This window comes from Chelonia mydas, chromosome 2, assembly GCF_015237465.2.
Source record: "Chelonia mydas isolate rCheMyd1 chromosome 2, rCheMyd1.pri.v2, whole genome shotgun sequence".
Classification (NCBI taxonomy): domain Eukaryota; kingdom Metazoa; phylum Chordata; order Testudines; family Cheloniidae; genus Chelonia; species Chelonia mydas.
In genome coordinates, this window is record NC_057850.1 from 197,242,038 (window position 1) to 197,530,395 (window position 288,358).

Here is a 288,358-nt window from a genome sequence, read left to right on the forward strand (position 1 = left end):
ACCCTCTGCCCCACCCTGATCACACTCCTGCCCTCCGAACCCCTCGGTCCCAGCACCCTCCTACACCCCAAACTCCTCGTCCCCAGCCCCACCTCAGAGCCCGCACCCCCCAGCCGGAGCTTTCACCCCCCCCCGCACCTCACTCCCCTGCCCCAGCCTGGAGCCCCCTCCCACACCCTGAACTGGTCATTTCTGGCCCCACCCCGGAGACCGCACCCCCAACCAGAGCCCTCACCCCCTCTCACACCTCAACCCCAATTTTGTGAGCGTTCATGCCCAGCTATACAATTTCCATTCCCAGATGTGGCCCTCAAACCAAAGAGTTTGCCCACCCCTGGTCTATGACCTGTGTCATGCAGGCGGCCAGATTAGGTTATCATAACTGGTCCCTTCTGGCCTTAAAAACCGTACATGCTGCTCTCTGTCAGGTGTCCAGGGGAAGCAGAAGAGATGCAAGTTGCTAGTAACTTTCAGTAGACTGGATAAAACTTAAATGTTATTCCTGCACAGTGACAATTCCCATGCCAAAGAAAAGGTTTGACTGGAGTTTCCTTTGTTTTTTTCCTTAGCTTCAGAATAAATAGGAGCTACACGGATTGAAAATTGGGCTGTATGCCCCAAGTTTCACATCTGAAAAGGTAGGAGCAGCTACAACATAACACACAGCCCCCACCGTGGTGGTGGTGGTTGGTTCAGAGCCAGGCCTATTGTGGGTCCCCAAGACAGAGCTTTCTGGGACCAGTGGCGAAGTGTTCTTAGCAATAATAAAAACAACGAGGAGTCCTTGTGGCACCTTAGAGACTAACAAGTTTATTTGGGAATAAGTTTACTGAGTTCTAGCCCACGAAAACTTATGCACAAATAAATGTGTTAGTCTCTAAGGTGGCACAAGGACTCCTCGTTGTTTTTGCTGATACAGACTAACACGGCTGCTACTCTGAAACCTGTCACCATGCAAGGTAGTAATAATAGTAATCGATGCAATGTTTTGACATTGATGCAGTGTTTCAGAATGAAAAATCAAACATTCAGATGAGGAAACTTTGAGTTAACGTTTCTGCCACAATTAACCCATTGTAGCCTAGTATTGTGTATTTTATGGTGCAAATTAAATACTTAAGAAGGAAATGATTATAGAAAACACTATGAGCCAGATTGACCCTGGCACCGTCCCAAGGGGAACGGGCATATGGAACCTTATTCCCAACTTCAGCACACCATCACTACACCTTCAGCCCGGCACATCACACCTTCCCTTAGCCCAGGCTGACTGTCATGCAGTCAAGTGGGCTCTGAAAGCAGGAGGGTAGTAGCTATACTTAATCCTCTTGGTGGCCAGGGGTTGCTGAGATACCTGCTGAACAAGTAGCCAGTTCCAACTCTGAAAGGGAAGAAGGCAGTGGCTGGCAAGTGCGACAGGCAGGGGATGTGGTGGGCTAAGATGGGGATAGGTGGGAGAAGTAGGGAGGGAACAGATGCTTTTGAGAGGACATGAACTGTTGGGGAATCAGGACCTGTTGTGGGGGTCAGGAGCTAATGAGGAGAGCAGTTTCTGATGTTAAGCAGATAGGCAGTGTGCAGGGGTTGGACAGCGTGGAAGTGACTCCAAACTCTCCTTCCCCTTCAATCCCCACCCAACCTAGCTCATGGGAGGAGAATATAACTTCCCCTAATGGCATAGTCCCATCCCAGCTGCTGGGACACTGACTGACTGCATCCCATTGCTCTTTGTAGGAGTCCTCGAGATATTTTCCAATCAGGAAGTTAAAGTCGATTGTAGGAATTGGGAAATACAATGTCCAGATTAAAGGTGAGCTGCAGAAAATAAAGTGTGTGTCCTTTAATCACAGACTGAAAGTTAGTTAGGTTTTTAAAAAAGATTTTTATTTTAATGTTTTTTGAACAATCACACCCTGAGTTCCTGCTTTTTAATGGAGTACTTTAGGAAGAACTTTGGAGCATCTGGAGGGAGACATCACAGGTTGATTGAAACCTGTGCTGCTCTGCCAGCCTTTTAACTGCGGGGGAGGGGAGCGAGTGGTCTGTTACCAAATAAGCCCTCCAGCATAAAGGAGGAAGTAAGAATCTGATGTTGCAAATATAAACTACAAAGCAGAAAAATTTTAAAGAAAAAACACCCCTTTGTCAGCACAGGGAACAAATACAGCTTTTTATTTTGCAATGTGTCTTTTAGAGCTTAGACACAAGTAAACAAAAGAATGATGTTTTACAATAGAAACCCCCTTCAAATGTTAAATGTCTTGGATAACTGATCTTTAAAGTTCACTTTCTTGTGGCTTGAAGCTGATTCCCTGCCTACAGTAGGCTGGATATGGAATGAGCATGTACTGCGAAATAAGTTCTAGAAACTATGGTACGTGTTAAATAGCAAGTGTCAAGACGATATATATTATTACATACACAAATAAAAATAGTTTCCTTGTCTGTATTACTAAAAATACTCTACATTATCAACATGGGAAAAGTTTGAAGCATCAAACATTTTTTTCAGCATTTCTGCTGTTTACTCTGTTTCACCTCGAGTGGGCCGTGAAATGAAACTGTTTAATTTATGGCCAGTTTAACTTGCTGTTTGTTGTCACTGCCGCTTTCTGAGGCTCACCCTCAAGCCCAATGCTGTTATCTTTGGACTTTCAGCATTGCAGGGAACTAGGTTTTTGTTCATGGTGGTGGTTATTACAATTTCTTGAAACCACGCCTGTTTGTCCCACGTTTCAGTTTACACAGCCTAGACGTTGTGCCTAAAACCAGTTGACTGTTAAGCTTTTGAGAACTATATCAAAACAGATTGTACAGAACGTGGTCATCTCTCTTTTTGTGGGACACTAGTCTAGTGTTATAGTGCCTCTCTTGAAACTTCCAGTTGAGGTTGAATTAAACCCAGTTTACCACAGCCCCTCCCACTACCTCTTAGTTCCTGATAAGATTTATATCAGTAGAAACCACTGGAAATGTCTCAGCTTTCAGCTAGTGTTTACAGCCTCGCTGTGCAACATCATTTACATCAGAAAGACCTGTCAACGCAGCCAATGGCCTCTAATCATTCCCCCACTTCTCTGTTTCTTCTGCCTCAGCATTCAAGGGACAGTGCACACTGTGCACATGCAGGAGGGAACAAAATCCCACAGCAAGACATTAAAATGTCACAACACCAGCTAAAATGAGGATTAAAGAGAGAGACAGAGGTAGAGTTGATTGGCAAATGATATGCAGTTAATAGCCCTTTGCATGCGTTGGCTTTGCACAATGTTTCTATGTAGTTTTAAATGTCTTCTAAGTGTATAAATTCCATGCAAATGTAACCTTTATTATGAGAGCATCAGTAATAGGAAAATCTAATTAAAGGGTAAAAGGCTCGCTAGAAATGGAAGCTTCTTTTCATATGGAATCAGTAATGAATGAAATGACTTCCGTCAAGGATATTATTGGAGATGACTACTGACAAGTACAAAGAAAAGCCTGCCTATCACAACATGATTTAATTAATGTCTTTCCCCCTTGCACACACCCATCCCCTCCAGTCCCTATCCTCAGTGGCTCGCAAACTTTTTTTTAACTGGTGACCCTTTTGACATAGCAAGTGTCTGAGTGCGACCCCCCCCCCCGCCCCCATAAATTAAAAGCACTTCTTTATATATTTAACACCATTATAAATGCTGCAGGCAAAGCAGGGTTTGGGGTGGAGGTTGACAGCTCACGACCCAACCATGTAATAACCTCGTGACCCCCCCCCCAACGGGGTCCCAACCCCCAGTTTGAGAACCCTTGCCCTATGTGGTCCTGGGTGAATTATTATTCCATGTGCCTGCATCAGAATAGATGAAAACAGCATCTGGACTGTCGAAAGCCTCTCCATTTTGCTTAACCCAAATCATTAACATTGGAACACTTGCCACATTGCCACAGTCTATTACACCCAAGACCACGGCTGATGAATTACATCTCTGTCAGTTGGCCTGTCTAGCAAATTACCAGCATGTGAAGAGGAACCCAATATCATTATCAGCATTACTGACCGCGATGGACAAAGTAATAGCAGGCTATGTTTCACTTGTTCGGTGCTTCCCCACTGAAACCAGACCACAGTGTCCTTCAAGCCATAATGAGAAACACTATTGAGAAGATTGTCAATCCAAATAACAGAAGAAATGAGGCGTGACAGTTCAGAAAATTGGGGATAAGTACAGCAACAGAACCAATTACTGGCAAAGGGTTTCTTTTTCTCCATTTTCAGTCTAAAATGACTAGAATGACCCAGTCAAGGCTGTTATCTAATTTTCACATGTATCATGATTTTTCCTTTGTCTGCGTCTATATGCCTGCTGGGGCTGGGAGTTCTTTGAACACCTACAGTTTCATTTAGAGCCGCTTTCTTTCCTTAAATATATATGAGTCCAAGCCATAAAAAGGAATGTGTGGACATGACATATTGCACTGTAAATGGATAGTAAGAATAGCCCTAATCCCTGTCTGTCTTCTATATTATATGCCTATAGATGGGTTGTGATCATTCTTTAGGCTTTTCCACTTACTTGCTCACTTCATTTTTCTTCCATAACAACAGTTAAAAGTGTGTGCTATTAAATCTTCTGCCAAACTATTTAAGGATATGATCCATTACAGGCCATTTGACTTACACTGCACTCTACTATGAGAGCACCAGGGAGAATTCATTCTCTAGAAAACAATGTACAAAATAAAGACGTGAAAGTTAAATAAGAGAGCAAGGATTTCAGGGATATGAGAATCTTGTAAGTGGGAAAAGTCCTTCGGAATTTACCTACCCCGTAGAGCTGGGGAAATAATGAATTTTTCAGTTCTGTGGCAATTTTGAAAAGTTGAAAAAAAATATTTTGGATTGGAGCGAAAATGAACATTTTTTTGAAAATTTTGATGAATTAAAAACTAAAAAGGAAAAAATTTGTTTCAAGTCAACCAAAGGTTTTGATTTCAAGCGTTTTTAGACATTTTGAAATGTTTAAAAATAAAATGAAAAAAATGTCAAAATTAAATGTTTCTGATTTTTGAAAAAAAAAATTAGGGTTTATTTTTAAACAAACAGTTTAGTGAAATGAACATGAAGTTGTGAAACAGTCTGGTGTAATTAAATCTGCATTTTTTTTTGCGCTGAAAAAATAGTTTCTGTTGAAAAATTTCACCAAGCTCTACTATCTAGTGCTTCCATCAAATCCTGGATGTAAAAGACCTCCCCCACCCGCCTGCCCAAGGACTTCCCTACTCTGAAAGGTTTCAGAGTAACAGCCGTGTTAGTCTGTATTCGCAAAAAGAAAAAGAGGACTTGTGGCACCTTAGAGACTAACCAATTTATTTGAGCATGAGCTTTCGTGAGCTACAGCTCACTTCATCGCTTAGGGATGAAGTGAGCTGTAGCTCACGAAAGCTCATGCTCAAATAAATTGGTTAGTCTCTAAGGTGCCACAAGTCCTCCTACTCTGAAAGTGTGTCTGACCACATTAGCACTTTGCTAATTAGAGTAAACTTTTTTACAGACGTGTTGAGAGCATTCTACACAGGATATGATAACTGATGGGTGATCCCTGGAGTTTGCTTCAGTCTTGTTCACAACCAGTTTCTCCCATTGCTTGCCCAGTTCTCAGGAAAAGGAAAAGAGTAGCCACAACCTTAACTGTCTACAAATTCAGCACATTGTATCAGTTCCTGCTGGTCTGGAGACGACTTGAAAGAAACCTCTCCAATGGGTTCCATCTCATCCTGGATTTGAAGCAGTTAAACAAGAAAGTTGTGTCAGAACAGGGCATTGAGAGTAGGAGGCTAAATAAGAGAAATAGGGGGAACTTGTACTCTTGGCATGAAATCCTGGCCCTCTTGGGGACAGGATTTCAGCTGTAGAACTCAATCCTGAACTCCATTTTGGACCCTTTGTGGAATGGGGGTGGCAAGAAAGAACTTAAAATTGACAGTTTTCCCCCAGGTATATCTTCCATTTGTTAGGGAATTTCTAGGATGGTGTAAAGTTGAACTAGTTTGCTCCTATACCAGCCCAGCATCTGGAGGGGAGGGCATGGCCAGAGCATACTGTACTCCAGGGAAACGTGAGGCTGCTTTAAACTATGCTGGAATGACTGAAATGGCCCGTGGAAGGCTCCAGGACCAGGCAGCCACCCATGTCCTCCTCACCTGCACTCAGTGCTTTCTGAGTGCAACTGAAGTTGAAGTTCCAGTTTAGATTGGTACCTTTCCTGGGCAGGGACTGTTCCATCCTTTGTCTTGTGTACAGAGCAGAGCACAGGGTCAATATTTAAATGACAAATAATTCTTATGTGAACTTTTTCCAATGTGCAACAGCATTTTCTTTCAAATGGCACGCTGCTCTCTGTCAGTATCTTAACTTTGACTATTTCTTACCAAAGGCAAAAAAAGGCAATTTGATGAAGAACCATATTCATTTTTGGGGAACATTTATCACAATTCAAACGTGTACAGAATGTATAAGGAAAATCAATGAAAACAAAGGATATAAAGTTAAAACCAGCCATGGTTGGTTTTGTTTTGAATGGAATACCTAGAAAACAACCAGCAAACGTCTTCATTTATAACCTGAAAATAAACAGTGTTAAAAATGGAGTGGCAAATAAAATAAGTTGTATTAAGGATACAAGGACTCCTTATTAAGGGAACATAATTGAAGAAACCTCATTGACAACTTTGGTCTTGAACTTACAATGCCTGAATTACCACAAGCATCATTTCAAGTGTAAACACTTAGTTCTTCTAAAGTGCCAGATGCATATGCCTTCTGGATATCCAAGTCCATCTCATTGTTGATGTGTCTTATAAGCTCATTTTAAGACATATTAGATACAGCTCTGGGCCATGCATGAATGGTTTCCATTCAAAGCAACAGAAAGCAATACTAGAATGTAAAATGTTGCTGTTTTGGGTGGTGGGTTTTTTTTAGGTTGAATGAATACATTTTATTTTTAGTTGTGCTTTTCTTCATTACCTAAGCACATGATTTAAGCATGCACGTGATAAAGGCATCACAATGGAATCATTTTTGGAAATACTAGTTTTCTTTGTGTTGGGTAACTGTACATTTAGTAAGGATGGAGTCATGATTAGTTGCAGTCCCATGTACTTTTGGTTTCAAAGTTTAATCCCTAATTTAAAATTACTCATAGGTCAGATGTAAGTCATGCAGTATACTGCCTTTTTTTCCCCTTTCTTTTTTAGTTTGCTTGCCTTTTGAACAAAGAAACAAATAATATCTTAGGCAAATCTTAATCCCTGAGCTGCTTCAAGGAGATGTGCCTTAAAGAAACGTGTAAATGGAATGAGTACCTGAGATGGCAGAATTCTGATTATGTGTAGTTTAAGAAACAGTCTCATTTATGGTGTGTTATAATGGGCCATACTGTAGGTGGTGCAAAGTGATGCTGGCCAGGATTCCTATTGGAGCTTTGTTGACTTGTGGTCGTATTTAAGGGCGATACACATTATAGTGATGTTTCCTAAAGCTACTGGCTTTCTGCTTGAATCAAAAGTTGTCAGTAAACACGCACTGCAAGTAGGTTATTGAAGTTTCTGCTAAATATTTGTTTACAGTGAAATTGCCCTTGTACATTTGTAGCCCAGTTCATTCCTCATTCCCATTTAGTTTGTGAAAAATACATCAGGGATGCATTTGGCCCATGCAGACTAATTTGGTATTAACTACTACTAAGAACTGGAATCAGAGATCTCACAGCTGACAGCCTTGGGAAAGATCACTTAAAGAGCAATGGGGACTATGGGCCATATTCTTACATCTTTATATGGCAGTCAATGGAAGTTTTGCCTAAGTAGGAGCACAATATTTTGGGCTTGCAGTATATGATCCGCTCACTGGGAGTTGAGTGAGCAGCAATCAGCGTCTAATCTGTACAGAATGTCATTTAGAAAAGCAACTTCAAAGGGTACTGCATGGAGTGCGTTCAACTTTTTTAATGACTAAAGGTTATCGTGTAATCAGATCCAGGCAGGCAAATTGCTGCCTGTAGGGAGAGCTCCATTAAAGTCAACAAGATTCTGTGTAGATGCAGAGGTCCACTCACACAGCTTTCATTGCAGAATCAGGGCCTTGGTTTGGTATAAGTGAAACCTCAGTGTGGTGTAAAGTGCCACTCAAGGATTCAATAAAATCCCCCCTGCTGAATAGAAACTGCATTTTAATCTTATTTTTCTTCGAATATAGTGCACTGTGTGATGATACACTGCACTTTATTGTTAAATCAGAAGCCCAAATAGATGGCTCTAGGTTTGTCTAACAATTTTATGAGTACATTAGCTACTGTACCTTTATCTAAAATAAATAACAGAAACAGGTTTCTGACAAACCTCGTAACTGAGACATCACCTACTATGTATAGAAGAAAATATTTTTAAACTGAAAAATAAAGTTAAAGTTTAGTTAAAAGCTTTACTTGCATGGGAGTGATATCACAAAACTTGCTTTTAATGTGAACACTTCACTTCACAGAATGAAAAATTATTTACAACACTTTACTCGCAGTTTGGTCACTTCTACATTAGCTATACACATTTGCTGAAGTTCATAGGTATGTATCTTCTTCAGACCTAGGCTATATCAGACTGATTGCACATTTTCCTTTCACACAATGGCTGTCCTATAGTGCACTGAAGAGTCAGTGAGCACTGTCTAGTTACATTCTCCTTTTTATTTATGGCTCAACAAGAAAAAAAATATTCCCCTTCAAACCCAAATACCCTCAAGTGTCTAAAATAAAATCCACATTTTTTTAGGGAATGTGTAATTCATTTTATTGACCTGATTTTCATAAGTTAGGTGCACAATTGCATACCTATGTATTACAAACAATTACTGAATTTTGCACAAAAATCAAGGAATTGCACACCTAATTATTTTGAAAATCAAGCACAGTCACAGTCTAACCTAGGAATCCACCTCCCCTTTTCAGCACACTTTACTGAATTATGATATATTTTACACATATACATTTTGGCCAGCAAGATAATTTCCATGTTAAACAATCTCATTGCCGTCACACGCAGAATTGCAACGTACATTCACAGTTTTAATAGATTGTAATTAGCTTTTCCAGTTGTGCTTTAAAAACTCCAAATATAGTTTTCAATATTAAGTGCAAAGCAAATGTCCTGTGCAGCTACAATTGGTTGCAGAGTTATAAACTCCAGAATTATGAGCAGAAAGTTCCCTCATTCTCCAGTTTCATCACTTGACTTTTCAGGTATGGCCTCCAGGCTTCGACGGGGCTTTGAGACTTCTGCATTTTCAGTGCCTGGTTTATTGAGTCCACATGAAAGAGCGGCATAATGGATTTGTTTCAGGTTCTCCAATGTCTCATTTTTAGCATATTTTAGAAGATCAGCTTGTCCCTGTAAGAACAAATACAATTAGAACACACAATCAATAATAGGATTCTTTTCAGATTTATTGTACAGTTGCCCTGCTCATGAAGATCAAAACCAGATTACTGTGCGTTAGTAAGAAGCCATGCTGCTTGCTTTCTCTGGAGCCAACTGGATGTATAAACAAAAGAACAGAAACCCTCGCTACCCAACAGCTTTCAGTAACGGAATCTGCTACAGTTTTAACACAGGCTGTTTATTAATGCAGACAGATGTGAAGATTCATTTGTACACCTCACAGGGCAATTACATGCTTTTGTTTTTTGTTTACCAGCAACTCTCTTCACTCAACATTACCCGGTGATAAACCTAAATAAGGGCTAGTGTCAGAGAAAGCTCTTGTGAGAGGGGCAGAGAGGACTGAAAACTCAGCGGGGTTACATCTATGATGCTTCCAAGGAATTGTATTTGTCCTGCTGTACTAGGAGGAGCTTAAGGAGATGCTCAGAGAAAGGGCAGGCCTAGAACTCTGACAGCAGAACCTGTCCTACAGAAATTGCTATGCCTCCCTTCCCTTGGTGGAGTTATGCGATCATTATCTAGGCTCTCCCTACTTGCAGCTGTGCTCAGGAAGAGCCAAAGAGGTGAACCACCACGAGTCAATGCTGCTACAAACAGCAACTCCTCCATATACTATTTACATGCAGGAATCCATGGGCTGACCATGCTACAAGAGAACAGCCTCTTCCCTGAGTCACCACTGCACATAGAAGACTTCACAGTACCCATGTAGAGAGACTACATTTGCACTCTCTGGAGGGCCGCCCTTTGCTCGCAGAAGTAAAACAGGATAAGCCAGGTCTGAATAAGCATATGAGATCGGTATAGAACTTGCTAAAGAATGTTACGGTACTGACACCTACAACTGATGAAAAATATTTTCATATGGAATCAGAATGTACCAAATTATTTCTGTTTGAGCCACACAAATGGAAAACATTGCTGTATACAAAAAATAAATATCCTCCTTGAAATTGCAATTGGCAATGCATGTTCCACCTATGGGGAGACAAGCAACAGAAAGTTCAGCTACTGGTTTCAATAACATTTTGATTCTTTCATCTGTTAAAGGAAACCAGGACTTTTTTTTTTTTTTTTCCCAAACATGACAACCAAGAAAGTTAATTTAAAACATTCCGGTAGAATAAGTGAGTCATAGCGAGAATGCATCTGTCTCTAGCACAAGTTGTTATGTGGATTAGTTAGAATGCACTTTTAGAACTTTAGAGAACTTTAACCAGGCTGTTTATTATAGGTTGTGCTGGTAGCTCGGCCTACAATTAAGCTTGCCTGACACTCCCCATTTTGAGACTTTGTTGCTTACAACTATGTGAACCTTTAACTGTTTGGGCTGAAATTTTCCATACTGCGTGTCAGCCTCAAGCTGATTTTTCTTCTGAAAAATTTCAGCCAAACAGTTCAGCCATTTCCAAGAACAAGATTACAGAAAAATGTGGGTTTTTTTGTCCATGTTAAAAAATTCTTGAGACCTTTTCTTTGAATGGCTCTAATGTTCAATATTTTAAAGCAAGGACTTGTAATTTGGCAGGGGGGTGGCCTTTGTATCAGGGATGTGCCTTTTGGTGTGAAAATATGCTCAAGTTTGGCCAAGTTATGAGCCTTTGAAAACTGAAGTTTGCCCATGCTCAGTAGAGATTTCAGCAGCTAAATTTCCAGAGTCTGTCCTCAGGGAGCATGCGCCTGCATATGGTTGTGCATGTTCTATCCAGCCCAGGGCTACAAGCGTGAAGCATGACTTTCTCTGTAATGGCTGCTCCCAGTTACTTTGGGCAGGGGTGGGGTGGGCCCTAGAACTACGAGCAGGGAGATGGTCTCTCCTGTGCTATTAATGACCATGCTTCTGCCCATGCCTCGTGGAGGAGGAAGCTGTCTGATTCAAATGTAGAGGGGACAAGAGCTGGACCAGGGGGAGAAAAGGAGTGGATTGGGACATGGAGGCTGGCAGTGGGGGAAAGAGAATCTGCAACTGGGAGCTGGTGTGGTTGGGCAAGGAAACTGGCTGGGACTCTTTGGGAGAGGATACTGGGAGATGATGAAAGAAATGCAGTGGGGCTGGGAGATAGTTGGCGTATGGGGCGAACATTGAAATCAGAAAAGGGGCTGGGGAGCAGAGGGACAACTGGGACTGACTGGACATAAAAACCAGGACTAAGACCTACTGGGGAGAGCTGAGAAAGCTGGGGTGCTGGGAGAGAGCAGGGGCTGGCTGGGAAAGAAGACTGGGGGCTGGGGTGGACAGGGTGACTGAGATTGGATGACAAGCCTGCAGAAGAAGACTAGGACTAGGAGCCAGTGAGTGGGGTAGATGGGATGAGGACTCAAGAGAAGAGAAGTGGGAGTGGCTGGGCAAGAAGCCTGGGACTGGAAGTGGTGGGGGAGAAGAGGAGAGACTGGGGTCTCAGACAGGGAGCCTGGCCGGGGAGACTAGCAGTGGTTAGGCAAGGAGACTGGGCCAATAAGTTAAGAAGAACAGTACTGGGGCAAGGAACCAGGGGTGGGGAAGAGACAGGACTGGTACAAGTTGAAGGGAATGGTGCAGAATGGGTCAAATTATTGGGGGGGGGGCAATGGAATAGGCAGAAGAGTCTCTGCCCACTAGAGCACACTCCCATCCAGAGCCTGAAATGGAACCCAAGATTGCTGAGTCTCACTATTCCTTTGCTGTCAGCAAATATCTATGAAACCCACTGGGAAAAGCGTGCCTCTCTCCCTGCACCCCACTGCTAGTCCACACAAAGAATGACACCCTGCTATTGCTATCTGTTACTCTATTAACTCAAGTGGGAAAGGTCAATGCAGTGGATCTAAATGCTGATGAACCATGTGGTTGTCAATATGATGCCACAGGATGGAATTTTCCCCCCCCAGTTTGCTTGTTTAAAAACCTAGGAAATTACACACAAACTCTGTTAAAAGTCCACTACTGAGATTGCAAAGTAAAGCACTTAAATGTTACGAAATGCCAGAATTAGGATTAATTCTGCACCCTTAATTTCCCCACTGGTGCACAGGCAGTGTGACACAGTCTTTAATTACATGATCACTTACTGTTTTTCCACAGGACCAATTTTCAAAGCTTCATAATTCTTTCAAATGAATTCACCCCAGAACAATACAAGGCAACGTTCCTTGGTAAGGGCTATTACAATGACATATTTCCTTTCTTTGAGCCCTGCCATTTTGGTTTTGGGGATATTCAAGAAAAGGAAGCAAGACTTTTAAAAAAATTCATAGATTAATTGATTCCAAAGCCAGAGAAGACCATTGTGACCATATAATCTGACTTCTTGTAATAACACAGGGCTCCACTGAACTCCTTCCGTCCCCCCAAAAATGTTTGATAGTTGGCAAGTCCAAATAAGCCAAATAATAGCCTTTTCTGACAAATAAATCTAGCCTCTTCAGCTTCTTTTCCTTTAGCACTGCTCTCTTCTGTCTTGCCTTCTTGTTGGCCACCATGATAACCAGGGTGGTTGTAAAATATTCCATATCTCCAGATGGAACTTGATATTTTCTGTCCACCTTCCTGATGTGGCGGCAATTGTAGCTGGGGTCTGCTATAGTGATTGGGCTGAATCCATTATTGCTTCATTTATAGGCCAGGATGCCATCCCAGAGCAGTAGATTGCAAAATATTCACTAGTTTGTGGGTGGGCTCCTGCACCTCCTCCAATGGTAGCTGGAGTGCCGTTGTTGTTTTTTCCCAGAGGTCTTGGAACTCCTTAAAGTCATCTAATTGTGGGGCCCTTTGGGGAAACACTGCTTCACCCAGAGATGATAAAGCAACTGGTCTTGAGGAATCTATTGAGGAAGGGCTTGTTTCCTCTTGCTCCTCCTTATGACTATGAGAGACTTGAGTTGGTGGAGGTTCGGGTGCTGCTTGAGTTACTAAAAAAATGAATGAAGGAGCCTTAAGCACTTATGGTTGCTCTGAGTAGTCTTGCTTCCCGTGAGATGACCAAGGTGCCCAACAGGGCCACAAGGGCATAGAAATAGAGGCCTTGAGGTCCTGGTGTGAGGAACCAGGTTCCTGGGAGTGTTGAGGGCCCCTGGAACTCCTAAGGTAAAGGGTGGTGGTGATGCTCTCACTGAATACACATGGCTGTTCATGCTTGTGATCATCACCTGAGGTAACTGAGGATGCTGAGGAGAATGAATACTCTAGATCCATCACAGATGCTGTGGATCTGGGTGTTGCTGGCAATCGCACTGAGGTACTTGATGCCATATTCAAGAGTCTCAGCACAGTCAGGGTGAGTTAGGTTGAAAGGAGTGAAAGTTCTTATGGGATTGGAAGGTCTCGATAAATCTGGCTGGTGCTGGTACATGCATCCCAGGGTGGCTGGTTCTATCAGTGCTGGAGTTCAACCCTTGACCATGCCTAGCCTCATGACAGTGCTGACTTTGCTACCAGTGTTTGGGTAAAGTGTATTTTTCCCCACTGGTATTTCATTCATATAGGCCAGGGGCTCTCAAACTTTTTTTGCTGGGCCCCCCTTTGAAAATATTTGTGACAACACCCCCCCCTCACACACACACACAAAAAGTGATAGCAAATTACTGTACATAATCATAGGAGCATACTTGTGGTACTACCACCCTTACTTCTGAGCTACTGCTGGTGTTGGTGCTACCTTCAGACCTAGGTGGCCGGAGAGCGGTACTGCTCTACCCACCCCTACCTCTCACAATCCCCTTACAATAGCCTTGCAACCTCCTTTTGGATTAAGATCCCCAGTTTGAGAAACACTGATATAGACAGAACTATTCCTAAAACTTTCCAAACAATCTGTAATCAGGAAGTGGCAAAGCTTCAAAAAACGTCTCCCAGAAGGTAAAAGTTTAAAAAATTCTTAATGACTGGAAGATAGGGGAGTAGTGTGACAGAATGGAAAGAGTCATGCAATCTCAGCTACAACACTTACTGAAGTAACAGCAAAACGCAGTAATAAGGACCTTAATAAAATTAAACTAAAAAGCTCCTTTGCATGGATTCAAAGATTTGTCTTCTCAATTTAGAACTCAACAGTTGGCCTAATACAGTAATTCATTTGTTACAGGTTAAATGTCTCAACGACTAGACAAAAGCCCAATCCTATAAGCCCTCTAAGTGAGGAACTACTAGGAAATGCAGGACTGATCCTCCACTCCTTATACATTGTTACAGAAGACCCAATTTCTTGACACACTATTTGATCCTGATTCACAAAGTGAAGTACTATTATATACAATTGATTGCCAACTGGAATATATGTATGCTCTGAAAATCTATGCTGCAAAACCAAGATGGATGCAAAACCCATGCATTCCAAAATGAATGCAAACCTAACCGATGGCTCAAACAAGAATGAGATGCACACACCATAATCCAGAATGAGTTAAAGGAAAACAACATTCAAGGAAACAAAGGAATCAGCTACGCCAACAGTAACCTGATCTTTAAAGGCAACTCAATCCTGGAGCCTGAAGCAATTCCAAAACTAAACCCAGATGCTGTTTGTTGGCTGTATGGCGATGTCAGTTCTACCAGCCTTTCACCTCTGAAGAGTTGCTTTCAAATCTGGGTTAGGTCAAAAGTAAAATGAGCTTAATTCTCTGAATCTACTCTCCACTGGAAAACTGTCCACATAACCAAGATTTACTACCACCAAATCTGACATGGTTGGGAACCAGTCTGGGGATGGGAACAGTAAGGGGTTTGCATGTCACAATTAAGGCGAATTGCGAGGAAGCTGCCGTCCTGGACTGTAACCACTGCTGTCCACTAAAGAAAGGAACAACAGAATAAAGCACAGTATTCTATTTCATATACAGAATACTCCTGCTAATCCAAAACCCTGTTATCTGAACCTCCACATTATCAAAAAGGAGTACTAGTGGCACCTTAGAGACTAACACATTTATTTGAGCATAAGCTTTCGTGAGCTCAAATAAATGTGTTAGTCTCTAAGGTGCCACTAGTACTCCTTTTCTTTTTTGCGAATACAGACTAACACGACCGCTACTCTGAATCCACATTATCAGAATCCCTTAGCATGAGATAGATGAGATATCTGCCTCTACAGCGTGTATCTCATGCTGGGGAACAAGGAAGGGATTTGGATAATGCAGAGGTTTGGTTAAAAAGAGCAACCTGCCCACCCCAGCTAGGACAGTGAGGAGGAGGAGCCCCTGGCCATGGGGAGGCCACCCTGATGCTGAATGGCTCCTGTGGCAGTGCAGGGAGTCCTTTTGCAGGCCACACTGTCAAAGGGAGTAAGTGCGTGGGGCTGTGACAGAGGAGCTGCAGAGGGCTGCCTGCACTTCTGCAGGGCTGTGGACGCTCAATCCCTGCAGACGCTGGCTGGGGGTCTCTGCTCTGCCTTCTCAGGACCGCAACCTCACCCTCGCACCATGTACCTGCAGGCATTGGCTGTCACCTGCTCTGCGGCAGCACATGGAGCCCTTTGCAGCTCTGCTGTCACAGGAGTGAGTGAGAAGGGACAGCAGAGATCCCCAACCAGGACTGTGAGGAGGACAATAACGAACCCCCGGCTGTTCGTGAAGCCACCCCCAATTATCCGAATAAAATGCATGTTACGGGCATAACTGGGAGTATATTGTACAGTAGTCATTCATTAGTAGCAACATATCGGTGCCCTTTTGCTATGTTGCTCCTATGTGGCTGTAGCTGTTACGGGGCATGTCGACAATTCACAGTAGGGACAGTTTTCCTGTGGGAAATGTTGCTCATAAGTCGTGGTTGCTCTTACAAGGTGTTGCTGCAAACGAGCATCTACTGTATTAACATTTGTTCATATGTCACAAAATGAATTTAGTACAGTATTGCTTTCTGGCCCATCATGTAGTAATTGCTTTAAAGGACATCAAACTTCAACAATGATATTCATTTATAAACTGTTAAAAAAAGAGGACATGAGTTAATATGCAATATCAATTACATTTCCTTAACGAATTTAAATTCTCATTTGCCTGTATTCTACCCTAGAAGAGCAACTTCATCAGCATGGAAAAGCTCGTGCTTTGCTTTTGATATTTTCAGGTATGAGCTGTAATGTCAGATCTGAATAGAAACTGAAAGGTAATTAAAAAAGGAAAGGGTTTTGCGTTTATCATCTCCCTACATCTGTGAAATGAGATGTTGGCTTTGATCCAATGTGACAACAACAAGTAGAATGTCTCAACAGTTTTACATTTGCTTTACTCTGTATCTTCTCCTGAAGCTTGACTTTTTTTGTCACAGATTCTACAGTACCATGTGACTGTCACTATTATTACTGTATATTTTACTTTTAAAATGACTTGTTGGCCAGAAACTAAAAAGGAAGTAGGAATGTAAATAAATGGAAGGGCAGACACCACAATGTGGAACAGCACTGAGCCACCCGATTGGCTGGCTCAATAGGGGTGCTCCGATGTATGTAGTCTGTCTAAAGGGCAGCAGTATTTGAATAAGAAAAGGGTCGGCACTGGCATCTCGATAAAATGCAGTTCATCTTGACTTGTGTGTGTGTGTATATGTGTTGGTTACACTGTGCATCTTTTCTCTAGTGCAGGTATTTGTGCTGCTTCTTGTACATGGTTGTGCAGGTTCTTACACGTCCTCCTTTCCAACAGAACAGTAAATTTTAGGCCACTTAGGGGCCATCTCCAAATAATCACCATTGTTGATTGTAGGTTGGGATGATTATGAGGTGTAGGGCATGGAATTGATGGGAAACTCCACAGTTGTTGGCCATCTGAGAGAAAAAGCATCAAACCGTCAGTCACCTGTGCTGATGTGACTTAGTCTGAGGACAGCCCCTTGCTCTGAATGAGAAATGGTTGGTGTAGGTGCCACAAGGTAGGTCTTGGAACTGGTGCTACCACGTATTCTGTCTTTGAGCATCTGGGGGAGACCAGCTATGTGTCCTTTCCAGGTCAAAGAGTTCAGAAGGAGTGGCCATCATGAGCAATTCTTGTGTTTAGGTAAGTTTTGTTGCATCATATTTTAAAACGTTGCAGTCTTGTAGCCATTTTGAATAAACAAGGAGTTCATGCTGGCATTTGGGTGGGGCCTCAACAATTGACAAAGGGTAATTTTGTAAGTATATTTATAAATAGCATTTAGGTACAGTACCTGCCTTATTGTTTCATTGATTACAAATGCTTTGCACTGTATGGTCTCACATTCATTAAGTGAAATTTGTACCCATTGTGCTCAAATTAGCAATAATGAAGAGAAGCACTCTTCACCACACACACATACTCCGGGACTGTCTGCATCACAAAAAAACGGCAAGTTTGAACACAGTTTGTCAATACCTGGGAGCTAACCCACGTTCAGTACCAGTTAAACTACTCCTAGTGCTGCTGCTCATTGTCAAGATTTTATTTTGTAGTGTAGACAAGCTCCATGTGAAGAACATCTGAGATATATTTGACAAACAGAAACTCTAAATTTATGGGTGAAATCATTCTGTGGTTTAGAAAATTGTTGACATTCTGTGACAATAATGGGTTGTGAACCCAAGTGCTGGTGACTGAAACCAGTTTCCATCCTACTTGTACTTTAACAGTAGCTTAACATCAGAAGAACTTTCGTGTTTAATATTTAAAAAGGATGTTTAATATTGACATTGCAAAGTTCTTCTGGTTATTAAATTTTCATGTTTAATCCCTTTAAGGCTTTCCTGGACTTTGACTGGGGACTATTTATGAAACCATCTGGGACAACCTTTAAATACATCCAGCCTTTCCATTTTGTGCCTCAGTAAAGCCAAAGAACAGTTGCCAAGGCCATGCGAGCAGTCTGCAGGAGCTGAGGGCTGTGGAAGCAATGTTCTGAGCTGGACAAGAATGGGTCCACTTCTATCAGTAACTCCTTGGTATACCAAGGATGAATTTGGCCATATAATTACAGATTAGGAAGCCTTGGGTATAGTGGTTATAATATGTATTCAATTCAAAGGCTGACTGTTTAATAGAGAAATTATCAATTTATTTTATTATTTTATCCAATTTTCCACTATGTCAGCTGGAGTTCAATTGCACCAATTAAAGAGAATCAATATCTATAACTTGAGGGTGAAATACAGCTTAATTTGTTTAAAAATTACATCAGCTGTGTCCTACGGTCCTGACCTTTCCCTATGAAGGAGCTAAGATTGACGCTTGGTTTTCAGCATAAGGATATTTTTGTAGAGTTGTTCAGATTAACTTGACTTTGCTTTATTATAAGAGGTTATGCTTTTTGCTTAAAAGAAGCAGGCTGATTTCAAATAGCCATGGGGAAATACAGAGCAAATAAAATGAGCCTGTATTGTTTATTTTTCCTTCCTGATGCATAAAGATAGCCTCAAAAGGTATGTCTATACTGCAGGGGCTGGAGGGACAGTCCACAGCAACGGTTCTTAATATATAAAAAGTGCTTTCCCCATAGGGTAATGATCATACCTGTCATAAATATAAAGGGAAGGGTAAACACCTTTAAAATCCCTCCTGGCCAGAGGAAAAACCCTTTCACCTGTAAAGGGTTAAGAAGCTAGGATAACCTCGCTGGCACCTGACCAAAATGACCAATGAGAAGACAAGATACTTTCAAAAGCTGGGGGGAGGGAGAAACAAAGGGTCTCGGTTTCTGTCTGTGTGATGCTTTTGCCGGGGACAGAACAGGAATGGAGTCTTAGAATTTAGTAAGTAATCTAGCTAGATATGCGTTAGATTATGATTTGTTTAAATGGCTGAGAAAATAAGCTGTGCTGAAAGGAATGGATATTCCTGTCTTTGTGTGTTTTTGTAACTTAAGGTTTTGCCTAGATGGATTCTCTATGTTTTGACTCCAATTACCCTGTAAGGTATTTACCATCCTGATTTTACAGAGGTGATTCTTTTTACTTCTATTAAAATTCTTCTTTTCAGAAACTGAATGCTTTTTCATTGTTCTTAAGATCCAAGGGTTTGGGTCTGTGGTCACCTATGCAAATTGGTGAGGATTTTTACCAAACCTTCCCCAGGAAGTGGGGTGCAAGGGTTAGGAGGATTTTGGGGGGAAAGACGTTTCCAAACAACTCTTTCCCAGTAACCGGTTAAACTTTTGGTGGTAGCAGCGAAAGTCCAAGGGCAAAGGGTAAAATAGTTTGTACCTTGGGGAAGTTTTAACCTAAGCTGGTAAAAGTAAGCTTAGGAGGTTTTCATGCAGGTTCCCACATCTGTACCCTGGAGTTCAGAGTGGGGAAGGAACCTTGACACACCCATTATGGGGTATGAATACTGCAATTAGTGGGTGTACTGAAAGGAACTCCCTGCACCCTCTCCAGTTTCAATTGTTCCTATTGGACCCTAAATTTATGATTTAGTACTTTGACCATTACACTCAACACCTTGAACTACATGTAGTTCCTTCCTAATATAAAGTCACAATATACATCTTCATGACCACAGCTCACACCTTTTCTTTAGCTCACAATACATGCACTACAGTCATTACTGAACCTCCATTTAGTGTGGAATTAGAGCACTTCCAAGAGTGAATTAAAATCATATTACCTAATTGACCCTGCCCTTAGAGGTGAAGAAAACAATATCAAACTTCAGTGGCATTAAACTAGTTAAAATATCTACATTATAAATATAATATACAAATAGAAAGGTCAATCTTTTTTTTTCCAAAAAAGTGACACTTCACAGAAAGATTGTAAGTGTAAAGTAATAATGGCAAAGAACTTTAATATCCTCTGATAAAAGCTGGTTTATACACATGATAATTATTATTGTATATGAAGTTTCTGAAGTTAGTAAGAATATCTATTGGTTTTAAAGTTCATAAGAATGTCACTTGTTTTTCAAACTTCTCATTAGGATGAATAATTAGAAAATGCCCTTTTTAGTATACGGTAGTGGTGGAAGGGGCAGATTTTGCAATGTTCCTGTGGAGTACACAATAAATATAAATGAAACTAGAAACCCACCCAGCACTGAAGAAGAAAGAAACCCACACAAACGTTTGCTTGCCAGCAATATGCAAAACAAGAATAGTAGATTTAAAATTAATTATGAGGTCAGTGCCTATCTTAGAGTAACTTTAGAATTAATTGCTAGTGTCCAAACAAAGTAGCTGGACTTTTATTATTTGCAGGTCACTTTTAGGAACATGAACTTGTCTTTTCCTTTACCACCATATGAAAACCAAGGACATACATACAGTGTCTTGCTGCACCTCCACAGTCAGTGAGCACCCGGGTCTCTTCTCCTTTAAAGATGTACAGTGGATTTTTCACAAAGATACCCACATGCATTATTTTTAAATTATTTTGAGGAGCTCCACAATATTGTACCCTTCACAACACAAGCTCATTACGCTCACATAACAAAAATATATTTAGAGGAAGAAATAATTACCCATAGTCTATCCTGTTTTCCAGTTTTGGCAAAAGAATTGACATTTGTACCTGACATGTCTAGAGAGTTAGAAAAGAAAATGCTAATATCTGAACTGTGATGGTTCTTAAAAGTTTTTCTTTGGAGCGGGGTGGGAGCAGGTTGAAGCTAGTAGACAGTGAATGCACTCAGAAGTTTAAAATCTCTAACTTCCTTTTTTTTTTTACTTTTTAATTTAAACACCAAAACTTTTCAAATAATAAAATTTCACATTTCACAAGACTGCCTCGAGATTTAGAATACTAATTATTTCACTGTTCTTCAATTAAGTATTATAGATAGATCTATATCAAATTCCAAGCAGCTCTGTTCTCACCACAAAACTTTAATTCATGGATCAATGGGAAAAGGAGCTGAATGAATATGTACATGCTGGAGGCCTGGGAATCAGTTGTGCTAGAAGCCAAAAATGCTTCCCTGTGTCATTAACAGAAGTGCAATATAAACTACCTATCAGGATATATTTTACACCAGCATGAATAATCCTTATATATCCCAGTACACCAGATTTATACTGAATAAACTGTGCACAAAATGGGCTAGTATTCTAAAAGAATGAGTTTTTCAAGGAAATGCATGCACATAAATCCAAATCCTGCATCCGATGTGACACCCAAGTGGTTAAATGCTGTCCCCAGTAAGTCAATGGAAACTTTGCCATTGACTTTAATTGGGTCAGGATTACACCCAGCACACTTAATGCAAAGGAAACTGGCTGGGCTGAATCCCTGTGTGAGGTTGAATCAACAGATCATAATTGCTGGAACCTTGGAAAAATGACCCCGGTTTCTGGCTGCTCAGACAATCAGTCTGGTTGTGCCTGAACGTGCTGTATCTCAGCCCCACAACTTTTTTAGGCAGAACAAACACACTTTATATCGTTTTTGTTCAGCTATTCAAAATTTGGCATGTGCTGACCAAATCCTAGCTGTAAATGTGCCTAACAATCTAGGTCTAATTTTTCAGAAGTGTCTAGAGATTCTGGGTGTTCATTTTGAAACAATTTAAATTTAACTATGTTCTGAGCACCTCTCTGAAAATTAAACCCTACCTCTAAAGTGTTTCCACCTGGGCACCCAAAAATGGAATCACTAGTCACTTTTGACAGTCTTGGCCCTGGTTCGCACTGTTGTGAGGTGTACAACTTGCAACTAAAATAACCAAGACCTAGAATAACTGTTGTCTACACTGCTATTAGCTTAGAGACCCCTCATCCTTTTGATGGAGACAGGTGAAAAGGACTAATCTATGTATGGAAAACACTGAGGTCACTAAATTAATCTGTTCCTAAACAGATGAAATATTTAAATTTGAAAAATCCTAGAACTTTCTTTAATATTATGAAAACACTATAAACAGTTGTAGTCAGCCACATGTTGGCCATATCTGAGTCCCCAGCATACTGAGCCCTACTTATCTGTACCTTTTTACTCTAGGATTTTTCTATTTTGATATTTCTCTTCTGATCACACTGTAATATTGAATGATGTGCTGGACTCCTCTGCTATAAGGTAAAGTATTTTCATTTATTTCTGTAACCAACGGTTTTTCTGTGATTTGAGAGCTATTTTTTCCTCTTTTATTTTTTGTTCTCTTCTCTGTAGAAGCCTCCTGTTTATGTGTAGAGACACCAACAGGTCTTTTGGGTAAGAGAAGTCTGGAATGAGGGCAATATCTTGACTTTCCATGAGAATTAACTCAATGACATATTAATATATTTTCTATCTCTAACTACTAGGAACTGATAGCACTTTGCTATTGTTTGAAAAGATGTACTCACTAAAAACGAGGAGTAAATCAGAGCTCCCATATAGATACAGACTATAATCCAAGGTAACACTTAAGCTTTCTTCTGTTATGGCCTATTATTGGATTGGATTTAACATATACGTTTATTTCTTTTTTTCTGAATAAAAATGTGCTGCTGAATAAAAGAAAATGCTGCGTAAATTTAATTTTACTTTGCATGTGTGCTCTCATCTAAGCCTCTCTATTCAGAGAACAACAACAACCTGGGTTGAAACGGCCTCTACTATTTAAGACGTTATGTACTTCAGTCAATTGCCCTATTGATCATAGTTTTTCCAAGCCATATAAAGTTGGCTTTAATTTTTAAGCCTCTCTCATAGAACACCCACTCAAGTGGCATGGTAATGTATCATGACAGTACCACATTTAGGGGCATCAGATTTTTTTTACGCCTTACTCTGAAGTATCGGAGACTGGTTCAAGTCTATGACTGAGACCTGGATTACCAGAGTGCAAGATGAGAAAGACCTATCTGTCTTTCATCTTCCCCATCTGCAAAATGGGGAGGATAATAATAATTAAAGGGCTGCTGTGATTGTCTAATATTTGTAAAGCACTTTTCAATAATGTTTTACATCTTCAGTGTGGTATATCTCCATCATCATTTGCCACACACAGAGACAAGATATTGACGGGATGGCTCATTGGTCTGTTTTGCTATAGCATTTTCTATGGCACAAGTGGTACCCTTCTGCAGATGGGAGTTCAGTGTGGGAGGAACATTAAAGAGTTTTGTCCCCTCAGAAGGAAGAGCCTGCCACCTCCCAACCTTGTTGGTCCCAAGGGCATGGCATGCGAGGGTGACAGGCCTTCAGTACCGTGAGTGGTCAGGTTTACCATACTGCTCCTCTGCCTCCCACCCCAAACCCTAACATCATGGCTCCTATGGACATTGGGATGCCACTGACCAGACACTGCAATTATAGAAAACTCCCTACACTCTGAATCGGATGCAGACATGAAGTCTAAGTTATTGTTGTTTCAGGCACTATTAAATTAGGTAGGAATAACTAAGCTGATCTCTGATGCTCAGGAAAGAAAAGTGCAGCAAATAACTCCTTCCCCTCATGCCCCCCAGAATGTTGGACCATGATCCCCCAATACACCCAGAGTCCTAAGACATAGAGGAATGATGCTTCAGTTCCTCCTTCACCCAGATCTAGCAGAAGCTGCAGGACAATCTGGCCTCTTTAGCTTTAAACAGAACTTGGAACCTTACCGACAGAATTTATTACCTGTGAATGCTCTAATGAATCTAACCTATTTTTGTTTCTCCCTAGAGTTGGGCTCAAAGAGGACTTTTGCCATCTTAAATACTCTGAAAAGCACAGCCCAGCATCTGTCAGCTGAAATGGATAGCAAGTGTGGGAGAACAACCTGTGGGTGATGGTTTTGTATGTAATGTTTTTCTATAATGGGTATAACAACATGAGTGTGGATAGAAGAACTAAGCTGAGAAGGGGGTAGAAGGAAAATTTATTTTCAACAATTAAGAGGGTTTAAAAACTATGCATTAGAGGGAGAAAGAAATGAAACAATTTTTGTAATTAAAATAGATTTTACAGTTTAATGTAGGGATGAGGTACTCAGCTGGACAGGGGACTGGGAATCTATTAAATTTAAATAGAAAACTATTTAAATTGAGGCTGGAAGGACTGAATTGGAGAAATTAAGGGAGACAGCTGTGATAACTATCAAACTATTTTACTCTACTGTGCAGAAGGACTGTAGATGACAAATATGAAAACCATTCTGCATTTTAACTATTTGAGGTGTCCATTTGAAAACTGTTTATACTACATCACTTCATGTTCAGTCAAAATTTAAGCAATATGTGCATAAGAAAAAGCAGAGGGAATTTCTAAACCAAACATACTCAGTTACTCAAATCAGAAGTATTAATACATTTATGTATACATCATTAAGCACTATTCATTATAGATTACGAAAGATCAACACTTGTATTTACTTCCTTTCTTGATCTGCATTTATCTCAATACTGCTTCTCCTTTTCAAATCATTGAATAGATTTTGAACAACTGCATAGCCTCTTCAGAGCCCTATTTATTCCACAGAAATCAATAATCATTGTCCTATACGGATATTCAGGACCACAGGGGACCCTGTTAACATTAAAAGGTTTTACAAAGAACATATCAAAAACTAAACCAAACAAAAAACCCCAAAGAAATTACAATGGTAAAATTCAGTGTATTTGTCTAAATTCATGTTGACAGCCTGTTACTCTTTCAGGATACTTGAGCTAATTTATGATAGTAAAAAATGAAATCACATCACACAGTGACCACTAATTAGCTACACAAGACAATACAGTTATAAGACCAAGTGTGAATGGAATAAATAACATAATTGCCAGCACCAGAGACATTACCTTTAAAATTGTAATATTCCAGGTAAAACTCTCTACTGCTTTTTGTAGTTTCCTTTCTTTTAAACCTTCCTTTGCTCCTATATTGTGCAGGTTTTCATGGAACTCCATTGCTGTGGAGGGTGAAAAAGATGAATTTAATATCTTTGTATTTACTCTGAATTTTCATGATGGTAGAGTTAGATTTTCTAGAAACATTTCATATAAATAGCTTCCTTGAACTGCTGTCAAAAGCTTTGATAACTCTGAACTGGAATAAGGCAAAGATGAGAGACTGAAAAGAAAGTCATAATGAAAAAACAAATTGAAGGACGAGTGAAAAATCTGCACATTTTTATTCTATACTGGCAAATGTTCATGTTTTCAGTCATACAAACGTAACCAACATGTAAATGTACATTTATTCTCTAAGAAAAAGGTAGCATGTTGTAATTTATTATTGGGTTATATAAAAACATTACCACCTTTACTATACAAAAAGCCACAGTACTTGCAATCAAATTCATTGTACTATATACAAAGGTCTTTTTGTGAGTTGCTGTAATATGGAAACAGTAACATCATGAAATGTTGTCCTCTGAAAAATGTATTTTGCATCTTGGTCTTTTTTGCATTAAATCTAGATAATGGATAATTTGACAAAACCATAGCATTGTTTATACCAATGGACAGATGGAACTTTGCTTTAAGAAACGTAACTTACGTCTTACATCGCTGTTGTTTCAAGTCATATATGGTAAATTTAGAATAAAAACACCGATAGCTTCTTCATACAAGGACAGAATTGACTCCCTCATGTGCCCAGGCAGTGCAGCTCGTATGGTTCTGCTGCACAAAGGAAGGCAGGATGCTGGGTGGCACTCCATCTATGGCTATGTCTACACCATGAGCTAGTGGTTTGATTCCTCTGCTTGTGTACACATACTTGTTAGGATATAGATAAGGAATAAGCTCTCTAACAATACTTGCACTAGTTTGATGTCAAGTAATTGTCTCATTGCCACACTGTAGCCTCAGGTTGGGGATTCAGGTCCATACCTCTAAATTCCCTGACTCAGAAGATGTGGTCCATAATGTACAATACTGTAGTAATGTCTTGCAATAACATACAGATATGAACAAGACACACATTTTTCCTTAATCCCATACCCCCTCGTGTCTCTACATGTCAGATTTATGGTTTTTGTGATTAGATTTCTTTTTCTGTCCTGGGAAAACTAAGCATTCTACCTGTTCATAACAGTCACATGTCAAACCCAGGTACATTAAAAAAGTTGAATCCCAAAGCCAACATCTTTTTTTTAATTTTTTTTAAAAGCTTCACAAATTGATTAAAAATATAATAAATGCAAAGATGACCACTTTGTCATTTGAAACTGACTGCAAGGAAAACTGAAATAGTGAATTCCTTACCTGAATTAAACTAATGTATCATTTTTATTTAAAAACATTAACTTCCTCATAACTCCGACTCAGTCTCTAGAGTGCAGCCTCAATTAAACCATTCATTACACATTTGCCCAGCACAGATTATCAACCAGGTGAAAAATTAAAATTCATTCATCCATAGTATTTATTTCCTGTCCAAATAACCAGTTTAACAATATGACTAGGGATAGACTTGTAGACCCACAGCTACAATGTCCAACTCCTACTACAGCCATGAAAATACAACTTTTCTTATGTGTAGTTGGAGACCTCTGAATATATTGTTTTCCCAGATCCACAGTTTTTGATACACAGTGCTGCATTCAGCATCTTAGCAGGAACGCAGGCCAATTCTACAGGAGATAGGTATACAGGCCCTGCCCCTTCATTTCATAACCATCTTCCCACCGGTAATAAATTCAAAGACAAGCAGGGAGGAAGGAATGCAAGTGCAGATGCAATACATTCAGGATGATGGGGTTCAGAGCATACACAAGTTTACTCAAGGTTAGATTGATGTTTGGGGATCAGGAAGGTAGCTTTAGGGCCAATTCTGCACTATGACTGAGGTGCGCTTGGATGTTTTGACCAGTGGCTGCTGCAGGGAACTGGTTGCAGGTCTCTAATCCTCAGCTGCCCACCCCACAATGGACTCTGTGGCAGTGGAGAGTCATGCATAGTGAGGCTCTGATTCGTCCCTCTCTCCCCACCATGTATGCATGCTCACACCCAGAAAATCTTCGACAAGTACCCTCATTCCCTTACTCTTGGGATGGGAGTGGGCTGACCTAGGAGATGGCAGAGCCAGTGGAAAATTTCCCCAGGGAATTCTCCACTAATTATTTTCAGCTATTTTAATTGGCATTTTGTGTCATGTCAGCTTTGCAAAGTGGCTTCAGCAGGACAGAGACTATGGCCTTGAATTTTTACTATAAATTTGACTATGAACAAAGTTTGCTTTCCACTAGCTCAGGAAAAGACATGCTAGCTGCCAAGTAAACCTGGATTAAGACCAGGTGATGTCTCTCACCTTCATGAGCACCACCCTCACCCCAAAACATTTTAAGAGGCAAAACAAAAATACCCAATCTTAAACCACTAATCTTAATTGAAATAGGATAACAAGTTTTAAAATAATCTAATAAAATTAAATAATTTAATTTTCAATTAATTACTGGCAACTCTTTCTTTTAACATATGTAGTCTTTGAGAAGCTCTAACACACTAGGAAAGGAGTATGGTGTAACTAATCTCACACTGTGACAATCAGTCCTCTGTATTGCTTTCATCCTATTACAGGATCAACAAGAACTAACATTAACATTATTTTTATATCTTCAAACCATGGCTTTATCTGTTACAGCTTCATTTTGGTTCAGGTCTGAATCAGTCCTTGAAACTTTTGCAAAAATGTTTTGCTCTTGGGAAAAATGTATATTTCAAAATTTTAGGAACTTTGCAACAAACAGATATTTCTGACTGAACGTACATAATAGATACTAGTTTGTCCACAGGATTAATTTGTGGCAGAATATTTTAAGGTCATTTACATAAAATCTACTGTAACTCACACTGGATTATCAGCAGTACTACTCTGTTATATTAGTATTGAAAGTACTGGGCACTCACATTGCTATTGCCTGGAACACACTTTACAATTTGTATGGCCTCAAGCTGTTTGAAGGGAAAAAGATGAGTCCATGAATTGCCTCCATTTCCAGTTCTGTTGTTGTATAGTGAGGGGTGTGAAAGATGGTGTGGTGTTGCCTCTCTCTCCAGTCCCACAGCTGGAGAGAGAACTAAACTCAGTATAGGCATGGTTTTGCAAGGTACTAAGCATTATGGCCCAGATTCAGCAAACCATAGTCCCGTTGAGGTCAGTGTGCCTCTTCAAATGTTTAAAGTTGAGTGTGTGGTCAAGTACTTTTCTGGATCAAGACCAGACTATAAAATTAAATACAGAATATATTAATTGGAGACACAGAAAACATTGTTTTTGCAGGATATAATTTCTTATTTTTTTACAAGTGCACGTTCAAATTTAGCTCTCATTAAGATGTATGAAATGAATCTAGTACTCAAGCAGGTTTAATTACTTTATTATTCTAAGATCATTAATATTTTGGACTGTCTGATTGATAACAGACACTAGACTACACTAAACCTGAATTATTAGATTTTTCAGAGCTGTACTCCTGTATATACCATCTGTCTAATCCACAAAGCACAAGTTACCCATCTTTTCTAGCTTTGCTGACAGCTGTCAAAAATGGACAACAAGCTAATGTTTCTAGAGATTATGAGGATTACATATGATACCCAAGAATGCTAAGGCAACTTTCAGCTGTTAATGATTCACTATGTTTGTGCAAGGAAAACCCTCAGCAAAATATATAAACACACTGTTACTCTCAGAGAGTAAGAATAACTGGTTTTCTTCTTTGCTAGGACCAAACTTTTAGCTATGAGAAAATGCCACACTTAATTCAAGCTATACTACTTCTAAGAAGGAGGGTTTTTTTCTTGTTTTAGGCTATAACTCATTCCACGCTACAACTCTAATTCAGCACGATCAATGTAATTAGGGTCAAACTGAAACATTTAGACACTGGCCTGAATAGGAATAGGGAATAATGTGGAGCAAAACTGTCACACATGGAGCGATGATGTTTCAGGGTAGTACAATCTCACCCTGAGCAGCCAAGTGCATTTGGAATGATGCAATCTGCTTCGTTCAGTGCAGCTGGCTCATTGTGCATGCTGGTAGGCCACTGCATCACTGTCTCCCTTGAGTCAATGGGCACCTCTGGAGGCACACATAAATAAGCAGTAAAACCATGACAGGCCCTTGCGTGGGCCATTCAAGGTTGGGTGAGAGGCTCCTGGCATTCCCCCCAATATCTTCAGCTGGGTTTGTGATGATTTATCTCTGAATGACTTTTTATAAACCTATTGTCATAGTATCTGGGCTTAAGGGGTAAATTAAACACCACAATCCATTAATTAAAATGACTCATAATATTGTATGACACTTCCCAGAATGAAAGATAGCTATCATTATTAATAATTAAAAACAGCAATATAGCACTTCTGCAGAGCCAATCAGATGCTGGACCGAGTGATGTCTTAATTAAATACTTGACTGAAATGATGCATCTGAAGGTGCAAACTCTGGCTCCTGCAGACCACCAGAGGGAACTAGCACTCCAGGGATCCTAGTCATTACGATAGCACATAAAACGACATACAGGCCATAAAATAGCTAGATCCCAAACCATAGCAAACCTCATAAATTAAAACCAGAGGAGGTGAGAAGCCAGTGCAGTTCCTGGAGCAGAGATGTAATATGCTCACATGGACCCACTACATTATTAGTGAACTTACTGCATTCTGTGATAACTGAAAGCTCTTTAGTGGTTCCTTATTATATTAACTATTTTAACTGCACCAAGAATAAACAGACTAATTTGAGCATGTTCAAACTTTTCTCAAAAGAGAATTATTTATCAAAAGAAATTATTACGAAAATGAGAGCCTGCTAAACAGAATAGGTAGGGCCCTACCAAATTCAGGGTCCATTTTGGTCAATTTCGCAGTCATAGGATTTTAAAAATTGTAAATTTCATTATTTCAGCTATTTAAATCTGAAAGGTCAGGTTTTGTAATTGTAGGGGTCCTGACCCAAAGAGGAGTTGTAGGCGGGTAGCAAGGTTATTGTAGGGGGGGCTGCTACCCTTACTTCTGCGCAGCTGTTGGTGGCGCTGCCTTCAGAGCTGGGCAGCTGGAGAGCAGTGGCTGCTGGCCAGGAGCTCAGCTCTGAAGCCAGAGCTGCTGTCAGCAGTTGTGCGGAAGTATGAATGGCATGGTATAGAATTGTCACCCTTATTTGTCTCCAGAGCTGGGCCTTCAGTCAGCAGCCACCACTCTCCAGCTGCCCAGCTCTGAAGGCAGCAGCGCAGAAGTAAGGGTGACATGGAATGGTATTGCCACCCTTACTTCTGCGCTGCTGCTGGTGGGGCGTAGCCTGCAAAGCTGGGCGGTCACCAGCTTCTGCTCTCCGGCCACCCAGCCCTGAAGGCAGTGCAGAAGTAAGGGTGGCAATACTGCGATCCCCCTAAAATAACCTTGCCTTCCCCCCCCGCAACTCTCTTTTGGGTCAGGACCCCCAATTTGAGAAATGCTGGTCTCCCCTGTGAAATCTGTATAGTCTAGGGTAAAAGCATACAGAAGACCAGATTTCATGGTGGGAGACCAGATTTCACGGTCCGTGACGCATTTTTCATAGCCGTGAATTTGATAAGGCCCTAAGAATAGGTAATCTGAGGGTTTAAAAATATAACTTCTGATTCTCTTCTGGATTTTTGCTTGAAGAACCATGGCTATGGGTCTTCCGTGGCAGAAAGTCAGTCTGTGGGAGCTGCAGTAGTTTAAGTATCAGATAACCCCCTATTCCATCAAGGAATTAAGGGCTGGCCAACACAGCCCAAAAATGGTGACAGGTTTCAGAGTGGTAGCTGTGTTAGTCTGTATCAGCACAAAGAACAAGGAGTACTTGTGGCACCTTAGAGACTAACAAATGTATTTGGGCATAAGCTTTTGTGGGCTAAAACCCACTTCATCGGATGCATTCAGTAGAAAATACAGTAGGAAAATATATATACACAGAGAACATGAAAAAATGGGTGTTGCCATACCAACTGTAACAAGACCAATCAATTAAGGTGGGTGATCATCAGCAAGAGAAAAAAAACTTTTGTAGTGATAATCAGGATGGCCCATTTCAAACATTTGACAAGAAGGTATGAGTAACAGTAGGGGAAAAAAATTAGCATGGGGAAATAGTTTTTACTTTGTTTAATGACCCATCCACTCCCAGTCTTTATTCAAGCCTAATTTAATGGTGCCCAGTTTGCAAATTAATTCCAATTCCAAAACTGTATCTTTAAATGATAAAACATACAAGGCAAATTGAATGATATAACTGGCTGGTAGGAATTTTGAGCCATCAGTTGTCAGAATAATTCATGGTTTAGAATTTAGGTTCACTTTCTGAAGCCTAAGCTGTAATAATTACAGTAACGGCTAACAATTCTTATCAGCTAGAAACAACTTATCAGGCAGGCAGATATAGAAGCCTGTAGAGTTATTAATTTGCAAATGAGACACCACACATTATTTATCATTTTGCTGTTGCTTAATGTACCTAGAGCAGCAGACAAAATAAATTTCTTGTGCTGTCCAGTATATTAGGTATGTCAGCTGTGAAGTGCCAGTGTTCCATCCTCAGAATAACCAGTTCCATTTTGGGATATTTGTACCAGGTATAATAATTTACACCAGTGATGAGCATCAACCGAGGGTGCGTGTGCTGCCCCAATGGGTATCACTAAGGGAAAAATTTCCAGTGAATATGTGCCAGGCACGTGCACACAAAGAGCAGGCTTCACATGTGCAATCACTCAGAGAAGAAGTTTGGCTAGTATTTGATTTTAGACATGACAAATTTAACATTGCAAACATTTAGACTGAGATTTTTCAAAGCTGCCTAAGAGATTTGGATACCCAATTTCCACTGAAAATAATGGGAACTGAGCATCAAAATTCTTTCAGTGGCTTTGCAAGTTTCAGCCTTAAAGTTTAATGCAGCAGTACAGCATTGTTTGCAGTGAATTAAAATAATAATAATTGTATGAAATAAAACTTACAGTTCTCAATCTTACTTACATGGAAAGCAAAATTCAAAGTTGGCAGTGAATAAAATAAAAAAATTATGTTTGGAATGATGGCTTTCTTTTCCACTTCAGAATCAATAGTATTGATTAATATAGTGATAGAGTTTTCTGCTCCAGTTGGTGATTCATGACCTTTTCTCTCTCCTCAAATCTCTAGAATGAACACAGCAAAACTCTTCCTCTAAACAGATTATTTTGTATGGTCAAAAGAACTTGAAACTGGATTTTCTTTAAGCAACCAACTCCAGCAAAATGCCAAGCACCAGTAATAGGGAAGGCTAAGTGAAATTTTTATTCATGTGACAAATAACTTGGAGGGATTCTACTGGAAAAAGCATCACTTATTTATAGAAGAGGCTTTTCAGATTACATCATTCCCATCACTGTAAACTCACTTCTCATAGTTTAAAAGCTTTTTCCATGGGTATGTGAACTAAACAGGAAGCTATCAAATCACCTATAGTTTTATAAATTAAAAAATTAGTTTGATCATCATTAATTTTAAAAATTGTCTAAATCACATAACTAATAGGATGAAATTTTAAAAGCAAATGAATGTTAACTGGCCCACAAACTGCTTCAGATAAAACTGCATTCTAATGAAATGTACAACATAAAGATTAAAGTCATAAAGGTACAAAAAATTAATTGCCTCAGGGCTTCCTGTTTCTCACAACAGACAGATGGATGCCTAGAGATCAAACACCACAAGACTTTATTAAAATGTCATACTTTATTAATAACAAATATTATTCCTTAATGATACAGAGAAGGCAGAAGTGCTCAATAAATCTCTCTTCTTTGCATTTGGAAAGAAGCTGGATAATGTAGTCACATCTTACAGTGGCAGTGAAATATTCCTATTCCAACAGTAGCTAAGGAGGATGTTAAACAGCAACTAAACATTAAACAGGAACTAAAATTAAATATTTTTAATCTGCAGAATCAGATAACCTGCACCCAAGAATTTTTAAAAGAATTGCAAAGGAGCTCTCTAAATCCTTGATGTTGCTATTTAACAAATCTTCAGACTCTAAGGAGGTTCCAGAGGATTGGAAGAAAGCTAAAGATGTGCCAGTATTTTTAAAAGTTAAATGGGACACCCTGGGTAACTGCAGCCTGGATAGGTGACATTGATCCAGGCCAAAATAATGGAAAAACTGATACAGGAAGAAATCAATAATGAAGTAACAGACATTGGCATAATTAATGCCAATCAATATAGTTTTATGGAAAATAGGTCTTGTCAAACAAACTTGATACATTTTTTTAATGAGATTACCAGTTTGGTTGATAAAGGTAACTGTGTTGCCATAACATCCTTAGATTTCTGTATCACACTGGATTTAGCACCACAAAACATTCACATTAAAAAATAAGCACTCTATATAAAATCAATGTAGCAGAAATTAAATAGAATAAAAACTGATAGATCTCAAAAAAATAATATTAAATGGGGAATCATCATCCATTAGGGGTTTTTCTAATGTGGTACCACAGGTATTTGTTTTTAGCCCAGTGCTATTCAATATCTTTATCAATCATCGAGAAGAAAATATAAAATCATTGTTGGTAAAGTATGCAGGTGACACAAAAGTTGGTGAAGTGGTAAATAACGATATGGACACATGTGTTATACAGATCTTAAGTGATCCTAAGCTGGGATCATTTCAACAACATGTATTTTAATACAGCCAAATATATGATCATACATCTAGAAACTAAGAACACAAGTCATACATAATTGTGGGCTGTGTCCTGGAAAACTGACTCCAAAAAGGACTTAGAGGTCAGGCGGATAACCATTTGAACATGAGCTTCCAGTGTGATGTTAAGGCTAATGGAATGCTTGGATGTATAAGGAAAGGAATATTGAGTAGGTGCAAGGAAGTGGAATTAATTTGGCATACAGCATTAATGACATCATCATTGGAATACTATGCCCAGCTCTAATGTCCATACTTCAAAAAGGGTTTTGAGAAATTGGCAAGGGTTCAGAAAGAGCTACAAGAATGATCCAAGCTCAGGAAAACCTCCCTTATGGTGAGAAGCTTACGAAGCTCAATCTGTTAAATTTATCCAAGAACAGGTTAGGTGGCGATGTGATCACCGTCTGGAAGTACCTACAAGGAAGGAACGTTTCTGATAATAGAGGTTCTTTAATTTAGCAGACAAGGCCATAAAAAGTTCCAACAGCTGGAAGTTGAGCTAGACAAATTACCACTAGAAATAACAGGAGTACTTGTGGTACCTTAGAGACTAACAAATTTATTTGAGCACAAGCTTTCGTGGGCTAAAACCCTTCATCTGATGAAGTGGGTTTTAGCCCACGAAAGCTTATGCTCAAATAAATTTGTGAGGTGTAGCCCACGAAAGCTTATGCTCAAATAAATTTGTTAATCTCTAAGGTGCCACAAGTACTCCTGTTCTTTTTGCGGATACAGACTAATACGGCTGCTACTCTGAAATCTGTCACTAGAAATAAGCAACACATTTTTCAAAATGAAGATAATTAACCACTGGAACAATTTACCTGCATCACTTTAAGTCTTTAAATCAAGATTAAATATCTTTCTAAAATATTTGCCATAGCTCAAACTGAAGTTATGGGCTTGATGCAGGAATTATTGGAGAGGTTCTATGGCCTATGTTAAGTAGGAGATTAAACTAAATAATCAATAATGGGTCTATTTTGGTATTAAAATCTATGGGTGAGCTCCAGCCTCTGTATGCCAGAGCTGGAGCTGTGTAAATAAGCTCTAAAAGCCTGAGTTCTGGCTGGGAGAAAATTCTGCTGTTTCAGCCTGTCTTTGGAGGACCCCTTTCCTACCCCTGAAATAGGGATATCGCAGGTTGGGAGAAGCATGTAGGGGCAGAGCCACAGCACATGGTACTGTGGAGACTGTGGGTGCTACTGCAGTCCATATGGAAGATCCAGGAGGCTGCTGTAAATTGGACAAACCTCGGGCGGCCTGTCTAAATCACGCTTGGTCCCTATTCAGCCACAACATGGATTGGGAGGGTGCAAAAGTGGCTTAAAGTCACCTTAGCCCATCTTACCCCGTGCTACAATTCTTACAGGTGCAGCACAGAATCTCACCCTATGAAACTACAAACTGTAAGGATCAATCCTGCACTATCAGGGAGATGAATAAAATGAATTAACTAGTTTTTAAACCTTTTTTCACCTCTGCAAGTTGAAACTTAACAACCGAATAACAGAAAATAAATGTAAACCCTTTTGTGGCAAGGTATAAGACCATCCATGATTCACATTACTTCATACTCCACCTGAAAGGTAGTGTGTGGTACATAAAAATCTTGTTTACCCTATCTCACTGTGAGCAATCCCCTAGTAAATCAGGTGTTAGCACGCAACACCAATCTGTGCTACAATAATCAAAGAGGCGCATTTTGATACTAGTGTGCCGGGAAAGATCCATGGACTGGGCAAGAGGGTAGCAGAAAACTGAAGAAACTACATGCCCCTTTCTGGCTCTTATAACTGCACCTCCTTATTTAAATTACAGACTTGAGAGCTATGCCTTGTGGGACTGCTGTGGAAACTAGATTTACACTATTCCTCTCTAACAAGCCTGATGGACAATCATCAATTTCACCTTTAAGCATCTTTAAGGTGTTTTTTCATTCTGTCTTCACTATAGATACGCGCGCGCACACATCCACAAATCAATTTGAATCTTCTAAACTTGGGAAGCTGGAGTAAACAAACACCGCAAAATCAAAAGTATTCTCTCAATTAGTCAAAACCTGTATCATTTAATTTAATTCTAAAATCTCAATAAAAAGAGTTATCTAGTTACCCTTTCTCTTCCACAAAGATTATCTCAAAGTTTTTATGTATAAGCAATCTATATAAATGCTGCATATTATATCGTTGGAAATGAATATACAAAAACTGATTAGGGGTGAGATCCTCAGTGGCTGTAAGTCAGTATAGCTCTGCCAAAGTAAATGGACCTGTGCTGATTTAAAGTAGCTGAAGATCTGTGTCAAGAATTTTAAACTTTCAAAGAATAATAAAAGATAATGGATATGGAATGGGAACCAAAGCAATATTGCCTTACAGTATAACCTCAGGGTTACAAGCTTCTTGGGGATGGAGCTTGTTTGTAACTCTGAAATGTTCGTAACACTGAACCAAAACAATATGGTGGTTCTTTCAAAAGTTTCCAACTGAACATTGACTTAATACAGTTTTGAAACTTTACTATGCAGAAGAAAAATGCTGCTATTCCTTTTTTTTTTTAAAGTAGTTTACATTTAACACAGTGCTGTACTGTAGTTGTCTTTTTTTTTTTTTTTTTTTTTGGTGTCTCTGCTGCTGCCTTATTGTGTACTTCCGCTTTCAAATGAGGTGTGTGGTTGACTGGTCAGTTTGTAACTCTGATGTTTGTAACTCTGAGGTTCTACTGTACTATATGTCTTCATTATTTAGCACAGATAAAATTCCTAAAAAAAGAAAAGGAGTACTTGTGGCACCTTAGAGACTAACAAATTTATTTGAGCATAAGCTTTCGTGAGCTACATAAAATTCCTGTAATGATGCAGATATTTTATTCAGAAAAACATAACTATGCTTTCAGCTGAAAGCAATGTGTTGACTTTTAGAAAACCAACAGAGCCATCTGGATTTTGTTGAAACTTAAAAATAATAAGGAAAACATCAGCTTACCAAAAAGTTTATACCTTTCAATATTTGCTTTCATAAAGTATAAGACAGGTACAAAAACACCACTATGGGATAAATCAGAACAAGAGCAAAACTCTAGCTTATTCAATGCATTGTTAACCAAATTAAGTGAAATTATTGTACTTACTTCAGAATTAGTTTTGAATTTTAAGAGATACACAAGAATCTTATTATTGACTTAAACCAGGAATTGGTTTAATTAAGAGAACAAGTACAGTTAAAGGATTTTCCTACTGAGCTTGTTAATGACAATATAAATTTACTGTATGTTCGCAGCTTGTGAGGATGAGGATTTATTCTTATTTTAGCAACTCTCTTCTTGTTCTTCAAGCCATAGAACAAAAGAGCATAGCATGATAATAGTGCAATTTCCTTTTACTTATAAAGACACTAATTATAAAAGTGTATAAGCTTTTACTCAGAGTTAATATGCTATTCCATGAAGCAATTCATTCTCAACAAAAATCCAAAAAGCTGACAGCTCCAGAATCCAGAAAATGGGAAAAAACCCTGATGCAATAAGCATCTGCTGAAACAAGGAAATTAATACAGTTGTAGACGAAATCTTTGGACATCCCCACTATGTAAAGATTTGGATCAGCTCATCTATTTTAAGACGTACGTCAATGGGACTCTGCAGGGGTGAAGCTGTCCAAGATAGCAGATCCTATTTCCTAATCAGGAATTAAGCCTATTGTGTTGTACTGTAGGATACTTATTTAAATAACACCGAAGTCTCACTTCAATATTTATAGAATCATAGAAATGTAGGGCTGGAAGAGACTTTGGGAGGTCATCAAGTCCAGCCCCTTGCGCTGTAAACCAAGACCATCTTTGACAGGTATTTGTCCAACTTGTTCTTAAAAAGTCCAAAAATGGGGATTCCACAGTCTCCCTTGGATGCCTATTCCAGACCTTCACTAGCAGTATAGTTAGGAAGTTTTTCTTAATATCTCATCTAAATCTCCCTTGCTGCCGATTAAGCCCATTACTTCTTGTCCTACCATCAGTGGACACTGAGAACAACCGATCACCATTCTCTTTATAACAGCCTTTAACGTATTTGCAATTGTTATCAGGTCCTCCTCAGACTTCCTTTCTCAAGACTAAATGTGCAGTTTTTTTAATCTTTCCTCATAGGTCTGGTTTGCTAAATATTTTATCATTTTTGTTGCTCTTCTCTGGACGCTCTCCAATTTGTCCACATCTTTCTGGCTATGTCTATGCTGCACACCACCGGCGGCAGTGTATGTGGGTATGTGTAGCTACACGTCACAGTGAAAAGCAGGCTGTGTCCACACTGCCGTGCGTAGCAATGTCGGTGAAAGGCTTGGCAGTGGGGAGGCAGCGAGGAAAGAACTGACAGCCAGGAGCTGCCAGAGACTGTCCCCATTGCTTCCCTGCCACAGTCTTTCACTGTGGTGGGGAAAAGCTCTGGCAGCTCCCAGCTGTCAAGCCTTTCCTCACTGGCAAGCTGGGAGCTGCTGGAGCCTTGCCCCACTGCTGGAGCCTTTCACTGTAGTGAGGAAAGATCTCAGCAATGGGGAAGCAGTGGGACACTACGCTGCTAAAAAGGCACTGCTTGGGTGAGCAGAGAGCTGTGTACGGTACATACCCCCAGGGCTCAGGCACGTCCTTGCTCTACTCGCCTCTAAGCATTGCCTTACAGTCTCCCCTTTTATTTATACCTATGCTACGGAAGCATGTAATGTACTCTATACATCGACGAAAGCAGTGTACAGTCTAGTCATACCCAAAGTGTCGCACCCAGAACTGGGGATAGTACTCCAGCTGAGGCCTTACCAATGCCAAGTACAGCAGGACAATTACCTCCTGTGTTTTATTTATGACTCCTGTTAATACACCCCAGAATATTAGTCTTTTTTACAACTGCAGTGCACTGTTGACTCATATTCAATTTGTGATCCACTATGACCCCCAGATCTCTTTCAACACTACGCCAGTTATTCCCCATTTTGTAGCTGTACATTTGATTTTTCCTATATGAAGTACTTTGCACTTGTTTTTATTGAATTTCATCTCGTTGCTTTTAGATTTCTCTAATTTGTCAAGGTTGTTTTGAATTCTAATCCTGTCTTCCTAAATGCTTGCAACCTCTCCCTGTTTGGTGTCATCCACAAATTGTATAAGCACACTCTCCACTCCACTATCCAAGTCATTACTGAAAATACTGAATAGTTCTGTACCGAGGATTGCTTCTTTTCAGGATCCACTGTATATGTCCTCAGTTTGACAGTAAACCATTGATAAGCACTCTTTGAGTAGGGTCTTTCAACCAGTTGTGCACCCACCTCATAGTAATTTCATCAAGACTACATTTTACTAGTTTGCTTATGAGAATGCATGTGGGACTGTGTCAAGAGTGTTACTAAAAACAAGATATATCATGACTCCTGCTTCCCCCATCCACTAGACCAGGGGTTCTCAAACTTCACTGCACTGCGACCCCCTCCTGAAAACACAAATTACTACAGGACCCCAGGAGGGAGACCAAAGGCTAAGCCTGCCCAAGCCCCGCCACCCCGGGTGCAGGGAGGCCAAAGCCAAAGTCCGAGTCCCTCCACCCCAGGCAGGAGGGGGCCAAAGCTGACACCCAATAGCTTCAGCCCCAGTCAAGGGGCCTGTAACCTGAGCCCTGGTGTCCAGGGCGGAAGCCCTTGGGCTTTGGATTCAGTCCTGGGCCCCAACAAATCTAAGGCAGCACCGGTGACCCCATTAAAATGGGGCTGCGACCCACTTTGGGGTCCTGACCCACAGTTTGAGAACTGCTGCACTAGACCGTTAAGCCTGTCAAAGAAGGAAATTAAGGAGGTTTGGTATGTTCTTGACAAATCCATGCTAGCTATTCCTTACAATCTTATTATCCTCTAGGTGTTTACAAATGAATGGTCTAATAATTGTTCCAGTATCTTTCCAGGTATCAATGTTGGGCTGACTGATCTACAATTTCTTGGGTCCTTTTTGTTCCCCTTTTAAAAGTGGGTACGTTTGACCTTCTCCAATCCTCTGGGACCTCAACCATCCTCTATCAGTTCTCAAAGATAACTGCTAACGTTTCCACGATTGCTTCACCTAGTTCCTTAACACCCTAAAATGAATTTCATTAGGTCCTGATGACTTGAAGACAGCTAACTCATAAAAATAATCTTTAACCTATTCTTTCCTTATTTTGGCTTGTGTTCCTTCCCCCTTGTTATTAATATTAATTGTGTTGAGTATCTGGTCACCCTTAACCAATTTAATGCCTCAGATTACTGGGATTCCTCAGCAACAAGGGAGTCTTGGAGCTAATTAAATTTTATGAATAGTTGCCTGTTTTATTGAGGATGGCTAGATACAGATTGATCTGTAGGGCAATTACTCTAACAATGCGGTCAGTAGTGAACTATTTAGTTACATGAACCTTGTTTCAAGCTGCTAAAAGACAGCTAAAATGCATTAAATACTTTCCTAAGAAACTGCTATAGTTATCACAGACATACTATTGGACCACCAAGGGAATGGGAAGTCATGGGTACATGAGATGATAAATGGGAGGGGAGGTTGTATACAAGGAATTCTCTGTGTTAAGATGTGGTCCATGCTTTGCAATGGTTTGGGAACGCCCACTGTAGGGAAATGAATGGGTTTCTCACATAGAGAAATACAAGAATATGCTTTTGCAATAATTTATTATAGTTTTAAAAAATAAAATACATGATTATTCCCCAATTGAAGCCTTCCATCCCGAATTACTTTTCTGCTCATTAAAAAGGCTTTTCCATAGGACAGCACTTTTTCTATAGGAGTGTCACTTTTTTCCCCTGCTAAACTGCCAGGTATAGCTAATAGAAAATCCTGTATCTTCTGAAATGATGTCTCTGTTAAGTGATTACTAAAAGGAAGAAAGAAAAGGATCCATCTGTTCTGAAGGCATAATGAATCCTCTTTGCACACTATTTCTTTGTACCTATTAAATAAAAATATTTAGATTATTTAGTCAGTTAGGTGGCAAAATTTAGTGTATTTACTACCAGCTCAACTTTTTAATAAAGAGTTATTTCACCTTTTTCCATTTAAAGAAAAAGTTGCCCACAGATGCACATGTTAATTATTGCTTGTAATAAAATACTGCCGCATTTTGGTTTCCCAGTTTTCCCCATACAGAGGAGAAATGAATTGGAGAGGTGCAAGGTTCCTCTCAAAGTTTCCAGTGCTTGTTCAAAACATCTTGCCCCACACAGAACCAGCAGGAGGTTCTGTTCCTGCAGCCTAATACCCATGGAAACTGAGGGATCCACTGGAGGCCACATCCCATGTAGAGGCTCTGAAGGGGGGTGCATGGCACGAGGAGGCTCTATTGCAAAATTATTGCCTTAAATCATGTACTTAAAGTAACTCTAGAAAAATAGACAGCCTATGTGAAATCATCAGTCTACTGCTCTTAAGTCTGTTCCTCTGACTTTGATATTTTAGGGTAAATAGTGCACATTAATTTTATCAAAAAGTGTTTTTTAAAAATAATAATTAAAAGTGACAGGGCAAACAGCATATTATCTCATGGGGTCATAGGACTACTCCTTCAGACAACATACACCATGTGTTCCAACGTGATAAAGCAGAAAATATTTCTTCTGTACAAAGCATACAAGATCAATGACCACCATTTTTTGAATACTGGGACCCTTGGCGAGTCAAAGATCCTTGTAGTACATTTTGTATTTTTACATCACATAAGTAGTTTGAGTCCTGGTGACTAGTATGCAGGACTTAATTCCCAAGAGTTTACTTCCCGTATCACTGGCTTCTTCAGAGGATGGAGAGAAATAATCACTCCTTTTCAGAACAAAGTGTGGAAACAGAAAAACTGCAGTAAGCCAGTCATCTGCAGAAAAGTTAATACATTACTTAATAAATGTGTATATTGATTGTTTATACAGTATTAGGACAGATTATAGTTAATCTACAGTCAGGGTGAGTAGTAAATTTGTAAGATATGAAAAATGCCTGTTTCACGAAAATTTGAAATTCCAAGATTTTAACTATGTGCACATCTGACACCATAAGAATTTTAGTATTAACTTACTTTATTTAAAAAAAGAGTAAATCACGAGGTTTTCTATAAAATTCTTGGCTCAACTATTATTAAAGTCTGAAAACAGGTCTGGGCATAATTAACATGAATTTAAAAACATACATGGACTGTGCATGGCATCTATTTTTATTTACCAAGAGAGTCCTATACGTTCACAGAAAACAGCAATTCCATTGGGAAAAAACACTACATTCTTATATAAATGCCAAAGATTGACTACTGTAGTTCTATGCTTTTTGAAATGCTCAGCATTAACAATCTTACACTACAGCAGCACAATTACACTTGCACGTAACAGCCTGTCAGTATTCTCTTACTAAACTCAGTGAATGAAGTAACAATGTATTATGACCAAGGCACTGAACCAATGGGTTTGTTATCTCCTCCTGCACTCATTGTGCACTTATTTCCACAGGGAAGTATTAGGGATGCTTTGATTAAAAAGATAAAAGGAAACTTCCCCAATTCTTCTCTTTTTACAATTAAAAATCCCCCAAACAACCAAACACCAGATTCCTCCTGTAATTTGGAGTCAGGACTATATTTTGTGTGTACAATATAGGATTGTCTCATGGAATACCTGCTCTCAGTTATACAGACTAATCCCCATTTGTATTTGTATAACTTACCTCTAACAACCACAGCAAATAATTACACAGAAGAGTAATATTAAGACAGCATGTATTTTTTAGCAACTTTTAATGGAGTTTAGTAACTGGAAACACACCGGAGAGCTGCACCTAGTGATCCACCACCTTTCTGTGAACCACCCCTGGTCCACAGACCATAATTTGAGAACCTGTGCAGGAGCTTCAGCATAAAGTATATAACACTTTTAGTGCCTGTCATCATTGTTTTGGATCATGCAAGGTCATTGTTTTCCCCAAATAAGCGATACTAATGTGGTTAACACTGTTTAAGATTTCCATTTTACTGTTCTTAAAAGTTCTGAAGGAATAAGTAAACCAAAACTGAAAAAAATGTGAATTGTAAAAGATGCTAGCAGAATGGATAATGAAAAATACAGCTTACCCATAGATGCTACAATAGAAGAAACTGCTAAGCTTGTATAATGAATTGATTATACTGAACCTAAAAATAATCTTCCTCTTGCTGAATTCAGAGACTAATATTGTTACATTTGACTTTGGAGGATTAAAACTCTATGGCAAGAAACACTATTATCTTTTGTAAGGAAAAAAATGCTTATGTCCTTTTGGTCATACTTAGAGGGGTTTTATAGTGCTCGATCTTGCCTACAGATGCAGTCAATGGGAAGAATTCAATAATTTGCACTTCCTTGACTAATTTTTCTTATGCTAACTGTAAATATAAAACACAAAAGATAAAGACACTTGACGCTAAGTACTTGGATAAGCTGGAAAGGCTGCATAGGAATATGACACTACTTATGGAATGGGAAGACTGTCTTTACAGGTATATGTAACAGGTGCTTATACTTTGGGTAATATGAACTCCATTGATTACACTGTCATTCTAAAGCAAATAAACTATTCTGATACCTATGACAGTTTCTGAAAAAAATCAGTGGGACAGATTTTGTGTTTTACCTCATGGGTGGCTTCAAACCACCTTTATACTGCCCAGATCCTGGGTCAGGTGGCAGCTGGTGTAGTCCTAACATAAATTAGATCAAGCTCTTTGACCCCCTTCTTTGCAGGCCACAATTTCATAGTTTTCATCAGTACAGAGATTCCCCCTCCCAGCCCTGGCCCTACTCTCTATGCCAGGGATTGCAAGGGAATCAGCATAGGGAATTCTCCCCCACCTAGTTACAGCACCTTCATGGACCCTATATGGTGCCAGAGTAGCATATGAGGGCAGGGGCCAGGATTATTTTAAGTAGGATTAATTAAGCATAAAATGCATAGTAACAGTATCAGTGGAAACGAACATTATTGGAAGTATGTCTTTTGCTTGTACATAACGCCAAGGTGAAGTTAAGATACGTGCAAAGCTGGAGAAATTCCATTTTTTTTTTGTTAGTACAGATTGGAGTAAATTATTTCTTCTATTGATGAATTCTGGTGTTGATTGATCATTCTTGAAATAGAGACGATACAGCTTGTGTTCTACAGCCAGAGATCTGCTTATCCACTGAGCTTTGGCACCAGCTGATCCAGGAAGGCCTGAACAGTTCTCCTTTTCTTTACTTCATGTTTAGTAAGCAATCCACCAAATCACAAGTGACTGGTAACTGCTGATAGTAGGAGGACACAATAGCAGCCCCCATCCCCGCTACCACAGCAACAGTCAACTTCCTTGTGACTGTCAAGGCACCCTGCAGCAACATCCTCTTGGCCCCCCACCCACAGTGCCCTGGCTGGCCTTAGAAAAAATGGGGCCTTAGGCAAACTTGTATTTTGGCATCCTGTCCTCCCCGCATCCCTTCCCATTGGCCCTGGGCCCCGCTGCCTCCCCAGGCTCTCCACCCATCCCCTCAGGCCCCTGCTTCCTCTCCCATCCCACCACAGATCCCTGCCATTACGTGCTGCCTCTCTGCTGCCCCCCATCCCTTCAGGCCCCTGCTGCCTCCCCTGGCCCCCATATCCCCTGTTGCCTCCCCCACCCATCCCCCCAGACCCCTACTGCCTCCCCCACACCCCCATCCATTGCCCCAGGCCCACACTGACTCCTTGGGCTCCCCACCCCACCTGTAGCACCCCCAGTACCCACTGCCTCCCCCCATTGCCCCGACTCCCCAAGCTCCCTTCTGCACACCCCAGGCAGGCTAGTCCAGACATGTACTCGACCAGGTAACTGCGGCGGCCGGCAAAGAAGGGATGGGACTCAACAGCTTCCCCGCGCCCCCTCTGGCAGACAGCTGTGCTGCCAGCCTGGTCTCGCTTCCCTGCTCTGGGTGCCTTTCCCAGGCATGTCCCTTCAGCTGCGCTCAGCCCAACTCCAACCCTGGCAGAAATCTCGGAGGGCATGTAACCCTGCGTCACCTATGCATCAACCTTCTCAACAAAGCTTATTTTCAAGGCATCATCACCACTGGCAAAGCTGCCTACATCCCTAACCTTCTTCTCCTTCTTCTCAATTTCCCAGCAATTTACTTTGGAACAAATCATGGTTGATCCTGTAAACACATGGAATATGATGGGGGGAGAAGACGAAACAAGGAGCGTTCCCCAGGCCTGGCTTTTGCACAGTGGCCAACTATGCTATGTCTCAGAGTAAAGCCACTATTCCATGTTAGTCCTGTCAGCGACACTAGCTTCCTCACCAGGTGTGAGGTGAAGGTGGGGCAATGGTCCTGACCCTGCCCTGTCTCCTGCACTCATCAGCAGAGGTAGTTAGGTGCAGAAAAGAGTGCACACTGTACCTCTCCAAAGCGTAGTGCTGATGCAGGGCATTATTCTCTTTAATGTTCACCTTTCCCATTAATGTGTCTGTTTTTCCTCCCTTTTTAACTAACATTTAAGGGACAGACTTTGAAAAGATTTTCTTCAGGATCTCCCTCATTTTATTTTCTCTAGATAGATTTACACAACATACTACTGGCAGTGGTGCAGAGTGTACGAATAGCTACAATCCGTAGCAAAAAGCAGGCTGAGTCCACACTGCTGTGCGTAGTTACAGGTGAAATGCTCTGGCAGAAGTGAGGCAGTGGGGAAAGGCATCAGCAGCTTCCCACTCTAACTTGCTATGCTTTAACTCACCACATAGACCAGGCCTAAGTTCTCTCCAGCTGTTCTTCATATCAAACAATCGCAGGGCTTATTTACACTGGACACGATCATATCAACTTTTCAGACCAGCCATTTGCTACATTTACATGAATTGTCACACTAATACAGTATAGTACATGATTCAAACATCAAGGGTTTTCTTCTTTATTCAGCACTTCTATCTCTTCTGTCAATACAGATTCATCACATTAGTGCAACAGCACAACATAATTTCCATAGATATGCCCTACACATGTATACCCAGGTGTATGTACCCCAGACTTCCCAGATGACATGACTGTTAAAAACATTAACATTTCTGTACAGTAAGTATTATTATTCTCAGTTTGCAGATGTGGAAGCTGTCCAAGGTCACTGAGGAAATAATTGTCAGATCTGGGATTGGAATTAAAGGCTTCTTACCATGTGGTCCTAAGCGGAACATAGAACCTCCTCCTATTACCAATACAAATGTAATGCTTTCAAACTGTCAAGGACCACCTATGGCATAATTCCAACAACAGCAAAATACAGAGCACACTGGAACAATTTGTCTATTTGGAAGTAAAATAAAAGATGGAAACAATGCAATGAGAATATATAACCTGCAGTTTATGTGATTATATATATGTAAAATTTAAAACTCCATTAAACTTTCATTTTCTAGTGGAATCTATTCACTTTAATTCTTTACTCAGTCAACATATTCTAGGTGTTTCTTTTCAGAAGGATGCAGGATGCTAACTGATCAAATGACCAGGAGCCAAGAGAGCCTGGGTTCTTATCCCAGCTAAACTAATTTATGGCATTTTGTGGCAATTCACTTGATGTTCCTGGGCTTCATCTAACCCAAATGAACCATATGATATCTGAGTAACACTGCAAATTGAAAATGATGAGACATGAATCCCTGATACAGGTGTTATTGTAAAAAATATGCCTCCCTAATCTCTCATATATCCTCAACACACAAAAGTCTAATGATGCATATTTTATATTTTCCACAGTCTAATGAACAATTAAGAAAACACAATGTTTTAACCACTTTGGCATTAAAGTACGTTCTAGAAAGTAGCATCTGTTTAGACCCACAGTGTGCACATTGTGCCCTGCCCCTACATCAGCATGTTGAGCAACACCTCTGGCATAGACTTAAAAAGCATGGCCTTGAATGTGTGTAGGAATAGCGCAGTATCTCTCATTCATAAATATATCAACGTGTATCTTCTAAACTTTATCTTTGCTTTATTAAAATAGAATATGTCAGCAGGCTACTGTCCAATCATAAAATTTAAAAGGATTAAAAAGAATGATTTCCAAAATTCAGTTGGAATGCCATAGACCCCACTGTCCATTATGAAATCAATATTAAGAAGGTCCATTTTTACTGCTTTCATGCCTGCATGAATTCAAATAATTTTGTTTTGTGCATTAGTAGAATAAATGAACCCAATCCAAGTTTTGTAAAAAAATGAAAATATAGGAGAAATGCCTTACTTATTTTAATTTTTCAAAAAGAGAGCCTGCACTTACCAGCCTTCTGACACTGTACTATCTTCTCATATACACTATTTGCATTTTCAATCAGAGTCTTGATGGTCTGAATCATCTGCAGAGAAAATATCAGATTAAACTGTTCAAACATATATTTATAAAATTGTCTTAAAATATTAATAATTATTGGTACAGTTGTATCTTTGAAAGATATGTGCTTAAACTCTGGAATATTTAGTTTTGAAGCCACAAATATTATTTCAATATCTATTATTAGTTTTTGCATAACTTTGTTTTCCTTGTTGGTACAAGGCAGAGGGATGCTCCAAATTTAACATGAAGGAAGGAAGAATGTGGTCCTGGTGGTTTGGGATTTGTGAAGAGGTTAACAAAACACATTGTGGTTTACCATTAGCCCACTGTTTGTCAAAGGAAAGGGGAAATATATTCCTATTTACCAGCTAATTCACATTTCTATAGTTTGGTCAAGACAACCTGGATGCTGTTTCCTCCTCCTCACCCAGACATTCAGGATGACAACCAATCACCATCCAATATTTTCTGTTCTCTGTGTACTCTCCCTCTGCTTTTCCAGATTTGTTCCTTATAATTGCCTTTTTGTGGTTTGATCTGTAGAGAGAAAACATCCTATAGAGGAAGAACAAGAGACTCAAGGCCAAACTAGAAGAGGGAGTTGGAAGGTGAAGGAGCAGAAAGAAAGGAAACCACTGACTTCTTCACTAGCTCGTTCCAGACAGAGTTTCTTATGGAAGCCCTGCTCTACGCAATCAGGGCCAGATTTGTAAAGGTATGTAAGCGCCTAACTCCCACAGAAATCAATGGGAGTTAGGCACCTAAATACTTTAACAAATTTGGTGCTCTGTAATCAGGGGTGCATCCATAGTCGCCTGCACTTCGAGTCAATAGTGCCTGGTGAAAGGTATAAGGAATGCTAGGCAGCAGCTTTGCTGCAAAGCTTGTTCACTGCTGTCTCTGCCAGACAGAAATTGTTTTAGTGATTCAGGTTCTACGTTTTACCTGCTGCTAATGCATATTTACATGGAATTTTCTTTTTCCTGAGAAAACACGTTCCCTGTGCTCAACAGGCATCTGCATAAGCTCTACAGCAAAAAAAAACCCTTAAGGTAATCCACCCGGGAAAGAGTTACTTCAACAGGCACAGCTGAGGAGGGGTTCCTTCACCCACTTTTATTTTTACGTGTTTTCAGTTTGAGAGAAGCTGAGGCCTCCTTTTGCATGTTGCTTTGAGCAAGGGATGAATCAAACTGGAGAAAAAGAGGAGAAAGCCTTAGATTCTGGGTCACAACAGGTGATCTTCTTGCCTTTCACAGTGAGTGAGGAGGAAGAACCTGATGTCCGCATTGACATAGACCATACCACAGAAATTTAACTGTAACTTTTACTTCCAGCGAAACAGAAAGCTGGGCTAGACAAACTAAAGATTATTATTTGAAAGTAATTCTGGCCCTTCTTCTAGGACTACAAGGTTATAAGGTACATATGTTAAAATACAAAGAAATATGCAGCAGCTCAGATCTCATGTTTAAGGCAGAACTAAACAGAACATGAACCACAACTGTAGAGTTCTGTTCTAGAGTCTGGAACCCATTATTTCAGATTGGGTTATTCATTTTATACAACTAATTCTCCCATTCCTAGTTACCTCTACTTAATTTTGAAAAATAAAATTGTCTTGATTTCTGATTAGATTCCAGAAGTCCTTTAAAAAGAAAAAAATAAAATGCATATCACAACACTAAATAAGGAGGAAAAAATTTATATCTACCTTAACTAAGCTGCATTTGAAATATTAGTGCTGATAATTCCCCTGTTGGACTATTTATTGTACATAAACTTACATTTGGCACCCATGGAGGTAAAAGTTGCTGGATAAATAAAATTAAACTGATTACTAGATAATTAAGTACTGTATACTGAAGATGCTAACATTTTAAAGAGAGTCATACTTTAACCAAGAGAAAGCTGTAACATCCCAAATATTGTATGTCATCCCAAACAGCCTTTCTGAGAATCACTGCAAGCTGTTTATTCCCAATTTGTCCTGAGAAAGCTGTAAGAGTATTTTGTTTCATGGTGTTCATCACTAGTGATATGTTTTCAGCAACAGTTAGAAATTACAATTTATCTGCTCTACAGATGTCCTTGAAAGACAAGGAATTTGCCAGTTGTTTCAACATGCATGTCATGAAGTGTGTGTTTGTTTGCTTCTGTAATGGGCTTGAACACTAGGAACCAAGACATAGCTGATTTAAATCACAAATAGCCTTGCAATACCAGAACATGTTATTTTACTAACTAGCTGAAACAAGACCGCACCGCTCCCTGTGAGGAGAATCCTGTCGATTTGAAAAATGAAAATTACCTTGGAAATGATTCCCTGAGAATGTGTGGACACTGTTTTAATCAGAATGCCAATATACAACAACAAGTGACAATCTAACTTACAGCTGTACAGTCCAATTAAAAGCACATATGGGGTTTTTCCTAAAGAGCAGTTTGTGAACAGAATAGGGCAAGTGTTCTGTTAGGAGCAGTTTGAGTTAATAAGATGATTACTCATAAAAACCTACCAGTTGCCTTAGATAATGATTTAAATAACTTACATAAATATTTACTGAATTCCAGGTATTCTGTGTAGTATATAAGAGGAAGTAAAAGGGAATACTACAGATACGAAAGTAACCATATATACTTATGTAAGGCAAAATTGGTAAGTTTTTAAGTTGAAGTTTTTAAGACAAGAGATGTCATGTAACTAAAAATCCATTCATCTCTTTGAAAATCTACCTCAATGTAAGACAAACATCATCTTAGTTTTGTACCAACAACAAATCCTACATTCTAAACCTCTCAGCCATCAGTGTTTAGTATCAAATGGTTTTTAACTCGTCATTATGGTCATAAGTTCAGTTCCTCATCATTTCCCATCTTCATCAATGTACGCCACCCCAATGCCCACATGACTCCCGCTCCAGACATTACAAAACTCACCCACTAATGACTATCTTCCTTGCTTAATTTTTTATCCATGTCACCCTGTCTTTGAATCCCGACACTATCTCCCACTGCATCAAGGTCAAGTTTGTTGTCACTGTCTTCTATATAACTCCATAACGCTACCCTTATTTTGTTCCCCTTTCCTCCCTCTATACAACGTTTGTCTGCTTCTCCCACAACTGTCTCTATACTGTCTTCATACCAGATCCGATGCAGAGAACCCCTTCCTGAGCTCATCAGCAACACCACTACCTTGCAATGTTCAAATCCCTCTGAAGAGACATGTCTGCCCTGATGCTTATAGGAAACTTGTTGACTGGCAACAGCAAGCTTAAGGAGAAAAACAGCATCATTTTAACGTAGCATTGTATTACCAAGACATGGCCAATCACTATCTCATCACTCTACTTTGATATGGCACCTTTTGTCTATTTTTAGACTGAGTGTCTTTGGAACAAGGATTGAGCCCAATTTTGCTCCCATTTATTTTAGTAGGCGTTATGGCCCCCAATACTGTTCTCACTGATAACAATGGAAAATGCCAAAGCTCACTATGGGTAATAACTAGTAAAAAGATTCCCTCTTACCAAATTAAAAAGAAAAATCAACCTACAATTGTATGTATTGTTGCCTATAATACTGGTACAGCAAAGATAGCTAAAATGCGGACTTGTCTTGCATGGATGGTTTTCAAACTTTTAAGCTTTCTCTCCTGTTATCAACAATTCTTTCACTCTAGAATCCCTTCTGTGACAGAGCTCAAACATGCAACAGACTGTAATTATGTCACAACAGAGAAACTGTGTTGCCCATTCAAAATGTTTTGTTCTGGAACAGCTTTGAGAAATATTGGTGTTATAATATATTAGCTTACTGCCATATGTTTATATTTAAGCAACATTACTCTCATAATACCTACATCATATTAATTCTGGCCCAAACTCAGCTATGTCTTACACTCAGAAAATCTGTCTGTGTTCTGCTTCCCTTCAAGAACACAAATTTATATATGCAGATCAGACTCACTAATATTCAGAAACAGCTTAATAATCTCTTTCAAGAAAAGTGGGGAACAAGTCTCAGAAGCTTGATAAAACTGCTCCTGAGACTTTGAGGCAATGCAATGATGTCAAGGAGTCAGAGAAAGGAGGCAAGTCAAAGATAAATAGAAATTCTTAAATCAATATGCTCTTTTTATTTATATACCGTAACAGCAAAGTAGATGAGGTAAATTAGTTTAATTTCACAGCTGGAAGGGAATTTAACAAAATAGTTGCATAAGTACTCATGTATCATGGAGAGGTAAAAGTTGCAATCAGATTCTACTACAAAGCCCTATTTAAAGTACTTGGTAACTTTGACTTGAAAAATTAGATTGGCCTGAAAACTGCCAGATCTTTCAGTAAATGTATTCACAAAGCGTGAAGAAAACTTGTGAAACTGCTTTTGTAGGTCATTAAAATTATTCTGATATGAAACTGACTTTAGTTTAAAATATCTCCTTCGAGGGCAATAATGGCTTGTTTCTAGTCTTCAGCCTTCTTTGAAAACACATGCACTGGCTATATTTAAAGAAAACCTAATGTAATTAAGCAAAGTTGTTAATTTTTGCTATGGATAGGTTAAGGGTCAATTCTGCTCCCATTTATTTCAGTGGGAGTTATGGGACCAATCCTGCTCTCACTGACATCAACAGAAGTTTTTAACTGAGCTCAGTGGGGGCAGGTTCAGGCACAAAATTGTGTGCAAATATGTTGCTCCCTTTTATTTGCCTACATTTTAGAAAGAACATAGGGTCAGTTCATTAGGTTAGTTCAGACAACAGCTAATTTAATGAGCTGAGGACCAACAATACCGTCTCTTGCTTGAGCAGACAGAAGTGGAAAAAGTGGGTCGATGTAGAAATGACACATGAGCTCCAGTCTGGCCAACCGTTTCATATTGGAAGGTTGAGTCTGCTATGAGACTCAGACATTCCAAAACAACAATTTTTTTGTAGCTTCTGTTCTGAGTCAAACCTTGGTCATAACATTCTCTAACAATTGTTTGACTGACTGATTCTGGTTAACATGCTACAGAAGTAACTAAGGTAAAACATGTCTAGGAGAAAACTTGGATATACCAAAACTAACAATTATTTCCAAACGTTGCTAGGGTACAAGACGGGAAGCAAGCACTGAGGCACAGAGGCAGTCTTCCTTCCCGCCCCAAACAGAGAGCTGAACATTCCAATCATTTTCCACTCCTGCCATCTTCTTCCATCAAAGTATATTGCAACAGAAACCTCACATAGACAAAAATTAGAACATTTTTCAGAATGAATAAGCACTGCATCACAGGATCATTATGAAAGGGATATTACTGCAAAGTTCTTGCACACATCAAGCTTCACTCAGTGTTCCCAGAAGATGCTGGATCTGAATGTGATAGGTCCAGTCTGAGAAGCAATTATGGGATGGTTGTGTGGCAGTGCTGACATTCTCAACATGGATTTCAGCTGCTATGAAACAATGGCCACATAGATATGTTAACAGAATAAAAATATAGGGGCCAGTCCTTCAACCTTCAATAGGAGTAGGATCAAGCCCCTAACAATGATTTTGGGAATAGTACATAACACTTGCAAAATAAGATATCTTAAGAAAGGTTCATGTCATCTTTTTTTTTTTTTAACTACTACTCCCCTGCTCTCCTCAGAGTATACACACTCATCCCTTCAGTAAAGTGCAGTACATGTATATGGTTGCTGAACTGTTCATCTTCCAGACTGATCTGATGTACCAAATTCTTTTGTATCCAAGCCAAAATGATGACTTCATGAAAATATAAGGTCAGGACTGCACAATATTATTTATCTCAAGTAAGTTTTAATGAAGAATGTCACAGGCCTCCCTAGGCAAGGTGGATAAAAATCAATGATTTTACAGGGAGAAATGCTGATTTTTTATTTAAATGGATTGTTTTATTTTGTTCTTTAAATTACAAGAAGTTTTTCTTTTTAAAAATAGACCAGTTTAAAATGAAATCCAAATTTAATACAAACTATGTTAAGGGATGGCCCTAAACTTATTATAATCTCTTAAGCAGTTAAATAAAACGAATATGTTGAAGACTGCTTTTCTATATAAAGAAAGTTAAAGGCTGCTTTTCTACATGAAGAAAGAATAAGGAGAAAAACATGTAACTTTTGAGATCAAGCACAATAGGTCATGTACTGTATTAAGGGCTTATCATGTGGGGGAACCAGGGGCTGTGCTACTAGGTGCAAAAGTCATCACAGGTGTTGAGATTTCGCCTCTGACTCCAGGAGACATTATCATTTATCATTAGGATCATCCACTGAGCCCACCTGGGTGATCTCATACTCCTATTTTATAGGTTCTCCCGACCTGAACTCTCATTGGTTCAGTTCTCAAATTATGAATATTTATAACTCCATCCACAACGAAAAACTCTCTAGCTCATAGAAAAACACTGATAGGCCCAGTAACTATCAGCCCTTGCTTCTGGGTGGTTCTGGGCACTTCATGAATGGCCTTGCTCAGTCTCCTTGCATGTTTACACAGACTGAGATACAAACAAACAGAAATCCATTAGCTTCTCCAATACCTCCCTCTCCCTCTCTAAACAAATAAAAGACTGCAGTGCAAAGGCACATGAGTTACAAAAGCAAAAGTCTTGGATTGTTGTTAGTTCTTTTGTTTTTCTGGGGGTAGGGTGGGGATGGGGCAAAGGAGTTATGTAACAAGGGAAAAGGACCTGTGTGTGCAACCAGCAAGGAGCAACACTGATGTCCAAGCAGCACACTCTGGGAAGAAGGGGGAATATTCTTCAGAGTGCAGCCTCTAGTATTGTCAACGACTGGGAACTGGAGGAAATAACTGCCTTAGGTGCAGGTCACAAATACCACCCTATCTGGGAATATTTTCAAGAAAGTCCTGTACTTCTAGGTAAAAAAGAAACGTGCACCAAATGTGAAGAATGGAACAAATGTGAATAATAAAGAGATACAAGGCCTGGCTATCAGAATGAAACAACATTATGAAAAATGTTCATCAGAAAGCAATGACTTTGAAGATGATGACATGGACATTTCTGAATTATCTGGGTCAACTAGTTAGTAAATGTATTATGAACCAATCTTAAGGACTGCTTACCATGTATTGCTATGCTAGTAAATGATAACTTCGATTATTGTCATAAATTTGTGTTTCGGGTGGATTACTCTTACTTATGAATTTCAAAATATTTCTGTTCAAAATATAATTGGTATGTTAGTTTGTTGTGGGAGGCTTTATGAATTAATTTTTTTCTGTTACTACTGGACTTCTGAAATGATTTTTTAATTGCTCAATATAATCAAAATATCTTAAGTGAAGATTTCCTGTTTAAAGAAATTTAATTGGCATTTATGAATTTTAACATTAAAAAAAAATCAAACTGTTTACCATGTTGTTAGAGATAAGGATTAAAAAGATTTCGATAATTCTAATAATAATAATCTTCCCTATAAAACTGGGTGTGAAATAAATTACCAGTATATCATTTTGTAACTCTCCTCACTCAGGGGATGGTCAGGAAGTGTGACTTAGTGGTTAGGGCTATGGCCCATGACTGGCAGGGAGGTATTGGTAGGGGAGCCTGGGCGCTCCCACTCCACCAGGCTCCAACCCACGGCCCTTTGGGGCTACCAGTGATCTGGAAACCAAGGCTGTCCTCCCTGGCCCACTTCCTATTTTTCTCCCGGCCCTGGGCCAGCTCAGTCCAAGGCTTTACCCTGCTGGCATAGTCCATACCAAGAAAGTAAAAAGGGATTACCAATGTCCAAGGTCCATATGAGGGGGAGAGGGGAATGCTCCTCTCTCTAATTGTTTCTGGGGTGGGTCCTCCCTTTCTTTCAGGGAGGGCCCTTTGGGGCAGTTATCCTAGAGATTTCGGCCTTCCCTCTGCTCTGTGCTGCTGGAGCCACAGGTTTCAAGTCTGCTCTCTTCCAGATCTGCTACCTAATGAGCTATTTCTGTGTCTTTTAATTCCTCTACCAGAAGGAACATTTGTTGCAGATGTGGTGGGGCGCTGCTGGTTGGGCCCAAAATAATTCTTTAACCCCTTGTTGCCCCGTATGTACACCCTATCACACACACTCCCCCTCAAAATGGAGCCGGGGACCTGGGGCCATCAGATTGTTCTGCCCATTCTGGTGGGCTTTGCTGGTCTGATGCTGAATTTGGAATGCACAGGGATGGAGGGACAGATACCAACACATAAGTCAGAGGTTTGTGTTCTTCATGGTATTTAACCAGCCTAAAGGTGTATAGTCAGTGACAAGCTTGAATGGGTTTCCCAGGAGATAATATTGGAGTGACTCCATGGCTCATTTTACTGCCAGGTCCTCTTTCTCTATGACAGAGTTGGCCCATTCTCGTGGAAACAGTCCATGGCTCAAATAGAGCTTGGTGTGTTCCTCCCCCTTTATTTCTTGAGATAAGACGGTGCTCAGTCCCACATTGACTTTCTGGTCTGCAAAATGAATTATTTGGAGAAGTCCGGACTGAATAGGACCACTTCTTTACGTAGGAGTTCTTTCAATTCTTGAAAGGCCTTTTCACAGGCCTCGGTCCAGTGTATCTTTTGGAACTGTTGTTCATGACCAGATCTGTGAGAGGTGTGCTATTACTGAAAACCTCAAAACAAACTGGCAGTAGTAGTAGTAGTAGTAGTCCCAAAAAATTCCAAATCTGTTTCTTTGTGGCTGTTTGGGAGGCTGCTTTGATGGCCTGGACTTTATCTATAAAAGTCCAGACCTGGCCTTTCCTAAAAGGGTATCGGAGGTAGGTGGCTTCTTTCCCTATCTTACACTTTTTGGGGTTCGCTGTTAGTTGAGCCTGCCGTAGAGACCGAAGCATGGTAGCAATTTGTGCCAGATATTCTTCCCAGGTTCAGCTGTAGATGATGACATCATCTAAATAGGCTGCTGCATACAAGTTATGTGGCTGCAGAACCTGGTATGTGAGGTGTTGGAATGTCACGAAGGGCATAGTTCAGAATTGATAGAGGCCAAAGCGAGTGGCAAAGGTGTTTTTTTCTCGTGAGTACGGAGTGAGTGGGATTTGTCAATACCCCTTCGTTAAGTCTAATGTGGTGATATACTAAGCCTCGCCCAACCTACTAGTTTATCCACGTGGGACGTGGGGTAAGTGTCATATCTGCAGATAGCATTGAAGTCGATGCAAAACCAGACAGTGCCATCCAGCTTTGGGACTAAAATGATGGGGCTTCGCCACTTGCTTCGGGATTCTTCAATGACCCCAATCTCCAAAATGGTCTGGATTTCTTCACACATGTTCCTGGGAAGTGGCTGGGGATTCTCCCGGAGGAGTAGTCCTGGTTCTGTCTGGATGTGGTGGTACGTGCGATAGGTCCTTCTGGGTTGGGAGAAGAACACTGTCGGGAACGCTTTCATGAGGCTTGTAACGCGGTGCACTCATTTCTCATGAGCACCCCCTTGGCCTAGGGCATGCACCTGCACACTCACTCTCAGATGTCGCTGCTCTGGCATAAAGCAGGTGCCCCAGGGCTCCCTCCCTGGAGACAATGTCTTCACCCTCTTGAGACTTCCTGGCTACAGATCTCCAGTTGTGCCACTATAGTTCAGTTCCCCCTTTGGGGTGCTTCAATGTCCAGGCCACTTCCCCCAGGCGGCTAATAGAGGGTGGGGGGAACCCGAGCCCACCCACTACTCCGGGTTCCACCACAGAGACCCTGTAGATCGCAGCTGTCTGCTGTGTCCCTTTAACTATGTCACACATCTTCTCTAATTCCCTGGGCCACTTCCCTGTGGCCCCGCTCCATCTTCACCCTTACCTTGGGGCCTTGTCCTAATGGAGTACCAGCAACCAGCTCGGGGCTCCTTCTCACTTTCCTCAGCTTCTGGCAGCACTGCCCTGTCCAGGGTTCTGTAGCTCTGCCAGCCAGCACATACCATCCACACTCCTACACCTCCAGCAAGGAACTGAACTCCCCCTGGCCCTGCAGCTCTTCTTAATCTAGTCTGCTAGGCCCTGATTGGCTGTGTCCCACAGCCAAGCTAGGCAGCTTGGAGGACCCTCTCCACTGTGCTTTTTTTGTGTGGGGTGTGGCAGTGCCATGAGGTCTCCAGCAGGGGGCAAACTGCTGCACCAGAATGAGTTCGGTCACCTCACCTCTACTCCGGTCCCAGTTTCTGGCTTTAGCCACCTCCAACACAGGTCTCAGTTTCTGGGCGATGACATGGAGTCAGGCTCCCAGAGGGTACCTCTTCCCCTGGAACCTCTGGCAGAAGGTCTCCTCCATGATGTCAAAGTAGTCCAAGATGGCTGCTCTCACCTGGGTGTAGTCCTGGGCAGACTCAGCATCCAAGCCCCGATATGTGGCCTGCACTGGCACCATTAGATATGGTGCCAGTAGGTATGGCCCATTGTTACTGTTCCTGTTGTTGGGCGCCTAAATCTTGAACCAGCTACTGCTGCTGAGTAGCCATTTGCTGCAGAAGCTGTTGCTGCTGCTGCTTCTCCATCACCCATTTCAGCAAACATTCTAAATCCATCATGGCCAACCTACCAATCCACGTTGTTTTAAATAGGGCTCCACCCTTGGGGTGGAAAGGTGCCTGCATTCTCCATCAATTTCTAACCATCCTTAGTTGGGGGTTTGTCAGGAAACATGGCCTAGTCATCAGGGTTATAACCCATGAACAGCAGAGGTGTGTTGGTATGGAAGCCCAGGCCCTCCCACTCCACCAGGCTCCAATGCAGGGCCCTTTGGGACTACCAGTGATCTGGCAACCAAGGCTGCCCTCCCTGGGTCACTTCTTATCTTCCTCCTGGCCCTGGGAGGAATGACTTTTTTACCATTTTGTTTCAGGGTCCATCATGAGAGGTCCATTATCTGCAATGTCTACAACTTCAGAGTTATCTGCTGATACTGCCAGTAGTGCTGGAACTTAACGTATGTCAGACAGTAAATTACCTGTATCAACCCTCCTTCCCGCCCCAAAAAAACGACTTTCTTCATCATCCAGTAAAACCAAGGATGAGTTCAAAATCAGAACCAGCAAATTCCAGCAACACTCCAGAGATTAAAAGATTCCTCAGTTTATTTAGGCAACAAATTCTCCCTTTCGTCTTGTTCAGAACAAACATCACGTTGACATGGTTCAATTGTTACGACCAGGCTACATTGCACCTGGCAGAGCAGACTTTTCTGGAAGTTTGCTGAACACAGTGTCTGAGAAGAAAGCTGAACAGTATACAAAAAACACTGACAGGAAATTTGTTAATCTGAGTCTTGACAGATGGAGTGATGTGCACAATCCAATAACACGTGCTGGTGTGACAACAGAAGCTGGGCTTGTTTATTTTACAGAAACTATTAACACATCAGGAAGTGCCCACACAGCAGCATACTTGTAGCAGCAGTAAAAGCTCTAACTGAACAAAATTGAAGCGTCAAGTGCACAGCTCTGACACAGAAATGCTGCAAATGTAGTAAAGATCAGAAGAAATCTAGAAGTTGTTAATTAAAGGAACCTGAAACTTATAACATGTGGGTGCAGTTCTGATTTCATGCATCTTTTAGCCAAAGACTTAAGTACAACTCAGGAATAAAGGAAAAATATTGTTGAAATTTCCAGAAACTTCAGCTTCACTGAATCAAGCAGGAGGATCCACACCAATTCTCCAAGATGTATGACAGAATTTCTTGGTTGACTCTTTTGAGCTATTTATTAAGAACTAGCCTATTCTGAGGACAATTTATTAAGAAAATTGTGACTGTGACAGAATGCTGGGAATCAAGAGCTGAGCCAGCACTCTGATCACTTAAACACCAATTAAGTCCCCCAATGTGGCCCTGACTGTGCTTAATTAGTGGATTAGAATGGGCTGGGGAGGACTAACACCTTAGTCCATTAATGCAGAGGGCGGAAGGCAGCATAGGAAGGAAGTTCTGGGGGAGAAAGGCAGGTTAGTAGAGCCAGAACCAAGAAGAATCTGGGTGGAGAGATCTCATCCCTTTCCTCTTCATTCCTTTCGTCAGAGGAACTGACTTTGTAAGTGGTGTGGTATATGGATCAATAAAGACTGGTGGAAAGACCAATGCAAATAAACTACATGTTGGTGATTAACAACTGAAGCTCTGCTAATAGGCTGTGTAGACTGAGGAGAAGACAGGAGTGGGACCCCACCCTGCACAGTGACAAAAATCGATGGAATTATCACAGCCAAACTAGTCAACATTGGACTAAAGAGAAATGTAGAAGATAAGCTGAATATACTGAAACTTATTTCCATAGCCCTGGACAAACTGCAGAAAGATTGTGCTGTATTGATTGATGCTGTTGATATTTGGAAAGAACTTCAGGAGACACTACTGCCACTGATAGAGTGCACAATGCAAGAGCAACAGTGGGAGAATTTCAGAAAATCCTTAGTCTAGTAAGGCAATGGAGGTGAGCAGCCAAGAACCACAGGTTTGCAACCAGTGGTATAAGGGCTTCGAGCTCCCCATCACACAGCTGGGAGATGGAACACCCACCTCTGCCAAGTTCAAGTATTGTGCTCTTCTGCCACTTTCCTTAAATAGCAAGGCTTTATAACATCTGCAAGTTAGACACTCCAGTTTTCAGCTGACCAATATATTGGAAATACAATTGGAAAAGAGACTTAGCTAGTGAACCAGTAAACAGCTTTCACAAGGAGTAAAGTTTTCCAAAGACTACTCCTGGATTAGCTATCAGAGAGGAAAAATATCAGTCAAGAGCAAGTCTCCAGTAAAGCATAATTACAGTAGCTTTCTTCCCCCTCCCCCCACTTTTTACTTTTCTTCTTCTATCCCTTTAATTTCATATGAAATTTTTCAATATTCTTTGGCACTGGTTATGCTGACAAAACAATATTTATTCTAATTCTAGACAGATATTTCAGATAATTAGCTGAGAGCCTGCACACCTGACCCAATTGTCTTTGGGTCATTCTTTTGGCATTAATGGGTAATATATATAAATAATTATCAACATATAAATAACTGAGTAATATATATCAATAATTTTATCAAACTCAGCTACATGCATGTAAACAAAAATGTATTTTTACTATGGCTACTGTGGTTGGTGCAATAAACACCTCCAATTAAAAGAAGCTTTTAATGTCAAGCTTTGTGGCAGCACATTGATAAAAGAAACTGCAAACAAGACAGCAATCAATAATAACCTCATAATAGATCAGCCGGGATTTGGCCCAGACAGTCAAAGTCGATTTATAATGAAGTGTAATTGATCTTTCTACTGCTGCAAGTGCTGTCCCAAACTGCCAGTGTAAGAAACAAAGCTTCTGCATGTTCCTTATGTTTACAACAAGTACTTGTCACCAATACTTCTTCTTGGAAAAGACAAAGATCAGACTAAATTTGTCTGATGCCAGTGATTCATTCGGAAAGCTTGTTTTCATTATCTCACTAAAAAGAGTAAAGAGTAGAAATCATACTTACAAGCCAGGAAAAATTCCTATTCTCCCCAGAAAGCAAGTTTACATTAAACATTCTGTGCCCCATAGTGCCTCTGAGGTACCACCCTGCAGTGGGAGTGGTGCAGAGGGTATCTTCAGAGGAGAATTACTTACTGAACTCAGTAGCATACTATGGAACACATCTGCTGCTGCACCACACTGGTGTTTGCAGCATACTCCTTCTGTGTGAGGGAAACAAGGCCATGACCCCTCCTTCTCGATGTCTCTTCTTACCCCTGTTGGGGGGGATGTCTAATTCCAAAGGAGAGTTATGAAAGGAGCATCCCTTCTTTCTGAGGAGTAGGGGGGGACTTCAATTATGCCTCCTTGCTGTGAAGGAGCCTAAAGGAATTGGCCTCTTTGCACTGATTCATCCTTAAACCCGATGGAGAAATAGGACACGATATGGTCCTATATGTGCAGTGTCCCAAAAATGAAAGAGGAAAAAAGTAAAAACAATCAGTAGTACCAGATAATAATAATCCACAAATTCTCCACTAACAAGTTTGCGCATCTCTCAGTTCATTATGAACAGAACATTTAGGAAAGACTAAGGATGGAAAACAGAGCCAAGCAGATGCTGATTCCACATCTCAAACCAGACATTCTCTACATACAAAGACATTAAACTCCTTTTAAAACTCAATACCCATTTCTCCTTACTTCACAAATTCCTTCACTGACACCAAACACTTGGCTTCTCAGGGAAAGCATGATAAATGAACACCAGCCTATTCTATGATATCATATTGTGAGTTGAAGTTGATGGAAGAAAACTGCGGAGTAAAAGGTAGCGATTAAAGAAGCAGGACATAAACTGGGGGATGGGAAGGAAAATATCCCAGGTCTACACACAGAAGCAGAGAGAATGGCCTTTCTTAGAAAAAATTAATAGGCCCATCACAGTGTCACCTTTCAGGCTGATGATGACAGACAGCAGTGCAAGTAGGCCAGTAAGCCGTACCTATTTATGGCTATTTATAGCCATTACGGCATACCGGAGGAGAGGGGTGAGGCTGGGAGTTCTACTCCTTTCCCTACTGGGAGGGGCGGCAGGGAAAGGAGCAGAACATCAGTGGCTGTACCGCCTGCCCCTAGCCTCACTCCCCTCCCCCCCGCACCAGCCCCGTCTCTGGTGCAACAGGAGGACAGAGCCCCCACCCAGGTAACATGGGATGGATATGGGGAGGGAACAGGGAGAGCATGGGGGCCCTGGGCTGGGTGGTGAGCAGTCACATGGAGGGTCACGTGGGGAGGTCACATGTTCCCCTGAGCTGGTGCCCTTCCCCCTTCCTACCCCACTACCGATAAGACATGGATTTTACTTGCACCACTGATGACAGAGCAGGTTCAAGTTAACCATTTGATTCAACCATCAGCTGTAAATGGGACTAATGGAAGGAAGAGAGGAGAACCCTGTGATGTACATTCAAGGGCATAAAAAAGGGGAGAAACTCTGACTTCACAGAAGTCACCGCAGAGTTCCCATTCAGGACAGAGCAACTTGCACTCTGCATCATTTGACACTGAACATTAAACAACACGCAAGCCTTTGAACCTGTCCCTGGTAGACAAAGTCCTCCCATGAACCAGGTGCCCCTTGTGACTGCAGGTTTGGCAGAAAAACCCGAACCTGCCTTGGATGACAATTTGACTGAAATGCTACAAATCTAGTGGAGAATGACACCTGATGAAAATTTAAATCTTCCTCAAGGAGCTGTCCAAGCTGTTCACTGTAGTTTCCATAAATATTCTGATCTTATTTCTCTTGTTATAACAGATTAATTACCGTAATATCAGTAACTATTTAACTACTTTTTAAAACCAGAATGTGTAGGTATTAAATAAAAATGGTATAAAATGACGCCAGGACTATTTATAATACTAAATTACAGTCAGTGATCTGAGTTTTCCCTTAAATCTTCACCACTGAAGTGTATCCAGTTATTATCTGAATAAAGATAGTTCTAAGTCCACATAGAATTGATAGTGAAAATGAACATACCATACACAAAGCCAGAGGAGGGGAAACCCTACAATTCCTATTTTTAATTTAAATACTGCACACTATACATGGAAAATTCTGTACCTTAAAACATGTTATTTTACCTGATCAGCTTGATATTGTAAATGAAATCTAAAGGAAAAATGGAAGATATAAAATGGCAAAACCCTTGAATTTTCATACAGTTGCATAAAATTTAGTCAAACAGGTCCTACTAAAATCAGTGAGAACTGTGTGGCGAAAAACGGTGTGCAATGCTGTTAAAATTTAAGGAAATGTGTGATTTCTATCAAAGTTTATTTCAGATTTAGATTTTTTATTTTTATTTTTATTATCTACCTCTCAAATATGACCCACTGAAAAATATATTGTGCCTGTATCGAAACTTTTAAAGGAGAAAGATTGTTCATATAATATTTTCCAACAGAAGGGAAAATTATCCTTAAAGCTAAAAGGCAAAAATGCCTGTCTATAATTTTTCTTTCGCGCATAGGTGTAGTGCAATTGATACTATCAAAGTCAGCGGACAGAGCTAAAAATAGTCCATGGACACCTGATCCACATCCACTGCTAAGAAAGACCATCTACCAAAGCCAGTCACAGGCACTGGCTTCCTCCGGGCCCTGGGGGTGCTCAACCACTCCTCTGCCCCAGGCCCCGCCCCCACCTGACCCCTTCCCCTAAACCCCTATCCCCGCCTCTTCCCGCCCTTGCTCTGCCCCAGGCCCTGTCCCCACCCCATCCCTTCTCCCAAGCAGCCACCCCTGCTCCACCCCCGTCCCGTCTCTTTGCGGCCAGTTCCGCACCCTCCCCTGAGCATGCCCCATCCCTGCTCCTCCCCCTTGCCTCCCCAGCACCTCCTGCATGCTGCAGAACAGCTGATCTTGTTAACAATGATTGTCTTAACAATGGTGTTGCCACAGAGTTGCCAGGGTAAAGTAAACTGGTTTTCTCAGTAGCACTCCAGAGGATCTGGGACTTTAACCATCTGGCTGAAGTTGATCAGTTGGTCACATGACAGAGGGGACACAAAACATATTTAAGACCAGGATCTATCCAGGCTCTTCCTCTTTCTCACTGACCAAACACTGACAGACAACAGAAGGGCTCTAGCTGCCTGACACACAGAGTGAACCTAAAGACTCACAAGAAAAGGTGAGCACACACTTCGGAGAGAGCATGTAGATTTTTGGAGTTTTACCTAAAGAGCTTCCATAATGCTTCTATGCTTTGAGAGTAAAAGTTACTGTGGTTTTAGAAACTCCTGTGCAAACCTCATGCTCTTTACATTACCTGCCCTGTGGCTCGGAAGAGTTAAACTATAAACCAGAGCACCCATAACAAAGTAGGACTCTGGAAGAGAGCATGCATAAGCAAAAAACAAACAGTTACCTACCTTTCATATTTGTTGTTCTTTGAGATGTATTGCTTATGTCTATTCCATTCTTGGTGTGCACGCATCCACGTGTGCGGCCGTTGGGAGATTTTTGCCTTCGCAGTATCTCTAGGGCCGGCTGTGGCACCCTCAAGAGTGCCGCGCTCATGTTGCGGTACATCAGGTGCTGCCGGCCCTAAGCCTTCTCTGTTCTTTTTTGCCGACAGCTCCGACAGAGGGGCAGGAGGGCAGGTAATGGAATGGACATGAGCAACACATCTCCAAGAACAACAGTTACGAAAGGAAGGTAACCGTTTTTCCTTCTTCAAGTGCTTACTCATGTCGATTCCATTCTAGGTGACTCACAAGCAGAATCAATGGAGGTGGGCTTAGAGTTCACAGTCTTGCAGCACCGCTCTGCCAAAGCCAGCGTCGTCTCAAGCCTGTTGGGTCAGCATGTAGTGTGATGCGAACATGTGGATGGACAACTAGGTTGCAGCTCGACAGATCTCTTGGATCAGTACCTGCACCAGGAAGGCTGCTGATGACGCCTACCCCCTAGTCGAATGAGCCGTCATGATGGCCAGCGGGGTCACCTTTGCCAGCTCATAGCGAAAGCAGATGCAGGCCGTGATCCAAGACGAGATTCTCTGGGCTGACATTGGGCAACCTCTTATCCTGTCAGCGACAGCAACGAAGAAATGGGTTGACTTACGGAACAGCTTTGTTCTATCAATGTAGAAGACCAGCACCCATCTGACGTCCAGGGTATGCAGCCAGTGCTCCTCATCCGTCGCATGAGGTTTTGGACAAAGGAGTGGTAAGTAAATGTCTTGACCAGTATGGAACTGGGAGATGACCTTGGGCAGAAAGGCTGCGTGCAGACACAGCTGGACCATGTCTTTATAGAAGACCATATAGGGCGGCTTCATGGGGGTCACTCACAGGCATAGGCCTGCTGCAGTCCGAGCAGGGCTTAAACCCGGGAGACCGGGGCATCAGTCCTAATGGGACCCTACCTACTAACTAAAACCCGGGAGACCGGGGCATCAGTCCTAATGGGACCCTACCTACTCACTAACACTTAATAATTACTTAACAACTACTTAACACTATCAAATGCAAACTATGTACAACAGTCCTAAGAGGCGAAGTTCAGAATGGTAGAAACCACTAGCTTGCGCTCAGTAAGAAAGGCACTTCGACTGACCACCATGGGTGGTAAGAAGGAACTGAGAGGGCGTAGAGCTGGTGGCACCTGATAGACAACAGCATGAGCGTGGCACTCCAGAGAGCCCCACAGCCGGCCCTATGGGTACTACTAAGGCAAAAATCTCCAACAGCCGCGCACATGGGCGCACACACACACCTAGAATGGAACTGACATGAGCAAGCACTCAAAGAAGAACTGGGGAGATCAGGGCACTCCATTCAGGACCCAGGGCAGTTGGACTGCAAAGTCCACATCTACAGGAAGGTGCCAGACAGGGAACGTCTACACTGCACACTAAAACTGGGCTCTGACTATGCCCCCCTTCTGTCCACGCACAAATCAGTCAGCAAGCATTGAGGTGCCAGGTTCTAGGACCCTGCTGGGGGGATGGGTCAAAGACCAAGTCCTGCTGTGACTCGGGTCCAAGCCTCAGCATTTTGTAGTGTGGACGCAGCTCAAGCTGCAGATACAACTCAGAAGGTCTGCATAGCTCCGTGTGGATGGTTCGCCTGACTATGAGACCAGGGTCCAGCATCTGTAAACCCAGCTTTACAATGCAGTGTGGACACTCAAGTGTGGGCTTGGAAACAATGAATCCACAGACACAGGTTTACAATGCAATGTACACATACTCACTGAGGCACAGAATTAGAAAACAGTGACGGGACACTGCCCTGCCCCAGCAGGCTTTGAAGCAGATGGAATCCAAAACTGGGTCCAATTACAAACAAATTGGTGACCACCCATAAGGGGTATTTAGACTTGTCCTTAACAATTTTAATCAGAAACTGAAGATTTGATACTAGATAATAACCTGATTTTCAGTGTCACGGGTTGCTCTCTAGAATGGAAGTCACATAAAAGCTTCCTTATGGAACACCTGCACTATACCCTTTGTAAGGGAGACACTGATAATCACCAACAATGGACCCAGTTCTTCCCCCTCTAGCTTTCATCAGCCAGGAAAGGCATGGGCCCAAAGAATAATTTGAGGGACAAAGAGTTCCCAATAGCTCTAATAACTCTAATGAACCTTCGTGGCCTAAACTCAAGCAGAGAAGTCTTAACCTTTGTACCCTCAAGATGCCACTCTGTCTGTACAGAAGCAGACAGCTCAGTTTGAATCTGCTCTATTTTAACCACAATGTAATCAGAATCAGAGACTCAAATCAGCCAGCAAGAAAATCAAATCAGTGTATGTCTATACTTCAAGACAGAGGTGAAAATTCCAACTTGAAGAGACATAGCAATGCTAGCCCTGACTGAGCTAGAGTGCTAAAAATGGAGTGTAGCTATGGCCCTGCAAGCACCAGGAGAGACTAGCTGCCATTATTCATTAGGGTGGATGGTCATAACAACATAAGAATGGCCATACAACTCTGGGGGTGAATGCCATCTGGTCTTGGTGAATTATTACTGTTTAATTTATCAAAACCTCCTCTACTGACACCTCAGTCTGGGTCCTCAGATTTGTCACCTAAAAAGAATGGCTCAGGTGTGTGAATCTCCATCAGATCCTTTGCAGTGAAGACTAATGTAAGAATTAATTTAGCTTCTCTGCAATGGTCTTGTTTTCCTTGAATGTAACTAGACTAATGGTCCATCTGGCCCGGTATGCTATCTTCTGACAGTGACCAATGCCAGAGGGAATGAACAGAACATGGCAACTGAGTAATTCTCTGTCTTCCGACCCAGTGTGACACAGGGCCAGAAAGGGTTAGGCAACTTGCAGGCTAACTGATCTAAATTCAACCTTTAAAGACATATTAGAGAAGTATATAATTTGTAATTAGGGCTATTCCTTATAAATAGCTAACATAGCCATGTGAGATAGACTAGAGCTTTGAAATGAAAACTTGTATTGTTAAAGAATTAGAGGTAATGTTATTTGCATGTGTTTACTTATATCTTGGTAGATGTTAACCATGTAAACAGATAGTTCCTGTCTGTTACTATATCTATTAATTCAAAGATCAAACGGGAATGTTAACATTTAGATGAAACTTGGATGTGAACTCACTGTCTATATTTCACTTTGAAGTTCCTAGTAAACTGTCTTTGGACTGCTTAATGAATAAGGCTGCGTATCTATCACAAGGTCATGGATTCAGTGACTTTCCTTGACCTCCATGACTTCTGCAGTGGCCCGTGTGGCTAGCTCCAGGGCTGCCCAAGCAGATCAGGCAGCCCCTGGGCCAGCAGCAGCAGCTGGTGCTGGGGCAGTTTGGGTGATTACGTCACATGATGAAATCTCCAGGAATTCGTCCAACCAAAGTTGGCAATCCTATCTTTGACTTGGCTGTCTGGGAGCACGCCCATAGGCTGGGTTGTTTTAAGGGAACTGTGTTTTGGCTTCTGTGTAACCAGTAAGGTATTGTAAAAGCTGTTTTGTTGCTGGCTTGGTGAATTTAAGTATTAGAATACCCACCAGTTTTGGGGATCATCTATCCCATTCTTTGTCATTTGTCCTAACTGAGCATCTCACTGTGGCCCCCTGGAGCCCCAGTCACAACCAGTTTCTGGCAGTCAGAGGTTTAGGGACACCCAAGCATGGGGTTGCATCTCTGATCATCTTGGCTAATAGCCACTGATGGACCTATCCTCCATGAACTTATCTAATTCTTTTTTTGAACCCACTTATACTTTTCATCTTCGCAACATCCCATTCACAAATTCCACAGGTTGAATGTTCGTTGTGTGAAGAAATACTTCCTTATGATAACTGGTTCTGTGGATGAAGGGAAAGCAGTGGACGTGTTGTTCCTTGACTTTAGCAAAGCTTTTGACACAGTCTCCCACAGGATTCTTGCCAGCAAGTTGAAGTATAGGCTGGATGAATGGACTATAAGGTGGACAGAAAGCTAGCTAGACTGTCGGGCTCAACGGGTAGTGATCAATGGCTCCATGTCTAGCTGGCAGCCGGTATCAAGCGGAGTGCCCCAAGGGTCGGTCCTGGGGCCGGTTTTGTTCAATACCTTCATAAATGATCTGGAGGATGGTGTGGATTGCACCCTCAGCAAGTTTGCAGAGGACACTAAACTGGGAGGAGAGGTAGATACGCTGGAGGGTAGGGATAGGATACAGAGGGACCTAGACAAATTGGAGGATTGGGCCAAAAGAAATCTGATGAGGTTCAACAAGGACAAGTGCAGAGTCCTGCACTTAGGACGGAAGAATCCAATGCACCGCTACAAACTAGGGACCGAATGGTTCGGCAGCAGTTCTGCAGAAAAGGACCTAGGGGTTACAGTGGACGAGAAGCTGGATATGAGTCAACAGCGTGCCCTTGTTGCCAAGAAGGCCAATGGCATTTTGGGATGTATAAGAACGGGCATTGCCAGCAGATCGAGGGATGTGATCGTTCCCCTCTATTCAACACTGGTGAGGCCTCATCTGGAGTACTGTGTCCAGTTTTGGGCTCCACACTACAAGAAGGATGTGGAAAAATTGGAAAGAGTCCAGCGGAGGGCAACAAAAATGATTAGGGGACTGGAACACATGACTTATGAGGAGAGGCTGAGGGAACTGGGGATGTTTAGTCTACGGAAGAGAAGAATGAGGGGTGATCTGATAGCTGCTTTCAACTACCTGAAAGGGGGTTCCAAAGAGGATGGCTCTAGACTGTTCTCAGTGGTAGCAGATGACAGAACAAGGAGTAATGGTCTCAAGTTGCAGTGGGGCAGATTTAGGTTGGATATTAGGAAAAACTTTTTCACTAGGAGGGTGGTGAAACACTGGAATGCGTTACCTAAGGGGGTGGTGGAATCTCCTTCCTTAGAAGTTTTTAAGGTCAGGCTTGACAAAGCCCTGGCTGGGATGATTTAATTGGGGATCGATCCTGCTTTGAGCAGGGGGTTGGACTAGATGACCTCCTGAGGTCCCTTCCAACCTTGATATTCTATGATTCTATGATCCTTTTAAACCTGCTGCCTATTAATTTCTGGTTCTTGTGTTATGTGAAGGGGTAAATAACACTTCTTTATTTACTTTTTCCACACCATTCATGATTTTATCGACCTCTAAATCATATTCTCCATTAGTTGTCTCTTCTCTAAGCTGAACAGTCCCAGACTTTTGAATCTCTCCTCATATGGAAGCTATTCCATACTCCTAACATTTTTGTTGCCCTTCTTTGTACTTTTTCCATTTCTAATAATGCTTTTTTCAGATGAGGTGACCAGAACTGCCAGTATTCAAGGTGTGGACGTACCATGGATTTATATAGTGGCATTATTATATTTACTGTCTTATTATCTGTCCCTTTACTAACGGTTCCTTACATTCTGTTAGCTTTTTTGACTGCCATTGAACATTGAGTGGATGTTTTCAGAGAAATATCCATGATGACTTCAAGATCTCTTTCTTGAGTAACAGATAATTTAGACCTCATCATTTTGTAGGTATCGCAGGGATTGTTTTCTCCAATGTGCATTACTTCGCATTTATCAATACTGAACTTCATCTGCCATTTTGTTGCCTGGTCAGCTAGTTTTGTGAGATCTGTTTGTAACTCTTTACAATTAGCTTTGGACTTCACTATCTTGAGTAATTTTGTATCATCTGCAAACTTTGCCACCTCACTCTTTACCCCTTTCTCAAGATCATTTGTGAATATATTTAACAGCATTGCTCCCAGTACAGATCGCTATGGGACACTGCTATTTACCATCCTCTACATTCTGAAAACTGACCATTTAGTCCTACCCTTTGTTTCCTGTCTTTTAACCAGTTACTGATCCATGAGAGGACTTTCCCTCTTATCCCTTGACATGCCAAAAGCTTTCTGAAATTCCAAGTACACTATATCCACTGGATCAACTTTGTCCACATTTACTGACACCATCAAAGAATTCTAATAGATTGGTGAAGCATGATTTCCCTTTAGAAAAGCCATGTTGCCTCTTCCCCAACAATCGTGTTCATCGATGTGTCTGATAATTCTGTTCTTTACTATAGTTTCAATCAATTTGCCTGGTACTGAAGTTAGGCTTACTGATGTGTAATTTCCAGGATTGCCTCTGCAGCGTTTTTTAAAAATTGGCATCACGTTATCCCCCAGTCATCTAGTAGAAAAGCTGATTTAAGTGACAGGTTACATAACACAGCTTGTAGTTCTGAAATTTCATATTTGATTTCCTTCAGAACTCTGGGGATGAATGCCATCTGGTCTTGGTGACTTATTACTGTTTAATTTATCAAAACCTCCTCTATTGATACCTCAGTCTGGGTCCTCAGATTTGGCACCTAAAAAGAATGGCTCAGGTGTGTGAATCTCCCTCACACCCTTTGCAGTGAAGACCAAAGAAAGAATTAATTTAGCTTCTCTGCAATGGTCTTGTTTTCCTTGAATTTAACTAGCTCCCTCATTTCTGCCTACCTCCCCTTTTTGAAGTTAAATGCTACTGTGGTGGGCTTCTTTGTTGTTCCCCCCTGAAAAGGTTACTAAACGTAATTATATTATAGTCATTACTACTGACTCAAGGTCAAACACTTGATCCAGTACGTGACCAGCTACATGAACTGAGCTTTGATAACCCCATAGTCACCCTGGTAGCCATAAAGCCCTGAACTGATGCTAAGGATTCACCATCCACATGGATGCTGAAGTCACTGAGCACCATCAGTTATAGTGTCTTCAACACCTTTTCTCTAATGTCAACTGACAAAGATTTGGGTTTGGAGAAAGATAATTAATAAACCAAGACTAGCCCAGCTTGACCCTATCCTAGGACTCTCATACAAAATGAATAAACTATGGTTACATCTATACATGAAGCTGGGTGTGTGATTCCCAGCTCGAGTAAACATACTTATGTGAGGTTTTATTGAGGTCACATCCTAAAAATAATAGTGTGGCTGCAGTAGCACAGGCAGTGGCAAGCAGCAGCATGGGCTAGCCATCCCAACTACAAAGTTGCCCAGACTCTCTGGATACATATCCAGGGCAGCTAGCCTATACTGCCGCTCGCAGCAGCACGTGGGCATCAGCCCATGCTACTATGGCTACATTTCTATTTTCTGTGAGCTATCTGGGTGACAGCTAGCATGCATATGTCTACTTGATCTGGAACTCACACCCCCAGCTCCAACTGATCCAGTTTTAGGCTAGGAGACCACCTACATGGTACAGACACACCACCCCTTCTCCAATCCCCTTAGGCTCATACTGTACCAAAAACTTGACTGATACCAACTGTGTCAAAACAGGTCAAGCATATTATGTAACCAGGTTTCAGTAATACTTGTTAGATTAGGGTCTTCATCCAGACAGACAGGTTCTCTGTAATAGGTTGTTTCCTTTGTATGATGCCCCAGCATGCACTTTGCTGATATCATCGCTCTCATCACATTGCTGCAGGCTGGGGACAAAATCAGTATTCTTTTCCTTGCCATTGCACAGTTTTAAATTTTTTTCACTATTCCTATTGTTTATCGTGTAGGGTATATGACATTAAGGAAAAAATGCAGTGGTGTAGAAGAACCACTTGCCGTATCTCCAGGCTTCAGTCTGCAACACTGTTCAGTGATGGGTGTGATGACACCAGCCGAGTGCATGATGAAGTATCACACAGAGGAAGCTGCACTTCATGAACTTGAGGGGGAAAAGAAACCCACATTGTTAAATGGTGAAAAAATACTATGAAATGTCCCGTTTACCAGTCCCTAACCAAAATATCCTGATGCTTTTATAAAGTGTACAGATTACATTCAGGAGTCTTTCGCAGAGTCATCAACCTAGGAAAATAAGCATCTCAGTATTCTCGGAAACAGACTTAGGTTATTCTCATTACTTTTTTAATTAATATTCTGAAAACATGCCCTGACTCACTATAGTGTAGACAAATATGGAACATCCTCCTTTTTAAAATTCCTGGGTAAAATTCTGGTCCCAATGAAGTCAATGGCAAAATCTCCACTGTCTTCTATGGAACCAGTATTTTAGCTCCTGTGTTTATCATTTCTATTTCCTTACTAAATGTCCACTTTACCCACAATACACATTAAGCATCCAATTCAACTACCACTAAAGATAACAGATGTCTTTCCACTGACTTCAAATGCCTAGTAAAACATACCCAAAATTTCAATGACACTGTAGTGAATGCTGACTGACTAGAATAACCTTTTTTATGCATTGTATCTTTTTGTTAAGAATATGTAAAATAACAAGTGTCCTGGGATGTTCTAATTAAGTCATGCTTACTTGACTCAGTGTTTCTTTAATAACTATACTGTTCCTGTATTGTACTAAAGACTTTTCACCAGTTTTATCCCTGTAGTATTCTACTCGTTAGTAATTACTTTATTGCAGACTAACTCTTTCATTGAAGAAGACTTGCATCCTATCATAGTTTATTGAGCAAATATATAGAGCCCTCTAGTCACTCACTGTGCAAACAAATTCTACTGAATAACTGTTGGTCACTTTGCTAGGGTAAATGTTTACTGTAGTTTTTACAGCCGGGAAAGTATTTCTGTCAAAGAACTGTTAAATATTAAATTACTGTATCTGTCTGAGATAGACTGACCCTGAAACAGTGGGTGCTTTGAAATTTCCATATTAACCACATGCCACATCCAGAATGAAAAAACAATGTAAACCAAAGATAGCCTATGCACTTACCATGGTAACCAAGGTTTGTTTGAAAAACATTCACAAGGTAATATTTGCTATCATCCTGATTTCACACTGATAGTAAATGACAAATTGGAGCAACTCTGTTAATACATAATTCTGAACAGACTGTGAGGCACATGCTAGCACAAAGTAAAAAAACTAAGAAATTATTATTATGGAGAGTGATAGTCTCTCTCTAAATTAAGACTGAATTTGTCTTCCCATTATACAGCTAATTTTCACAACTACCTCCTAACTAACAGTAGCAAGCCAAAAAACAAAAAAAGAATGTCCTTGGAATTTGTGAACAGAAAGTGTCCTTGCCTGAGCATCTTAATTTCAACTTGCCCCAAAATGTAAGAAAATGTATTTAGTGTCAAAGTCAGTTTCAGACTCTCCTCTGAGGTGTTCACCCTATTAAATAATTATAAAGCACAGGCTGGATCCCCTTCATGTCTCTCCTCCATCTAGTGAAAAGGCTAATGTTTATATAGTCCCCTTTATTTCCCATTACACCCTGCCAGAAACTAGGATACTAATATGGCTGCCAACAAAAATGGTTACCCACCTTTTTATAACTGTTGTTCTTCAAGATGGGTTGTTCGTGTCGATTCTATTCTAGGTGTGCACGCGCTCACGTGCGCAGTCATTGGAGATGTTTGACTTAGCGGTATCCCTAGGGCCAGCTGTGTTGCCCCCTTGAGTGTCACGCTCGTGCCCTAGTATATCAGGCGCTGCCGGCCCTATGCCCTCTCAGTTCCCTCTTGCTGACAACTCCAACAGAGGGGCAGGAAGGCAGGTAATGGAATGGGCATGAGCAACACATCTCGAAGAACAAGAGTTACGAAAAGGTGGATAACTGTTTTTTCTTCTTCAAGTGCTTGCTCATGTTGATACCATTTAGGTGACTCCCAAGCAGAATCCTCGGAGGTGGGCTTAGAGTTCAAGGCATTGCAGATTGTAGCACTGCTCTGCTGAAGCCAGCATCTTCTTGAACTAGCTGGGACATGACCTTGATCAGAAATGCCAGGTGCGGGTGCAGCTGACCTTTGTCCTCAAAGACCGTATAGGACAGTTCTAAAGTGAGCCCCGATCTCCGACACCTTATGGGTCAACGTTATAGCGACCAAGAAAGAAACCCTCCAGGAGAGAAGCAGGAGGGACCAGGAAGCCCAGGGTTCGAAGAGATGACCCGTGAGCCTGGACAGCACAAGATTCAGGTCCCAAGGGGGGACCAGTTCCTGGATGTGTGGGTAGAAGTGCTCCAGCCCTTTCAAGAATCACGCTGTCATGGGATGGGCAAAGAGAAACCTGTCCTGGACCAGGGGATATAGCACAGAGATAGCCACTAGGTGGACTTTGATGGAAGAGAGGGACAACTGCTGAAGCTCAGGATGCAGCATTTAATCCAGGATGTCCTGAAGCGAGGTCTGTGAGGCCCGAAGGTGCTGCTCTCAGGCCCAATATTGTAATCTTTTCCATTTTGCCAGGTAAGTTGTCCTGGTTGAGGGATTTCCTACTGCCGAGTAAAACTTGCTGAACATGGGCTGAACATGCCCTTTTGTCCATGCTCAGCCATGCAACAGCCAAGCTGTCAGGTGCAGCGCCGCCAGGTTCAGATGCAGCAGGTTGTCGGGGTACTGCAACAGCAGATCTGGTTGAAGAAACAGCTGAAGAGGGGCGGCTGTCGACAGGTACAACAGCATGCTGAACCAGTACTGATGGAGTCAAGGGGATGACTCTCGCTCTGTCCTGCTTGACTTTCACCAGGACCCTGTGGATCAATGGCACCGGCAGAAAGGCACACATGAGCGCCCCTGACCAAAGGATGAGGTCTGAAAGGGAACCTTTGTCCAGACCCTGGATGGAGCAAAACTGGTGGCACTTCCTGTTCTGCCTGGACATGAACGGGTCCACCTGGAGAGTTCCCCACCTTTGGAAGATTACATTGACCACCTCCAGATGGAGAGACCATTCCTGGCGAGACGAGAAGGTCTTGTTGAGGCGATCTGCTAGGACATTCTTGAAGCTGGGTAAATGGGCGGTGATTAGACGAATGGCATGCTGCACACAGAATTCCCAAAGGCTGAGCGCCTCCTGACAAAGGGCTGAGGATCTGGCCCCCTCCTGCCTGTTGATGTAATACATCGTGGCGGTATTGTCCGTCAGGACCTGCACCGCCTTGCCTTTCAGGTGAGGCAAAAACACCTGGCAGGCCAGGCATTGATAAGGAGGGCTAGATTGTCCCGTAGCCAACAGCCGAGTGCTGAGCTCACCCAGCTGGGCTCCCCAGCCCGGATTTGAGGCGTTGGAGACCAGGGTAAGCAATGGGGACGGGATCGCAAAGGGAACCCCCTGCAGCACCAACTAGCCACCAATTCAGGGACAAAATGACATGGCTCATCACCATAACCACTTGGTCGAGGGAGTGCCTATTGGGGATATAGACAGAGTCCAGGCACACCTGCAGAGGCCGCAGATGGAGTTGAGCATGGCTGACACGTATGTGCATGTGGCCATGTGCCCCATCAGATGTAGGCAGGTGTGGGCTGTAGTGAGCAGGTGGTTCCTTAAATGGCAGATTAGATCCACCATGACCCAAAAACATTCTTCTGGAAGGAAGGCCCTGGCCCGCGTGGAGTCAAGAATGTCCCAGATGAACTCTATGCATTGGACTGGTGTTAATGTGGACTTTTCTGTGTTCATCAACAGGCCCAGGTCACAGCAAGTGGAGTGCACCAAGTCGAGGCTCCTCTGCACCTGATCCAGAGACCTGACCTTGATGAGCTAGTTGTTGAGGTACAGAAACAGGTGGACCCCCCCCAGATGTCTGAGGTGCACTTTGTGAACATCCTCAGAGCCAAAGAGAGTGCCGTGAACTGGAAATGACGTCCTCCCACCATAAAATGGAGTAAGCACCTGTCATAAATATAAAGGGAAGGGTAAACCCCTTTAAAATCCCTCCTGGCCAGAGGAAAACTCCTCTCACCTGTAAAGGGTTAAGAAGCTAAAGGTAACCTCGCTGGCACCTGACCAAAATGACCAATGAGGAGACAAGATACTTTCAAAAGCTGGGAGGAGGGAGAGAAACAAAGGGTCTCTGTCTGTCTATATGCTGTTTTTGCTGGGAATAGACCAGGAATGGAGTCTTAGAACTTTTAGTAAGTAATCTAGCTAGTTATGTGTTAGATTATGATTTCTTTAAATGGCTGAGAAAAGAATTGTGCTGAATAGAATAACTATTTCTGTCTGTGTATCTTTTTTGTAACTTAAGGTTTTGCCTAGAGGAATTCTCTATGTTTTGAATCTAATTACCCTGTAAGGTATCTACCATCCTGATTTTACAGAGGGGATTTCTTTACTTCTATTTACTCCTATTTCTATTAAAAGTCTTCTTGTAAGAAAACTGAATGCTTTTTCATTGTTCTCAGATCCAAAGGTTTGGGTCTGTGGTCACCTATGCAAATTGGTGAGGCTTTTTATCCAACATTTCCCAGGAAAGGGGGGTGCAAGTGTTGGGAGGATTGTTCATTGTTCTTAAGATCCAAGGGTCTGGGTCTGTAGTCACCTAGGCAAATTCGTGAGGCTTTTACCAAACCTTGTTCAGGAAGTGGGGTGCAAGGTTTTGGGAAGTATTTGGGGGAAAAGACGTTTCCAAACAGCTCTTCCCCAGTAACCAGTATTTGTTTGGTGGTGGTAGCGGCCGATCCAAGGACAAAGGGTGGAATATTTTGTACCTTGGGGAAGTTTTGACCTAAGCTGGTAAAGATAAGCTTAGGAGGTTTTCATGCAGGTCCCCACATCTGTACCCTAGCGTTCAGAGTGGGGGAGGAACCTTGACAGCACCTGTGGCTGGGAATATAGAAATATGGAAGTAAGCGTCTTTCAAGTCGAGAGCGATGTATCCGTGTTCTGGATCCAGGGAGCGGATGATGGCGGTCAGGGAGACCATGCGAAACTTCAACTTCTTGAGAGACTTGTTGAGGCGATGCAGGTCGATGATGGGTCTGAGGCCCCCTTTTGCTTTCGGGATTAGGAAATAGCAGGAGTAGAACCCCTTTCCTTTCATGGCCCTCCATGGCCCCCCAGATGCAGCAGGTTCTTGACCTCCTAAACGAGGAGTTGCTTGTGAGAAGGGTCCCTGAAGAGGGACGAGGAAGTGGGGAGGGGGAGGAGGGGCTAAAAATTGCAGGGTATAGACACGAGCTATTATGACCAGGACCCCATGGCCTGATGTAACCCGCAACCAGGCCGAGTGATAGGGGAAAAGGTGGTTGAGGAAATGTAGCAGTGGATCCGGGGAATTAGCTGGGGTGTCACTCTCAAACATGCCATCAAAACAAATGCTTCTGCCCTGCAGAATGGTTGGTCTGGGCAGGCTGCACAGTGGGAGACAGAAGGGCAGTGACAACTAAATGCAGTGTCCCTGTCCCTTCTTCTAGCAAGCCCAGAACAAGGCTGCCATGACCTTCGTGGTGGGGGTGGCCAGAAACGCTTATGCGCCGATTGTGGCATGTGAATGCCCAGTGAACAGAGGTTGGCTTTGGTGTCCTTCATCCCATGCAGCCTCGCATCCATATGATCGCAGAACAGACTGTTCCAATCGAAAGGGAGGTCTTGAATGGAGTTCTGCATCTCCGGGGAGAGTCCAGTGGTTTCTAGCCAGGAGCTCATCGCCATCGTGGACACCACCATCCTGGCTGCCAAGTCTGCCATATCCACGCCACCTGAAGGGCACACCAGGTTGCCATGGTACCCTCCTGCACCAGAGTGACAAATTCTGGGACCCAGTCTTGTGGGAGGGACTCCTCAAACTTATGGAGAGTGTCCCATAAATTGAAGTTATAATGGCCCAAGAGGTTCGCCACCCGAAACTGTAGACTTACAGTGGAATAAATTTTTCTTCCAAACAAGTCCAGTCGCCTGGCCTCCTTATTTCTTGAGGTGGAACTAGAGTGCCCCTGTCTCTCCTTTTCATTGGCTGTTGAGACCACCAACAAGCTGGGGGGAAGCTGGGTATAATGATACTCAAAATTTTGGCCGGGACAAAGTACTTTTTCTCAGCATGGTTTGAGGTGGGAGGGATGGAGGAGGGCATCTGCCAAGTGGCCCTGGAAATTTTGAAGACCTCTTCATGCTGGTAGTGCAACATGGGTAGGGGTCGAGGCTGACAGGACGTTGAACAGGGTGTCCTCCTGTTCAGCCATCAACTCCACTTCCAGGCCCAAGTTTTCGGACAATGACTGAAATAAGGCCTGGTGGTCTTTAACATCATCAGGCAGGCCGGCTCTGGAGGGTCCTACGATCGCCTTGTAGGCGGACTGCAATGGTGGAGGGGGAGCCTGGTCCTCCTCCTCCGCTGGGGAGGATGGCTTGGGGGTAGGTACAGCCTCCTGAGACTCAGCCATCGGGTGTGCTTCTGGTACCGGGCCTGCTGCCGATGGATGCTGTTCCGTGGCAGCGGCCAACGAGTGGACCCCAAAGGGGGCATCACCATGACCAGAACCCCCCAGGCATTCCAACATGGCCTCTGCGCTGGCCACTTGCCTGGCTGCCATTGCCCCGGTACCGCCAATGTTGGCTTGGACATCCAATCTTGTCACTGGGGATGAGGCGATGGGCTGAAGCAGCCCTGAGATCCAGAGGAGTCCCCTTCTGGAGACCATGGAGGGGCCATAGAGGCCACTGACACCGGGGACTGGTGCCCCGCCTGAGGGGACTGGCACCGACGGTGCGGTGACTGGGGACAGTGCCGAGGAGCTTGGAGGCGGGAAGGAGATGGGATTGGTGATAGGACAACTTCCAGGATGGTGACTGGCACCGGTAATAGGGGGATTGATGCCTCTCTCTCGGCAAGCCGCGTTGAGATGACGGCGACCATGACTGTGGGGACAGTGACTGACGGTAAGTCTGTGCCAATCTCGACAATGGCACTGGTGTCAAGCAGTGCAAAGGTGAAGAGCACGGCATCGTCTCAAGGGATCGGCGGTGCTCCACCACTCCTGGGGAGCTATATCGGCTGGCTTGCCCTCTTGGGGAGCCTTAGCCAAAGGCCTGCGGCACTAGATTCACTGGCAGCACAGGCGGCTTCTGCTCCTTCATTGCCTGAGCTCTCAAAGGCATCGGTGCCAGTGGGGAAGTTGGTCCAGTCCCAGCTTGCAGGAATTGGAGGAGGACCTTTTACTGTGCTAACGGTCCCAACTAGAGAGGGCCGACTGCGGGGCTCTGGGGTGGACGGGTGATCTGGGGCAGGTTCTTTGCTTACTGTCAACTGGCCCTTCTCTGATGGCGGTGGGGAGCCGTGCTTCTTTGCCTTCTTCTTTGGTACCAGCGACATAAAGTAGTGCCGGGTGGGCCCCGGTGGTGTACTTCACACCGATGCTGAGCAGACTCCATAAGGAAAGCTCTGAGCCTGATGTCCCACTCCTCCTGCGTGCGAGGCTGAAAGTTGAGACAGCTGCCATGGGGTCGCTAACAGGCATAGGCCAGTTACAGGATTCGCAGGGCTTAAAATCCGAAGACTGGGACATGCCCCGCCGGGGTCAGAGTCCCCACTGGGACCTAACTACTAACAAACTACTACAATAAACAGGTACTTAACACAAATAATAACTATATACAAAGCCTTAAGGCACACAGTTTGAGATAAGAAAAACCGCTAGCCCTTGATGAGCAAGGAAAGGCACTCTGACTGACCACCACGGGCGGTGAAAATGAACTGAGAGGGTGTAGGGCCGGCAGCACCTGATCTACGAGTGCATGAGCGCAGCACTCAAGGGGGCGACACAGCTGGCCCTACGGAGATTGCTAAGGCAAAAACCTCTGATGACTGTGCTCATGGGCTTGCGCACACCGACAATGGAATCAACATGAGCAAGCACTCGAAGAAGGAGGAATCTGCTTATGAACCTTAAAAGGGCCTGTGTATCCCATGACATCCATTAGAACCAAATGTAACCATGTGAAATTTTACCATTAGTTCTCAGCCCACAATAAAAAATTTTCTGGAATGTTTCTGTCAAATTAGATAAGGGATTTCCAAGATAAAGAGGTTCCAAAAAATGAAGTGTCTCATTTTTTATCGTATCTTCAAAATCGCTTTGCTCTAGAAATTCCACTTTTTTCCCTGCTGATCCTGGCATATGTTGTTGCCTTTATCTTTTTTTGGGGAAGGAGATTATTTGTGTGTACAACTTTGCAGATATGATGTCCTTTTATATGTACATAATGAATTCTTTATTTCTGCTGGTTTTCTATAAAGCATGCATCAAGTCAAAGCACGCTTTATATTCCAACAATGCACAGACTAAAAGAGGAAAGGAAAAGCCACATGAAAGACAAAGCCTCAAGGTAAGAGAGAGAGAGAGAGAGAGAGAGAGAGAAAGAAAGAAAGAAAGAAAGAAAGGTGTGGAGGTATGAAACTCTCTGGGAAGGAATGGTCTATCTTGGTGCAACTTGCAAAGTTTTCTGGGAGTTTTGTCACTGAGAAATCCTTTTTTTTTGGAACAGTTGAAATGCCCAGGCAAATAATTTCACCATCCTGGAGTTAAGGTTGAATAGACTTAACAATGACCCTTTTCTGAAAATTCTTTAAGAGAATTACCATTTAAAAAAATCCTAATTCTAAAAATCCAGATATTCCAAATTTATGGATAGTATAGAAATGCCCAGAAAGGAGCAACTGTGCTCCCAATGTCATCAACCTCAGAACAACCAGACATTTAGACACATTTTCCATCGACAACAACAGAGGTTCATTTTATCTGTGATTTATCTGTAATCCCAACAATTAAGAACACTTTGTACTATAATATCCTAATCTTACAGTAATTACACAGTATGGTATCGTTTAAACCAAACTGCACCTGTGTTTACATCACTGAGCCATTCACCGATCCCATAGTTCTACCTGAACTCCTAGTTAACTAATTTTTCTTTCTACAAACAGTGATACCGTGTGAGCTCCTGTAAGTATGAAGGGTCTGGTATGGTTACTATTCCAAAGCTATTTGTGCCAGGAAATTAGCTCTAAAATGTAACTCCATATACATATTTTCAGATCCTAGGTTAATGGTTCGATTTTCTAATTTTTTTAAAAAGGGAAACAGTTGTGCTGTCTTGTTTGAAAACACAACACTAATAGAAAAATCCTGGAAGAGAATATCTACATATCATCATATTCCAATTTTAGAGGAGTTCATTTAAAAAAATCATAAGCTCTAACCCTATGTGACAGATTGTCTCTTCCCCATGTCATATTTCTGCAACTGAAATCAGGTGGAGGTTTTAAACTGTTGGATTTTCCTCCTTATATATACATAATGTAAACTACATAATTCATCACTCTGCTACAGAATTCATATCCTTTAGTCTTTTTTTACACAGTTCTTTCTTTCCCCATGCAGTATACTTTTGATATTTTTATGTATTTCTGAATATTTCTAGTTTCTAAAGACACCATTTACAGATTTGCTAAAGTTTATAACAGCTAAAGTGAAAATTAGAGCTGATTATAGAATGTACAACTGCCAAAATAAATGAGACATACAGGACAGATGCAACATATATATATATATGAACAAAAATGCAACATATATATATTACAGATGCAACATATATATATATATGAAAAAAAACATGAGGATTTCAACAGTATCACGCTGCTCATAAAATCACAGTTCCTAAAAACATTAACGTTTTCTACTCTTTGAATCAACGGTGAAAAGAACTACAGCTCTATAAATTCAAAAATGTAATGTAACAAATCACTATACACCCGTGAAAAAGCTATCAATATGCAAAAAGTTACAAGTTAATGAGTAAACAGGTACATTTCATATTTACATACACTAATACAAAGTCTTGTGAATTTGCATGAGGTGAGAGGTATTAATTTTTACATTCACCGCACATAAAAACAGTGTCAGATGCTGAATGTTCATGGGAATAAATTTTCAAGCACAAGTAATGAAGTATGAAATAGGAAGTCATAGATTAGAATGACCTTTCAAAACAGGCATGGTACAGTATATTATAAAAAGAAAGTCTTTCAAGCAGCATACATAAACCACGAAGGACTACTCACTATGTCATATGCAGTTACAATCTTTTTCAAGACCTCTGGAACAGTCCCTTGTATCTCCATAGTGGGATACTGATCACTGAGATTCAGTAGTACCAATGGTGTACTCTCAGGTCCAACCAAGCGGGTAGACACTGCCAGAATACACTGCATAAGATTTGCTACAGGAGAAAGGCCACATAATTCTTTGAATGAAACAACTGCATTCTGTTAAAAAGAAAATAAAGAAGTTACTTTACAGTTAAACATGCTTTTTAATCTCTCATTCATTCAGTTTATTAGACTTCTATTTCATGGTATAATAGTTATAACCCAGCGATGGTGTAGAATTATCAATGGTTTCGTCCTGGAAAAATTGCAGTTTTCCAAAGTACCATAGATATTTGCAATATTTTATTTATCAGAGATATTAAAAATTCATATAGACTTAAAATCCTGTTACAGAAAATAAATGTTACTTAGAATAAAGAGGTTGTAATATGCTACTATTAACTTCAATTTTTCATTAAATATAAAAACAATGAACTACTAATCCATGTTGATTGAACAAGCTTTTGAAAAGTTTCAGAAAGTATTTAAAATGTTTTTAAATCCAACTGCTTAAATGTTATGTGCTGAATGTCTCAAATAAACTTAGTAAGGTGGAGGGGGCAAGTCAGTCCATTTGTAACTTTAAACATACCTATTGTATGTCAGCATTCTCCAGACATGCTAAGGATCTGCTGGCTCCCACTTGGTGTGATGCCAGAACGCTGCACTCCACTAGTGATCTCACACTATCACTTAGATGACCTTCTAAGAGTACTTGTTAAACCCAATATTGTACATTTTCCAAGAGTTTATAGTATTTTTATTTTGTATTTTGTAGGCTAGAATATAAAATATATATGTTTAAACTTAAGAAACATTGAAATATTGTAAACATCAGCCATTTATCTTAATCCTATAAAATGATTCCAGCCTCCAGTCAACTCCCATGATGGAGTGCTCTCCACCATAGTGAATTTAGGGTTGTTGCACCAAGTGGGAGGTGGCGATCTGTGGCAAGTCTGGAGTTTGTGGACCTGTAAGAGAAAAATAAGTAAGTTTAAGTATCAAATGTTCCAAGTGCTCCTCTTATCTTGGTCATTTGGGATATTCTGCACATATTTTAAAGCACATGACATATAGCATATATAGCATATAGGTCTTGAGTGACATTTTTACTTTCTGAAAGACCCTTTATACTGCCAGAAGGGTGTAAAGTTTTAGTGTAAATGGGAATCAGGGCTTAAATATGTAGGCCACTTTTAACAAACAATCCACATCAAGTTGACCTCAACCTATTTTTAAAAGAACGTATTATGTATAAATTTGTATACATAAGTTATTTCCAGTGCAGTGACTGGTACATGACACAACTATTAACATCAATTTTTAATTGTGAGAGTAATTAACCATTGGAACAATTTAACCTAGGGGTTGTGATCGATTATCCAATACTGACAATTTTTAACTCAAGACTGGATATTTTTCTAAGAAAATATGTTCTAGGAATTATTTTGCGGAAGTTCTATGGCCTGTGTTACACAGGAGGTCAAACTAGATGATCACAATGGTTCCTTCTGGCCTTGGAATCTATTAATTTTGCCTTTCAAATAATTTGTTTTCACTGTTTAGTAAACCAAAGCTATTTGTAATAATTAGATTGGAATTTAATAAAACAATAGGACATCTGAAAAGATAGACCTTCTACTGATCTTCATTCATAGATCTCAAACTTTACAAATGTGGATAAACATTACAAACAGCAATTTTACAGAAAAGAAAACTAAGACCCAGAGAAGTTAAGTGGCTTGTCCAAGGGTACATAGCAAGTCAGTGGCAGGACGGTGAGCAGAATTCAGGTCTTCTGACTCCCAGTTTGATGTCTTACCCACTAGGCCACGCTGACTTTCATGATTTTCTGCACTGCCAAGCAAAGTGGATGTTCTATACCCTATCCAGTATAATCACTGACATCATACACTCAGCTGTGATAGTGATACAAGCTTTTGTATTACTAACACGATGCATATTGCTGACTACAGAAAAAAGGCCTAGTATGGATAAAGGGATTCTAATGATTACTCAAACAAAATCTTGGTGTAGTTCACTATACTCCTATGTGTACTTTATTCCATGAAATACTTTTCTATTTCATATTTAAAATCCCTAGATACCTGAAGTTGTCTGTCTTTCTAGTTGCTATATCATGGCAATTATCGTAGTAAATGAATATGTAATTAAGAAATTAAACCATTTCAAATTCCCTGACTTATACATTTTGCAATTGTCTGTATTTTAATGGGATTTTTTCATTTATTTTTTAGGACAGTTTATACAGGGTATAGCACAGATTATATTTATATTACAATTTAAATTTTTATAGACACATTATGCAAATCTGTCAGTTAAAATAATCAAAATTAGCATTCACCTAAACTATATCCCTCTTGGGGACATTTCCAGGTATGCTACTGATAAATTGGGAAGATGTAAGTACATCTTTCAAAGTAACAGAATGAAATGCATACAAGGAAATTCCTTCCCATGCACTGACCCTAAAAAACCCTACTAAATTACGTTTTTCAAAAACACACCAATCTGAAAAATAAAATAGCATACTAGTTACGAGCACACCTTCTTATTGTACATTCAAGTCTTAGGATCCAGGTTTCTCCTTAAGGCACTTTAAAAAAATCTCCTAGCCTATACACAAAATGGAATTAGAGCCTCTCGTTAATTACAGATTAAATTCATATCTAGTCTGCAATCTGAATCTCATTTACCAGTCATAACCATTCCTCCACATTTTGCTAATGATCTTTGCTTATGGAATGGAATGGGGAAGTTGCAGGAGACTGGACACAATTCATAAGAACAAGTGTGCAACACATCATGCAAATCTGTCAGTTCAAATAATCAAAATTATTCTATCATCCACCTAAACTATATTTGTCTTGGGGACATTTCCAGCTATGCTAGTAATAAGTTGGGAAGATGTAAGTGCATCTTTCAAAGTAACAGAATGAAATGCATAAAAGAAAACTCCTTCCCAAGCACTCCTAAAAACCCTAATAAAATTACATTTTTCAAAAACACATCAATTCTGAAAAATAAAATAGCATGCTAGTTACGAGCACACCTTCTTTTTGTATATTCAAGTCTTAGATCCAGGCTGTCCTTGATTAAGACACCTTAAAAGAAATCTCCTGGACAGTACACAATGGAATAACAGACCTTCCTTAATTACAGATTAGATTCACATCTAGTCTGCAACCTGAATCTCATTTACCAGTCATAATCATGCCTCCAAATTTTGTTTGTGATCTTTGCATATAATAATGTCTTTGGCATAAATCATACTGAATGGAATGGGGAAGCTGCTGGATAAAATTCAGAAGAACAAGTGTAATCTTTAAAGTTTGCAATACTGTTAAAATCTTTCATTATTACAACTTTCAATATAACTTTATTCATAAACAAAAGTTATCGCACTGATATACAGTACAAACACACACCCTTTTAAAATCTGGAATTGAGCCTCAAGCACGCTTCTCTGAATGAGTTTTTCCTTAAAGTCATATAAAATAAGAAGATTTAATAGGTAACTTTTTTGATACGGTTATACTTAATTTTATTTTTTAGTGCTAGGACTTTTACTGTAGTTTTTATATAGTTAAAAGCTTCATCAAACAGAATATTAATCTTTACATTTTTCTCTACTTCTGTCCTAGATCAGTTCTTGTACCAGGAATCTTTATCAACACCCAAACGATGCAATCCAACAGTGGGATCCATAACCCAGCATCTTAGCCTACACTACTTCCTATCATTCTGTGATACTGTATTTATTTGATATTGCAGTCTTTGAAACACGCCCTTTAGGGGAGAAGGAGTAACTCCATCCCCATTTAATGTGTTTGTAAAATACTAGTGCTCTTTTGGATCCTGGGAAGGGAAAGATCTCTTTGAAAGATCTGCTAGTGATGTGAGGAAATTTTTCATCTCATAAAGAAATGAGGAAGCCATTATGCTATGTTCCATTTACAGGGTCCTTGAGAATTCTTTCAGATATGAGGGGTCTTTGAATATACAGTAAACTGTTCACAAGTTTTGTTATTGTTAGTAATGTTTTCTCCCGGCACTTCTTTTTTACTTAAGTTCTTAAAGCTGAAAAGTAGCCTCTGCCTTTTTCTCCAGTATATCTAGTATATTCCTTCTCAAGAAATAGGGCCAATTAATAGGCTTGAATTATAGCACAAACCATGTGTTTGTACCAGGAGTTATCTTAATAGACAATATCATCCAGCTGCTGTTCAAATAGAGTCTGTTTTTAAATTCGTTCAACATAAAAATGTGATAAATCAATACTATTATAAAATGCAGTTAACATTTACATATCTATGTAACACACACTGCAGACACACCATAATGCAAAAGTACAACTGTGGCAAAAACATTGGTAATTTCATCGTAAAAACTGTACCTGCATATTTTCTCTCAAATCCGTAGCATCCCGTATAGGCTGGAGAGCATTCTTGAATACTTCATCTATGGTCTTAATCCATAATGTTCTCATAGAGGCATATTCCCTGGATTTCTTTCCTTTCCTCACTGAGAGGCCCCGTTTATGAGGTTTCCCACCACCCCTTCGATTAGTAATGGCAACATGTACAAACAAGAAAGCATGTGCTAAAATTTCTCCAGTTAAAGACTGCAGTGGAACATGCCTATAGCCTGTCTGTAAACACTCAAAGGGAATAGTGTACTGCCCAATAAATTCATCCCCAATGTAATCATCATCTAGTACTACAAAACGCATGACGGCTAGTTCAGGAAGATTAATTTGAAATTCAAAACTTTCATCAAAAATTGGATTGTCTCCATTCTGATGCACAGTTTTTGTCCTTTTTTCTGCACAGTCTGCTGGGATTCCATGAATTTCTACATATACATAAGGATCTACAACATCACCTTTGGCACCTGACCCTTTGGGTTTAGGAAAGTTTTGCCCACTAATAATTTTAACATGAAGAAGTTGAGGTGAAACTCCAGGCACAGTATCTTTTGTATTTGCACTGAAGAAGGATACTTCCTCTCGCATGATGGCAGGACGAAGGACATAGCCACAATTCCCATTTTGTCGAAACCAACCAATGTTAAGGTCCATCATTAGGCCAGGTGTCTGAAAGTTCATGGCTACTATCTGACAGCCACACTTCCAAAAATCCTGGGGATTCATATTACTAGAGTCAATCCTCATAGGACTAGGAAAAACCCTGGCAAGAAAACGTTTGTTGTAATTTACAAAGTCTCCTGGATATTCATTGGCATATTTGCTAGCAAGCACTTCATTAAATGAACAAACTTCCCAGTATTTCTGTAGCTGAAATGAGACTTGAAACTCTTTGAACTGAACTGATTTACATATGCTTACCAATTCGGAAAGCTCTTTGCAAAGCTGAAATCGTTTCACTATCACAGTGTTCTGTTGTTCTGCTCCCTCTTTCCCTACTCTTTGTGACATTTCTGCTCCTTCATCTTCATCTGTAACATCTCCCTCTTGCCCAGAGCAATTAGAGGAAAGCTTCTTTGCTTTAATTAGTATTTTCCCTTTAAGTGAGTCAGGTGAGGGAAGATAAGACTCTTCTATGTTTGGAGACTGTGTGTGTAGCTTGTCCCCCAAAATTTTCATGTGTTGAACCATTACTTTCTGCTGCTTAATAGAACAATGATTTTCTAAACACAGAATAAGAGGGTATTCTGAAGCAAAAAATGCGTACTTGTTAATAATGTCAATTACACTGCGGAAGACTATCTGTGATGTCATTGTATGTCCTGTATAAATTACAGGCTCATTATCTGGACCATCCCATACATCCAATTCAACACTTCGGCAACCCATTTTAAGAGCACGAATATATCCTGTGATATCAGATGGACCTCGGAACTGGTCCTCTATCAAGTATGTATTGTGAGATGAGTTTATGAAATAATGGGATAAAGGTTGTTTCATATCCTGACAAACTTTTTTATGCTCTGGATCAAATATATGACAGTCAGGTGAAGTAAGATAATTAGTAAAACCATCTATAGAGAGCCAGCCCTTTTCCTGGCCCTCTTTTGATGGTTCATATTTGTGAATAATTTCAAGGCTTATTTCTTCTGTGACATGTGCCATTCCCTGTTCTGCTTCTAAAAACATCATAAGGTCCTTGGTATCTAGGAATTCTTTATTGCTGGAAAACTGAACCAATAAGAAGTAGATCTCAGGTCGGGTACAAAGCTCATGGAAAACTTCAATAAATTCTTCCTTTGTGATTTCAGTACCAGTTTTGTCCTTGGATCTATGTAACTCTTTGAACTTCAGCTCAATTTTACTTGTTTTTAAACCCGGATTTAATTTTTTTATAAACTGCACAGCTTTATACAGGGCTATATGTCCAAAATTATCTGCATCAGTTTCACTGAACATTTGTGAAACCCATGAAGTCCGCATATTATCTTGGCTACTTTCTATCATATCTAGTGTATGTTTTCCATAAGAAATTAGGTATCTTAGCCCAGTAACCCAAATGTTTGCAACATCTGCTGAGTTAGCAACGAGATCTAGAGACTCATAATTATCTCCATAAATAATGGAAAATGCACAGTCTTCTGATATCTGGTCATAAATTCCATTGCTGCGGAATATATCTGTATTTTTTCCTGTTCTCACTTCTTTGATTGATTTAATATCAATCTTTGCTTTTTCTGAATCCTTCTTTGAAGGTTCCCAACGCAGGGACTGCATATCTGCATCTAAAAGAAAGTACCGGTGATATACTCTAGAGTTGGACCGAAACTTTTTGAGCTCAGAGCCTTCAACCATTGCATTAATACAGTCACTTGCACTACTGATCTTCTTCTCAGTCGGCATGCTGCTAAATGACACAGTCTTCTTCCGTTCTCTCTTTTGTTTTGTACCATCCTGTGGATAAAAAAAAAGTCAATATGAGCTTGTTTATATGACATGCAAAATCTTTATGTTCAAAGTTCAAAAATTAATTGAGGAAAATCTAAAGAAGGTATGTTGGGCAACAAATCTTTTGTTCTGACACCACAAATGCAAAATCTGACACATTAACAACCTTCTAATAATTGTGTTTGCATACCTATGTATCTGGCATTTTTAAAAAATGTTTTTTTCTGTATCACAAAGCTTAGGGTTTGTATGCCTACAAAATTTTTGGTTTTAAAAGTAAAAAAATGCATAGTATTTTGTTAGTAGCAGCATGATGAAGTTGGTATCTCACATTCTACTAACAAGATGGTGGGAAATAATCTGTTCCCCTGAGCCCTCATGCAGTCCTTGTAAATATTTGTAGATCCCTGACACCGTATTAAATAGAGTGCTTAGATATCATGGTGATAGGATCCTTAGAAATACCAGAGACAGACTGATACACAATTAAAGAGACAGGTCACGTCCTCACAGAACTTACAATCTAAGTACTGACAGGCAAAACAACACACACATAGCTCTTCCTCGCTCCTTATCCTGCCCACTGACCATCCCCGATACACATTCTTCCCAACCTGAACTGGAGAAATTCTCCACTAGCCATATCTAGCTGCTTTACGGCAGCTTAATAATTTTAGCAGACAGGAGAGTCTGATGGGGAATATTGGGATGTACAGTAGTGATTTGGGGGACAGTCTTTGCTGAGATTATCGGGGTTTAGAAGGTGTCACATAAGAGTATCTTAAGGAAGAATTTAAAGGGGGACAGGTGAAGACATGGAGGACCAGGTTGGCAATAGTGGTTCAGCCTCAACCTTAGAACAATGATTTACCCACCATTTCTGTTTTGTTTTGACCCTAAAGTTTCCTTATACATTAACTACTGCAAGAAATGACTTTTTAAAGAAAAACAATACCACTTAGCCAGCTCCCCTCAACTTCATATCCAGTTTAAGTTCACCTGAATGACAATAACTAATGCAATATATAATGAGTTTCAAAAGAGAAACAACTACATATGTTCATTATCTTGCACCATTCAGACAGAAATCAGCCCGAGAAAATTTCTAGGAGTGTTTGAAAAATGGCCATGTCTTGCAAAGGGACTCAACTCATCCAATGAAGTGAGCTGTAGCTCACGAAAGCTTATGCTCAAATAAATTTGCTAGTCTCTAAGGTGCCACAAGTACTCCCTTTCTTTTTGCAAATACAGACTAACACGGCTGCTACTCTGAAACTTCTCATCTGTAAGTTCTAACGCAATCCTTCCCATAGAAGAACCTCTTTGATATCAGATCTCAAGAACAGCAATTTTTCTATTTGTATCCTCCTGCAAGGTTCAAATAATTACTTTTCCAGATTTGTATAGAAAAGTTTTGGTGGGGTGTTTTGTTTTCTTTTGTTTGTGAGGGAGAATTTTCTCGCTAGTACTTTTCCTCTGGAAATCTGTTTAATTTTCATTCCAGTGCTAGCAAAGATTGCTAATACGGGCAGCGGCAGGGGTACTTTTACTAGATTGTTGTAGGTCCGTTCAAATAGAATATTTGATATACCGATACATTTCCACAGAACAAATTTCCTGAAACATTTTCACATGTAATCAAAGGACACTCATAAAAATATGCATTTCACAACACTACTTATGCGGTACCCTTTATATAGCACCTAATCTAACAGAGAAAAGGCAAAATGCCTCTCCCATTGTTGCATTTGGAAAATATTCATTTGGATGTGAAAATGAAGAATTCTGTTTTCATGATTTAATATGTGAAGCCACCTTGCCAAGTGTTTAATATTTAGTACTTGTAGTGCCACATAAAAATATAAATTTATCAAACATGAATATTGCATCTTTAACGACAGCAAAATCAGTTTTAAAAAACTACCCATGAGACCAGCAAAAACTGGTTGCCTTCTACATGTGTTTTTTAACTACAGATCAAACTAAACTGCACTGCAATCATTGGATTGCTTCTTGGAGTTGGTCCTTAATTATAAATTGTTCTTTAAGTATTTTTGATTTCCAGCAACAATTTGATTAGAGTTATTTTCTGAGTTTCAATAAAATTCAGTGACAAATTTGATTATTATTTACATGGAGCGGTCTTTTATTTTTATATTCTTGTAGTACTAGGATACCAATTCTTATTCTCCAACAGACAAGCTCAACAGCACACTTGCATTGTCTCTCTCAAAACAAACATATCTAATAAGTGGATGGCATGGGAAGTCTGAATTGTTTTGTGCATTTTTGAAAATTTTTTAAGACAGAACAAATAAAATACTACTTCAGATTAATACTAGGGTGGATAAAAATCAATGATTTAAAAAAATAATAAAAAATCAGATTTTTTTAATTTAAATCTTTTTTTTTAATAAAATGCTTTTTGAGGGGAAAAACCTATCTCAAGATAGTTTTAATTAAGATACATTATAGCTCAAAGATATCTCATCATGGAACAGGGATTATAAATTCTAATTCTATAGTATGAGAATATATTCATGTAATGTTTAAGAAAAGTTTTGTAAATGAGTTTTGCAGTTCTCAAACTGTGGATTTATGTCTCCAGAGATAACATGCTTGTTAACAGCAAAAATGTTTTTAAATAAATAATACATAGAGGTGAGAAATAACAGACCTCAACCCTATTGTCCCTCTGCAAATTTATGTACACAGAGTCAATCCCTTACCACTCTCTAAAAGTGCAAAGTTTCAAAAAGTTCAGTGAATAGAAGATTGTTGGGGGTGGAATAGATCTGGACAAGTAGAAGACGTCTGGAGATATATGTGAGAAGGGGGGGACAGGCAGTAGAAACAAAAGTGAAACAGTTTGAGCAGCATATTCCAGAAGTCTTGAGGTCTTTCTGAGTGTAGCCTTCATTGATTTGAGATCTACCATACCATTCTCTCACTTGAAGGGAAAACCTATAATGGCAGCAGGCCACAAAAGAGACCTAGTGGGGGAATATTTTAATTAAGTTCCCCTACCTGTGGATATGACAGGTATGCATGCAAAATGCAAACAGTGCAAGAAAGAAATGCAAGGCCTGGTTGGCCGAATGAAACAACATCATGAGAAGTGTTCCTTCTCAGGAGGAAGCTGCGTTGAAGATGATGAAAGGAACATGTCTGAACACGCAGGATCTTCAGGTTGGTAAACTTTTTTATTTCATACTTTTTTCTTAAGGACTGACTGTCTTCCTTCTGGACTATTCTTGAATTCTCATGTTTGAGCAAAAAATATAGCTGTTACTCTATGGTACTATCATTTTAGATGCAGTTGTGATAAAAAATAAATAGCTGAAATAGGCAGATCTTCCTTTTACAATTTCACCTTTAAAGTAGTACTGAGTGTCAGTGAATACAAAGAGTAATACTAAATGAGAAGTATAGTAATAATAATTAAATAACGGCATTGACTTATTTTGTTTAGGAAAATCCATCCTCAACATACAGGATTCTGAAGACTATCCACTTTCAAGGTCACCGTCATTTTCTATAGTTTCAGAGTTATCTGCCAATGATAGTGTTTCAGTCACATCATGTATGTCACATTGCCACAGTATATCATCTGTAGCAAAAAGAAAAAAAAATCTCCATCATCCAGAAACAACCATAGATAACTTTGTGATAAGAACCAGCAGGTTACAAAAAGAGGTAATTGATGAAAAAATTGCCTGGTGGGTCAGTCCATCCAGCAGAGCACGTCGCAGGCAAATTACTGGATAAAGTGTATGAAAGAGAAACTGAGCAGTGTGTGAAAGGTCTAGAGCGTGAAATTGTTAACCTGAGTCTTGATGGGTGGAGCAATGTCCACAGGTATCCTGTTGTATGTGCTTGTGTGACAACAGAAGAAGGGAATGTCTTCCTTACAGAAACAATTGATACATCAGGAAATACACACACAGCAGAATACTTACAAGAAATAGCAGTAAAAACTATAACAAACTGTGAAAAAAATTCAAATGTCTAGTACGCAGGTTGGTCACAGATAATGCTGCAAATGTATCCAAGATGAGAAGGAATTATTTAGAAGCGAGTGAAGAGAGTCCCAAGCTAATAACATACGGTTGCAGTGCTCATTTGATGCACCTCCTAGCCAAAGACTTCTAATAAAGGCTAATGTTGTTGAAATTGGAAAATACTTCCGTAACAACCACTCAGCAGTAGCTGCTCTGCAAAAAAATGGGAGGAACCAAACTAACGCTCCCACAAGACGTGTGATGGAACCCAGTAGTGAACTGTTTTGAGCACTATATCAAGAACTTGCCTAATCTGATGATAGTTTGTGAACAAAATCGTGAAAAAATAGATGGCACTGTCACAACCAAAGTTCTCAACATTGGGCTTATGAGAAATGTTGAACTCATGCTGAGTACCCTGAAGCCTATTTCTGTAGCCTTGAACAAAATGCAGGGAAATAGCTGTTTTATTGCTGACACTGCTGAAATTTGGAAGGAACTGAGTGAGATCTTAAAAAGAGAAATATGCAATGACAGAGTTAAATTACAAGCATTAAAAAAAAGAATGGGACAAGCACTATCTCCAGCTAATTTTCTTGCAAATATTCTCAATACTTGGTACCAGGGTCAAACCTTAACTGCTGAAGAAGAGGAGTTGGCTATGACATGGACATCCAGCAATCATCCCTCCATAATGATATACCAAATGATGATATATTTTCTTCCTTTGGACTAATTCATTCCAAATTGAGAAACTGTTTGGAACCTGAAAAAGCAGGAAAGCTTGTTTTTCTTTTTCAGATTATGAACAAAAAGGAAAATGAAGGTGAAAACAACTGAGTTAGCTGCAGAAGCCAATATTTTAAGTTTCTCATGTTGACCTGGCTGACACAGTCAATTTAATTTTTGTTTTTTTAAAAACGTATTTCATTTAACTGTTTTAATTAAAAACAATTTTAACAAAAACAAACCTGATTTTAAAAAACTTGAATGTTTAACTAAATTCAAAAATTCATATGCTTGTTTTGTTAAAATATTATATGTTTGCTGTTGAAGAAAGAAATCCAGAATACATAACATTGCTGTTTTAGTTAAATAAAAAAATGTAAATGTCTGTTTGGTGATGTTCTCCTCCGAATACAGTTGGCAAGAAAATCCTCTACATATTAATTATTAACCTGTTGAATTGGAGATAGTTCACCTCCCAATGACTTCATAAATACCTGCCTCAATTACCTTTGGTAAATGAAATAACCAAACAAATCATTCATTTTCTATATAGCTGTAATACTAATCTGAAAAGTTTTCAAAATAAATCACTTTAAAAATGTATAGTGCGTACCTTCTAAAAATGAAACCTGCATCTATCGCTGAGTTGTGAAGAATATGTATGTGACATCGCACTCCATAGGCTTTATAAAAATATGTTTATAAGTGTGAATATGATGTAACTGGAATATGCTTTATGCAAAGGGTCTCTTGTAAGGTATCATTACAAAGCCTGTGATCTACTGAGTGTGTTCATCCCATATGTTTGCATGTATTATTTCTATGTCTCGAGTTAGGAGAATCAGATGTAAACTTGTATTACTGATGTAAACATGTTAAGTGGAAGCCATTAAGCGTGCTTCAGAATCAATGACCTGTAAATGGCTGTTTACTTGCAAACCTTCCGGGGTACTTGCCGGCCAGCCTTGGAAGAATGGAGGCTAGGGGTCTCGCAGGACATGTGACCATGTCACATGATACTGGAATCCATCTTAAACCTGGTGCTTTTCTATTTAGAAGGAGGGGTGGGAACACAGAGAAAGACAAAGGATTCCCGCCTTGTGCCAAAGCTATAAAAAGGGGTGGAATAGAACAAAGGGGCGGCCAGTCATGAGAAATCCCTAAGTTACCACCTGAGCTGGAACTAACAAGGTCTGTACCAGGGGAAAGGATTGGGTCCAGACTAGGAAGGAATCTAGTCTGTGAAAGAAGCTTATTGGAACATCTCAGAGAGTGAGATTTAGGGGTATTCAGTTTCTTAACGTATTAGGCTTAGACTTGCGTGTTTTGTTTTATTTTGCTTGGTAACTTACTTTGTTCTGTCTGTTATTACTTGAAACCACTTAAATCCTACTTTTTATACTTAATAAAATCACTTTTGTTTATTAATCAAGCCAGAGTAAGTGATTAATACCTGAAGGAGCAAACAGCTGTGCATATCTCTCTATCAGCGTTATAGAGAGCGGACAATTTATGAGTTTACCCTGTATACGCTTTATACAGAGTAAAACAGATTTATTTGGGGTTTGGATCCCATTGGAAACTGGGTGTCTGGGTGCTGGAGACAGGAGTACTTGATGAGCCATTTTCAGTTAAGTCTGCAACTTTGGGGGTGTGGTTCAGACCCTGGGTCTGTGTTGCAGCAGGCTAGCATGTCTGGCTCAACAAGACATAGTTCTGGAGTCCCAAGCTGGCAAAGGAAATGGGCTCAGAGGTAGTTTCAGCACATCAGGTGACAGTCCCAAAAGGATCTCTGTGACCGAACCCGTCACAATGTATTAAGGTTATAACAACCAACAAGAATACACTTTTATGTACGTATTGAAATCCATGATTAAATCGAGTCTTCCTGACTAGTGATTTAAATCAAATCCATCCTGCTGCCCTACATTCTCCCCGTCCGTTCTGGGATAGATAATGCTCCTAGCAGTGCTAGCTCTATGCAGTCCTCTGTACTTACACTCATCTGAACATAAGGATTGTGATTGTGATGGAAAGATGCACAAAGAGGTTAGGCTTTTTGCATCCTCAATCCATTCCTAGTGTCTTTAATGTGCTCCTTTTAGTGCACTACTTAGCAATTTTATCAGCTTCTCAAAAATATATAGGTTCTTCCTCTTCTTTACATGTAATGGTTTGTGTTGTCAACAAGTGAGATGCTATAAAAGTAAATATGTACATAGTTGAGATATAAACTCTAAAATACCTTTCAAAACTCTGTAAAAATAACTTACCATTGAAGGTTCTCTCATACAAATACAGAACTACCATCCTGGGTCATTAACTCTTAGTACCACCTACTACTACAACAACAAAAAGGATGATTTTTGGAGGTTTTGAGCTTCCCCAGCTCCCACTGAAATAAATGGGAACTATCAGTGCTTGGCACCTTTGAATATCAGCCTGCTTATATAGGTGTCTATTGTTAGGCACCCAGGTTTGAAACTGTTGGCTTAAGAGACTTACCCAAGTCAGTAGCAGGGCCAGAAATAGGACCTAAGTCTCCTAGTCCTGTGCCCTAGGAATCAAGAGACTAGAACATCTTGCCCAAATATTAAAGCAGCCTGAGAGAAGAACTGCACACATCATTAACTTTGAAAGGAAATGAAATGAAATGAAAGACTATTAGCTACTAAGTTAACTGGCATGCTTGCTCCCCTCACACAAGAGGAATCACATATCTCTCAAGAGTCTGAGAATACTGTTTTCACATTCTTCTGAAAGTTACAGATGGAAACAACACTGAACTCCAGGACAACCTCTGTCTAGACTGCATACCTTGCAAAACCTACTTTCACTTAAGGGTCTAGCTCTGAAAAATCTTGCAGCAACAGAGTTTCTAAGAGCAATGACCCAAATGGTCTTTTCTACTTTCACTGATGTTATTCATTTAAAAGAGCAGTCTCAGTTGGCAGTGACGTAGGAAGGGGAAAGCCAAACATGAGTTAATAATAAGCAGCAACACTGGATCTTATTTCTTCCCATACTTTTCCTACCCAGAAGACATTATTCATAGCTTGGCACTATGTCCGTCTGCCATTAGAACTCTAATGAGTACTTAATAGTCTGACAACTTTCTCCTGTTGATAGATCCATTCTGACTAGCTCCTGATCTGAAACATAAACATAATTGTTCATTCTCTGGATGATGCTCTCGTTTCAAAAGTCAAGCTAATAAGGCTGAATATAAAGGAGCCGATCATCAGCTAGTACGTTATGACAATTAACACCAGATGAGGATCTGACCCAAATAATCTTAGCCAACAGGACCACCCGGAACCCTGGGAATATCTCAAGTCAGAACGGTGTAAACGATAGGTCCAAAAATGAAGACTCTTTCATCTCCCCATGGGTAAACTTTAAATCTTACCTGTCAAGGACAAAAAAGTGTGGTTTTGCAGGTTTTTGCTTCTTTGCGATGTATAATATTTGTGGGTTTTTTGTTCTTTTAGAGGATTTTTTTCCAACTTATTTTTACTTTATGACTACCAGGCTTTGTCTACTTTGTTTGCTGGAGGACTCCTTGGACTATTTGAGAACTCATGGGATTAGGATATCATAAGAGACTGAAAATGACCACTGGGTGTCAGGGTCAGGGATTTTTAATCAGACTATTCAAAATTCTTGGTTTTGTTTGTTTTTGTTAACACACATGCAAGAAAAGTTCTCTGTTAATGATTCCAACACTCTTGTCCCTCCCTTTGCTGATCTCTAGTCTTCCTTAGAGCCATTCTACCAAAATATAGTAGTTAAAATCTGATATTCCTAATGTAAAAGGAAGCAAAGAAATAAAACTTCAAAAACAAATAAAATTCAGTTCTGGCTATGAAAGAATAACATATTGAATACAAAATAAATTTGGTGCATCTGATAACCTATACAAACGTTATGTTAATTACTGAGACAATGAGGAGTTCTTTCATGATTCTGGTATAGTTCTGGGTGCCCAAATTGAAACACCCTAAAAGGGCCTGATTTTCAGAGGTTGACGGCTCAGTATTAGTTCAGTTCAATATGTCAGCCATGTTCTAGATGGTTAGCAGATGGTTGTCCACCCTAAGCAATTAAAAACCATGAGTCAGGTTGCAAAAATCATGATATTGCCTTAAAAATCAAGAGTTTTTTAAATAATAAATTTTGCATTATTTTTATTTGCCTTCTGATTTTTGAGTGTTTAGGACATTGGTTTTCAACTTTTTTTTTATTTCCGGATCCTAAAACATTTCAAATGAAGTTGTGGACCCCTTTGGAAATCTTAGACATTGTCTGCGGACCCCCAGGGGTCCACAGACCACAGGTTCAAAACCCATGTTTTATGGTATTGACAACATTTCATGGACCCACATTAGACATAGTCTGCAACCAGAGGTTGAAAACACTGCTAGAAAATGTGTATAAATATTAATAATATATATATTTAAAAAACAAATGAACAAACCCCCTAAAGACCACATTCTACATGCATCTTTGTGAGGAAGGACTACAGTTTTCAATATGCGTTGAAATAAACTTCTCATTTAGGGGCAAAAAAAAAGGAGTACTCCTTTTTCCCCAGTAAATACTGAACAGCACACTTCACACGTGCATCTTCTCACAAATTACTGGAATGATTTTGTAGCAACGAAGCATTAACAGTTGCCATAAATTAATACAGACCAAATATATATATAAGAGGTCCAGTAAACAGCAAAAATAGAGTTTTTCATATCAAGAGCAATATAAAGATTGGCAGGTTGAGATATAATAGACATATGTGTTGTCGATGATCTGAACAATTATAATGCATTGACAAGCAGCTGGGAGTTGCAGCCCAAAGCCTCTATTTACAGCCACTTTCCAGCCCATATGTTTATAATTCTGGAGACTTCTGCCACGGGACCTCATAGCTGCCCTTCTTGAGACATGCATCATATGTCCTTGTAGACCGAAGTATTGTGGGAAAAATCAAGCACTGAGCTTTAACCTTTCAGAAAAAATATGCAACATCTGTATTTTGAGTTAATGTTGCTTTGTGTATTATCAACTCAGCATATAAAAGTATAATTATTTCCCAAGAAAGAAAGCAATAAAACCACTTAATGCTAGTCTGAAACCAAATTGCAGTCCATCAGAAAAGCTTTGACGAACTTTAAATCTATTTGATTGCAATCTTTTAAAACATAACCGTGAAACTTTATGATTTGAGTAACCAATGCATGCAGTTAGCTTAAAATACTAATAATGCTGATGTACTTTTAAAGCCTCAAAACGAGTCCTAAAGGTAAAGTTCTCAACTAAGCAAGCTGACAAAACTCAGCAAAATAAAAGGTGGTGTTCATATTCAAACTGCAAAGCTGGCAACGTTTATGTGGACATTCTCCATGTCTCAAAAATTTATGTAATATACTTGTAACTGGCTACTGTAAATGTTCTCGAACACATACATTGATAAGATACATACATGTAAAGCTTTAAGGAGATTTACATGAGTTACTTTTTAAATACCTGAACTGGAAAGTGTTGAAATTAAACAACAGAATTTCAACTTCTTTGCTGTTGCAGGGGATGTTAAAATAATTAATTTTTAGGTCTCTTGCTGTTCTCATATTTTTAAAATTAATTTAGAACTGGGGACAACGAAGTGCAACCTGGACACCGTATGCAGCCCTCCACAGTCTGTAAGTCTGCAACTGAAGTTTATACGTGACCCTTTTGCCAGCAGCTAAACCACAGCATAACAGAAAAAGCATGCAATCAGCTACTTCCGTTTGCTCTTATTGTTATCATGAATTAACAAAGATAAAGGCAGGAGATATGCCTACCAGAACAGGAAATAAAGGAATATGGAAAATGGCAGAGGAGCAACACTGGCTAGGCAAGTGGATTCATCAGCAACTAGCTTCAGGGAGCGTGATGCGTTGACAAGTGAGAGGAGCTGATTTGGAACAGTTGCAGCCCAGAGCCTCCATCTGTAATCATGATGCAACCCACATGTCAAAACAGTTTAGTAAGCTGTTTTAAAGGGCGTATATTCTATGGTAGAAGGTGCACTTGATCATTTACCCTTCTAAAAAAGGGTACACATTTCACTACACATTTGTAACAACCAAGACTACACTAGTCCACTAAATGTGTTTTTCTAAAATAGAAAATTAACTAGTTTGAAATACATTACAGTATATACTGCTTGCACTACTGATACAAAAGGTGTTGCACCCACTTCCACCATGTCTGAATTCGACCCTTGGTATTTCTAAAATTTGAAAACTAACTACAGCAGTGGTCCCCAACCTTTCTTGTGGGAATAGCATATTCCCTTCTCGGCAGCATTTCGGTGGCGGGGTGTCCTGCGGGCGCACAAAAATGCCCCGGTGAGTGCCATGGCACCCGCGGGCACCGCGTTGGGAACCCCTGAACTACAGTAACCAGCCTTTCTGTATTCTGTGGTTTGATGTAGAAATCTGAAGTAACGCTAAGAGTCATCTGTGGCAAGAGTTATTGTAACCGATAGAAATGTGGCTATGTTTATTTAGCAATAATGCAGGAGTAGTGATAATAAAAGGATGGTGGCAATAATTATATAGTCAAGCACACTTAAAAACAATTTTTAAAAAAACCAAGGAGTTAAAGGTGGTCAGCACCTCATGCGATGGGGCCTTTTGTGTCTTCACTGAAAAAATTAAGTAATATCTCAGGCAACTGCTTATACTTCCGTAGATTATGGCAAATGCAATGAGTGAGTGAAGTACAGATTGGTAGTCTAAACTCTGAATTTTCTTTAGTTGATTACAGTTCATCCTTCAGGGAAGAACTTCTAAAGGATCCTAAGCAAATTAGGAGCCCAGACCGCATCAAAATTCAATAGGAGTTGGGGGCCTAACTCACTTGGGCCCGTTTGAAAATCCCAGATCCAGTAATTAACCTTTTAAAAAATTCATATAGTTATATTGCAATAATGATTTGTGTAAAGCTAGTAAACAGGAAATAGCACAAAACTTTCCATACTAAATTGTGATATTCAGAAAACATGGTGATTAACAGTAGTCAAAATAAAAACTGCCTGGAGCTGAAAGGTTATCAACCTCATATGCATACTTGAAAGATATGTCAGTCTCCCTAAATTCTTATCTACTGTGAAATGAAAAGATTTATGGCCAGAGAAGTGGCAGAGATTACCCCTAAAACATACAAGAATCTGACTTTATAGCTTCTTTCTAACATATATTGATCTTTACTATTTGGCTCAAAACTTAGCTAAAAAAAGGGTCCTTGTCATTTCCATAGGTGATTATAATACTGTGACAGGAGTACAATATGCATATTGAACTTCTAACATTAGTACTCACTATATATTCATTACATTTTTGCACAATGCATTACATGCCAAAAATTTAAAGTAAACACACAAAAGAGATTCACTTACATCAACACAATCAAAGAGAAGTCAACAACAGTTATACAAATCAGAACAGAGACCTGCAATGAGCTGGAATAACTTTCTTCATATAAAATAAAATCTTGGATGGCAAAACAAAAATCTAAATTGATTTATTAGGTAATCATTTCAGAAAATGACATTTTATTTATTTGTTTGAACATTATAAAAATTCTTGCACTCGTACTAGTAGAAATTATATAAGTGTAAGTGAAATTTGGTTTTGGTCAAGTAGTACATATATTAACTTGTTCAATCAAGCAATCACTTCAGTATAATCTATAATGGCCTGAAATATGTAGAATTACCACTTTTCCAAATCTATGACATTAACAGATCATTACATAGTAGGTCCAAAAAGGGCATACAAACACATAAAATTATTTCTATTACTAAAAAGGGTAAATACAAAATTAAGCGTATTAGTTATTCAGTTAACTGAATGCTATTAAAAATCAAATAACTAAACTAGGATTAAACCTTGTTGAGCTGCCTGTTTTCTTTCCCCAAAATAACTTCATCACTAGAGCCCTACTTGAATTGTGGGATGATTGTGAAAAAAATGCGGCAGAGTTGCGGACAAGCGATGAAAAATTGCAGAAAAGTAATAATGGACTTTATTATTTGCAGTAATAAAGTCCGTTATTATTTTTCCACAACTTTCTGCTGTTGGCAACCTGAGATTGAGAGCGGGGGCCCGGGGCTGAGAGCAGGGGCTCCAGCTGTCGGCTGCCTGGCGCTGAGAGCACGGGCCCAGGGCTGACAGGATAGAGCTCCCACTGTCAGCTCCATGCATAGTGGGGCTCCCGTTGTCAAAACTATGGTGGAAGCCAAAAATTGCGGAATCCGCAATTTCTGCAATATCGCAAGTTAAGTAGGGGCTTATTCATCACCTAAATGAAGTAGCATTCCGAGAGACAGAGAGAGAGAATTAACTAGGAACACCCTGAGATCTGTTACCATAACTAATTAAGAGATAAAGAAAATGCCAGAAAATACAGGGGACAAAATAGTGAAATCTGGCAACAAGACGAAACAGGGGTAAGGGGCACATGGACAGATCTATTGAGAGAAAGAGAAGACATTTATCTTCCAAACTCATAATTCAAAGAATAGTCCAAGTAAAATGGGACTACTCAAATGCATAAGTGTATGTAGCAGAATAAAAAAATCATACACAGCATACCATGCAACATACAGAATATGCAAAAAGCTGTGCCAGTGTTCCTTATGGAATGGTAATTTTTGCATTTGCTGGCCTTTTAGTTGTACAACTTTATTAGTGCCTTAAAACATTTTTTCTTTTTGCATTTCAAATATATAATTAATGAATATTGCATTTTTGTAATATTACTAATATGCAGAATTGAGATTTATTACCAATATTATTTTTCAGCAATAATTAAAATAGGAATAAAAGTTAGGCCAGCTTTTAACTTCAATTAAAGTCAGTAAATAAAACTGATACCACGGAGTATGTGTCATTCCATGGCTAACTGGGTGTGTATTTTTATCTTCTCTGGTATCAGTTTTAGAAACAAAGTACTGAGACAGCACAATTTTCTGTTTTCTCGTCTGTTGACCTTCATAGCATATAGTTACAGTACAAGTGCAATACAAGTTAATAGATCTGCCTTTTGAGTAGCACTCAAATGTATAGGACCAATAAAGAAATTAACAAAAAATATCTCAAAAGAAAATGTTCCATGCAGGCAAGTGATCCCCGACCAATAAAGAAATTAACAAAAAATATCTCAAAAGAAAATGTTCCATGCAGGCAAGTGATCCCCAACCAATCACAAAGGGTTGCAGTTTAGGAAAGTGTTTTTTAAGGTGAAATGTCCTAAGGCAACCTGGACCTCAAACAAATGTATGGTAAGAAAATACAAATTGTCTCAATTTTTTTGAGAGCCAATATTGTGGGAATTTAAAAAATAAGCTATTGTTTATTTATTTTACTTTATATTTATGAGTATATCGCACGCAGCATTTGGATATATTTTTATTGCTTAGTTCAATTTAGTCAAGTTATTGTCTTGTCCCTTATTCCATCTCACTTTCCATGACATAATTAACTTTGTATTACTCTTCCTGAAGCACAAATGCATAGGCACCAACTCTGTGGGTGCTCCAGGGCTCAAGCACCCACAGAAAAAAAAAAATAGGAGGTGCTCAGCACTCTCAAAGTGTGACCTCGCCTGCACTCCGCCCCAAGGTCCTGCCCCCACTCGGCCTCTTCCCCCATAGCCCACCCATGCTATGCCTTTTCCCACCCCCATTCTGCTGCTTCCCCTGAGGCCTCTGCCACTCACTCCTCTCCACCCCCACCCCGTCACTCACCCTTAAAGCAGGACGGGGCAAAAAGGAGCAAGCGGCAGGCAGGAGGCACTCAGGAAGGGGGCAGAGAGGAGTGAGCGGTGGGCAGGAGGAGGGTTGGGGAGGAAGTAGAGAGGAGCAGACAGCAGGTGCTTGGGGGAGGGGCAGAGAGGAATGGGTGGGAGACGCTCATGGGAGGGGGCAGAGAGGAGTGAGCGGTGGGAGCCTCAGGAAGGGGACAGAGAGGAGCAAACAGGAGGTGCTTGGGGGAGAGGGTGGAGAGGAGCGAGCGGTGGTTGGGCAGGGAGGCCTCAGGGCAGGAGATGGAGAGTGGGGGGAGGAGAGCCTCAGGGGAGAGGATCGAGCAGCGGGTGGGGGGGCCTTGGAAAGAAGTGAGCAGTGCGCAGGGGAAGGGGTGGAGAGGAGTAAGTGGCGGGCAGAGGGACCTCGGGGTAAGAGGTGGAGCAGGGGCGGGAAGAGGCAGAGCAGGGGCCGGGCTTCAGGGGAAGATGTAAAGTGGGAGCGTGGCCTTGGAGTGGAGCAGTGGCGGAGCACCCACCGGCAAAAACAAAAAAGTCAGCACCTGTAAACAAATGAATGAGTGGAACCAAATTATGAATTTAGCAAACCAGTGGGCTGAATACTTATTCTGTTATTAAGTGTTGATTATAAGGAAACCGAGATAAAACCATAGGCATGGGAAGTAGGGAGGCAGGGGGTGCTACAGCACCCCCAGGTTTTATGCCGGCTGCGCACTCGGAGTCCCAGGTGCCGGCCCCGCTCTGGGCTGTGGGTGGAGTCCCGGCTGCTGGCCCCGGGGCTGGCTGTGCATGCGGGGGTCCTGGCTGCTGGTCCCGTGTCTGGACTCAGCTTGGGGGGAATGGGGGGACATGAGCTAAAAAGTTTGGGGATAGTTTTTGCTGGCTTTCAGCATCCCCACTATAAAAAGCATTCCAGCACCACTGGGTAAAAGTAAGTGTTCATTTTCAGCCTCAAATGGAAAATGCTGGTCAATCAATACACCCAGGATTTTTAAATGCAAACTAGCAGCTTCTACAGCTGGCTGCAAGTAATTAAATTTCACTTACTGTGCTGGCCAGCTGGACATCAGGATTTTTCTTACCCTAGCGGGATGGCAAAACTATGTAAGATATATTTTATTCCTTATGGTCAAGTCATTGAGGATTTGGAGATATTTTTAAGGCTTCAAATGAAAATTTCTGTTTGGCATAACAAGATGTAGAAAACTCTGTGGCTGAAGAAGGTTCTGAGTGTTTGATTTCATCGTTCAAAATAGAACAAAAGCCTCACTTTTGCACACACAAAACCAAAATTCAAGCATCTCAATATCCATCCCCATCTTCCCCTCAGAATAGTGCAATTACTTCATTATCATCACAGATTATTTAATTTAACCCTGTTAACCAGTCCCTGTGTCTTTAACATTATTCCAATCCAGAGCAATAATAACAGAGGGGTCTACAATGGTCTCCAGGTCTTAGTCTGGAGAAGAGAAGACTGAGAGGGGACATAATAACAGTTTTCAAGTACATAAAAGGGTGTTACAAGGAGGAGGAAGGAAAATTATTTTCATTATTAATTATTATTATTATTTCAAATTATTTACATTAGGAAAATCTTCCCAACTGTCAGAGTGGTTAAGCACTGGAATAAATTGCTTACGAAGGTGGTAGAATCTCCATCATTGGGAATTTTTAAGAGCAGGTTGGACAAACACCTGTCAGGGATGGTCTAGATAATACTTAGTCCTGCCTTGAGTGCAGGGAACTGGACTAGATGACCTCTTGAGGTCCCTTCCAGTTCTGTGATTCTATGAATGAGCAAATGGAGAGGAAACGTGCTCCTTGGGAACCTGCAGTTCATGCTGAAACAGTGCTTGTGACATGTTATTTCCATTCACAGTATTTAGCATTTTCATTTCCACTTCAATAGCATCAAAATGGTTTTCAAAAATGAATTAGTATTGCAGTTAAACAAGACACCTTTTCTTCTGAAAACTGTAATCAACACATATCAATGAGACTTATTATTCAGAATGTTGAAATACATAAGCAGAAGTTGCAAAGAGGAAATTTTTAAAATACTTTTTAAAGTATTCATAGATGTAACCTGGATTTCACTGATAGAGAGCATGGAATTATCTCATTTCTTGTTTCTTATGTAAACAACAATTTGTCTAAATTGGTGAAATATCTTCCATAATACAGCTGTGTGCCTTCAAAGTTTAAAACAAAAATGTGGAGAGATGACCTACAGAGATAACTAGATAATTATGACAGGTTTCAGAGTAACAGCCATGTTAGTCTGTATTCGCAAAAAGAAAAGGAGTACTTGTGGCACCTTAGAAACTAACCAATTTATTTGAGCATAAGCTTTCGTGAGCTACAGCTCACTTCATCGAATGCATACTGTGGAAAGTGTAGAAGATCTTTTTATATACACACAAAGCATGAAAAAATACCTCCTCCCACCCCACTCTCCTGCTGGTAATAGCTTATCTAAAGTGATCACTCTCCTTACAATGTGTATGATAATCAAATTGGGCCATTTCCAGCACAAATCCAGGTTTTCTCACCCTCCGCCTCCCCACACACAAACTCACTCTCCTGCTGGTAATAGCCCATCCAAAGTGACCACTTTCTTTACAATGTGTATGATAATCAAGTTGGGCCATTTCCAGCACAAATCCAGGTTTTCTCACCCCCCCCCCCTTTTTTTTTTTTTTCAAAAACCACACACACAAACTCACTCTCCTGCTGGTAATAGCTTATCCAAAGTGACCACTCTCCTTACAATGTGTATGAAAATCAAGGTGGGCCATTACTCTGAAACCTGTCATTATGCAAGGCACTGCATTTAGCCGTATGGAGTGGAAATCTATCAACTGCATGAAAAAACTTGTACAGATACAGACAGACATCATCTTCCTTTCCAAATGCAAACAGATGGACATCGTACCAAAAGGACTGAAGGTAAAAAATCCATTACAATCTACATACCACACAGACTATGCTGACAGCTTGTGCCACACGCTCTCAAAGAAACTGCGGAATCACCTGATCAACATCCTCTACAGCAAACAGGGAAAGATTAAGAATGAGCTCTTAAAAATGGATACTCTCATAAAAAACCAACCTTCCACACAAACTTCCTCGTGGCTGGAATTTACTAAAACTAGACAAGCCATTTACAACGCACACTTTGCTTCTCTACAAAAGAAAAAGGACACTAAACTTTCTAAACTACTACATGCTACAAGGGGCCACAGCAATGGTTCCCTCAACGCACCCAGCAATATTATTAACCTATCCAACTATACTCTCAGCCCAGCAGAAGCAGCTGTCCTATCTCGGGGCCTCTCCTTCTGCCCCTCCATCCCCACGAACATGATACAGTTCTGTGGTGACCTAGAATCCTATTTTCGACGTCTCCGACTCAAGGAATATTTCCAAAATACCTCTGAACAACATACTAATCCACAGAGGCCTCCCTACCAACATTACAAAAAGAAGGATTCTAGGTGGACTCCTCCTGAAGGTCGAAACAGCAGACTGGACTTCTACATAGAGTGCTTCCGCCGACGTGCACGGGCTGAAATTGTGGAAAAGCAGCATCACTTGCCCCATAACCTCAGCCGTGCGGAACACAATGCCATCCATAGCCTCAGAAACAACTCTGACATCATAATCAAAAAGGCTGACAAAGGAGGTGCCGTTGTCATCTTGAATAGGTCAGAATATGAACAAGAGGCTGCTCGGCAGCTCTCCAACACCACTTTCTACAAGCCATTACCCTATGATCCCACTGAGAGTTACCAAAAGAAACTACAGCATTTGCTCAAGAAACTCCCTGAAAAAGCACAAGATCAAATCCGCACAGACACACCCCTGGAACCCCGACCTGGGATATTCTACCTACTACCCAAGATCCATAAACCTGGAAATCCTGGGCGCCGCATCATCTCAGGCATTGGCACCCTGACAGCAGGATTGTCTGGCTATGTAGACTCCCTCCTCAGGCCCTACGCTACCAGCACTCCCAGTTACCTTCGAGACACCACTGACTTCCTGAGGAAACTACAATCCATCGGTGATCTTCCTGATAACACCATCCTGGCCACTATGGATGTAGAAGCCCTCTACACCAACATTCCACACAAAGATGGACTACAAGCCGTCAAGAACACTATCCCCGATAATGTCACGGCTAACCTGGTGGCTGAACTTTGTGACTTTGTCCTTACCCATAACTATTTTACATTTGGGAACAATGTATACCTTCAGATCAGCGGCACTGATATGGGTACCCGCATGGCCCCACAGTATGCCAACATTTTTATGGCTGATTTAGAACAACGCTTCCTCAGCTCTCGTCCCCTAACGCCCCTACTCTACTTGCGCTATATTGATTACATCTTCATCATCTGGACCCATGGAAAAGAAGCCCTTGAGGAATTCCACCATGATTTCAACAATTCCCATCCCACCATCAACCTCAGCCTGGTCCAGTCCACACAAGAGATCCACTTCCTGGACACTACAGTGCTAATAAACAATAAGTCAATAACAATGTAAACACAAACACTACCCTATACCGGAAACCTACTGACCGCTATTCCTACCTACATGCCTCCAGCTTTCACCCTGACCGCACCATACGATCCATCGTCTACAACCAAGCTCTACGATACAACCGCATTTGCTCCAACCCCTCAGACAGAGACAAACACCTACAAGATCTCTATCAAGCATTCTTACAACTACAATACCCACCTGCAGAAGTGAAGAAACAGATTGATGGAGCCAGAAGAGTTCCCAGAAGTCACCTACTACAGGACAGGCCTAACAAAGAAAATAACAGAACGCCACTAGCCATCACCTTCAGCCCCCAACTAAAACCCCTCCAACGCATTATTAAGGATCTACAACCTATCCTGAAGGATGACCCAACACTCTCACAAATCTTGGGAGACAGGCCAGTCCTTGCTTACAGACAGCCCCCCAACCTGAAGCAAATACTCACCAGCAACCACATACCACACAACAGAACCACTAAGCCAGGAACCTATCCTTACAACAAAGCCCGTTGCCAACTGTGCCCACATATCTATTCAGGGGACACCATCACAGGGCCTAATAACATCAGCCACACTATCAGAGGCTCGTTCACCTGCACATCCACCAATGTGATATATGCCATCGTGTGCCAGCAATGCCCCTTTGCCATGTACATTGGTCAAACTGGACAGTCTCTACGTAAAAGAATAAATGGACACAAATCAGATGTCAAGAATTATAACATTCATAAACCAGTCGGAGAACACTTCAATCTCTCTGGTCACACAATTATAGACATGAAGGTCGCTATCTTACAACAAAAAAACTTCAAATCCAGACTCCAGCGAGAAACTGCTGAATTGGAATTTATTTGCAAATTGGATACTATTAATTTAGGCTTAAATAGAGACTGGGAGTGGCTAAGTCATTATGCAAGGTAGCCTATTTCCCCTTGTTTTTTCCTACCCCCCCACCCCCCACCCCAGACGTTCTGGTTAAACTTGGATTTATGCTGGAAATGGCCCACCTTGATTATCATACACATTGTAAGGAGAGTGGTCAGTTTGGATGAGCTATTACCAGCAGGAGAGTGAGTTTGTGTGGGGGGGGGAGGGGTGAGAAAACCTGGATTTGTGCTGGAAATGGCCCACCTTGATTGTAGGGAGGGTGGTCACTTTGGATGAGCTATTACCAGCAGGAGAGTGAGTTTGTGTGTGTATGGAGGTGGGGGGGTGAGAAAACCTGGATTTGTGCTGGAAATGGCCCACCTTGATTTTCATACACATTGTAAGGAGAGTGGTCACTTTGGATAAGCTATTACCAGCAGGAGAGTGAGTTTGTGTGTGTGGTTTTTGGGAAAAAAAAAGGGGGGGGGGTGAGAAAACCTGGATTTGTGCTGGAAATGGCCCAACTTGATTATCATACACATTGTAAGGAGAGTGATCACTTTAGATAAGCTATTACCAGCAGGAGAGTGGGGTGGGAGGAGGTATTTTTTCATGCTTTGTGTGTATATAAAAAGATCTTCTACACTTTCCACAGTATGCATCCGATGAAGTGAGCTGTAGCTCACGAAAGCTTATGCTCAAATAAATTGGTTAGTCTCTAAGGTGCCACAAGTACTCCTTTTCTTTTTTAGATAATTATGGTTGAACATTGCAATATAGAAAGTGTTTTGTGAAGTTTAGAAGAGATTCTGCATTATTTCTAATACATCTTAGATCTTTAACAACTCTAAGTAAATGTACATTATTTACAAATGGAAAATGCTTTCTGTTGAACAAGGACAAATGTTAATATATCAGGACAAATAGGCAAGATACTGTAGCACTACTGATACTATAACAGCTAGTGCACACAGCCAGAAGTTAGATAACCTAGGTTCTATTCCTGGCTCTAACACTGGCTCACAGTGAAGCCAATGGGCAAGACCCTAAACCTGTGTGTGTGTTAGGCCCAGATCCTGCAAGAAGATATGAATGTGCTTAACTTTACTACTGTGAGTAGTCGCATTGAATTCAGTAAAGTTAAGTACTTGCATAGATGTCTGAAAGTTTGGAGCCTTAGTGTAGATGACTGGGGCTTTAATTTCCTCATCCGTAAAATGAGATAATATTTCTTTATCTTTGTAAACCATTTTGAAGTCTTCAGGCAAAATGATATTTTTCTTAAAACAAAACAAATTAAGTCTCCTTAATTGTTTGTAGATATATTGTACGCCAGTAAACAAAACAAAACCTTTAAAACTGTTTTGGGAGAACAGGACTGCCAAGTGTCATGCATTGCACCTGACACACACATTTGGCAGCCCTGACTGCATTCCTACAGTCCAGCTGTGATATCAGTTGTGGGACAGGCTCAGTGGGCAGCCACTTTGCCTCCTCTCTTACTGCTCCCCTGGCTAGATCCAAGAGGGGAAGGAGCAGCCAGCAACAGTGACAACAGCAGCTGCAGAGACAGAGGATTAGAGGGTGTCAGTGCCAGCCCGTCCCCAACTTCCCCACCAAACCTCTTCTCAAGCTTCCCCTTCAACCATCCCCAACAGCTCCATGCTTTCCTCAGATATCCTCTGCCAACCCTCCTATCCCAGCACCCACAGACACTTTGACCTTGGGGAATCATCTCAAGAAAGTAGTTCAGTCTTCACACTCATTCTGTCCTTCTCTTACTGCAGAGAGGACCAATACCACAATGCACAGGTGCCTTCAAAACAAAGCTAAAAGCATTGATTACTAATATATAGTCTTGCAAAATTTTACTCACCCACAGGGAGCAGTAACTTTTCTGGGACAAGTATAACCAACATCAACAATTTCTGCAGAATCTAAGCTTTTATTGTTTAAAAAAAATTGTGTGTGTGTGTGTTTCTGTATTATATACACAAATTTGTAATTTAGTAAGTTGAAATACCAGAAATCTTGAGAAACATAAAAAGTTAATCACTTAAGGTGAGATTTCAGAGGCACAAAGTGGAGTTATTTTTCATTCAGAGTGGCTACCTAACTCCCATTTGCAAATTTAAAAATCTTCCCTTTTACTTCTAAAGATGTAGTGAACATTATTCAGTTTCCACCATACACTAAATTATAGTGAAAACAAATCAAGGGGAAAATACCAGCTGCATAGAACAAATTACTTTATATGATTTCTTTAATACGATCCATTTTCTGGATAGGAAACAGTAAGAATGATTTATTTGATTACTTTAGGCAGAGGAAAAATCATAGAATCATCTGAGCGATTGGCTGGACAAGAAGTAGGACTGAGAGGACTGGTAGGCTCTAAAGTTTTACATTATTTCATTTTTGAGTGCAGTTATTTTTTGTACATAATTCCACATTTACCTGTAAGTTCAACTTTCATGATAAAGAGATTGTCCTACAGTACTTGTATTAGGTGAACTGAAAAATACTATTACTTTTGTTTTTAGCGCTAATATTTGTAATAAAAATAAATATAAAGTAAGCACTGTACACTTTGCATTCTGTGTTGTAACTGAAATCAATATATTTGAAAATGTAGAAAATATCCAAAACTATTTAAATAAATGGTATTCTATTATTGTTTAACAGTGCGATTAATCACAATTAATTTTTTTAAATCACTTGACAACCCTACAAAAAACTTACATAACCACAAAGCAGGAAAGGAGCCTTTCCACTTCGATGGCCTGCATAAACAGAATGGAAATGCCCTCACTCAGGTGAACTGCAGGGCCTTCTACAAAGGGATGAGGAGCAGTCAGTACAGCTGACTCACCAACACACTAGTCAGCGGAGCCGACCGTCCATGCAGAGACCGTCCATGTGTTTTCCTTTTGATCCAAGTGGCTAGTCAAATTTTGGGGCCCTGGAGATGTTCTAGTTGGAAGCAGAAACTGATCGAGTCTGGCATTTTCTCTGATGTAATTTTGTTTATGTACAAAGACTGTACAATTTCCTGTGTCTATGAATGCAGAAGGAACCAAGAACAAAAAGGAGCAATTTCTTAGCTTACAGCCCCAAGCTATTTTATCCAACAGACCCAAAAGCTCACTCTCTAACTTTTTTGCAGGGCCACACTCTCTTCACAGGCTACTACTCCTAAGCTTTCTTGTATTTTTCTCCCTTTGTTTCTCTCTCTGTGTTCTTGACTGTGTCCATTTTTGTGTGTTCTCTCTCACACTTACCAAAACAATACTCAGCCCAAAAGCTCCTGGGTAGATTCACGCACACATTTTGTCTTAAGTGATATTTATCTTTACATTTATGTTAACTGCAAGGTGAGTTCACATCCAGCCTCAATGGGTTTTTAACCCAACTCATAACAAGCTTTCTCCTTTAAAGGGCTGTAACATTTTGCGTGTCCCCCTGCAGGAGCCCTCAGCACAAGGCTATTGCTAAATGCTACAATCTAGCCCTTCGAGTATGTCTACACTGAGATAAAAAGGAGGATATGTTTTGCACTACTTAAAAAAATTCTTGAGACCTTTTCTTTGAGTAGCTCTACAGTCCCCAAGCTTTTGAACAGGGATTTGTAATTTGGAAGTGGTGTGGCCTTTGTTTCAGGACAGTTCCTTTTGCTGTCCCCGTGAAAATCTGCCCAAATTTGTCCAGGTTATAAACCTTTGAAAAATCATAAGTTCACACATGCTCAGTAGAGACTTTTTAGAATTTAGCAGCTAAAATTGCTAAATTGTCCTCACTGAACATGCTCAAATCTCTCACAGTTCCTAGTATTGACCAGACTCTGCATACACCATCTCCTCACAGAGTAACAGAGCATGGTCCATCCCTTTGCAGATCCTAGGTATGACCAATTGTGTATGTGCCAGTCCCAGAGAGCAATTAGGGAAGCATTAATGCAATTTTACAAGCAACTGTAAGACCCTATCTGGAATACTGTGTACAATATTGGCCACCCATGTTCAAGAAAGTTTAATTCAAATTGGAACAGAAATAGAGAAGGGCTACTAGGATGATTATTAAAAGAGATTGGCTACTTTAGCCTACCAAAATGAAGGCTGAAAGGGGATATGATTATTCTCTGAAAATACATCAGAGGATAAACACTAGGGAGTGAGAAGAGCTATTTAAGTGAAAGGACAATTCTAGCACAAGAACAAATGGGTACAAATTGACCATGAATAAAGTTAGATTGAAGGTAAAAAGAAGGTTTCTCACCATCAGAGTAGTAAGATTCTAGAAGAGCCTTCCACTAGCAGTATTGGGCACAGGCGCTGACTTTTGTTTTTGCCAGTGGGTGCTTTTGAAGAGGCGTGTGTGTTTAGGGGGAGGGAATCTGCCAGTTTTGGGGGGAAGGAGACCAAGCAGGCAAAGTTAGGAAATTCCAGAATAAAGGTTGCCTGTGCAACTTCAATTTGGCCCTCTTGTGCATATGTATTAGGATATTGTTTTTAATTACATAATCTTGAACTATTATTTTTCCTTTTCTATATTTTGAAGGGAATTTTCTTTTACATAAAAATGAGGTTGAAGATAAGTTTGTCAGCTATTCAGCTTTTGATCAAATAGCTTATGTTTGGATACTGTCCCATTCTTGATAGCATGTAATGCCACCTATACAATACCATTTAAAACACTGCTTAAATATATCACTAAACCATCCATACCTCTGGACTGCCCTATGCATCCTGCCTTCTATTATTATTTATATTATAGTAGTGTCTGGATACCCACAGAGACAGCCTGGTGGTAGGCACTGTACAAACCAATGATTAGAGACAGTCTATGCCTCAAAGTGTTTAACACCAGATGCAACAATTGGGTAAAGCAAACAAGTAGGAGAGTGAAGGAGAGGATGGGCAGGGAAACAGTAACATGAATATGGTTAGCAAAGAGGCTTAAAGAAGTTCTCTCTGACACACTGTACAAAACTTGAAACTTTGAAACACATACAACTTCAATGCCATACAGAAAAGAGAAAACTTGTCTCATAAGTTCTTGTATAAGAAATAACTCTAGCCTAAGGCCAGGTGTACCCTAAAAAGTTAGGTCAACCCAGTTATGTCACTCAGGGGTGTGAAAAATCCACAGTCCTGTGGGCATGTCTACACTTACCTCCGGAGCGATCAATCCAGCAGGGGTAAATCGACCGCTGAGCACTGAGTGAAGGCACCACGGTAAGGAGATCTAAGTACGTCGACTTCAGCTACGTGAATAACGTAGCTGAAGTTGCGTAACTTAGATCAATTCCCCCCCTCCCCCCGCAGTGTAGACCAGGCCTGAGAGATGTAGTTAAGCCAACCTAGCCCCCAGTGTAGACAGCACTCTGCTACCTCTTGGGGAGGTGGATTAATTACAGCAACAGGAAAACCCCTCCCGTTACTGTAGTGAGTGTCTATACTGAAGTGCTACAGCTGTGCAACCACGGCTTTTCTAGTGAAGACATAGTGTCACGCTACCTGGATCTCTTGATAGTCTATTACTTGTAATATTTACAACTATGACAGAAACAATATAATCTTCTGTTTTTGAAAGGGAGAGGATCTTTACAGATATTTATTTTCCTGATTCATAGGGACACCATCCAATCAGTCATGTAGATAGAAAATGTGAATATATTCCCCCTGCCCAAAATGTAATAAACCAGTTTTCAAAGAAAAACAAGTAACAACCTAAGATATCACTGTTTTTGACATTCATTCCTTGTTGGTATTTAGAAAATGCATTTAATTTATGCTTAAAACATAATCACAGGGAAAGAAGTTAATTGTTCATTCTGAACACTGTATCAAATGTACTTTTGTTCTTTAATTCTGTTCACTAATTATTTACTGTAGTGAGAAATGGTTAAAAAAGAACTGTGATCTATGAATATTTAATAGAGGAGACCTGTAAAAACAGAGGAAAAAGAGACATGAAAGAGGCTAGAAAATCAGATACGTAAAGGACTTGCTCATCTTCTGTGAGCCCACAAATACCAAGTACTGTATATCCTACTGGAAAACATATTTTAAAAGTAAATCACAATCTAAACAAGTACATCTTTATATCAAAATATCTTTAGCAAGCACAGACACACTAGATAATGCATGTTTTACCAGCCAATTACAAATCAATAGACAAAACAATTACTAATATATTTCCAAACAATATTTTCCCCAAGTTCCTTTTACTACTTTTATAAGCTTTCTTTTGCATGCCTTGCCACAGCAATTTTAATTAGCTTTGATGCTTGTCCTGAAAAGATAACTGGCAAACCATCACTTAATACAATCCGAATCCAAGCAGTTAATGGGTATCAGAGTTAAAGTGAAAAGAAAAGGAGTACTTGTGGCAACTTAGAGACTAACCAATTTATTTGAGCATAAGCTTTCGTGAGCTACAGCTCACTTCATCAGATGCAACTAAAGTGCATTAAAGTGATTAGCACTACATATGGAGAAAAAGCTCATGTGAAAATACACAACATCAAAGCCAATGATTCTTGACATCATGTCTGCAGAAGTACACTGTTACCTACTCTTGCAGTTTTATCTCAAATATCAGGATAACTGGCATTTTCCTTAAATCCATTTTTTTCAGCTGCTGCAGTCAAGTGAATATGTAAGAATCTCAATCTTTATGTAAAAAACTTTGCTAGCCCTCATGGTTCTATAAAGTAGTATGAAGATGTGAACTCTGTAAACCCAAAGCTTCAAAAACCAAAATGCAAGCAAATAGAACCCAAAATGTAATTTTAACATTTCATGATTTTTTTAATGTTTGGGACAGACAATGATGGAATTACACTAATGTAATAGCTGTGTTTTGAAAGAAAAGATAACTAGTGAAAAAATAAGTATTAGATAATAACTATATACCAATTTTTAATGGATAAGGAGTGTTAGGACTATGCCACCTGTCTTCCATAAAAATATCCACTGGTTTAAGAGCTGAAATATTTTAAATGCATAAACTTGCTTCAAACAATCTGTACTGAAAATTCTGCACCTGTGTCACGAGCAGTAAAAAGTGTCAGATTATGGAGCACAAAATCATTCCACTGATACTTAAATATTGAAACAAACAATCCAAACAAAACAGTTTTTCCAGTGATTGAAACTTTGCCTTATTGTTTTTAGGTTGTTCCAAATTAAATTAATGTGCCTGCCCCAAAGACCGTCACTGACATGCCAAGTACAAGGAAGCAGGTTCTTGACATGTGAAAATAGGTCAGCATGTCTCCCAGTGATGACACAGTGGCCAAAACCAGCAGAAGTAAGAGGTGAGCAGGTCCAGATGGGAAAAAAGTGGAGGACAGGGGAAAAAAATATCACACAATAGTTACATTCATTTTCCTCACCCCAACCTTAAAACCACAAGATGCCTTCCAAAACTGATTATTTAGTAAAGATGTCTAGCAGTTTGTTCTATCAAATGGGCCTAACATACAGAATGTAGGATTCTCTCCATTCCAATAATGACCCTTTTGCTATAAATTACTTGCCCCCTGTAAATCAATTGGCTATATTTCTACTCTGATGTAAGTACTGAAGGAACGCTGTCTTGTAATATTTGACAGGGACCTTCTCTAAGCGTTTATCTTCACTATTGTCTGTTCACAACACAGATTTAAAATGCTTTCACTACTTTCTTGATCCTACTTCTTCACTGCTGGGAGGTGAACACTGTTAATCAGAATAAATTACAGAATTTACTTGAGATTCAAAAGGGATATTCAGGCACCACTGTACATAAATCACTGTGCTGTGCAAGACATATTTAAGAGTACTCCCCCTGACTTAATTCCCTCAAGTATCACCCTTAAAAATGAAGCCAGCCTGGAAGTAAAAAACAAGCACTTGAGCTTGATAATAAAAAGTCTCAAGAACTGTACATGTACCCATCAACCCTCCAAATACTTTAATTAACATACAAACTAAAATTTAAAAATTAGAGCCTTCTCATTTCCCACAAACCTGAACAGATTATTAGACAGTAATTCCAATATATACATTCAAAGAGAACTTCTTTAAGCCTCTTGCCTTCCAGTTTAAAAGTACAGGGTATGTTTAAGAAAATTCTCTTATTACACATTAGATGTGGCCCCTAAGAAAGACATAATGAAAAATTAATCAATTCCTTAAACAATCTCTATGCATTTCTGTATTTTTACACCACAGTATGTCTTGCCTAGGGCTAAAGAAAACTGGAAACGTTCTCTTAATAGTCTAAGGACTAGAAAAAAATTAAAAGGTACTAGTAACTATGCCGGAGCTGGAGGAGGGACACTGACAAAACAGGGGAGAATGCTGAGATGCCACTGGTTTGGTGCTTTAGAAATACAAGATTTACATATTAGAAACAGTAATCCATATCCGATTAGATAGACGATGCCTATGGGGAAATGGTATGCTGAATCTGATCCCATACTTTTATTAATAACTTTGTTAACTTTTCAATGAAGTGTTTAAATACTTGATTTTAAATAAATGTTTTCCCCAAGTCCTTTACGCTTTATTTTAATCTTGGAAGAAAAAACATGAACAGTCAAAAACTACCATTGTCAACAGTTTCATGTTTTACATACTTTATTATCACCCTGACATGGAAAATGCAATTCCAAATCCAAAACCGTATCCCACCTACTCAAAGGTCTTCCCAGCATGGCTGTTCGATTCTTGCTACATAGGCTTTGTCAGTAACAGAAATTAAGTATCAATATTAGAAAAACATTCTAAATCAAAAAGATCTGGATGCTGAAGAAATATTATATCAAATAGGAATGTTTCTATGAAATCCCAGATATGGTTCAAATTTGGTTAAATATTTACAAAATATATCAAGTATACTTGGTTTCAATTAGAACCTAGGTGTCAACAAATGATCTGCTTTCTCTCCTTTTCAGCATTAACATGGAAGAAGATGAATTATCCCTTTATTATTTGCATTAACTATAGAACTTATTGTAGCAAATATTAGAATACTGCTTGGAATTATATTTGACATCCATGACTCAATGAAAAATCTCCCTTCACACTGCTTATATCTTACTTCGTAATGATACAAAAAAATCTCCAAGGATTTTAATTAAAAAATTTCATGCAGTAAGTTAATTTACTATAAATCATTAATCCTTTGCGGTCTGAAATGTAAACACAATTGAGCAAAGGATTCTTATTAAACTATCAGGTGCCAATTTTTGGTATCTATGTATCTTGGTATTTATTGCAACATTTACATGGTCTGAAACAAAGTCTGTATACATGATACAACCAGAACTGTTAGAGTAACTACAGACAATATGGGAATATTCCTACACTGTTCCAAGTTTAAAACAAAATGAACCAATTCCGCACAAAGATAAGCAATGATTTTCTGTGTATTCTGATTAGACACAACACATTTTTCTTAACTGTCATAATGATCTAAGTTCTAGTAATAACTCAAATTTACATCTCCCATTTATCCACAAATGGCATTTTTATGGCTTTCCCAAACAAAATTTTAATAAATATTTACAAGTAGGGGGGAGGGATAGCTCAGTGGTTTGAGCATTGGCCTGCTAAACACAAGGTTGTGAGTTCGATCCTTGAGGGGGCCATTTAGGGACCTGGGCAAAAACTGGGGATTGGCCCTGCTTTGAGCAGGGGGTTGGACTAGATCATAGAATCATAGAATATCAGGGTTGGAAGGGACCTCAGGAGATCATTTAGTCCAACCCCCTGCTCAAAGCAGGACCAATCCCCAACTAAATCATCCTCCTGCCCCTTCCAACCCTGATATTCTATGATCTTAATTATTAGATTATAAAATAGGTTAACTAGATCCTGGCATTGCTCTCTGTACTAGACTACATATCGGGTTTCTCAAAAAGAAAATAAAAAATGTCAGATTTATTTTTTCTTTACTCAGAAAGCTCCAGATCCGCATCTGTGTTCAAACAATAAAATGGCTTTATAATAAAAGAAAAGGAAAACCAGAAACTCCCACATTTCCAGAAGTTTTAAGCACTTCTGCGTACAGCTTGTAATACACAACCTTCACTAAATTCTACCAAGTAGGATACATGGAAGTTACTATATATGACTGATGAAAACAGTGCTGCAGATATAAATTATCCCCAGGTAATTTACAGAATGGTACTGGGATTGTCCTTTGCCAGCCATTTGGTATCCTGTAAACTAGGCACATCACAAAGTCTCAGCTATTAAAAAGCGTTTTCCTCTGGATGCAACTTTTCTTGCCTTCCGACTGGAAATTTTCAATATTTTTACAGATATATTTTGTAAGTCAATATTGAAGTCAAGAATGTTTCTTTTTTTAAAAAGAAAACAATTCGTTGGTGCCCATCAAATCTGGAATATAGAAAGCTAGTCTCTTAAACTTCTCAAAAGCCAATATAATATTGTATGGTGCTTCAATATGAGGTGGTTTTGGAAATACGAAGCCTCTAGTGATATTATATGAGGGCTCTGAATTATGCTGATTGTCTTACTAGCCAGACTGTTATTTATATATACCGGTACATAAGAGTTGTCCAAGCAAAAGAACATGGAGGCCCTGGGTCAAATCATCTTACTCTCCTCATTCACTCATTTGTATTGTACCACTATATCTGGCACTAATTCTTGAATTAATTTAAACTTCATATTTCCTGCACTATTACAGAACAATTGGGCAAAATGAAGATAACATGAAAGCCTTAACTCTGAAGTTCCTTGTTTTCTTAAAGTTAATCAGCATTTGGAAATCCTTTTAACAATTTTCATGAGAAAAATATATATAGGGGAGAAAGAACAGATGGGGGCAATTTAAAAAGTACAATAAAGACAAATATGCAACTATAAAAACCTCAGATCTCCTGTCAGATCTCACACACTAAACAGTGTCAGTCCAGGCTGTGTTAGGTTAGGAAACCTCACTTGTTACTTTTCATAAGACCAGGGGTATCAGCCCTGTTAACCAACAAATTAAAGTAAAGGTATTCTGCTTCCTTAAATATTCAGTGAATTTTCCATTGGTATTCTTAGAATCATAGAATATCAGGGTTGGAAGGGACCTCAGGAGGTCATCTAGTCCAACCCCCTGCTCAAAGCAGGACCAATCCCCAACTAAATCATCCCAGACAGAGCTTTGTCAAGCCTGACCTTACCCATGGGTAATTCTAACATATTCATTGTTGTTTCCTCCCTTTTTGTTTCACAAACCTTATGAAAAGTTCCTGGCAAGTGTAATTTGTTTTCTTACATATGTGTTAAAAAGTTCTTTCCTTTTAAGCTTAACCACCTTTGAGAAATTTAATATAGAAATTATACACAAAACAGCTCTCATGTATGCTCCTTTTAGCACTATATTGCTACTAACTTTAGGAGTCACAATGCTTGAGTAGTTTCAAGATTTTTTCCGAAAAGAGAATGGCAATTACTTTCATTTTCAATTCCTTTCTTATTGTTTTAATCTCAAAATGTGTTCCTTCTTTTTAGCTGTTATGTACTTAAAAGAAACGGAAATGGAAACAAAACTTTGAACTAATTCTACAATGGCAAAGCAAAGTGCGCAATTTTAAGAATGTGAAAATCAATAAAAATGTGTTACACCAACCTGAGCACATTATTTACTTGGGCATTTGAAAAGTGATAGTTGTAGTTTACTTTTAAGTAAAAAATGGCTAAAGGTTAGTTATTGAGGTGAATAACAAACATGTTTTCATCTCCTGTGGGACCCATGCAGCAAAATATTATTTCCAGAATTTCAAGTAACATAAGTTTCAAAAGTCTCTATACCAGGGAAAGGTTAGTCTGCCATGAAAGACTATATAAAAACGACTCCTCAGGAGCAAACTGGAGAACAATTGAGGAGATGGTGGCAGGGAACAGGGAGGAGGGAATCATAGAGAGTAACTTTCATGAGAACCCGTGTGGGTGAGGAGGAAGAAAAATGCCTTCCAGGTGACCAATAATCCATATATTCTATTTTTGTAACTCACTCCAGAGAAGAGAGAGGTGCCCTGCTATCTTCCTCCCTGGGGTTAGTATTTTCCTCTTAAAAATCAGGGAAACGTTAACCAACACTTCCCCCTCACTTTTTCCACCTCTCATGGCTAAAAGAAATAGATTCAATCAGTCAGAGACAGTCCTATACATCTGGACTACTCCCTCCTTAAAACATTTTCCCAGCTGATAAACACATCCAATCATAGAATCATAGAATATCAGGGTTGGAAGGCACCTCAGGAGGTCATCTAGTCCAACCCCCTGCTCAAAGCAGGACCAATCCCCAGCTAAATCATCCCAGCCAGGGCTTTGTCAAGCCAGGCCTTAAAAACCTCTAAGGAAGGAGATTCCACCACCTCCCTAGGTAACACATTCCAGTGCTTCACCACCCTCCTAGTGAAAAAGTTTTTCCTAATATCCAACCTAAACCTCCCCCACTGCAACTTGACACCATTGCTCCTCGTTCTGTCATCTGCTACGACTGAGAACAGTCTAGATCCATCCACTTTGGAACCCCCTTTAAGGTAGTTGAAAGTAGCTATCAAATCCCCCTTTCTCTTTACACTGAGGATACTGTAGTTTATGCCTAGGGCCAAAAAATCCCCCGGTCAGCCCCGTGATCCACCCCAGTAGGATCAGGGATAGAACAGTGTCATAAAACTGCTTTCTCTCTCCACCCCCAACCTCAATTAGGGAAAGCACTGCTTTGGCTCGCCTGAGATTTGAGCCCTTGGATTTCAGGAGCAAGTTATTCTTTATTAATATGTGAACACAACACAGGATAGTCCTTCCTAATCTATATTTTATTCAGAGATTACCAAATGTTTTCTTAGTATGAACCACATCTTGAGAGAGAGAGTAGGACACTTCCCCTCCAATTAACAATCACACCAACTTGTGTTGCCTTTTCATTCCCAAACAAATATCATGCCTATACTTAGGAAAACATTGATTGTATTTTAACAGAGTTTAACACATGAACACTGGGAGGGGAGCCGCAACATTTGGCTAGGTAACTCTTTGTAACTTCTCCTGAAACATACTAAAAAACACTTGTTAAGAACATGATGGTTAAGAAGTTAATAACAGGCCAACTTCAGGAACACCTAATTGCTTTCAGTATTTTCAGATCCTATCCACTAAGGTTTCAGCACAGAAATGGTGCTCACACTTCAGAACAAAGGACAGAAATCAATTAGCCACATTAACACTGCTAGATTACTGACTGCCTTCAACACCCTTAACAATGAAGTAATGCCAACCTGCTATATGGAATCACACTCAACTGGTTCCACTCATTCCTCCTGCATAGGTCCCCAAAGGATGGAAATCAGTACCTGGTCCTCTTCTACCAGGTCCTCACCTAAAGAGACCATCAGGCTCAGTCCTGTCCTCTCTATCCAATTCAAAAATCCAGCCACTGAAAGAGACTTAGATACTGTGGACTCCAATATCTTCAATATGCAGAAGATACTCAATCTTTACTTCTCCATAAAAAATGAAGACCTTTCCTTAAGAACTCAAATGCCTGACAGGGAAACTGGATGAATAGCAAAAGGCTCAAACTAGCCCAGATACAAAACAATCCAGATGCAGCTGATCTTTACCACTTTAAACTATACTAATCTTCAGTGCCCAGCCTTTGATTCTTGTTTATATTATGCTTGTCTGCTTTTAAGAGGATTTGATCCCAACTTTGTCTTCACTTTTTACTGCTATAAATCAAATATGCTCAGTGAAATGGAAAAAAATGATCTGTGAAGGCAATTATTTCTAACAGACTAAATGAGGGACCATAATCTGTAATGCTTCATGTTAGCTCTAATCAAATCTGTAATATTTTCCCTTTGTATTAGCCTGTGTGTGTGTGTGTGTGTTCCTCTCATACTATTTAGACCAAAAATCTCTATTTCCAATGCCTTAATTGTTGTCGCATTTTTTATGAAGCTGACTCAGATTCTCCCCACAATGCACCAATACTTTATAGGTAATAAAGCAACAATTTCTAATACATACTACTCTCCACATAAAACACAACAAATCTAGTAGCGTGGATGTGAATTTGAATCACAGAAATTAGAGGCAGAAATATCTATTAGAACATCAAGTCCATACACTTGCTAGTGGAAAAGGCAATGCTGCTTAATAAAATCAGTATTTGAAAACTATCTACATGGTATTATATATATTGTGGCATATTCATTAAGCTATATTATTAGTGATTCTTTACTTTTTGAAAACAGTGTAATAAAAATCTTTTGTGAATATGTCTACAATATAAACATGAAGTTCAAGAAGTCCATGGATATAGAAATCACACTGGCCCAAATTTTCTAACATGACTAATGATTTGCGGTGCTTCAAAATTTTAGGTGCCTAATTCAAGACAGTTGAAGTGACCTGATTTCTGGAAATTGCTGAGCATCCACCCGCTGAAAATCAAACTCCTTTAAAAAGTGGAGAATGATGGGCACTCAAAAATTGAGCCACCCAAAATCACCAGTAAATTTTCAAAATGTTCTTGAATTCATGGCTGTCCTTCGGATACTAAATACTTGTCTTCAAAAAGAAAAGGAGTACTTGTGGCACCTTAGAGATGAACAAATTTATTTGAGCATAAGCTTTCATGAACTACAGCTCACTTCATCGGACGCATGTAGTGGAAAATACAGTGGGGAGATTTTATATACACAGAGAACATGAAACAATGGGTGTTATCATACACACTGTAACAAGAGTGATCAGGTAAGGTGAGCGATTACCAGCAGGAGGGCGGGGGCGGGGGTGGGGGGAGGGCGGGTGGAACCTTTTCTAGTGATAATCTAGGTGGGCCATTTCCAGCAGTTGACAAGAACGTGTGAGGAACGGGGGGGGGGGGGGGGGGGGGGGAATAAACATGGGGAAATAGTTTTACTTTGTGTAATGACACATCCACTCCCAGTCTTTATTCAAGCCTAAGTTAATTGTATCCAGTTTGCAAATTAATTCCAATTCAGCAGTCTCTCGTTGGAGTCTGGTTTTGAATTTTTTTTGTCCTTGAGGAATTCCACCATGATTTCAACAATTTCCATCCCACCATCAACCTCAACCTGGACCAGTCCACACAAGAGATCCACTTCCTGGACACTACAGTGCTAATAAACAATGGTCACATAAACACCACCCTATACCGGAAAACTACTGACCGCTATGCCTACCTACATGCCTCCAGCTTTCATCCAGACCACACCACACGATCCATTGTCTACAGCCAAGCTCTACGATACAACCGCATTTGCTCCAACCCCTCAGACAGAGACAAACACCTACAAGATCTCTATCAAGCGTTCTTACAACTACAATACCCACCTGCGGAAGTGAAGAAACAGATTGACAGAACCAGAAGAGTACCCAGAAGTTATCTACTACCGGACAGGCCTAACAAAGAAAATAACAGAATGCTACTAGCCATCATCTTCAGCCCCCAACTAAAACCTCTCCAACGCATCATCAAGGATCTACAGCCTATCCTGAAGGACAACCCATCACTCTCGCAGATCTTGGGAGACAGGCTAGTCCTTGCTTACAGACAGCCCCCCAACCTGAAGCAAATACTCACCAGCAACCACACGCCACACAACAAAAACACTAACCCAGGAACCTATCCTTACAACAAAGCCCGTTGCCAACTGTGTCCACATATCTATTCAGGGGACACCATCATAGGGCCTAATCACATCAGCCACACTATCAGAGGCTCGTTCACCTGCACATCTACCAATGTGATATATGCCATCATGTGCCAGCAATGCCCCTCTGCCATATACATTGGCCAAACTGGACAGTCTCTACGTAAAAGAATAAATGGACACAAATCAGATGTCAAGAATTATAACATTCAAAAACCAGTTGGCGAACACTTCAATCTCTTTGGTCACTCGATTACAGACCTAAAAGTGACAATTCTTCAACAAAAAAACTTCAAAAACAGACTCCAACGAGAGACTGCTGAATTGGAATTAATTTGCAAACTGGATACAATTAACTTAGGCTTGAATAAAGACTGGGAGTGGATGTTTCATTACACAAAGTAAAACTATTTCCCCATGTTTATTCCCCCGCCCCCGCACTGTTCCTCACATGTTCTTGTCAACTGCTGGAAATTTTCACTGAACTGTGCACAGTGATGTCTGCATCTGTAACTTTCACTCCATGGATCTGAAGAAGTGAGGTTTTTACCCACGAAAGCTTATGCTCAAATAAAGCCATTAGTCTTTAAGGTGCCACCGTACTCCTTGTTGTTTTTGTGGATACAGACTAACATGGCTACGCCCTAATATTTATCAGGATAGTGGGAGAAGGCACGTGGGCAGGAGTTTAGTAGGCAGTAACAACTGCTAGGGTTCGGAGTTACTATCAGGGTCAGCAATCGGACCCAGGGTCAGACTGAAGGGCAAAGCCGGAGAGAAGTTGGGCATCAGGCCAAGTGTCAATACCAGGTATCAGGGTCCAGGTGGATGTTCCAGGGTTCAAGAAGGAATTCAAGGTCCATTTCAGAGGCAAGGTCAATACCAGGAATTCAGCAACAGAGAAATCAGGGTGGTCATGGCAGTTAGCTAATATTCCACACTGTTGCTTAGGCACTTCCTGGAACATCCCTGGGGTTTATGTAGGGCAGGGAGCCAATCAGGCTGCATGAGACTGCTGTCTGTTGAACCCTTGAAGGGAGACTTCCTGTTATCTGAGACCCCAGCAGATCACATGTAGGGAAGCGCAAGCTAGTTATAGCTACCATGAAGTAGTATGAAGGTATGCACTGCCTGGCAACTCTGCATCCATCTTTACAAGCAAGCTACTGCAGACAGCTAAGAAAAACAGAGAAGAGTCTAGAACAAACAAACCCAAAATAAACCTCCCCAAAATTTCAACATGGATTGGTGAGAGGAAGTTAACTAAGACATTGCCAAGAGATTACATTTAAACTCTCATAATGATTTTATTGGGATAAGGGAATGGTGTTGCAACTTAAAATATTATCAGTTTCTCCTGTTAATCACTGAGTAGTTAAGACCGTGTATTCCTGGAGAGGCGACAGGGACTAAATTCTGGTAAAGAGAGAGAGAGTGGGATTTAATTCATTTAAGATTCTTAATATTGGTTAATTGACCTGTCTCAAGACAGCTGCTTAAATGGCTTCTTCTAAGCAACTGATTTAAAAATTGTCTTCAACTTCATAGGACATAGTTAAGAGTGCTTACTTTGCCCAGTCATAAGAAGGCTGGCTATTTACTAACACACAACAGATCCACCTGTCCTGAAACAAAATTATTTTGCCCATCTATAAACATTCTTATTTATTTAAGGATATACTAAAGAATAGATTTAAAATAATTTGAGTAATTTTGATCTGATGTAAAGTAGAGCTGCCATCAGACTCTTCTAATTTATGCTGGAGACTGACCCACTGAGTCAAACTACCCCAGTACAAAGATGGCTTGAAGCCAACTTTGCACTGCACACCCGTACACACACACCATTGAGCTACAGTAAGCATACCTCAACCACAGCTCTTGTGGATCAACAGGAACCAAAACACGTTTGCAAAACTGCCAGCGAGAAAATATAAATAGCAATCACAATTCAGAGCACTGTTGTACAATCAAAACAGGATCTTCTTTGTGGTATTTTGATCTGACTTTTATGAATCCTAAACTGGAATCTCTGGACTACATACTGATCTCAAAGGGTATGTCTACGCTGGGATAAAAGACCAGCGACACAGCCTCAACTGGCCCTGGTCAGCTGATTCAGGCTCTCAGGGCTTGAGCTCTCAGGCCTAAACATTGCTTGGGGTCCCAGAAGTCAGGCTTCAGCACAAGCCCAAATGTCTACACGGTAATTTTACAGCCCTGCAGTCCCAGGCCAGTCATGGGTGTTTAACTGGTGTGCAGACATACCCAAATTAATCACTTGGTCAAGTTCCTCATTTATTCCAGAATGATTTTTCTTTTCAGTATAAGTCTGGAGATATGAGTTCCTACCCACTTTCCAGATCCCAAAAACATTACAGAGAAAAATCTATTACCTTGATTACAAGAGGCCCCTAAGACTTTACTTGAAACACATCCTAGAATCTTGGAAATGTAATGAATTAACTTATTTTGTTTGAGAGTTCCAGAAATGTCCACGAGGACAATTTCCCATTGACTGCATAAAAGCACATGACATGATAAGAGAATCCTACATAGGTGAGGAAAAGTCACCCATGCTCTGAGTGAAAGGAGTAAGCAGAAGAAGGATGTTTCTTACCTGCCAAGTACCTACCAAATAGAAAAGGAGTACTTGTGGCACCTTAGAGACTAACCAATTTATTTGAGCATAAGCTTTTGTGAGCTACAGCTCACTTCATCGGATGCATACTGTGGAAAATACAGAAGATGTTTGTTTTTATACACACAAATCATGAAAAAATGGGTGTTTATCACTACAAAAGGTTTTCTCTCCCCCCACCTCACTCTCCTGCTGGTAATAGCTATTAGTGATAAACACCCATTTTTTCATGATTTGTGTGTATAAAAACAAACATCTTCTGTATTTTCCACAGTATGCATCCGATGAAGTGAGCTGTAGCTCACAAAAGCTTATGCTCAAATAAATTGGCTAGTCTCTAAGGTGCCACAAGTACTCCTTTTCTTTTTGCAAATACAGACTAACACGGCTGTTACTCTGAAACCTACCAAATAGAGTTCTTTAAATACACCTATATCGCTGCACACTGTCCCACAGTTTGTTCATTCCTATGTCACTACAGTTAATGATAGTCTATTAAACTGGAGCATAGCAGCCAGCAGGTCACTAAGAATGTAAGCTCTGGATGTGGGCTGTCACTACCTGCTAGAACACAGGTAGAAAACCCATTATCTAAGCTGCCAAAAAAATACATTAGGAAACCCAATTAACAAGAAAGCATAGTCATTTTTCTCATCCTTTAAGAGATTAACTTGCACTAATTTTCCTACTAGAATCATCCTTTTATTTCAATCAATTGTGTTTATTGAAATTAATGTTAAAAACAGTTTTTAAAAAATTCTGCATATTTTATTTCAGACTAAGACTGTTTTCTTGTTGATGCTTTCTAGCAGTTAAGATGCTACATTTTTATACTGCCTTCATTTATTCCTGTGTCTCTCCATTATTTGCCCATCTAATTGTCTATAAAATTCAAGATTAAGTTTTAAAGTGTATTCTTCGTGTTGAAGGATCTTTGGATTATTGCTTTTAGCTATAGAAGTGATGCATATTTATGTTCACCCTATCTTAAAGCTATATTCATTATTTGTTAATGATCTCTTCTTTTGCATTTTCTAGATAATCAGACCTTCACCTACTTGACATCTTTATAGTAAAAGTCTTGACCACAGAGTACTTTGGAAGATTTTGATTGTTGTTTTAAAAATAAGCTGAAGACTTATTTAATCATGCATTAAATTCTCCTTAGTTCTTATTACTTTAATTATACATTAGGCTAATGTTTACCTTTTGAAAAGCACTGTGATAAATTAATAAATAATGACACTATCTGCATTGCAATCAAAGAATTCAGAAACAAATCATTTAGTTTTAATACAAATGTTCATGTTTTGCCTCAGTACAGTTTCAAACATCTGCACTACAGCCTCCAGTATATAACCCTTTTATTTGAGCCACTATAACCCAATTCATATAACTTACATACAACTGACATGCAGAAACATATGTATGATTGAGGCCTTAAATGATATAATGATTTTATTTAACAGAATTATGTTTTTAAAAAATAAATATATATAAATAGGTAACATCTTCAATAATTTATGCCCCAAATACTTGACTCATTGCCTATTGCCCTATGTTCAACAAAAACATCTGACACTGGCAGAGCTCATCTTCCTTTTTGCCTCAAGAATCCAGTGTGACAGGGCTGAAGTCCAAGCCTTCCTAATTCAGAAATCCCATCTGTAGAACTCCCTCCCTAAGGATTCTGGTACAATCTAACTGGGTTGCTCTTAGAGACTCTGTGATAAATATTCAAGTCAGCACATTCTTGACCATTTTAGCCTCTCCTCTTCAGGAGAGCTTCCTAGAGGTAACGTTTCCTTTTTACCTACTTAGTGTTGATTGTAAGAATGTCAGGTATCTCTGGGGATTTTAGACTGAAATTATTTTGTTTGCATATTACAATCAGATATTTTGATAATGGGAATTTAAAAATTGAAATAAAAATAAACCATGCTTAAGATCTGCTTACATGTACAGTAACTCCTCACTTAAAGTCGTCCTGGTTAACGTTGTTTTGTTGTTACGTTGCTGATCAATTAGGAAACATGCTCGTTTAAAGTTGTGCAATGCTCCCTTATAACGTTGTTTGGCAGCCGCCTGCTTCGTCCACTGCTTGCAGAAAGAGCAGCCCATTGCCGCTAGCTGGTGGGGGTTTGGAACCAGGGTGGACCAGCAGCCCTCCCATCAGCTCCCCGTTCCCCTAAGTTCCCTGTGTGGCAGCCGCCCAGCAGGCTATCAATTGCCAGCAGTTCAGCTGTCCCTCCCCCCACTGCCATGTGCTGCTCCTGCCCTTTGCTTTGGAACTGCTCTCCAGAGCCTCCTGCTTGCTGTGTGTGTGTGGGGGGGGATGCCAATAAAGGGGGGGCTAATTTCAAGGTGTCCCCCTCCCTCCCCACTTACCCCATCTTCCATAGAGCAGGGGGGACACACGACAGGGCTCAGGTCGGAGGGAGCTTCCTGGCAGCAGCTGTCTCAGCTTGCTGATTAACTTAAAAAGGCAGTGTATATAAGAGTGGGGTCAGCGTACTTAAAGGAGCAATGCGCATCTTTCTCTCTCTCACACACGCTGTGTGCCTCTGTCTGCCATGCTGTCTCCCCTCCCTCCATTTGTGCTGTCTTGTAGAGCATGACGCTACCTTAACAACAATGAGTTAACCCTTGAGGGCTCAGCCAATTGCTAGTTCATCATTTAGCAGTAAGGCATCCCCTGGGAAATATCCCACCCTCTGACTGCACCCACCTCAAACAAGCTTCACACTCAGCATCGCTGTGTACCAGTATTAAATTGTTTGTTTAAAACTTATACTCTGTGTGTGTGTGTGTACGTACACACACACACACGCTATATATATAGTCTTTTGTCTGATGAAAAAAATTTGCCTGGACTCTAACCCCCCCCACCCTATTTACATTAATACTTATGGGGAAATTGGATTCGCTTAACATCATTTCGCTTGAAGTCACATTTTTCAGGAAGATAACTACAACGTTAAGTGAGGAGTTACTGTATGTAATTAAACATCAGTGTTCAAGGGCAGTACGGAGCTTTTTTGTGTGGACAATCTATTAGATTATATGACAGTTTTAGTATTCTTTTGCAGCTTTAGACCTTGCAGCTCTCAAATGTCCCATCCACCAAGACACAAGATGGGCGAGATAATATCTTTTATTGGACCAGCTTCCGTTGGCGGAAAGTACGAGCTTTCAAGCTACCAGAGATCTTCAGCTGTGGGGAAGATAACCAGAGTGTCTAAGATAAATACAAGTTGGGATAGATTGTTAAGCATAAGAGGTTCATACATGCTGCAGGAAACCATCTAAAATGAAGTCGGCAATTAAGGGTTAGCAGGCAATAGGAGGTGTTGCAAATTGTTGTCATGAGCCATAAAACCAGTGTCTCTGTTGAGTCCCTGGTTCTTAATGTCTAGCAGGGTTATGAATTTAAGTTCCCAGATTCACCTTTTAAAGGTTTTGTGCAGGTTTCCTTTGAGGACAAATACAGAGTCAACACTTTGTGAAAAGTGTTTGCCCATTGGTGATGTGGTGTTTTTGTCCTTTATCATTTTTCTGTGTGAGTTCATTTGCGAGTGTCGTGACTGTCTGGCTTTCATGCACATAGTAGTTGTTGGGGCATTTGATGCACTGGATAAGGTACACCACATGCTTGTAACAGGACCCATGAATTTTGAACGGTGCATTCTGGGGCATATTGATCATCGTGGCAGTGGGGATACGTTTGCAAGTTTTGCATCTCTTGTTCTGGCAGGATCTAGTGCCACTTTGAATTGGTGTGTCCTGGTCTGTGGGGAGCTTGCTTCTGATGATGAGCTTGGAGAGGTTGGGGAGGGTTGTTTGAAGGCCAGAAGAGGGGATAAAAAACAGCATATAACTCATGGACAAACATTTTTCTCAAAGCGATCACTCCATATTTGACCTCTCAGTCCTCATCCTCAAAGCAAACTCCCAAAACACCTTCAAAAGGCAAGCTTGGGAACTTAAATTCAAAACTCTGCCAAACAGTATGGACTCAACACAGATACTGGTTTTATGACTACTTACAACAATTTGCAACACATCCCATTGCCTTCTCACCTTACTTTAAGTGGTTTCCTTATAGCATGTGTGAAGCTCTTATAACTAGGGCCCTACCAAATTCACAGTCCATTTTGGTCAATTTCACAGTTATAGGGTTTTTAAAATAGTCAATTTCATGGTTTCAGATGTTTACATCTGAAATTTCAGGGTGTTGTAGCCGGGGGGGGGGGGGGAAGTGGGGGGTCCCAACCTAAAAGGGAGTCATGTGGGGTCATGGGACTGCCACCCTTATTTCTGCACTGCTGCTGGCAGGGGCGCTGCCTTCAGAGCTGGGCAGCAGGAAAGCAGCAGCTGCTGGCTGGGTGCCCATCTCTAAAACCAGTGCCGCCTCCAGCAGCAGCGCAGAAGTGAAGGTCGCAGGACATGGAGGAGTACATTTTGGGGGGGAGGCAGGGTTAGGGTTACGGGTGGTCAACCACCCAGGGCCCCATGTCAGGGGGCGCTGTGACCCCCCCACCCAGCCCAATTCCTCTTTAACCCCTAAGCACTGGATCTGGAGCCAGGGAGAGGCAGAGATGGGGGTGCCCCAGCCAGAGGCTCCTACCATGCACCGAGCTCCAGCTGCTAGTGCCAGCAGGGCTGGGGAGGGATGGAACTTCCTCTTCCCCTGCAGGGGCCAATCCCATAGCCGGATCAGTCTCACCTCCAGGAACTTCCCCCAGCTGCAGAAAGCTCTGTGGCTGTGCTGCATTCAGAGCCCAGTGTGCCACCCTGACTTCTGTGCTGCCTTCAGAGGTGGGCTCCCAGCAAGCAGCTGCAGAGCTTCTTGCAGCCAGGGGAGTTTCCCAGAGGTGAGTCTCGAGCAGCCCCTGCCAGGGAAGAGGAAGTCCTGTCCCTCACCAGCCCATGGTAGGAGCCCCCCTCCCATACAATAGCTGGATTTCACAGTCCATGACGTGTTTTTCGTAGCTGTGAATTTGGTAGGGCCCTGCTTATAACTTAACAATCTATCCCAACTTGTGTTTATCTTAGACAATCTGGTTATCTTTCCCAGACCTGAAGAAAAGCTGTGTAAAGCTTGCATATTCCAACAACAGAAGTTGGTCTAATAAAAGATATTACCTCGCCTCCTTATCTCTCATATACCTTGAGACCAACACAGCTACAACAATACTGCAACCATCTACCAAGAGCCAAAGAGGAAATCATAGCCTGTTGTGGGACCCTGAGAATCTAATATTTACTTCTGGCCCACTGGTATGAACATTCCCTGCCTTTGCTAGCAACAGAGCATGGAGGGAGGGGAGAAACAATCACTTGGAATTTAGCTTACATGCAGTGGTTAAGCACCACCACTTTAGCAGGAAATGTTTGGACAAGGGCAATATTGTACTGGTATGGCATGAACTTCACAGCTGTCTTGGAATTAGTGTTCAGTGAAGTATTCAACACCCATGCCTTTAACTTCATTCTTATTTTAAAAAGTGAGGAAAGGAGTTTTTCCACCCCTTTCCTTGCCAAATAATTTGGTGTACCCATACAGCATTTGAAAGGGTGCAAGTTGCTGGTCTGCTTTTCCAGCCTAGGAAGTGAAGTACTCACTGCCATGCCCAAGTCTCTTTCAGGTCACAATTTTATTCTTCAACATAAAACTTAAGCAAAAACAAAAACAAATCAAAACTGTGACCTACAACTCTCAGAGGCTTTTCCCTCTTGTCTCCCTCACTGCTGAAAGGAGAGCATGTCCTTCTCTTTAATCTCCTGGCTTCAGCGCCTACTGCAGTAGCCTATCTCCCAGACGAAGCTCCTTCTGAGCAGAGCCACTTGCTAGCTTTTATAATCACTTTCTCCCTTCCCAGCTGGGTCTGATAATCAGAGTTGCCTGGCTCAGGCCTCTGGCCCAGTTACACATGTATACAAACAAACACACACCAGCCCAGTATACAAACAAACACACACCAGCCCAGTGCACAGTACAACAAGACCCAGATCTTCAAAAGCTATTTAGGCACTTAACTCACATTGAGCTCAATGGGAGGTAGGCACCTAAATATCTTTGAGAATCCAGACCTTACTGCATAGGCCAGTGAATATTCTGCAAGACATCTGCCAACACAATCAACATACTGGTCTCTTAATACACATTGTATGTTAGCCCTCCAGGGATTATTTTATGAAATGAGACAATACAGCAGTTAGAGACCCCAGAAATTTTCTTAATGATGAAGGACTCAAGAGGGCATGAGAGCAAAGTATCCCATTGCATAGGAAAGATAGGAAGCATGGCAAGAGACTACCCAGGCTTAACCAGGAGATCTTCAATCAGCTGAAACTCAAAAAAGAGTCCTACAAAAAGTGGAAACTAGGTCAAATTACAAAGGATTAATATAAACAAATAAGTATGTAGGGACAAAATTTGAAAGCTCAAGGCACAAAATGAGATTAAACTAACTAGCGATGTAAAGAGTAACAAGAAAACATTTCACAAATACATCAGAAGCAAGAGGAAGTCCAAGGACAGGGTAGGCCTGTTACTCAATGATTGGGGGCAGAAGGGGGAAGACAGTAACAGAAAATGTGGAAATGACAGAAGTGTTAAATGACTTTTTGTTTCAGTTTTCATCTAAAAGGTTAGCAGTGATTGAACGTTTAACATAGTGAATGCCAATGAAAATGAGGTAGGATCAGAGGCTAAAATACGGAAAGAACAAGTTAAAAATTACTTAGGCAAGTTAGAGGTCTTCAAGTCACCAGGGCCTGATTAAATAAATCCTAGAATACTCAAGGAGCCGATTGAGGAGGTATCTGAGCTATTAACAATTATCTTCGAAAAGTCACAGAAGATGGGAGAGATTCCAGAGTACTAAAAAAGGGCAATCTATAAAAAGAAAAATAAGAATAACCCAGCGAATTATAGACCAGTCATTTTAACTTCACTACCCAGAAAGATAATGGAGCAAATAATTAAGCAATCAGTTTGCAAACACCTAGAAGATAACAAGGTGATAAGTTAACAGCATGCATTTGTCAAGAACAAATTGTGTCAAACCAACTTAATAGCTTTCTTTGACAGGGTAACAAGCCTTGTGGATGGGGGGAAGTGGTAGATGTGATATATCTTGACATTAGTAAGGCTTTTGATGCTGTCTCACATGACCTTCTTGTAAACAAACTAGAGAAATATAAACTAGTTATGCACCCACCTGGAATTACTATAAGATGGGCGCATAACTGGTTGGAAAACTGTTCCCAGAGAGTAGTTATCAGTGGTTCACAGTCAAGCTGGAAGGGTATATTGAGTGGGGTCCTGCAGGGATCGGTTCTGTGTCTGGTTCTGTTCAATATCTTCATTCATGATTTAGATAAAAGGCATAGAGAGTACACTTATAAAGTTTGCAGACGATTCCAAGCTGGGAGGGGTTGCAAGTGTTTTGGAGGATAGGATTAAAATTCAAAATGATCTGGACAAACTGGAGAAATGGTCTGAAGTAAGTAGGATGAAATTTAATAAGGACAAATACAAAGTACTCCACTTAGGAAGGAACAATCAGTTGCATACATACAAAATGGGAAATGACTGCCTAGGAAGAAGTACTGCGGAAAGGGACCTGGGGGTCATAGGAGGTCACAAGCTAAATATACATCAACAGTGTAACACTGTTGCCAAAAAAGCAAACAGCATTCTGGAATGTATTAGCAGAAGTGTTACAGCCAAGACACGAGAAGTAATTTTTCTGCTCTACTCCACGCTGTTTAGGCCTCAACTGGAGTACTGTATCCAGTTCTGGGAGCCACATTTCAGAAAAGATGTGGACAAATTGGACAAAGTCCAGAGAAGAGCAACAAAAATTATTAAAAATCTAAAAAACATGACCTATGAGGGAAGACTGAAAAAAATGGGTTTGTTTATTCTGAAGAAGACAAGACTGAGAGGGGACATGATAACAGTTTTCAAGTATATAAAAGGTTGCTATACGGAGGAGGGAAATAAATTATTCTCATTAACATCTGAGAACAGGACAAGAATCAATGGACTTCCAATTTTATGTCATGAAACAACATATAGAGTCATTAAACTAACAGACCAATAACATAACATGTTTGTATCATTGTTTATCCTCATTTATATGGTAATAGTACCACTTGACCGGTCCACATCACGCTTCATCTTAAAGTAGACATAATAACCTTTCAAATGACGTGTGATGGGCACACGTGCAAAGAGGATACATTTAGTCAACAAAATGTGTGGTGTCTTCTGCCCGCCTACAAGGGTATGTAGCAAAACACTGTATTACTTGTCCAAATTATATCAGAAATGAGAAGACAAGATTACCAGTCTCTTTCCTTGAAGAAATTTCCTACGCCATTTTATTAGTGGCTACAGTACATATTCAGTAGACAGTTTCAAGCACTTCCCACAATATAGTATGGGCACAGATTACTTGCAAAAAGCATTTTCCCCTTTTAAATTTATGCACAAATTATGTGCATTTGGTCTTATTTCAAACCTCTCTCTTCACCAAAAAGCTTTAATTTAAAATATGACACACTAATTGAGAGAAATGATACTAACTTTAGATCATGGCCACATGTAGCCACTAGGGGCTTTTCGTGCAGCCATAGCCTCCTGGGCAGTGATAAGGGGGCAAAGCATAAACAAACATACAAATACCACATTTCAGAGAAACAGACTTACTAGCTAGCAAGTCAAAAAAAAAGAAAAGCAACCAAAAGACCACCAACAACAAAAACAATATTTGTTTTATTCAGGCTGTCAAGCGATTAAAAAAATTAATCATGATTAATCGCACTGTTAAACAATAACAGAATACCATTTATTTAAATATTTTTGGATGTTTTCTACATTTTCAAATACACTGATTTCAATTACAAATCAGAAATGTGAAATGTACAGTGTTCACTTTATATTTATTTGCTATTACACAAGTATTTGCACTGTAAAAAAACCGAAAGAAATAGTATTTTTCAATTCACCTAATATAAGTACTGTAGTGCAATCTCTTTATCATGAAAGTTGAACTTACAAATGTAGAATTACGTACTAGAGAACTGCATTCAAAAATAAAACAATGTAAAACTTCAGAGCCTACAAGTTCTACTTCTTCTACTTGTTCAGACAGACAAGTTTGTTTACATTTGCAAGAGATAACGCTGCCCGCTTCTTCTTTACAATGTCACCTGAAAGTGAGAACATGCATTCTCATAGCACTGTTGTAGCTGGCGTAGCAAAATATTTACGTGCCAGATGTGCTAAAGATTCATATGTTCCTTCATGCGTCAACCACCATTCCAGCGGACATGTGTCCATGCTGATGACAGGTTCTGCTCGATAACAATCCAAAGCACTGCAAACCAACCCATGTTCGTTTCCATCCTCTGAGTCAGATGCCACCAGCAGAAGGTTGATTTTCTTTTTTGGTGGTTCAGGTTCTGTAGTTTCTGTATTGAATAGAGTGTTGCTCTTTTAAGACTTCTGAAAGCATGCTCCACGCCCCGTCCCTTTCAGATTTTGGAAGGCACTTCAGATTCTTAAACTTTGGGTCAAGTGCCATAGCTATCTTTAGAAATCTCACATTGGTACCTTCTTTGCATTTTGTGAAATCTGCAGTGAGAGTATTCTTAAAATGAACAACATGTGCCGGGTCATCATCTGAGACTGCTATAACATGAAATATAGGCAGAATGCAGGTAGAACAGAGCAGGAGACATACAATTCTCCCCCAAGGAGTTCAGTCACAAATTTAATTAACGCATTATTTTTTTACGGACCGTCATCAGCATGGAAGCATGTCTTCTGGAATGGTGGCCAAAGCATGAAGAGGCATATAAATGTTACCATATCTGGCACGTAAATACATTGCAATGCCAGCTACAAAACTGCCATGCAAATGCCTGTTCTCACTTTCTGGCGACATTGTTAATAAGAAGAGGGCAGAATTATCTCCTGTAAATGTAAACAAACTTGTCTGTCTGAGCGATTGGCTGAACAAGAAGTAGGACTGAGTGGACTTGTAGGCTCTGAAGTTTTACACTGTCTTGTTTTTGAGTGTAAATACGTAACAAAAAAAAAATCTACATTTGTAAGTTGTACTTTCACAACAAAGAGATTGCACTATAGTACTCGTATGAGGTGAATTGAAAACTACTGTTTCTTTTGTTTATCATTTTTACAGTGCAAATATTTGTAATAAAAAATAATATCCACTTTGATTTCAATTACAACGCAGAATACAATATATATGAAAATGCAGAAAAATATCCAAAATATTAAATAAATTTCAATTGGTATTCTATTGTTTAACAGAGCAATTAAAACTGCGATTAATTTTTTTAACTTAATCGTGCGAGCTAACTGCGATTAATCGACAGCCCTATTTTATTCTGTTTAGGTCCAGTAAATAATAGAGACAACTTTACATTATTTTTATTATTGAGTCTGCAATAAAAACTACATAAATAAATTAAAATGATTTGAACATGTATATGTGCATATTTTTTGTTTTTCCTAAGTTAATTAAGTATTTTAAGAAAAATTATCAAAGTGGCCACCAGCAAGAGTTGGTGGCTGCACTCTGAGGCCACCAAAAATTTTCTTGCAAGACTCCCTGCGTCTAGATAACATTGGGCAGTGTTCTGTTGGAAGCTTCTTCCCTTTCCTATAAGACATGCCTCAACATGAGTCTGTTTTTAATAAAGTTACATTTTGTACCAAAGATACGCATCTTCTTTGGGCTTCAGAACAGCAGTATCACCTGTTTATTAGTTCTACTCATGTTTGTTGGAAGAGAATACAGGTCAGTCAAAGCTGTACACTGAAGAAAAAGATTATTTGTAGCTAAAGCTCGGTCAGTTTAATAAATCAATCTACTATAGCTCTTATTTATAGCAACTTTGATCAAAACCTACAATCAGTAAGTCTTGTTCCATAGGTCTCAGACTTCATATATGCAGACAGAAGAAACCACAAGTTTAGAGCCAGTTAAACAAATTTAAAACACAGCTGTTTTCATTTCTATGGTAGAAGAGGAAAAGCTATTGTTATACTCTGCACAACTCCTATGTATAGAATTGTAGGACTGGAAGGGACCTCAAGAGGTCATCTTGTCCAGTCCCCTACACTCATGGCAGGACTAAGTATTATCTAGAGCATCCCTGACAGGTATCTGCCTAACTTGCTCTTAAAAATCTCCAAGGATGGAGATTCCACAACATCCCTAGGCAATTTATTACAGTGCTTAACCACCCTGACAGATAGGAAGTTTTTCCTAATGTCCAACCTAAACTGCCCTTGCTGCAATTTAAGCCCATTGCTTCTTGTCCTGTCCTCAAACACTAAGGAGAACAATTTATCTCCCTCCTCCTTGTAACAACCTTTTATGTACTTAAAACTGTTATCATGTCCCCTCTCAGTCTTCTCTTCTCCAGACTATACAAACCCAATCTTTCCTCATAGTCATGTTTTCTACACCTTTAAACATTTTTTTTTGCTGTTCTCTCGACTTTCCCCAATTGGTCCACATCTTTCCTGAAGTGTGGCTGGACAGAATACTCCAGTTGAGATCTAATCAGCAGGGAGCAGCAGAAGAATTACTTTGTGTGCCTTTGATACTTATACTTTGAAACTGAGCAATCCTCTCTGTCTTGGTGTTCTTCCACCTATGTAAGAAAAGCAGTCTGTCTTTTTAAAAAGTGAAATAAAGATGGAATATTATGGTTTTCTTAATTTCAATATATGGTATGAATACCTGTTTTCAACATGAGTATTATTCACACCATATATTTTGTTGCCATTTCAAAACATTTCTACATAAAAGGAAGTTCATGCTCCTGATAGGGAAAACGATCTCTTCTTACACTGTGGGTAAGTAGGAGTCTTCTACAAGGCGAACATCATGTTTTGCACTAGATGACAGAAGAACACAGTGAAGAAGTAAATGGCTCAGTGTGGGGGAGGAGAAAAGCTAGTTGTTCCTTTGTATATGCATGCAAACAGACACAAGCATACTGATTGTGTCCTCATGGATGAGTGCAAAAGAGGCAGGAAGGAGCTATCTCCCTTCCTCTCACAAAAACATCTATCTTCAGAGAAGCAGGGAATCGCATCCTGGCAGAGATCTCTACCATTATAAGCCTCCCATACTATGTATTTCGCACTAGCTACCATTAATAATATGGATATGGTCACACCAGAATTTTACTGTAGGTTTGTTTGCAACTTATCCCAAGTCTCACTGGACTGTCCCACTATGACTGACAAACCTCCCTATCCTGGTTGCAACACCGCCTGTTCTATGTGCTGGCTGGGCTCGGCGCTATGCTCCAAGCACTGTTACCTGGCCCCTGGCAGAAAGGGTCACAGCATCACTCAGGACTGGCCCAGGCCTTTTCCCCAGCACCGCCTGACAAGGTGCAGCTTGGCCAAATTTTAGTGAGTGGTGATGCAATCTTGTGTGCCAAGTCACAATGCCACTCACTCAAATTTGGCTTAGTTGCCCCCCATCAGGGGGGCCAGGCCAAACCTGAGTGGCATTGGAACTCGACCCCATAAGCCAGAGCCAGGTCACAATACCTGGAGGGGGGGCCAAGCCCAGCCAGCCCCACAGGATAGGAGCTGTAGGAGCACCCTGCTGCAGGATGAATGCACGGCAGTCCCGCTCTGCAACTGCCCCACTGAGCCTCCCATTCCCTGGGGACAGCATCTGACCCATCCCCGCTTGGTGGCAGGATCAGACCTGTTTTAGCCACTTCAAATGGTAGGAGATATACAATCGGTCCTATCTGTTAGCATTTTGCTGCGACAGCAACAGACCCTATTAAAGTTAATAATCAAAATATGCAGCTTTGTGCCTTGAATATAGGCAGAATAGCCTGGACCTGAAGAATATGGAGTTGGTTTTGGTTACAGACTTTGGCGCTGGATTCAGTACAACAACATCTGCATGGAAAACAAAAAATTGTTCCTCGGCTGACAGAGCATCCAAGTCAAAAATTTTCCTTGAAGACCTGATAAAGAACACTATATTTAAGGATATGAGAAACTGGCTCAAAGGATCACTTTACATTATTGTAACCTAGTTCAAATTTCACTGCAGAGTTTCTACAGATCTCGTGGCTACAGTGAAGGACTGAGTTGAGATCTGGGCTGAATAACTGGTTCTGCCACAGACTTGCTGCGTGACCTTGGACAACATAATCTCTGAGTGAAATATTATCTCTACAGATAATATTACACCCAAACCTATAGCACATAAATCTCATTTCAGACATACATTGAAAGATTAGATGGAACATACATGGTGCACACATTTTGTGCATACCCTTTACGTAGGAATGAATTTCATCCTCCTTGCATCAGTATCCCCATTTGGAAAATGAGGATAAATAGCCAAAAGGGTGTATTTTATTGCAGGTAGTGAAAGGTTTTGTTCAGTAACCTTTGTAATGCACTTTGAAATCCTGAGGTGGCAAATGTTATAAAATTACAAAATATCATTTTTTGTACACCAAGCATTTCTCACTTTCAAGAGTTCAGATGGTATATGTAAATGGTAAGGGTCCTGGTGTTTTAATGACTATGTGTCAGGTCTGCTATTCAACATATTTATTGGTTATACTATTGCATTTATGACCTATTAAGAAAGATTGAAAAAAAAATGGGTTTGTTTAGTCTGGAGAAGAGAAGTCAGAGGGGGGGACACAATAACAGTTTTCAAGTACATAAATGGTTGTTACAAGGAGGAGGGCAAAAAATTGTTCTTGTTAATTTCTGAGGATAGGACAAGAAGCAATGAGTTTAAATCAGGGTTGTCAATTAATCGCAGTTACCTTACACGATTACCTCAAAAAAATTAATCATGATTAAAAAAATGTAATGGTGGTTGAAGCATAAAGGGACAAATGAATCTTTAGCATCTGGCACATAAATATGTAGCCAGCCTTGCAATAACAGTGCCATGTGAATGCTGTTCTCACTTTCAGGTGACATTCTAAACAAGAAGCAGGCAGCATTCTCTCCTGCAAATGTAAACAAACTTGTTTGTCTGAGCGATTGGCTGAACAAGAAGTAGGACTGAGTGGACTTGTAGGCTCTAAAGTTTTACATTGTTTTATTTTTGAATGCAGGTTTTTTTTTACATAATTCTATATCTGTAGTTCAACTTTCATGATAATGAGATTACACTACGGTACTTGTAATGGGGGAATTGAAAAATACTGTTTCTTTTGGTTTTTACAGTGCAAATATTTGTAATAAAAAATAAAGGGAGTACTGTACATTTCATCTGTGTTGTAATTGAAATCAATATATTTGGAAATGTAGAAAACATCCAAAAATATTTAAATAAATGGTATTCTATTATTGTTTAACAGCACGATTAATCGCAATTAATTATTTTAATCACGCGATTAATCATGATTAATTTTTTTAATCCCTTGACAGCCCTAGTTTAAACTGCAGCAAGGGAGGTTTAGGTTGGACTTTACGAAAAACTTACTGTCAGGATAGTTAAGCACTGGAACAAATTGCTTAGGAAGGTTGTGAAATCTTGTCACTGGAGGTTCTTCTTAAGAACAGGACAGTGTCTAAAGCTCAAAACATAACAGACTATGCTAGCGAACCATCTGAATGAACTGTCTGTATTCATTATCCAGACAGAGTGTAGTGCAAAGCATAAACAATATAAATGGTGAATAGTAGAATTGTAGAATTTTTAAGATATTCCTTTTTAATTTTTTTAATTGATGTCTTAATAGGGGTATTAAAGTACCATAAACTCTTTGCATCTCACATGATATCATGGAGACAAAGGATACCCTTATCACTCACACACAGGCTTAGGAGTCAGGAGATCTGTGTTCTTTCTCTCGCTCTAAATATGCAGTAAAGTAGTCCTATCTGGTGGCATCAATGTCCTCTAAATGCCTATGCAGTTACTTACATGGACCGTCCCAACATTTCCTGAACTCTGAGTAGGTCTACCACTAATGCAATCAATCTGCATTCTGGGGTAAACACTTTCAGACATTAGACTCACATGTCGGAAAAATGTGTTTCTCACCTATAGAGCAACATGCACTTTTGCACAAATATTGAGTAAAAAGGATACTACCTTATTAGTTAGAAAAAGACTGCTCTATTGGAAGTCATCTATTTCAGTACCACATATGCTCTCCCAAGCTTATCTGAGGGTGTCAACTTTGAAAAAGTGATGTGATATAAGAAATCTATACAGGACGGTGTCTGATTTGGAGTTTCTTTGTAATAATTTATGAATACTGTATGTTGGCCTGGTTATGACTATAGTAGAACCTCAAAGATACAAACAGCAGAGTTCCAGACTTATCGATTAACCAGACACCCTCTGGAACTGGAAGTAATCAGACAGCAGTGAAGACAAACAAAAAAACAAATACTTTATTGCCTTGAGGCTTTAGCCCTGGAGCTCAGGGCTTCAGCCAGAGGGAACGGGGGGCGTCAGGGCTGCCAGCAGGGGTGGAAGGGGGTCATAGCTTCTGACCCTTGGAAATGTTGAACTCAGTACTTTAGACCCAGTGGGAGCGCTCGTGCTTGGGGCTTTAGTCCTGTGGCTCGGAAGGAGGGGCTGGGAAGGAGGGGGGTCTCTCTCTCTCTCCCCCCCCTTAGCTGGGGCAGGGAAGGAGGGGGGTCTTCCCCACCACGGAAGCCACAGAGCTGGGGCTGGGAAGGAGGACCATCTCTCCCTGGCAGCCGCAGCCCTGGAGTTGTGGAAAGTCACCTCTTTCTCTAGCTGCCACAGCCCTGCACGTCCCAAACTCCCACAACCACCTCTTCTCACCCTACTGCCCCCTCCCACCTCCCCTCTATTCCCCCCAAGGCCATCACCTCACCTTACATGTGCGTCTTCTCCAGGGTCCAGGCACCTAATTAGTGGAGCCACGCCTACGCAGCTCCACTAATTAGGTGGGTGGCCCTTCGTTCTATTGCGTGAGGCCGCTCAGGCGCACATCTTACAGGGAACAATCTGCGGACCATCTGAATGGAGCTTGCGGACCACTGGTGGTCCACAGACCACAGTTTGAGAACCTCTGGTCTATATGATCCTGGATTGGATGTAAAGGGAAAAGACACAGAAATCTTTGTTTTTAAAATGAAAGGCGTTTTGTATAAGGAATTTTTTTAAATATGAATTTACCATCTTTTTGGTACTGGTATTCTGTGACCTTTCCTTCTCCATCCTGAACTTCAGGGTTGCCCTACCCTGAGAAGAACTATTATTATTCTATCCATATTATATTACTGATGACGGCAGATATACAGTAGAACTTCAGAGTTATGAACACCAGAGTTACAAACTGACTGGTTGACCACACACCACATCTGGAACCGGAAGTACACAATCTGGCAGCAGCAGAAACACACACACACACAGCAAATACTGTACAATACTGTGTTAAACATAAACTACTAACAAAAAATAAAGGGAAATTTAAAAAAAGATTAGACAAGGTAAGGAAACTGTTTCTGTGCTGGTTTCATTTAAATTAGGATGGTTAAAAGCAGCATTTTTCTTCTACATGGTAAAGTTTCAAAGTTGTATTAAGTTAATGTTCAGTTGCAAACTTTTGTTCAGAGCTATGAACAACCTCCATTCCCAAGGTGTTTGTAATTCTAAGGTTCTACTGTAGTATAAACATTTGTGGACTTCTCTTATGTTGATGAAACTAAGAAACTTTATTCCAGAATACAAATGTCTGGCAGAACAGGAATATTGGTACTATTTTTGTTACTGATACTACATGCATAATTATCTGTAGTTCTGAAAGAACTTTCCCTACTAAAGGGCCAAATTCTGCCACCATGCCAAATTCTCCACTGAATTCAAGAGTTGCACAGGTGCAAGCCAGGACAGAATCTGGCTCTCAAATATCAAAAACAATCTCAAACTGAAACAAATTTATTTTGATTCTATTTATCCCAGGTTGTGATGTTGAAGAAAAAGACTACCCCATAGCTAAGTGTATCAACTCACTTGAAATCATTCTAAGAAAAGGGTACATGGGTACTCCTTAAGTCTCAAAGCTAGTTACAGTAGTACAAATATCTTTGTGAATCTCCTCAGTACTTTTGTTTGTCCAAAAAAAGGGTTTTACCTATCCCACCACACCTCTGAGAAATCAGCCAATTAATGGTGGTTGAGGGGCAAATGCATAGGTGGCATTTATTATTTTATTTATGCATATTTTTGAATTGTTAATGTATATTACAATGTGATCTATTTGATTGTATCCTCTCTCCTCACACTGTGCACGTTGTATTCTTAGACTAAGCTTTTCAGGACAAGAACTGTGACTATGTATGTTTGTAAAGTGCCCAGCACAATGAGACTTGATAGCGGTCCTCTGGGAGCTCCTGTAATACATAATTTTATAAAAGATTTGGTGGAAAGTATAAAGGTTAGCAAATCCTAGTAATTTTCTGCAGCAACTATTGAGACAGGTAGATACACGTCTGTTGGAACTACTGTTGTTCTCCCAGAGAAACAAATGGTCAAACTGATTTCACCGTTTGTCTAGGGCAACGGTTCTCAAACTGGGTCGGGACCCCGTTTTAATGGAGTCACCAGGGCTGGCTTAGACTGCGGCTGAAGCAGCTTCTCCAATCAACCACAAAAACAGCAGCTTCTCCAATAGTAAGATTTAACAAGTATATTTTTGATAGCTGATGATTTTTACCCTGCAGTATGTCTGAGGAATTATTGCTTATCCATCAATATTACTAGAGAGTCTAGAGTCAGGTGAGAGTCAAAAGTATTCAAAAATCTGTCTGAGGGACTTGATATACATGGCTAATCCACCCTGAAATAGGAGGAATTAAAACAGGGATTAGCCAGAAGTGTTTTACCAGCTCCAGAATACCTTCATTTATAGGAATAGCATATATCCTGTTTGCCTAGGGTGAAGATAAGAATAAATCAGCATCAGTGGGCTTTCTCTGGACTACAAAAAGATAAATATCTAGAAAGCCCAACAAGGTACAGTGATTTAAATAGTTTGGGTTGTTTTTTCCAATAACTGATTTCAATCAGGTTTTATAAAACCTCTGCATAATGTAAAAGTCCGTGCTATCACAATCTTAGATTAGAATTTGTAATCAAATAAATATTTTTAAAATTGACTTATTTCAGTGCCACTAATGATAGGTTTCAGAGTAGCAGCCATGTTAGTCTGTATTCGCAAAAAGAAAAGGAGTACTTGTGGCACCTTAGAGACTAATAAATTTATTTGAGCATAAGCTTTCGTGAGCTACAGCTCACTTCATCGGATGCATCAATGATGGGTCTCTTATCTGAATCTTGCAAAACTACTATAGGTTAAACAAAAATATTGAAAACTAAAGCCCTGACCTGTCTTGCAGTTCAATTAATTCCAGCTTAAACTACTTCTACATATTCAAGTGTCTCAACCAAGATAACAGGAAGTCTATGGCTGAACCAGGTATTGAACCCATCACTCTTGAGTCATAACCACAAGATCATTCTTCCTCTTCTTGTAGGCAGAGAACATTCAATTAACTTAGAATCACAGGGTTTGAAGGGACTGCAAGGGTCATCTAATCTGACCCCCCTGCCAAGATGCAGAATTTAGTGGTGAACAAGAGAAGGAAGATGGCATAGTAGTTGGTCAGGCAGGTGGATTCAAGCTTTTTTAGTTTAGGACATTTTTATTGTGAGGGGAAGGAACTAGAGAAAAATTATAAATAAAAAGAAAGGTGAAGGTTAGACAGTGTTACAGGAGGAGATGGGGTTCATTAAGACAGGGAAGTGATTAGAGAATGAAAAACCCAGCACTGGCAACCTGGAAGGAGGAGACAGAGTGATGGGGGATTGGGCAGAATGAGGAAGGTCATGTTGATCTTATTTTCTGTTTGAAAAAAGTCTGCAAGATTACGTGAAGGGAGGAAAAATAAAGCAGGTGTAGGGAAAGGGTGTTAGGAGAGAGTCAAAGGTGGCAAATAGGCAGCTGGGATGTAGATATGTGATTCAATGAGGATGGAGAAGTAGTGCTGTTCGATTAGGAAGATGGCAGAACTGAAGGAGAAGTGGACAAATTTATACTGGAGAAAGTCCTCCTCCAGAGGCACTCAGCAACATAAGAGCATAAGCAAAGGAAGTGGAAATTGTGGCAACCAAGGGCTTAGGGTTATTGGGGCATATTTAGTAGTGGGAATGATGAAGCTGAGGGTGGAAGAGAGCATGACTGAGTGGAAAGGGAGGGAGCCGGAAATACATAATGGCCACTGATGGATGGGAGATAACAGGAACTCTGGAGGAAAGGGCTTGAGGAAGGAGGCAGATGGATGAAGTTCAAGACAAGGAGCTGGTGAATAGACAGAGTGAACTCTGATAGAAAGGTCAGAGAGGAAATTGTAGTTAATGAAGACAAGGTTCAATGAGTAGCTGTTTTTCTGAGTGGAAGAGCTGATCCAGATTGAAGATCAAACAAGGAGGCAAAGGAAAGAAGAACTAAGGGCAGTTTTGTACTTTGGTTTGAAAGAGTCCCTAACATTAACCTCTAGGAAGGAGAGTCCTCTGAGTTAGACATAGGACCAGGATTTAAGAGAGAGAGAGAGAGAGAGAGAGAGAGAGAGAGAGTTATATTAAATTCTCAATTCTACCAGACTTCATATGCAACCCTAGACAAGTCATGTTGTGCCTCATCTTTTGCCTGTGACAGAAGAGCATTCAGCATAGCTTGAAGGATGCAAAGGACATTTGTACATCCCTAAGCCTGAGCCATGTAGTGCTGGTGCAATTTAAAGCATATATTCCAGCAGAGAACTGATAAACCATAAGAATAAACTCACTGCCGGGGAGAGGGGACCTGGAATCTTCCAGTAGCTAGCTAAGCCAGCTTTAGAGACACTTTACACTGGTGACGCAGCCCTAACACAACCAAGGAATGAGAACTTGATTTCTGAGTATTACCTCACAGAACTGTGGTGAGAGAAATTTATTAAAATTAAAGAGGTGCTCAGATGCTATGGAGACTATGTAAGCACTTGTATCGAATCTCTCTCTCTGAAGTAAATACTCAGTTATTGGTCGTCTTGAACATGTTGAACATTACTTTGAATGCCTGCCATCTTAGAAGAATGGTTTTGTAATTGGAAGATCTTTATTTTTTTTAAAGATCCATTTATCTGATTACAAAGAACTGACAATACCTGGGTACACCGTGAACAGGAGTGGGTCAGCTGCCTCCTGCTATGCTCTGCAACAGGGTACAATCAGGAAAACCTTTAGGTCTTATATTTTTTAAAAAGAGCCTACATAAATCTTAATATGTTCATTCTTCCTGTGTCATTCTGACCTCTTGCTCTTGTGAAGAACTTCAAAGGATTACTTACTTTTTCTACTCAAGCATACAAGTGTTTTTACTGTTAGTCGAATTTTTTTATCATACTTAATTTGATGGGTAATGTTTATCTAAAATTTTAAGAGAATTTATAATAAAATAAAAAAGGAAGTTGCTCACTATTCTTTCTTGATATCAACTGACTTAAAATTATGCAGAGTGAATGGTTTCAAGAGACTATTTTTGTGTTTGCTCACTGACTTTGTAGTTCATAATGCAGCACAATTTTCTGTGAAAACAGAGACCTGATACTTATGTTTACAAGCTTTTTACTTCGTCTGACCTCAGTTTTAGACAAAATCTGGACCAAAAGATTGTCCACAAAAAATAAAAGCTTCTCTTGTAAACAGACAAATAGAAGAAGAAACAATTCAACAGGGATGTACCTACGGAGGTAATGTGAATAAAGTAATGCTGTAGTGCCACTAAAGAAATACTTTCATAAATAAAACCTTTGTAAACTATATTTAGAATGTGCAAAAATATTTTGTTCATGTTACAGTCTTAATTTGACAATTACACATGCAAACTCTCTCTCTCTCTCTACATATATACACACACACACACTACTGATGCTAATTTTCTGCTCTTATCTGACTGAACTTGCACTATTGTGTATATAACACAAAGCTACAACAGGTGCTGGTTTTTATTGTATTAGTAAGTGCAAAGTGCAATATTGATACAACTTTACTGACTTAGCTTTTTTCTTTTAACTATGAACAAAAAAACCAAAAAACTTGGCTTGTCCTGATGGTTCTTTACCACTTTACAAATCACTCCCTCACAATTAGTTTATAAAATACATTTCTATGCCACATATATTTTCTTATTCTTAATGTTAAAACATATTAATGTAATTTCTATTATTTTACATTTTGAAAGACCAGAAAACACAGCAATAGCTACAGCCAAAAGATTAAGTCATGCAAAAAACTAGCAGAAATATTACTAAATTTCCTGAAAGTACTTTATTTCTAACCTTTAAAAAGATACATAATAGTTTGAAAACCACATAAATGATCTTGACATATTCTCCTTAAAAGTTTGCTATAATTTCATATATAAAACTTGTCAGTGAAGGAATGAAAGAAGATAACAAGAAAAATCAAGAGGCAAGGGAAAAAAAACAGAAATTTTATAATTAAAAATACTTGTTCTTGCAGTAACACACATATCTCCGAGTTAAAACAGAGCAATAAAACTACACTGAAATATTTAATATTTTTCACTGTGTAGAAGCCTCGCTATTCTGTAGTGCTATCCAAGACAATTTTATATTCAGCCCATTACTCCTGTTTGGAGAAGACAGATTTATAAAGCCTTTTACAGCTGTAAATACAGAAAGACAAGTATCTGGCTCTTTAGTCAGTGTCTACCAAAACGTTTTTTATTATCAATATTTGCACTGTAATCCCTTCTCTCCAATTGCTGCCTGGTCTGAATGAAAAGTAAAATGTGTTAGTTGCAGTTTTCTCTTCTACAGTACTATAGTTAGAAAGAAATCTGGTATAAAAGACAGTACATAAATTCTATACAACCTTGGCCCTGCCTCTTCCTGCTTGTGGTATTAACTACTTGTTCTAACCTCTTCTCCATAAATGTGTGGGTGTATTTGGCAGCTGCAAACTCAGATGCCAAGCTCAGGGATGTATTTTTCCATCAGTAACCATGTCTGTGGCTGCCTTCCCAGCTGGTCATTTCTCAAGCCTTCTGACCGGTTTGCTTGTTACGCTGTTCAGATATTGCATGCAAAGCCAGTACATTCAACCTTGCACATTGGTTTAATTTCTTTTGTGGTCAAAAGGCTTTCTTCCTAATGCCTGCATTTGTTTGCTGCAGAAAACCACAACATGGCCCTAGAGAAGCCAAATACACAATCTACTTGCATACTGAGTTTTCTGGCCAATGAGAAATAAAATTGGCACTGCCTTCTGCTTTGTCAAATATTGAAACACTTCTTCCCCAATCCCTTAATCACTGGTGGAATGTCGGAGTGTACAGTATATGTTCACAAATTGCCTCAGCTGGCAACATCATGAAGGTTACAATATCATGATGGTAGCATTAAATGTTGCCAATTTAGGTCTTGTATATCTTCAATTGAATTTAAAACTGTTCAACAATCAAATTGAACCTATTTGTGTCAACATAACTAGTCATAGGAGAACTAGTTCAAGTTGGCCTGAAATTTTCTGCTAACCTATAATATTTTAAATAAAAATATACTTAACACCTAGAGTAGTTGTCCTCTACTTCAAAAATAAGATTTGTTTCTTCACAGCTGATAAACTTCTACTTTATACCTATGAGCTACGTAAGTCAACCTCTCATACTAAAGGCATTTTAAATAAAGAATTAAGGCTTTTCAGGAGCACTCAACTTCGGCTTAGCTCTGTTTCCGCGGAAAGAGTTTTACCATTGACTTCAATGGGAGGAAAAATAGGTCAATACTGAGCACTTTCGAAAATTCCACCTCAAATGTTTATACGAAAGGGAGACAAAATGAAATACAACTGTTAACAAACCTAGTACCCAAATTTGAGGGGCAGGGTGGGAAGAAACTTACGCATGTGCTTAAATGACATAAATGAGACTACTCACCGGCTACCTGGAGACCCTAGTCATGCCTCCATAGTTAATGTTACATTGACATTTGCATTTAAAGCAGAGATTCAAGTACCGTATATACTCGTTCACTAGCCCCTTCGTTTATAAGCCAACCCCCCAAGATGGATAGGTAAAAATAGCAAAAATTGTATGACCCTTTCATAAGCCGATCCTATAAAGTCTTTCGTATAAAGTGGTGCCACTTCCTGCAGCTCCCATTGGCTGAGAATGGCAAACCGCGGACACTGGGATGTGAGGAGCTCTGTGCCTGCAGACGCTTCAGGTAAACAAAACATCCCGACCTGCCGGCGGCTTACCCTGATGGGCCGGGAGCCCAAGTTTTCCAACCCCTGCTATATTTTAAATGTTGGTGTCACAAGAAACACTCAAAAGTTTTGCTAGAATTATTTTAATGTAATCTAACGAAAAACCTGTTGTTGTTATAATAACTGAACAAATGTGTATTCACCTTCAAAATTACAGTCAATATTTAAAATCAGTAAATGGATATTTAAAACAAGTTCCTTAGAACAATATGAGACTTTAAAAAGTCTTAAAATCCTTCCAGGTCTGAATCAGTCTCTGATTCACCAAACAGTTCATTAAACTCAGCTTCAACCACAGCTGCACCTGCATTGTCATTGTAGATGTCAGCAGCCTCGTCTTCAGACTCAGATTCCTTCTCATCATCAGCCTCTGTTGTGTCATCATCAAATATGGCATCATCTTCTGACCCGTCGAGTGCACTGCTGATATAGCATTTCCAAAATGATTTTTCTATCATTTCCGAGGAAATGGACACCCACGAGTCCTTGAGCCAATGGGCTACCAGATTGATTTCTGGCTTCATAAGATTCCCACCTTTTGTCAACTTTGCCATGCCTGAGCACATCCATTCAGACCACATTTTGCATAGCCTGTCTTTAAAGAGTTTGTTCAAGCAGACATCAAGCAGCTGTAAAGCTTAAAACTGCTTCATTCAATAGTCCCCCTTTCATCCACCCATCCCTTTTCGTGTGCACGTACGATGACACCAGCAGCAAATTTCAAGTTTTTAGGCAAGGTTTTTCTTTTAAAAACAACAACAACAGGAGGGAGCTTTGATCCATTTGCCAAACATGATAAAACCACCATAAAATGGATTTAAGTAAAACTGTTTTTTCACCAACACCAATTACATTCTGTTGCTCTGGAGATCGAATGCCATCAGTGTTTTGTCCATATTTCCTATTTGTGACAGTTCAAATGCATATTCCTTTTGATATTTTGTAATAAACCTTTGGAGAGATTCGATTGTTTCTTCCAGATCTCTCAGCAGCTTTGCGCTATCTTTGTTTGCTGACGAAGACAGAGATCATGACGGTTCATGACACGAGTACACCAACCCCCGATGCAACAAATATTGACGGCTTTACCGACTTGTGTCTTCTTTCGACATTTGCAGAGCACGCAGACGAATTCCAGTTCTAGTGACAATGCACCCATTTTGTTGACATTCAACAACCCAATTACTGAGATCTTTCTCCAGCTCAGAAAATTAAGTGCACCTTGTTGGACATTTTTTCTTGCTTCTTGGCATGTCTTTTAGTGTTGTTTTATTTTTTCGCCATTCTCTTACTTGCTTCTCATTGATACAGAATTCACCAGCAGCAGTGCAATTATTGTTTGCTTCTGCATATTCAACAACTTTAAGTTTGAACGCTGCGTGATAAGCAAACCGTTTTCTTTTGATTTCACCGTTCATTTTAAATACTACTATGAAAATAGATTATTATTAAACTTATAGATTTTGTAGGACTTTATATAGGAATGTCACCTGCTTTATCACTGTCAAATTATTATCGTTCTTTGTTTATTTCAAAGCAGCCCTGTAAATTGGCATATCTGTGGTGATAACCCCCAGGCTATTTAAATTTTATTAGAGAGTCCATCAATTCTGCACAATATATTTTCATATCGGCTCAAGACTTAAGAGGTCCATTGGTAGAAATGCATGAAGAGATCAAATTACACAGTAGCAGACTGACACCAGTACTATAGTACTATCGTTCATTGTATTTTTCTGATTGGCTTGTAAGGTGTAGCATTTTGTGAAATGCATGGGTCATATGTCATGCAGATCTGCAGCACTGCTCTTTTAGTATTCGTTTCAAGCCAATCTAGTCCACTAAGCAAAGCCTTTCCAACTTAAAAGGCTACAGTATTGACATCAATAAATGGGTCTGCAAAAAGAATAAGCCGCTAGCAGGTCGGGACATTTTGTTTACCTGGAGCGTCTGCAGGCATGGAGCCCCTAGGCTCCCTGTGGCCACAGTTCGCCGTTCCCAGCCAATGGCGGCCACCACTTCTCGCAGCTCCCACTGTCTGGGAACAGTGAACCGCTGCCACAGGGAGCTGAGGGGATCCATGCATGCGGACACTCCAGGTAAACAAAACTACAATGTATTAGATATTCAATTCAATAATTCCAAAGAGTTTAAAATCATCAAATTTTGGTGTAGACCTGGTTATAAGCCGACCCCCGCTCTGTCATGCTTCACTTTTTTACCAAAAATATTCAGCTTACGAATGAGTATATACGGTACTTTCTTACGTATGAAGAATTCAGTATATCCTCTCCAAAATTAGAGTGCGTCGTCTTTAAAGCCAAAATGAATTTTCGGACAGTTGGCAAATAGATTTATTAATTTATGAATAAAAATACATTTTAAAATGAGTCCTCCAAAAAAAGTAGCACCTTGTAGCAGATTTTTTTTTTGTCCTAAATGACAGGCTATATCTGTATAGATAGAAACTGGCAGAGAGTAGAACCTTGAATTCTGGTGCCATGGGTAGATTTGGGGGAGAAAATTAGAATTAATCAATTTTTTTTCACCAATATTTGTCATCAAGTTTATTCTTTAGGAGATGATGAAGAATTTAACCCACCCTCAGAGAAACTCATGAAGAATTACCCTAGTCCAAAATGGCCACCACTGCCCATTGTTCTCAATGGGTCTGAGGACATATGCTGCCCTTAGCAAAGGGGGCCGCTGCTTCCCATTGTTCCCAATGGGAGTGAAGCGCAATGTAGGGGGTGCAGAAGGGAGAGGAAACTGATGTGTGAGCGCATGCAGGGAAATGTGGCGAGCAGGACAGAACAGCTGTAAATCTCCCTTAACTTGCCAATATGCTCTGCCTGCTTTGAAGTGGCATTAAGCAGACAGATCATACCAGTGAATATTGCCGTCAATGTTAAATTAAATGATTTAAGGTTGATGTTAAATATTGTCAAATCTCAAAGCTAAGAATGTTTGTTTGTCTGTGCAGGATCAGGGCCCTAGGCTGTCTTTGTTAACATTTAACAATTCTATCTCTTGAAAAAGCCTTCTGATAATGATTCCTTAGCTACAACACACTTACTAGCCACATTATCAGCAATCTACAGTCAATTTTTAACATCGTTTTAGAGCACCAAAAGAATCAACTTGAGGCATTTCGACCGAAAAATAAATATGTAAGCCTGGAAGATCTAACTAGTTAAAGAAAAAGGAAATTACCATGTGAGCATCTCTCTTCTTTGGTCACAACTAAATGCATTAATCTTGCTAATAGGACTGCATAAGCAATGAAGTCCAAAAAAGGGCTAACATTTGAAAAAAAATTATGCCCAGAAGACAACACTGAAAAGGTCTTTCTGGAAACCTAAAAAAAGTACTGATTACTTGCCAGTGTCAGCTCCAGAAGATAGTGCCTCCATTACCCCAGTATTCCGAACAAATCAGACTTTTCCCCTATGAGAGGGTTGGGGAGGAGGGTTGGCCACTAAGTAAACATTTTTAAAAATTGCTAGAATTGTGTGTCATAGCCCCTTTGGATAACTTCTGATACCTCACATGTCCAAAGGTATACGTGCCTCAAGAGTCAGAGAAGCATGTTACCAACCTTTTGTGGACTTATCCCAGCATCCTTGCTGTATCCAGAGGACTGACTAGCAAATATGGAGAAATAGCAGCCAAGAAAATACAGTTTATAGCAAAAGCGCCAGCGATAAAATGGATAATGTGTCTGACTAACCAACAGAAGCTTGTAAGTTCAACTCCTGCAGGGATTGTATTTTAATTGCTTTGATAGTAAGATGATGCTTTGATATTTAATTGCTTTGAGATTAAGATGATAACTTAGTAGGCATAAGCCTTAGAGGTAGAGCATCATCTCTTTTTTTCAGATGGCCCAGACAGGTGCCTTGCCAAGAGGATCAATACATAACTTATCCACTTTTCATGTTGTTAGCCACAGATGTATTTTGGCTACAGTACTGGAAGTGCTGTAAAGTGGACAATCTAGGGGAAATCTTCTGCGAGATGAACAAATTTCAGTGTTTTCTTTGGAAAAAAGGGAATTCAGTAAGGAGGCTGTTCTTGCCAGGACTGCTCTAAACATGTTGACGATAATACAGAGGCTCCAAGCAATGCCAAGGATTATAATTCCTTCCAAGTGAGGATTCAATTCTTCAGTTTCTGGGTTCACTGGGAAAGAGAATCTCTCCTTCTGAGCCATCAGGTTCAGGGGTTGAAAGGTCACCCCTTTTTATTGGCAATGAGCTGGCCCTAAATGAAACTTTTTGGTTTTTTAATGCTTTTTCTATTATCACTGCTTGTCTAACTTGGTCTTCCAAGGCAAAAAGGAGTGGGATGAATGGGAACAGTTTGCATCTTATTTTGTCTTCACCAGTACTAATGCTTCAGAATTGATGGAGCCTAAGTCTTCTTCAGAAGAGGTGAGAAAAGTCTTTTTTTCTGCGAGTTTAGCTTTTGGAAGAGTGGTGGATGGAGAAAAGTGTTTTTCATTTGTCTTCTACTTAGGCTGAGGTTCTCTAGTTATGAATCATTCAGGTAGGTCTCTACAATACTTTCAAATTCAGACTGATCTCTTTAGTCCCACATTCTTACCTTGTTGCGGAGAGTCACTGAGAACAATCTTTTAGTTTCATTTTAAGATCACTTGTTTTTCTTTTTTTCCAATGCGCACAAAAGCATAGCTTGAGCGGTTTTCCACATATACCCAAAATTCAATCTTGAGTCCCAATAACTGATTTAGCGCAGCAAGAAATTTCTCCCTGCAGTAACAGAGGTCAGCTTGAACTCCTTAATGAAGGATATCAAGTAAGAGGAGAAGAGATAGGGGTCACAGCATACAGCCATTTTAAGAACTCAGAGGGAACCATCCCTTCTAGCTGTGGATGGAGACCCCTGAAAGTGAAGAAAGAGGTGAATGGTGATGAGGGGGAAAAACAGCACTTACATTATTCTGAAGAGGCTCCTTTTGGGCAAAGGCAACTGCAGGGACCAGAAGTTCTTGAACTGAGGAGACCCAAGATGTTGGAGAAGCAGCAGAATGCTTACATGGCAGCAGAACACAGGAAAACAGCTGAAGAGAGAAGTGCTATTCTGACCAGAAATGGCTTTGATATGTACTATTGCAGTTTCCCACTATTCCAGCAAGAGCAGGGTTTTGAAGTTCTTACATCTGCTCTAGCTGCTTTTCACTGCTCCACTGGCATAAAGCAGCTCTTAACCAGTTTAAACAGCTCCCCAACAATTCACCTTGTACCATTGCTCTATGATACTCCTCTTTGGTCCTCAGAATAGGAAACGTGGCCAGAATAGTTATGAAAGGTAACTAACATTGTAAAGTTCCTTTCAGATAAAGTATTAAGCATTATAAGTGTATTGCATTTACAAGTCTATATCAGATATTTTAAATACAAAATAAAATTCTATATTCCGTTCCATGTTACGCCAAACACATGTGGTAATTGTGCCAAAGCTATCAATCAGCAGCAGGTGCTATGAAATCCATAGTTTTGGGTTAGAAATAGAGCCATATTAAATAGGACAGTTTTATTTTACCTGTAATTTGTCTTCTCACAGAATGTACTTCCATCAATTTAGAAAGTCTATTCAGTTAGTCTTGTCCAATATACTAATGGAAGAAGCATATGCTGCTATTTTCTTGTGCCAAATTTTCCTTCTATAAATAACCTGATGCCAGTAATGACCAGAGAAAGTTCCAAACCTGGAATCATGCAGCAATCTACATTAAGAACACACTGGGGGCAGAAAGGAGAAATACACACTCCAAAAATAAAAAAAAGGGGGAAGAATAAAACCCCATGAATATTTTGGTTATTTTTTTTAAAATCAGAATTTTTCAAAATTTAAATCAGAGTTTTTGATTGTTATTTAAATTATGTTTTTCTTTTTTAAAAATTAATTTGCTTTAAATTCAGATTTCATTTTATACAAAATATATTAAGGTCTAAATTTATAATCTCTTAAAATATTTAAATAAAAAATAAATATGCTGAATCCATGAGCCTCTATCAAAAACTGAGTTAAAAGCTGCTTTTATATATAAAGAAAGAATCAGGGAAAAGCATTTGACTTTTGAGGTCAAGTTTTATAAATACGGCACAATACATCATATACTGTATTAAGAGCTTGATCCTGTGGGGGACCCCGCGGCTGAACTATAGGGTACAAGAGACTGGCAAAGTCATCGCAGGAATTGGGACTCAGCCTCTGACTCAAGGAGACAACATCATGTGTCTCATCAGGATCATCCACTGCGCCCACCTGGATGATCTCATACTCTTGTTTTATAGCTTCTCTCTAGCTAAGATCTGACTGGCTCAGTTCTCCAGGTATGATATTTTTGACCCCACCCACCATGGAAACTTTGCGTATGTCTAGACTGTAAAAATTCCCATGGGTGTTTGAGTCTGAGCCCAGGTCTACAGACTCCAGCTTGTAGGGCTTGCACTATGATACTAAAAATAGCCGTGTAGATGTATCCACTCAGACTGTAACTCAAGTTCTGAAACCGGATGAGAGGGTGCATCTCAGATCCCAAGGTCCAGCCTGAGTGCTAATGTCTACACCAGCGGTTCTCAACCGGGGGTCTGCTGAAGCCAGCAGCAGCTTGGCGCTGAAGCCGGCAGCATCCCATTCCCCCCCCATACCCCAGCCAGGAGCAGTACGGGGCTGAAGCCAGCGGCCGCCCAAACCCAGCCGGCAGTGGCACGGGGCTGAAGCCGGGAGCCCCAGTGTCCCCCCTCCCCCTGAAGCTGGGAGCCTCCCCGCCAATACACAGCCCCTAGCTACCCCTCCCTGCACCCTGAGCTACCCCCGTGCAGGCACACAGCCCCTATTTACCCCCTCCCTGCACCCTGAGTGGTTTTCAAACTTTTTGAACTGAGTTCCCCCTTTGAGTTATATTTTTTGGTTGCGTCCCCCCCACAGCCCAGACAGGGTGGCCTCCTGAGTGAGTCAGGGGGTGGAGGTGGTGCTCCCTCCCTGGACCCCACTGTGTGGAGGTGTCTTGAGCCCTGCCAGCTCTTGCCCCCCCCCCCATAGAAGTAAAACTATGCCTATGCCCAAGGATCCACCCCCCAGGCCCGGAGCCCCGAGTGTCGCCCTCCCGCCCTGGCCAGGCCCAGTAGTTTTTATAGCATGTTGAGAGGGGCCTCAGCAAGAAAAAGGTAGAGAACCTCTGGTCTACACTACTATTTTTAGTGCCATAGCACATGCCCGAGTCTGTAGGCCTAGGCTCTGAGACTCACTGCCACAGAGCTTGTTTTGCAGCATAGATGTACCCACACTCTCCTGCCCATGAAAAGACTATGATCTTCCCAGTAACTACCAGCCCTTACTTCTCGATGGTTCTAGGCACTTCAAGTAAATGGTTCTGCTCTGTCTCTCTGCATGTGTACACAGACAGACATACAAACAGAAATCCATTAACTTCTCAACTGCACCTCCTTCTCTAAACAAACAAAATACTGCAATGAAAAGGTATGTGGGTTACATGAGCAAAAGTCTTGGATTGTTAGTTCTTTTGTTTTTGGGGGGTTATGGTAGCGGGCTGGGCAGGGGAGTTAAGTAACAAGGGAGAAGGAGCAGAGTGTACAACCAGAAAAGAAAAACACTGATGTCAAAGCAGCACACTCTGGAAAGAAGGGACAACATTCTTCAGAGTGCAGCCTCTAATGTTGATTTCAACCCCTGGGAACTCTGGGTGGGAGGAGAACCTACCTCGGCTGCAGCTCATTAAAAAAAAGGAAAGACTATTCGGGAATATTTTCAATAAAGTCCTGTACTTCTGGATAAAAAAGAAACACAACAAATGTGAATAATACAACAAAGAGATGCAAGGCCTGGTTGTCAGAATGAAACATTATAAAAAATGCTCTCAGAAGATGATGGTGCACATGTCTGACCAATCTGGATCAACTGGTTAGTAAATTTATGTTTGTACCATGCTTATGGATTGCCTACCATGTCTTAGTACACTAGTAAATGATAACAGATTATTGACATAAATTTGTGTTTGGGGTGCATTACTTTTACTTATGAATTTGAAAATGTTTGTGTTCAAAAGATAAATTGGTATTTTAGTTTTTTGAGAGAGTATTTGTCAATTACATTTTTTACTGTTACTGCTGGGACATCTGAAAATATTTTTTCAAGATGACTGGTATGTTGCTAGAGATAAGGGTTTAAACAGATTTAGATAATCCTTATGAATTATCAATTCTTTTCTCTATAAACTGGGTTTAGAATAAATTATATAATTTAAACAGTGGTACAAACAGCTGCAGTTGGAGGAATCTTTCATTTACAGTCTTTTTTTTTTTTTTAAAAAAGCAATGCACTGAGCAAGCGTGACCTTTTCACTATTTTGTTTCAGGGTCCATCTTAGATATATAGGAGTTATGAACATCCATCATCTGCAATGTCTACAACTTCAAAGTTATCTACTGATACCACCTGCAGTGGTGCAACTAAATATACATCAGACAGTAAATTACCTGTATCAAAAAATAAATAAAAAAAAATCGCATTCATCACCAGTAAAACCACAGATGACTTCATAATCAGGACCATCAAATTCCGGCAAGACGCCATAGATTAAAAGATTGCTCAATTTATTTATGCAACAAATTCTCCCCTTTGTTTTGTTCAGAAGAAACATTTCATTGACATACTTAAATCATTACAACTTGGCTACCTTCCGCCCGGCAAAGTAGCCTTTGCTGGAAAATTGCTGAATGCAATGTATTAGAAGGAAATTGAACAATGTTCTAAAAACGTTGTCAGGAATTTTTTTAATCTGAGTCTTGGTGGGTGGAGCAATGTACATAATGATTCAATAATATGTGCTACTGTGTCTATTTTACAGAAACAACTGATACATCAGGAAATGCTCATATGGCAAAATACTTAAAAAGAAGTAGCAGTAAAAGCTATAAAAAAAACTTGAACAAAAATTCAAGTGTAAGCACAATGGTTCTCAAACTTCTGTATTGGTGACCCCTTTCACACAGCAAGCCTCTGAGTATGGTCCCACCCTCTTATAAATTAAAAACACTTTTTTACATTTAACACTATTATAAATGCTGGAAGTGAAATGGGGTTTGAGGGTGGAGGCTGACAGCTCGTGACCCCTCATGTAATAATCTTGCAACCCTCTGAGGGGTCATGACCCCCAGTTTGAGAACCCCTGGTCAAGCACATTGCTTTGTTACAGACAATGGTGCAAATTTAGCAAAGATTAAAACAAATCTGGAAGTTAATGAAGGGAACCTGAAATTTATAACATATGAGTGCAGTGCTTATTTGACATATCTTTTACCCAAAAAGATTTAAGGACAACTCCAGGAATAAAGAAAAAAGTTGTTTGCAATTTCAACTACGTCAAGAACAACCACTTTGCTTCAGCTTCACTGAAGAGAGCAGGAGGATCCAAACTAATTCTCCCCCAAGATGTGCAATGGTATATTGGCTATTTTGAGCTATTTAGTAAGAATTGGCCTATTCTGATAATTTGTGGAGAAAATCATGACAAAAATAGATGAACCTATCGCAGCCAAAGGAATCTACATTGGGCTACAGAGAAATATAGACGATATGCTGAATATACTAAAACCTATTTCCATAGCCTTGGACAAACTTCAGAAAGATTGCTACTATATTGTTGGTGCTGCTGAAATTTGGAAAGAACTTCAAGAGATATTGAAGAAAGAAAGAAAGAAATACTCAACAACAAAGTTAAACTTATCTACATATGTTCTTATGTTCAGTGCAGAAGCAGATTGATCCAGTATTTACTCCAGCTCATTTTCTTGCCAACATTCTCAACGCAAAGTAGCATGATAGCTGCCTAACTGCTGAAGAAAATGATGTTATTATGACATGGGCATCTAATAATCACTCATCAATCATGCCAACCAGAATACATTTCAAGGCTAGAGGTGAACCATTCAAGCAGTATGTTTGCTGATGATGTTTTAAAGAAACTCACACGACTGAACTGGGGGAAGTCACTCACTAAGTACCCAGAACCAGAGTTTCTTGAAGTGCTAAACCAGCTTTTGACAGCAGTAGCCTTGTTTGCAGGCAAAGACTGAATATTTTCTTCAGTTGGACTAATTCATGCAAAATTGACATATCGACGGGAGTTGAAAAAGCAGGAAAATTTCTCTCTCTCTTCTAGTATATGAATAAAAACAAGGTGGGAGGTGATGAGATCTACTAGTTTTCAAAGTCTGAAGGACAAACAAGTAACTTAGGAGACTACTGTCTCATTTTCAAGAGACTTAGGCAAGTAAGAACTTAAGCACCAGTCACTTTCACTTAGGCATAGCTGAACATTTTCCCATGCTGACCTGAAAAAATCATTTAATTCTGTGAAGGGGTGGACTAGGTCCAGGGGCCCCCTGTTAGAGGCCTCACAGCCCTGCCTCACTATGCCCCAGAAAGAGCAGAGGAAAAGTCCTCTAGGCAGCATAGAGTGGCTGCAGGGGAGCAGCCAGAGTGGCTGCTGGAGCAACCAATTGGGGCCAGAAGGGCTATATAAAAGGAAGCACCAGATGCAGAGCAGTCAGCTGCTGCCTAGAGCTTGAAGAGGAAGGACTGGGTGCCTTGCTGGCTGGAAGCGCAGCAGGACCATGGACAGGTCAGTGGGGGCAGGCTAAGCCCAGGGGACTGAGCCCAGAACCTAGCCAGACCAGGAAATGATACAATGATGGTCCCTGCTGGTCAGGCTGAAGACTGAGCCCAGGGAGGGCTGCCCAAAGAACACCAACTGAGGGTACCGAGATGGGCTCCTGTTGGGTTGTTAAAGAAGGCAGTGTCTCTGGGGAGGAACCCTTGGGACTATGGCCCCATACCAGGGCAGTGAGAAAGAACTAGAGACTGTATACCCCAGAAGCAGGGGGTCGGGGGGGGAGTGCATGAGACTCAGCCGGAGGGCTGAGTCACTGAAGACTTTCTGAAAGAACCATCAGCCATGGATTGGGGGCACTCGCACGAGATGCCACTCAGTTGTAAAAACTCAAAGATAAGCAGGGTCCCACCAAACCAGAAAGGGGGCGCTCACAAGAGACAGGTGCTGACCCTGTTACAAATTCATTGACTACTTAATCCCTCCATTACTTTAATAAATCATGTAGTTGTAAATGTGAAACATGTTTTGAGACATTTAAAGGCTGTTTTGTTTCATGAAAATAAATTTGATATGTTGTTTTGTGTGTTTAATTACATTCCTTTTACCATCCTAATGCGGATTGACACAAGTCATGAGTAAAAAGTTAATCTAGTAAATAAGCAACATATCATTCACCATTTTTAACATACTAAAATGTATATTAATAAGCATTTGAAATTTTTAAGCTACATAATTGCTTAAATATATATAGTTATAGTGTACCCTCCGAGGTAGCAAAACGATATACCAAATCTAGTGTAAAAGCTGTTTAGTTATAAATGAACATTCTAACGGTTTTATCAACCAATGAGAAAGCACCTTTCTTTAGAAACATAACTGAAGTACAAATGACAGGTTGATTAAAAATCGATGATTTAAATCGTGGCTTTCCACTTGGTGATTTCAGTTGCCTTGATTTAAATCAATCCACCCTGTTATGTGCATAGCCACAAATCTAGATCAATAATTGGGACTTAACAAGCAGCAAAGAGAAGAATAAAACTAGTAAAAACACTAAAAAAGTTAAAACTGCCTATAGGATCCAACACTAAAATGTGGGAGAAGACAAAAATGTCCATCTAATTTAGCATGGAGTTAAAAGATGCTCACTTATAGCCTACATATTTCATGAGATGCCCTATTTTTCTATACTCAACAAATGCCATGGATTCCTGCTGGAGAAATATACTTCCTGAATTGCTCAACTAAGTAAAATGGAAACTGTGACTTTTGACACTTTGGTTCCTTTATGCAATAAGATGTGTATTTGATTTCGTAAGGTAGAACTCAAAAGGCTTACTTGACATTAGGAAGTCCAAAAGATTTATCTTCACTGAAAAGGTTTGCAACCAGATTTATAAGAAAAGATGAACATAGAGGCGATTTCTGAAGAAAATCTCAAAACAACTATGTCAACAAAGAACTAGAGAAAGGGTTCCTTGTGGATAGAGGTCTAAGTTCATCAACTTCGTGTTTAGGTGATAGCTATACTAAAAAGGCAAATTTAAAGGTTCAGAAATAAGAAACTTTAGCAGTGGTCTCTACAGAAGTTTTACAATAGGATTTATAACTAAACTGAGGTTCCAGTGGGAATCCTGTTGTCTCAATTGGATTGTCAGTGTTAAAAGGAAATGTGTGATGTTGGATAAGATGATCAGTTCTCCAGCCAGCAGTTTTGTTTTCAAAATCCCCTACAGCATTGGTAGATTAGCATTTTTCTTAGAATTAGCATTTCACATTGTTCATCCTGGGCGTTTCAATAGCACCTTGAAGAACAAGACTAGCAGTGTAGACAGTTATAGCCACAATGACCAGTTTTGTGGAGATTTCCAAGGGTCTGAAGCGTCTTCCAATAAGACTGAATAGGCCACATTTTTTTTCCCCCTTACAGGAATTCTATTGACATCATCCTCCCATGTCAGATGATCATGCAGACCAAGCAGCACAAAATGGAAAATTTAGGCAGGAGCTAGTAATTGAAAAGTCAGAGACACAAGTCTCAATAGTAGATAAAACAGAGGTCAAGGACAGTTAGCATGATCAGCACTCCAGCTATCAGAGTACACTTATTTATAGAAAGGCATCTTGGCATCAAGAAAAGAAAATTATATGCTGCTCTTCAGAGGGTAGCTGGACCTCTGAGGGGTCAGGGACTCAGCCTACCACCAATAGGCTCCACAAGGGGAGAATGAGGCAACTCAGATTCACCTGGGACTAATTAAGTCACTAAGTAACTAGGAAGCAGTTAATTAGGCAAGGAAGTACCAAGGCATGATAAAAGGAAGCTACTCTCAGTGGGAGCTAGAGAATAGAGGCTTCTAGGGCGAGGAACAGTCCCCAAAATACAGAAAAAGAAAGCTCCCAGGGCTTCTCAGGAGGAACCTGGTGAAGAGGCTCACCAAGAAAGGAAGCTAAGGGAGAATGTTCCTAGGTGACAGATGCTCTGAAATGGAGAAGCTATTAATGCCACGTCTCAGCAGAAACTGGCCCCATGGCAGGATTTTACCAGGTAGCAACAGAAATCAAAGAAATTATAAACCGTTCCAAGAAAGCGTCATCATAGTTTGACCACTGTGGGGACCTTGAGCCAAGAGGAGAGACCTTTCCCCAGCTGAAGACAAGAGGAACTGATCCAGAAGGGGGTTCTGGGTCAAGACATCCTCACTGGTAAGGGACCTGGACATAAGGGAAGGTTGACGGACTTCATTAAGGTTAATTCAGCCCCTCCCCTTCAGCTAGAGACTCTTCAGTGGAGGCCTATTTGTATAATGCTCCACCTTGAGTTAAACTATCCCCCTGAAGGGGCACTGTTCAATATACGTAAGCCAACACTGGACTTGTTGAAGCCCACAAGGGGAAACTGAAGCTGAGACATAATGGTGATGCTGCATCAGGCCACCAGGGGGCATTCCAGAGGCATAGTAGGTATGACTAACAGCAAATGCTCCAGATTGGTGAATGTACATTTGCATGAGAAACCTTTTAATAGTCATTTATTTCTGTTTTATTATCTCAAAACTATAGTATTTAATGAAAAAATTCACACTGTAACAAGCTAAATTGTGTTACAACAAATATTTTGTTAAGGAATAAAAGTCCTTGCTTTTCACAGATTATTTTAAAAATTAATTTGCCCAGGTACACAATTAACCGGATAGATATGGGACGGTTCCATGCTGCAGAATTTCTGCCTCAGGTTATGGCAAATGCTTTGAGAGTTTAATGTGGCAGGTGACCATCAACAGTATCTACACAACAGAACTTAGATGCACAAGGAATTACCAACCCACATGAAAGTAAAATATTTTTAAGTAAACGTATTAAAATGTTGCATTAGTTCTAAACCCCAACACAAATTTAAAATACAGAAAACAAAAGATGCTCCAATCTGTAAAGTGTTGCCTCTTCCCTTCAGACTGTTCAGCAGGTGCAGAACAGCAGTTCCTTCTGTTCTTCCACTGGGAGTTTGGAGAGGAACATGGCCTTCTCTCTGGGATGTCATCTCTAGCAAACATTGCGGTTCTCAAAAGCAGGATGGAGACAAAGAGGGTGAAAACAAAATTTTGATCCAAGTATGTCAAACACATCTATCGTAAAATGTTGGATATAAGCAACAGACTTTTGTTAGTCTGGGAACTACCATAAAAGGAACTGTATTTCAGGAGAAAAAAGTGAAAAAATGATGCATCAGTGTCATTCAAATTATGAACACTTTTTAAAAAAAGGTTCCAATTCAACTATTCTAACATTCCACCACTTTAATTAACTGCTCTGAGATACAGGTAAGTGTCTGTGTTTTACAGCAATTAAAGAGAATCAAGCACCACTCTGAACTCCTTGACACATCGGAGAACATAACTGGAAACTGAAGAGAGGGAGAAGAGAGACTGTCTGGCAGAATCGCTAATCAAAATGCAATTGTACTTCACAAAATTCTGTGCAGTGTCAAATACTGTATTTCCTTGTGATATCCACAGTACTTAAGAGTAAAATAATCCTGTGCTTCTTTATCAGTTTCAAAGATTGTTAGTTTTGCTTGAGCAGTTATATAGTAATAATATATAAAAGTGTATGAGAGATGGATAGCACTGATAGAACCACATCACAATAATTCAAAATTTTATCACTATGTGAGGAGTTAAAACATGAGAACCAGAAAACTAACTATAGTAACTGGCATATCATAAATGCTGCAGTAAAAGCTGTGACCTTTTCTCATGACACGTTAGTTAGGTACTGAATTACACATTCTGATGTCTCTCAATGATAGCTGCATTTTCATTCCTTGTAGGAAGGGGCCATAAAGTCCTCAAAACACACCACCTGAATATGCCAACAGACCAAAGATACTAAATATGAAGAAAAGATAAAAGACTGTTCCCCACCTTTTCATAACTTGTTCTTAGAGATGTGGTGTTCACATCCATTCCAATTAGGTGTGCGCGCGCCACATGCATGGACGTCAGAAACTTTTTCCCTTAGCAGCTCCCATCAGGACGGCAGAGGAACCCCCTAGAGTAGTGCCCTCATGGTGGTGTATATATTACCCTGCCGGCCCGACAGAGGGGAAGGGGGGGTGGGTATTGTAGTGGACGTGAACAACGCATCTCGTAGAACAACAGTTACGAAAAGGTACGTAACCGTATTTTCTTCTTCGAGTGATTGTTCACTTCCATTCCAATTAGGTGACTTCCAAGCTTACCATAGGAGGAGGGTAGGAGTCATGGAACGATTGATTGGAGAACAGCTCTGCTGACTACCGTATCATCTCTGGCCTGTTGATTAACAGCATAGTGGGCTGTAAACGTATGCACTGAAGACGAGGTGGCTGCTTTACAGATCTCATGGATAGGGACCTGAGCCAGAAAGGCTGTCGAAGAGGCCTGTGCTTTGGTTGAATGGGCCGTAATCGCTGGGGCTGGAACCTCAGCCAACTCATAGCATGCACGAATGCAGTCTGCGATCCAGGACTATATGCATTGCGCAGAGACAGGAAAACCCTTCATTCTGTCAGCTATGGCGACAAACAATTGGGTCGACTTGCAGCAAGGTTTCTTTCGCTCTATGTAGAACGCCAGGGATCTCTGGACATCCAGGGTGTGTAGGCCGCGGTGTCTTGGGCTCGTGTGGGGTTTTGGAAAGAACACCGGTAAGCAAATGTCCTGACCCATGTGGAATTGGGAGACCATCTTGGGGAGAAATTTAGGGTGTGGTCTAAACTGCACCTTGTCCTTATGAAACACTGTGTAAGGCAGTTCAGAGGTGAGGGCTCTCAGCTCGGACACCCTCCTTGCCGAAGTAATGGCCACCAAGAACGCCACCTTCCGAGAAAGGTAGAGGAGGGAGCAAGTGGCCGGGGCTCAAATGGTGGGCTCATGAGTTTGGAGAGGACCACATTTAAGTTCCAGGTTGGGACAGGTGGGCGAGAATACGGGAACACCCTTTTCAGAACTTTGAGGATCATCCCACTACGGGATTAGAAAACACTGAGTACCCAGACTCCCCAGGATGGAAAGCTGAAATGGCAGCCAGGTGTACCCTGATGGAGGAAGGGGATAGACCTTGATGCTTAAGGTGCAGGAGGTATTCTAGAATAACTGGGACGGTAGCCTGGAGCAGTTGAAGGCGCTTGGGTTCACACCAACAGGAAAACCTTTTCCATTTCGCCAGGTAGGTAGCCCTAGTGGAAGGTTTCCTACTGCCGAGGAGAATCTGTCTCACCAACTGAGAGCACGGTCTCTCCATGGAATTTAGCCATGGAGTTTCCACGCCATGAGATGCAGAGATTGCAGGTTCGGGTGAAGGAGGCACCCGTGGTCCTGCATGATCAGGTCTCGGTGGAGGAGCAGGGCAATTGGGGTGTCCACGGACAGCTCTATAAGGGTTGTATATCAATGCTGTCTGAGCCAAGATGGGGCAATCATGATTACCGTCGTCCTGGCTCTGCGAATTTTGAGGAAGATCCAGTGGACAAGCAGGCTAGGAGGGAAGGCATACTTCAGACCCCCGCCCCATGGTAGTAAGAACACATCGGCAACCGAGCCCGGTCTGTGGTTTTGAGCAGAACTGAGGGCACTGACTGTTGCTCTTGGTGGCAAAGAGGTCTACTTGGGGATAACTCCACTTCTGGAAGACTAACTGTATGATGTCCAACCTGATTGACCACTCATGCATGCGGTAAGCTCTGCTGAGGCGATCCGCAAGCTCGTTCCACACTCCTGGGAGGTAGGATGCTTCGAGCTGAATGGATCGGGCTATACAGAAGTCCCAGAGAAGGAGAGCCTTGCAGCAGAGAGGTGAGGAGTGGGCTCCGCCTCGTTTGTTTAAATAGAATATGGCGGTGGTGTTGTCTGTCAGGACTGTCATGCTGTGACCCTGTAATGTAGTGTGAAAGGTTTGGCAGGCCAGACGAACCACCCTGAGCTCCTTCAGGTTGATATGGAGAGGTATCTCGTCCCTCGACCACAAGCCTTGAGTCCTCAGGTCCCCTAATTGTGCCTCCCTTGTCCTTGATGGGTGCCTGTGCGGCGACCTGGAATGGCGTTGCATAGATTATCTGGACCTAGAGGCTCTGGAGGAGATGCCCTGTTGCTAGTGGTAGGCCCATGGAGTCCAGAAGGGCCACTGACCGGAGGGCCCCATTGCAGCTGCCAGGCTGGTTGGGATTCTCTGCTTGCTATTGTTCTATGTCTACTATAGCTAGAGAAACTGAAGTCTGCCTCAGATTCCGAGGATGCTGACTGAGCGGACCACAGTGGTGCCAAACGTTGAGAGGTCGCAGGGTGCCAGGAAGCGGTGCCTGGCTGACTGGGACTGCGAATGGTACTGGGAGTCTTGGGACCAGGATCGATGTCTCGCAGTTGGTGCCGGTGACATCGGTGCCATACTACTCCGGTGCTGGGCAACCAGCAGTGTCGGGGACCGGCATGCAGTCACCACGGGCACTGCTGGCTGGCTTGCCTACAGTGCCGTAACCTCACGCTGGGTCGTGGGCACCGGGGAAAAATAGGCCGCCGAACTCGACCGGGAGCAGTGCCGAGACAGTGACCTCGAGCGGCGCACCATTGCCGGCTTCCCTCTGGACGGCACCCTTCTAGGTGGTGCCGGAGGCCTCTCCCTGCACGGGAGGGGGCTTGGTACTGACAACTCAATGAGGTCTTTTGCTGCCTCGAAAGGGTCGGGTATGGAGGGGTGTTCGAGAACCTCCTCCAGCCCTTCGTCGGCACTAAATTCACCAGGTACCGGACTCAACGGGGCCTGTGACACCGGAGTTGAAGATGCCGGTTCTTGGCTTGGGCCGCAACGTGTCTGTGTGCCGGGAGCATCTTTGAGAGGCTCTGTGGAGAGCACCCTCTTTCCCCTTGCTTGTGCCGCTTAGTTGGTGCTGGAGAAGTTGACCAGTGCTGAAGTTTGTCGTCCCATCTCGGTGCCGATGATGTACGGTGCCTGGGAGGTGCCAGGTCGCGCACGGATGCCAGGACACTTTGCATCGAGGACACCGGGGCCGGTCGGTTGGAGGCCGGAGGTTGTAACGTGGCATCCATGAGCAACTGCTTAAGGCAAAAGTCTCTTTCTTTCTTGGTGCGCAGCTTAAAGGCCTTGCAGATCTTGCAGCGCTCTGCTTGATGAGACTCTCCCAGATACCGGAGACAGGAGTCGTGGGGGTCGCTGTTGGGCATAGACTTGCAGCATGTGGCACAAGCTTTAAAACCCTGGGCTTGCGGCATGCCCCGCAGCCCAAGGCTGGTGCTGGATGTAGCTTCCAGACACCTAAGACAATGGATTTCAAACTAACTGATAACTACATATGAAAGGCTAAGGGATCACTCGCGAGTGAGAGAGAGAGAGAGAGAGAGAGAGAGAACGTTCCAACACAGCCAAGGATGGTAAGAAGGAACTGAAGGGGGGTCGGGCCGGCAGGGTAATAAATACACCCCCATGAGGGTGCTACTCTAGGGGGCTCCCCTGCCATCCCGACGGGAGCTGCTAAGGAAAAAAGTTTCCGATGTCCATGCACGCAGCGCGCGCACACCTAATTGGAATGGAAGTCAACAATCACTCGAAGAAGAACTGGGTGTTTGTCTGAGTATTTCAAATACTAGCGTAACACTGACAGACCCCGGTCGTCAGAGGGCGGGATTGAACCTTGGACCTCTGGAGCTTAGTGCATGAACCTCTACTGTATGAGCTAAAAGCCAACTCCCTGTTAGCTAAGGCTGTACAGCAGACTCAATCTCTTTTTCTCTAACTGGTCTCAGTGCCACTAGATGGGACAGAACACCACACCCCAGAAGTGTGCGGGTTATATATACTTCCCCTAGCTGAGGAAGCACATCCCAAGCTTCAGAGACTTCCCAGTTGAAATCCCGGACGAACCCCCACTTGTAATGCTGAGAAACCCCAGTCATCAGTGGGTGGGATCAAACCTGGGACCTCTGGAACCTAGTGCATGCGCCTCTACCTCATGAGCTAAAAGCCAACTAGCTGTTAGCTAAGGCTGTAGAGAGGACTCATTAATATACATAGATATAGATATCTCCCTCTTCCTCTCCCCTGCAGCTGTTAAGTAATCTCCCTTCAGAAAGAGGACTCAAGTAGATTTCCAGTAAGAAAACTGGGTTCCCAGTGTTACCTATCAGCTCTGTGTTCTCGGGGAACCAGGGCGCAGTACCCAGCCTGTCTAACTCACGAAAGACCTTCCCTCCCTCCACCTCACCCGCCTCTGCTTGAACCAAAACTAACCAGAAGAAAGACTTACAAAAAACAATGAAAAGGCAGTGAGAGACACACCTGAAACCCTGGGATAAGGGTGATAGGATTAAGGAAACTCCCCTAGCCTCATTTGCATCAAAGATGGGACAAGGAGGCACCTCTATTAGCATACAGAATGGAGAACAGAGATTCCAAGGCAAGAACCTCATGGAACTCTGGGACCAGAAAAGCAGGGAAGCACTGCATGATGGGGGAATCTCTCCTCCAGATGTTAATGAACCCACGCCTGCACACACCCAGCTCAGTAGTTATCAGATGAATTTAGTAATAAATCCTTTATTGGTATCCAAAATAGTGAAGCTCCCTAATTGCATTGTGAGCTCCCTCCAAGGAACACTGCCCATAGCCAGGAATGACGAGCTCCTATTGTCTAGCCTGAACAAAACAACTTTGGTATAGTCCCTTGAGCCATCAGTTTACACACAAACAAATCTAGTTTTCTCCCTTGAACCACTGTTCTTTCCCTACAAAAACCCTTACCCATGCTCAAGTAAGTGTTCTGATGCCTGTCTCCAAAATCTGCAGCAGTTCATCTTCTCCTGACTGATCGTGCTGGGGGCTCTGCTGTCTCCAGCACTCCGGACCCTCAGCTACCACCACCGCCTGGGACCCCCGATCAATTCAAGCTTCACGGAGTGGTGAGAACCCAGAATACAGAATTCAGCTCCTCAGTGTAAGATCAGGAGAAGTGTTGGCTGTTGGGCTGGGTCTCAACACCTGTAACATTTTGGATGCAGGCTACAGATTTCCTATCTGACCACATATTGAGAAGAGCAAGTCATCTATTAACAAAAGGACTAAATGCTGCCAGCTAGAAGGAATCATCATTTATTGACAAAACAAAAGCATTTGGATTTTGTGCCGAGGCCAGCGGTTTCCTTTTTCAAGATCCGAAGACATCCAGATGATACACACACTACACCTTAAGTCACACTATAGACTGAGAAATCACTTTTGAAAGGAAATCAGAGGGCCAAGAATTTGTTTCTGTGGGCTCAAGTGTAAAATTTTATGCAGAAAGCTTTATATTGTAATACAAATGATAAAAACCAAACTTTAATTCCGTGCGCATTTATAACAGCAACAGTTTGTGAAAGATGGCCTAGCAAGAAACACTAGCAGATTTACTACCTACAGTTTGTTTTAGAAATTAAGAAATATTTCAAATACTCTTTACAAATTGTGTATTAAATATAAATGTTTGTTTACTAAGCAACTGTGTGGTACTCACTCTTTGAAACTTACTGGAAGTTATTACTAACACCTATATTCAGGATTTTGAATACAATGGCCCTGGGATTTGACTCTACATATTCTCTTTCTTCTTCAATTCCCATCTACCAGCTCAGCAGCAACAATGGACCCAAATTAAGACTTTCTACCATATTCTGTCCTGTATCAAATTCATGGCTTTGTTCATAACTAAACCTTTTTGCTCTATGTAATTCTTCACCAAGTCTAACCAACGCATCTTTGGTCTTCCTCTATTTCTAGTTCCCTTGCACTGTGGTACGTATTGCCAGGTATGACATCCTTTCTGAGTCGTTCTTAACACATATCCAAACCACAGTCATCTTTCTTGAATCTTCCGTAACCGTGTTATTTCCTGCCCTAGCTGTTTTCTTATCACTTCATTTTCTGCAATCTCAACTCACTCAGTATTCCCCTCAGCCAGTTCATTTTAATAGTCAGTATCTCTAGTCTGTTGACTTTCTTCATACTCCAACATTCTGAGATGTACAGTAGTATCAGCACAACAACTGTCTCATATGCTTACTTTCATTTTTATCAGAATATCTTTAGCCTTCTATATCATTCAGAGTTTTCCAAATGCAGTACCGGCTAGTCCTATACTTCCTTGTGTGTCGTATTCACAATTTTCATTCTTCGATACTATTCCTCCAAGAGACACAAATTTTTCCACTTTTTCTGGTTGTCTCCAACTTTGATCTTTACTTCTTCCTCTTCTCTTCCGACTGCCACAGTTTTAGTCTTCTCTGTGCTGATCTTCACTCCAAATTTTCTGCTTTCCCAGTCTATCTTGTCCGTTATTCTCATAAATCCTATTTGGTCAATGCTATTAGGTCAATATAATCTGTCAATTTAAATTTATTCACTGTCCTCCCACATAACATAACTCCTCTTTTCATCTCTCAGTGCTGCACCCATTACTGCTTCCAGTACCAAGCTGAACAAATCTGGCAACAGTGTGCATCCTTCTCTCACTCCTACCGTCATCCTGAACCATTCCATCAACTTCTAGTCCACTCTCACCACACTCAGTGAGTTGCTATAGTTTTTTGGGTTGTTGTTTTTTTTTAAATCAGCTTGATAAATTTCTTCTGGATGCCACACATTATCAAGACTTGCCATAACCCTTCCTGTCAAATGTTATCAAAAGCCTGTTGAAGTCTATAAAGTTCTTGTAACAGGGTTAAGAGTTGAGTTCTATCTATTTCTCCAATAATCAGTCTTATCACAAATAGCTGATCTATTGTATTTCAGCCTGATCTAAATCCGGCCTGTTCCTCTGCAAGCACCACTTCCATATACCACTTCATTCCCCTCTGCAATTCTAGTGAATATTTTTCCCAGCACAATCAATAAGCTGATTCCTCTGTAGTTCTTGCACTTACTATTATCACTCTTTCTATAGATTGGTACTATTATCACTTTCCCCCACTTGCTCAGCACTTGTTCTTGCTTATAAACCTTGTTGAATAGATTGTGCATTGTCTTTACCATGTGTTTCTTGCCTGCTTGCAACAGCTCTGTGGTTATGTTGTCACTTCCTAGCACCTTTTCCTTTTTCAAAACTTTCTATTGAGATTTTTACTTCCTCTAAGCTTTCCAGCATCTGCTGTGTTCTGTATGTTTTGCAGCTCTAAATATTCTTTCCATCACTTATTCTTTATTTGTTCATCCTCAGTTATCTGTCCATTCTTGCCTTTCACCACCACCATCTTCAATTCATATCTCCCAGTTCTTCTATTACAATACAACCCCATGCTGCATTCTTGCTGCATATTCTTCTGCTTCTTTACATTGTTCACTTATCCAGTTGTTTGTCTCTCTTCACTTTGCTTTATCTCTTTAGTCAATGTATTGTACTCAGCCTCTTACATTTGCGTCTTCCTTTTTATTCTCCTTTAGCTACTTACACTTGTCACTCAACTGCAGCACTTCATCAGTTATTCACATTTGTTTCTTTGCTCAATGCTTGTTCAGTGACTCGTGATCCCATTTTTATACTATTCCATCTCTCTTCAACATTTCTTATTTCTTTCACCATGCTCTCAATCTGATTAATGCCTACACTAAATTATCTGAGCAAGCATTGTCCATATATGATCTGCATAACACACTTGATTTCCACCTGCAATTCACAAATACAAAAAGTCTATCATGTTGTTTGTTTGCCCATCCGGGGATAGTCAGTGGTTCCTCTGAAGCATTCCTTGTTGAATTAGTGTGTTTGTTATCACCAAGTTATTACTTAGGGTCCTGAATTTCTGCCTCTCTGCTCTTTCACATTTTCTTCAACAAGTCCAAATCTGCCTATTGCTACAGTCCAGGAATTCCAGTCCAATCCTACTTTTGCATTAAAATTTCCCATAATTAATACATACATATATTTTTGGAAAAATCCTCAATAGACATAACTCACTCTTTGCTGACATGCAGGTCAAACTGAAATTCAGGGAAAGGGGAGCAATACTTTGTACAATATTTGTCCCCATCCCCTTCTAAACACATTCCAGGCCACTGAACTGGGAGTCAAGGCAGTGAGGTTCTGTTCCAGAGTCTGCCAGTGATGTGTTGTGTGACTTTGGCCAAATTATTTCACCTTCTTGTATCTATTTCCTCTACTACCCACTCTTATTGATTTCCATATAAGTGTTTTTACATGTATTTTGCATTCCCCCTACCCCTTTTTTTGAACGGTCTTATTGAAGTTATTTGTTTTTTTCCCCTGCACTTGTAAAGTTTTGCCTTTTTTTGAAATATTAATTTTATTTAAATATTTGAGACTGGGCTCATATAACAGGAATTTCACTAATAACCAAGGGTATGTCTACACTATGAAATTAGGTCGAATTTATAGAAGTCAATTTTTAGGAAGCGATTTTATACAGTCGATTGTGTGTGTCCACACTAAGCGCATTAAGTCGGAGGAGTGCATCACAGTACCGTGGCTAGCGTTGACTTTCGGAGCATAGCACTATGGGTAGCTATCCCACAGTTCCCACAGTCTCCGCCGTTCATTGGAATTCTGGGTTAAGCTCCCAATGTCTGATGGGGCAAAAATATTGTCGCTGGTGGTTTGGGGTACATGCCGTCAGTCGCCCCTCCCTCCATGAAAGCAACGGCAGACAATCGTTTCGTGCCTTTTTTCCATGCAGACGCCATACTGCTATCAGCAGATGGTGCAGTAGGACTGCTAACCGTCATCGTCATCCACCGCTTCCGCTGCAACTCTGCTCTCCTGGTGCCATGAATCCACCTTGCAGGTCCACTCATTGTTCTGTATAAATATCTATTCTCGTAGCATCCGTTGTCATCCACTGCTTCCGCTGCAACTCTGCTCTCCTGGTGCCATGAATCCACCTCGCAGGTCCTCTCGTCTTTCTGTATAAATATCTATTCTCGTGGCATCCGTCGTCATCCACCACTTCCGCTGCAACTCTGCTCCCCTGCAGACGACCGTACCATGGCAAGCATGGAGCCTGCTCAGCTCACCACTGTTGTTGTGAGCATTGTAAACACTTCGCGCATTATCCAGCAGTATGTGCAGAACCTGCAAAAGCAGGCGAGGAGGCGACAACAGCACGATCACGATAGCGATGAGGACAAGGACACAGACTTCTCTCAAAGCATGGGCCCTGACAATTTGGACATCATGCTGGTAATGGGGCAGGTTCCTGCCGTGGAACGGGAATTCTGGGCCCAGGAAACAATCACAGACTGGTGGGACAGCATAGTGTTACAGGTCTGGGATGATTCCCAGTGGCTGCGAAACTTTCGCATGCGTAAGGGCACTTTCATGGAACTTTGTGACTTGCTTTCCCCTGCCCTGAAGCACAAGAATATCAAGATGAGAGCAGCCCTCACAGTTGAGAAGCGAGTGGCGATGGCCCTCTGGAAGCTTGCAACACGAGACAGCTATCAGTCAGTAGGGAATCAATTTGGTGTGGGCAAATCTACTGTGGGGGCTGCTGTGATCCAAGTAGCCAACGCAATCACTGAGCTGCTGCCATCAAGGGTAGTGACTCTGGGAAATGTGCAGGTCATAGTGAATGGCTTTGCTGCAATGGAGTTCCCTAACTGTGGTGGGGAGACAGACGGAACGCATATCCCTGTCTTGGGACCAGACCACCTTGGCAGCCAGTACGTAAACCGCAAGGGGTACTTTTCCATGGTGCTGCAAGCACTGGTGGATCACAAGGGACATTTCACAGACATCAACGTGAGATGGCTGGGAAAGGTGCATGACGCTCGCATCTTCAGGAACTCTGGTCTGTTTGAACAGCTGCAGGAAGGAACTTACTTCCCAGACCAGAAAATTACTGTTGGGGATGTTGAAATGCCTATAGTTATCCTTGGGGACCCAGCCTACTCCTTAATGCCATGGCTCATGAAGCCATACACGGGCACCCTGGACAGTAGTAAGGAGCAGTTCAACTATAGGCTGAGCAAGTGCAGAACGATAGTAGAATCTGCATTTGGACATTTAAAAGCTCGCTGGCGCAGTTTAGTGACTCGGTTAGACCTCAGCAAAACCAATATTCCCATTGTTATTGCTGATTGCTGTGTGCTCCAAAATATCTGTGAGAGTAAGGGGGAGACGTTTATGGTGGGGTAGGAGGTTGAGGCAAATCGCCTGGCGGCTGATTACGCGCAGCCAGACACCAGGGCAATTAGAAGAACACAGCTGGGTGCCCTGCGCATCACAGAAGCTTTGAAAACCAGTTTCATCACTGGCCAGGCTATAGTGTGACAGTTCTGTTTGTTTCTCCTTGATGAAAACCCACCCCCTTGATTGACTCTACTTCCCTGTAAGCCATCCGACCTCCCCCCTTCGATCACCGCTTTCAGAGGTAATAAAGTCATTATTGTTTCAAAATCATGCATTCTTTATTAATTCATCACACAAATAGGGGGAAAACTCGCAAGGTAGCCCGGGAGGGGTGGCTGAGGAGGGGAGGAGGGAAGGACAAGGCCACACTGCACTTCAAAACTTATTGAATGCCAGCTTTCTGTTGCTTGGCCAATCCTCTGGGGTGAAGTGGCTGGGTGCCCATAGCCTCCCCCCAGCGTTCTTGGTCGTCTGGGTGAGGAAGATATGGAACTTGGGGAGGAGGGCAGGCAGTTACACAGGGGCTGCAGCGGCGGTCTGTGCTCCTGCTGCCTTTCCTGCAGCTCCACCAGACGCCTGAGCATGTCACTTTGCTCCACCATTAGCCTCAGCATTGCATCCTGCCTCCTTTCAGCATACTCCTCCCTCCTCTCATTGCATTCATTTAATGCTTTCCTGGACTCTGCCATTGTTTGCCTCCACGCATTCTGCTGAGCTCTTTCAGTGCGGAAGGACTGCATGAGCTCTGAGAACATGTCATCGCGAGCACATTTTTTTTCGCCTTCTAATCTGCGCTAGCCTCTGGGACGGAGATGATAGGGGAGCGTAGAAACATTTGCAGCTGCAGGAGGAAAAAAAGGGAGAGCAGTATTTTAAAAGATACATTTTAGAGAACAAAGGAAAGACTATTTCAAACTGAATCAAGCGATTCACATTACATGCTTCACCCTGCCCCACCCAGCGTTGCTAGTATTAGGGAAAATCCCTCTCAGCCAAACGCGAACAGCTCAGCACCAACGGGCCTCCCCCAGCCACATGGCAAATGCTTTTAGAGTACCTCCAGGAGAGCTTCATGGAGATGTCCCTGGAGGATTTCCGCTCCATCCCCAGACACGTTAACAGACTTTTCCAGTAGCTATACTGGCTGCAAATGCATCCCAAGTCTCCAGGGCAAATTAATCATTAACACGCTTGCTTTTAAACCCTGTATTATATTTACAAAGGTACACTTACCAGAGATGCCTTTTCCAGCTTCATGGTCCGGGAGCCCGCCTTGGGAGGGTATTGGCTCCAGGGTGATGAACAGTTCCTGGCTGCCGGGGAGAAGGGATTCTCCGCTTGCCTGCTGTGTGCTATCCTCAACCTCCTCCTCCTCCTCATCTTCCTCATCCCTGTTGCGTGAGACTCCCCCCTTGCAGGTGTCCACGAACAGTGGTGGGGTAGTGGTAGGGGCCCCCCCAGAATTGCACGCAGCTCATCAGAGAAGCGGCATGTATGCGGCTCTGACCCGGAGTAACCGTTTGCATCCTTTGTTTTTTGGTAGGCTTGCCTCAGCTCCTTAACTTTCAAGCAGCACTGCTGTGTGTCCCTGTTGTAGCCTCTGTTCATCATGCCCTTGGAGATTTTGGCAAATATATTGGCATTTCGTCTTTTGGAACGGAGATCTGCCTGCATGGATTCTTCTCCCCATACAGCGATCAGATCCAGTACCTCCCGTTCGATCCATGCTGGAGCTCTTTTGCGATTCTGGGACTCCATGGTCACCTGTGCTGATGAGCTCTGCATGGTCACCTGTGCTGATCAGCTCGCCACACTGGCCAAACAGGAAATGAAATTCAAATGTTCCCGGGGCTTTTCCTGTCTACCTGACCAGTGCATCTGAGTTGAGAGTGCTGTCCAGAGCGGTCACAATGGAGCACTCTTGGACAGCTCCCGGAGGTCAATACCGTCGAATTGCATCCACACTACCCCAAATTCGACCAAGTGAGGTCGATTTTAGCGCTAAACCCCTCGCCAGCGAGGAGTACAGAAATCGATTTTAAGTGCCCTTTAAGTCTACATAACAGGCTTGGTCGTGTGGATGGGTGCAGGGTTAAATCGACCTAACGCTGCTAAATTCAACCTAAACTCGTAGTGTAGACCAGGGCTAAGAGACCCATTGCATATGACTGAATTTGGTACACTTGAAGTAACTGTAGTAGTCAATTTAAAAAAAGGATACTATGTCACAAAATAGACTTATCTGGACACCTGACAGTTTGTTTTAGTTTTTAATTATTTGATAGTATTTCAAAATATATGTACTGCAGTATACTTTATAAAAGTAATACATTATTAGTACACTGCAGTGTGCCTGAAATCAGATATTTCTTGAGAAGTGTGGATACTCTATTTTTTGGGTTGTTTTTGCCTTTAAAAAAAAAAAAAAGATTATAAATTGTTCAGATTAGCAAGATTCTAGTTTATGGAAGGATGTGTTATCTGTTGTATGTTTCTCAGACTATAAGACTGTATTCTTATAAACTTTATGCACTACTACCAGCTAAAAAAAACACATGAGCCATAAGCACTTTTGTGGGGGGATGGGAAGTTTTGATTTGTTATAGGGAAATTTAGGGGGGGTCCCCTAGGTTAGATTGTATGCAGGCCCCGTTTAGTCTTAATTCACCATTGAAGAGACATTTAATATATACATTGGATGCCATTAAAATCTTTAGTGGTTGTTCTGACAGACAAGAAATGTATTGGCCTAATCTCAGGATTATTCACTTCATCTTTAAGAGGCAAGAATTGTATATGCTGTGGTCTAAAACTTCCTCACTACACCTTTAAAATGTAAATGATATCCTTTCACTGAGACTAATTATGACCATAAGCATTAGAGAAATTAGTGATACTAGATAAGAAGTTTGAACCACTCTGGGCCAAGCAGAAAGCAATAACTAAATTTTGTAACTCTAGATTTCTAGTCTGCATATACAAACACAGATTTTCATTTCATAGTGTTTTTACATACAATATCTTTTAATATATTAGTGACCTGTATTGCATTATAACTGAATACACCATAAACTTTGTATTTCCAAATCATATTAAATCATAAGTACTAAAGCATACAGTAACTACTTTAACAGCTTCTGAAATATTATGTATATTCTAAATTGATCCTATTCCAATGCAGATTAGCGAAAAACAGATGTTATTTAAAAAAACCACAAGTTTATATTATTTCCATGCAAAAGAAAATATGTGTTAAGTCATGGTCAGATCAGGCAGTGGAGAACTGTAAAATGTCTTTATTTAAGTTGATATCTAATTTCTTTAGCACACAAGAGGCAATGAAACTGGAAAGGCTTGAAATAAACTCAGCAACTAATTATTCATTTTACAATATTTCCAACAAATATCGATAGTTTGCAAATTATACAGTAAAAACTGAATATAAGGATATAACTTTAACCAGAGTTTATACCAATTCAAGACCCATAGATTTGAGACAACTGATAAACTCTCAGAAAACAAACTTTAGAGGCTTGGGTCCATCAGGAGTATCTGAATTAACTTTTTTTGCATCTCTTTGCAGTTTGCTGCTATCTAGGCAGATAGTGAGATTATATATGCTAAAATCTCACCCTCCAGAGCTTCCAAAAGCAGGATTGTAGTAAATTTCACATGCCTACCCACGCAAAGAAAAGAACGGCAGGGAAACTGAAAGAACAGATAACACGGGACATTGGGTTAGATGTGGAGAGTATGGCACACGTGATGCAGTTGAAGGCACTAAACTTGTATGTTGTATTAATCACAAGTCACTAGTAGTGATAAACAGCAAAAAACATCACTCACCATGATATGTGGGAAGTTTTCCCCACAAGTGTAGGGGCCTAAACTCAGAATTTCTGCAGTTAAAGTTCAAGCTTAAAGCTTTGGAAGGGGGAGGGAAAAGTCTCCAGTCCTTATGAGCAAGCAGATAATCTTCCAAATGTGAATTCAGTGCAAATCCATGTGGTGTTATCGTCTTAAGTCTGCGGACAAACCATTTCAGTGCCTCTGCTTGAGTGCATAAATGTTACTGCTACTTAGAAAAACAACAAGTCCCTGGTCAATTTCACAGCTACTCTTCTTTGAGTAGCCTGTAGGGCAGCTGTAAAACTGTCAAAAATCACGTCATGTTGACAATACTTGGCAGAGCTATTATGACTATGTCTACACTACTACAGGGAGCATGTCTCTCAGCCTAGATAGGCAGATACTAGCTCAGCTCCAGCTAGCATGCTAAAAACAACAGTGTGGACATCGCGGCATGGGCAGTGGCTACCCGAACTCTGACCCAGGGTATCAGGCAGGCTTGCACTCTGGTAGGTAGCCCATGTCACCCATCTATTTTTAGCACACTCACAGGCACTTAATCACTAGGGTGAACAACACAAACTATGGAGACTAGGGAGGGACAGAATAGCAGTTCTCTTTGACTACTTCCATATAGCAGGGGAGGACTATTAGGCTGAGCAGTAGAGACTGGTCCCTTTCATGGCAGCAGAGTCTGGGGAGAATGTTTCTTATTTTGAAGCTAAAGGTTAGAGGCAGATACAACAGGAGAAGCCCCCAAATAATACAGGGACTGCACCCTAGTAGATATCCCATACCCTCCCCTTATCCAGCAGTTAAGATGCGGGACTGGGCTTCTCTCCAAGACATCAACCTTGAACCTTTTGTTGGAAATTTGTCTAGCTACTTCTCATTTGTATATTTTAGTCTCCCTTATAGAAACTATTTGGTAAATTTTTCAGGCCCCAATTTGGTTCTTCTCACAGGCGAAAATTTTTGATGTTTTCTCTTTGCTGATACAGACTACTATATCAGGGAGTTGTCAGACCTCGAGATCACTTTCTCTAGTATGAATTTCCAGCAAACTAGAAATGCCCTCCTTTCTTCCCTGGACCAGGGGACTAGTAGCTCAGAAAAGCCTAAAAAACTGTAAAGCAGTGGTTAAGATGACCCCGGTTGAAATCCTGTCCCCACTACAGTACATCACAAGACTTCTATTCACTTTAATGAAGCCAGGATTTCACCCACAGTCTAGTACAAGTACATACAAAGCTGACCTTATTTTGATTTTCAGATAGAGAAATATGAAAAAACTGGCATAATTAGTAGGGAAATATATTTAATACGAAAGGCAGCAAAAGGTACACAAGAACATCTAGCCAATTATCTTATATTCATTTCCCCCACATGCCCCCCATCTTTCTTTTAAAAAAAATATTTAAAAGAGATGAGAGCTAGTGATACTGATAAGAACCAGCTTAAAAATCTTGAGGGAAACCAAGAACAAGCAAGAAACAGCCAAAAGACTGAGTAGCTGCAGCTTTTCATAGAAACAACCAAAAGGAATTCCTCAACAGGCAGAGGCAAAAGGAACATACAGATGAGGGCGCCAGTAGGCTGTGCCACTCATTATTTCAAGGTCAGAATGCTCCAACCTCCAGCCTTCTAGAAATGTTTTGCTTTGGGAGTTCCAGACATTCTTGCACAGGAGAACTGAGGATCAGGCATTGGGATCTGAAGGGAGTGAAGATATCTTTAAAGATATCTTTAAAGAAAGGAAATTCTCCTGGCATTGAGGCTTGCCATTTTTCAAATACCAAGACACAACATCTGGCGTCACAATGTGTGTACTTTGAGGCCATATCATAAAGAAGCTAACTCCATGGAGCACCTTGGACTTCCCTTTCATATAGGAAGCCAGCTGACTTTTCTACTTGCCATTCAGTAAGTGTTCCAGCTTTGTATAGGGAGCTCACTTCAATGCCAAGATGTTGAGTGGACAGCCCAGCTTGCCATTAATAATAAAACGACCTTTCATGAACTCTATTCATCTATTTTTTTTTAATCAAAAAGGGAGTGACATTTTCCTATAGTGTAATGCTGGGCAACTGCTGAATCAATCTCAAGGGCATTATCAGAATTTCTCTTTTTCAGCTGACATTTTATATAGCTAAGGGATGGAAGAAAATAATGCAAACCATATCACAAATATTACTGAATTTATTCATAGTTCGTAAGCTTTTTCTTCCTCTATTATCAAAAAGACTCTTTAGGGCCTTGTCTAGACCATGTAGAAAGTGTTTAGTTGTTGTTGGTTTTTTTGTTCTGTTTTTTAATAGCTAAAACTTGTTATCTACCTAGTTAAGTGCTCTAACACATTTATTTAATTTTCCAAATCTAGATAATTAGCAGTAATTCTGGGACCAAAAAAAAAAAAAAGACCCAAAATATTTATATACGGAAGAGAGATTCCCCAAGACAAGATGGCAGAGGAGGACCAATCTTTTCCTCTGTTTCTGTAAGCTCCATTTCTTCTTTCTCAACCTCTGCAGAGTTTTAACTATGCTTAAGTTGGGACTTGCTAGATCAGTTTCTCCCATTAAACTCCTAGAGAAGTCATTTTTATCTTCAGTTTCTACCCCACATGATCCTGGGAGTGCAGGTGCCCATAATTTTGAATGTATTTGCTGTGGTAGCTGAGGGAAGACTATGTGCACTTACACAAGCTAGAGTAATTAAAAAAAAAAAAACTACTGAAGTCAGGGAGGAAAGAATAGGGTGACTCCCCCAGCGCACACACACACACACACAGTCACTTCCCTCAGATCTATAGAAAAAAAACAAAGAGGTTCCTTCCACAGACATTTGAGGAGTTTCTGGTTTGTTCCTTCTGTAGAAAGAGAATCGCCTTGGACATCAGTGCTCCAAGGCCAAATCTCCAGTTTGCTACTGTTGTAAACAAGGCAAGCTGTAGTTTAAGCTGGTCAACCAGCTTAAAACACATGTTAAAACTATAACTTGCTTTGTCTACTCTAGTAACAACCAACATGTTAATTAACTATTTTTTAGTGGAGACAAAGCCCAATAAAACAGCCCCAACACTACATGATGTACACAGGCTATCCCTTTGTGGTTCTGAGTTTAAGTGGTAAAGTTAGGGCACTTATATTCGTTTTCTTTGTTTAAGCAGTGCTCAAAAAAATAAGTTTTTCCCAGACATCAGACACTGACCTCTAGCTAGTTAAGATGGCAATTCTCTAATGAGAGCCAAGCAGGCAGTACCTTGTGGAAGACCTAGGATGGCCCTCTCACCATCTGGTAGAAGACTGGTACTCTAAGCTTCCCACTAGGACACAGCTCCTAGACACTGCTACCTTCCCCATCTTTCAGATCAGCTTTGGCTAATAAGAAGCTCAAAGTCCGATAAGCATGAAGCCTTTTTCCCCAAGTGCTGGGACCTGAAGGAAGCTTCACTGCACTCTCCTCCTCCACAAGGAGTAAAAGGGGGAAAAGGGGAAAGGCAATGACAGGGACAATAGCATCACTGTTGGTTCAGAACACCCCCTTTCTCCAAAGAGAGTTTTAGTGGTTCTTTCCCCTATGATCTATTAGAAAACATGCTCGTTTCGAGTTGAGCAATGCTCCCTTATAACGCTGTTTGGCAGGAACAGCAGCCCGTTGGAGCTAGCTGGTGGGGGCTTGGAACCAGGGAGGGCCAGCAGGCCCCCTATCAGCTCCCCTAAGTTCCCTGTGCGGCAGCTGCCCAGCAGGCTATCAATTGCCGGGCAGTTCAGGTGTCCCTCCCCCTCACTACCCTGTGCTGCTCCTGCCCTCTGCCTTGGAGCTGCTCCTGGGAGCCTCCTGCTTGCTGTGTGTGGGGAAAGAGGGTGCTGATGTCAGGGAGTCCCCCTCCCCCCCAGCTCCTGTACCCCATCTCCACAGAGCAGGGGGGAACACAACAGGGTTCAGGATGGAGGGAGCTTGCTGGCAGCAGCTACTGTCTCAACTTGTTTCAGAGTAACAGCCCTGTTAGTCTGTATTCGCAAAAAGAAAAGGAGTACTTGTGGCACCTTAGAGACTAACCAATTTATTTGAGCATAAGCTTTCGTGAGCTACAGCTCACTTCATTGGATGCATACTGTGGAAAGTGTAGAAGATCTTTTTATGCACACAAAGCATGAAAAAATACCTCCCCTCGCCCCACTCTCCTGCTGGTAATAGCTTATCTAAAGTGACCACTCTCCTTACAATGTATATGATAATCAAGGTGGGCCATTTCCAGCACAAATCCAGGGTTTAACAAGAACGTCTGGGGGGGGGGGGGGGGTAGGAAAAAACAAGGGGAAATAGGTTACCTTGCATAATGACTTAGCCACTCCCAATCTCTATTCAAGCCTAAGTTAATTGTATCCAATTTGCAAATGAATTCCAATTCAACAGTTTCTCGCTGGAGTCTGGATTTGAAGTTTTTTTGTTGTAATACCGCAACTTTCATGTTTGTAATCGCGTGACCAGAGAGATTGACGTGTTCTCCGACTGGTTTATGAATGTTATAATGTTATAAGAATGTTATAATTCTTGACATCTGATCTGTGTCCATTTGTGTCCATATATGCCATCATGTGCCAGCAATGCCCGTCTGCCATGTACATTAGTCAAACTGGATAGTCTCTACGTAAAAGAATAAATGGACACAAATCAGATGCCAAGAATTATAACATTCATAAACCAGCCGGAGAACACTTCAATCTCTCTGGTCACGTGATTACAGACATGAAAGTTGTGATATTACAACAAAAAAACTTCAAATCCAGACTCCAGCGAGAAACTGTTGAATTGGAATTCATTTGCAAATTGGATACAATTAACTTAGGCTTGAATAGAGACTGGGGGTGGCTAAGTCATTATGCAAGGTAACCTATTTCCCCTTGTTTTTTCCTACCCCCCCCCCCCCCCAAGACGTTCTTGTTAAACCCTGGATTTGTGCTGGAAATGGCCCACCTTGATTATCATACACATTGTAAGGAGAGTGGTCACTTTAGATAAGCTATTACCAGCAGGAGAGTGGGTTTGTGTGTGCGCGCGGGGGGGGGGGGGGTGAGAAAACCTGGATTTGTGCTGGAAATGGCCCAACTTGATTATCATACACATTGTAAGGAGAGTGATCACTTTAGATAAGCTAAAAAGAAAAGGAGTACTTGTGGCACCTTAGAGACTAACCAATTTATTTGAGCATAAGCTTTCATAAATTGGTTAGTCTCTAAGGTGCCACAAGTACTCCTTTTCTTTTTGCGAATACAGACTAACACGGCTGTTACTCTGAAACCTTTAGATAAGCTATTACCAGCAGGAGAGTGGGGTGGGGGGAGGTATTTTTTCATGCTTTGTGTGTATAAAAAGATCTTCTACACTTTCCACAGTATGCATCCAATGAAGTGAGCTGTAGCTCACGAAAGCTTATGCTCAAATAAATTGGTTAGTCTCTAAGGTGCCACAAGTACTCCTTTTCTTTTTGTCTCAACTTGCTGATCTACTTATAAAGGCAGTGTACTTAGAGTGGGGTCAGCATCCTTTAAGGGGCAATGTGCATCTCTCTCTCTCCCTCACTCACTTACACACTGTGTGTGTGTGTGTGAGTGAGAGTCTCTATCTCACACATACATGCACACCCCTGGCACTTTGGAAAGTGGAGGAAGTGGTGCGCTCCAATGGGATAGTGTGGGTTCATCATCACATTCAGTTTTGCAGGGAATGTTTGCAGCCACTGCCATCTATTGTGTCTCCTCCCTCCATTTGTGCTGTCTTGTAGAGATTGAGGCTACATTAACAACAATGTGTTAACCCTTGAGGGCTCAGCTGAGTGCTAGTTCATCATTTAGCAGCAAGGCATTCCCTGGGAAATATCCCACCCTCTGACTCTACCACCTCAACCAACCTTCACAATTGTCATTGATGTGTACAGTATTAAATTGTTTGTTTATATTTATTTATTTCCCTGGAACCTAACCCCCCTATTTACATTAATTCTTATGGGGAAATTGGATTCACTTTAACATCGTTTCACTTAAAGTAGCATTCTTCAGGAATATAACTACAATGTTAAGCGAGGAGTTACTGTATTTTAATGGCGCCAAAGGATGACAATGTAAATACTTAGTATTTATACATATATCTATACAGCTTTTCATATCCAAAGTACTTTTCAAACAAATTAATTCTCATGTCAACCCCATGAGATACGCCGGTACTTTTTATCATTATTTTATAGGTGGGAAAACAGAGGCAGGAGTTCAGAAGACTTGCCGAAAACTGGGATTTGAACTCAAGACATCCTAATTCCCAGTCAAAAAAACTGAGACAGCACACCTTTCAATACTGTTAACTGTTTCACTGCTGATCCCTTCTGGGCAGAGGACAGTAATAATTTTATTTTTCAATCTTAGATCCATGTACATGTAGTCTCCAGCCTCAATTTTTTAGTTCATTCTACTGGAGCCGCTGTCTGCTACTTTCATGATATAAATTACAATCAGTCTGAGGTGGGAGACCCGAAAATATAGGAAAAAAAGCACAGAATTTCATTTCTCGCACATACACAATAACTGGCTAGCAAGAGGCACTGTATAAAAAAGGGAGCCCCCATCACCTACAGAGGAGCGTGTCCCTTCCTGAACATGTACAGCACCCCAGAATTTGCTCCAAAGGACTTGTCTCCTGTACGGTAGCTATTATAAATTACACCACTAGCAAGTCCAAAATCCTCTCAAAATAAAGGATATTTTATTTACACACACATTCTATCTTTCATTTAGAAGCCTATTCTGAGATGCTACACTTTTTTTTAACCTTACTCTGCAGCCTTACATAATGTAATTTTTTCTCCTCTATTCTGCTGATATGCAAATAAATGTATTCAACCATAGCTAGAAGCTAAATGTATTAATCAACACGGTTTCATATCACTAGCCTGTAAGAGAAACATATTTATAGTATGTTACAAACCATTTCAAACGAAGCTTCCAGATCCCAGCAAACACAGTAATGCCAAGCAAAAATAAAAATAAAAACCAATCAGAGCACATGTTTCTTCAAGGAGAAGAGTTTAAAAGTATTATTTGAAAGGCATTCACAGCATTCTCTCATAGCCAATATCTTAAATAGCACCTATGATGGTGTCCCTGGCCTCTGTTTGCCAGAAGCTGGGAATGAGTAATGGGGAATCGATCACTTGATGATTACCTCTTCTGTTCATACCCTCTGGGACACCTGGCATTAGCCACTGTCGGAAGATGGACCTTTAGTCTGACCCAGTATGGACATTCTTATGTTCACCCCAGTGACTTACTGATGGTATAATGCAATCTACCACCCTAAATTCTAAAGCAAACTCTGGCCTTTTGCTGCTGAAGCAACAAGCATGCAACACACATCACTTTAGATTAAGTAAACTCAAAAAGGCGCAAGCAGATTTAGAAACTACCCACCCTCCCCAAGCAATAGCTGTGGAGTGTAATGATGTATCTACGACAATGGGAGGAGGGAAAGGAGAGGTGGGGAAACCACGAGGGAAAAAGTAACAAGATACAATTATAAGAGAATCTCAGAAAGACAAGAGACTAGAAATTACCAGTAATTAATCTAGCAGTCATCTGAGAAACACTCTCAGTTCAGTACTCAATGTCTGCAGTCTTTGAGGCCACATAGAGCCTTAGAAAGCCATAGATACTGGCTACACAGCAATCCAAGGATATGTTTGATGAGATTTTATAGAAAAAAGGACATTCAAGCTCTCATGGTATTTTTGTAGGCATTTAGAACTGCCTATATCTATCTCTCTCTTTGGCCAAATACTACCCACTGACCATTGTTTCAGAGTAGCAGCTGTGTTAGTCTGTATCCGTAAAAAGAATACAGAGGCACCTTAGAGACTAACAAATTTATTGGAGCATAATTCCTGCATACTGGTTGTCTGCATGCTTCCTCCACCCCTGAAAAAGGTTGCTTTTCAATGGTGTTGCACATACTGTAAAATGTTTTGAGGATTCTTTGGGAAGTGGCAATATGTGAACACAAGTTACTTAAGGTAATGGTCTGTCTCTTTCCACTACATGGTAGTAACGTTCAATGAATAACCACATTCTCATCTCCTGCATTTCATGAGTTTATACTTAAAATCCTAGGTTTCCACTGGATACATCTCTTAAAACACTCCAGTGTGGGTGCATAACAAAAATGAGTTTAGAAGTTGTTCCTTATGAATGACAAAATAATTTCTCTTGATCCAAGGTATTTCCTGAAGTGAATATTATACAGCATTCTTACTGCCTTATGTTACATAAAATGCATTGTATTTAGCATGTATAGATACAGAACTAGTTTCAGTGGCTTTAAATGTTATTTCAGCAACACAGAAGTTGAACTCCTGGGACCAACATGGCTAAAACAAACAAACAAACAAGTCAAATACACATTTAAATGTTGTGTTTTGTTTTGTTTTTTTACAATAACTGGCAAAGCACAGTATGTTGGATCCCACCTCCAACTTTATTTACCTCCAACAGATTTTTTAAACTTCCACAATTTTGGAAACAAACAATCTTTTATTTTTTTCTATTTACTGAGTGTCAGTTAACTCATGTAAACAAGTGCCTTTAATGAAAATAGCAAAAGCAACTAGTAGGCAGAGACGAGTCTAAACAAAGATTCTGGCAGTCAACTGAAAGAATTCCTGTCATTTGTTATAACAATATACTTTTATACAGACTAAACAATGAATGTTAAAACAATGTTTAATTTTAAAAAGCTCTCTTCCCATAATTTTGTTTAAGCACTGTTAAAACATTGCTACCTTGAAGACTGGCAAACAAAGCATGCTGGCTACACAACGGGCCTGCACTTTCCTTATTATGATGCTGTCAAGCACTAGGTAAAGGAATTTTACAAAGTATCCAGAAACGTTCCACCACTTTTTGGAAAAGATGTCTCCTCTGCTTTTGAACCAGACAACTTCCTACTCCTTGCTGCCTGGGCACCAGCAGGAGGGTCATTGAGAGCACAGGAGAGACAAGCTCGCTGCTCTCAATTCCAGTTCCCAGTTGGGTGCAGCTAGTATAAGTAAAGTCCTGTAATTCTAGGTTGGCTGGAACATGCTCAGTCTTTGTTCTGGTGCTCTGCAGGGATGCCACTTTCCAGTCATATGTAGAAGCTGTGGAGAAGCCTGGGCATGCTCAGTGAGGACAGGAGATTTTAGCTGTTAAAATTGAAGATGTTTCTACTGAGCATGTGTGAACTTCAAAAGACACATTCCTGAAACGAAAGTCACCCCCTTTGCCAAATTACAAGGTCCTTCTCCAAAGCATGGGGGTGTAAGAGCTGTTTAACAATATCGTCACCTATTTTTTTTTAAACTTGAGCAAAGTAACATATTTCCCCCAGCCTTTGTTTTCAGAAATGGCTGAACCAGTTTGGCTAAAATTTTCGAAAAATAATTCAGCCTGAGGCAGACACCTGGCATGCAAAATTTCAGCCCAAAGTGTTAAAACTTGGTAAATTACAAGCAACTACAAACAGGGTCTTATGATAGGAAGTGTTGGGTAATCTTAAAAATAGGTGGCATTACCAGCCCTGCCTATAATTACATGCAATTTCACACCTATTGATTGACTAAACTCCAATGCAATGCATTAATTTTCAAAAGTTTACAGATCAACTCCTGAGACTAGCTTCCAAATTTCAGAAGTTAAACTTTTGGCATAAATAAGTCAAGATGTGTCTGAAGATTCATTTGATGTCTTGTTTTGAAATTTCAGTTGTCTGGGAAGAACAACAGGTCGAATTTTTTTTTCATTGTTTTAAGAAAAGTATGTGTCAGACAACATAACAATCTATTGTTCTCTATTATAGAGAGGATAGCTCCTAAATGTCCCCTCCTGCTGGTCTCTTGTGTCACACTGATATACTGATTCTCTGTATCAAATGAAACTATTAGAGAGGAGGTCAGAGTACAGGTGGCAGAAATCATATTCCAAACTAGATCGATCATAGCATAAATTTTAAAGTCCTATACTGAAGATGTGATTGAAACAAAGAAGGTTCTCTTTTCCTCCACCACAGCATCTGCATCATCATAGTAAATGAAATTGCTCCAGGAAGCAGACAGTTTAACGAATCTGGCTGCTTCTGTTCAGACACTGTCCAATATCTATTGCTTGAGGAATTTTCAATTTACCTCACAGAAAAGAATGATTTAATCTGGACTGGAATGGCTGTGTCCATGGGCTAAATTCTGTGTCAGGGAAGAGAAGGAGAAGTGGCCAGTTTCTTTCCTTGAGTTTCAGCCAATTATGCTCACTGAGGTTCCAGAACTACTTGAAGAATTTTGGACTATCACTTACATTAGTTGTAAAATCTAACAGAGAGACAGAGTCCATTACTGGGGGGAGGGGGAGTCAACACCTATTACAGGCTGCCAACAATAGCTCATTAAAAAGATGCTAGGCCAGGGGTGGGCAAACTTTTTGCCCCGCGGGCCACAACAGCGTTGCAAAACTGTATGGAGGGCTGGGTAGGGAAGGCTGTGCCTCCCCAAACAGACTGGCCCCGTCCCCCTGACTACCCCCCTCTGAACCTCTGACCCATCCAGCCCGCCCTGCCCCTTGTCCCCTGACCATCCCCTCCCGGGACCCCACCCCCCAAACCACCACCCTCCCCGGGACCCCACCCTCTATCCAACCGTCCTCTGCTCCCTGCCCCCTGACTGTCCCTGGGATCCCCTGCCCCTTATCCAACCCCCTCCTCACTCCCCGTCCCCTTACCATGCCACTCAGAGCAGCAGGAGCACGCAGTCCTGCGAGAGACAGCCCCGCTGCCCGCACTGCCCAACAGGAGCGGCAGGAGCACTGCCCACGTGGCGGCATGGCTGCAGGGGAGGGAGGACAGCAGGGGAGGAGCCGGGGGCTAGCCACGCTGACTGGGAGCTCAGAGGCCGGGCAGAACAGTCCCACGGGGTAGATGTGGTCCACGGGCCATAGTTTGCCCACCTCTGTGGTAGGCCCTTAGTCAGGAAATTACAATCTTGCCTTATCTCAAGCCTTCATTTCTGGAAAAGGTTATTGTGGACTATCAGGGGCTCATCCACTTCCACATCTACTAATGTGATATATGCCATCATGTACCAGCAATGCCCCTCTGCCATGTACACTGGCCAAACCGGACAGTCTCTACATAAAAGAATAAATGGACACAAATCAGACATCAGGAATGGTAACATACAAAAGCCAGTAGAACACTTTCAATCTCCCTCGACATTCTATAACAGATTTAAAAGTAGCCATACTTCAACAAAAAATCCCTTCAAAAACAGACTTCAAAGAGAAACTGCAGAGCAACAATTCATTTGTAAATTTAATATCATTAATTTGGGCTTGAATAGAGACTGGCACTGGCTGGCTTACTACAAAAGCAATTTTCCCTCTCTTGATACTGACACCTCCTCATCAAATATTGGGAGTGGACTACACCCACCCTGATTGAATTGGCCCTGTCAACACTGGTTCTCCACTTGTAATGTAACTCCTTTCACTTCATGTGTCAGTATATTTAGGCCTGCATCTGTAATTTTCACTCCTTGCATCTGAAGAAGTGTTTTTTTCCCAGGAAAGCTTATGCCCAAATAAATCTGTTAGTTTTTCAGGTGCCACCAGACTCCTCATTGATATTATGAATTTATACAATACATTAAGTCCTCAAATTTCCTGGGGGGAATTCTAGTCTCATTTTAGACCTAGCTATGGTACAGAAATAACTGTGTACTTGTTGGACCTTCTCCTCATCCTGGCAGTTGACAAAAAAGTATCCATGCTGATTCTTTTAAATCCATCAACAGACTGATGCCACTCAGCACACTATTTTGTTAATATGTTTATAGACCCTGGCAGAGATACACAGAGCTTCTCTTTAACTGCTTTCTTGCTAGTATTGTGCCAATTAGTAAAGCTGTTTGTTTTTTAAAATATTGCACGTCTCAATAATGTTCTGATTAGTACTTCTTATAGATTGAAACAAGTTAAAAATAAATAAATGTTTAACAAATTATGAGAGGAAGTTAAATCATTTTGTAGCATGTATCTCAGGAAAGAAGCAAGGCATGTCTTGTCAATTGAGAGGCACACCACAAATTAACACTGATGTTGAGGTGTCCTGGTCACTTCGTTGCTAGCAAGTAGTGACATGCCTTTCACATCACTGACATATGCAACATGTTGAAACTCCTGAGGGCTATAAATACAACTTCATGGAGAGTCTAAAAAGTTATATGCTCATTGCCACTTTTATAATTTAGTGATAGGAATTATGCCCTATCATTGAACTGAGGGGGAAGAGAAGGCACATGAACAGAAATAATACTGCTGCTGTTCATCCTTTCCCATAGCTTACTGGGTTTACTGGAAATAAAAGAGTATAGACAGACAGACCTACATAGGGAACCTCAGAAAATTATGAAGCAGCTTCTGGGTCTTCAGGCGAGAGATTTACTTGTATTATCTGACAATCCTGATTGATGAGACACCATATACTGGCTAGGAGAAAGGCAGAAACCTGAAAAAGTCTGGCCCAGGAGCAGCTTGATTGAGGGAGCTACATTCTAACTGCCTAGTTACAAGCCTATTGAGCTATAAAAATCAGCCAGCTGTAGACTAAAGTAATGAAAGGGAAAAGATCATAGAGCGAGGGCAACTTCACCTGCAACAGGAATAGGAATTTTATACTGTACAAAGGAATTCTTATATTAAAGGCAATTATATAGGAAACCTTAGCTAGTAGTAATACCAAGCTGAGTATTCTGGAATATTGCTAACATCTTTCATTCTTCCATCATGCACTAGTAAACCACTGAAGTTCAGGAGTTGGATATATAAACTACAGGACACCCCTGCAAGACACACAAACAAGGTACAGTGACATTTCCTGGAATAATCCCTAGTATAAAATTTCCCACTCTGGGAGGATGGCACGGTACAGAGGAAAGGAACAGTAGAGGAGAGAATAGCTTCATGAACACCGATCCACCCAAGGCCCATATCTGCTCCAATATATGCAAGTAAAGCAGCACACTTCACTGAACACAATCCATCTTTACTTGTTCCCGCACCATCCTTTAATACACTTGTCCATGGGTACCACTCCCATGCTAAGGGCTGGAAGCTCAAGCAGCAGCCCTCACCTCAAGGTCATCTTCTGTTTTTCTGTAAACCTTAGCTCAGCCACTTGAGCACATCAAGCTTCTATGAATACTTCAGACCCAAGAAGCAAACAGCCATCCCATGAGGGAGAAAGAAGAGCCAACAGTGAAGTGGGTACAAAAAGAAAAACCAAGAGCAAAAAATTATTAAATATAGAAAGGTGGAAAAACACAGAACAAACGGGAAAGATGGAAGATAAGAAAATGCAGAAACAGTTCAGAGATATGGGATTAATGGAAGTGGGGTGCACTTGTGTGCCTACCTATTACCAATGAAGATTCAAAGAAAGGATTGGAAATCACTACCATGCAGTCTTTTGGAGTAAAATATTTTTTGGGATCCTGATTTTCCTATACACATGCACTTCCAAAGAATATAATATTAACTGAGACTACTATTTTAATATAAATTTGCTGTTGTCTCTCTCATATTCTGGGACCAACACAGCTACAACAACACTGCAAAGAATTTGTTGTTTATAACTCAGGAGCCCAGACAATATTTAGCATGCAAAACAAGGTGTCTTGAAACACTGACCAGGTGTTACACCAGTTTACATCTAATTACTACTACCATTCTTAGGGTATGTCTTCACTATCCGCCGGATCCACTAACATAGTTCCGTGATTCAAACAGATTGTAAAGGGTAAGAAAACTGCACTTCTTGTAGCACACAAGAATTTCGATGAGATTTCACATTAACACCCATTTTCATTGGAAAGGGTAGGGTTTAGCCCATCATATAAAAATAAACCACTTAAATTCCAAAAAAAAGTTTTATAAACTAGACTATGACAGTGAAAAGACGTGTATCTTCATTTATGCTATGTAGTACTAGGTGCACAAGTGTCAGATATTGAATGTTAAGATAAAACTAAATATTGCTACTTAAATTGTCAGACTGGCTCCTAAAGGTAAGCATCTACAGGATTTTCAAAGCACCTTTGAATTCTATAGGAGTCAATGGGAGGAAGGGCACTCAGCAACTCTGGAAGTCAAGCCATTTTCAGTTAGGTACCTAATTTAAGGTACCCAAGTCTAAAAGAAATATGGCCAAAATGATTTCAAAAATTATTGGTGTTCACTGGAATTTTTCATCTTACTTATCTAAACTACAAAGTAAAATATTAATCAGTACTAAGATAAAATACGTCAGTGTTCAAATTTATAAAATTGAGAATTATTAATTAGCAACTTTCAGACATCATTGCTTAAGAAATTTCTAGAGAAATAGAAGAACTTTAGAGTTAAAGATGATGTGTGTGTTTAAGAGACAATACTATACATGAAAAGATCACTTTAATATTTCCACATTTGTACTCTTTAGTTTTATTATATTGTACCTTGAAACTTTGTATACTTGTTTGGACCTTACAAACATATAAGCTTGCTGTATAAAAGAGGATACACTGAAAATTAATATCACAACCACGTGTTACATAGAGCACACAGCACTATCTTTTTTTGGACTACCAGAGAGGATGACAACAAGGGTAGAAATTAACACTGATCTTGTATCAAAAGATTTTTGGCAGGTCCAATGAATATTAAAGAGTAATATCTTATGGATATTAAATTATGCAAACACAATGTTCAACTGCCTCTTGTTTATTGTTCCACCACACCCAGCATCATCACTCTGACAGGAAGGGTGGGTACACTGCTGTCAACCGTGTTCCACCACTGGCTGTCCTTGTCCTCTCCTTGGCTCTCAAACCAAGGTCCTGCAGTCTCATACAGCACAACTTGAGACACACCACTGGGCTAACTTTTCCTGATATACTTCACTATTGTCCATCTAGCAAAAATACATATTCTCATTTCAGCACACACATTTTTGGACACATGTAATAATGTAACAGGAAGACAAAAAAGTTATTTATATCGGTCTGTGAAACTCACCTCTAAAGTACTTTTAATTTAAAAAACTTGCTTTCTTTTTGTAAGATTTTTTTAAAGCTCTTTAGGCCTATCTGCTGGAGCTATGAAAGATAATTAACCCAAGACAAACTGTCACCTCTTAAGGGCCTGGGGTTTAAGGAAAGGGAATATCTGTACTTACATAAATGGTTATTGTCAGAAATCTTGCATCCCTTCCTCCAATGAGTTACATAATGTAAAACCTGCCCTTGTCTGTTCATGTTAAACATTAGCAGCTGAAATCTACATACAGGTAACAGTAGCCAAAGGTTGCTGCTAAGTAAAGTACAACATAATCTATTACTAGATGCACTGATCCCTTTAAGGAGGAAGCCTTCATATTTTGCCTTCTCCGACCCCCAGTGCAGTTAACACCTGGTTTTCCCATCACCTATGTGTGTGCCTCCCTCTAACCTCCCCAATGGAGCCACAAAATTGCTCTGCACCGGTGCACCCATCATCACAGATAATAAGCAGGGATCCTGTCATTCGCAGCTTTCAGTGATGTTCATATTTGTTGCCTTGCTAGTAGCCAACCAGGCTCTGCCTTCCCTTCCACCGGCTCTGGGCTAGGAGCCCTCCAAGATCAATAATACCCTGTGCATAAGGTTCCCCTGCCCCAATTGTCCACTACGTACAACGGCAGATCAAGTCACCCCCGCCAAATCCAACACATCCTTTCAGCGGAGACTGGACTATGTGACCCAGACAACCCCCGCCCCATCTCTTCCCGCCCAGGCAAGAAGAAATCCCCGCGGTGGGGCGGGGCAAGCCCTCTTACCTTGATGATACTGCTCCTCCGGGGGATGCCGGATTTGCTTTCCCTCTGTTGCATGGTGGAACATCCTCTCTTGCTGCCGGGCTGGGCTGATCCCGTCTCCTCTCCGACCAGAGCGCAGTCCCCATTGGAGACCCCGCCGCCTGCACTGTCAACATAGGATCTGCCGCCGCCGCCGCCGTCGTCTCCTCCTCCTTCCCCATCTCCTGCCTTGAAAGCCACCTGCCCCTGGACAGGACCCGGGGACGAGGGAAGCCCCCCGCCCCTGGTGCTACCAGTAGCAGCACCCCTGCTGCCAAACTCCGCCATCAGCCTCGGCCACTATAGCTGCAACAATATTGCCGTTCCCCTCCACCCCCTTCCCCTGCTGCTGGCTCCTCTTCCGCTTTTTGTATATTTAAGATTGGGAGGGGGGGCGGTTGTGCGAAAGTCTCTCTCCTCCACAGATTTGGCAGCTGAAATTGTAACGCTCCTGTAGGGGTGAGGGGGAAATGTCCTCGAGCCTGCTGCTGGGAGCTGCTTCTAGGAGCTGCTGCAGCCCTCCTTTTCAGCACCTGGGAAAGGAAAAAAATGAAACGTGACAGTCTCTCGCTTCACATGAGCCTAAAGGGGCGGGGAGGGCGGGGGGAAGAGAGATACAACACACCACACGCACTACAGGGAGAGGGAGGCTGCATGAGATCTGCCTGAAAGACAACACAACACAACACACACAGCAATGGAGGGTGGAAAGGTGCCACACACCACACGAGGTGCATGTGGACAAAAATCGATGCGAAGTACAGCTGGGGGACGGGGGAGGGGGGGAAGAGAGAGAGAATAAACCCTGCCTCTGCTATTACTCACTACTTAATATTTTTGGAGGAACTACAGCAGTCAGGCTGCTACATTACGAGGGGAAAAAATCGGTGCTTCCACAAGGGGGACACACAAACTTACAGGGGGAAACTAAAAGCCAAAACAATACAGACCTGGCCGAGGGGCGGGCTTAGCAGTAAAGCGTGTCGCTCACACGACAAAAAAAGACCCAACACAAAGAGTGAGTCCAGATCAAATCAGGAGCCAGAGGAACCACACATATACACACACACACTATTAAAGAAGAGCAGACCCGCCTCCTCTGCCCCCCGGCCCCCTGAACGTTTCACACGTTAGTTCGTGGCGCCCCAGCGCAGCCACCCTGGAACCGTTACCCTGCCCACCTCCCCGGGGGAGGGCACCAGAGGCGGGGCCGCCAACTGCCTCCCCTCTTCGCCCCCTGCTGATCCCAGCCACGCACCCCGCTCGTGTGCCCGGCCCCCAGCAGCCCCCCACCCCCGGCAGCCCCCCACCCCTGTCCCCAGCAGACACACACACCTCCACAGCCCGGGCGCAGGCGGCACCTCCCGCCGCTTCCCCTCCCTTCCCGCTCCCGCCGCGCTATGGTCGCCGCCTCTGCCCGAAGCCGGATACAGAGAGATTCGCGTGGCTGCTTCCCTCGCCCGCTGCCTCCCCAGCTCAGCGTGCCGCGCCGGCCCCGGGAGCCGGTGACGAGCCGGCAACCCCGAGCGCCCTCACCCGGGGAAAATCTCCTGAGGGGGGGCGGCCGCTCGCACGGCCAAGCAACGCTCGACTCGGGAACCCCGCCGCCAGCGCCCCCATCCGGCGGATCAAACGCTCTCCGCTGCGGGGGAGGATTACGTCCGTCAGTCAAATGTTGCCCTCCGTGCCTGGGACTGGCGCCCTCCCTCTGCTGCTCCGCAGGACCCTCCCGAGCTGTAGCAACATGATATGGGGGGAGGGAAAGAAGATGTTTGAGGTCAAGAAATACCCCCACCCCCTCCTCCCCCGGCACACCCTCGCGCTACCCACACTCTCCAAATTCAAAATGTTCAGCCTCCCTGCTCCAACCCTCCCAACAATTCCCCAGGCCCCAGGCATATGTCTGTCCCCATCTGCTCTCTTATTGTTTCCTGTGGTTTCCATTATCACTTGCTAAGTACATTACAGTGCAGCACTGTTCACCTTGAACCGCAGCTTTGACACAATGTATGTCCCTTCCCACCCTAGTCCCTCAGGACTCTCCCCAATTAATCTATAAGGATGTCTATATTAGATTAGGAAACCAGTTCATTCAGGGACAATCAATCCTGTCCATTAACTGCATCCAAAGTGTAAATCAAAGTGGATAATACTGGTACATGCTGTACATGTATGATTAAGGGCTATTTCCAAAAAGAAAGGGAGGGTGGCAAGAGAAAAGAATGGCACATTATGGTACAGGTAGCCATTTGACCCTGTCTGATGCAGTGACTCACCTAGACACCTCCCCTTCTACAGTATTTCCATCTTCCCCCAAAGAAAGCAGGCCATTAAACACACACTGTGATCATCACTAACACAGGAGTCTGAATAGCACCTTACATCACATGTTGCCCTGTTTGTTTCTTTTGGGCTACTTGCAGAGCAAGGTCTTACTCAACATGAATAAGTGTTTCAGAATCTGGCCAGTACAGTTAGAACAGTGTACTAATAAACAAAAAGTAGATAGAGTGATCAAGCAGTGGGTTAATCATAGTTTAATGAACAACATAATTTGCCAGTCACCCTGAGAAATATTGTCAACACAAAATTATACCATGTTGTACACCATGACAAATGTGACACATATTTGTCTATATCCAAAATGTGTATACAACACAAAAGCAAGTTAATGCACAAAGGCAATTATTGTAATACATTATTAATTTCTCCCATCTTCTGACCACAATGTATTTTTGCAACAGGTTATTTAGTCTTTTAGTCCCTGATCCTGCAAACACTCAAAGTTAGGAAGCAAAGTTAGTTGCTTCCTAACTTTAAACAAGTGAGTAGTCCAGGCTAGAGTCAGAGAGATTACTTGCTTGCTTAAAGTTAAACAAAAGCATACGTGTTTTCAGGACTCGGACCTTACATTGTGAGGGTAAATACTATTAACCTAAATTCTGGACTTGAAACAACCAAATTGAGTCTTGATGGTATAGGCATGCGGTCATCTTTAATATTCTTCCTCAGCTTGGCATTTGGCACTGCCTGACCAATTACGTAAAAAACCCACAATCATTAAAAATTCAAAATGAACTTTGAGTAATATATCTTCAGGTATGCAAACCACTCCTACCTGAGTTTCCTCTCCCAGATTAGCATCATAACCATTTCTTCCAGAGGATAGGAGTTACAAGCCACAGGTACAAAATGTTATTAGAATCATTTGTTACACAGCCTTGCCAGTAAGCCAGTGAAAAGGAAGATTAATGTTTTCAGCCATTTTGCTGCTTAGGCTGCACATTAGAGAATCAGTCATCCAACCACTGATTTTCAGGCTTGTAACAAGATTTGAATGGTCCATCCACAGAAAAAAATAAAACCTCCCCTTCCCACCTCACCCTATTTGTCCACTCTATATGGAGAGAGGATAACTCTATTGAAAAAGATTTGGCCTTTAAGTAAAACCTTGGCAGACCTGTAACTAATGATGCCAGGAGCAGCAAGCAGCCCCAGCCAGACTTTTTCATGTGAGCACTACAGATACATATCTCCAAACAGATTAATGTAGTAAAGAAAAACAAATTGTTCTGTTTTTGAGATTTCTTCTGTGACTCCTTATTCCCTGGTGTTCATTATTTCCTTGTTCTGGCTATTTTAGTAAAGGAACAATTACAGTTTTGTTACAAACCTAATTTTTTAGAGAATTATACCTCAACCATTTTATTCAGATATATACTTTAGTACATTAACCTTAAACTCTACTTTCCCATGCAAAATGAAAAATTGCTGATACTTACAAGCCAAATGTTCAGAAGTACCCAGTAAAACTGGACCAAGTGAGGAGTCCTTACTCACCCTAGTGAGCACTTATTTACTCGTCCTATTGAAGTCAATGAGACTAGTGGTTTAAGTGCGCAGAAGCATGTAATGGCTCCATAACTTGAGACATCTTAGCCTTGATTTACAGAGCTGAGTTCCTGCACTCCCAAAAATTTCAGTACTGAAAATCAAGTCCAATGTGTCCAAAGCACAAGACTCAAAGTCAGCAGTCACTTTTGGAAATGGTGACCTTGGGGTTCAATCTTGTGAAATACCAAGTGCCATAGAAGTCAACAGAGCTTGAGGGTACTCAGCACATTGTACATAAAGAACCTCAGAGCCTCATTTGCTCCTACTGAAGTCAATGATAGTTTTGCCTTTGACTTCAATGAGACTAGGATGAGAGCCTTAGGACCAGGTTTTCAAAGGTATTTAGTGCTTGAAAAAGTGCTAAAAGCACCTACATGCCAAACTGTGGGAGTTAGGCACATAGGCATTTTTAAAACTCCTACTAGGTGACTAAATGCATCTTCAGGCATCCAAGTACCTTTGAAAAGGTCTGGCCTTAGTCCTTAGTACGGGTAGATAACTGACACTGCATGAAAAACAGCTAAATTACACTGATTTCTCTCTATTTTCGGAGAAAGTGTGGTCCAGTGGATAAGGCACTGCCCTATGACTCAGGAGACCTGAGTAATGTTCCCAGCTCTGTCACCAGCCTGTCATTTTACTTCTCTGTTCCTCAGTTTTCCGACTGGTAAAATGAGGATCGTATTTATGTTCTTTGTAACGTGCTTTGACATCTATGGCTGAAAAGACTTTTGCATTATTATTATTTTTATAAGATATTTTTAGCAGCCAACCATTTTAATTGTTATAATGAAATGAGTATTATTATAACGGGAGCCAGAGAAACTTCTATGAGGATATTTAACTGAAAAACAGCAGTTATGCATGCACAGCAATTTTCATAAAATCCTACTAAATATCAAAGTTCCATAGCTAAGCAAAAAGCACCTGTTGGACTATTCCAAGTCAAGTATTAACTTGCAAGCATTAAAGGCCTACAAAAAATGGGGCAATTAACCCCCGACCCATAGTTAAATGACCTGTGAAATGAAAGGCCAGATCATTAATATCCTAACCACTTTTATTCATTAACATTTAAAAAAATGTTATTAGCTATTATTTTGTGCAGATGAGGCTTTTCTGTAATCTCTGCTTAGAATTTGTTTTTTCTCCATTATAAGATTCTTTACAACTCCAGTAATTATCTTGTATCTGATTTGATTCAAATAACTAAGGTCCTGATCTTATAAATGTTTATGCACGTGAATAAAGCTATACATATGAGCAGTCAGTAATTGATCTAAAGGAGAGTTTAGTTATCAATAATGTATAATTACACATTTGTAGATTGTGAGTGTCTATGTATGTGCGAGAGAGAGCATATGTTTGTGAGTGTGAGAATGTGACTGTGTCTAAGAGAGAGAGAGAGTGTTGGTGGTGAACACAGCCAAATTAACAGATTTGTTTCTTGGAAAATATTTGTTATTTTTTTGCACTTGCAATTCATTATGTTTATATTTTTGGAAAGTTCATTGGACCAGCCGTTGCAAGATAATTGCTTCTTTTCTATATTCATTCATCCACACCAAATATTCTTAGCCCACTGAGGGCAGGGTGAAGGACTCTTTAGCATATTTCCCACCCATTATGCCAAACAGTTTGAATAGAAATCCACTGAGCTTTGCAAATGAAGATTAACAACAGCTTGACCCTCAGTCTCACTCTTGGTCTGTCTCCCACCAACCTCAGTATTTGAATCTGCGAGGGATTATTGTCCAATCCAGCATCACTCAGAGGCTCTTCATTGGACTGACTGTTACTCACCTACCAGAGTTTTTTGTCAGTTTGGTTGCAACTGATGCAGCATCTTCATATTCTAGGTCACATTATTTCTCAGCATTTCTGAAAAACAGGCCATTCCTTTAGGTTTCTAACAAAAGATCTAGGGCCAAGATTTTTAAAAGTGACTAGTGATTTTGGATGCTTCACTTTTTGGGTGCCCAACTTGACATATCATAAAGGGATTTTCAGAGGGTGCGTGTGCATCACTTTCTGATGATCAGGCCCCCCTTAAAATCTCAAATTGGGCATGTAAAAATGGCACCCAAATTGCTAGTCACTTTTGAACATCTTGGCCTTGGCACCAGTTTTAAGCAGCCACGTTCTGAAATCTTGGGTTATCTGAAATAGAAATAGGATTATATAATATTGTAGGCAGTTATTTATTTGCATTCCTAAAAATGCTGAAGATCTGAACTTTTCTTGATTTACTTTAATGTCATTAATTTCAGAAAAACTTTAAAATCTCAGGCTACTAGTATTTGAGATTATTTTGGGTAAAAATTCCAGAAATCTTAAATGCTCTCACATATCTCAATCATTTATAGGGCAAAATGTCTATTTCCATCCCACATGAAAGGCAGATACAGTTGATAAGATTTGAGTCATGAGCATTTAAATTGTAGCACATGTGTTTTACCAGAGCGACTGGAATAACAAATCTGTTCTTGAAGTATTTCTGATACATCTTTAAAGGAGCACACAAACACTGTTTGCAGCCTCCTTGTTAACATACTGAACTCTGACCTCTAAGGAAAGCAGGGAAATGGCAGAGTTATATAAAAGGGCTGAGAGCCAGAATTCTGCAGAAGAATGGATTTCATTTTGTTCTTGTTATATTTGTTAGTAACTATTGGAGATGTTTAGTAGTACTTAACCCATTGAACGTGAATGCATCTCAAGGGTCATGTACTCTGTAAGTACAGTAATCCGACTTTTCTACTACAAGAGCCTGCAAATCAAATAACTAAGTACCTGCAATAATATTTTATGACTTCATACAACCTAGACTTTGTTCCTGCAAACTGAGTGAAATGTTTCCTTATCTACATCCTTCATTAGATTCTTATGTTGAAAAAATGTGTAGGCTTTAGTTGGCAACTTTGAGCTGATATTACCTTGCCAATTCTCTTAATAGTATTATACATTTCACTAGTTCAAGAAAGGGCCCCAGTCTCTCACATTATGGGAGATTAGACTAAATTAAAGTGTCTCATTTCTGTCATCTGAATCTCATTTAATATATCCTTCATTTTGTCATCTCTGTGGTGGCAACCAATGGGTTTGTAGATGCTTAACAAGCATAGCGGTGGTTTTGTGCCTGTTTTTTGAAAGTTACAATATATAACTTTCTGCAGGTCAAAAGCTCGGTTTGTATTTCTTCCAATTTACTCTGCTAGCCAGAAAGCTGATGATACTACAAAAGAAGTTAGTGATATGAATAAAAGGGGAATTAGACTCCCAAAGTGAATGGCAGACAAAATTCAACATTTTCTACTTTGGTCTAATAACCTCTCAGTAATGCTGTGAGTATCACAGGACTCTAGTAAAAGTCTGCAGCCAAAGGTGGAAGCCAAACAGGAATTGATTAAGCCATGACTAACAAAGAGTTTGGAAAAGAGTCCATGAAAGCACAATCTCATCTTTACCCAGTCATTACAAACCATAACAAATATGATCTGTTGTAATAAGAGCTACTGCAATGAAGTGAGGCTGTTGCAGCATGATCAATGTTCTGTTACAAATTAAGGTCAAGTACAGTCGCTTTCTATGGACCAAGCTAACATCTCGGGAAAAAATGACTGAGTGCTTTCCCTAGCAGAATGTATTTTAAAAGCATTCCATTTTATACTAATGTAACTAACTACTTTCTTTGATGTTCCAAAAACCAAATGAGTAAACAGGTATCTGCTTACTATTTGGATGAGGTAAAAGTGATTTTATTTTACAAACAGCCAATGTAGCTCCTCCCTGAGTACACGGATGGAAGGAGTCTGTAGGCCACCATATTCCTTGCAAAGGAAAGTTGTAACTTGTGTTGCCAAAATCTGGTACAGATATGCATTTTCAGGGTAAAATATTTGATGGACTTATGCACTGACTTAAAATGCCCCATTCTCTTCTAAGCTATGTCCCTTTGAGGCAATCACACAGTACAAATGATTTGAAAAGGAAAACAGCACTGAAACATGGTAGAATACAGCCCACTTGGGCTATTTGGCATGGAGACTGATGTCAGCTCAGCAAGCAGTGGATATTGCGTCTTTTACTGAAATATACTCTGCTGTTCTTCAAACATGTGAGTAGTCTCACTAATTTCAGTGGGATGGCTCACAAGTTTAAAGTGAGCATTATCTCTTCCTTATGAGGGCAGGCAAGATTAAGCATGTTAACGGTGTTCTACAGTCTCAAGTGAAGTCAACCTTACTTTTTAGTCTGTTAGTAATTTGTCTTTCGCCTCTTTGAAAACAAATTGATAGTTTAAATGATTGTTTCTTTTAAATAAGGCGCTTTTTGGAAATAAAATGTGATAAAATGTTACAGTATTTATAGCTTAGGATAGATATTCAAAACTTCTTGACTACAACACACATGTAGACTTTATGGCTGAAACATCAAGAAAGAAGAATAGGATTATTTTGAACACTTATGTTGCTATTACAACAAACTAATAGCACAGCTATTTACTTTCACTGCAAACATTTGTATTGCAGATGAACAATGTTAGAGTAAGAGTCCTGACTGTGCTTAGGTAATATATCTTTTTATTGTATTTGTCTCTCTTTTTCTATCATATAGACATTCATTACAAAATCTTAGTGCATCAGAGAGGTGCCAATACTAAAAGGAATACTATTTTACAACAAAATAGACCAAAGTCAATATACTGTGACCTTGTTTTCTATCTGAATAAACAGGAGATAAAGTAGGGGGAGCTCAGCTCCTCTTTCTCTACCAAAAAGCAGATAGAGAGTTCTCTAGCTCCATCTTTCTAGCATGAGGGAGTTCGCTCCTCCAGATCACCCCCTCTGCTCTGGCTGGCATGGGGAAGATTCACTAGGAAGGGGAATCCTAGGAACTGGTGCCTGCCTGAGGAGCTTCTAGGACTCCTAGCCTTTATGTCAGTAGGTAGACCAAGTCTTCATCTTGGAGAAGTCTAAATGATGGCTTTTACAGGAAAACGGCAGGGGCACTTCAGATGTCCCCTTGTACAGTTTCATACACTGCACCATTGCACATATACACACTATTTTGCTTTGCTGATCACTGGCCTGGATTCCTTTCAGATATATTTCTTTTCTGGTCCCCATTCTCTTCCTTTTTCTGTGTCTCATCTTCACAAGGTGATGCAACACCATACCTCCAATTAACATCAAGACCTGTGAGAACACCCACTAAACTTGGCAAGCTTCCTCTTCAATTTTCATCTACTTTAACCAATGTAAATCAGGTGAGCTAATATACTCTGAGCTGATTCAAAGCTTCTGCATGTAGCAGGAGTAGCAATAGCACCAATAATTGTACAGAAGTGATCCTGCATATGTGTAATAGGTTGTAATGTGTATGAAAACGGAATTAATTTGATTTTAACTTCACTAGGTACCACTGTTTAATGTGATGCAGCGTAGACAATGAAGGACAGGGACTAATCTATGCAGGCTTTAACCTTCAAAGTCTCAAGGAGGCTCACTAATGATCTAGCAATATTGGTGTGTTTATGCCTGTCTGTTTGGAAAACTTGTGCTCCTTTTTGCACAGACTATCTCAAAGGTTTAAGCACTGGTAACATTTTTTGCTAGTTCTGACTTTGGTACCAAAAAAAAAATTTTTGCTTCAACTGAGAAAACAGCTTTCCTTGGCTGGTTCCTTTAGCGTCTTGTTTGCTGAGTTATGAATAATACTTTGTTTCACATTTTAGACCTCTTTAGTTTCTGGATGGTGATTATGCATGCACACACATACACACACACACTTGTGATAGCACTACTCTGATTGCTTCCTTCGTTTACAAACTCCTTGTTGAGTTTCATACTATATTTTAAAATTTTTCAATAAAATACACATCACTTCTCTCAAGAAAATAAATAAAGCTACAGAAAGTAGATGTAAAAGATGGTTCTAGCTAAGATATAGAAATGAGAGAAGTATAAGAACTCTACTTAGAGTAGTGTCCTAGTAGCTATTATGGGGAATGCCTTGCGCAATATATATTACACTATTTGCAAATGGAAACAAGAATCCCCTCCCCTCAAAAAGAGAGATTTTATTGCCCAGGAGCCTGAAAAGCAGTAAGTTGCAGAGCTATCTACTTTAGTTCCTTTTATGGTTTGGAACATATTTAAGAATTTGAAAAATAAAAGCTTTGTTAATCCACTGGGAGCTCAAAATGAATTGCTAATGAAAGCACAGATTCTTTAAGCAGTTCTAAGAAATTGCGGTTGTTTTGTCTCACAGCTCTCTTTCTGAAATATGTCTTCAATTTCCTAGTATGTTTTCCAACTCTAATAGGATCAATGTATGACACACATACAATACACAGTAGTTCTCTCTTCTTGTTGTATGTGAAGGGTTGACCTTCTAGCTCACTGACAACAGAGTCTCTTAAATATAGCATCTGTCAGGGAAGCAAGCCTTCCTGCTTGGATTTACCCTTTAATCTAATGCTTTGAATATTTTTAGAATATTTTTAGAACATATTAAAAATACCATTCTGCACATATAAATGTGTTTGGTTTTTTTTTACTAGCAGCTCATATTCAGATGTGCCCTTCCTTATGCCTTATCTTACTCAAGAAACAGTGCTGCATTTCAAGGTGATGTGTGTGCTCCTTAGTCATCAGGCTGGCAGAAACTCCATATAATACAAGAAGGAGGACAGCTATTCCCTTTGGGAGCAAAAAGTGCTGGGTAACAGCTAGACATTAAATATTGTACACCCTGTGAGCTATGGCTGTAGTTAAAGAAGTTGCTTTACTGCACAGGATTTGTGCTCTCCATATGTTGTGTCGTCATCTTTGGTATATTTTGTCATTTTGTCCACTGTAATAAGGCTCAAATGTTGTTCTCCCCCCCGCCAACCCCATAAAAAAGCAGCAATTTAGCACCTCAAAAGAAAAGGGATAGATCCTCAGCTGGAAGCTATGCTGATTTTCACCAGCTTTGGATCTGAACCCTAGTGCATACAATATATTGAGACTACTCTGGTCCATTTAGTTGTTAGTACCACACTTGGGCTCACAACATCACATTCACTTCAGCCTGTGTATAGAAGGGATCAAACACATCCAAATCTTTCTCTTTTCTATGCAGTAATGAGAAGTTGGATAGTTCCACTGCACATCTCTCCTGTTCAACCTTGCAGAAGATAGCCTCCATGGGGAGAGGAGAGGACAGAGTTAGGGAAGGAATGTCCTCCATCCTACAATCAAACTCTTACTGAAGCTACATTAGCTTTTGCATAATCCCACTCCCTCATACTTTGAAAGCGGTGCCTGGAGCAGCAGAAGGCAGAATTTTCATAAAACCATAAGAATGGCCATATTGGGTCAGACCAATGGTCCATCTAGCCCACTACCCTGCCTTCAAACAGTGGCCAGAGCCAGATGCTTCATAGGGAATAAACAGAACAGGGCAATTTATTGAGTGATCCATCCCCTGTCGTCCAGTACCAGCTTTTGGCTGTCAGAGGTTTAGGGACACCCACAGAACGGGGTTGCATTCCTGACCATCTTGGCTAATAGTCATTGATGGACCTATCCCCCATGAACTTATCTAATTCTTTTTTGAACCCACTTATACTTTTGGCCTTCACAACATCCCCTGGCAATGAGTTCTACAGGTTGACTGTGCATTGTGTGAAGAAGTACTTCCTTTTGTTTGTTTTAAACCTGCTGCTGCCTATTAATTTCATTGGGTGACCCCTGGTTTATCTGTTATGTGAAGGGGTAAATAACATTTCCCTATTCACTTTCTCCACCCCATTCATGATTTTATAGACCTCTGTCATAGCCCCCCTTAGTCATCTCTTTTCTATACTGAAAAGTCAATCTCTTCTCATATGGAAGCTGTTCCATACTCCTAAGCATTTTTGTTGCCCTTCTCTGTACTTCTTCCAATTCTAATATATCTTTTTTGAGATGGGGCAACTAGAACCGCAGGCAGTCTTTAAGGTGTGAATAACCCATGGATTTATAGTGGCATTATGATATTTTCTGTCTTATTATCTATCCCTTTCCTAATGGTTCCTAACATTCTGTTAGCTTTTTTGACTGCCACTTCACATTGAGCAGATGTTTTCAGAGAACTATCCACGATGACTCCAAGATCTCTTTCTTGAGTGGCAACAGCTAATTTAGACGCCATCATTTTGTGTGTATAATTGGGATTATATTTTCCAGTATGTATTACTTTGCACCTATTAACATTGAATTTCACCTGCCATTTTGTTGCCCAATCATCCAGTTTTGTGAGATTCCTGTATAACTCTTCCCAGTCAGCTTTGTACTTAACTGTCTTGAGAATTTTGTATTGTCTGAAAACTTTGCCACTTCACTGTTTACCCCGTTTTCCAGCTTATTTATGAATATGTTGAACAGCACTGGTCCCAGTACAGATCCTTAGAGCGCTCTGCTAGTTACCTCTCTCTACTGTGAAAATGGACCATTTATTCCCATGCTTTGTTTCCTATCTTTTAACCAGTTACTGATCCATGAGAGGATCTTCTCTCTTATTTCTGACTGCCACTTTGAACCTTGTCACATTTCTGAAAGTCCAAGTACACTGTATTGACTGGCTCATCTTGTCCACACGTTTGTTGACACCCTCTCTCAAAGAAGAGATTTTAACTAACAGATTGGTGAGACATAATTTTCCTTTACAAAAGCTGTGTTGACTTTTCCCCTACATATCACATTCATCTATGTGTCTGATAATTCTGTTCTTTACTACAGTTTCAACCAATTTGCCTGGTACTGAAGTTATGTGTACTGGCCTGTAATTTCCAGGATTACCTCTAGAACCTTTTTTAAAAAATTGGCATTACATTAGTGATTTGCCAGTCATCTGGTACAGAGGCTGATTTAAACAACAGGTTACATATCACAGTTAGTAGTTCTGCAATTTTATATTTGAGTTCCTTCAGAATTCTTGGGTTAATACCATGCGGTCCTGGTTTCTTATTACTGTTTAATTTACCAATTTGTTCCAAAACCTCCTCTCTTGACACCGCAATCTGGGACAGTTCTTCAGATTTGTCACCCAGAACAAATGGCTCAGATGTGGGAATCTCTTTCACATCCTCTGCAGCGAAAACAATGCAAGAATTGATTTAGCTTTTCTGCGATGGTCTTGTCTTCCCTGAGTGCTACTTTAGCACCTCGATTGTCCAGTGCACCACTGATTGTTTGGCAGGCTTTCTGCTTGTGGTGTACTTTAAAAAATGCTGTTCGTTTTTGTGCCTTTTGCTAGTTGCTCTTCAAATTCTTTTTTGGCCTGCTTGATTTCATTTTTACATTTAATTTGTCAGAATTTATGCTCCTTTCTATTTTCTCAGTAGGATTTTACTTCCAGTTTTTAAAAGATGTCTTTTTGTCTCTAACTGCCTCTTTTATTCTGTTGTTTAACCTTGGTGGCAGTTTTTTGGTCCTTTTGCTGTTTTGTTTTGTTTTTTTTCATTTTGCAGTATACCTATAGTTTGAGCCTCTATTATGGTGTTTTTTAAAAGTTTCCATGCAGCTTGCAAGCATTTCAGTCTTGTTCCTTTTAATTTTTGTGTAACTAACTTCCTCATTTTTGTGTAGTTCCTCTTTTTCAAGTTAAATACTACTGTGGTGGGCTTCTTTGATATTCCTCCCCCCCACCGAAAGATATTAAATTTAATTACGCTATGGTTGCTATTATTGAGCTGTTCAGCTATAAACACCTCTTATACCAGATTCTGTGCTCCACTTAGAACTAAATCACAAATTGTCTTTCCCCTTATAGGTTCCAGGACTGGCTGCTCCAAGAAGCAGTCATTGATGGTGTTTAGAAATTTTATCTTTCCATCCCATACTAAGATGATATGTACAAAGTCTATATGGGTAGCTGAAATCCTCCATTATTATTGGGTTTTCTGTTTTTGTAGCCTCTCCCTCCCTGGGAATTTCACAGTCACCATCGCCGTCAAATTATTTTAAATATGCAAGTCTAGACTTGATAACTAATGATTGTATCAAATAATAGTCCATCTGTTTGAATGGAGGCCTAGGATTACCTCCAATTAACATCAGATATTTTTAATTCTTTGTTCTCTATCACTAAAGTGCCCTGGGTTGTTCGAAACCTAAAAAGTTCTGAAGGGCTCTTTCTTGTGTCTCAAAGCCTGCTCTATGGTACATGTGTGTGATAACCTGAGAAGAGAACATAGGGAGCCTTTGTCACCCCCATCCCATACAAAAGGGTTAAATCTGTGCCTCCAGAGCAGGGCCAGTTTCTGTGCTGCCGAGCACACCACAGCCTCAGGGAAGCATACTCTGACCCTATGGCATGTGGCCAGACCTCTAACAAACTAGAAACATGGGTTAGTAAGGGAACATCAAGGTACACCCGGCAACACATTATAGCAAGCCTGACATGAGTCATCTTACACTATGATGGCAGGATGCGTCTAGTGCTGGATGCATGGCTGACACAGGCCTACCCTCTCCCCTTCATGACCACATGTGGAGTATAGGACTTAGCTCTTACGTTTTGCAGTTATGTTTTAAGAGAAAATCCCTACCTTACTCCACACATATGCGTGGGATGGCTATCTGCCAGCATTACTGGTACATTTCTGTTGTGTAAGGATCATATGCAGAGGCCCATAACTCTGCATACTACAGAGTGCTTTCCATCCCAGCAGAGAGAAAGTTTTTTGGGTCCCTCCCTCCCACATGTAGCACAGAAGGTACTTAGGGTTATAGATTCATAGATCCAAGGCCAGAAGGGACCACTGTGGTCATCTAGTCTGATCTCCTGTATAACACAGGCCATAGAACTTCCCCAAAATAATTCCTAGGGGAGATTGTTTATAAAACATCCAGTCTTGATTTAAAAATTGTTGATGATTGAAAATCCATCACCACATTTGGTAAATAGTTCCAATGGTTAGTTACTCTCACTTTAAAAGTGTATGCCTTATTTTTAGTCTAAATTTTGTCTAGCTTCAACTTCTAGCCATTGGACAGCAGCCTTGAGGCCTGACAAGAAGGTTCAATCAACTCTGGCTCCTGTGTCCCACTCCTCCACAACCTGTGTTTTCTGGCTGCATTGGGTCCAGGAATTGTCTCTAAGAGTTCACTGGGGCCTTCAAGAGACTTCAACAAGTAACATGATTTTGGAGTCATAACAATGACTCCAGAGGTAATTAACACCTATTCCCCTGTGAGCGCTAGTTTTGACCCTTCAAACTTTCTCATGCTTTGAAAATTCCCCTGCTTAATGTGAGACTAGAGTTTTAATTTTGAAGATTTAGTTTATAAAAGTTATCGTGTATAACTATCTACATAGGTAAATGAAAAATATTATTCATTAAGATTCTTAACTGGGAATTTCTGTATGTTTGTGTGTTTACATCTTTAAGTGTAATGCCATTTCAAAATTATTTTTGGAAGTGGGAATAATTTAGCAATCATAATGAAAGGTAAAGTTTCTCTGGGACTATTACATTAGCTTGACTGAATGATCATCTGCATGCATAGCTTCATATTGTAAATTGCCATCACTTGAACTCCAGGGAGCACTGTTACAAAGCAATGATTTTTCCAATACGTAATAATCACTGAAATGATCAACATCTAAATCTGTGCATTACCCCCTATATACCTTACTGATTAGCCTCAGTTAAAACAGTTAATTGCTTAAACTGACTGTTTATATAGCATCAGTATCATTTTAATTAGTTGATGGGGGTGGAATCTAAATTTAATTCAGTTCAAGTCAGATAAGCCCATAAAAGTTTGGAGACTGATTCAAATTGCATCTGAACTATATGAACCTTACCATTCCTCAAAACTGTGTTGTAAGTCTTGCAATAACAGACTCTCTAGCAAGAGTATGAGGCTTCCTGCTTCTGTCTGAGTCAGAAAGTCCACGCAAAAAGACTTTCTGTTTCTGATCTCTGCCAGAATCAGGAAGTGTAAAGCTGCAAGAGAATAAAAGTTAACCAAACCTTTTCAAACCTCAACAGCAGTTCATTTCAGTTTGATCAAAGGTCACATTGGTTCAACATTTATATAAACCAATTCACCCCTCCACTTAATTTTAGTTTGATTATCTGTTGCACATAAAATGGGAAGTTATGCACATACTGCAATCCTAGTACTATATGTTTCTATATTCTGATAATATAATTCTTTCCTTTTGTAAGAGTGTTTGGCTTTTTTGACTCAGCAAATGTCTTGTTCCTTAACTTCTTTATCACAAGGCAAAGTAGTCCTGCAACTCAACGGCTAACAGTTTGCCTAAGAAAACATGAGCTTTGCTGATCTTGAAGAGCTGTTATGTTTCAAGAGTACCAAGCATAAGTTTACTTTTCCTGGGAGATCTGTCTGTAGATTATCACTATATTTCTACTTCGTTGTTACTCTAAGATGAACACAGTCCCTCGTCACATTTAAGAATGTATACTAAGAAATATTAACTTTCCTATTTCTGAAAAAGGCAAGTTTTTAAACATGATTTGATAGAGTAAACTCGATTGTAGAATGTAAGCACTTCTCTAAATCAGTCTGGTTTACTGTCCACAAAAAAAAATTAACAAATTGGGCCAAACACTTCTGTACTTAGGGAGCTCAAACGCACCTGAAACACCTGCCAAATTGCCAGTATTTCCGCATAAGTAGCGTGTGCTGCCCAGCTTTCTCTTTCTTTCTTCCTCTGTATCTAAAAGGTTCCTCCCTCCCGTTTGTTGCCAGGCAACAGAATGATACTCTGTGCATGCACATCCAGCAATCACTGACATTGAATTTTAATGTTGCACAGTTTCTTAAAGAAGGAAAATAAAAATATCCTGGAATACACTGTCTGATGAACATCTAACATCCCAAGACATTTTCTAGGCTTTAAAATGTTGTTCTCTCTCTTTCTCATGCACTCACAAACACGCACAGATTGTGAAACCTCTCAGAGGAACTCTCATAAAAGTGTGAACGCTATAACACTAACATATACTATAATATTGCTGAATACAGAAAAACCTCTGCTGATACTCACACCTTCTTGTCAACCTTGATTGCATTGGCCTCGTTAGCACTACAAAAGTAATTTTTCCTCTGTTGCTATTCACCCCTTCTTGTCAACTGTTGAGAATAGGCCACTTCCACCTTAATTGAATTGGCCTTGTTAGCACTGACCCACCACTTGGTAAGGCAACTCCCATCTTTTCATGTGCTGTAATATATATACTGCTTACTGTATTTTTCACTCCATGCACCTGATGAAGTGGATTTTAGCCCACTAAAGCTTATGCCCAAATAAATTTGTTAGTCTCTAAGGTGCCACAAGGACTCCTTGTTGTTTTTGCTAATACAGACTAACATGGCTACCACTCTGAAACCTGTCTATATTAGTTTTGTTACTCCACATAGTTAATAATTAAAAATACAAACCTGCAACATCTACATACACTTACATAAATCTATGTCATAATCCGTGCAGGGTTAAGGCAGTGAGAAATGTTCATAACTCTGAACAAAAGGTTACACTTGTTCTTTCAAAAGTTTACAACTGAACATAGACTAAATACAGCTTTGAAACTTTACTATGCAGAAGAAAAATGCTACTTTTAACCATCTTAATATAAATGAAACAAGCACCAAAACACTTTCCTTACCTTGTCAAATCTTTTTTTTAAACATTCCCTTTATTTTTTAGTAGTTTAAGTTCAACACAGTACTGTACTGTGTAGCTTATTCCCCCCTCCCCATTTTTTTTGTCTCTGCTGTTGCCTGACTGCATACTTCCGGTTCCAAATGAGGTGTGTGGTTGACCGGTCAGTTCGTAACTCTGGTTTTCATAACTCTGAGGTTCCATTGTGTCTGATAAGGCTGGGTTTTTTCTGTTTTGTTTTTCAGTTTGGTGCAAATCAATTAAGAACATTTAGTATTTTGCTTTTACTTTTGATGCTAGCTATTAGAGATGGATCCAAATCCAAATTAACAAAACTCCTTGTCTTATCCCAAAATGGTATTTTTGTCTGAGAGGGTGGCTTGTGGCTCTAGGCCTGGGTTTGGATCTGGATCCAAATTTCGTCTTAGAAAGATATGAGTCCACCTCCTAATAACACTCTGACCTTTCAGGTAGTTTGGATTCAGACCCAAATTTCACACTTCAGGTCAAACTAATTTTTATGTAGCTTCAAAGGAACTCAAAGTTGAAGGCTTTACTACAGTCTATCTATTTCATGTCTCCAAAATCAGGATAATATTCAACTGTAAACCAGCGTTCTAGAATCTAGATAATCCCACTGGGCTGTACAAGGCCAGTGAAGTGAATTATTAATGATTGTGAAAGTATGTGTCCCCAGCTCCAAAGACATATTGCATGAATCTAAACTAGTAGACCTCACAAGTATATTTAAACCAGTTTATTTTAAACAGTTCCAAAAGAGGAGTTGAATCTATAGAATAATAGATGGTGTGATTTCTCATTATGCTGTGGGTGAATTGCCTTTTCAACAGTTTTATAAGCAGTTCATTTAATAATTAAGAAAGGCAGAGTCATTCATCTATGCTGAATTTTATATGCCTAAATTTTTCTAGATATAAAACTCTGTGATTAAAGTTTTCAATGTGGATAAAACCCTGCTATTAGCAGGGTTTGATCCCTGGACCTTCAGATTGCTAGAAAATACATCTACCAACTACAGTAGGTCACCTCTTCACCCTGATATTACACACACTTTGCCAGTAGATTACACAGCTGTTTGCTAGACAGCAGTAGAAAGTTGGGAACCAAGATTTCTAGGTTTTATTTCTGGCTTTTGGAGGAAAGTATGGGGTCGAGAGGTTACAGTAGTAGTTAGAAACAGCATAGCCAAGTACACAGAGTTGGCATATTATTAATTCCAAAAGGCAGCGTGGACAAGACTTGAATCAGCTATATTAGATACCTGTGTTCTATTTCCAGCCCTGACTGGAATGACTTTGTGTAACCTCTCAGTTAACTTATTTGTCAAATGGGAAGGATGATCTGTGATTGCTTTCTAGGGTAGGGATATGAGGCCTTGCCCAATAATAAAGGCTGTAAAGTGCACAAAAATATAAACAGCTGTCATTAGAACACGTGTTGGTGAGATATTTTCTTTTCTCCTCTTATACTCTGCATCTACCTGTGCGACTACAACACAGAGGCTCATGGCTCTGAGCCTAGGGTCCTTTCTCCCATGCTAAAGAGCATTTTAGAAGGGAGCCTTTCCACATCTCCTCTCCAAACACAGCATGACCTAGCAGAACAGGAAGCACCATTCAGCTGAAATATAGTATGTCCTGCAAAGTGCAGTGCACCTGCGAGCTCAGGGCAGCTGAAGCTGCTCCTTACTGAACAGCATATAAACTACTGTAGCTAGATCCCTTAACTGTTCATTTACAGACCTAGTAACATTTGGGGTTTTTTCCCCAGAGGTACAGAATTTTTGTGAAGACCATGTAAAAAAAATTTTTTTCCCCCAGGGGTTGCGGGGAAGTGTACAGGGTAGTAGGGTGGGTTTGGTTAAAATTCTAAATAGGGGCCAACAAACCAAGCAAAACAAATTATATTAACCTTTCTTAAGTACCATATTGAGTCTTCATTTTATACACACACACTTGCCATTCAGTTGTTTTAAGTGGGGCCACGTGACAAAGTAGATTGTGCAATAGAGTGACTATTGACTGGTTTTTAGGCTAACAGTCAATAGTCTCAAAACTATTGACTGCTCATGTAACAACCCATATTTTCCATTCCGTGTTAAACAGTTGTAGGAAAACATTTGCCAGATGTCCACTCTGCAACAAAACATTCCAACTTCTATGGTTTCCTCCTATAACCCTGAATGACCTGATGCTTCCTCTACACAGCATTCTCTATTTCCCTCAATACCTTCAATGTGCCAGTGTTGCAGTATTCTACTAAAATGTACTTGCCAATGATTTGAATGTTGGGGTGAGAATAATGAGATGAGATATTCATTTTCATTTCTTATTGGTCCGCACCAACTGTAAGAATCAGACCAAAATGCTTCCATACAGACAGTTCACTTCCCATTCCACATGTCCTGTAACAGGGTTACTTGTCAATATGTAACGCAGACACAGCATGCTTCTCTTGTCTGCAATATATTTAGTTATCTGTGCTGAGACTCTGATTCTGGAGGCATACTGATAAAACAGCTCTAAATTGCACCCTCTAATATCCTTTTTAATGCCTTAAAGCAGATCAGTGGTTTTCAACCTGTGCTCTGCAGACCCCTTGGGGTCCACAGACTAAGTCTAAGAGGTCTGCAAACAGTGACTCTGAAAATAAAGTGTCAGATCCCAGAGAAGGCATTCCATTTTTCTGATCTATCAAAAGTATGTGAATACCCCCATCTACAGGTCAAAACCCAGAAGTGTTGTTGTTACCATAGAAGCCCACAGTTTAGCACCAAATGCGTCACATCACCCTGTGTCAAATGCTGCGCCGAGCATGTTCATCATTTATAGCTGAATGCTGTTCAGTCAGTTTTCAATCTAAGGCTTCCATGGTAGGGGTCCACAGACCACAAGTTGAATTTCCAAAGGAGTCCGCACCTCCATGTGAAATTTTTTAAAGGTCCACAAATGAGAAAAGGTTGAAAACCACTGAAACTAGAAGGATAAGTGACAGATTCAAAATATCACTCTTCCTATCACTTTAAAAAAATTGACAATATTTTCCTAGTAGTGGGCAGAGGGAAGAGAACAAAAGAAAACTAGCAAGCCCCTTCCAAAGAAAGCTAGTGTGACATTAAAACTGCAGTTCCTGTGCAGTGTTACCGCCAAAAACAGAGTTTGCATGCTCAGTTTGTTCAGACCATAGGTGTTTACATGACACAATTGTATGTGGCACAGATGTTCACATGATGTGAGCTCCTACACTTTGTGCTTTCCATCCACTCTCCCTGTGGGAGCACATTAGGTTCCATTTGTCTGACCTAGCAATGGAATGAGATTGCCAACAGTTTTCCTCTCTTCAGAGCCTGGGTGATGAAAATCTGGGATTTTAAACTGTCACAGTTGTCAGTTTGGAGGAGTGGATAAATTTGGTGCTGTCAGTGCTTTTTAAAAAATATGTAATTTTTAGAAAGGGTCAAAACTGAGGGGTGTCAGCACTGACAAAGATTCTTTAAAATCCCAGCAGTAAGCGAGGAAGAAATTGGAGTGGTGTCATCCTTCAGTTGCCAAATCCTTTACACACCATATGCTGCCCCAGAAGATAGATCCTAGAGGTGTCACTGACAAACTTGTGACAGAGACAGGGACCTAGACTTGCTGCTACCATTTCTCCTTCCGCTACTGAATGTGCTCTTTCTTGCAGTGAAGTGTGATATAGATGCTGCACAAGACAGTGGAGCCAGTTTTGACATGAGAAAAATAGGGACATTTTTCTTCCCATTTTTATATGGTTTATCTTTACATTTTAGTTTATCTTTTAAGCATTACATTCTTTTCTCAGTCGTGCTGGGCAGATTTCTAAACTGAATCAAAAAGGCTCTTACTACATTTGCAGAATTCTTTGATGCTAACATGATTCTGCACAGAACAGCTTTGAAAAGTCTGACACTCAGTTCAGATTTAGCTGTGAATATGTCGTTTCTTCAGCCATTCTAAAAGAGTTCAATGGAAGCAATATGGGCTAAGGCCCAGGTCTACAAAGGTACTTAGGCATCTAACTCTCAAGTTGAGGTGTTTAAGTCCCAGTTTTGGCTCCACTGCGATCCACACAACTTTTGCCCAACCCAGTAGGTGCCTAAATTCATTCGACGCCTAAGTTTTCAGGGTAAAAGTTCTCTACACACCTATGTTTTTGCCCCTGGGCATGCACACTGCTGTCTTCATCTAGGTATTTGGATGCCTAAGTCCCAGAGCAATTAATGATTGGGGGGAAGATAGGCATTCATCCACCTAAATTGTGAGCGGGGCCAAATCTGGTAGGTATGCTCAGAGGCCACCTGCCTGATCGAGTCCCATTCAAGTCTCCACCTTATAACTTTTCACCCAGTGGTTAGAGCTCTTGCCTGGGATGTGGGAGACCCAGGTTCAGTTGCCCTAACTCTGTCAGAGGGGGAGAAAGGCTTTGAACGGGTTGGGGGTCCCTCCCATCTATCAGAAGAATGCTGTAACCACTGAGTTATGGATATTCTAATGTGGGGCTTCCTCACTGTCTTCTGTTGAAGCTGATGCACTGTGGCTAAATAATGAAAGTGACTGGAGCAGGGGGACTGGACCCGCGGTCTCCCACCTAACCCCTGGAATAGAGCCCTACTTTTACCACTGTCTGGTCCAATGACTGTTTTTGTATTTATCTACAATGGAACAGACACTGGGAAAGGAAACACACACACACTGTAATCCAGTGGTTAGGGTATCCAGCTGGGAGGTGTGAGAACATGGGTCCAGTCCCTCTGCCTCTCCCAGCACCATAACAGAATTGGGCGAATTGAAGGCTAGGTCTCACCCAGCCCTGGCGAGTGTGCTAACCACTGGGCTAAAAATAGTTAGCTGAGTTGCACCTCCTCCTCCTCCAATGTTTGGTGTGGAGTGAGGGAGACGTCCAACTCATTCCCACAAGAAATACCTAAGATGCCTGATTCTAGGAGTCGGGTTCCCATTTGTGGGAAGCACAGATAGGAACCTCCCTGCAGGCCAGACATAGGCCTTTATCTCTGAGAGGGGTGGGCCATACCCATCACCAGCATCTCCCATTGGCTAGCTCAGGCAGCTCCCGATCTACTCCACTGGCTTTTGCGGATCCCATTCTAAAGAGCCTATTTCCTCCAAGCATTGTGTAGGGCGTCCCGGTGCCTAACTCGGCTTTGTGGATCACACTGTTGTTCTTGTGATTTTCTAGACTCCTAGAAGTTAGGCGCTGTGACGCTCAGTGTTGCAACACATAAGCCCCTTCATGAATCCCACCCTAAGTTCTGATTGTGCTTGAAACTGGTATTTCCATTGAACAAGACTGCCCCAGCCTCCTCTGTGGGAAATTAGTGACCTTATGCTCCCCTTACTCACACGGGTATAAAAGTTATACAAAACATATATTATTTTACTTTTAATGAAGTCAGTGAAGTAACGCTGGTGTAAATGAAAGCATGGTAAGGCCCTATGGTTTTTCACAAGGTTTCTGTAGTTTATAAAAAGCTTTGGATTAATAACCAAAGTATATTTTTAAAATATTGTCAGTGACTGTATTGTTCAACATAACTGCAAAGATTAAAATTAATGGGCTAAATTCTATCCTCTTTTACAATTTCAATTAAGTGATCTGGATTACAAATAAATAACTGAGGATAGAAGTGGGCCCAGTGATTGCAAGGTCACATTTCTGTTCAATATCTGCCAATGTTGTGTGACAAAAAAGATTTTAGTTTGCATAAAATTACACAAATTGGCACATAAAGTACTGCTTGGTGCTACAAAGTTTCTCCCTAAATAGTTAATTAATTCCATGCCCTACAAGTTCCACATCAAATAATTATGCATGCTTAACACCCCAGCTTCAACTAGTTATGCTCCTCTAAGCCCCATATCAACTAATTCTGGTCCTATCAGCTTTACAACAGTTATGTTTGTGTGCCTAGCCCACACTAACACTGGGCACACCGAGCCCCAAACCAATTCATTTTGTGCTCCCTCCACATTTGTCCCAGCCCCACATCTTGCCTCACAGGACACCTCTGCTCCTCCTGCAGCTGTGGAAGTTTTTCACTCATCTCTCAGGCCTGGGGAGACAGATTCCGAGGGTTATTCATCTCACCTCCCAGCCATGAAGGGGGACAGCTCCAGTAGTTCATTAGTCCTCCACCAAACCAGAAGTTGCAGGGAGGAGCCATCTTATGGCTTACAGGAGGGAGTGGAGTTGCCCAGAGCTGCTGTTGTGCTCTTTAGCTCCCCCTTTCCCCCTCCCTTCTTATAAATATGGTATCAGCTGTCCCTTTCCCAACCCAAAAAAACCTGACTATCTCATGATCCGTGGAACTGGAGTCAGAAGGCCCATGTTCCCTATAGGGACTGCTATTGACAGGACATCAGTGGAGCAGAGAATGGATGGAGTTAAGTCTGGAAGCACCTTAGCCACATGGACAGAGCAGTCCACACGGTTTAATAAAGCTCCATTTGCTCAACTTAATCTGCATTCAGTTTCACTCTTTGCGAATGAAACATGGTCGCACATTGGAGCAGTGAGTAATATTCAGTACAGCAGCTGGCAGCATGAGCCCTGGAATTTGGTCTGAGCTCTCCCAGAGGCCTGGATCTTGCAGACACAAACCTAGGTCAGAGATGGATGCAATGGAAGGAGGAGTTGGCACTATATATAGACCTGGCCATGCAACAGCAAGAAAGAAATACTGTTCCTTATTGGGAAATAAGGCAGAGAGAGATGTACCACTCTGAAGCTCACCACTGCCTCAAACCTCACAGCAGTCCCAGGAGCCCTGGGGACTCCCAAACCAGAATGAAACAGTGGAGTGATATAGGTTTTTCATTAGAAACCAATCTAAAGAGGAGGGGATAGTTCCCAGTGTTACATCCTTAAGCATGCTGGCTGCTACCTGCAGTTTTGGGTACTTGACAGATTATGGACAGGATAGTCTGTGGCACTGGAGAACACCAGCTGTGGGAGTGGCTGGCGATCTCACATTAGACAGATGCTTAGACATAGGGTGTGTAAAGAAGCCTCAAAAGAAAGGATGAAAGTCCCAAGAGGCACAAACACCCTCAGAAGTACATGTAGTAAGACAATAACAAAGGACAGCAGATGACCAGAGTTCCATACTCCTTGTGAGATGCATTTACTGTGGGAAACAGCGTGAGTGGGGAAAAGACAAGTGCTCTAGGACAGCATTGCAAGCCCTTGGGGCTACACTTTTCTTGAAGTGTTTCCTCCGCCCACAGATGTAACACTGCCCTGCTCGGGCTACTGGCCTGGTCCTCAGACCTGGCTTCTTGCCCCAGGCTCTCTGGCTCCTGATCACCTCCTGGAAGGTCTTGAGCAAATAATGCTGCTTTTCCACTAACTGCCTCAGGCATTCCTGCAGGTATCTCTGTGCCTCCCACTGTTGTCGCTGGATCCCCAGGATCTGCCTCACCAAGGCCTGAATCCCCCATGATTGCTCTTCAATCTCCTTCAGTGAGAGAAGCAGCTCTGAATTCTAGCCTGGGAAGGTACACCAGGCAAGATACACTTCGCTAAAAAGGCCTCCTTTCACAGTAGCTCCATAGTCCCTTTACCCCCAAGTGTCCTTTAAATAGTCTTTCCAACTCCCCTTGTACCCAGGACGACTGTCAAACAGTCTCTGAGTCCCCTCACGTCAGGAGTGACTGAATGCCCACATTCTTCACTACGTGTGATGGGGTTAACTCCACGCTGAGGCGCTTTCTGCTGTCTGTCCCAGGGATTAGCTCTGCTAGCCAGTGCACCCTCTTCTAGTGGTGTCTTGCTGCCATCACTTCTGCTCCAGGACCCACAACACTCCCAGGTCCGCAGCGTCCTCTTCATGACACAGCCCTCTGGCTGTGTCATGCTCTGTTCTCCCCCATTCTGAGGGAACTGCAGTCTGCTGTACAGCCACTTCCCTCAGTGGCAACTACAGTCAATTGTCTGACCATTTCCTCAGTAACAAGTGGGGGGACCTGGGCCCACCCACTACTCTGAGTCTCAGCCCAGGGACCCTGTAGATGGCTTCCATTTGCTGTGTCCCCTCCGACTCCTCAGTTCATTTTCCTGTGCCATTTCCCTTCAGCCGCAGCACCCTCTTTGCCCTTGCCTCGGGGCCTCAGCCTGCGAATCTCTGCAGTCAAACAAGAGCCAGCTTTAGCTCTCCACCCTCATCCCCAGGTCACTGCTAACAGCACTGCTCTGCATAAGCGCCGACACCGTGGGTGTTCCGGGGCTACAGCACCCATGGGAAAAAAATGGTGGATGCTGAGCACACACCGGCAGCCCTCCTATCAAAACCTCCCCTTCTCCCAGCACCTCCTGCCCGCTGGTGGGCCCCACCGATCAGCGCCTCCCCCTCCGTCCCAGCGCCTACCACCTGCTGCAGATCAGCTGTTTTGCAGCATCAGGAGGCACTGGGGGGGTAGAGGGGAAGGACCGAGGAGCAGTGTGCTCAGGGGAGGGGATGGAACTGTGCAGGGAAGAGGTGGGGCAGGAGTGGAGCAGGGGTGGGAAGAACCAGGGCAGGGCTGGGGCCTTGGGGGAAGAGGTGGAGTGGGTGCAAGGCCTGGGCAGAGCAAGGGGGGAGCAGCCCCCAGCAGATTAGAAACTCAGCACTTATGCTGCTCTGTCTAGAATGCTAGTTCCCTTCTGCCTGGCCAGGAACCTGATCTTCCCTCATCAAGCTTCAGTCAGCTACTGAGCTTGCTCTGTCCTGCAGCTCTTCTTATATGGGCCTGCCTGGCCCTGTTTGGCTGCTCCTCACAGCTCCTTTCCTATTGGCTGCTTTTTGTGCAGCTGCTCTAGGGCTCTATTAACCCCTAACAGGCCAGTGTTGGGCAGGCACCCCATCATAGCCCCTAATCCTCAAACCTCTGCCTCCTTCTCCACCCCAGGAGTACCCACCCTAACCCCAACCTCTGCATTCTTTCCCCCAGTGCAGCTCCCAAATATCTGCCTCCTTCCCACCCATTTTCCCTTCTCCCTAATACTAGGAACGCATCCCATTCACTGATCTCTGCCTCCTGCCCTTTGTTCCTGGCACCCCAACATCATCACTTCAGTCTCTCTATCTTTCCTTCCAATCGTCCCCAAGAGTCACCACCTTCTTTATGTATTTTTGACCCAATATCAAGTAGAGGCCATGGTTGTATCTTAAGCAATGCACTGTAGAGTCTCCTGTATGTTACCGGCATGTATTTATTCAGTCTTTATTTGTAGGTTAGGTTTCAGTACAGAATATTGGGTGGGACTTTCCAAAGTATCTATAGAAGTTGCGTGCCACCTAACTTTCTTAGGTGCTTTTGAAAATCCCATCCAACAATTTAGCAGTGATGGAAAGCTGATATTGTTTGGCTTTTATGATTTTTAAAGTGGCAGCAGAGATTTTCATTAAATATGTGTGGTCAGCTCAAAATGCCAAAAGAAGAAAATATAATTCTCTCTAAACAGTGTCATACTCCCTCATCCAGCTGTCAGTGCTCATTTCTTCTTCTGAAGATCAGAGGAACTCTAGTGCGGTGATTCCCAAACTGTGAGCCATGGCTCTGTTGGGGAGCCATGGCTCTGTTGGGAAGCCATGAGTGTTTGGGGGGAAAAAATCAGTAATTCTGTTTTTTTTTTTAATTAAGTGACAATTAAAAGTCCCCTGAGTTGTATCTATGGGACAGCCAGGGCAAACCTAATCTGCACTGTGATCCCGTGCACCAGGTGGCAAGACCCAGAGCTGGGCCACCCCATAGCACAGGATCTGCCACTGCAGGGTAAGTTTTTCATGTCATAGGTTTTTTTTTCGTTTTAGTGTTGTTTTGCATTTGCAGAAGACATGGGGGCTCTAACTATGGAAACCCAAACACTTTTAATGTTAAATTAAGCCAAGAGCTGAATGCAGCTTGTCCTGGCTTTTAGTTATCTCCTCCAATCTAGTATTCAAAGCAAGGCTCCACAAGGTCAACGCAATGACTTTTTAAAAAATCTCAGTTGTGTCAATCATCTGTCTCTCCACCCATTTAAACCGTGTTCTGACTCATGACTGGCAAACACAACGCAAATAAAAACCCATATGTAAAAAGAATAAATATATCAAAGCACATCCAGGGCTCAGCCAAAGCATATCCATCCCATTCAACTGCCAGGAACTGCTCTCCAGTGAATGCAAATTTTATATTTTTTCCTCTACAATTTCTAAAAAAAAGAAAGATTGGAGATTTTACCCAAACTATCTTTATAATCTATGGGAGACATTAGTTCCCATTGCACTAATGTCTCTTTAAAATCATAAATTTGCCCATAACAGCAACCAGACACGAATCCTCTCTTATTTTTCATTGCTGGCAAAGCATGGAATAGTTTGGAGTGGGATTTCATGGTTAGAATATTTTGTACTATTAAATCTGTTCCTTGTTTATATCCATGCTAGCCAGAATTTCCTGCTACTTACTGTGTTTAAAAAAACTAGTTCATTTCAGTGGTTCTCTCCCGCACCCCTTTTTGTTGAGAGTTATGCCAAGGCTGTCTTTTGTTCTTTTCTCTTTTGTTGTGTCAAGAGTACTGCTGCTAGATGTGAATGCACTGCTTAGATCTCTCTCTCTCTCTGGATACATCCACTGTATTAGTGTTGACCATAATGGACCAAATCCTGAGTTCCTAACTCCGTTTTTATCTTGTCCTTATTCAGGCAAATTCCCATGAAAGTCAATGCTGCCTAAAACACACTTCTCCATAAACATCCAAGTTGTCCTCTCAGAGAAGTGCCAACCAACCAGACAGTGTAAAACCTCCACTAGTCCAAACACAAGTTGCAGAATCACTTGATGAATGCTAAACTTCACCTTTCAAACACTGCCTTTCATTTCATCAAAACCTTTTCAGCCTTTATACATTTTCCCTTCAGATTGTTATAAATTCATCAGGGCAGGGAATGTAGGCCAGATCCTAAGGTATAGGGATAGTAAAGGGTGCAGATGAGGGCTGTCTATGCACGAGACTGAAGTCCTGATTTGTACTCCCCCATTTCTAGTGCTGCCTCTGTGTACAGCCAGTCCCCTTAAACCAAGTGAGAAAAACACTCTAATTTATACCAGCTGCAACAGTCCCAAGGACGAGAACAAAAGCCAAGGATCAACATGGTACAGGGCCCTCATCTCCTCCCATCACATAACCATTTCCTTGATATACCAGCAGCAAGGTAAGGGAAAGGGGTAAGTGTTCCTACATTAGCTCTATGCCATGAGAGGATCACTCTTAAACTGAAGTGTTCCACCCTTTACCAGTTATTTGGTCACTAGGGCCAATTATTCTGTCACTATTGTGACATAAAGCTGCTGCACTGCCCTAAAAAATCTGGCCTCTTGTTTTCAAAGGAACACAGAACTGGAATAGCCCTCCTGGGCCATAGAGGGTATGTGTACACAGCAAAGAAAACCCCACGGCTAGCTCATGCCAGCTGACTCATGCTCCCCGGGCTCAGGCTATGGGGCTGTTTCACTGCTGTGTAGACTTTCAGGCTCGGGCTGGAGCTTGGGCTCTAGAACCCTGCAGGGTGGGAGGGTCCCAGAGCTCAGGCTGCAGCCCGAGTCCAGAAGTCTCGACAGCAATGAAACAGCCCCATAGCCTGAGCCCCGGGAGCCCGAGCCAGCTGGCATGGGCCAGCTGCGGGTTTTTCTTTGCTGTGTAGACATGTGCAGTGTCTACTCTCCTGCTGTAACAGGTGAGCCAGTCACATAGGCTTGTTCATAAATTTATCACTGGTTAAGTTGTTTGCCCCCACTACTGCTATTGGGAAGCTGTTCAGGCACCTTACTCCTCTCATGCTTAGAAACCTTTTTCTAACTTCCTGCATAAATATATTCATGGCCAGTTTATATCCATTCACTCTTGGGCCAACATTGTCCTTTAGTTTAAATAGCTCTTCTCGCTCCCTGGTGTTTACCCCCTGATATATTTATCCACAGTAATTATATCTCCTCTCAGCTTTCATTTTGCTAGGTTAACCAAGCCAATCTCTTTTAGCCTCCTCTCATAAGATGGGCCCTCCATTCCCTCTGCACCTTTTCCAGTCTGAATTCATCTTTCTTGAACATAGGGATGAAGAATGTATATGATTCTGGTCACCCATCTGTGTATCAACATGTCATTGGTAGTCTATAAGTTATAAATGTTAAATAATGTTTTTGATAGTGTTAGCAATGGCAAGAAGAATTTGATCATCCTGGAAATAATTGCATCCCTGCCGTCCATCTCCTGTCGAGGATTTCAGCATTTATTGTTTAAAAATAAATCTAAAGTGCCCTTTTAATTCACGACCAGTTTTACAGAAGGTACTCTGGTTACAAATTCCTTCTATAATTCTATTTTGAGGAATACAGCAATCTGAAACTCCAAAAGGGAGAACACCACAGATGCCATTAGAGGACTGAGAAGAAGCACTTCCCAGGGTTAAATGAGTCTACTGGTGGTCTTTTCAATAATTATTCTTTTGATATTTTGAGTGTTGTCTACATGACTGGAGAGAGGATGGATTTGTGGTTATTTGTTGAGTATTTATTTTTCAATAAAACACGGCTTGTTCAAGTATGTTACACTTGGGGTACTGGTAGGGGAATAAAACTATGGCTATGATTTGAACTTTTAAGATAAGGAGCTTGTGAATGGATTTTGACTTGAAAGGGCCAAATGTGTGTGAAGAAGAGTTATGGGAACTGGCCTGAGGTATTTGCCAGTGGGGAAGACAAAGGAGGACTGGGATGCTACAGTACCTAGGAGAAAACAACAGAACTGCTTAATTTGTTTTGTCAAAAACCTATGTAAACCTGTTTTTCCCTAATGTGGCCCATTAGCAATCCGTGTGGTTTAAATAAGAAGGGAGTGCTATAGAAGTGAATGAAGCTAAATTAAAAATGACAAAGGTAGAATGGCATCTACAAAAAATGTAGAATATGCTTCCAAGAGCAAAGCAAAAGCCTGGAGCTGGGTATTAGGAGTTACAATTCTTGTGGTCAAATTCTCATTTTGTTCAGCCACGGGAATTACTCTGGTTTTACACCAATGTAATGACACAAGAATTTGACCCCAGTTTCTATTTCTGGACTTGCTATCACTTGCTTATGACCTTTAGGTAAGTCATTTGGGGCTAGATCTTGCTTGGTCCTTGCACGCTGTGTAGAGAGGGAGGCAAAGGAGTTAGGAGTCCCCGCCTCCCTCCTGTGGCCCATGTAAGGGCTGAGCAGAACTGGAGTATAGGGCTGCTCCTGAGATGCTCCTGAGAGGTGCACAAAGCCCCAGAACTGGGATGGAGGAGTGGGGAATAGGCAGAATCATAGCCCTTCCGCCAATGGCTATGGTGGGAGGGGGAGGAGAGAGTGAGATACATCCCTGGAGTGATGGATAAAAAGGATGATGATGGGTAATAAATGGAGGAGCACACTCACAGGAAAGGGGAGAGAAGAGAAAAAGCTGGGAGGAAGCTTGCGTGCACAGCAGGGATGTAAATAGTGTTTAAAAAAAGTAAACGTTTTAACTATTAAAATTGTACTGGTTAAACGTTTAACTGTTAGACTCCGCTGCCGCCCCGTGCCCCCAGGATCCCAGCTCCCACCCTGCACGCCCATGGCTCTGCTGCCTCATGTGCCCAGGATCCCAGCTTCAGCCCTGCACGCCCAGGGCTCTGCTGCCGCCCCGTGCCCGGGATCCCAGCTGCTGGCCCCGTGTCGGGGACTCCACTGCCACCCCCGCGCCAGGAGACAATGCTAGCTGCTGGCCCCATGCCCAGGGCTCTGCTGTCACCCATGCGCCTGGAGACTCTGCTCGCTGCCAGCCCTGCCCCCGGGGTCCCAGCGGCTGCCACATGGCCAGGGCTCTGCTGCCGCCCCGCACAGACCCCTCCCTTGGTGTGAGGCTGGCAGCCAGATCCCTGGGGGTTGGGCGGCAGCCAGGACCCATTGCACGGGGCAGCAGCCAGGACCCGTGGTGTGGGGCTGGCAGCGGAGTCCCTCAGCGGAGTTTAAAAGTTAACCGGAATACCTTACGAATAAGACTGATGCTTATCGAATAACTGGTTAACATTTTACATCCCTAGTGCACAGCAGCAACTGTTGTTCTGCTCTGGAAGGTACTGAAGCCAAGCTAAGAAGGATTAAAGACATTGGAAAGAAAATGGACCAAACAGCAAATATTAGCATGATCCTTCAACAAGGCCAGAAGAAGGGACAGCAGAAGACTTTGAGCAGAAATTAAGAAGTGAAGGTATTTCCTTCTGGATGTGCCAAGTGATAGTATGAATAATGAATGATAACTTTTGATCACTTGTATTACCGGAGCACCTAGAGGCCCTGAGACTGGGTTCCTTTTTGCTAGAAATTATACAAACACATAAATACAAACAATTGTACTAACTCAAAGAACTTGCACTATAACTGAACAAGCGAGAAAGAAAGGCACAGAAAGATGAAGTGACTTACTCAAGGTCACACAGCAGGTCAGTAGCAGAACTCTGACTTCCAGTCCCATGCCAGATCCACTAGACTGCAATGCCTCCCTATTAGCTTAGTAGTAAAGAAGAAAGAATGTAATTTGTAGTTTGCACAAAGAAAGTAGAATGGTGTGCTGCCTCTCTAGAGCATGGACAATTAACCCAACTAAGGTGGATGAAATCCTGGTGATGAACACTGTAAAGAATACTTGTGGCACCTTAGAGACTAACCAATTTATTTGAGCATAAGCTTTCGTGAGCTACAGCTCACTTCATCGGATGCATACTGTGGAAACTGCAGAAGACATTATATATATATATATATAATTTCATCGGCTGCATACTGTGGAAACTGCAGAAGACATTATATATATATATAATTATAATTATATATATATAATGTCTTCTGCAGTTTCCACAGTATGCATCCGATGAAGTGAGCTGTAGCTCACGAAAGCTTATGCTCAAATAAATTGGTTAGTCTCTAAGGTGCCACAAGTACTCCTTTTCTTTTTGCGAATACAGACTAACACGGCTGTTACTCTGAAACTGTAAAGAATGCTTCTTCTGATCTCACTTATGCTGGTATAAATCAGGAGTATGTCCACTGAAGTCAATAGTTCTACCCCTATGTGAAAGCAGTGTAAGGGGGAAGAGACTCAGGCCTAATATGTGAAAGCAGTGTATGGGAGAAGAGACTCAGGTCCAGTATGTTGCCTGCTGCCCCTCTCAGGAATAACAACGGAAAAGTAAAGAAGCAATATAGAAGATATCAGATTTCAGGGAGCAGAGGAGGCTGATAGCAAGATCTCTAGAAGTGGATTATAGCACCATGAATGGGAAGAGAAAGGAGCTGAAAGATCATAGAGACAAAGTGTTGGTGCACAAAGGAAGGGTGGGGCTTTACAGCACATTGACCCTTCTTTTTGTGAAGTGGAAGCTGTTTGAGGAGCTGGAGGCAGGGGGATTTGAGCAGATTGCAAACCAGTCTTCTGGGTCCAAAGTAGCTGCTTTCTTTAGAGAACATTAATCTGGGAAGTAAAAGAGAAGAATATACTAGCATGTGCAGAACAATAGAGAAGGGAAAACAATTTTTAAAGACAAAACAACAAAAATAAGGGGAGACAGGAATGAGTCCATTATAAGTCTATATACAAATGCTAGAAGCAAGGATAAGATGAACTGGAACCAATGGAGCTACATGGAGAAATTCATAACCTGACTGATCTACAGGAAAAAACAAAAAATCGGGGTGATGAAAAGAGGAGTATATGCTCAAATTCAAATGAAAGAATTCAAATTGGCCATAAGAATGTAATTCTGAATGTTTAAGCTTCCTTTCATGACTGATTTTTATAATACCTAAAGAAGACAATTTTTGTGTGCTCCTAAAGTGAGAATCATGAGATTATGTTTATTATTCCTGCAGTATTGTCGTAGCCATGTCAGTCCCAGAATATTAGAGAGACAAGGTAGGTGAACTAATATCTTTTATTGGGCCAACTTCCATTGGTGTGAAAGACAAGATTATGAGCTTATACAGAGCTCTTCTTCATGTCTGAGAAACTTACTCCGGGCTCGTCTTCAGATACAGCACTGCAACAGCACAGCTGCCCCAGTGCGGCTGCCCTGCTGTAGCGCTTTAGTGAAGACGTCGGTGTAGTTAATCCACCTCCACGAGAGGAGGTAGCTAATGTTAACGGGAGAAGCTCTCTCATTGACACAGTGCTATCTACACCAGGGGTTAGGTCAGTATAACTCCGTCACTCAGGGATGTGGATTTTTCACTCCCCTGAACAACATAGTTATACCAACATAGGTCTGTAGTGTAGACCTGGCCTAAGAGTGTCACAGCTAAATACAAGATGGAACAGATTGTTTAGCAAAAGTAGTTAACACGATTCAAGGTGAAGTGGCCCATTAAGTAGCCACCCAAATACCCCAAGAGAACATGGTTCAATACAGAAATAAAACCCTCTCTGATCACACAGCCCTAATGGTCACTTACCACTCCATACTGGAACTCATATGGGTATCATCAAACAACTACAACCCGTACTCAATGGGGACCCCATCCTAAAAGAAATTTTTCCTGAACCCTCTCTTCTGGCCTTCAAACAACCCCCCAACCTCTCCAAGCTCATCATCAGAAGCAAGCTCCCCACCAACAAGGCCATACCAACTCAAAGCAGCACCAGACGCTGTCTGAACGGATGCAAAACCTGCAGATATCACTTGACTGCTACAATGATCAACACAACGCACAACATATCTGTGAAGATCCATGGGTCCTACACATGCTTATCACAACATGTGGTACACATCGTCCAGTAAGTGACCCAATAGCAATTATGTGGATGAAACCAGACAATCAGTATGCTCTTGAATGAACTCACTCAGGAAAATGATAAGAGACTAAAACACCATATCACTGGTGGTAAACACTTTTCACAAAGCGATCACTCTATATGTGACCTACCCTCAAAGGAAACCTGCCCATTTTCAAAAGATGAGCCTGAGAGCTTAACTTTGCTAGACACTAAAAAGCATGGACTGAATAGAGACACTGGAGTTAGGATTTATTACAGCAACCTATAACCAACTAAAATCCTCCCCACAGCTACTTCTCTCCCACAACCTTCCTTTCCTCCCTATGACTGGAGGGGTGTTAACGGGCCACTTCACCTTGAATGGTCCCTTGACATATGTGTTAACTACTTATGCTAAACAATCTGTTCCATCTTGTATTTAACTATATTGTTCTGTCATTCTATTTTATTGTGCTGTAGCAAGGAAAAGAAAGAGACAATAAAAGAGATTCACCTCTAAAGGAACTTCATCAACTCATTACTGACTAGGCTACAGCCATGTTTTCAAGAGCGACATCTCAAAATAATTCTCAAGACTCAGAGCACTTGATTCATCAGGACGCTTTGCCAGTATGGAGAAGAGCCATGACAGAGACAGAAGAACAACAAAGGACAATTTTCAGTGGGCAGAGACCCTGGATGAAGTGTAAAAATGCAAGCAATTGCACACTTAGATACTTCAGATGAATGCAGAATTTGCATGACTACATATTCTCACATAAATATTGTGACATTTCACTCCATATTCTTTATGAAAACATGCTTATGATATGAATACTACATAACTGAAATTTACTTTATGCAAGATGGCACATGTAAGATATCATTGGAAAGGTAATGATTTACTGAATGTGATCATTCAGTTTGTATGCCTGTATCATTTCTGTATCTGAAGTTAGGAATATTGACTATGTATCTATATTTCAAATGTGTTATTTTGGGTGTCACTCCCAACTAGCCCTTCAGGTACAACAATGGAAAAGCCAGACAGGGCTAATGGGCCATTAGCAGAGACAATAGACTGTGAAAGAGCTTAGTCTTCCTGTGGACCCTTCAGACAGCCTAGGAGTAATGGCTGCCACAGCCCTGCAGAAACATGGGTCTGAGTCACCTGGTACTGGACCCACCCCTTGGAATGCCAGTGTTCTCCCACTGGGAGACAAAGGGTTCCTGCCATACACAAAAGCTATATAAGGCAGAGGAGTGACATCACTGAGGTTCTCTCCCCTGCCTCCCCACACAAAGAGACACTGAAAAACACCTAGAAGCAAGAACTGAACTGCGGGGAGAAGGGTTGACCCCAAGCTGGAAGGGTGTCCAGCTTGTGACTAATAATACTTGAGGTCTCGAGCTGGAGACCAGTTCAGCTGCCTTTTCAAGACTGTCTGTAATCTGCATGCAACAATATCTATACCTCATATATAGTGAGAAATTACTATTTGTAACCAATTACTTTAGTTAAACAAGCTTAATTTGGTTTTATTTGGTTAGTAATCTGCTTCGTTCTGTTTGCTATCGCTTTAACCACTTAAAATCCACCTTTTGTAGTTAATAAACTTATTTCTTGTTTATAATATAACCCAGTTTATGTAATTTCTAATGGGGGGTGGGGGAGCAAGCAAGAAGTTGTGCACATCTCTCTTCACATTGAGGAAGAGGGCGGATTTTTATGAGCTTGCATTGTGCAGATTTTTCTATACAGCGCAATACGGTATTATTTTGGGTTTATCTCCCAAAAGGGGTGAGCACATGAGTGCTGGGGGGAGTCATCTCACACAGAGCTGACTTCAGTCTGTGTCTGCAGCGGGTTGTGGCCCTACGTGTGTGTGTGTGTGTGTGTGTGTGCTGCAAGAGGCCAGAGAGCTTAATTTAGCCAAGCAGGGAGAGGGAACCCAGGCTGGTTGAGCAGGAGAGGCTCAGTGAAATCCCAGCACATCAGGTGGCATCCCAGAAAGGGGGGTCCAACTCATCACAAATACTATAAATGAATGCATAATAAACATGAAAGTGTGTACTAGTGGGTACTTATACATTTACATGCCTCTCTGCACATGCAATTACCCTAATAGTATATACAAAGTTAGACAAGCAATTCCTTTCACATGTTTGCACATAGACAAAAGCCTCTACTTTCTGGAAAATTGTCTCTCAACACCAACATCCACAATAACTAAGAAAGACTTGTTTGATGTTATTGAGGTGTCCGATCAAAAAAAAAAAAAATCATCCAGCATACAGGTCCTAGCACAAGGCCTTCTATGCCATTTAAACCTACCCACTTCAGCCTTTCTTCATTAGGAAGGATTTCACCTCAAGGACACTTGCTCTGATGCTACTGAAATATTTAACCTCATTAATTCATAGAATATTTCCTAACAGTAGTCAGAGTAGCAGCCGTGTTAGTTTGTATTCGCAAAAAGAAAAGGAGTACTTGTGGCATCTTAGAGACTAACAAATTTATTTGAGCATATGCTTTTGTGAGCTACAGCTCACTTCACTGAATGCATCCAATGAAGTGAGCTGTAGCTCACAAAAGCTTATGCCCAAATAAATTTGTTAGTCTCTAAGGTGCCACAAATACTCCTTTTCTTTTTCCTCACAGTAGTGTGAGCCTCATCTCTCAGCCCTTTATAAATTAAGGTTTGGCCAAAACTCTTATAGTAATTACAAATGTTCCCACAATTTAAAAGTCAGGTTTTCTTCTCAATAAGGATTTTTTGGTCTGTAAAGCCAAAAAGGTCTTTAGTTACTTTAGCTGGTAGTGCAAGAGTCCTTGTACTTTGTACTTGACTATACTTTAATTAAGAAGCTAGTACTGTGTGACTGAATGTACCACTGTATTCACATTCTACACATCATTGTAATAATCTTTGTATAAAATATGCCTTGTGAGGTATCATTTGAAAACCAATAACTTGCTGGTCAATAATATCATGGTAAAATGTATGTAGCAACATTATATGTAAAGTTATGAGTATGTGTTTACCAGGCAAGTGTGGGGTTGGGGTAAACCTGTTCCTTAAAGACAAAGGACAAGCTAGCGTCTCTAGAGAGGTGACATCAACATTGATTGGCAATCACCAGTCAAGTGGCCATTCTTTGGCAATGGAGGGAAGCAGGAATAGATGGATCTACATTTTAACAACAACATGGAATTTCTTTCACCATGAGACTTCATGTCTCTGTCCTTACAGTAGGAAGGAACTTTTCCTGAGGGTTACCCCTAGATAAATGCATTTCAGAGGGTGACTGGATTATAAAAGTGATTTTTAACTGATTTTTTGCACTGTGAGCTGAATACATCCTAAGCATAGGTTTGTAGAGTTAGATGGCTTTACAAAAATCAAGCACAGAACTAGACACATCAGTATACTAAATGGAAATGTTCTCATATCTCTAATACATGAGGATTTTATTGACTAGGTTTAGAAATCCGAAACATTACCTTTATTTTTAATCCAATCTATTCCTAGATTGTAAACCCCCTGGGTTAGGGACCATCCTTTTGCTCTGTGTTTGTACAGCTCCTAGCACAATGGATCCTAGTCCATGACAAGGGTTTCTAGGTGCTATGGTAAGACAAATAATAAATAATAACTAGTATATATGTCACCTGCCTAATATAGCTGGTGTCATTCCATTGCATCAAGTTGTGGCTAGCTGGCTTGCGGGCATGCCCAAGCTCTTGTTCACCTGCTGACTTCAGGAGGCAGGTGCTGGGAAAGTGCACAATACATCTTTCTGCAGCCACATCAAGTAATGCTGTTCTGTGTGCAGCCTCCTGCCTCCCCAGAATCTGTGCCAACAGAATAGCTAAGAGAATCTCCTTACAAGGAAGGTGGTATTGACCCCTCTACTTATGTTCCCTAACACTTTCTACCATAAAAGTCTTGCAACCTTTTCTGTGATAAGCTTTCACATCTCCATTGTTTACAGCAGGCCTTTGATATTCTGCAAGGGAATAGTCCTCATGTTAGAGAAGTGTCTTTTCTTTGTCCCATGAAATTCTGTTCAGTTTTTGCTGAGATATAAACTGTTAAAAATTACTATTTCCCATCTCATAGGTTCCTCAGGAATAGTTCTGCAGTCTGCCAAAATAATAACTAAGAAGGCCCTGCACTGTAGGATGATCTCACACTGCCACCAAAGAAGCAGCAGCACACCTTGTCCTAGGAACACTTAGGACAAGGGCAGGCAAACTTTTTGGCCTGAGGGCCTCATCGGGTTTCTGAAATTGTATGGAGGGCCGGTTAGGGGAGGCTGTGCCTCCCCAGACAGCCAGGCATGGCCCTCGCCCCCTATCCAATCCCCTCTGCTTCTCGCCCCCTGACAGCCCCCCGGGGACCTCTACCCCATCCACCCCCCCTGCTCTCAGTCCCCTGACCACCCCCAGACTCCCTGCCCCATCCAACCTCCCCTCTCCTTACTGACCGCCCCCGGACCCACTGCCCCGAACTGCCCCCCCCACCACATCCAACCCCCCTCTCCTTCCTGACTTCCCCCCGCCCCAGGACTCCTACCCCATCCAACCACCCCTTCTCCCTGACCGCCCCCAGACACCCTGCCCCTAACTGCCCCCCACCACCCCATCCAACCACCCCCTTCCTAACTTCCGCCCCAGGACCCCTGCCCCATCCACATGACCCCTGCCCCATCCACATACCCCCTGCTCCCTGTCCCCTGACCACCCCCGGAACCCCGCCCCTGACTGCCCCCCACCACCCCATCCAACCTCTCCTCTCCTTCCTGACTGCCCCCCCGGGACCCCTGCTCCCATTCAACCCCCCTGTTCCCTGCCCTCTGACCACCCCGACCCCTATCCACACCCCTGGCCCCTGACCACCCCCCGAACTCCCCTGCCCTCCATCCAATCACCCCCCACACCCGCTCCCTGCCCCCTTACCGCGCTGCCTGGAGCACTGGTGACTGGCGACGCGGCTGTACCAGGACAGGCAGTCGCGCTGGGCAGCACAGAGCACTGGGTCAGGCTGCGGCTCTGCAGCTGCGCTGCCCCAGGAGCTCGCAGCCCTGTCGCCCAGAGCATTGCGCCGGCGGCGCAGTGAGCTGAGGCTGCAGGGGAGGGGGAAGAGCAGGGGAGGGGCTCCCGGGCCAGGAGCTCAGGGGCTGGGCAGGATGGTCCCACAGGATGGATGTGGCCTGCAGGCCGTAGTTTGCCCACCTCTGACTTAGGAGCTGCTGGAGCTGCCACAGTGGAGGAAACAGAGTGGAGCTGGGCTTCCCTCTAGAACTCAGTCAGTATACAACCTGTGCCTCCTTCTGGGACACTGCATGGGCAGGAGCGCCCCCAATTTCTTGAGGAGAGTAAGAAAGAAAGTAAGCATGTAAGAGAGCTGAGAATTCTCCTCCCCCACTCCCAACTTTCCTGAGCCAAGCAGTCCATCCCTCTCTGAGATTATAGCCTTTTCTTTCTACCGGCCTATGGAGTTAGTCCTGTAGCTCAAGTGGAAGCAATCTGTCCAGCAATGATGAAGTCCAAATCCCACTGATGGTGCATGATGAGAAAGTTGTTTGAGTTGCACATAATAGTTTTTTTTATCTTTTCTTTTTAAAAAGAAAACTCGGAAATTCTATTTAAAAAACCTACGTTAAAAGAACGTTATCTAGGTTGCAGAGTCAAGCACTCCAAAGTTAGGAAATACCAGACTTATAGCTGACTGTGCAACCTAGATTGATGCCCATTGTGCATATGTACTATGATAAAGTCTTTAATAACATGATCACATACTTTTTTTCCACATAACCCCGGTCTCATTCATTGCACAGGAGAGACACACAAAAGGACAGAATTAAGGTTGTGCAGGCAACCCTAAATCTGGCATTTCCTAACTTGGTATGTTTGACATTGCAACTTAAATAATTATTTGTATGTATTTTACCCCATATAATGGGAGGCAACATTCAAATGAACACATTTCACACCAAAATAAACATAATGAAACAGAATTCTCTCTTTTTTTTCCTTTTCAACTTGCCTCTTAAAATAAGAGAAAAAATAATGGAAAAAATGTTAATGCAGTGTTACAAATCAGGATTCATATACGCTAATGTCAGGAAATTAAAAGCTTTATTTCCCACAGCAACTGTAACAGCCACATTGCACAGATATAGTGAGTCACACACGTAGCATATAGAATACTTCATTTTCACAAAGGGGGCTGACTTATGGTTGCCGTGGGAACCCTGAACTTCCTGACATGGGTACACACAGTCCTACTGCCTACCTATGATGTTGCATTATCTTTGAGGAGGAAGAAGAGTTAGCACTGAATATCTAAATACTCTCCTTCCATACTCAGCATCATGCTATGAGAAATCTTGTTTTCAAGCCATAAAAACTCTTTCTGTTTTGCCTCTAGCTCACTATTTGCATCCCTTAAATCTCTTATCTTCTCTCCTACTTTCCTGTTTTCTTCCTCTTTCACTTGCCTTCCATTCCAGGATCACACGCATACGGGATCCATGAGCGAGAAATGAGGATACTCTAAGATTAAGTGTAAATAAAACCTCCTAAGTGAAGTTATTATATTCGATTAATAAAAATGTATTTAAAACTGTCCCTTGACTTTGAAGCTGCAGTGGCAGCTGCTGCTGTCAGTAATCTTCACTTTTGCTGTGTTGCATTGGCTCTCCCAATAAGTACTGCCATATCTATCAAATGCATATATGTGGCATGCTCTGATTAAATGAAGAAAATAAATTTGTCTGAACTCTATCCTTTAACCTGTTATGCTACCTGATTTACATTTTACTATCAATATTCTGAATTTTAGAAACTCTCTTACCTAAGGTCTATCTATGAAAATTATACTGGTACATTTATGAAGAAACTGAGGATGGATTTTATTTAAATGTCCTTGAACAAATTCAAACACCTTAAACAGCATCTGCAGGTTGTTTTCTAACATTCTATGGATTTTTGTAGAGGGAGCATAGCTAAGTGGTTAGAACACAGAAATGGAAATTGGGATTTATTGATTCTAGTCCTCATTCTCTCCCTGACTCTGTGTGAAAATGGACTCTTCATCTCAGTTTCCCTCATCTGTAATAGCAGGTATAATCTGCAGGTGTGTTCCTTGTAAAAATGGAAGTCTGCATACACAGCGCCTTAAATTATGTACAAATGTATATGAAATAGCAATAGTAAGATGTGTGGGCATAAAAGTCATGGCTGTGAAGCTGGTCCTTTAGGACTCCCAAAAGCTGAGCTTTATTCTTAGAACTTGCCCTACCATAATCTCTTCTGTGATTGGTGTCATGTCTGCTTTTTTGTTTTGAATGTAAGATAATCAGCGGAAGACACAGGCTATTGCTTTTCAAACCATACAACATATGTACCTGGAGGTCCCTCTCATTCAAAAATACTTTAAGAAACCTTTGAACTGTTTGTGTTCTCTCTTGCTGTGGGAAATATTGCTACATATATCTCAAGTGTGCTTCCAGCTGCTAGAGAGATTTGATACACGGCATACTATTCCTTCATGGTTTATGTACAGACTGAGGTGAAGGGACATAGTGATGAACAGAGTAGTCAGAAGCATTGTGTTTTCTAAGTGTCTAAGGAAAAATAAGAGCTTGTCTACACACAAACATTTTACCACTTTAACTAGTACAGTTAAAGCAGTACAACCCTGCTAGTGTGGATACAGTTAGTTATACCGGTACAAAAGGTGCTTATACTGGCATAGCTTATTCCATATGGGATGGGAAATAAACTATACTGGTATAAGACCACCTTTATACCGTATAACTGCCCACATGAATGGTTATACCAATATAATTATAGCCATAAAAAAATCACCCCTAACCATCAGAGTTACACCAATATAAAAGCTATATGTAGAGCAGATCTTAATGTAGGTAGCAATCATCATGAGTGAGATGTTTTCACTGAAGGTTATAGAAAGAGGCACAGGTTGGTCAGGAAAAAATATAATGAAAAAAGTGGTGAAAATCATTAGCAGCAGGACCAAAATCTTAATAGCAAATACAAAAATGCCCACTAGTACCTCAAGAGCAGGCAGAATGAAGGTGTACAGTACCAAGGCTTTCATAGAATGCTGCTCTCTTGCTTGGGCATGCTTGTGAATGACTACGAAGATTGCAGTGTTCATTTTTTGTTATGGTCTAGTGGCTGAAAATGATGAGATGCATGACACCATTGAACCCGAAGGTTCATTTCAGGCTAATGTGCAAGCAGAGTTGGAACAGCTATGGGCCCCATTATCCGATAAAGGTAACCATGGAATTCACATCCAGCTTATGCAATGTGCTTTTCTAGAAAACGGCCTTATGGGAGAATAAGCCCAGATGGTATTTGTTCTATAATACTGATCTTATTAATTCAAATTTTAACCCCAACTATAAACAATTCCATTTGTTAAAACGACACACTTATAGAAGTTACTAAGAAAGGAAATAAAATATTTCATTTATCATGATATAGAACCTTTAATAGAATCTATGGAATACAAGATTTGCCATTGAAGATGTGCTTATATGATCATTCTGTAGTCCTAAGGATACATTTACAGTGAAGAAGATATACTGATGAAGACAAGTAAATATCACCTGCTTATTTCTTAATTATTTTTATTTATTAACTTTTCTGTTATAGAGTAAGAGAACCATACAAATAGCAACAAGAATTATTTTGCAAACATCCTCAGTAGTACAGTAGACATCAAGGCAGATTCTATGGGGTCAGAATCTGTTCTCAGTTACACCCAGACACCCCCACTTACCTCAATGGGATTGTTCAATTGTCACAGAGCAGAATCTGGCTACAGTCTCCCAAACCCCAGAGAGTTCAAAGGTAGCACCACATCTAATAGCAGATGCCTCTCATATAGCAGACAAAGGCATAACAAAATCCAGTGTCTAGAAATTGAAGTTAGAAAAATTCAAATCAGAAATCAGACACACATTTTAACAGTGACAATAATTAACCATTGGATTTGGTAAATTCTCTATCACTGAATCTTTAAATCAAGACTGGATGCCTTTCTGAAATACACATGGTCTAGTTCAACCACACATTATTGAGCTTGATGCAGGAATTTCTGAGTGAAATTTCATGGCCTGTGTTACACAGATCAGACTAGATGATTGTATTAGTCTCATCTGACCTAAAATATAATCTACCTATCTATGAGCATTGTCCATTTGTAGAATTACAGTGCAAATGGCAGGCGCTTCCCTCAAAAAGCAGTGCCCTGGGTTTATGGATTTAAAACACAGGGTTCTCATAGATTAAAGCAAATGAAATCTAAACACACACCACCATAACTGTCTTGAAAACAAATTCATTATTAATATATTAGCCATATGTAAAATAACATTTGCTATTTGGTATCAGGGGGTAGCTGTGTTAGTCTGTATCCACAAAAAAACCCAAGGAGTTCAGTGGCACCTTAAAGACTAACAGATTTATCTGTTGGTCTTTAAGGTGCCACCGGACTCCTTGTTATTTGCTATTTAAGTCTCACAAATAGGCTGAACACACTCTCCTGTGAGTCCAGAGAAATTTTAATCCATCACTATTCAAAGAGCACACTGGTTTGTGCAATAAATCTGAAGGGAACAGAGAGATAAGAATGAAAGTATCTCTGATTAAAACAGTAATTCCTTAAAACATCAGACTAATCAAAATACCAGCTTGTGCAGTGAGGAATAAAATGAAGCATCGTAAGCAATAAAAACTACTTGGCACAACATAGGAAACAGCTATACAGTCTCATAAACCTACAGACTTCTAACAGCACCTCATATTCTGTATAACAATTCAGTTTTACTAATGAACAATTTATATTACACTGGCAATGAATATTCAAGTCAGCCACTGATTTCAGTACTGTTATCCTCTGCTCTTTTAATTTTTTCCACCAGTCTAAACGTATCGAGGGTAAGAAAAAATTTGTTTTTAGTGGTGCATTCTACTTCGCCAGCCAAAGCAGAGTTATAGACCTATTTTTTAAAAAAAGCCATTTCTCTGCTATCAAAAGCTTTCACTTTGGCTGGCTTAGTGGTTAGCACTTCGACGGCTGCCAGAAAAGATTAGGATTTTATTATGGCCTTCAAATATCAATTCTTTTTCTGAGTAACCCAGAGTGTGTGAGCCTTTTCTATAGGTCTGCTAGTGTCGGAGTGAAGACAGTGCCTGAATAACTTTTTATTGAAGGGTTTCTTTTCTGGCTGCAGTATGCTACTTCCATGTAGGAAGGGTCTTCCACGATATCAAAGTCTAAACTTTGGAAAGAAAATCTCTAATTAAACCAGAGGCAAACCAGTCCCCAAACTAGTGAGAATAGCAACCCATTTTGTGTTTGATTCCAGTTTCCCCCCAGGATAATCTGTCTTTCCTTCATAATAGACATATTTTTCATGTACACAACACCTATGCAACCATAAGTATAACTCAGAGCTTGTCTACAGTAGAGCACTCAATTATTTATGCTTCTGTATGTGAAATTGCACCGACTGCTGCACCATTCATCCAGTACAGCCACACAAACCAACTTCAGTTGGCATCAGGTTTCCCCTTGCCTCCACACTGGGGTCTGTCTTACTCTAAAAAAGGAAGATGAAGAGCTGTGAGAAGCTACCAGCCCAACTACTAACTCCTGTTGTAGATCCATCTATGAGAAATCATCTATGGTTCATCAGAGAAAAAGCATATGACAATGAAATATCAGTGGTTCACCAGCTGAGAAGTTACAGAGGGAAGCCAGAACGAATTAATGGTGATAATAAAAGTCATATAAAGAAGGAGGTCAGATGCATCATCATCTGGCAAGCCATAGCTGATCACTGGTCTTAATGTAAATGAGAATTAGGCTCCTTGGGCAACATTTTCAAAACCATGTATGTGATTTAGGAGCCTAAGGCTAATTTTCAAATGTGATGTAGGCCCAGATCCCCAATTTAATTTTTAATTTAAATGGGAGATAGGCACCTAAATACCTTTGAGGGTCTGGATCTAGGTTTCTTCTGAAAATGGGACTGTAATGGGGTGTACCAGGTCCTTTGAGGCTCCCTGCTGGAGGCCTCATGTTCCTACCACACCCCACCTCAGGAAAGGAGCCGTGAAGGTGGGTCCTCCAGGCCTGCCTAATCAGGGGACAGCAGGCTCAGATAAAAGGAGCTGCAGGGGCTGAACAGGTCAATTCCTGGATGGAATTAGAGGAGTAAGAAAGGGAGCTCTGTGTTGGAGCTCAAGAGAGAAACAGAAGATGGGTTCTGGTGGCATTCGATAAGGAAGGAGAGGAGTAGAGAACTTCAGCCCTGAGGTAAGGGTGAAGAGGAAGGGGCTATGTGGGAAGCAGCTCAAGGAATAGCAAGAGCAGCAGCAACTATTAAAGGATGCAGCACGTGGCTGTCATTTGTAGGGTCCCCAGACTGGGACTGAGAGTAGTGAGCAGACCCAGGTCCACATACTGACCTGGGGGGGAAGCAGCCTAAGCCTGAAGAAGGGAATAAGACGCAGTACTAAAGGCCCCCAAAAGGGGCTATATTTAAACAGGACACCAGAGAACTCCTGAGGACAAAGAGTCTCCAGAGAGAAAGCCCTGGGGGCACTGTTCTATAGCAGGGCAGGTGTGGTCTTAAAGCTAGCCTAAAAGGGGCTGAGTACTGAGCCCAGAGGTAGGGCTAAAGCTATTAACAAGGGCTCAGGGACTGGCCCTGTTGGACCTTTTACCCCTGAAGGGGTTCATCCATCCTTTTACCTATTAATTGACTTACTTAGTCAGAAGGCTGACCCACTGAACACCTGCCTGATAAGAGTGACAGCAGACAGGGGACACCATAGGCAGAGAGAGTGCAGGTTTGCACCCAGCTGGCTGGAGGCACTCATGAGAGGTGAGTGTACCCCATGACAATGACTTAGGCTCCTAAATCACATACATATTTTAGAAAATTTGTTGCCCCTTATCACAACTATAACTTATACCAACAAATGTACATTTGATAACTTTTTTACATTAATGTAACAGTGGTAATCTTACTTGACATCCTAATCTATCAGATTTTAAACATGATTATTATTTTCCCAGGTGGTGTTTCCCAGTTATATTTCTGATTATGTATGTTAAAATTATAACATGGATATGGTTCCATGGAATTAACAATACCAATGAGCCAACATATCCTGTACTTGATTACATGGAAGTATACTATACTGTTCTACATATAATAATGAAAACTCAAGGTGTGCAAGCAAGAATTTATTTGCAACAGATATGAGTATTAGAAAGAAATTGTTCTTTGAGAATTGAAAAGCAGAGAAACTCATGATTGACCAGAGGGATGGGAAGAACAGAAGTATTTTCTAAGGGTCTATCTACAGTACAGCTGATAGAGCAGTGGCACCGCAGCTATCCTGCTGTAGCGTAGCTGCTTCCTACATCACAGAGAGGTTGTAGAGAGGTTGCCTACCAATGTAGGTAATCCACTTCCAAGAGGTGGCAGCTAGGTCAATGGAAGAATTCTTCGGATGACCTAGCCATGTCTACAGTGGGAGTTTTGTTGACCTAACTATGGCACTCAAGGCCTGAAACTTTTCACAGCCTTGAGCGACATAACTAGGTTGATCTAATTTTTCAGAGCAGACCAAGCCTAAGTGAGACTATCATTCTGATGCACATTAGTGCAAGACACTAAGTAAATGGGGTTGAATAGGTCAGTGTTATTCATTCCAGAATTCAGTGAAGGGCTGCCATACCTGATTATATGCAGGAAGTTTGCCATTTTGTCTGTGTGAAACGTTCTCACCTTTAGCAGCTTCCATTAGAATCATCCGATAATGAAGTTGCTGCAGCCTTCCATGTCAGAAGGATTTTTTTTTGTTTAGTTAGCTACAAAAACCCACAAGAAGCCGAGTGTGTTTTTTCTTCTTTGTCTCCTTCTTCTTCTTCTGGATTTGCTTAATTTAAAAAAGCCCTGCTATTAAGAAGAGTTTGTTTTCACTTAGATTTTGTCTCTGCTTTGCAATTCATAGTGTTTCACTGCCATCTTGCTTGGACTACCGCAATGCATTTATTTTCCAGTCTGCTTTTGGCTGCAGGTAATTAGAAGATCCAATCCCTGTCTCTCCATCTGTTGTGTCAAATTAAAGCAATTCCTTTCTGCATGTGATTATTTACACCATATAAACAGGGCACAGACACCAGTGCACAGAAATCCTAACTGTAATTTAGAAGGGGAAAAACAAGGCTAAGATTATGGGGCGGGCAGCGTTTATTTACTGAATTTATGATATGAATAAACATATTTAAAGTTAGTGTTTTTATTAACTGTTTCAGTGCTGCCTAACGTATTATGAACAAAGATCTGGTTAGCTAGTTTATCAACCTTAAAACTGAGTCGCGTAGCATAGACATCATCTAAGAAACACATTAGTTAAATAATTTTCACTAACTGAGTGATCATAGCAGGTTTCTGCAAGCTCCCTGCTGTGAAGATGGAGTGAACATGTTGTACCATTCTGTAAGATGCTGTCGACTGGAAAGATTATGGTTATGGACAAGATGATTTCATAGCACTTTTCTTTTTTAAAAAATGCCTAGGACTTTATTAAACATCTGTGAGCAGTGAAAGAAGTCACTATATTGACATAAAAATGAGTACACCAAACACTTTCACAACTCCTATGTCCTTCATTGCTACAGCATGTATCTTTTTCAACTGGAAGAAGGTTAATGTGGGCCAGGTGTGAAACCATGTAGATATATTTTATCACGTTCTGGTTCATCAGTTTTTTACAGCATCCTAAACTGGTATAAGGAAAGCTGATTATCCCATTAGTGCCAGATCCTGATGGGAGAGGGAAGATAAAGTGATCCCATGATTTATCCCATGATAAATCCCATGATCTCATGATTGCAAAATTTTCCAACAAATCCACTGCAGAGTTGTGCTTTAGAATCCAAGCTTTCATTTAAAAATAAGAGTTATGATTCTATTCCGGGGGGTTATGAAGAAAACTTTAAACATGAACCAAGTGTAATTTAATGTAATTTTGTCTTCCTGAGCCTGCTGAGAGCCTAGGGTTGCCAACTTTCTAATTGCTGAAAGCTGAACACCCTTGCTCCGCCTCCTTCCCTGCCTCTTCCTCCGAGGCCCCACCCCTCCTCACTCCTCTCCCCACTCCCTCCATTGCTCATTTTCCACCCACTCCTCGCTCATTATCCCCTCTCCCGAGACTCCCCTGCTGCCTGCAGAGCCAGGCTGGGAGAAGTTGATATGGAGCCTGCCTGACTGCCTAAGCGGGGCACAGCGAGGGTCGGTCCCTGGCGCAAGGAGTGGCTGGTCCTTGTAGTGAGGGGCCAGGGCCAGGGCAATCAGGGCACGGTCCCCGGAGCAAAGGGCAGGGACGGGGAGGGGTTGGACTCAGTCCCCGTAGTTAGGGGTCAGGACAATCTGGGTACGGCGGGGTAGAAGCAGGGGTGGACAGGATCCCTCCCCCAGGCAGTGGCACCTACCTCTTGGATCCCAGTCTGGAAGCCAGCCACTGCTCTCTGTCAGAGGGCAGCTACTCCATGTGGCTCTAGCTACAGCTGCTGCTCTTCCCACCCCCTGGTGGTGGAGGCTGTTTACTGTGGCCAACCGGACTTTAAGCTGACTGGACACTGCCAGGTTCCGTTTTCGACTGGACGTTCCAGTCAAAAACTGGACACCTGGCAATCCTATGACAGCCTGAGGAAAAATGCTCTGATTGGTGGTAACTGCCCCATCATTTCAATAAGGTGTAGATTCTGAAACCTAGAGATGAAAATCTAAATACCCTCATTAACTATTTCACTGCTGTTCATTTTAGCAGAAGGAATCACCTCTCAAGCCCCTACTGTCCTCTCCTTAGCCATCAAACTCTCCATCTTTGTCTGACAACTTCTGCAATGCAGCTGTATGTCATCAATGCAAAGATCTTGCAGCAAACTCAAAACTAAAAAGGTGGGGCCAATCTAAAGTAAAAATTGAATGTAATAGAAATACCCTTGCATGCTATTGTCTTAGATTGTATTTATTTTAATGTGTAGTTCAATAAAAATCTATTTTTAAAAATTTAAAGTTGTTACAATATTTTTGCAGAGTGTTACAGAAACCAGATGCCTTGCAGTATAATTTAGTAGCCCAGCTTGCCACAGAACACATGGGCCTTTGTGTATAATGTACCTATTTTTGTCTCATAGACTCAGGTCAGAAGGGACCATCATGATCATCTAGTCTGACCTCCTGCACAATGCAGGCCACAGAACCTCACCCATCCACTCCTGTAATCGATCTCTGGCTGAGTTACTGATGTCCTCAAATCATGGTTTAGAGACTTCAAGTTACAGAGAATCCACCATTTACACTAGTTTAAACATAGAATCATAGAATATCAGGATTGGAAGGTGTGACGAAGTGGGACTGTTCTTAATGTTTCCTCTGAATACTGTAGGGGTGCCTCAGTTTCCCCTATGCATTTCTTAAGTCTCTAAGTGGTGGGATAAAGGGGTGTAATTGTTGCAGAGCAAAGGGCCAGTGTACGTAAATGGCCAACATTCTGTCTCCTGGCAATTGATGGCCTGGGCCCTTCCCTCTGTAAGGTGACAGCTAAAGGGTTGGAGAACAAAGGAATCAGGTGACCTCCTGGCCTGGGAAAGGGACAAAGCGCAGCGGAGGAGGGGCTGGAGGGGGAGTCTGGGAGCTGGCTAGGGACGAGGAGTGAAGTGCAGACGTGGTTGTCTGGCTCACTGTCCCGCAAAATGAACCCAGCTGAGGGGTCCTGTTCTCTGTACCTACAAGCTCTGTTTTAGACCGTGTTCCTGTCATCTAATAAACCTCTGTTTTACTGGCTGGCTAAGAGTCACGTCTGACTGCAAAGTTGGGGTGCAGGACCCTCTGGCTTCCCCAGGACCCTGCCTGGGCGGGCTCGCTGTGGGAAGTGCATGAAGGGGCAGAGGATGCTGAATGCTCCGAGGTCAGACCCAGAAAGGTGGAAGCTGTGTGAGCTTTTTGCCCTGAAGACAGTCTGCTCACAGAGAGGAGACTTCACCAGAGTCCTGACTGGCTTCGTAGGGAGCAGTTCCAGAGCATCGCCTGGGGACTCCGTGACAGAAGGAACCTCAGGAGGTCATCTAGTCCAACCCCTTGCTCAAAGCAGGACCAATCCCCAACTAAATCATCCCAGCCAGGGCTTTGTCAAGCCTGACCTTGAAAACCTCTAAGGAAGGAGATTCCATCACCTCCAGGGTAACCCGTTCCAGTGCTTCAACACCCTCCTAGTGAAAAAGTTTTTCCTAACATCCAACCTAAACCTCCCCCACTGCAACTTGAGACCACTACTCCTTGTTCTGTCATCTGGTACCACTGAGAACAGTCTAGATCCATCCTCTTTGGAACCCCCTTTCAGGTAGTTGAAAGCAGCTATCAAATCCCCCCTCATTCTTCTCTTCCGCAGACTAAACAATCCCAGTTCCCTCACCCTCTCCTCATAAGTCATGTACTTCAGCCCCCTCACCATTTTTGTTGCCCTCTGCTGGACTCTTTCCAATTTTTCCACATCCTTCTTGTAGTGTGGGGCCCAAAACTGGACACAGTACTCCAGATGAGGCCTCACCAATGTCGAATAGAGGGGAATGATCATGTCCCTCGATCTGCTGACAATGCCCCTACCTATACATCCCAAAATGCCATTAGCCTTCTTGGCAACAAGGGCACACTGTTGACTCATATCCAGCTTCTCGTCCACTGTATCCCCTGGGTCGTTTTCTGCAGAACTGCTGCCAAGCCATTCGGTCCCTATTTTGTAGCGGTGCATGGGATTCTTCCATCCTAAGTGAAGGACTCTGCACTTGTCCTTGTTGAACCTCATCAGATTTCTTTTGGCCCAATCCCCTAATTTGTCTAGCGCCCTCTGTATCCTATCCCTACCCTCCAGTGTATTCACCACTCCTCCCAGTTTAGTGTCATCTGCAAACTTGCTGAGGGTGCAGTCCACGCCATCCTCCAGATCATTAATGAAGGTATTGAATAAAACCGGCCCCAGGACCGACCCTTGGGGCACTCTGCTTGATACCGGCTGCCAACTAGACATGGAGCCTTTGATCACTACCCATTGAGCCCGACGATCTAGCCAGCTTTCTATCCACCTTATAGTCCATTCATCTAGCCCATACTTCTTTAACTTGCTGGCAAGAATACTGTGGGAGACCGTATCAAAAGCTTTGCTAAAGTCAAGGAATAACACATCCACTGCTTTCCCTTCATCCACAGAGCCAGTTATCTCGTCATAGAAGGCATTTAGATTAGTCAGGCATGACTTGCCCTTGGTAAATCCATGCTGACTGTTCCTGATCACTTTCCTCTCCTCTAAGTGCTTCAGAATTGATTCCTTGAGGACCTGCTTCATGATTTTTCCAGGGACTGAGGTGAGGCTGACTGGCCTGTAGTTCCTAGGATCCTCCTCCTTCCTTTTTTTAAAGATGGGCACTACATTAGCCTTTTTCCAGTCTTCCGGGACCTCCCCTGGTCGCCATGAGTTTTCAAAGATAATGGCCAATGGTTCTGCAATCACATCTGCCAACTCCTTTAGCACCCTCGGATGCAGTGCATCCAGTCCCATGGACTTGTGCTCGTCCAGCTTTTCTAAATAGTCCCGAACCACTTCTTTCTCCACAGAGGGCTGGTCACCTCCTCCCCAGGCTATGCTGCCCAATGCAGCAGTCTGGGAGCTGACCTTGTTCATGAAGACAGAGGCAAAAAAAGCATTGAGTACATTAGCTTTTTCCACATCCTCTGTCACTAGGTTCCATCCCTCATTCAGTAAGGGGCTCACACTCTCCTTGGCTTTCTTCTTGTTGCTAACATACCTGAAGAAACCCTTCTTGTTACTCTTAACATCTCTTGCTAGCTGCAACTCCAAGTGTGATTTGGCATTCCTGATTTAATTCCTGCATGCCTGAGCAATATTTTTATACTCCTCCCTGGTCATTTGTCCAATCATCCACTTCTTGTAAGCTTCTTTTTTGTGTAAGTGTAAACATGTAAGTGACCCGTGCCCCAGGCTGTAGAGGAAGGCAATAAAACCCCAGAGTCTCTGCCAATCTGATCCAGGGGAAAATTCCTTCTTGACCCTAAAATGCTTGTCCTCAGGGCATTCAAGGGTATGGTAAATGGTACAGTATGAACAGCTGTAGGTTATTATGAATATAGAAGCTAACTTTAATAAAAAAAATCTATTTATAAACTGACTTCATATTCTTCTCCATTTTATTATAACTTTTGAATTGGGTATATGCGCTGAGCCATAAGTAGCAATGCATACTCTTTACCTCTTGAGTTTCTATAGATTGGGTACTCCTCTATATTGTTGTATTTCAATATTCCTGTCAATTTGCCCCCCCAAAATAAATAAAGGACCAGCTCCAATGCCATCCAATGGGGAAAAATACCCTTTGACATCAATGGGTGCTCTTAATAGTCAGTATCTCAGAGATCAAAATACACATACTATTTGCCACCCCCCTTCCCAGTAGTAAATCCTCTGGGACCTATTCAAAACACTAAGGGAAAAGATATCTGATACTCCCTTGTTCTACAATGGAAATTAAAAAAAAAAATCACCTTCTCTGTGGTGGTGAAGAGATTTCCAGCATACTCCTAAGGGACTAGAAGGTGCTTTAGATATTGTTTCATCAACTCCACAAATTCCCCTAATTGTCAAGCTACCTCAGAATCGATTTACACAGAACCAAGTAGTGCAAGAGAGGCTGACTGAAGATATTTACTACACTGAAGAATAGCGCTACACCATTTCTTCAGGCAAGTGCAGCATTCTAACTACTAAGTACTTCTAACTACAGCACTGACAGTACAAGTCACTTCCCACAGACATCATCATTGTGCTTCTTGTAAATCCCAGCAACCTACATGCCATCTTCAACTTACATGACAACACAATATCCCTGAAGTGATGCAGCACACTTGAAGATACACATCTAAAGGCAGCATTGGCTGAATAATGCATTTTTCTCTGTAGTTTGTTTCTCTCTGAGAATTTAATTCATGAAAGAAAATGTCATGCCCATTGACCTGACATAAGGGTAAAGTATATCAGGGAAAAGTAGATAGATTTTATTGTACAAAATAGTCCTGTTTCCCTGAAAAATTATCTACTGCTGGGCAAAAGTGTCACATTATTGTACATCTTCACAATAGCATATATAACCATTCAGCAATATATTAATATTTTAGAGGGAATTTGTCAATGACACAAGTGTAAGCTCTTTGGGCCAAGGACTGCCATGGTAGTCTGAGGTCATGAGGTCATGGTGAATGACTGGGACTCCTAGGCACTACGGCAGCAACACTAATAATAAATGGGAGTTAAGTGCCCAACTCACCTTGATTTTCAATGGGATGTAGGTGCCTAACTGTTCTTTGTGCCTTTGAAAATCTCCCCCATAAATTCTGTTTTATTCTTTATAGGAATAAAGACTGTTGCAACCCCTTCCCTCCTCTCCAAATACTCTCATCCCTGTTTTTAAAGAAAACTCATCTGAAGAAATTAAGAATCTAGGAGCTCTTTTTAATGCAGAATTAATTTTACAAACACCACCTTACACATGATATCAGTATGTTCACACTAGAATTAAAGACAGAATTACTACATTTCTTAAATTTATCATTTTTCAAGGATTAGAAACATCTCTAAAGGGGTGATTGGTTCAGATTTACGATGGCCACCAGAGTCACCAGCTGAAAAATTCAACTGCTCAAGCACCAGTGTTTTTGCTTTACGTAGAAGCTACAATTAGGTAGGTAAGTATTGGTATTCCATTTCAAAGACAGGGAAAGAGGCACAGAGAGATTAAATAAATAGATTTTACTCCTAGTCCTGTACCTAAACCATTGAATCCTTCTTCTTTCCAGTATAAAAACTATGTTTTCACTCCCCTCACACAGACATCATTTACCAGCACCATCATCACATCACTACTGCCACCCTAGGCAGTTTCACTGCTGCTGGTGGGCACTACTCCAGCAGGCCTTCTGCTCGTGGTGCCACCTACTGATCCTCATTAGTGATACCTCCTTGGTACTGCTGACATCCTCTCTCTGGAACTCATAGATTCCAAGGAACCATTGTGATAATCTAAGCCAGGGGTCAGCAAGCTTTCAGAAGCGGTGTGCTGAGTCTTCATTTATTCACTTTAATTTAAGGTTTCACGTGCCAGCAATACATTTTAACGTTTTTTAGACGGTCTCTCTCTATAAGTCTATATATTATATAACTAAACTATTGTCGTATGTAAAGTAAACAAGGTTTTCAAAATGTTTAAGAAGCTTCATTTAAAATTAAATTAAAATGCTGATCTTACGCCGCCAGCCCTGGCTGGAAAGGGGCTGGCAGCCAGAACCCCAGACCGGCAGCGGGCTGAGCGGGGCCGGCGGCCGGGACCCCAGACCAGCAGTGGGCTGAGCGGCTCAGCCCGCTGCCACACAACCAGCTGCCGGTCTGGGGTTCCGTCCTCCGGCTCCTGCCAGCCAGGGTCCCGGCTGCCGGCCCTGCTCAGCCTGCTGCCAGTCTGGGATCCCAGCCCTGCCCACATAGAGTGGGTACCTACCTTCTCCCTGGTTCTAGCCCATTGTCTTCCTCTCTCTCTGCACTGAGCTGAGGGTGGGAGTGCGCTGAGAACAGGGCTGGGGGTGAAGGAGCAGGCTGGGGATTGGGGTGTTGGGTCTGGCCAGGAGCTAGAATGAGGGAGGGAGTTCAGGGTTGGGGCAGGAGGTTTGGGTGTGGAGTGCTTACCTGGGCAGCTCCCATTTGGTGCGAGGGGTGCAGGTAGGAATGTGGGGGGGGGGGTGCAGGAGCTCCCATTTGGTGCTTAGGGTGGGGGTGAGAAGGTGGGGGATTTAAAAGTCAGGGCATGGGGTGTGGGGGTATGTGAGGAGGTGCAGGAGTTAGGGCATGGGGTGTGGGGGGCTGGGTATGTGGGGGGGCTGGAGTCAAGGCTGGGGTCATGGGGGGTGCAGGGATCAGGGCAGGAGGCTGGGGTGTGAAGGGGGTGCAGGAGTCAGGGCTGGGGTTGTGGGGGGATGCAGGGGTAAGGGCAGAGAGCTGGGGGTGTGGGCTAGGGTCCTGGGGGTGGTCCCAGACCCCTGCCCAGAGTGGCTCATGGCAGGGGGCTGGAGGGGATATGCCCTGATTCCAATCCCCTTCCCCATGGCCCTATCCCCACCTCTTCTCCGCCTCCTCCCCAGAGCAGCAAGCGTGCTGCAGCTCCACTTCTCCCCCTCCCTTGCAAGGGCCATCAGCTGATCAGTGGCAGGGAGAGAGAGGAGGAGGGGCAGGAAGCCAGCACGGCGGGGGAGGGGGAGCTTGCCTGCCCTGCAACAGCAGCCGCCAGAACCGAGCTTCTTCACCCTGCCCCCGGGGGGTGGGGGGGGCGGGGCAGAAAAGAGCGGGCCGGGGCAGGCAGGATTTTTAATGGCACGCTGCTGCCTGCTGGGGTCCTGGCCGGGTTCGGCAGCAGGCTGAGCGGGGCCGGCAGCTGGGACCCGGCAGGCAGCAGTGTGCCATTAAAAATCAGCTCTCATGCCGTCTTTGGCACTCGTGCCATAGGTTGCTGACCCCTGACCTAGTCTGACCTCCTCTATAACACAGGCCATAGAACTTCCCCAGAATAATTCCTAGTGAAGCATTGTTACAGCTGCTCTTCCGAGGGGTGGGGAGAATGGCTTCCCAGCATCTGCAGCAGAGCCCTCTGCTGGGACGATGTTCACATTTGTGAGAGAGACTACTGAAAAACAGGACTGTCCTTGAAAATGGGATGTCAGGTCACTAAATGCATAAGATCCCCCAAGCTAATACTTTTTTAGGTAGCAGCACTATTAACAAACACCCCTTCTTCCCCAATTTACAGTGACAAATATTTCAATTATGTGAACAACTGAAAGACAGTTACATAAATTACTTTACAGTTACACATTTCAAAACTTGCATCCATCAGTCACTCCAAAATACCTGTTTGCATTTAGGCGCTTTCACCTCATCAGATAGTTGTCAAGGCTATGAGCATGCACTAGGAAACACAAGAGGCGTCCAACAATGTACACAGTCTGAATGCCTGTGTAACTACACACAACTGACCTTTGTTCCTGTGTTACCAGTTACGGGTAGTAATTGTAAACACAAGATTAACAGCCCATGCAGGAAGGACATATGTTTCGCATAAAGAGATAGTATGTCATAATTGTAATAGACATGTTTGTGGACTGTAATATATGAAAGGGGCCATTTTCATATTAGTTTACATATAAATCAGTCTCTCACTCAAGATCTCAGTATGGCCAGTATGTAAAACATATGCTACTTATATAGCTTTAACACATATTATTGCATGTATTATATATTTGAGTGTTACTTAAAAAATCCAATCAACTTCAGGTTTACTCCAATGTAACAGAGCAGGATATGGCACACTGTGCATATGACATCCAAAAAAAACATTAAAATAAGATAACCTGTGCAACCTTAATTCAGCCTCATTATGATACTGTCTTTAGTTAGGTTTCAGAGTAACAGCCGTGTTAGTCTGTATTCGCAAAAAGAAAAGGAGGACTTGTGGCACCTTAGAGACTAACTAATTTATTTGAGCATGAGCTTTCGTGAGCTACAGCTCACTTCATCCGATGAAGTGAGCTGTAGCTCACGAAAGCTCATGCTCAAATAAATTGGTTAGTCTCTAAGGTGCCACAAGTCCTCCTTTTCTTTTTGTCTTTAGTTACAAAAGCACACAATGCTTTTTCCACTAGACCCATGCCTCATTCAGTGCACAGGGGGGACAGACCTGCTCTAGGGATGAATCAGGGTTGTGTAGTGAAGGAAACGGTTGTGCATAGGACCCCCACCACATTTGTTGCAACAGTTGGAAGGTGTGCATGAGTGAGTCAGGGGATTTCAGGAAGTGAAAGGAAGTTCTCATGGTTACAGCAGTTGAATGCTACCCTGAAGAATTGTATTCTATCCCTGTTTCTCTCACAAAGTTATTATGTGATGCTAGCCAAGTCACGTTAACCAAACCCTTCACAGGTGGTCAATAACTGTGTGTTCTCCATTTTCTGGAGTCTGAGATCCTGGGGGGTCATTTTCAGGACTGCTGATCACTCATAGCTGCAACTGGGGTCAATGGGAGCTGTGCTTTGAACACTTCAAGTGCAACATACTCTGAAAATTCAAAGCCCGAGGTTTCTCAAACTGGGCATTCAAAATTAGTGGATACTTTTGATAATGTTGGTTTTAATCTCCATGCTTCAGTTCTCCATGTGTAAGACCTGGGGCCACATATAGTAGTCCATTCAGCGTCTAGCCCTGGTAGCTGAAAAATGAAGATAAAAATATGTATTTAACAGCTGCCTCATTTACTAAGCCTCATCCACATTGTGCGCTGATTGAGGCCGGGATACTGTTGGAAAAACAGCGTGTGCTCAAGAGCAGCTGGAACTGTCCTGTGTGTCTGATATGGTGAATCACAGGAGATGATGCAACAATGCCATGATGTCAGCACTTCATGCCCAGCTGCTGTCTGGCGGCCCCATAACAGTCTGACCTCAGATAGCAGCACCAGCAGACGAACTTGGGACGAGAAGGCATAGACTAGAGTCATTCAAGAACTGGACTGCGATTCACAGGGGCAGGCATGGGAAGAGAGAAGAAAGGGACAGCAGAGAGAAACGTGACAAGGGAGACTCATAAAGGCATGTGCCACAAAGAGCTGCACAGAGGAAGAATCATGAGCTGGAGAAGCGACCCTGAGGGATCACGTGGAAATGGAAGAGGGTGGTGAAGGATCATGTAGAAGAGAAAGAGGGACTACGAGGGGTTGCACAGAGAAGGAGGGATGGGAACAAAAATAGATGCATAAGGGACACGTTACAAAGGAGGAATGACAAGGCAGAGGAGAAAAAGGCTACATAGGTGTGATGAGTCACTCAGAGGAACCATGTAGGAGTATGTGAAACTGCATTCCCATATGTCTAATGCCCCCTCAAGAAGGAGGGGTTAATAAAATTCCCGTGTGTATTCATGGGGCTTTATTCCTCAATTCTGGGGTTGCGTTGGGTGAGTGGGCTTCCCTGCTGTTTTATTCCTGAAACAGGCAGCACTAAAAACTCCCATTTTGCACATGGCTCTGTGGGTGACTTCGTGGATGAGTTACATTGAAGGATTTGGTTGCCGGCGGGTGACATTAATTTCACACATACAAAGTCAGAGGCTCTGTGCTGGTGACAAGCATGGGGGCTGGAAAATAAAATCCACCCCCAACCACAGGTAGGGTGCAGGCCTGCAGCACAACCCCAGCAGCTGCTACTGCAGCCTATGGGCAGGAATTGTACTTCCCCCAGCACTGTTCCGGTGGCCTCATTGCCCATAATTATGGAAGCCATGGCCCCATCCGTATCCTGCCCTCTGCAGCACCCAGTGGGGCAAATGCCTCCCTGTGCAGCCTCACTCCACAACATAAGTGATAGCGGGTGCCTTTGCACAAGCCTGGGGCACCAGGGTGAATTTCATTACATGTGTCTTGTATTATAGGCAGCACACATAGCTACACCTCTCAAAGTGGTAGCCGTGTTAGTCTGTATCAGCAAAAACAACGAGGAGTCCTTGTGGCACCTTAGAGATGAACAAATTTATTTGGGCATAATATTTCTAGCCCACAAAAGCTTATGCCCAAATAAATTTTAGTATCTAAGGTGCCACAAGAACACCTCGTTGTTATAGCAACAGTCGTACATCAGGCTTCTCACTATAAGCCCCTGTTTTCAGTTGCTTATAACTTTTCCAAACTTTAACTCTTCAGGCTGAAGTTTTCCATGTTGGGTGTCTGCCCCAGGATGAATTTTTTTGACTGTTTCAGCTAAAATGGTCCATTTCTGAGAATGAGGTTTCACTGAAACGCTCTAGCATCTCCATGCTTTAGAGCCAGCCACTGAAATTTTGCAGAAGGGTTGCCCTGAGGTCAAGAATGTACCTTTTATTATGTCTGTGAAAATTCACCTAAATTTGGCCATGTTATAAAAAAATCTCAGTTCATACATGCTCAGTAGAGATGGATTTGACAGCAAAATTGTCTGAAGATTCTGTCTGCCCTGAGTGTGTTTCATCCCCTCACAGCTATTATGCGCTGACCGCCTCATGTACCATCCCAACAGAGCACCTGAGCATGCCCTATCCCAGAGCTGAGCAGGCTGCTTCCTGCAATTTCTACTCCCAGCTGCCAAGAGCCGTTTTGGCACCAAGCACTAGAACTGACTGCAGAGTGTCTCTCTCTCTTGTATTCTCAATACTCACCCTACTGGTGCCCAAGCAGCCTGAAGGGGAAGGAGGAAGTTGCTTAAGGGGAATGCAGAAGGGTGATGAATGGGAAGGGAGGAGGAAGACATGGATGGTGTGAGAAGGGCAGGAACAGAAGGCATAGAGGAAGGACAGGAACAAGTGTTAACAGGCAGGCGTCAGGAGGATGTGCAAGAAATAGGAATAGTAGGGTGGAGGGATGGGGCAGAAGCTGGGAAGGGAGAAGAAGGAGCAGAAAGGGACAAGGAGAGACTGAGGAGTAGGCAGGGGCAGAAGGGTCTGTAATCACTAGAACGCCATCCTCTATATAACTGGGGACTGAACTCTATTCTTGAAACTCAGCATTCCTTTACTGTCTACCTAACAGTTGTGAAACCTACCAGCAAAGTGTGGCTCCATCACTCATGAATGGCAGGGCCACATGGAAAACAGCTTGCTATTGCTATCAGTTATTCTGTTAGCTTACCAGTAAGGGCCTGTGCTATGGATCTAAAGATCCCACCCTACTGATGACCAGAGTGGGAAGTTAGCATGGTTCCATATGATGTATTTTTTATTTTTTCAATTTTAAAGTTTTTAAAAAATGTAGGAAATTACATTAAAAACAACTAAATAAAAAGAAGGTTATAAAGTCACTCAAAGTTAGGAGAAGCCAGTATTAAGGTGGGTTGTGCATTCATTATAATAATAATAATAATATTTATTATTAATTGTAATCTGTAGTTGCGTCTAGAGATCCCAACCAAGATTGGGACCTCACTGTGCTAGGCACTATGCAAACACACAGTGAGGGACAGTCCCTACCTTGAAGAGGCATACACTCTAAATAGACAAGACAATGGAGAGGGGAGGAGAAACAGAGGCAGAGTGACTTGGCCAAAGTCAGATGGCAGGTGAATAGCAGCACCAGGATTAGAACGCAGGTCTCCTGCCTCCTAGTTTATCCACTAGACCACATAGCATCTCAGAAGCTAATATGGCCATTTTTAATAGAGATAATAAATTCAGTAAATATTAGTAGAAATAAAGTGCAACATTAGACCTGTAATTTGTATAAATAAAACAGACAGGACAGACCCTGCGGTAGCGCTAACACATGCCTAATTTATAGTGGGACTAACTGCCTCCAGTGAGACAAGCACTCTGCTGTGATTATAAAGGGACAGGTTCTGCTACCCTTATTTACACCAAGAACTCCTCCCATATCTGTATGTGTATTTTCCTTCTTGTATTCTGACCCTTTTCCTTTGCTTTTTGTTTGTTTGTTTGTTTTGGGATTATTATTTTTTTGTCTTTCTTCCTTTGTCTGATTTTCCTTCCCCCCCAGAAATCACCAACAGAGGCAAAGATTTCCTCAGAGCTCCCAACTTGCCCTTTTCAGATTTTTCTAACTTCTAAGAAGTCCCAATTAAAAGATCTGCACATATCTGACTTGCTGCTGACAATATGGTTTATTAGGGCCATACATCCACCCCTGAATTTGGATAGCTATATAAAGCACTCAAATTTGTTTGCATGAAGTATCAAAGCTAGGATTCAAAGACGATTACTGACCTTGCAAATGGACTGCATTTTACTCCCATCACCTTAGTTTCTCCTAAGGTTACTCAGTAGCCAAGAGTATGAAAGAAAAGCTGTAGCTCTTTTATGTTTTAAAACCCGTCATGTACGTTAATCACTGACGGATCCAAGAACAGGACATCAAAGCACACACACAGTGCTCCCGTTAATTTAACTTTTGAAACATTGTTACTACATGTTTTGGTGTCAACAATAAATATTTTGTTTTTCTAGATCAAAGAGACTGTAAAATATGGAGTCAGAGACGACTGCTGTCAACTGAGCATCAGGTACGCATGCTCTTTCAGGATTCTTTATACAGATGCAACTGAAGATCATCTCACAGGGGTTTTGTTTCATACATTAATGTTTGTGAAACACTCAGATATTATGATGATGAGCACCACAGAAAAGCCCATGAGGAAATTAATAATTTGTGCTCAGAGCAGGGTTTTAATGGTGTGCAGTAATAAGGCCTGCAGCCATACCTTGAACAATGAGGATACAAAATATTAAACAGATGCTCATCATGTGAGCACTGTCCATTCTGTGCACTGAATGAGGCAGGGTCCCTGTAGAAAAAAAATTTGATCATATAATTAAAGACTAAATCATAATGCATATGCACAAAGGGACCATATTGACCGTAATTTTTGAATTTCCTAACTTTTGAGTACTTGATTTTGCAACCTTAAGACTGTTCTTTTAATGTAGTTTTTGTGTGTAATCATATGTATATTTCATATTCTCAGATGAAAAGTGGTATAGAAGTACAACATATATAGAGAATCTTTAAGCATTTACTTATATTAATTAAGGCTCACCACTTTCCTATGAGGTAGCTATAGAACCACAGGGTAGCAATAGCCTAGCCCCCACCCGCCATGTTGAGGCAGGACCAAGTATATCTAGACCAGTGGTTTTCAACCTGCAGTCCACAGACCCCTGAAGGGTCCACAGACTAAGTCTAAGGGATCCACGAAATGTTGTCATTACCATAGAACACTACGTCTAAGATTTCCAAAGGGGTCCGCAGCTCCATTTGAAATTTTTTAGGGGTCCACAAATGAAAAAAAGGTTGAAAACCACTAATCTAGACCATCTCTGACAGGTGCTTGTCTAACCTGTTCTTAAAAACCTTCAGTGACAGGGATTCCACAGCTATTTCAATACTTAACTATCCTAAAAGTTATAAAAAAGAAAAGGAGTACTAGTGGCACCTTAGAGACTAACCAATTTATTTGAGCATAAGCTTTCGTGAGCTACAGATGCAACCGATGAAGTGAGCTGTAGCTCACGAAAGCTTATGCTCAAATAAATTGGTTAGTCTCTAAGGTGCCACTAGTACTCCTTTTCTTTTTGCGAATACAGACTAACACGGCTGCTACTCTGAAACCTCAAAGTTATAGTTTTCCCTAATATCTAACCTAAATCTACCTTGCTGCAGATTAAACCAATTACTTCTTATCCTACCTTCAGTGGACATAGAGAACAATTGATCACCATCCCCTTTATAACAGCCCTTAACAAATTAAGACTTGTTATCAGGTCCCCCCTCAGTCTCCTTTTCTCAGGACTAAACGAGCCCAGTGATTTTAACTTTTCCTCATACTGTCATATTTTCTAAATCTTTTATCATATTTGTTGTTCTCCTCTGGACTCTCTCTAATTGAATTTCATCTTGTTGATTTCAAACCGATTCTCCAATTTATCAATGTCATTTTGAATTCTAATCCTGTCCTCCAAAGTGCTTGCAACCCCTCCCAGTTTGCTGTCATCCACACATGTTATAAGTATAGTCTCCACTCCATTATCCAAGTTAGTAACGAAAATATAGAATAGTGACAAATCCCTGTGGGACTGCAATAGATACGTCCTCCCAGGTAGATAGCAAACCATTAATAACTATTCTGACTGTGTTCTTTCAATCAGTTGTGCACCCACATGATAGTAATTTCATCAAGACCACATTTCACTAGTCTGCTTATGAGAATGCCATGTGCCAAAAGCCTTACTAAAATCAAGATATATCATATCTATTGCTTCCCCCCTTCCCACTACACCAGTAACCCTGCCAGAGAAGGAAATTAAGTTGTCTGAGCATGATTTGTTCTTGACAAATCCATGGTGGCTATTTCTTATCACCCTATTATCCTCTAGGTGCTTACACACTGATTGTTTAATAATTTGCTCCAGTATCTTTCCAAGTATCAAAATTCAGATGACTGATCTATAATTCACAAGATCCTCTTTGTTCCCTTTTTAAAGATAGGTCCTATGTTTGTGGACCTCACCCGTCCTCCGTGAGTTCTTAAAGATAATTGCTAACGGCTCCAGGATTGCTTCAGTTAGTTCCTTTATTACAGAAGGGTGAATTTTGTTAGGCTCTACTGACTTGGATAAATCTAACTTTTCTAAATATTCCTTAACCTGTTCTTTCCCTATTCTGGCTTGTGTTCTTTCCCTGTGTAGTGAGGTGGTGTGGTCCCCCGCTGCCCTGGAGAGGGACGAGCCCTTCCGGACACCAGAGTGGGCGGAGCTAGGGAGCTCTGGGTCCACCCCTCAGAGGGTCAGGCAGTGCCCCGGAAGTATAAAGGCTCGACCTCAGAGCTCACTGGAGAGCCAGCTGCTGGGGAGGCCAGCTGCCTCTGGCCTAGCCTGCAACTGGGAAACCCCTGTGGCCCAAGGTGCATACAAGGACTGGCCCAACCTGTCCTGCGCCCGCTACCCGGAGGAGTTGCCGGGCCTGCCCCGCGCCCGCTACCCAAAGGAGTTGCCGTGGCTGGCTCTTGCCACCTACCCCTAGGAACCCATGGTGCTGAACCCCCTGGAGAACACCACCGTGACCCAGGTACCACAAAACAGGGAGTTAGGAAGTAGCCCGGGGGCAGCCGACCCTAGTTTGGCTGCAGCACTGCCAGAGTCCATGTCAGTGTGTTATGGCCAAGATCCCCACTGACACAGCAGCGGGTTTTCTGCCACTTCTAGGGCCCCGGGCTGGGACGTAGTGGAGTGGGCGGGCCTGCGTCCCCCCTGCCACCCAACTCGCGGGTGGCAGTCTCCCCCTCTCCCAGGTCCTTTGGGGCCTGGGCTTATTGCTACTGTGTATATTACTACGGCTCAGCCCCTGCCTGAGGGCCTGAGCACCAGACTCATTGTTGCCCCACCCTGACCAAGGGCCCAGGCTTACTGTGCTTATTTCAGTTGACGCAAGGGCTGCCGAGGGAGACTCCCGCAGCTGGACTAATCCCCCCCACCAAGACATCAACAGTGTATACTGAGGCGGTGTGGTCCCCCGCTGCCCTGGAGAGGAACAAGCCCTGGCTAACCTCCTTACACCCCCTTCTTTTTAATATTAAATTGTGTTAAGCATCTGGTTACAACTGACGTTTTTAGTGAAGATTAAAGCAAAATAGGAACTAAGACACCTCAGCCTTCCTGGTGCTGTTCATTATTAGCTCTCTTTCCCCACTTAGAGGACCAACACTTTCTTTCATCCTTCTCTTGCTCCTAATGTATTTACACAATCTCTTCTTATTGACTTATGACCTCGCTAGGTATAACTCATTTTGTGCCTTAATCTTTCTGATTTTGTCCCTACACGCTTGCACTATTCTTCTGTACTCATCTGTAACAATTTGCCCATATTTTTATTTCTTGTAAGATTCCTTTTTGAGTTTCAGGTAATTAAACAGCATTGGGATAGTTTATTATTGTGTGCTTAATATTTGTCTCTTTCAGAAAATGACAACTCCAGTTGAGTTTTATTGGAGGTGTGACTATCACTACCTCTGAAAATCACATCATGTGTGCCTATTATTTGATCCCCCAAAATGGCAACATTCAAAATTATTTACTTTTAAAAAAAATTTGACTGGCTCAAGGCCCCAAAACAATTCATTTACAGAAGCAGGAACAAAACTTAGGACTCCTGACTCCCAGTCCCAAGTATTTAACAACATAGCCTACTTTGTAATGTATAGTGAAATCATCAAGTAATCTATAAAATAAACATAAAAAACAGGCAATCAAGACCTATGTCCTAGGACCCTGCTAGTGAGCTTGGTCAGAGCCTGACACCCACTGTGACTTGGGTCCAAGCCCTGTAATTTCGCAGTGTGGATGTAGCTCAAGTCATAGTCCCAGAAGGTCTGTGTAGTTCAGCATTGACACATTAGCATGGCCATGAGACCTGGTTTTAATGCAGTGTGGATGTTCAAGCATAAGCCAGGAAACATCAAGTCCACACACTGTGTCTCACAGAGTCAGGTCTACAGTGCAGTGTAGACATACCCTTAGGGCTTGGCTACACTTGCGAGTTACAGCACAATAAAGGAGCCCCGGGCACACTAGCTTACTACCCGTCCACACTGGCAAGGCACGTAGAGCATTCTGACTCCTCGGCTACTGCGCTGCTGGTACTCCACCTCAGCGAGTGGAATACCGTTTGCTGCGCCCTCGCTGGAGTGCTGCGGCGCCAGTGTGAACAAGGTGTTGCTTTACTGCACTCTGATCAACCTCCGGGAAGGTCCCATAATCCCCTTAAGTCAAGTGGCCACTCTTGTCATTGTTTGGAATCAGCTGTAGGAATGCGGAAATGCCGTTTGAAAGCTCGGTTTCTGACCGCTGCCTGCTTATCTGCTCCGAGACAAAGCAACCATTAGTGTGGAATGTTGTGTGTGTGTGTGAGAGAGAGAGAGAGGTGGGGGAGTAAGGGGGGTCTGCTGCTGTCTGAACTTACAAGAGAGCATGCTGACATGCTCTCAGCCCCCACAAACCCACTCTCTCTCCCCCAACATATACGCAACACACTCCCTGTCACACTCCACCTCATCCCACCCCCATTTGAAAAACATGTTGCAGCCACTTGCATGCTGGGATAGCTGCCCATAATGCACTGCTCCCAATGTCACTGCAAGTGCCATAAATGTGGCCATGCCAGTGCGCTTGAAGCTCTCAGTGTGCACAGACTGCAGCGCTTTCCCTACTGCACTCTACAAAGGCGGGTTTAACTCAAAACGCTCTACATCTGCAAGTGTAGCCATGCCCTTAGAGACTCCAGTCCATGACCAAGTTCCATGAAGAACTCTAGCAGACTCCAATGAAATACTCCAAAGAGGAAACTTGTGCCCTCGTGAACAAACCCAGTGCACTGTCTCTGCACCTGAGTTTTGGTGTCCCTCTTCTGTGATGTCTGTGTGCTTAAGCTGGGCCCAGAGTGACAACTGCCTATCATCATAGTGTGTGAGCATGTTGGCATTGAGCGGATGGAGATTTGTCTGTGGGCAGAGCATGGGAGAGAACCACCACCTATTTTTCCAACTTGATCATTGCATATGGGTGTCTTAATACATAGGGTCTGGTTTTGTCTTAAGAGTTATCTTAGGCTGATATGACAACCTATATTAATTATTAATGATGATAATGAAAAGCTCAAAAATAAAGTTATTTTTATTTCCTCAGCAGCTAGGGCAGAACAGAAAGGCAGTCCCTGCCCATGGGTTCACAGGTCTACATTTTAGAAAGTTTTAAGCTGTTGACATACACCTCTGTGGGTATCAAAGAGGGGATTTTCCAAGCTCTTTGTAGGTTTTGGTGATAAAGTACTTTTTGTAGTTACACACCAACACCCATTTTGATCAGGCAAAATAACTTGTGCACAATCCTGTTTTAGCTGTGCTCACTGGGATAAGTTTAGGTAAGATAAAGACTACATTTGCTACTTTGGAGGCCCTCTGTATTTTTAAAAAAGCTTTCAAGGCAAAGTCTCAGTATATCTGTTAAGAATTAACTACACTTGGGGGGGTTTCCAGGGTGGGTTCCATCATGTTTTCTAATTCCTGGATCAGAGATGTGCAGAGAGTGGAACTTTCATTTTCAGAACCATAAAGCTGTAAGAAATTGGAAATGTTTCATTAAAAGGGTGAGTACGCCTCTTAAGGCTACACTATTATGTGGTGTATTTGAAATAAATCAGAGACAGATGAAGTGAAACAAAATTACAGAGAACAGAAACCTCCGGTTAAATCAAGCTTGTATAGTAAAGTGTTCCATTGCCAGATTGGAAAAAAAATGGCAAGTTAGCTAGGGTAAAGTGAATGAATTATCTTTGATCTGGGTACTGACGCTATGCTTAATTGTACAAATTCTCAAGCCTTACTATGGGAGATTAATATAGTTATTTTTGCTTGCAAACATACTACAGCTTGGCTGCATCTCCTCAAACATATTACCATATAGTATAGAAAACAAACAACTTGCAGATTTTTTTATGGAGGTGTGTAGTCTGTTGAGGGGAGTGGCTCCTCCTCCTCTGGGTCTGTGGGCAGCCAATCCACCCCACTACGTCTCCGGGGGTCACCTGATGTGGGGAATCAGCGGGGCGACAGGAGACATGAGCTCGGGCATGTGGTCAGGGCCGAACAATAAACACAGTTACGGAGCCCCAGCCCCGGTCAGGGTGGGGCAGCAAAGAGTCTAAGGGCTCAGGCTGCACTCAGGCTGAGCAGAAAACAGTCAATCAGCCCAGGCTCTGGTTCAGAGCAGGGTGGAAAACAAAGTCTCTCAGCTCCAACCTGTACTTGGATGGGACTGCAAACCAAAGTCATAGAATCATAGAATATCAGGGTTGGAAGGGACCTCAGGAGGTCATCTAGTCCAACCCCCTGCTCAAAGCAGGACCAACACCAACTAAATCATCCCAGCCAGGGCTTTGTCAAGCCTGACCTTAAAAATATCTAAGGAAGGAGATTCCACCCCCCCCCTAGGTAACGCATTCCAGTGTTTCACCACCCTCCTAGTGAAAAAGTTTTTCCTAATATCCAACCTAAACCTCCCCCACTGCAACTTGAGACCATTACTCCTTGTTCTGTCATCTGCTACACTGAGAACAGTCTAGATCCATCTTCTTTGGAACCCCCTTTCAGGTACTTGAAAGCAGATATCAAATCCCCCCTCGTTCTTCTCTTCCACAGACTAAACAATCCCAGTTCCCTCAGCCTCTCCTCATAAGTCATGTGCTCCAGTCCCCTAATCATTTTTGTTGCCCTCCGCTGGACTCTTTCCAATTTTTCCACATCCTTCTTGTAGTGTGGGGCCCAAAACTGTACACAGTACTCCAGATGAGGCCTCACCAATGTCGAATAGAGGGGAACGATCATGTCCCTCGAACTGCTGGCAATGCCCCTACTTATACATCCCAAAATGCCATTGACCTTCTTGGCAACAAGGGCACACTGTTGACTCATATCCAGCTTCTCATACACTGTAACCCTTAGGTCCTTTTCTGCAGAACTGCTGCCGAGCCATTCGGTCCCTATTTTGTAGCGGTGCATGGGATTCTCTCATCCTAAGTGCAAGACTCTGCACTTGTCCTTGTTGAACCTCATCAGATTTCTTTTGGCCCAATCCTCTAATTTGTCTAGGTCCCTCTGTATCCCATCCCTACCCTCCAGCATATCTACCTCTCCTCCCAGTTTAGTGTCATCTGCAAACTTGCTGAGTCAATTGACTCAGGCTTTCCTTCAGCTAGCCTGAGGGAAGGGGAGACTGCCACCCACCGCTTGGGTGGTGGGGGGCGCAGGCCCTCCCACTCCACTGCGTCCCGGTCCAGGGCCCTAAGGATGGCAGACGGGTCTGCCACCATGTCAGTGGGGATCCAAGCCACTACACGCTGACTCATCCTCTGCCAGCATTGCAACTAGAGAGGGGTCTATTATCCCTGGGCCACTTCCACACTCCCCCTCCCAGGGTACCAGCTGGTCCGATGAGATAAGGTGATCGGCAGGGGCCTCAGTTACCAGCAGAAGCTCTGCCGGAGTTGGAACAGCCAGCAGTCTGGGCCATCCGTCAGGTTGTCCAGGGGTCCGTACGGTCCGTACCAGTCATCCGCTTCCCCCGAGGTCAGGTCAGTTCAGGGTCCAGGCGGTCTGTGCCCGTCATCTGCACTCTGCGGGCCTGCTGCCACCTCCCAGCACAAGTGCTCAGGGGACACTTCTGTCCCCTCCAGTGGCTGGGCCCCTACTGAGCTTCCAGGTCCCGCCTTTATACATCTGGCCCCAACCCTTGGCTTCTGGGAGGAGGAGCTAGGGGATAGGGCTCCACCCATGAGGGGGTGGAGCCACCCTCTTCCTCTGTGTCTGGGGAGGGCCAGTCCACCTCACTACAAGGTGTAAGAGGAATGGTTGGGTCTAATATAAACAGACCATTGGTAAAATATATTTACCAGAAAGTCACCTATTAAATGTTGTATAAAAGGCAAATAGCTTAATCAGAACACAACAGCCACTCGTAACATGGCAGAGGTGATATAGGAGGTGCTGTTTTTGTTGTAAAGACAGGTAGGTCTATTTTTCTTTGTATTACTTAGTGGCCTGGTTGTTGGCCCTGATATTTTATTTTAAATTGTTTTTATAAATTATCTTTTGAGATTAGGACAGATTCTTAGATTGCAAGTTCTCTGAAGGAGGGACTATCTTTTTGTTCTGTGTTGGTACAGTGCCTTGAGTATAATGGGGTCCTGGGCCATGCCTGGGGCTTATAGGCACTATGGTAATATAAATAATATGTGCCATGACAAATGTGGGGATTTTGGTAATATTTTTATGATTTCTATGTGCACCCCAGTTTCCTTCTTGGCTTTGTATTGCTATGCACTGAGTGTAAAGAGAAGGGACAAGGTGTTGGACTCAGGTAACCACATGACTGGAGAACAGTCATTAACGAACTGAATAAAAGCAAACATGGGAATGGAGGATCTAGAAGAGACAATGGACATCCCAGGGGCCAGGACATTCACATCTAACAGCCAAGAGGAAGGAGATTTCAACCCCCATTTCTGCAAGGAAGCACAGTGAAAGCTTTGAGCTGGAGAACAAGGCAAAGGAGGCAGGTGGCTGTGTTAAAAGCTGAGCTCACAGAGATAGTGTCACACCTGGGACTTAAAGGAAAAGGAATAGAGACCAAGAAAGGAAGCAGAGACGGTTCCTAGAGCAATCTGGCTCAAGGGAGCCCTGCCACTGGCCAATCTAAACTCTGTCTGAACTTTTGCTTCTCTATGCTAACCTAAGGGCTTTCTGATCCTGTATGGCAGATGACTAATAAACTGTTGCCTTTTGCGTAAAGGCTGCCTGGTGTTGCCACAAATATTTATTGAGAGCATTGCACCCTGAAGGGGTAAAGAACAAGCCTCCAACAGTAATCTGGCATGGCAGGACTTGGTGTAGGGAGCCACAGAGACACAGATTGCTGGTGCTCAGAGGCCCAGTTTCAGAGTTGTGCAAGCCTCACATGGGCCTGCCCCTCTGGGACTGTGTGGATCTTTGGGGTCTGGCACAAAAACAGTCACTCCCAAGGAATTGGTTACAGGCTGGAGCATAGACCAGCCCCTGGGAATCCATGACAGGTGCAGTAAACAAATCTAAATAAACAATTTTTGAATTCATTGAGTTTTAGTGTATGCTTTCTAAAGGTTAAAAAGGGTTTAAGCTTTTTAAAAAAAATTTAAGGAATGCACAGTACAATGGCCATGGTAGAAGAGCAAACCAAAAGAAAGTATAAGTGATAGGTGGGACTGACGAGCATCTCCCACTGCTGTAACTAGTGTGGAGCTATGCTGGTGCAAATAAGAGAATAATTGGGCCCATAGGACCCATTTTGCCCTTGGCTTTATTAACTTTAACTCTCATAATACCCTTGTGAGGGAGATAAATATTATCCCTATTTTACAGATGCAGACATTGAGGCAGAGGTTCAAGTGACTTGACCCAGACAACATAGCAAGTGCCACATAGTGGTGCTAGAATTCAGGAGTCACAGAACCTCAGCAGTGGCAAGCACTATGCAAAATATGTTCATGAAGATTCTGATCTATTTATATGTATGAATATTATCTACAGTAATTCAGAACCAATAACATTTTTAATCTGCTCTTGAGTCCTTGAATAAGGTTTGCTGCAGAAGCAGTTTGGTTTCATATTAACAAACAGTTTAATTAAACCAGTTTATGACAGGCTCCCTCCACCCCCATAGGCTACACTATCAGTGTGTTAATGATACTTCAGGTGATAATTATGCACGGCATACTTTTAAACCCTTGTAGTGTGAAGTGCTTATTCTATTTTATTTCCTCTGGAACCAATTTCTAGACAAACCTTGTGTGAAGTAAAGAAAGGGTTAGTGCCATGAATGAATGGGAGAAGTTAGTTTGTTTAAGAGTATTTGCATCAGTGAGGACAGAAACACACTTAGCCAGCTTAATTACCAATATCCACAGATTTAGAGAAGCCAGGGCTGGAGGGCCAATTGCCATATGAAGACAAGATAGGAAAAGCCATTAATAGCCACAAGAACAGAAGATTAGGGGACAGATCCTCAAAGTGCCTAACTCCCATTGGGCTTCTGGCTGTCTCTGAGTATATGAGCCAAAGAGAAAGCCAGTACAGAACTAGGAACAGAGAGGAAGGATGCTAAGCAACGAGCCAGGTAGATCAGAGCTAGAGAAAGAAAGCTGAGAATCAAGGGATTCTTTGGACAAGCCACTCAAGGAGGAAAAGACAGAGAGGTGGTAAAAAAGATCACAGGGGTACTTGGCAAGGAAAAAGAAAACAAATTAAAATCCTTGTTATCTTATACATTTTCTAACTGTGCTCTAAATTCCCCAAGTAGCAGCAAAACCAATCTTATGTCAAAATGGAATGTGTGCTGTGTAAGGGTGTTAAGTCATGAGCACAACAGATATTAAGGGAGAATAAATAGTAAAGCAAGATCTTACTACTTGAAGCAGAAAGGCAACTAAGAGAACTGCACAAGATAATATCATGGTGATGGATGAATGCACATAAATTCTGTCCTAGTTTAGCATGCATTAGACTCTGTGATAAGAGTTTTCAAAATGCTGCAAACGTTGCAGTAAGAGGATTTTTACATATGTCTTAAAAATGAACTGCAAATGCAACATTAAAATTCTGTTTACTTCATCCATATGTGCTGAATATCCTCACCCCAGGCAGGGTAAGAGAAGCATTTAGCACATTAGCTACTAAACATATTAATTTAAAAATTCAGCATAGGACCCACTAGGTGGCCCCACTCCACAGTCTCAGAATATATCATTCTGTGACATCCCAATTACCAAGGAAATGCTTTTGACACATGGATCTAGCCTACTGAGGCAACTATGTGTAGACGTTCAGCAAATGGCATATTTTCATATGCCTACTTAGGCAGATGCGTGTTCCGCACCATAGTAGGAGCATCATCCAAATATTTAAACATAAAATAACCTTTCTTTCTTCCCAGCCAGGAGGAGAAATAGGAGAGTGACTTTGTAGTGGGGGTAAACACAGAAGTTTAACGGCTATTAAGTATTTACAGAGAGTCTTTTTAGGGGACTGGCTGAGTAGATCCAGCCAGGGACATCAGAAAGAATGTTAAAAGGTTAATTTTTAGTTATTTACGTGCTAAATGCCCCACTTATCCTAGTTACTGAGTGCACTCATCAGACAGTGAAATAAATAGAATTTTTGCATTTGCAGTTTGCCTTTAAAGTATGTGAATTCTGCTTGGAACAAAGGGCTCTAACAAATGTTAAAATGTTCTCTTGCATGAATGACCAAGATTGTAACATGAAAGCTTTGCTAAGTAGTCACTTTAAGGACCACTTTTCCACTCTGGGACCTTTAACAGATTAACGTCTCTCAAAGCTTCCCCAGCCTGCAGTAATGTTAAAACCAACTCTGATAACAGGACCGTATCATGATTGCCCCTCTCCCAGCCAGGATGGAAATACTTTAATTTATTTTTTTTATTCAATATGCAGTTCTTACTATAATCTGTCAGTGGGCTGGCAACATTAGCAGGAGCTTCTGAAGGACAGTTAATAGGATGTAATAAAAGCATACCAAGACGATAAAAGTAACAACATATGGCCTTGCCATAACACAGAATGTAAAAGGGAGGGAGAGTTTCTTTCTTTCCATGGTCAAACAATAATGTGCTCTTTCATTTCCTTGGTAGGCCCTGCTGCTTCTGTTGGACTGAGACATCTACAAAGGAGTTTTTGGGAGCAGACTCACAACCAGTGGAGATGGAAAAGGCTCAGAGATCATAGAATCATAGAAGATTAGGGTTGGAACAGACCTCAGGAGGTCATCTAGTCCAACCCCCTGCTCAAAGCAGGATCAACCCCAACTAAATCATCCCAGCCAGGGCTTTGTCAAGCCAGGCCTTAATAACCTCTAAGGATGGAGATTCCACCACCTCCCTAGGTAACCCATTCCAGTGCTTCACCACCCTTCTAGTGAAATAGTGTTTCCTAATATCCAACCTAGACCTCCCCCAAGGCATCTTGAGACCATTGCCCCTTGTTCTGTCATCTGCCACCACTGAGAACAGCCTAGCTCCATCTTCTTTGGAACTCCCCTTCAGGTAGCTGAAGGCTGTTATCAAATCCCCGGTGACAAAGTTCTTCCTCTACCTTTGTGGGTCTTGCGCTTATTGGCGGATTTGCTCACCTTGGAGCTTCATGGCAGCCCTCAGTTTGGCCGTTTTCGTGAACCCACAGTCCAGATCAACTCCTCCTGTGTCTGACCAGGAGTTGCGAGGTTTGGGGGGAACCTGGGCCTGCCCTCTACTCTGGGTTCCAGCCCAGGACCCTGCGGAATGCAGCTGTCTAGAGTGCCTCGTGGAACAGCTGCGCAACAGCTACAACTCCCTGGGCTACTTCCCCATGGCCTCCTCCCAAACCCATCTTTATTCTCACCATCGGACCTTCCTCCTGGTGTCTGATAATGCTTGTACTCCTCAGTCCTCCAACAGTATGCATTCTCACTCTCAGCTCCTAGTACCTCTTGCTCCCAGCTCCTCACATGCGCACCACAAACTGAAGTGAGCTCCTTTTTAAACCCAGGTGCCCTGATTAGCCTGCCTTAATTGATTCTATCAGCTTCTTATTGGCTGCAGGTGTTCTAATCAGCCTATCTGTCTTAATTGTCTCCAGAAGGTTCCTGATTGTTCTGGAACCTTCCCTGTTACCTTACCCAGGGAAAAGGGACCTACTTAACCTGGGGCTAATATATCTGCCTTCTACTACTCTCCTGTAGCCATCTGACCCGACCCTGTCACATCCCCCCTCACTCTTCTCTTCTTCAGACTAAACAAGCCCAGTTCCCTCAGCCTCATAAGTCATGTGCTCCAGCCCCCTGATCATTTTTGTTCCCCTCCACTGGTCTCTCTCCAATTTGTTCACATCCTTTCTGTAGTGGGGGCCCCAAAACTGGATGCAATACTCCAGATGTGGCTTCACCAGTGCCAAATGGAGGGGAATAATCACTTCCCTAGATCTGCTGGCAGTGCTCCTACTAATGCAGCCCAATATGCCATTAGCCTTCTTGACAACAAGGGCACACTGCTGACTCATATCCATCTTCTCATCCACTGTAATCCCCATGTATTTTTCTGCAGAACTGCTGCTTAGCCAGTCGGTCCCCAGCCTGTAGCAGTGCATGGGATTCTTCTGTCCTAAGTGCAGGACTCTGCACTTGTCCTTGTTGAACCTCATCAGATTTCTTTTGGCCCAATCCTCCAATTTCTGTAGGTCACTCTGGACCCTATACCTACCCTCCAGCATATCTAGCTCTTCCCCCAGCTTAGTGTCATCCGCAAACTTGCTGAGGGTGCAATCTATCCCATCGTTCAGATCATGAATAAAGATGTTGAACAAAGATGAACTGCTGTATGACATTGTATTCAAGTCAGATGACCAACAGGACTACCAGAGAGCAAAGGAGGAGTGGAAGGTGCAGAGGGAGACAACTGAGCAGGAGGAGAGAATGGTCATGCAGTTCCTTGAACAGGACTGGAGGTTGAGAATGGAGGACAGAGCATAGCAGAAGGATCTGTTTGAGAGGCCACTCACACTAGTGAGCTCCAGCCCCCCAGCACCACCCCTGACACCATCACAGGTTGCCACAGAGCCTCCTTCATTATACCATTTTCTGCAGCCAATGCAGCCACTAGACAGTTCTGGCATTGGCTGGGCTATGTACCATTCAATGAATTTGAATAGCCAGATGTACCCTGCTTAATCCACCCCTGTACAACTGCATACAACACACACAACACATTCTAGCAGGAGCAAGGAGAAACAGCAAATGGTGGACATTCAGTTCCACTACAAGTAAACTGTACTGGTTGCCCTGTAGATAATTATTCAGTTTTGAGGTGCTTTTGCACTGCTGTTGGTGGATTGTTCTACACGGATCCTGCTCTGGTATCCTGGCATTAGTTAACTATGGGTTTCCCTTTCAGGAGTCATGGTGATCCCACCCAATAAGTTCAGCACATGAGACTACAGCAGCAGCTACCTGCACGCTGACATGAATCACCAAGCACTTGCTTTAGAATTCTTGGGGAGCTACAGATTTTCCAAAACTGTTTTCTAGGGGCTTGCCTACACTTAAAACACTACAAAAAGAAGAGGAGTACTTGTGGCACCTTAGAGACTAACAAATTTATTTGAGCATAAGTTTTTGTGAGCTACAGCTCACTTCAATGGATGCAACCGATGAAAACACTTAAAACACTACAGTTGCACAGCTGCACCAATATAGTGCTTCAGTGTAGACACTACCTACACCCAGTGGAGTGACTTTCCCATCAGCAATGCTAATCCACCTCACTGAGAGGTGCTAACTAGGTTGATAGAATAATTTTTCCATCAAGGTAGTGTTGCCTACCCCAGGGGTTAGGTCAGTATAGCTATGTCTCTCGGGGTGTGGATTTCACATTCCTGAGAGACGTAGCTACACTGATATAAAATCTTAGTGTAGACCAGGCCTAAATAAGATGGATGCTTGCTTGGGCCTAAATTCCAGTCTCAGATGTACACACGGCTTTGGGGAGTGTAAAAATACATTAAATGTTAGGGCCCAGCTAAATCAGAGGCAAATTTCCCTGTCACAGGCAAGTTGAGAGTATGCTATCAAAATTGGGCAACGAGTACTCAGTGTAGAGTAAAGCCTGGATGGCCTAGAATCAGCTCAAGGTTCAAGATGGCGTGGTTAAAGTCTCTAGAGTAGCTAAAAGCCTTGTTAAAACAGAGTGTGACAAAGCAAATGGTGAGGAATAACTAGGGCTTTACAATATCCTGAGGCAAAAAGGTATTGGAATTTACCCAGCTATATAGAGCCCAATGTGAATTCTCAAACTTAGATTTGAAACTACATATCTAAGGAAGGCTCTGTGTTTGTGAAGGGAGGCTACTGATTTGTCAAGAAAGACCCAGCGGAAAAAGATTAGTGACTTAATTGAATGTCAGAGATAAAAAAAGCCAAGGCAGTGATAGTTATTGTGTACGAAGACTGTAAGGTGTCTTTCTTCTGAAACCTTAGGCTTACAATATAAGTGAGGAAAATAATTTGATTTCTCTGATTGTGGCTTAGACCTTAAAGCAGCAATTTTTTTCATGACAACAAAACCATGGACGGAGTAAGAGACGGTAACTACATTCAGAGCGGGTTTTCTCTGCTCATGGAAGTATGAAGACTGAATTGTTTCTCTTATATGTTTTTAACAAACATATCTATTTCACTAAATAACTGTAAGATTTGGCTACACGTACCATATTATTCAGAATGTTTGTTATGAGCTTATGTCCTAGTATCTTTGCTAATATTTGGCCCTCTTTCTCCCCATTCATACAAACAGCATTTGTATTTGTTTGGTTGGAGGTTCTTTGGGACCTTTCCACTTTCAAAGTATTTATGAAAATACAATATGAATATTACCAAAAAGCTGTTCCACGGCTGATCTCACACATCATCCTGACTATGCATTTCACTCACTGTCTAAAGGGACAAACAGATTTGAGAGGATCGATGAATGATGGAAAGAGAGATGGCAAAATAAGTCATTGTCAAAATATTTAGCACATTTCCTGTCGAAAGAGTTACATGAACATAAATTAGTCCTCACAACATACCAGTGAATATTATCCCCATTTTATAGGTGAGGAAAACCACGGCATGGAGCTGAAGAGGCCTGAATAGGGCCACCAAGCAAGCCAGTGGCAGAGTGAAGGATTAGAATTGGGGAGTTGCTGACTCCCAAATCTGTTTCATCTGGGGCCACTGCTTCTCCGTGATGATGATAAAAATTAATTACATTCCTAAATTAAGCTTTAGCATTAACTTCAGAATAGATATTCAAAAGAAATTAAACCTCTCTTGGTGAATACTGCAATTTATTAAGATGAAAAACATTTCAGATGAAATCCTGGCACCATTGAAGTCTATGTTAAAGCTCTCATTGACTTAAAAAAGCCAGGATTTCACTCTTTAAGTAGTCACGAAGAGCAAATTTAGCCCTTGATTACAACAATGTAACCTCATTAAAATCAGGAAGATAGCACAGGTATAATTAAAGGCAAAAAAAAAAGAGAAAAAACTTGAAAGAGTATTTCAAAAAGCAAAGAAGTAAAGCAACTGGACATGGCTTAACTGCTATTGTTGCAAAAGTATAGAAGTGTATGTCAGAATGACATGGTATAATCCCTGCACTACAATGTCTCATCTGTTTATCCATAACTAAGGAGTTCTTTAAAAGAGGAGGTAAACAGCTTAGTATCAGTCTCAATACTAAGAGAAGTCAAAAGGTTCAATTACATCTCTTGTCCCTTCTTTCTCCCTCTTTGATGGAAAAAAACCCCCAGACATCTGAGACAAGCACAAAGTAAGGAGCTGAAGTAGCAGGATTTGACCAGGGATAATCTGTTCTTAAAGATATTAATAAAAATCTCCTTTTTAAAAACAGAGCTTCAAGCAATGAACGAGAGCATCTTCTCTCTCTCTCCTACATAGTCTCTTTTTCTCCACCTGCCTTTTTCTTCCTTGCTGACAAATTATGTTGGTGTTTTTTTAAGCCTATGCAAAAGTTTTGTTATTTAGAAACATTTCAGAAAATTGTTAATTTATTCAAATACAGCAAGTGCACTTTGCGTAGAAACCGCTAATCGGGAGAGAGTGTTACATGCTAAATCTGTTCTTGTGCTAGTCACTGTAATTTAAATGGCTCTCTCTTTAATTCTTCTACAAGGAATACAGATTTTTTATTAACTATAAAGTTCAAAATTCAAGAGCAGCTAAACTATCGAGGAGACTAGAACTTTGAAGACATGGCTAACTAGGGCACTGAACTTAAATTATGCACACATAAACCATATAATATAGGGACATGTTAAAGATTTGTTGGCTATGCCTTGGTGACTGCTACCCCTAACTTAAGTCATCACTTAGAAAATAAAGGAGTACTTGTGGCACCTTGTGTTCAGGCTTCAGTGGTCTCATAGTTTACAGTGAATTCCACTTCCTTCATCAAGATTTAGCACAGGGCCTACACATCATATTAATAATTTACCCCTAGAAAACCTATATATAGGCTTAACTCAGAAAGGATCCAAAATCATTGTCCTGTCTAGTTCTTAGGTGACGTGCCTGTAACACAAAAACACCAGCTGAGTTTGCATGTTGGACAGTGTGTATTCAGATGGAATCCAGCATTGAAACAGCAGGGGTGTTGTGCTGTAAATCAAAATTGTGATGTTTTGGCAGAGCTGCCTGGGGGGAAACTTGCACAGAACCTCCCTGCACTATGCTGATACCAGCTCATCTTCTCAGTTTCATCAACACTAAAAATAAATACATTCACCCCCATCCCAATCTCTGGTTTAAAAATGTGCACCAAATTGTCAGTTAGGTTCATGCATATGCCTAATTTAAACACACAAATAACCTGTGCATACAAGTTAGACAGAAATTATTGCTGATAACATACACATGACTAAAAATCTGGCCTTCTTACTCTGCCTGGTTATGGAAATCAATAGAATTTCCCTAGGCATAATTTGAGCCCCATCAGTGTGAGCAATACATTTATAGATACAGCTTTTGGTGTGTGAATTAATGTGTTACAGGTCATCTGCAAAGGTTTAGAAAGCATGTAACCTTTCAATTCCGAGCCAAATTACCCTGTGAGGGTGACAGAGCACTAACCACATTAGACAACTACAGAATTACATCTTTTAGGTGGATGGAACTATTTACTTATACTCCTGGAGCCAGATTGCCTGCTTGTGTGGATGCATAAATAGGGGGAATCTTGAGTAGGAGCAGAGAGGTTATTTTAATTCTTTACCTGGCACTGATGTGATTGCTCCTGGAATACTGTATCTACTCCTGGTGTCCACAATACAAGGATGTTGATGAATTGGAGAGGGTTCAGAGAAGCACCAAGAAGGATAATTAAAGGATTAGAAAATCTGTGATAAACTAAATAAATTGAGGTCCTTGAGTTTAACAAAGAAGGTTAAGGGGTGATTTGCTCACAGTCTGTAAGTACCTAGATAGGGAATACAAATTTGATAATGGGCTCTTTAATCTAGCAGACAAAGGTGTAACAAGATCCAATGGCTGGAAGTTGAAGCTGGACAAAGTCAGACTGGAAATAAGGTATACATTTTTAACAGTGAAGGTAATTAACAATTGGAACAATTTAGCAAGGGACAATTTTCTATGACAGATTCTCCATCACTGACAATTTTTAAAACTTGTTTTCATTTTTTTAAAGATATGCTGTAGTAAAAAGGAATTATTTGGGGGGAATTCTATGGCCTGTGTTATACAGGAGGTCAGTCTAGCTGATCACAATGGTTTCTTCTGGTCTTTGAATCTATAAAAACCCCACAAAAGGAGACAAGAGCAAGAAAAATCCTGTGGGATTCTCCTTGTGGAGTTTCTTCCACATTCTTCAACTGGCGGTCTATCTACATTGCAGAGTGCTCCCATGCTTGTCAAGCCCACCTGCAAATGTTCACATTGCAGAGCTGCATGGCCTGCACCCACCTGGCCATGGCAACAGTACTGCTGCAGTTACATGGATTTGGTGCTATGATTTCTGGGGTCATATCCCAAGGTTCTTAGTGCCTAACTTGAGCCACTCTAGGAATTGTTCTGTGGTGAACTGTGGAAGAACTTCTCTGTCATTCCCGAGCCTCTGTTTGGAAGTGTTCTTAGCCTCCTAAAACATTTAGCCAAGGCCCTTCCAGTTCTGTAGGCTCCTTGCTTCTATGTGTTCCACCCCTCAGGATCCAGCACAGGTGGATGAGCTGTTGTTCTTGCTTGCAGCTGTGATGTTATTTTTCAGCAGGATGCAGTTAGAGGGTAATTGACACATTGGCGTTCATTTTGGTAGCGATTGCCAACTCTCAAAAGGTGAAAGCAGGTCTTGGAGGGGAGCTCAAGCATGTAATTGCTATGAATTTCACATATGTAGACCAGGGCTTCTGGAACAGGACAACTAGCGCACTGTGGTGAGATCATATTGTCATGCAGATCCAGGGTGAGCAGCAGCGGCTCCAGAATTATTTCCACATGAAGAAGTGGACCTTTATGGAGCTTGTGTGAAGAACCTGCCCCAACCCTCCAGTGCTAGGACATACAAATAAGGGTGGCCATATCAGTCTAGAAACCGGTTGTTACTGTCATCTGGATGCTCATAACCCCAGACTGGCTACAGGTCCACGGCTAATCAGTTTGGTGTTTGCAAGTCAACTGTCAAGAGTATGGTAGTGGACATTTGTCAGGCAATACATGCTGTGGTTTACCTACAGAGGCTAGACATAGCTAATGAGCCTGAACAATAGCTGGCTTTCAGAGAATGGGCTTCCCAAACTTTGGTGGGACCAATGATGGCACTTATGTGCCCATAGCTTGCCTGTCACAACAAGTACATGAATACATCATCTGCAAAGGCTACTACTTGATCATTCTGCAAGCCTTGGTTGTTCACAAAGGCAGGTTCATGAAAACCAACATGAGATGTACCAGCAGGGAACATAATGCCAAAGTGTTAGGAGTGATCTGGCATTTACCTGTTTGGACAAGAGACCTTATTCCCTACAAATAATATAGTTAACGGTAGGCACAGAGACCCAACTGATATTTTAGGGGACCTCACATACACTATACTGTGATGGCTCATGAAACCATACCTGACATCAGAGCAGCTGGCAGAAGAAGAAATGGTTACTAACCTTTCCACAACTGTTGTTCTTCAAGATGTGTTGCACAAGTCCGTGTGACCGAAAGCACCCCTGTATTCACACCCTGCACACTACTGTGATAATCTTTGTACAAAATATACCTTGTGAGGTATCATCTGAACACTAATAACTTGCCGGTCAATAATTTGATGGTGCATTATATGTAAAGTTATGAAATTCCCATGTATAATACTATTAGCTCATGTTCAAAACCACACAGCCCTGCCAAGGCGAAATGTATTAAACAGCTCTATCCTAAACAAAGGAATGTGTGCTTACATCAAATTTACGTATATGTAGTAAACAGGGTCATTGAGACAACAGGGAGAGGAAATGGCAGGAGACACAGCAAATTTGTATTTCAGCAAACACATGTGGGAAGAGCATGGGGCCTCCTTCACCACCAGGCTCCCTGTCTCCTCCTTTACTGTGTGAATAGGGAATAATCTTTAGAAGAATCCACTTCAGTGGATCACTGGACTATAAAAGAAAAGGGCAACGAACCCCAGGTTCTCTCTCTTTCACCTAAGATGACAAAGGTACCAGAACCTTTGGGCCTCTGGGAGAGATTCTGACTGAGGAAAGGATCAGTCACCATCTTCCTGGAAGACTGTGGTTGAGAAACTTGCTAGATTAAGTTTTAGACTTGTAGCTGTCTGTTTTCACTTTCATTTGCTTGTAACCATTTCTCTCTCACACTTGAATTTACGTAAAATCCTATCTTCTTTTGATAATAAACTTTTTTTATTTTTTCAATTTAAAAGAACCCAGTGCTATGTTTTAACTGAACTGTTTGGTAATTCCAGTTAAAGTAGCAAACCGTTGAATATTGAGTCTTTAGAGAAGTAAAAATCTTTCATATCTGAACTATTCAAAAAAGGGCTGGACAGTGCAGAATACATGTTTTTGGAGAAACCCAGAACTGGGAGGTGTTGGGGCACCCTGCAAGTGGTAATCAAGGCTGGTGGAAGCCAGAGTGTGAATGATGTGTTGCTGACAGGATGCTGGGGTCACAGCTACAGGACCAGAGCTACAGCTATACACAGACACTCTGGGTTTCACCTGCATGCTGGTAGGCTGTTTGTGAGGTAGCCTTCAGAGAGAGACCCTGCCTTGGGACCCCCCAAAACACCCTCCCTCAGCACCTGATTACTTAACCTGTTATTTTGAACTGGTTATCAGTTTTTGGTTTTTTGGGTTTGGTCCAGTTTGGGTTCAATGTGACTGAGAGGGTTTCAGTTTGGGTTCCAGTCCGGTTCACTCAAAAGACCTCTCTGAGATGGTTTTTAGGTTCTGATTCAGTTTGACTACCTGGTGACTAAAAAGCCCATTCACTCAGGTCTGAGGCATCTGTATCTAAAAGACTCCTTTGCAGACACTAGCCAGATCCGTCTGCCAATCTAGGGAGGATAAGATCCAATTTGGCACATGAATTGACATCTATGTGGCTCCTCCTTGGTGAATACACCTCGGCCAACCAGCCTTATAGCATCTGAAATGCAGTCTGGCATACTGCACTACATAAATGCATGCTGCCATGTGACCCAGCAGCCTTATACAGTTTCTAACTGTGGTGAGGGGATAAGGCTCTAAGAATGGAATGATGCTTTGGATTGCATGAAACCTTGCCTGTAATAGAAAGGACTGGCCATTATCAAGCCCACAACAGCTCCAAAAAATTCTATTTTATGAACTGGAAACAGGACTGACTTCTGTGTTGATCAGCAGGCCAAATGCATTGAACATGGATCTGATCACGCTGGATGACACCTGCGACCTGGATCGTCCTCTTATCTGCAGTCATCCAGGTAAGGGAAGACATGGACCTCTGACCTCTGAAGGAATGCTGCTACCACTACCATATACTTTGTAAATACTTTGGGGCAGCTAAGAGACCAAAGGGGAGCATTGTGAACTGATAATGGTGGCCACTGATGGTGAATCTCAGAAATTCTCTGTGGCTCTGATGAATTGACACATGAACATAAGCATAATTTAAGTCAAGAGCAGCATACCAGTCTCCTGGCCCCAGAGAAGGAATAATGACTATCTGGAATTTTGATTCTTTTTATGAACTTGTTTAACTCCCTCAGATCTAAAATAGGCCTGAGATCCCCTTTTGCTTTCAAGATCAGGAAGTATTGAGAGTAAAACGTCTTTCCACTGAGCAAAAGAGGAACCTCTTCTCTAGCTCCTACAAGAAGTGATTGTCTCCCTTGCAGTAACACTGCTTTGTGAGAAACGTCTATAAAGAGGGATGGGGAAGGAGGATTGAAGGGAAGGGTAGAAATAAATTGGAGTGTTTATCCTATTTCCCCTGTACTTAGAACCTACCAATCTGTTGTGATGTGGGCCCAAGCACGATGGAAGTAGAACAGGCAGTTTGCAAAATTTTGGGAAGAAAAAAAAACTAATAATCAGCTCTAAACTCACCCATTAAAATGAGCTCTTGGAGCTATGACATCTGCCTTGATGAACCGGTAGCTTCAGAAGCAGAGGGTAGTAAAGGATGTCTGTTGTAACCTGTGCTCCTCCTCCTTGGCGTGACCTTGGTTGGAGGGGCTAGTGAAGATGCAACACCTTTTGCTGCACAGCCAGGGTGCAAATGCCCAGGGATTGAGACTATGCAGAGTCTCGTCAGTTTTTCCTTCCCCACTCAAGGTTCCTTCCCCACTCTGAACTCTAGGGTACAGGTGTGGGGACCTGCATGAAAACCCCCTAAGCTTATTTTTACCAGCTTAGGTTAAAACTTCCCCAAGGTACAAACTATTTTACCTTTTGCCCTTGGACTTTATTGCTGCCACCACCAAGCATCTAACAGATATATAACCAGGAAAGAGCCCGCTTGGAAACGTCTTTCCCCGCAAAATCCTCCCCAAACCCTACACCCCCTTTCCTGGGGAAGGCTTGATAAAAATCCTCACCAATTTGCATAGGTGAACACAGACCCAAACCCTTGGATCTTAAGAACAATGAAAAAGCAATCAGGTTCTTAAAAGAAGAATTTTAATTGAAGAAAAAAAGTAAAAGAATCACCTCTGTAAAATCAGGATGGTAAATACCTTACAGGGTATTCAGATTCAAAACCTAGAGAATCCCTTTAGGCAAAACCTTAAGTTACAAAAAGACACAAAAACAGGAATATACATTCCATTCAGCACAGCTATTTTATCAGCCATTTAAACAAAACAGAATCTAACGCATATCTAGCTAGATTACTTACTAAGTTCTAAGACTCCATTCCTTTTCTGTTCCCAGCAAAAGCATCACAGTGTCATTAATAGAGAGAGCTATCTTAGCCAGGGTCGCAGATGCCAAGATATCCACAAATTGTGGGACTTTTCCTGGACTTCCTCCAGGTGGTTGTCTTGGGCTAAAGCCATCCTCCTCAACAACTCCTGAGGTGTCTTAAAATCATCAGGAGACAGAGAAACAGATTTCATCACAATTGCCTCATCAGGAGATAGGGAAGAGGATGTCAATTGTACTGAAAGCAGTTTCAGTTCTTGCTCCTCTTCTGGATGCTCGTGAGAGGAATCCTGAATCTCTCAGTGCCAGACTCAGTATGGACGCTAGGGTGTTAGCAGCATCAATGCTCCTGATAGCAGTAGACAGAGCCAAGTGAGGTGGATGCAGGGACGTTTTTGATTGAGGGGGAAAAAAACCCATGGGTTCCTAAAGGGCCACTGGTATGGCCCTGTGTGACACTACGACCACATTCTTCATAAAAATATTGTTATAATATGACTATGGTATAACTGTGTTTTATGCAAGATGGGTCTTGTGAGATATTATTGGAAAGGTTATGATTTACTGAATATGATTATCCTATTTGTATGCATGTATCATTTTTATATCTGAAGTTAGGAATATTGACTGTGTAACAATTACCAGTGGGTTTACTCCTGGGGAACACCCAACAAACAGAATGCAATCAGTCTGGATGGGCCATTAGGGACAACAATAGGACTCTGAAGATGCTAATCTCCCACCTTCTTAAGAAGCTTTCTGGGATGCTACAAACAACTTTTGACTCATGGCTGTTTTGACACTCAGGGTCATGTGATTAAGTCACCTGGTACTGGATTACATGATAGAATATCAGTATTTTTCCACTGTGGGGGAGGAGGAGCCAAACTGGCAAACAAAGGGTTCCCGCCATATGTAAAACCTATTTAAGACAGGTGAGCGACTTAGGGTATGTCTTCACTAGCAACATTAAAAGCGCTGCCGTGGCAGCCCTTTAATGTGGCTGTGGAGTCACAGCACCAGCGCTGGCGGAGAGCTCTCCCAGCGCTGTAACATTCCCGCCCCCGCCCCCCCCTCCCCCCCCGAGGGGAGTAGCTCCCAGCGCTGGTGCACTGTCTATACTGCCACTTTACAGTGCTGCTCAAACTTGCAGAGCTCATGGGGGCATTTTTTCACACCCCTGAGCAAGAAAGTTGTAGCACTGTAAAGTGGTGGTACAGACAAGGCCTTAATCAGTGTTCATTCTTCACTGAATCCCCAGCCAGGATGGCTGCTGGAAATATCTAAGAAACAAAGACAAAAGGGAGGAGAAGAGCTGAGCCCAGGCTGGAAAAGGTGTCTGGCCTGTGAAAGAAATGCCAAAAACAACATTTAGGGTGAGAAATTACTACTTGTAACCAGTTTCTTTAGTGTATTCAGCTTAAGGCACATCTAAACTGGCAAAGTTAAAGGGCCGGCAGTTACAGCGCCGCTCAGAGAGCGCAGAAGGGAAACCGCTGTTGTGTGTTCACACTGACAGCTGCCGGCGCAATAGCGTGTTCACACTTGCGGCACTTGCAGCGCTATTCAGAGCGGCACAGTCTGGGCAGCTATCCCACCAAACACCTCTTCCTCTTCTGCCGCTAAGACTTGTGGGAAGGCAGAGGGGGTCGCGGGGCATCCTGGGTCCTGTCCTAATGCCCCGTGATGCATTGCTTCGCATCCCAGCAATCCCTGTGCTTCCGTCTGCATTTGGCGCCATCTTTCCACAGTTTGTGTACTGCGCACCCTGCCTCTTTCAGGCTGCAGGACTGGATTCCGAACTGCTGACCAATATGCTCCTTGCTCTGACCAACAGGTCACAAGTGTCAGTGGAATTATTCCCTAAACTACAAAGGCAAGAGGATTGCGACGTTGATCTCGCCATGTATAGTAGCTACGACATGGAGGTGCTGACCACAGTGGAATGCCGCTTTTGGGCTTGGGAAACGAGCACTGAGTGGTGGGATCACATCATGATGCACTTCTGGGATGTCAAGCAGTGGCTGCAGAAATTTCACATGAGGAAAGCCACATTCATGGGACTGTATGATGAGCTCATCCCAGCCCTGCGGTGCAAGGACACGAGAATGAGAGCTGCCGTGTCATTGGAGAAGCACGTGGCGATTGCACTTTGGAAGCTGGCTACTCCAGACTGCTACCAATCGGTTGCTAACCAGTTCGGAGTGGGAAAGTCGACCATTGGAGTCATGTTGATGGAAGTGTGCAGGGCCATTAATCGCATCCTGCTCTGAAAGGCCATGACTCTGGACAACGTGTGTGACATTGTGGATGGCTTTGCATAAATAGGCTTCCCTAACTGCGGAGGGGCCATAGATAGAACGCACATTCCAATTCTGGCACCAGACCATCTAGCCGCTGAGGACATTAATTGCAAGGGGTATTTCTCAATGGTTCTCCAGGCACTTGTGGATCACCATGGGAGTTTCACGGACTTTAATGCAGGCTGGTCTGGAAAGGTGCATGACGCACGCATCTTTCGGAACACTGGCCTGTTCAAGAAGCTCCAAGCAGGGACTTTCTTCCTGGATCAGAAGATCACCGTAGGGGAAGTCGAAATGCCCATTTTGATCTTGGGAGACCCCGCCTACCCCTTAATGCCGTGGCTTATGAAGCCATACACGGGGCAACTTGACAGCAGCAAGCAGCGGTTCAACAACAGGCTGAGTCAGTGCAGAATGACTGTTGAGTGTGCTTTTTAAAAGCCCGCTGGTGATGCCTGTATGGGAAGCTGCACGTGGCCAATGACAATATTCCTATGCTTATAGCTGCATGCTGTACGCTCCAGAATATTTGTGAAGGGAAGGGTGAAAGCTTCACTCTGGGCTGGACTGCAGAGGCTCAGCGCCTGGAGGCTGAGTTTGAACTGCCAGAGACCAGGGCTATTAGAGGGGCACAGTTCTGGGCCATAAAGATCAGGGATGCCTTGAGGCAGCAATTTGAAGCTGAAAGCCACTAATATTTGCTACTGTGCTCAGGATTGCAGTGCTTGTAATGCTAGGGGGTGACTGGTGCACCTGATGCAATAAGGGGGTTTAACATGCTTTGCAGTGCTCTTTTTCTTTCATTTAATAGAATAAAGATTGCTTTCAAACCAACACAATTCTTTCATTAAAAGACAACAAGCGGAGGAGAGAGTCAAATGACAAAAATAGATCAGCAGGGAGGAGGATGGGGGAAGGGAAGTTCTCCAGAGGAGGAGGGGTCCCGGGACAGATTTGTGTATGTCCAGGGATCATACCCAACCTTCTGCTTTGGAGTACAATGCAGCGGGTGCTGTACTTCAGCAAGGCCAAACTGCAGAGGGATGGGTATTGAGTGCAGTGGGTAGTGGGAGTCCACTGCTAGACTGTGAGGAGGGAGGAGTGGAATGCCGCAGGTAGAAAGTGGAGTCAGGAGGTTGATAACAGTGTGCTGGCGGTGTGTGTGTGGGGTACATGGAAAGAGTTTTGTGACAGTGGCTGCAGGCGAGGGCAGGCACAGAGCTGCTCGGTTTGAAGAGCTAGTATCACCTGGAGTGTGTCCACTCGGTGCCCCATAATGTTTAAGAGCTGGTCCATGGCTTATTTCTGGTGTGCCATGTTCTCCTTTCGGTCCCTCTTCTCGCTGTCCCGCCACTCCTTCAGTTCCTGTTTCTCAGTGGCAGAGTGCATCATAACCTCTCAGAGAAAGTCCTCCTTAGTTCTTCGTAGCCACTTTCCAATTCTGCGCAGTTGTTCTGCCACCTATAAGGGAGGCTGGTCTCCCAAGGTCATCTCTGTGAAGTTTAAATGCAACATTTTACAGAAGCAGTATTGTTTGCAACACAGAAAACCATCTAGTTGTCTGATTCAGTGCTTTAAAACACAGCCAGTACTCACACACCTGTCACTAACTGGCTGACCCCAGGTAAGCACACATGAGCCACAAGACCCCCAAAATGGTGAGTAGCTGCAGGGGCAGGGTGAATCACTCTTCCTGGACCCTGTTGTACACTGGGCACATGGCTCTTGGGGAGAGCCAGCACTGTAGGGAGGGCTTGATAATCATTCCTGTCCCCACACTTTCCACAGGATGTGATCATTATGGAAGATACTCACTGCTGAGGGTGAGCAGGGAATCAAGGGAGGGTCTTCTCGAAGCCTGCGGCCCCTATGCAGATCACCAGTGTGCAGCAATGGTCCCCGCCCCCCTTCCATCCCCCCGTGACAGCACAATGGCGTGGGAAAGTTACCGTTAATGGGGCAAGAAACAAAGTAGCTCTGCCGAGGAACCTGCGGCAGCAGTTTGCCCAGTATCTCCAAGAGAGTTTCCTGGAGATCTCTGAGGAAGAGTCCTGTGAAGTGAGGGAGTCTATCAACAGCCTGTTCTGCCGCTCAGACAAAGCATGCAGTGGGAGACAAGCCTGTTTTCTGCAACCCTCCTGCCCCCAACAACTTGCTTCAGCAATTCCCAAAATCAGATCCACTTACCAGGGGCCTCCTCTCCTGTTTGCACTTCGCCAAGATCCGACTGCTGTGACTGGCTAGGCTCCTCTGGGGTAGAAAAGAGCTCCTAATTGCATGCATCTCTGGCCTCCAAGCCATCCTCTGCCTCTGGGTCCCCTTCCCCCTCTTCATCCAATATTTCCTCCTCCTGGCTTGGTCCACTCTCGACTGGCATGTGAGCAAATGAAGTATCAACAGGGTACAGCATGGGGTATCAGCAGTGGAGGTGAGGTCACCACCAAGTATCGCATCCAGCTCTTTGTAGAACTGGCAGTCCGCGGGCGCAGCACCGGAGCGGTGGTTTGCCTCCCGCACCTTGTGGTAGGCATTTCACAGCTGCTGCACTTTTACCCTACACTGCAATGTGTCCCAGTCATAGCCCCTTTCTGTCATGCATCGTGAAATCTGTCCATAGGTATCATAATTCCTACGGCTGGAGCACAGCTGGGACTGCACAGCCTCCTCTCCCCAAATGCTGATGAGGTCCAGCAGCTCAGCATTGCTCCAAGCAGGGGATTGCCTTGTGCATGGAGCAGGCATGGCCATCTGGAAAGATGCACTGAGACCACTGCATGCATCAATGACCAAACAGGAAGGGGACTTTCATATTTGCAAAGGAACGTACAGCATGGGGATGACAGTCGGTCACCTCAGGGCAGGGCAATAGAGTTCAAACCAATGACCAGAGAGGTGAGAACAGGCATTGTGGGACACCTCCTAGAGGCCAATCGCAGGGCTGTAATAGACCAGGGTGTCTACATTGGCACCGCAGCACTGTAGCCCCGGTGCAGAAAGCTCTACGCCTCTCATCAGGATGGGTTTTATAGAGTGCTACAACTGCGCAGTTTCTGCGCACTAAGTGGCTTGGCGGTGTGTACACCTCGGGAGTTACAGCACAGAAAGCCTCTTTACTGCGCAGAAACTTGCCAGTGTAGATGGGGCCTTAGTTTGCGTGTTTGTTTTATTTGTTCAGTAATTTGCTTTCATCTGTTTGCTATCCTTTATAATCACTTAAAATCTATCTTGTGTAGTTAATAAACTTGTTTTTGTTTTCTCTAAAATCAGTTTGTGGAATTCATAACTGGGGGGCAAAAAGCTGTGTATATCTTCCTCCACATTGAGGGAGGAGGTGAATTTCATTAGCTTATGATGTACAGTTTTCTGTGCAGCGCAAGACAATACAATTTTGGGTTTGCTCTCCAGAGGGTGTGTGCACTTGAGTGCTGGGCAATTCCCAAGCTGAGTCTTCCCATGCATAGCTGATTTCAGTGTCTGTGTCTTTCTGCAGCTGGGTGTGTCCCTACCTGTGTGTGTGCTAGCGGAGGCTTGAAGGCCTGCTTCAGCAGGACAGTGTAAGGGAGCCCAGGCTGGTGCAACAGGCAGGATCTGTGGTACCCCAGTACATCAGGTGGCATCCCAAAGTGGGGGGTAACCTGTCACACCCTTGTCCCCAACTGTGTGTGGCCCAAGGTCCTTTCGGTAATCCGCTGATATTGAGGCTGAAACCAGGGCAGGCAGGTGTTATATTTCTCATGATGAGAATGGCTAGGCTGGAACACACAGGATCCCACTTCAGAGTCTGATGATGAAGAGTCCTCTTACAATCATGGTGGGGCCACACCCATTGGCCCTAGTGAGGTAGGTTCAGACTCTGAAGAAAGGGGAGCTGAGGCTTTCCCCTACACAGAATGTCTTAATCTAGTGGTGCTCAAACTTTTCCTGTTGTGCCCTCCTTACCAGTAATGGAATCTGTCTGCCCTCCATTACTACACTGTTGGCTCAGCAAAGGTACGTGGGCTGAAGGTGAAGCTGGGGGCAGAATTGGGGATGGGGAGGAGCTGGGGCTAGAGACAGAGCTGACCTGGGGGTGGAGAGGGAATGAGGGAAGAACTGCAGCTAGAGCTGGAGCAGGACTGGATGGTGCTCCTTCCCCACCCACTATGAGGTGGGAATTTGATGCTGTGTACTGTTATATGACACACAGTGTATTCGCTTTTAGGTGGTAAAGGGGTTTAATACTTTGGCTACAACTTCCTAACTCTTCCTTCTCTCCCAAGCACTCACACCCCTCTGTGGTGTACAAGCCAACCAATTTATTAACAAAAATATTAAAATTGTGTTTCAAAAAGCATGGCAGACATGTCAACTGCCTCTAAACACTAAAAGTGGAAAAGTGTGTGTGTGGGGGGAGAAATCAGATGTGTGCAAAACTGTGCCATTAAGTAAAGGGCAAGCACTACAGTGTCACTGATAGTGGAGCTGATGTCAGAAGTGTACCTGTTCTCCTTACCCCGACCTGTATGGGTTGTATGCAATTGTACAGAGGAAGAGTGGATGGGGTACACCTATCCATTCCAATTCATGAAGTGATTCACAGTCCATCCAACTGCTGAATAGTCCAGTGGTTGCAGGACATGGAAGCATGGAAGAGAATCTGTGGGCACTGGTGATGGAGCTGCAGCCTGGTGGTCAGCAGAATGAGTGGCCACTCAGACAGGTCCTTCTGCTGCACTCGGTCCTTTCCCTGTCATGCTGTCCCACGCACGACCACTCTGTCCTCCCTCTCTGCTTTAGGTTGGATATTAGGAAAAACTTTTTCACTAGGAGGGTGGTGAAGCACTGGAATGCGTTACCTAGGGAGGTGGTGGAATCTGCTTCCTTAGATATTTTTAAGGTCAGGCTTGACAAAGCCCTGGCTGGGATGATCTAGTTGGGGATTGGTCCTGCTTTGAGCAGGGGTTTGGACTAGATGACCTCCTGAGGTCCCTTCCAACCCTGATATTCTATGATTCTATGCTTTCTCCTTCCCTATCCTCCTTTTCTTATAGTCATCCAGATAGTCATCTCACCTGCACCCAAAGTCATGCAACAGCTCATCTCTGAGCCTTTTCCTTTTTCTGTGCTGGTTCAGGGACTTATCCGCGAGAGCCAGGGGTGGCTGCCTTGTCCGAGATAAAAGGAAAGGGAACAAGGGCTGTTAAAATGAAGGCTTTATGGAAAAGGAAAAACAGTTAAAGCATTTGAAATGTAACTATAATAAAAAGATTTTTAATGGTGTGTTTGCAATGGCACTAAGCAAGCAAAGGTCTATGTATGCCAAGCCCTAAACCTTGTTTAAAATGGTTTAATATTGCACAGTGATGGGGTGGGCACATACATTCCATCTAAAATTAATAGAACAGACCCCATATGGCTAAGCAAGCATGTCTTCAAAGCACATATAAACACAGGCATAA

At 41.7% G+C, this 288,358-nt stretch overlaps 1 protein-coding gene across 5 annotated transcripts; it reads right to left on the reverse strand.

Annotated features, from left to right (window-relative positions):
• Window positions 1–6,448: 6,448 nt before the first annotated feature.
• On the reverse strand, window positions 6,449–197,580 carry PLCL2 (phospholipase C like 2). Of its 5 annotated transcripts, none has more exons than XM_037890463.2 (7): window positions 197,441–197,580; window positions 195,887–196,437; window positions 86,629–89,112; window positions 82,122–82,325; window positions 47,288–47,363; window positions 25,094–25,203; window positions 6,449–9,420 (listed from the first exon to the last, which is right to left on the reverse strand). In XM_037890463.2, exons 2-7 carry the CDS (start codon window positions 196,190–196,192, stop codon window positions 9,241–9,243), a joined length of 3,360 nt encoding a protein of 1,119 aa, XP_037746391.1. In that variant the 5' UTR covers window positions 196,193–196,437; window positions 197,441–197,580; the 3' UTR covers window positions 6,449–9,240. The 5 variants fall into 5 exon arrangements, with proteins under 5 accessions (XP_037746391.1, XP_037746389.1, XP_037746390.1 ...); XM_037890461.2 differs by having other exon boundaries at window positions 197,240–197,516; XM_037890462.2 differs by lacking the exon at window positions 197,441–197,580 and adding an exon at window positions 196,855–197,065.
• Window positions 197,581–288,358: the final 90,778 nt, after the last annotated feature.

Bases quoted from the DNA above. Each gene is read 5' to 3' on its own strand.
- PLCL2 (XM_037890463.2), bottom strand. From the start codon at position 196,192: ATGGCGGAGTTTGGCAGCAGGGGTGCTGCTACTGGTAGCACCAGGGGC. The intron at 25,204-47,287 runs GTAAGTGCAGGC...CACCCTCCACAG, and splicing joins AGTACAGTGTCAGAAGGCTG to CAATGGAGTTCCATGAAAAC. The intron at 9,421-25,093 runs GTAATGTCTCTG...TTGTTCTTACAG, and splicing joins GGAATATTACAATTTTAAAG to GGACAAGCTGATCTTCTAAA.